We start from the raw sequence: 288,358 nt of genomic DNA, 5'->3' as shown, positions 1-288,358 counted from the left end.
GAGATTATTATAGATGACTTCAGATGAAACTCTTGGCTCTAGAGTTATGGTTATATGATCTCATAAACCCAAATGAGACAGGAAAATGAATATAGAATACCTCCCAGCCTCATTTTAGCCATTAAGTAGAGCAAGTTTACTAGCAGGTAGAATAAGTTGTTTCCTATACAATTTCAGCAGTTACCTGTTTTCTAAATCCAAATACACACAGAGACATTCATTAGGCATAAACCAAAAGAAGAAGGGATCATCATTCATACCTTAATGTGAATTGTTTTATTTGACTGGCTTTTCCTTTAACACTCGGCTGAAATTTGTCACTTTTAGGAGTTTTAGGTTAGAAAGAGCTGGAGAAGCTATGGAGACCTTGTTCCAAGCCTTGACCTTAAGAAGCTCCAAATTCAAATTGACCTTAAGAAGGTCCAAATTCAAGTTTTGCTTCTTACATATACTAGCTATATAACCACAGAGAAGTCACTTAACATTCAATACGCCAGGAAAATTATCTCAGACTAAAAATTACAGAGAAGTGTCTGATCTATGTCAGCTTCCATACAGGGAATTTCCTATATAATGATAAAACCATAGTTCAGCTCCTCCGCTCCCACATTGTATGTGGGAAAGGCCAGATGTGAAGAATGCTCTAGAGCTCAAGAGCCAGTTATTTATAAATTCAAAAAAGAAATTGGACGTGATACAGAAGTTTCTGAACCTGTTATGGTCCTGATTGTTTTGAGTCCTAGCTTAGTACTTTGAATCTTTCACTCAACCTCCAAGCAAGAGCAAACTCAAAATTATGTCTACATTTTAAGCTCTGATCTTGAACGTATTGTTAAAAAGGTATTTATTAAATGATTACTATGCTAAACCCTAGGGATACAAATAGAAAAGTAACAACTCTTCCTGTCAAAGAATTCATATTCTGAAGAGGGAAATAACCCTAGCTTTTGGATGCAAATCAGATAGAAAAGCCCAATGGTCCTTAAGGCACAGTGGAAAGCAGTTGATAATGTATCTTTTTTATATTATTTCTGTTAATAAAATCATAAGGTGTCAAACTATTTGATAGTCTCTAAGACTTCAGCAATGAGAACTTTCTTGTCTAGGTCTTTAGTAACTATCATGGAGATAGGGGCTACAGCATCTGAAGAGGCAGTTGTCAGGTCAAATCTCCAAAAAACTTGCTTCCCTGGACATTGGCTCCAGGAAGGTAGAGGTATGGCACTATTGTTCCTGGGGCTTTTGAATCACCCAACACTACTGCTTACGTGTCTGAATTCCTAATACTTCCTTGATATACCTCTCAACTATCCAAGTTAAATGTGTTCTTTCTAGAGTTTAATTTCTGAGAGAATAATAATAATAAAATATGAATTATAAGCATTTGTAAAGTGCATATAATGGTATCTACAAGCAGAGAATAGATGGCTAACCACTCAAAAAAATTTAATTTTGTCACATCTGAACCAAGAGTAGCTCTTTATACTCAGGTATGGAGGGCTTGGGGTGAGAGAATGGAGGAATGGAGGAAAATTTTCATATTGCCAACTAGGTATGGAACTGATCCAGTAGATGGAGCCCATCCATTTTTAAATTATCTTAAAATTGGAGGCCAATGCTCAGATAATTAGGAAGCCTCCAGATTTGATAGATTTCTCTTTTTTTTCCCTTTCCTCTCTTTATTCCTCTTCTCCTCCCCGTCTGTCTGTCTGTCTGTCTCTATCTCTCTCTCTGTCTCTCTCTCTGTCTCTCTCTCTCTCTCTCTCTCACACACACACACACACACACACACACACACACACACACACACACACACACTTTTAAGGCAATCAGTAACTCTCTAAAATCCTATTGGGGTCCTCAAACTGTGGCCCATGGGCCAGATGCAGCAGCTGAGGACGTTTATCCCTCTCACCCAGGGCTATGAAGTTTCTATATTTAAAGGTCCACAAAACAAAGTTTTTGTTTTTACTATAGTCCGGCCCTCCAACAGTCTGAGGGACAGTGAACTGGCCCCCTATTTAAAAAGTTTGAGGACCCCTGCTAGATATTAGTTTCAATATTCAAAAGAAATACTAACAAGAAATCAGATTTTTGGTTTTGGGTTTTTTTTTCACAATTTTATCTTTTTATCCCTTATCCTAACAAATGGTACTATTCCTGTTCTTCATGTTTCTCTCAATGTGTTTCAGCTCTGGACAGTTCTCAGACACCCAGCAGTTCAAGCATGAAGAATAGAGAATAGCTGTATCTAAGTTTGGTAATATAGTAATAGGAAAATTTTCCTCCATTCCTCCCTTCCCTCAGTAGTCCCGGAACTACTGTGGGACATAGATTTGGAGTGATAATGTCAATGGAATACTCAACAATAGGAGGCTTGAAAATGGTGTACCAACTTCCAAGAGTTTTCCTTCAGCCCAAATTATTCCTAACCTACAATGAATATTGGAAAATATGCCCAGTGCGTTGCAAGCTTAAAATTTCTTTTATTAGAAAATCTTCCTGCCTTTTCATAAATGAGAGAGAGGGACAGAGAGGCAAAGAGACAGAGACGGACAGAGACAAAGAAACAGAGAGAGACTGAGAGGGACAAAGATAGAGTAGGGGATCAGGGAAGATAAGTTGAGATCTATCAAGAATTGGGTAAAAGACCAGATGCATTTGCAGAGACACTAGGAGTTCTGGTCAACAGACCATGGGATCAACCACCTGGATGGTAGGGAAATGACCTATGACTTAGTCTGTCAGCATCATCAAGGGCCTCTGTGTGGGTTCTGCATGTTCAACTATACCTGGTATGCTCTTTACAAGGCCTCCTACAGAATTCTACATTTGTCAACCTTCTGTTTCCATGAGAAATTGGCAGCTTGTGGCACTTCCTGTAGTTCTTTCTGTCTTGGCCATTTCTAATTCTGCAGGTAATCATCTATCAATGGCACAATGGTTGGGATTATGAGTACATATAAAAAGTTGGGATAAAAACATAGTTTTCACATAATGTCCAATGAAGAGGAAAACATGGCTTTATCTTGGCTAAATTTGTCCATGGGCAGCCTCCTTCATGACAGAATGTGCTGCAGCAGAGATAGCATGACAATGAATGGTTAGTTCTTGGCAACTGGCCATCATCAGATTACTAAACATCATCAGATTATTAAAGATATACAAAAGAGAAATTAATTTTAGCCTGAAACTTAGTGAACAAGGTTTAACAAAAATGAGACACAAATTCAGGGCCCCATTCTAACCTGATCTGTGAAAGGAGGTTGTATAATTAGGAGAGCTCCCTGAGGAACAGTTATAGTGTGTTGGGTGCAGTGGATTGTTACCACAATCAAGGAGGCAGAGCTGTTGAGCTGTGAGAGCAGGACGGCAGCAGCTGCTGCCAATGGCTTTAATGAGGGCATCAGCCTTTCTCTTCCTTCATGCTAGCTAGAGGCTATGAGCCCAGAGCTTTGTTTTTGCTCTCCAAATTGGACCTTATTTGTTGTTCAGTCATTTCAATTGTGTCAAATTCTTTGTGACCCCAATTGGAATTTTTGTGTCAAAGTTACTGGAGTGGTTTAGAGTTTCCTTCTTTGGCTCATTTTATAGATGAGGAAACTGAGGCATACAGGATTTAGCGCCTTAATCAGGATCACACAACTAGTAAATATCTGAAGCTAGATTTGAACTAAGGAAGATGAGTCTTTTTGACTCCTGCCCTGGTACTCTATCCATTGTGCCACCAAATTACCCTCAAATTGTTCCTTATGCTGAGCTAAAAAAATTCTTATTTTGGAAACATGTTCCAGGCAAGTCAAAGTCATCAACAGCACCTTGATCACTATTGTCCTTCAGATCCTGCAGGAGACAGTCCATGACCCTGAGCTAAAGAGCTTGGGAAAAGTCTGGCCCTACAAATTACTAAACATGCTTCCAGAGCAGCTTCTACTATCCTTGAAGGGAGAGATCATGTGGAGAAGCAGAATCACTGCTGACAAAAACTGCTGGTTAACTGCCACCAAGGAATAGATAGGCATGGGAGCGCCCTCCAAACTAGCAGTCCTTCCAGCCCATCCCTCACGGTCATGAAGTGGTTACTTCTGTGCAGAAGGGGTCAGCCACCCCCAACCAAACCACTACCACCCACAGGTCAACTAAAGCAGCTTATCTGGAACAACAGCAAGACACTCTGAGGCAGAGACAAAAAGCAGTATTTTCCAGGCAAATCAAACTATGATCAATAGCACCTTGCCCCCAACTCCTTTCAGACAATGATGAAGAGAAGGATCCCGAGCCCAAGAACTTCGGGAATATCGACACTTTTAGCTCATATCTTCAGCCATCATTCTGAGAAGGAACCCCTGTGGCAATTCAGTCTGGCAACCGATCTTACTAGAGCTACAAGTTCCTGCCACCAAAGTGTTTGCTATCAAATGATTCAACATCAGAAACAGATAATTTTACCAGTGGAAATGACACGAAAAGGCATTGCTGCTGTACCAAAAAACTGGATCCACTGAAATAATTTTACCAGTGGAAATGACACGAAAAGGCATTGCTGCTGTACCAAAAAACTGGATCCAAAGACCTAAAGATAGAGTTATTTCATCTGACTTGAAGGTGAAACCTTTCACATGCATTATCTCCCCAATTAGGAAGCAAGATCCCTGAGATTAGATCTGACTTACTTTTCTTCTTACATGTCTAGTGCTTAGTATGATGCTTGCAGATAGTAAGAGTTTAGTTAAGTGCTTTATTCATTCATTCATTGGAAAGAACCATGTGAGAGCTCAGGATGTAATTTTGAAGAATTTTGGTTACCTGGGTTTTTTCCCAGGGTTTTTCTCCATTGGTTTTTATTTGAGTTCCTAATCCTCTCTATTATGTGTGATAGTAGAAAAGGTCTCTTGTATTGGGCTATATTTGACCTCCTAGGGGAAAAAAAGGTTTAACCAAGATCTAGGTCATAATGATTTTAGTCACAAGGTTAGCAGCATCCTTGACAACATTCTCTATTCTCTCAAGTAGATCTATTTCATAGGGTATAGCATCCTAACAATAATGTCACCACCAAGGACTCTTTTGTATATAGCCAAGTCTCTTCCTGTTAAGAGTGTGATGACCCAGACTGATTAGTAGCAAAAAATATAGGAAGGATTGTTAGAGTTTTTTTTAATACAGTATGACCAGGGACTGTTACAATTCTACCAGCAACCCTGTCTGGAGCACTACAGCTATCTCCCAAGTTTACAAGTGTTTTCTACAATCTAAAGAAATACTAGCCTTCCTACCACAGTATGAACTGGTATTTAATTGTTACTCAGTCATCTTTTCAGTTGTACCCAATTCTTCACAATCTCTTTTGGAGTTTTTTTTTTTGGCAAAGATACTGGAGTGGTTTTTCATTTCCTTCTCCAGCTCATTTTATAGACTAGAAAACTGAGGCAAACAGGATTAAGTGACTAGCCCAGGGTCTTACAGCTAATAAGTGTCTAAGACTCAGTTCGAATTCAGGAAATGAAGTCTTCCTGATTCCAGACTTAGCATTCTATCTACTGCACCACCTAATTGCCCTTAGTATTTAATGCCAGGTGCAAAACTTATGGGTCCACTTACAGTCTGCATGGATGCATCAAACTTGGTTGATATTTTCAGTGCAAGGATTTACTTGCTATCTCATTTGCTATTTAGTAGAAGTGTTTTCAAGAGCTTCCAAGGCTGAAATATTCAGCCCTCTACAACCAACCTCATTATGACCCTCTCTTAACTTGAACTGATCTACACAAATAATAATGAAACTGTACATCACTAAAACTATTCTCAGTTTCATAGGAAATGAGAGAACTTGTATTTTCCTTGAAAGAATGATACTATTACTATTGATGAAGTCCTGGGTAACTAGTTGGGGTTGGCAAAAATCTTTAAGTATTGATAAAATTATAAACCAAGCAGGGAAGAACACTGATTGGAATTAGCTCAATCTTATAGTCACACCCTTGTGGATGTGTTGGGAAACCCCACCTTACTGTATTCAATCAGAAAGCCAAGTTATAATGTCAAGCCCTGGAGGTTAAATTTCCCTATAAATCTGACCATAGTTATGACATTTTTGCAGCATCTTTATTAGGGTCACAGTTTAACCCTGGTTCCATGTTGCTCAAGAACTGCAATTGCTGCAGTAGCCTTCTAAATCCAGCACCATGGAACAAAGCCTCAGTCTCACCTCCCTCTTTCAACCTTTTTCCACCCATAATCATGGTAGACATGATCTCTGCCTGGGAGCTCTAGGTATCAGAATGAATAAAAGGAAAGCATCCGATAGAAGGGATTACAAATCAGGGAAAGAAAAATAATGTTGGAAAGATTTCTACACTGAAAAAAAAAAGAATTTTTACTCTGGTGATATGACAGGGCAAAATAGAACTATTAAAAGCCATGTAGTCATTCCTATAAAAGTACAGATCTGGAAAAAACTTGAGATCATCTCACCCAAAATTTTCATTTTACAAAAGAAGAAATTGAAATCTAAGGAATTTATTTCTAGAAGATCCTGGGAATCTCAATAACTTTCCAAGCATGAAGCCAGTTAATACAATGAAAGTAGAAAATAGAAAAAACAACAAAACATATTTTTAATGGTATCAAGTGCTGGAGGGTGTGTGTTTCCCCATTTTTCAAAATGATGTAGCCAGTTCCTGGGGTTCCAACATAACAATCCAGCCTATGGACCACATAAGGCTTTTTACCTTGTAAGGCTCATTACCCATCTTGCTGCCTGTGTCTTTTGGTCTTTTCATTGTTCATTTCTCTCTAACCCTGCAGGACTATCATGCTCTAGGAAAATCCATGTCTCCTGCATTGAAGAAGAAGAAAGAAACTGTGAGGGCAGCACAGGCATACTCCAGCTCCCGATGCTATGTGCCTGTAGCATCTGAGAGAGGCAAGAATCAAATAGGAAACACTCCGGGGAAGGGTTACTCCCTTGTAAAAGGAAACTGCCTGGCTGTGGGGACAGCTGGACCTACCTTTGGCAGTATCTAGAAGCTTAGTAAAATGCTTAGTGAGTTTTGCCAGCTGAGCTGTTGCCTCAGGCTTCACTACACAGCTGAAATTATTCATGGATGCAGAATTCATGGATGTCACCCCCTCCCCAAGTCCCACCCACGAGCCAGGAGTCATCAAGGAAGTTTTCCTTAGTCACCAAACTTGTGGGGCACAGCCTACCAGCTCTTCAAGATGACAGGGAATTCTGTTCTTAAATTTGGAGAGTTCATGGAAGGATTTGAAGATGCACTTCATGAGCAATTTATCAATCAATCAATGAATTTCAGAGGTAGGGAAGCTCATTGCTACAGGAATTGCAGAAATGGCAGGCACAGGATTGCTTTTTATACATCCTCAAAGACAGAAGTAACATCATAGTATCAGTATCTATAGGACATACGTTTTTCCTGATATTGAGCAAAATCTACCTCCCAATAATTACAAGCAAAATAAATCTAGTCCTTCTTTCATTAACAATGATAAGGTTATATTTGTTTAATAGCAGGACAAAGAGAAGGATCCAGTCTGCAATAACAATAAACTCAATTGAGAAGGTGGTCTTTACACTACTAGAATTGCTTCTTTAAGAACAAAAAAAAATCTTAACAAATCTCAGGCAGTTTCCATGTCAGCAAGCTGGAGGACTGCATGTCAACCTGATTTACTTCAAAACTGAGGAACCATTTTTCTAGGGAGCCATTTCCTCTGTCAGTGCTGTACATGGAGGTCACTTACAAGAAAGACTAAAAGATGCAAGTGAGAAAACAAATCACATTCTTCTTCATTCTGCTTTCCTTTCATTCTTTCTTTTCAGCTTGGTCTATATTCATATAACCTCAACTCTTTACCCCAGGGGCAAGCAGTCTAACTGTCTGAATAATTCTATCCCTAAGTTTTCCTTGCTTAAAAAAATTAAAGATTCATTCCTTTGACTCTATGATACTTGGAATTATTTAAGTCTATTGAAAACCTTGCATAGGTAACCTTCCATTCAGAAGGAAGAGTTGGTAGATGGGAGCTACTAATAACTAAAATTCATCTAAGAAGAGATTCTTAAGCTTTTGTGTGTGTGTGTGTGTCATAGATCCTTTTTTCCAAGCTGTTGAACTTTAAAGATCCATTCTCAGAATAACATTTTAAATAATTGAAGGAAATGTTAATTTTCAGTTAGAATTAGTGAAAATAAAGATATCACTTTCTATCCAAGTTTCTGATGACTTTTTGTCGTAGAAAGGAACTGGAAATTGAGTGGATTGCTGGCAATTGGGAAATGGCTGAATGAGCTATGGTATATGAATATAATGGGATATTATTGTTCTATAAGAAATGATAAGCAGGCTGATTTCAGAAAAGCTTGGAAAGATTTACATGAACTGAGCAAAGTGAGTAGAACCAAGAGAACATTGTACAGAGCAACAAGATTATGTGATGAACTTAGTTCTTTTCAACAATGAGGTGATTCAAGTTATAGACTTGTGCTGGAAAGCATCATCTACATCCAGAAAGAGAACAATGGAGACTGAATGTGGATCAAAGCAGAATATTTTCGCCTTTTCCCAATGTTTTTGTTTGTTTGCTTTTTTCCCTTTCTCATGATTTTTTCTTTCTTGGTCCGATTTTTCTTTCACAGCATGACAAATATGGAAATATGTTTAAAAGAATTGCACATAATCCATATAGGACTGCTTATTATCTTGGGAGGGAGAGAAAAAAAATTGGAACACAAAATTTTGCAAAGGTAAATGTATTTGGAAAATTCATATATTTGAAAAAATAAAATACCATTAAATATTATTAAAATACTAGAGATAACATTATTTAAAATAAAGTTTCTTCTATGCCCAAAGGGCTATCAAACTGTGCATACCCTTTGACGCAGAAGTGTCTCTTTTGGATCTGTATCCCAAAGAGAAAAGGACATATGTGCAAAAATGTTTGTAGGAGCTCTTTTGTAATGGAAAATAACTGGAAACTGAGTGGATGCCCATAAGTTCGAGAATGATTAAGTTATGGCATATGAATGCTATGGAATACTATTGTTCTGTAAGAAACAATCAGCAGTATAATTTCAGAAAGGCCTGGAGAGACTTACATGAACTGATGCTAAGTGAAGTGAGTAGAAGCAAAAAAACATTATACGCAGAAACAACAAGATTTTATCGGATGATCAATTCTGATGATGTGGTTCTTTTCAATTTGAGATAATTCAGATCAATTCCAATAGACTTGGGGTAGAGAGAGCCATCTGCATCGGGAGAGTGGACTAACAGGACTGGATGTGGATTACAGCATAACATTTTCACCTTTTTGTTATTGTTGTTGTTTGCTTGCTTGTTTGTTCTCTCTCATTTTTTCCCTTTTTGATATGATTTTTCTTGTACAGTATGATAAATGTGGGAATATGTTTAGAAGTGCACACTTTTAACTATATTGGATTACTTGCTGTCTAAGGAAGGTGGGAGGAGGGAAGGAAGGAAAAAATATGGAACACAAGGTTTTGCAAGGGTGAATGTTAAAAACTATCTTTGCATGTATTTTGAAAAAAAAAAGGCTATTATAAAAATAAATAAAATTTTCAATTAAAATCACCAGACTATAGAAAAAGCAAGTAGCCTTCATGACTTGTACTCCAATTTGATGGAGAATCCAGTATGCAATCTTATGTTTTAAGTTCAATACAAGATAAAAATACCATTCTCAATAAAAAACAAAGTTTCTGGTTGCTCTGAATTCTAGCCATAGACTGCTAAAATAAGAACCTTTGATCTAGGAGAACAAAGGAGTAAACATATCTTGGATTAAAATTATGCAGATATACTCAGTTCATAAATGTAATAATCAACCAAGCAACCAATAAACATTTATTAAGTGCTTTCTAAGTGTCAGGCACTGTGCTAAGCAGACAAAAAGGCAAAAGACAGTCCCTATCCTCAAGGAGCTTACATTCTAATAAGAGAGACAACAAACAAATGTGTACAAGTTATATGTAGGATAAATAGGAAATAATTAGCAGAGGGAAGGTACTAGAATTAAAAGGGATTAGGAAAAGTTTTATAGAAATTGGGATTTTAGTTGAGATTTGAATGAAACCAGGGAAGCCGGTAGGTGGAATTGAGGAAGGAAATCCTTCTAAGTGTGGGGATGGCCAAAGAAACTAGCCAGAGGCAAAACATGGAGTATCTCCTTATGGAATAGCAAAGAAACAGTACCACTGGATCGAAGAGAACATGGTAGGGAGTAATGGAAAGGTAAGAAGAGATAAGATAATGAAGAGTTTTTAATATCAAATAGAGGGTTTTGTATTTTATCCTGGAAATTACAGGGAACCAATGAAGTTTATTGGGAGTGGATGGCGACATAGTCAGTTAGGAAAATGAATATAATGGCTTCATGAAGGACAGATTGGAATGGGGAGAAACTTGAGGCAGGGAAACCCACCAGCAGATTACTGCAATTGTATGGACCAGAGATTATGACAGCAATGTCAGAGAAGAGCAGGGATGTGAAATAAACAGCATTGACAACAGATAGGGTATGAGAGATGAGAGAGAGGAGTCAGGATGACACAAGGTTTTAAACCTGAGGGACTGGGAGGATATCCTCCAGAGTAATGGGAATGGACAGAGGAGGATAGGGGAGGGAGAATTTAATGGAAAAGATAATGAGTTCTATAATAGATTATGTGATCTTTGATTGAGCTCAACCCCTGTCCTTGCATTTGCTACTATCAAGTTTTTACTGACCATAACTTCCATCCCTTGGATTCTACTGTTTCTCTGTTGCTATATCAATGACAGATAAGATGCTCTATTCTTATTTGTGGACCATGGAAATAGAGGCAGTCCCCTATGGCACTAGAGTAACCCATGCTTTACGACCAGTATCAGCTTGTGAGGGAGATTTTGTAGTGGTCCTGTCAAAGCTTGATTTGAGGAGCAAATCATGCTAAGAAAGGGTGAAAGACAAGGAGCATATCTATAGATGGGTCAGGGTTCCATCCAAGCAAAAATATACAAAAGGAGAACACAGCTTATTACAGAAAAGAGGGAAAGGAGTTTTATAAAGTGGGACACATGATCCAAACAGTACAGCAATGTTGGCAATAATGGGACAGCAATATCTGTCCTTTGTGTTGGTTAAATAACATTTCTGGAGTAGGCTTATAAGAAACCATTTCTGTGAAGAAAAAGGAAGCATCTAAGGAAACCAATAAATGTATTGCTACCTGGATAATATATATGATTTTTAAACATACTGTAAATGATGGAAATTTCAGCAGTTGGCTCAGATGCATCAGAGCAGATGTTTAATAAATGCTTGTTAAATTAATTCATGAATATGATTAGTTTTTATGTATTAAGTTTTTTTATTTGTTAGCTCTGAAGTTTGAAATTTTAAAATTGGACATTGATATGGATACATGGAAAATAGAAATAGTGTGGGATAATAGATGAGGCACAGAACTTAGAGTCAGCAAGACCTGGATTCAATTCCTACCTTATACTTACTGGCTTTCACTTACTATGCTGGACAGTTCACTTATCCTGTTGGTGGCTCCTTTTCCTCATATGTGCAATAAGAAAATCATATTCAATGGTCTCTAAGGTAGATGCCCACTCTAAATGTATATTAACTTGTTAACAATTTGGATTTATTTTGTTTGTGATATAGAAAATCAAAACAGGAATACAAAAGTGGAACACAATTATAAAGCTCAGGATGAACTGAATTTATTAGGTAATGATAAGGAAAAAAGGCACTCTGAATTGGGAAAAGTATAATCACAGAAGGGATAATACTATCATTCAGATTAATATCAAAGCTGTTAATAGAAAAAAAACCCAAACTGCTCAAATCTTATTTTCCTTCTTTTTTCTTTGCATGGAGACTGACCTTCTGAGAGAAAAGAATAGAACAAAAATGAGTAGCTGTGTTGAGATCCAAGGCAAGTGAAGAGATAGTAAGAATACCTAGCTGTCCTCCAGACATTTAAGTCATCCATTCCCAGCTGAGCTGCCTTGCTGGCTAGTGAAAAAGCTGGTGAATGTGATCAATAGCTGCTGTCAGTGGTCTTTGAAAAATCAGGGAGAAAGGGAAGAGGTTCCACAAGACTGGTGATGGGAAAATCACCAAATTTACAATTTAAAGAAGAAAGAAAAAAGAGAGTAGAGTCTGAGATATTTAGGAAAGCAAATATGACTTGTATTTATGGCAAAATTCTAGAATAAGTTAATGTAACAATTAGTACGTTTTTAGAATAAATGATTAACTAAGAGCCAATATAGCTTCAATAGGAATAGATCATATTGCTTGCTTTTAAAAAAGTTTGTAATAAATTCTTTATATTACTTTCAAAACTGTCCAGCTTATCTGTATTCTTTTTAACTTCCTTCTATTCTTTTCTGAGCATTTTTTATAAGTATTACAATGGCCCTCTCTTTGAGGCCATTGCTTTTGCTAACTACTCTCCCTTCAATTAACCAAAAGAAGGTGGGGGTGGGACCTTAAAACAGATAATCAAGAAAAACAAAATGAATCCACACAGTAGCCATCTCCAAAAATGTATGTCTCTCTGTCATAATTAATATGCTTTACTATATGTCTTTTGGATATATTATTGGTCATTAGAGATATCATTGCCGATAACTGTAACAAAGCTTTCAATTTTTTGGAGAGTCTTCAAAGGCTAAAATTAATTATGAAGGTATTTTATAAATCTTAAAGCACTTTACACAGTAAATATGAGCTATGGTCAGGTAGACTATGCTTAAGTTTTCATTAGCATGTGGCAATCTGTGCTTCTGGACCTCTACAAAAGTAGTCCTTTGAACAATTAACATAGAGCCCTCAGAGAGATCCAGTTGCTAACAGGAACCACTTTTGTGAAACTCTTTAGTACAGAGAAATGCTGCTTTAATAATTCCACCTTGATCCTTCTCCCTAGCAAGGGGAGAATTAGTCAATCTATTTTTCCTGATTCAGAGTATCTATATCTCTAAATATTTCTTTGGTCTTTGAAGCCAAAGGTGAAGTATGCTAGAGATTATTCTGTTTCAGAATTAAGGTAAATTATTTCCATGGCACTAAAGCTAGTGTGACTACTTTAATACAATTATTTTATTGTTGTTCAGTAATCTAATTGGGTCTGACTGAGGTTTTGTGATTTTGTGGGCCATACTGTTTATGGGGAGGCTTTTTTGGAAAAAAAAAATACTGGAGTTATTTGCCATTTCCTTTTTCAGAGGGTTAAAGCAAATCATTTGGAGGTAGGCATCCAGAAGTGACAAAATTGGTGACCATGTCTAAAAAAAATTTCATGAGAACAATCTAAGTGGCTCTAATCCTAATTTTCCGCCCCTCTGATTTATCAGTTAATTGCTATCAAGAACTCTTGATAAGGGGACTCTAGCAATGTATTTTAGCAACTGTCAGCAACCATTTTTTTTTTAGTCCTAAGTGTTGCCTGGGGGCACGGAAAGGTTGAATGTCATCCATAGACAGTATATAATAGAGCCAGATCTGCCTGACTCTAAAACCACCTTTTTAATTCACTTGTGTCATACTGTCTCACTATATTTTTCTATGAAACCAAACTACCATGTTTCTAGAGCAGAAATGAAAGGTATGTAATAGAAATTTATTCTTTCTCTTCATTTCTCAGGGAAAAAGTACTCAGATTCAGAGGTCAGTTTTCCACAGTGATTACTAAAGTGATTGCTAAAAATAAAAATCCCATTGTCTAGAAACAGAAGGGATAGGAAAAGATAAGCTGGAACATCACAGAGATCAATAGTACAACTCTTTCCAAAGATTGAGTGAAATTTCACCTGTCAGACATATGTACGGAAAACAGTCATATACATATAACCTAAAAATACTATGTACACACTTTAATTTTTTCCCAATATTTCCCAGATTTGATCACACCTTTGAACTCCCCAAATAAGAACTTTTACCTGCTGAGAGAAGGGTAAAAAGAAAGAATGAGTTACAACAGACCATCAGAACTGAAAGAGGCAAATTCTAAGGGAGCTATTGGAAGATGGTTATTTCCTATAGTTAAACTCAGATTCATGGCTATTTTATCTATTCCAGCTTTTACTAATTGTTCCAAGAACTAAGCAGAATGCAAAGGTGAAGTGCCTATACATTACTTCTCCAAGACTAATATATTCAATGGGTCAGATTCTGGCTTTGTTAACAAATTCAACTGGTTATGTTCTTTAAAATTTAGGTCAGATAATCACCCAAGAGGCAAATAAACCTTCTGAACCACATGTATTTTTGGAGCAACAGCTGAATCTAGAATTGAACAAGAGTTGGAGAGAACCTTAGGTTACCTTTTTTGATAATGCATGATGCTCTTAATGATCCCCCCACTCTCTCTGAAACAAAGGCTCGTTGTTTTCAACAAGAGTATTCTTCTTGTGGTGATCTATGATAGAGAATTATGGAATTCCAAAAATGGCAAAGATGCAAAATTGAAAGTCTCCAAGGCTCAGTGGAGAAGTAGTCATCATGAGTGGGTCACACAGATAGCCAGTCAAGAATTGGTCAAGACAAGTGGTCTGAAGTAAATCATGTATATGATACCTTTCTCCCAAAAAGACATATTATATGATGAGACTGAAGGACAAACCAATATATGACCCATATGCTACATTTGTATTGAAAGAGACTCGGGGACCTGGAAAAAGGACTTTAGTCTTTCTTCCAGGTATGTTGAGTCAGTTTCTTATGGAGGATGGACAAAAGTCATAGAAGATAAGAGGGAATCAATAAGTTGCTATCTACACCATCCAAGCGGGAACCCACCTTAAGAGCACATTGACCTCTCAAAGTGTTAAGAAAATTGATCTATTATCCCAATGATTTGGGGATCTAGCAATAAATTTGATCGGTTGCTATTTGAATCACTTATACTATTAATGTTTTTTTTAATGCATCCACTATCCATACTCTAAGTATTTGGTGCATGCAGATTGGAGTTAGGGTCAGAAATAAAATTGAAAACAAACCACTTAGCTTCTCTTATCCCTACTTTCCTTATCTGTTTGATGTCCTCTGAGGTCTCTTACATCCTTAAAATAATTATGTTCTTATATGTACACTATGAAATGCTAGGCAAAGTCTCCACTGGATTTTAAAAGTTCTACTGAGGTGCTTTGTTTTTTCCACAGTAGGCAAACACATCCTAAAAAGAAATACCTACTGAAAGCATGTCTCAGGAACTAAGCTGTTAGTTCTCTATTGGTGGTCAAATGGATCAGAGACAAATGGAGTAGAATAGAATACCACTTAATTCTGAAAAGTGCTATTAGTCCTCTTCTATTAAAGACCAGGATCTAGGTATTTTGATGTCCAGTAGACAATGTAATATAAAGGCAGGTGAGTTTTCTGAGCATATTTGGGAAAGATTGGTAACTGATGTTCTTGGAACATTGCTGTGGATAACACTAGCTTCAGAGAACAATCCAGAGGTACAATTCTCATTATCTCTAATGGGTGTCAAGTGGTTAAAATTCCAGACACCGCTTAAGAAATATTCCCATAACAGTCTCTTGCAGTATATGCAAGGACAATTGTATTGGCTGAAAAGGGTGCCAATTTAAATCTATCTGGCATGCCCCACTTCCATGTCCTCCTTTTCTCTCAGAAAAAAAGGAAGACTCACTGATTTAGAAGGCAAGGTTTTTGGTAATCACATTCATCAAAAATAAAGAGAAAACCATCAAGTTCTCAGAAAAGTTGCAGAACAGAAAGAAAACTGCTTCCATTCTTACTGCTACTCTATCCAGACCTGAATTGGGTTCATTACCTGATATATCTAGTAGGAACAAAAAGGTAACCTGGATTGGGAGTAGTGTATTTTAAAAGAACAATAGACAAGTAGTTCCTGAGAGAAGAATCTCTCTATGTGCTACCTTTTAAGAATAAACCCTCAGCAAGAGTGGAAGAGAGGGCCACTCTTCCCTGACTTGGTCTTTTGGGAGCTATGATTACTGCTCATGTCAGATTCTGCAAATCAGGCAGCTCATAGTTAAATTAGCAGCAGGAGAATTGAGAAACAAATTTGATTCAATAAGTATTTAATTACTTATTAGGGATTCAAAAACAACAGGAAAAGCTATTCTCTGTCTTCAAGGAGAATATCTTCTAATGGGGGTAGGTGGGAAGAGATAAGTAAAATATAGATAATTTGAAGAAGGAATCAAGAAAGATTTTTTTTGTCAGAGATGGCATCTCAGAAGCACCATGAAAAGAAATAAATTTCTAATAATCCAAGAAAAGAGTATAGTCCAAGCATGATGGACAGTTTGTTCAAAGGCAGAGAAGCTGGAGGTGGATGGTCAGGTTTAAACACCATTAAATTAGCTGGATTATAGAATAAAGGAAGCAAGGGCAATATGAAATAAGTCTAGAAAAGCCAGCTGGAGCCAAACCATGAAGGACTTTTAAATGAGTAATTTGAGGCCCTCATCCTAGATGACCTGGACCCAGCTGCCAATCTCTTCCCTCTCCAATCTATGCTCTATTCATCTATAGCATTGATATACCTAAGGCACAGGACTAGTAATGTCAGGTATAATTATCTCTATGCAGAATTATGTCCATATGCACACAGACACATACATATGTATATGTATATGTATATGTATATGTATATATGAAGGAAGAGTGAAAGAGGAATGTGTGTATATATATGTGTATATATATACATATATATAATAGAGAGAGAGAAGGAGAGAGAGAGAAAAAGAGAGAGAGAAAAGGAGAGAGAGAGAGAGAGAGAAAGAAAGAAAAAAGGAGAGAGAGACAGACAGATAGAGAGTCAGAGACAAACAGAGAGTCAGAGACAGAGAGACAGAAACAATTGTATAAATACACACAAATACATATTATACCCACTGATATGTATACATATACACATATTATTATACATACACATTGTCTTTCCAATAAATTGTAAACTCCCTAAAGGTGGGAATAGTATTATTTTTGCTTTTGTATTTCCAGTTTATAGCATCCAGAAGATGCTGAATAATAAATGTTGATGAATTGAACCTGGGGAAGCATGGTTTTAAACTGGGAAACTATCATGTCACAAACTCTATACCTCCATCAGACACTGTGGGGATAATGCAAAGGAAAAGATAGAATAGATGGCTTTTTTTTTTCAGAGGTTCTGGGCTACTGATGGCTGGGCTTCTACAGGAAGGAAACTCAGAGCTCTAGAGAAGAGGGTTCAGGTATGGTCTCCAGGCTGGTGACACAGCTATCACCCATGCTTGGTTTGCCCTCTTCCTGAGATCTCAGGCAGCTTAGCTCTATGTTTGAAGCTTTATCTGAGACCCACATAACACCTAACAATAAACACCACACTATTCCAGGGAAAATATCCAATTACCAGACTCTCTAATGATGCAATCCTCTCCCACAAATAGGTTTTACTTGCTTCTCTTCCTCTCCCTTTTTCTGTTCGAGCCATAATAGAAAAGTCACATGAGAGACCTGAATTCCCTCCTTTTATTTTTTGCCTACAGACACCCTTAGAATAGGGGAGAGGTTGATGCTTTCATTAAAGCTATCATCAGCAGCTGTGGCCTCTGTTCTCCACACTCAAATGTCCTGCCTCTGTTACGATGATAATCAATCAATCAATCAATCAACAAGCATTTATGGAGTAGGTACTTTATTAGATACTGAGGATGCAAAATTAAAAAATAAAATAAAATAGTACCTGCCCTGAAGGAGCTTATGTTCTATCTCTAACCATCTGAAGTACCATTAATAGAAGTGCCAGAAGAAAAATCTGCATGATATTCAGCATCTCATCTGAAATACTTTATTCAATAATTAAGGGGAAAAAAAGAAATGACAAACAGGAATATTTTCAGAGTAATTATCACAGAGGCAAAGGTTAGAAATATCATTTGTTAATTGTAAATATCAAGCACCTACTATATACAAAACATTATTCTAGTCTCTTGTGAGGGGAGTGTCAATTAAAAAAAAAGTAATATGGTGGTAAATAGGAATCATGGAATACAGATATAAAGGAATCAGTCACAGTAGAAATCAGAAGGGAATAAAATATAGGATTAGAGTGTAGATCCAGAATATGGAAACAGAACCAGGACCAAAGCAAGCTTTTATATATAGGAAAGTAAGTAGAGTCAGTACCAGGCTTGGAGACAGGAAGAAGACCTGAATTCAAATCCTGCCTTAGATACTTCCTAGTAGTGTGGCTCCAGGCAATTCACTTAACCTCTCTAAAGATCAGTTTTCTCTTGTGTAAAATTTGGGGGGATAATAATAGCACCAACCTCTTATGATTACTGTGAGCATCAGCTGAGAAAACATATGCAAAATGCAGTACTATATAAATGCTAGAATCACAGTAGGTTTTAAGATGAAAGGTGGTGGGTTTGGTGGATTAATTTGTAAATTCACCATTTTTATGAACTGTTTTAAGGTTAGACTATTTCTGCTCCCAATTCTGCAAATCCTCTTCACCTGAGGTTCCCAAATAGAAAAATATAGAATTCCTGCTTGGGATGAATAAAACAATGAAGAAAGGCAACACAGAGAAGACAGGTTTTTAAATTTTGTTTCTGCTTTCTTTCCTAAGAAGAATTTTCTCCAGACAGAACAAAAACGAAAAGTTAACTGGGTATTGGAACTTAATGCCCTCAATGAAGTCAACTCTTCCAGTCTAGATTAAAGGTTATTGGAGGAACTTCAAATGTGATTTCTGAGCCATGATTGTTGTTGCGAAATCTTGGCAGATGGGAGAGATGCAACAGAACTATTAAAATGCCAATTTTCAAAAGAGTGATAAATTATACTCTTTAAACTACAGACCAGTGATCTAGAAATAGATTCCTGAAAAATTCTAGAAGTCATTATTATGACGACTTCTTATGAGCACTTAGGAAAGGGAGCAAGTTTATGGCAAAGAGAAGTGCTTCTAATCTGCATGTAGGTTAGACAAGATGACCTCCGAGGTCCCTCACAACCCAGATTCAGTGATTTTGTGTTAGACAGAAGATTCCTGGATTGTTTTGTTAAACAAAACAAGTAGTTTATGTATATAAAGTAATAGCAACGTTCTGGGATGACCAGCTGTGAATGACTTTGCTATTCTCAGCAGTACAGCCATCTATGACTTCTCTGAAGGACTTATGATAAAAAATCCAATCCATACCCAGAGAAGGAACTGGTCAGGTTTGCATATAGAACGAAACATTCTCTATTTTTCTCTCTCTCTCATTCTCTCTTCATTTTAAATTTAATTTTTCTTGAAGGTTTTTATTGTCATGAGGGTGGAAGATCTGTTTTCTTTCACAAATTGACTTTTATGGAAATGTTTTGCATAATTTTACATGTGGTTTCTTAATTGTGGGTGGGGATAAGGAAGAGAACCTAGAAATCAAAAATCTTAAAAACAAATATTAAAAAATTATTTTGAATGTAACTGAAGGAAAATCTTAAATAAATTTTTAAAAAACAGCTTATAAATTGCACAATGGATACAGTGCAAGACTTAGACTCAGGAAGAACTGAGTTCAAATTCTCCCTCAATACCTGTCTGATCTAAGTTATTGAGCCTTTGTACCTTGGTTTCCTTATCTATAAAAGAGGAATAAGAATAGTGTCTACTTGTGAGGATCAAATAAGTTTATATATGTAAAGTGGCTCTGCAAATTTTAAAGTGCTATGTTAGCTTTAAAAAAAAGGAACCATAGATTTGTAGCTGAAAGGAATGTAAAAGTCACCTAGTTCTAATTAAAGAGATGCAAAGTGCTTAGAACAGTGTCTGACATATGGTAAATGCAAGTTATTGAGCTTTTGTACCTCAGTTTCCTCGTTTGTAAAAGAGGATTAAGAACAGTATCTGCTTGTTGTGAGGATCAAATAAGTTAAAGTGGCTCTGTAAACTTTAAAGAAACCATAGATTTATAACTGGAAGGTATGTAAGTCACTTAATTATTAAAAAGAGAGGTAAAGTGCTTAGAACAGTTTCTTTTTTTTTCTTTCTTTTTTTTTGTGTATGTGTCATTTTTTAAAATAACTTTTTATTGATAGAACCCATGCCAGGGTGATTTTTACAGCATTATCCCTTGCATTCACTTCCTGTTTTCTTGTTGCACAGGGAGAATTGAATTCAGAAGGTATAAACAACCCGGGAAGAAAAACAAAAATGCAAGCAGTTTATATTCATTTCCCAGTGTTCTTCCTTTGGGTGTAGCTGCTTCTGTCCATCTTTGATCAATTGAAACTGATAGAACAGTTTCTGACAAGTGGTAAGTGCAAGTTATTAAGCCTTTGTACCTCAGTTTCCTCATTATAAAAAAAAGATAAGAAGAGTGTCTATTTGGTTTGAGGATCAAATAAATTAGCATATGTAAAGTGGCTCTGCAAACTCTAGATTTATAGCTGGAAGGATGGAAAAGTCACCTAGTTCTTATTAAAGGAGATGCACAGTGCTTAGAACAGTGTCAGACACTTGGTAAGTGCTTAATAATTGCTTATTCACTTCCCATTCCTCCGCAGACTGTACCCCCTCTGAGAAGACTGAATCCTAGATTGTGGAAGGGATGACTGCAAATCCAGCTCTCTGCCCACCCATGTCTATCTCTCCATAATGACGTTCTAATATTGCCGTTCCTATACCATAACTTCAGAAAGATCCAGGTTAAAATCCAGATGAACAAGGTTCTGGAGTTCCAGCTCTGCTCTAGGAAGGTGGGAATGAACAATGAAAGAAGGAGCCTTATTTGGGGGCTATGTGTGAGAGCCCTGAACGTTTTCCCCTACATGTCTATTCGGAATAAAGTATTCTTTCTGAATCAGGGGTTTGCTTTGCTAATTAAAGCAATGGAATTCACCTTGGTTTTTAATTAGCTGAATTTGGAGTTCTTCTTTCATCAACGTGAGTGCAATTAGCTCAGTCTGTCGATTCATAAAGCATCCACCACACTGCTTCCCAGCCCCCACAACCACTACCAAAAAAATCATAATAGTAATAAAAAAGCAGACATTCATTTGAAAATGGACGTTGGTATTCATAGTTCTTCAGTGAGCCATGACAAACAGCGGCAGTCTATGGCCCGAGGAGGGAAGAGAGCCGGCTGCGGCGGAGAGAACGTGGCAGCTGCAGTGCTCCACAGCTGGCCTCTCCTGAGACCCGGGCCCACGTCCCTGCAAAAGCACTCCAGGTGCTGCCACATGCTCCCCCGGCTGCTCCCAGCCTGCTGTGGGAGGGAAAAAAAGGCTGTTCCGCTCCGGAGCCCCCAGAGGAAGTTCAACTCTCAGCAACGGGACTCAAAGGAAATGTTTGACCTAGCGGGGTATTGTGCATTTGCTTTTTGCTCCTTGTGCCAGCATAGAGAGCTACTGGCCAGAATGGGAGAGAGCAGAGGGATGGAAGGGGCAAGAGACCACCGGGCAGATAAAGGAGAGGGGGCCACATTTGCGACTTACTGGTCAGGACAAAGCCCTCTCTTAGTGTCAGTTGATTCATCTGGTAAATCTCAAGAGCACGGTACAATGGAAAGAGTGCGGGTTCTAGAGTGCATTAAATAGGCCCTCTGATACTTAGAATCTGTGTGACCTTGGACAAACCATTTAACTTAAGACCCAGTTTCTTTATAAAATGAAGGTGGTACATTAGTTGATTCCTTAAAATCTGTTCTATTCTATGTCTATGATCTTACTGTGAAGCATTGTTCCCATTTAAATCCAGGGCTGTTGTGAAAATCAAATAATTTAAATCCAAAATGAAGTGAGATGCAGTTCCAATCCCAATGCTCAAGGAGCAAAGAGAGGAGAAGGCATGTACAGGAATAAATAAAAAGCATCATGTGATGACAAATAAAGGAATGGTACTAGCCAGCTCTCTAGAAGCCATGTCTCAGGAAGGAAAGGGTTAGAAGAATATTAGCCATGCTTTGTATAGTTATTTAGAACTGATAGCATCATATATAAAGAATTGGAAGGAAGTTTTTAAGTCATTGAACTGAACCCACTTATTTTACAAATGAAAGATCTCTGTAGAGATCTTGGATCTTTATGGAAGTTAAGTGATTTGCCCATGGTCATATAGGTCATCAAAAATGGAGTCAGAATTTGAATCCTGGTCTTATGATTAAAGATTCAAAGACACTGTTTTAAGTTACTATCATCATCATCATCAATATGACATGGTCTGAACAGACCAATTCAGGATTAATGATTGAAGATTTGAAGATCTTTCCATTGTTTTAAGTTTTGTTATTATCATCAATTTGACATGTCTGAAATGGCAGTGTTACAGACCAGCTCAGGATTCATGATTGAAAATTCAAAGATCTTTCCATTGTTTTAGGTCATCATCATCATCATTATTATTATTATAGATTTGACATAGATTTGCCATCTGAAATGGCAGTGGTATAGACCAGCTCAGGATTCATGGTTGAAGATTCAAAAATCTTTCCACTGTTTTAAGTCATTATTATTATTATTGTCAATGTGACGTGTCTGGAATTATACTGGTACAGATCAGGTCAGGATTCATTGAAGAGTCAAAGGTCTTTCCATTATTTTAAGTCATTATCATCATCATCATCATCATTAAGGTGACATGTCTGAAATGGCAGTGCTGCAGACCAGTTCAGGAATCATGATCGAAGAGTCAGAGATCTTTGTATTTTTGCACATTGTCTCTGTATCATGTTCCAAAAAGTACACACCTTTCAAAATCCCACTTTACTCTGGCACAGTTCAGTGTTCCTCTCTTTGTTGTTGCTGGGGATTGAAGAGTGCCTTGTTCAGAGTGGGAAAGCTGGGCGCTAGAATTAAGACCCTGGTGTGCCCTTGATGGATGGAGCTCCCCCAGCCAGTATTATACACTCACATTTTCTAGCCCATTGCCTAGTTCTAACTGCTGGGAAACCAAATGATAGCCGTGAGCAGGAACATCATTATCTAACACACTCTGGCCTTTACAGCCCTCCTCCTCATTGGGCCAGGCTCTTTCCCTGGTGGATATCACAAGCCAGTGACTGCTCTCTCACAAAAGCCAGGGTGATAATGAACTGTAACATTACCGGAGGCATCGAGGAAGAGAGGGAAGCTGCTCAGAAGGTAGATGAGAGCTGCCAGACAGCAAATACCTTAGCAATTAGACATGATGAGAGAAAGGATGCTGGGCAAGAGATTGAGCTTAACACTTTGTTGACTCCAACTGTTTACAACATTCTCAAAGTCATAATCTCCCATTTATGACAGAGGAAGTGTTGGCATTAGAAATGATTACCATGTTGCCGACAAAGCATGACTGCTAGAGGAGAACAGCAGGTGCCCGCTGTGCTTCAGGAGAGTTGTTTCCCAGGTGCCAGCCATGCGAAGGCATGGAGCGCCTGCTGTGGAGTCTCTGGGTGACAAACTCTGATAAAAGAAATGGAAGGGAGAACTGTTAAGATGCTTTAGTTGAAAGCAAGGAATCCAGCCCCAGATAGTCAACAAAGAGAATTCTAATAACTGATATTTGCATAGTAATCCAAGGTTTACAAAGCATTTAACATATGTCATCTCATTTGCCTCCCATAACACCCCTGGGAGGCAAACATTGCAGTGATTATTATCCCTGTCGATGAGATGGCAGCCTGGCAGATCAGGTAAAGGCTTGAGCTTGTGATCAGAAAACTCCAAGTTCAACTACTGATTCTTTTGCTTACTGTCATGACCCTGGACAGCTCCTTTCTTTTCTCAATACCTCAGGCTATGATCTAAGACAGGTTCTTAACCTTTTTTTAATGTCATTTTAGAATCAATAAAAGAAACAAATTATATCAAAATACAAATATGTACATATGTATGTATTTAACTATGCAAAATGAGTTTATGGATCCCAGGTTAACAACCCCCCATCTAAGACCATAAGTTTGCATGTCACATATGCTGTCAAATTTCATTGATATGTTGATTATATTCATGGAACTATTTCTTTCTCCCTCTCTCTTTCCTCCCTGCCCTCTTCCCTTCCTCTTTTTCCTTCTTCCTTCTCTCTCTTTCCCTTCCTCTCTCCCTCCCTCTCTGTCGGTCTCTCTGTCTCTGTCTCTGTCTGTCTGTCTGTCTGTCTCTCTCTTTATTTCTCTCTCTATCTTTTTCTCTCTCTCTCACATGGAATAGTCTTTTGAGAAAAAAGAGCTATATTTCATTTTTTGCAATTTTAATTTTCAAAATATATGCATAGTTTTCATCATTCACTCTTGCAAAACTTTGTGTTCCCAATTTCCCCCCTCCTTCTCCCCTTCCCCTGAATAGCAAGTAATCCAATATAGGTTAAACATGTACAATTATTCTATACATATTTCCACAATTATCATGCTGCACAAGAAAAATCATATTTAAAAAGAAAAAAATGAGAAAGAGGAAAAAAGTAAGCAAACAACAATAAAAAGGTAAAAATGCTATGTTGTGATCCACATTCAGTTCCCATAGTCCTTTCTCTGGGTACAGATGGCTCTCTCCATCACAAGACCATTGGAACTGGCCTGAATCATCTCACTTGAGAAGGGCCACATCTGTCAGAACTGATCATCACATAATCTTGTTGGTGCTGTACACAATGTTCTCTTGGTTCTACTCACTTCACTTCCCAACTGATGGGCATCCACTCATTTTCCAGGTCTATATTTCTTTGTGAAAAAGAGGGCTATATTTAGAAATGAAGATGATGATATAAAAATGATGATATGAAAACATCAACAACTTTTTTCAAAAACTCTAAGCTGCAAGTCGGCTTGGACGGAAAGATTCTACTTGAAGCTCTTCCTACAGATGAAATCATAACTTGAGAGTAACATCAAACAATAATTATTTACAGATGGAGAAACTGAGGGCCAGAAAAATTAAATGCTTTTCCTGTGGTCAAAATATTAGTCTAGCTCTTTACCCTGTAAACCATGTAAATTACATTTATGATGATCTATCTATATGTAAAAAACAACCAGGAGCCTCAACATGGGACTTTACAGGCATAAGGCAAAATTTTATTCAAAGCTTAAGAAAAATAATGAAATTTAATTTAAAAAAACCTTTTTTTTTTAGAAAAAATAGTGAAATTGTTTTGACTTGCTTTTGCAAACTTTAATTTTCATCTTTTTTTGGATTTTTATTCCTTTTTAAGGCCTAAACTCAGTTGTTTTCTTCTGTGTGCATCTAATTTAGCAATCTGCAGATGTCAACTCATTGTAAATTAGCCTGCTTTTTAAAAAGGATATATTCAAGGCACACAGGGTACTGAGGAGCTCATTCTGTGAACAGAAGTGACAAAAACACATGACAAAAATCGCTATTAAAAGCAATAACAAAGTCATAAAATATATATTGTTTTTAAACTGGCAAAGCACTTTACACTCCTCCTTCTCCTAAGCCTTTATGGAATTTTTGATGCTACTGATCACCCTTTCTTACTTGATATTCTATTCTCTCTAGATTTTTTGGGACATTACTCTCCTAATTCTCCTTTTATCTGTCTGACCCCTCATTCTCTGTCTCCTCTTGTAGATTCTCATCCAAATAATTCACTCTAATGTTATGTGACCCACAGGATTCTGTCCTGAACCCTCTTTTCCCTTTATACTATTTCACTTGGAAATCTCACCAGTTCCCATGGATTGAATTACCCTCTCTATGCCCATGATTCCCAAAGCTATCTATTCTGCCCTAACCTATCTTCTGACCTCTAATCTCTCATCCCAATTGCCTTCCAGTTATCTTGAACTGGATGCCCTATAGACATCTTAAAATCAACAGATCAAAAGCCAAACTCATTACCTTTCCCCCAAAAACCCACCACTCTCCTACTTTCTCTATTACGGTCAAGGGTAACATCATCCTCCCACTCCTTTAGGTTTGCAATCTAGGAATCATCCTATTTATCTTTTCCATTCTCACTCTCTCCCCATATCCAATCAGTTACTAAGGATTGTTGATTTCACTTTTGCAACATTTCTCGAATATATCCCTTTTCCTCCCCTGACAGTTCCATCATTCTAATGCAGACCCTCATCACCTCACTATTGGACTATTGCCATAGTGACTGGCAGTTCTACCTGCCTCAGATCTGTCCCTTCTCCAATCCATCCTCCATTCAGCCACTAACATGATTTCTCCAAAATTAAATCTGACTAAGTCTACTCAAAAATTCTCAGTGGCTTCCTCTTGCCTCCAGGATATAAGATAAGAGCCACTATTTGGCATTCAAAGCCCTTCACAACCTAATCTCTGCCTTTCTTCTCTATCTTCTTCATCATATACTCTTTAATCTAATGACATTGGTTTCCTTGATGCTCCATTAACAAGATACTCTATCTCTTAACACTGGGCATCTTCTCTGACTGTCCACCCATGCCGAGAACACTCTATTTATATCTACCTCCTAGCTTCCCTGGTATCCTTTAAATTCCAACTAAAATCTTCTACAAGAAGCCTTTCTCAACTTCTTTGAATTTTACTATCTTCCTTCTCTTAATTGTCTCCTATTTATTTTCTATATAGCTTGCTTGTATATATCTGCTTGTGGTCTGCCTTTATTAAATTATGAGTTCCTTGAGAGCAGGTCTCTTTTTATCTCCAGTGTTTAGCAGAGTAACAGGTATACAATAGATACTTAATAAATATTTATTATTGACTACCTACATTAATTCATTTGATCTTCAGTCAACAATCCTGTGAGGAAGATGCTATTACTATCCTCATTTTATAGATGAAAAAGCTGAAGCTGAGAAAAAATTAAGTGCTTTGCTTAGACTTACTCAGCTCATATCTGATCAATCATTTGAACAGGGGGATCATAGGATTCAGAACTGAAAGAAACCTTGGAAGTCCAATCCTTCTTATTTTACAGATGAAGAAATTAAGCGAAATTAAGTTATTTTCCCATGATCCCCGTTGCTGTTATTAAGTACATGAGAAGGATTTGAACTCAGCTCGTTCTGATTCCAAAGTCCATCACTATCTACTATGTCAGGCTAGTGCCTCCCCTTTCCCTTTTCAATTAACATAATACATATATCTTATAGAATCTCCAAAGTGAGAGGAGTCTCTTCGTATCATACAGTTCAATGTCCTCACTTTACAGATAGGGAAATTGAGCAACAAAAATATTAAATGACATCAAAGGTCACACAGCTAATGACAAATGCCTTTTTAGTAAACTGCTCAGTTTTCACAGTGCTTCATGGTTAACAAAGCATTCTCCCTGTGATAAACCTAATAATACTGAAACTATTATGACTCTTCTTTTGGACATGAAGAAAATGAGTATCATTAAAATTAGGCACATTGTCCAGACTTTCTGCTTGCAAGTCTGATTTAAGTTGGGAAAAACCTGAAATTATTCAATGAAAAAATCAAAAATGGTCTCAGATCAGATTTAAAATCAGTTAGAATGCTGCTCCTGGGGAGGCTGAAGCTGATGGATTGCTTGAGTTTGGGAGTTCTGACTAAATGTGCTAAATGTGATCTGGTGTCCACTAAGCCTGGTGCCAATAAGGGGAGCCCTTAGGAGAGGGGAGCCCCTAAGAGAGGGGAGCCAAAAGGCTATCTAAGTAGAGGCAAACTGACCCAAGTCAAAGCTTCCATGCAGCTCAGCAGTGGGATTCAGTAACAAATGACCACAGTATTTCCAACCTGGATAAAGCAAGAAGACTCTCCTCCCCCCATCCTTATCCCGCCAAAGCAGTCAGAATATTGCCTAATCTTAGACCTTGCCTAGCTTCCTGTAAATGATGTCTTTCAGTGAGGATGTTTATTTGAGGATCTATACTCATTGAGTGTCCTGCTAAAATCCCCAGAGATGGTGTCTAGGAGATCCAATGAAGTATGTTGACAAAGGATTATCTGATAATGACATGAAAAGGATACACTATTAATATACTCATTATTCTCCCATCCATTTGGTGAAGGGGAGGTGGGTCAGAGCAGAAGGGTTAATTTATTCATGAGGGAGAGTATCCAGACCCAGCATGATCATGATGGTTTGCAAGGAATTCCTGATTTTTTTCTCCTTTAAATCCAATTTTCCAGTTGGTTTGGCTGGGGCAATAAGGTGTCAAGTGCCATGACAGAGGTCAGTGCTAGAAGGTGTTTGACTTTCTTTACATAATTCATCAGAACATTTCAGGGGTGAAAAATCCATCTTCATTGACATTTGTCCTGGGAAGTGCTCACAAATCAAAGAGAAGTCAGTCTAAAGCTACTTTTTTTTGCTATGTGAGGAAGCCCCCCAAAACTGTTTCAATTGGATATGTTTATTTACATTTAGGTGGAAAGTCCCTGGAGAAAGCTCAGGAACACAACCAAGGAGTGGTACCCAAGTGGGAAATGGAATGAGTATGTTGGGCTCCTTTAATCTCTGTTTAATTTACCATTGCTGTCATTACAATTATTTTCTTAATCATTTTGGCCACAATGCTGGAACCTGGAACAGTGCTCATGGCAGCCAAGCAGAGAAGATGTTCACTTCCATCATTTACTTAGCAAATATCTTCATTCACTTTTTGGGAGGATATGAGCAATTTGAGGATGTCCTCCCTCCTAACCTAACTATAAAAACCCATGTTTCCTTTATAATTTTGTTCAAGTTCTACCTTCTACAGGAAGGAAGTCTTTCCTGATCTTAGTACTTGCTAGTATCTTCTCTTGCAAGATTATCTTATGTTGTTTTTGCAGATATTTATTTATTAACATATTATATTGTCTTCCCCAACATAAATAATGCAAGCTCTTTGAGCTTTCCTTTTTCATTTTTATCTCTATATTCCTTTTCTCTATATTCTCTATATTCCTTTTTCATTTTTATCTCTATATTCCCCTTTCCTAGCACAAAGACTGGCATACAACAGGGGCTTAATAGCACAATGTCTGGCACATAGTAGGTGCTTTGTAGACATTTATTGTATGAATGATGTTGTCGATCAATTGACTTGAGTGATACGCATTATTCAGTGCTATCTCTGAATCCTAAAAATATGAAAAATTTCCTGCAGCTTGCAAGTTGATGAAAGAGGCTTTCATTTTTTTCTTTCATTTTTTTCAATTAACATTCATTTCTTATCTTTTCCTTCCACTTCTTCCCTCATTATCATAAAAAAGGAAAAATTAAACACTTGTAACAATATATGTAGTCAAGCATAATAAGTTCCTGTATGGATCATGTCTAAATATAATAATAAAAATAATATTTAATGGCACCTACTTTATGATAAGCACTTTACTCTTATTATTTCATTTGAGCCTCACAAGAACCCTGGGGGACAGGTGCTATTAGCTCCTTAAAGATGAGAAAACTGAGGCAAATAGCAGTTAAGACTTGCCCAGGGTCACATAGCTAGCATCTGAGGCTGAATTTGAATTCAGATCTTCCTGACTTCAGTCCAGCATTTTATCTACTATGACACATAACTCCCTCACACACAAATAAATCCAGATGCGTGCATCTCTGTCAGGAGAAAGGTAGCATGGGTCCTTATCAGTCTTTGAAATTGTGGCTGGTTATTCCACTGATCATAATTCTTAACTCTTCCAAAGTTGTCTTTATGACACGGCTGCTTGTATAAATTGATGCCATTTGTGTTCACTTGACTGCATCAATTTATACAGATTTTGCTGAAACCATTCTTGTCATAATTTCCTCCAAGAGCTCTGTCACACTCACATGCTAGCATTTATCTATCTCCCAATGGCTGTGTCTAGCTTCCAGTTCTTTGATACTACTAAAAAAAATGCTATAAAGGGGTTTGTACATGTGGGATCTTTTATTTTGATCTCTTTAGGTTGAAATTATCAACTTTCTTTTTTTTTCCTCAAGAAGCTTATGATTTTATTGATTAATTGATGGAGAGTTTAGTTATTTATTCCTGGCTTATCTGCTTTTTTTTTTAATTTAAATTTTATTTTATTTAATAATAACTTTGTATTGACAGAATCCATGCCAGGGTAATTTTTTACAACATTATCCCTTGCACTCGCTTATGTTTCGTTTTTTCCCCTCCCTCTCTCCACCCCCCCCAAGATGGCAAGCAGTCCTATATATGTTAAATATGTTGCAGTATATCCTAGATACAATACATATTTGCAGAACCGAACAGTTCTCCTGTTTCACAGGGAGAATTGGATTCAGAAGGTAAAAATAACTCGGGAAGAAAATCAAAAATGCAAATAGTTCACATTCGTTTCCCAGTGTTCCTTCTTTGGGTGTAGCTGTTTCTGTCCATCATTTATCCATTGAAACTCAGTTAGGTCTCTTTGTCATAGAAATCTACTTCCATCAAAATACATCCTCATACAATATCGTTGTCGAAGTGTATAATGATCTCCTGGTTCTGCTCATTTCACTTAGCATCAGTTCATGTAAGTCTCGCCAGTCCTCTCTGTATTCATCCTGCTGGTCATTCCTTACAGAGCAATAATATTCCATAACATTCATATACCACAATTTACCCAGCCATTCTCCAATTGATGGGCATTCATTCATTTTCCAGTTTCTAGCCACTACAAACAGGGCTGCCACAAACATTTTGGCACATACAGGTCCCTTTCCCTTCTTTAGTATCTCTTTGGGGTATAAGCCCAATAGAAACACTGCTGGATCAAAGGGTATGCACAATTTGATAATTTTTTGGGCATAATTCCAGATTGCTCTCCAGAATGGTTGGATTCGTTCACAACTCCACCAACAATGCATTAGTGTCCCAGCTTTCCCGCATCCCCTCCAACATTCATCATTATTTTTTCCTGTCATCTTAGCCAATCTGACAGGTGTGTAGTTGTCTTAATTTGCATTTCTCTGATCAATAGTGGAAATCATCAACTTTCAACCCACAGATTTGACCCATTCTTTGCAGTTAAGAGATTAATTATCATCATCATCATCATCATCATCATTATTGCATTTATATATTGCCTAACATGTACTAAGTATTATTTAATCCTCACAACTTTGAAAGGTAGATGTTATTATCACTCCTATTGTATTTATAGTTGAATAAACTGAAGTAGACAGAGATGATATTATACAGTTTGTAAGTGTCTGAGGCTAGATTCAAATTCAGATTTTCCTGACTCCAGCCTAAGCTCTTCATATACTGTGCCAACTAGCTGCTTGTACTGGTTTACATTTATTTCATGAATTTATATTCCAATGCCTAGAAAAGTACCTGGTGCATAATGGGTGCTCATATATATTTATGATTTATAATACAACAAAGGGGCTTCCTGATCAAATGGATCAAAAACTAACCACAGTAAATAAGGAAAAGAACTCAAAGTCTGAGGACTTCAATTCAACTATTGGCTTTGCCTTGTGCTACCTTTGTGATCTTTGGAGGGCAGTAAAGGGAGACAAGCATATATTAAGCTCCTTCTATGTACCAGTCACTCTTATTAGGCGCTTTATACATAGTATCTCATTTGAATTTTATAACAACCCTGTGAGATAGCTGTTATTATCTTCTTTTTTCATAGATATGAAGAAACAAGGTAAGCAGAGGTTATGTGACTTGCTCAGGCTCACACAGCTAGTAAATGTTTGAATTTAAATTGAAAATCAGGTCTTCTGGGCTCCAGGCCCTGTGTTCTATCCGCTGGTGACTTAGCTTCCTCTAATTCAAGTCATTCATTTCTCTGAGACATTGCTATTACTGTTGGGTTTTTGTTTAGGAAAGAAATAGAATAACTTTGAAGTTTCCTTCAAACTCTTTAGTTATGAACCTTTGGAGAAAGTGGTTTTTAACATTGTTTTGTCTGGTGTTTTTTTAAGTGTCCAGAAGGAAGTTTTGCCGCTTCTGTGCTGAGAATTCTCCCTATGGTACCAATTAGTTTCAAAGGAAATGTGGATCATTTTCTTAAAAATCAGAAGAGCCCTCTCCACTCCTTCCCCTAAATGGATAGCACTCGAAGATGTGAATTTGATGATGGGATTAAAACTGAAGTACATGGGAGATAATGAATAATATTAATAGATAAATAGTTTTTTTCTAATAGGCATTAGAAAAAAGGGGAAATAAATGGATCCAGTAAATTAAAGCAAACAAATGGCATCTTCTGAAATTTTACATTAGTTTGGAGTTCTAAAATCAAGTGTAGGGAGACAATGGAAAATTTCTGAAGTTTCCATCCCTCTGCTTCCATTGATTATGACAGTATTTTCTTCTCTAAGCAGTTATCTATTAATATCATCCCTCTGCCTTCAAATACTTCATTTTTAAAACCATCATCAAATTCTCATGCTCATTATTAAAATCGTCATTGCATCTCATCCTCAGAAGACATCTATTGTAGCAGGGACATGATTCATTTTTCCTTCAAACACTAAACCTCATCATCTATCCCAGGTTAAATCTGGAGGTGACCTGAGTCAGACTGTGATAACACCCATTTTACATTATTAACATTGCCACATAGCTCTTGGTAGAAATTTAAATTCTCTCTTTTACTGACTGACCTCTCAATGGCTCCATGGGGAGATTTCAGACATGACTGGCATTGTAGATAAAGCTAATATCTAGGTTTCCCTAAAGAGAAGCTTTGTGATGATTATCTCAGCATAATAATAATAAAAACCTTGCAGCATGGTTATATATCCATCATCTCTTTATCATAGAATAGGAAAAAAAAAGAGCACTTATGAGCAAGTTAAAAGACACGGGTTTTAGGCTCAATTCTACCACTGACTACCTGTGTTATTTTGAGCAAGTTACTTTCCCTCTATAGGCTTACTCTGCAAATTGTTAGGGTCAAAGAATAATAGAACTACAAGGGGTTGCAGAAATCATTTAGTCTAATTCCATTACTTTATTTTTAATTAAATCTCTCTTTTAAAAAAATTAGCGAGTAGTTATTTTCTCTCTCTTTCCTCCAATCCCTTACCCCTATCCGATTTGAAAAACAAATCATTTTATAACAAATATATATAGTAAAGCCAAATAAATTCCAACATAGCCTATATCAAACAATGTGTATCTCATTCTGCCTGTATAGTCTATAGCTTTTCTTTCAGGAAGAGAGTAGCATATGTCCAACATTTTCATTTTACAAAGAAACTAAAGCCCAAATTGCTTAAATGGTTCCTAAGGTTACACCCAAAGTTAAATGATAAACTTCAATTCCAAATCTAAGATCGTTTTTAATATCTGTAAAATCTCTCCGAGCTTTCATATTCTATGATGGTATTCATAGAGTGCTCAGATCATAGCAGTATTCAAAAGTATTATGACAGGTTTGCTCGTATTGTTTATATTTTTCAAAATCAATTACTTTTGAGTTCTCCTATATCAAGCTGTTTTGTGCCCAACTTGTATTTAGCTTCATGTTTTGAACAAGTTCTTTTCATTCAATCACACCTTTAGAGGGCAGATGATCATCTTCTACTTTCTGAATTTGTTACAGTTATTTCCTATGTCCTGACATTTATGTACCTAAAAGTACCTGCAGTATATTTCTACTGTTGTTATGTGTTATCGGTGGGGGTTTTTTAAACAACATAAAAAATAAAAAAAGGTTGGATGTTAACAAAAAAACCCTGTATAGAAACAGCTGGATGAAAAGATTTGACAAAAAAGATTTTGTGGTATATGACAGAGTTAACACTTTGTTGATTGTAGATAATTGAGGGAGTTGTAAAACAATTCCTTCCTCAGATCTATATTTTCTAACAACACAATAATAAGCCGCAGAATATATTCTCTCTCTCTCTCTGCCTTCCCCTTCTCGCCTTTTTCCCTTGCCTCCCTTTCCCCCTTTCTCCTCCTCTCTCTCTTTTTCTTCCCCTTCTCGCTCTCTCCCCCTTCCCCCTCTCTCTCTCCACCTCTCCCTTTCTTTTTCTCCCGCTCTTTCTGCCTCTCTCCTTCTTTCCCTCTGTAGCCCCATCTCTCTTTTTCCCTTTCTCTCTCTTTCTTTCTCTCTTTCTCTCTTTCTTCCCTCTCTTCCTCCCCTCCCTCTCTTTCTCTCCCTTCCTTTCTTTGTCCATCTTCTTCCCACACACAGAGATATAATATACATACACATATGCACATATGTATGTGTACACATATATTTATATTTCATTTATAGAGCCAGCTGCCAAATTTCAATTATCTAAAATACCTCAATATTATGAAAATGAACAGTAATGAAGACTTTATTAATTGATGTTGAATGAAATGAGCAGAAGCAGGAGAACAATTTATATAATAACAAAAAATGCTTTGAAGACAATTTGGAAGTACGTAAGAACTATGATCAATATGATGACTCTTCTGTGATGCCAAAGGCTCCTTAATGAAGCTCCTTCCTTCCAGGGTTAATTGTGAGGATAAAGTAAGAAAACTTTTCTAAATCTCCTTCAAACCTAAAAGTGTAAAATAAATTACTTAAGTTAAGCAGTTACTATTTAAGTGTCTATACTGTACAATCTAGTATTCAGTTATTTTTTCTCTAATTTCTGGGTATATTATAAGATGTGAATTCCCAATTAGACGCTAAACTCTGTGGGAACAGAAACACTAACTTAAATGTAGGGCTGAATAGACGAATCCTCAATAGATTGATAGTTGCTTGATTCAAAAGTGATTTCCCTCAGATTTACCAAATTGTAGAGTTGGAAGTCTCAGTGGCTATCTAGTCCAACTCATACATTGAAAAGAACCCCCATTATAACATACCTGGCAAATGACCAGTCTAGCCTTTGCTTGAAGCCTTGAAGCTCTCGGTGATAGTTATCATAAGTCCCCTGAATTTTCATTTCTTCAGGCAAAACACTTTTAATTCCTGTAATTGATCTTTAAATGGCATGGACTAGAAGTCCTTCATTATTCGGATTCTTCTCTTCTGGAAGTTTTTCAGCTTATCCATATCTTTTCAAAATTGTGCTACCCTAAACCAAACACAAAATTGCATCTTTAACTAAGACAGATCTTCCTAGTCCTGGAAGCTATTGTATTGGCTTCTGTTGAGTAATATTAAGTTTATAATCCATGAACTACTACCATTATCTCATAGTTAAAAAGGCAATTTTTAACTATGCTCTTCCTATCTGCTTGGTTGATAATAGCATTGACACAGGGGATAGAGTTCCAGACCTGGAGTCAGGAGGACTTATCTTCCTAAATTTAAATCTAGTCTCAGACACTTATTGGCTATGTGACCCTGGACAAATTACTTCACCCTGTTTGTCTCAGTTTCCTCATCTATAAAATGGGCTGGAGAAGGAAATGACAAACTACCCAAGCATCTTTGCCAAGAAAACCTCACATGGGATCTTGAAAAATCAGACATGACTCAACAACAACAGTAACATCATTTCAGTGTTTAAAGATAGAGTTGGAGACTTTAAAAAAAAAACTTTTCTTTTAAACTGTCTGTAATTGAGACTGGGGAAGCAAGTGAAAGGGTACTTCTTATTTCTTCTTGTGACTCCAGAGGACCGTTCTGGATTGGGAACATGGACAAATTGTTTAAAAGGCATCCATGTTGGCTTGTCAAGGATGGCAAAATTTTCATATAGGAGGATTTTTGGAATAGGATTTGTACATGTCAGAATACCTCTGATGCTACTCCCCAAATAAAAAAGACTTTTCTGAGAGCAGAGTGGTGATATATAATGGAAATGCTCTGGAGAGACTTGGAACATGCAAAGATGTTCTGTAACTAGTTCCAGTCTGATAACCATGTGATGGACATCAGCTCCTTGGAGTGACTGCGGTTTGAAATCAGAATTGGAGATGGTAGGAAGGACTTAGATTTTGTCTGATCTCTTTGACTTATTTACCGACAGCAGCCAGTGAGGGACAAAGCTGTCAGGAGAAAGGTCTTGGAGCCCTCCTCTCAATCAGCTCCAAGAAATGAGCTTTGGTCTTTGCCATGAGCATTCATGGTTCCTTTCTAGGTGAAGAAATTAATCTGGAAGTTCTAATCCTGTGAATCCCTGGGCACTCCAGCGTCCCAGAATCCTACTATCCAGGTTGTGCAGCCATGTCAGCACTGATGCTCCACAGAGCAAGAAAGGACTTCTGGGAGTAGTCTTCAGAGCCCAGAGGGAGATAACTGAGACAATGACTCAGCAAGCAGCAACGCCGAATTTGGATGTGAACCTGGAGGGACCAGTGGTCCACAGAAACTGAGCTAAGTTTGAGTCTATTCCTCCTGGAGACTGTGATGGGATCAGGAAACAGTCTGTTCCCATCCTGCATAGCTGGGAGGAAATGTTTGTACTTTTGCTATTGATACATCTTTGATTTATTATTATTATTTTGTTTTTGTAAAAGCTAAGTGATATTAAGTAGTTAAATGGGAATAGGGCACTAGTCAGGTACTACCTAGCAGTGAGGGAAATTTAAGTGGGATCATTAGAGAAGAGATACCCCAAATTACCTAGGGTGCTTCTAAAGTCATAAGGGCAGATGTACCCTGGGTGAGTAAGTACTTAGGAATTGAAGGAATTTGACACTGATCTCTTTTCAACATATGTTAAATTTTAATTTATATTGTCTTGACTAAGCAAGAACTCTCATCTATCTGTTAAAATCTCCAGTCCCAACTTGTCCACTTTCTGGGATCTTCTTGACATTTTCCTCTTAGACCCCTTTCTAACAATCTCTTGTTTCATCATCCTCCTGCTTATGACACAATTTATAGGTGGAACGTAAGTAGAAATCTTAAAAAGCTTATAACTTGATACTATATAGTTTATTCTTATGATTTTCATTTTTGTTCAGACTTATGATTTCACCTGTGCATGGATCTCCTGATGTGGAATAAATAATCTTACCATCAATACAGCTATCTTAGAGGGTCTGGGAGTAATGAAAAGTTTAGTGATTTGGCTAAGGTCCCACAGTCTATATATGTCAGAAGACTAAAACCTCATTCCTATATCCATTGAGCTAAGCTATCCCTCACATACTACATATATATATGCATATATATATATATATATTCAAATCAGTATATATAATCATATATATATTTAAATTCATATATATCCATATATATATTTGAATCAGTATACACACACACACACACACACACACACATATATATATTTGGACACACATACGCATATATACATTTTATATATATATATATATGGAATTAGTAAAGTGCTGGAGCCAAACACTAGAAAATACCTAATAATGAACATTAAACTTTAAAATGTATTGTGTATCTATTCTCTGCCTTACCTCAAGCCACTTGTTAAACATTTGCCAGGACATCACTGCCTCAAATTTAAAATAATAAGAGATGGGGAGGATTTTGGAGACCATGTGCTTTAACTCTCCTTTAGCAAATGAATAAACCAAGCTCTAACCTAAAGTTAGGGAACAATATAGATTATAACTTGCCAGTAACACAGTTATCATGGAAATTTAAATTAAAGGACCTAAGTGAGAATTTCTCCTCTCCAATTTATTATCCATATGCCTAGAGCATATGTTTCCTCATCTGTAAAATGAAGGTTGGACTACCTAACCTCTCGGGTTCATGCCCTTTCTTACTTTATAAGCCTGCGACTAAATGACCTCCAAAATCTAAAACTCTTATCCTATGATAATATCGTCCATTTATCAATTCCACCATTTGCACAGAATAAGTTTTATTAAAGCTACTCTTAAAAAAAAAAAGTCATACTAGATTCTAACTGTTCCATGGCTTCCACACAATCCCTTTTTACTAAACCAGAACATAATTAGCAAACATGGAAACCTGCCAAATCACTGAAGGGATTAATTCCCTCAAGCTTATACTACCCTCCCTGACACCCCCACCCAACCACCATCAAACACCATGGAATTACGAAGGTCAGAACTTTTATTCGGTCTCATGCAGAGTATAACTCTTGCAAGCCCATGTGGGGTGCTGACTCAGAAGAAAAACTGCCTTCTTCCCAAATTATTAATATGGCAAAGGTAAATCTTACATAACCACCTCCACTGGACACTGAAATGGCTTTTTGGTAATGGACTTTTATTAAAATGAGTTCACTGCTAGAATTCACCTTCCCAGGCGCAGAATATGCATATGCAACTGAATTTATCCCAAAGACATTGTAGTGAAAGAACACAATAAAGGACATGCTTCAGAGTCAGGAAATCAAAGTTCTCCCATCTCAGCCTTCATCCCCTTTCCCTTCCTAACTCAGACGATAGGATTATATGGCTTTTCAGGGGATGACAGACTTGAGATTCATTCTTTTGGAAGCTGATTAGGATGTTTGAGATGGGGAAGAGTGAGGAAAATTGTGGAACGTGAAATTACAAAGATCTCAGCCACAGTCGGCTGTTTATGTCTTTCTACTGGCCTTTGGATGATTCTCAACTGGAATTCTCCAGATCAAGGAGAAAGGAGAAATGAGAAGGGAGTGTTACCGAAGTCAAGGGAAAGAGTGCCAGAAGATCAGCCAAAAAGGGACAAATGACCTGCTTGAGTCTTTCGGTGTATGTGGCTGCCATTTGTCCCTTGAGACTTTAACAAGGTCTTTTTAAAGGCATAACTCAGTAGCTGTAGGGCTAGCATTGGTTGTCTCGAAGGTTGGAAAGCTATTTCTGAAAACAAGCTATTTCCAGCTTCCCTAAGCTTCCTTCAAGAATCAGATATTTAGCTAAAATTTTTACTGATCCCCTTTAATGCTAATTTCTTCTAACTGTTCATTATCTCTAATTCAGTCTTTGTATATCTTGTCTGTACATAATTGTTTGAATGCTGTCTCTACCATTAGATTGAGAACTCCTTGAGAAAAGAGATAATTTTATTTTCTGCCTTTCTTGAATTTCTAGTGCTTAGCACATGGGGAAAAAAGGAAGAAACATTTATTAAGTACTTACTATGTTCCAGACACCATCCTAAACACTTTTACGAAGATTTCTAACCTTACAACAATCTTAGTAGATGCTATTATTCTTCCCATTTTACAAATGGGGAAACTGAGACAGTGGAGGTTAAGTGACCTACCAGGGCCAGGGCCACACAGCTGGTAAGTATCTGAGATTGGACTTGAAATCAAGTCTTCCTGACTAAAAGCCCAGTGTTCTATCCATGGCTGCTCGAACACAGTAGGTACTTAAATGTTTATTGACCATTTGTGAGGAGCTTGACCTGGGTTTTACAGTAGTGATAAGCAGTCTATGAAAAAGACTCTGATGGAATATGTCTGAATAATTGAAGGATGGCTCAGGGAGAATTTGTGTTGAGTGACTGAGAATTTGATAAGTCTAAAATAGCAGGTATGAGGGAAAGAGAGAGTAAGAGTGAATTGAAAGGTGAATATTTGGAATTTGTGGGAATCTGAGGCTTGGTATCCCTACATAGTATATGTAGCAGGATTGAAGGGTAGGCATCAATTATTGTCATATTTAGGGTCATACCACTAAATTTGGCTTTTTTTCCCCTAGTTCTTCAAGTTTTTGGAGAAGAAGATACTTGGATGAGGAAGGGATTCATGAGATCTTAAAGCCTAAAATATGAGTGATGATAGCATTTATAAGGGATAGGACTATAACAAAAAAAGGTACCAAGAGGAAGGAATGGTTCACAGTGTCAAGTATTCCAAGGTCAAGAATGATTAAGACTAGATAAAAACCACTGAATTTGGCAATGAGGAGGATGCCATCAGTGACCCTGGAGAGAACTGTTTCATAGCAATGGAAATCAGATTCCAAAGAATTAAGGAGTAGATAGTGAAGAAACAGCAGCAGGAAATATAGACCAATACCAATAAAAGTTTGGTAAGGACTATTTCAGAGTGTGATTTCTTTTGTACAGCAAAATAACGATTTGGCATGTATACTTAATTTTGTATTTAATTTATATTTAACATGTATTGGCCATCCTGCCATCTAGGGGAGAGGGTGGGGGGAAGGAGGGGAAAAATTGGAATGAAAGGTTAGGTAGTTGTCAATGCTGTAAAATTACCCATGCATATAATTTGTAAATAAGAAGCTATTGAAAAAAAAGTTTGATAAGGAAGAATTAAAGATGAAATAGTATTTTAAGAAGTAGCAGGGACAAGGGGAGACCATTCAATATTTTAGCATAGTAAAAACTTAAGGATGTTTGTAGACTGATAGGAAGGAATCAGTAGAGAAGGTGAAAATGAATATGCACAGGAGAATATTCATGAAATAAGGTCATAGAGGAAATGGGAGGTGAGAAGTCAAGGATATATGTTGAAAGGTGAGCTTTAGCAAAAAGACTACCTTTTCTTATCAGATAAGAAGGCAAGAAGAAAAATGAGGGGGAATAGCAAGAGGTCAAGAGGAGTGGAAAAATATCAAATTATCTTGTTTTTTCTCTTGAGAGCAGGAGTTAAAGCCCTCTGAGATGGGATAGAATGAGGCTAGAGTTAGATGTGATTGAGAAGAGGAGAGGAAGTTTAGGGTGGCCATGGTGATGAACTTCAGAGAAAATTAATAAGAATAAGATAAAAGAATTGCAGCAGAAAAGGTATACTTGATATTCTAATATGAAACACTTATATCATGTAATACCTATGTATTAGGCATGCACTAGCATGTTTCCCTAGTAAGGGATGTTGCTTGGGAAAGGTGCTACAGGAAGCTAATGCCATCAAATGGTACTTGAAGTTTCCACTACACGAACTATTGCTATCTAAGTATGGTCAGATGAATCTGCTGTTATCCAGCTCATTTAAAGTCCCGAATACTCCAAGACTTTCACCTTCAAGTCTAGGAGTAATAATTAATTACCTAATTACCTAAAATTACCTAAATTAATTGATTTGATTGATTGACTGAAATTGATTATATTTTATTAAATGACACTAACTACTGTTTCCATTTGGATTTCTCTAGCCTTGATGTTCCATGCATTCAGTGGACTGGGGGTCATGCGAGGTTTTATACATGATTGATGTTGAGCAGTGCAGAAACAGCAAAAAATCAAGGGATTTGAGGATGGAGGAAAGAACGGAGTTGAAGGATCTCAGACTCAAAACCGAGAAGGTGAAGACAACACACATTTGGTAGCTTGGGAACACAGGGAGGAACCAAAGGAACAAATTTCACAAATATCAGCTACAGGAAGAGTTATGGTGGGGTAGGATACTCTGGTCAGGGAGGGTTGTGACAGGGCAGAAAGTATAAGGGTATTGGCAGTGGAGTAGTTTTGAGAGATAAGAAGATCAAAATATACATCATTAGAACTTTACAATCTTTAATAGAAAGTATTATCAAAGAAATCAAATGAAAATTCATCAAGAACTGAAAATGAAACAAGAAAACATCAGTCCAAGGTTTCCCCAAATGAGGACTAGGGATCAGTTATTCCATGGCTCTGTGTGAGGATATTCACCTTCCTTTCCACATCAAGATTTACATTCTAGTCATTACATATTCTAGAAGCAGATTTGGAGGTATAGAATAAGGTAAGCATTAACTAAAACTTAAAATATAATGACTATAGTAGTGGGTAGAGAACTGACTTGGGAATTCAAATCCGGCCTTAGATACTTACTAGCTCTGTGTGACCCTAGGTATGTCTCAACTTCTGTTTGCCTCAGTTTCCTGAACTATAAAATAAGGGTAATAATAGCATCTATCTCCTAGGATTTTGAGGAGAGAATTTATAAAATTGCTTAGCACATGCTTAATAAATGCTGATTTCCTTCTTTTCTTTGTTATGACTGTTGGGAAAAAAAAAAAACTGACATTAGAGTTCTTAGTAACATAAAGGCATGAGTACAATATTCTTTCCTTGGAATAAATATATGTCTACATTATATGTATGCATATATACATGTTTTACAAACATGTACTCACACATATGTATATTCACATATAATCTTTTGAATTCACATATATTTGTATAGATACAAAATGTGCATGTACACACATGTACATATACATGATATTCTTTCTTTGGAATATATGTGTGTGTGTGTGTATATATATATATATATATACATCACATACATATGCTATTTTCTTCAATTACTATAGAAAAATTTAAAAAGTTCTAGCAGTATAATGCAGATCTCACCATAATATTTCCCTCCCCACTCAAAATGTTCAATGTTCTTCATGGAGATAAAATTTCCTACAAAATCAGAGACCCACCCACCTGTACAGGCTTATTTCTTACTATTTCACTCATCTTCTTTGTATTTAAACTAGATTTTCTTCTTTAATTTCAGCAATTCCCACATTATACATTTAAAAAAAAACATGAAAATAATCGTATTCTTGGAATTCTTAATTCTACCTTTCAAATTTCTTTCCTTCCTTCTTGGTTCAACTGAGGTACCACATTAGCTCTGTAGCTTCCCATGAGTTTCCTATTTGCAAGCCTTCTAAATTTTCCTTGTACATTGTGAAAATGAATAATTTTAAAAGGACTTAAGAACTTTGATTAATGCAATGACCAATCATGGTTCCATCAACCAGTGATGAAGAATCCCATTTACTTCCTGCCAGAAAAGTAATAGACTAGATGTATAGAATGAGATACACATTGGACAGAGCCAATATGGGAATTTTTTAAATTATAGTTTTTATTGACAAAACATATGCATGGATAATTTTTCAACATTGACCTTGCAAAATCTTCTGTTCCAAATTTTCCCTTCTTTCCCCCCATCCCCTTCCCTGGATGGCAGGTGGTCCAATACATGTTAAATATATTAAAATATATGTTAAATGCAATATATGTATACATATTTTTACAGTTATCTTGCTGCACAAGAAAAATCAGATCTAGAAAGAAAAAAATCGAGAAGGAAAACAAAAAATGCAAGCAAACAATGACAGAAAGAGTGAAAATGCTATGTTGTGGTCCATACTCAGTTGGGAATTTGTTTAACTTGACTCTTGTGTATTTGTTACAATGACTTTAGGTTTTCTTTTCTTTTTCTTTTTTCAATGGAGGGAAGGAGAAAAAGAGAAAAGAAATTTTTTTTTGTTTAATTTGAATGCTAAATGAAAAAAATAATTAAAATATTTTCCCCATATATTATTAAAGCTCTTTTTTTGTGTTGAAGAGAGCTCTTCAATCAATATTGCTTTCTAGTTAAGTCTGAGACGATTTGTCTAGGAGCTTCCCTTTTCTTTTCCATAGGTTGGTCCTCACACTTATTGAAAATATTCATTCAGAATTCAATAAAAACTAGCATATCTTTATCAAAAAATAAAACCAACTATAAAAGTATAAATATCTCATTAGAAAGATTTAAAGAGAATGAAAAACTTCTGAATGTAAGCTATGTCAGTTTTCCAGGGTACAGCGAGGAAAAGAAGAATGTGGATGGGGGATAAATTCACACATTGTAGTAAATCCTGCCCAGGAAGCCACTCCTTAAATAAGTCAGTGAACCAGACAAGGTTCCAACTGCTCATGATTATATTCAGATCAGGGTAGCAGCCTTCTTCCTCTGTAATCAGATGGCCAGTGGTTGGTTCCCTGCCCACCCTCTTCTTTCCTTTCCCCTCAAACAAAGCTCCCTAGCTTTCCACAAACCCTGTGACTTCCACATCTAATGATGTTTTAGTTTCTTCCCTCCAACAGGAATACTACAGTTGCCTTCTCCTAATCAACAAGGTTATGCTACACTTGCTACAATGCACGTTGTACCTCCTTCTACTGATTTAAGTTCCTTGAGGGCAGGTACTATTTCATTTTTGCCTTTGTATTACTAATACCTGCCACAGTGTGTTCATAAATATTTAATAAATGGCTCTCTGAGGTTAGGGAATGAGGATATATATTCATGATACACTTTTAAATTTAATTTATATTATTAACATTTTGCCCATTATTTCCTTAAGTCTAGACCATCAACAAAATAATAAATCAAGCTCTAATTTGTAACATGCTTATTTCTGAAGTGAAAATGCTTACAATGAAAAATTAATTTGCTAAGCTGATATATGCTCACTCTAACACATCCTTTGTGCAGAAATTCTGAAATGCAGGACCATTCCAGGACAGCCAGAATCCTCTGGGTTACAATTTATAACCACTAAGATTTTAGAAAGCAGTTCAGTGCCTGGGGGTATCCCTGGGGATAGTAAGTACCATGAGAACTGAAAATTCTGCATTTTCCTGAGTCCACTGCCTTGGAACATCCAAAGGATTTGTGCATAAATTTATTTTAATACTTAAAGGATCCATGATTTTATCATGTAGATACTTTCTTTGTAGCTGCTGGTGGCAACTCTTCTAAGATGCCCTTTGCAGAGGTGCTATAGAAAGAAAACCATTACCTTGTGCCACCTTTGCCACTTCTTTGAATTTAGCAGCCTTCTCTCCCTATAATGGTCAGACTATTTACACCCATCACCAGGGCCGTACTAAAAGCCTCTTCAGCTTAGTAGAATCTGATAGTTTGTCTTCTCTTGCCAAGAATACAAGGTCATCTTGTATTCCATCTTGTAGTGCCACAATGAAGCTGGGCATTAGTGTTTTAATGGGGGAATATTGTATCAGAGATAGAATTTGAAAATGTTCTCCTTCCTCCCTGTATTATTACTTTTTATCTGAGACCCTGAGTCTTTACTACAAAACATGAGACGTCATAAAATACAATCTTCCTCCTATCCCTTCAATACAAAAAGTGAAAGTTTCTGACATTTGAATATTCATATTTATAAAAAGCAATATTTTCCCCCACTCTTATTAATTCCAACTCAGGTAGATGTCTACTTTGCTCATTTATTCTGAATCTTCAGTGTTGCTTTTGTCATGTAAATAAATCATTTTGCAAAGCTCTTATAAAAATTTTGGTTATTATTTTGATTGGACCTAGAACCAGCTAAGTGTTAAAGATACCGGCAGAAAAATAGATATTGCAATAGATAATTTTCAGATGAAGAAATGAAAGTCATTTCTAGTTATATCAAAAGGTGCTCTAAATCACTATTAATTAGAGAAATGCAAATTAAGACAACTCTGAGATACCACTACATACCTCTCAGATTGGCTAAGATGACGGGAAGAGATAAATGTTAGAGGGGATGTGGGAAAATTGGGACACTAATGTATTGTTGATAGAGTTGTGAACTGAGCACCTATTCTGGAGAGTAATTTGGAACAATGCCCAAAGGGCTATAAACTGTGCATACCTTTTAATCCAGCAGTGTCTCTACTGGGATGTATCCCAAAGAGATCATAAAAAGGGAAAAGGACCCACATGTGCAAAATTTTTGCAGCAGTCTTTTTTGTAAAGACAAGGAACTGGAAACTGAGTGGATGCCCATCTATTGGGGAAAGGCCGAATAAGTTATAACATGTGAGTGTAATGGAACATATATGGAATATAATGTAATAATACAAGAATATTTCTTATAGAACAAAAAACAATCAGCAGGAGATTTCAGAAAGGCTGCAGAAATTTACATGAACTCATGCTAAGTGAGGTGAGTAGAACCAAGAGAACATTGTACACAGCAATAAGATTATGTGATGACCAATTGTGATAGATTTGGCTCTTTTTAACAATGAGGTAATTCAGGCCAGTCCCAATAGATTTATAATAGAGAGAGCCATCTACACCCAGAGAGAGGACTGTGGGGACTGAATATGGATCACAATATAGTGTTTTCACCTTTTTTTGTTTTTTGTTGTTGTTTGCTAGCTTTTTTCCCTCTCATTTTTTTTCTTTTCGATCTAATTTTTCTTGTGCAGAATGATAAATATGGAAAGATGTTTAGAAGAATTGCACATATTTAACCTATATTGGATTACATATTGACTAAGGAAGGGAAATGGAGAGAAGGGAGGGTCATATTTTGCAAGGGTGAATGTTAAAAACTATCTTTGCATGTATTTTGAAAATAAAAAGCTATTATTTAAAATTTTTTTTTTAAAAAGCAGGTATTACACTCATTTCCTCTCATTATTCTCCCCTCATGCACCTTCCTTTGGACACCACGCTGAGCACTGGTCTCCTGGCTGGAATAGCAGTTGTGATGAACTCTGCTTCCTGGGACAGTTCATTACCTTTACCTTGCTTTAATGGGCTCTTGTAAGACGCTAGCTTACCGGGAGTGGAGTTTTCTGAGGTGAAGTGGGCACAGTGATCCCGCTGACTGGGCACATTTGGGATCGTCATCAAATATCTATCACATAAAATGGCAGGAGACAGTGCGCTGAGTTCTGAATTCCCTCGGTAGTCTCTTTGTCTATTTCGGGAGAAGAGAGTCCTTTTTTTCCTTCTCTGGATCATAGGAATTGCCTCATTAAACTAAGCACCACAGAAGAGACTAAAGAGCAAGGGTAAAAGAAAGTACATGGGGAAGAAATCCTATTAGGGTCCCCAGCAGGAGGTTCATTGAAGACACACACACTAATGAGAGACCTGGAGCTCCATTCATGTTAATGTGGAGTTTCAGCACCAGTGTCAACCTGGGGAAGAGGCAAGGGAAGTGAAGCAAGGTGGAATTAAGTTTTGCCGCTTGTCTCCACAAAGATCATAAAATACCTTTTAAAAACACTCCTTAGACTGTTCTAAAGCTTACTTTAAAATAAAAAGTAACCTTAGGGGAAAAAAGAAACTGAAATAGAAATAATTTGTGTTTCCTTAAGTATTTGTAATTATTGGCTAATTTTTCTTTCAAGTCAAGACTGCTGCAAAGATGGCTGCTGATTCAATGGCATTATCAATAGCATGCCAGAGTTGGGAAGAATATCAGATATCATCTAGTTACACAATATGAGAATCCTCAGTAGTTACCTTTTGTTATTGAGTCACTTATTGGCATTTTCTCGGCAGAGATACTGGAGTGGTTGGCCATTTCCTTCTCCAATTCATTTTACAGATGAGGAAACTGAAGCAGAGTGAAATGACTTGGCCAGGGTCACCCACTTAGTGAGGTCAGACTTGAACTCTAAAGATCTGTCTTCCTGGTTCCAAGCCCAATTATTCTATCCACTGTGCCCCCTCAATAGTGAGCTAGTTCAGCCCACAGGATTAGTATGCAGATTCTTTGTCCTTGATTTTGTGCTTTTCTTTTTTAATAATAGCTTTTTATTTTCAAATCCATGCAAAGTTTTCAGCATTCACTTTTGTAAAACCTTATTTTCTATATTTTTCTCCTTTCCTCCTCCCATAAAAAGCAAGCAATTCAATATTGGTTAAATATGTGCAATACTTTTAAACTTATTTCTGTATTCATCATGCATGCATCTTGTGCTTCTTTAAACTGAGCAGTAGAATTCTGGGGTTGCAGATTGCTCTACTTCAAAAATTTCCTTAAATCTGTCAAATCAATCCTCCCCACTTGTGCAAGTCCTTCCAAGTCACCTATATGATTTTCTTTTTCCTCTTTAGCTCAAGATCCTTTCTCATCTCAAATTTCATTTCCTGCCTTCTCCTCATTGCAACCAGCATTGCAACAGATCCTCACTATTTGCAGATTCTGCATTTACACATTTGTATATTGGCTAAAATTTATCTGTAACTCTTTATACTTTAATAATCACTTATGGACATGTGCAGAACAATAAAAATTTCAATTGCTTGATGTGAACGGTTCCATCAAAGATCAAACAAGTTATACTCTGAATTTCTGTTCCAGCTCTCATATTGTAAATAAGTGTCCTTTTCATGGTCTAATTAGTGCCACATTTCTAGCATTTTGTACTTTTTGTTGGTGATTATGATGTTTAGAATGATCTCCAAGCATAGTGCTAAAATATTACCTGGTGCTCTTGAGTACAAGAAGGTTGTAGTGTGCCTTATGAGAAAAGTGTTATTTTAGCTTTGTTTAGGCAGAAATTAATAGTAGGCTGTGAGTTCATTGTTAGTGAATCAACAATATGGTCTACCCCAAAAAAGAGAGTTTTAGGAAATGCACTGATTTGAATGTAAGGTCACTCCTGAAAGTGCAAACATAAATGCTGAGATCAGATTCTCACAGGAATCTGTGAAAAACCTGTATTTCCTCTAAGAGCAATAGTTCAATTTATGCTAATTCAGTGTACACAATGACTTTGTAGAAAATAAACTATCACGAATGATTTCAATTAATTGTAGCAATTCAAGTCTTTCATTTTACATATAAGGAAACTGAGACCCAACTTCAGATACTTAGTAGGGTGCAGAGCTAGGATAAGGGCGCAAGTATAGGGTCCCTAGCTTTCTATAAATTGAAAAGGTCTTAAACTTTAAGTTAAAGTCATTGGAATACATATTTGGTGACCAGAAATGTGATTTGTTCATATGTATAACTGGAATATATATTGATAATGACTATAGTCTCTGTGATTCATAAGTAACACATTAATTTCCAAGCAATCATTTAAATGCAAGCTAATGTTTCTTTGCCCAGTCTTATTCCAACATCTTATTGTAGCTTGGAGGTGGCCCAATTGATGTCAGTGGAATACAAACCCTGGCAAGTTCTATCAAGCTGGGATGGCTTTGAGCATCAGGCCTTGTTGCCAACTATGTCTGTCATTATCCCATCTTGCTAAGAATGGAGAACCTCATTCTCCGATGGGTTAAGTCATTCATCAATTAATTTGCTAAGTTTTACACCATTCATTTATCCATATAGTAGTCAACAAGTAACATTAGGCCATTCTTTCACCTATTCTGTTAGGATTTTTTGGAAAATTCATTGTCTATCATGTTTCATGGGACTGTACCAGGAAATGGATATTCATACAAAAATGAAGTCTCCTTTTCCTCAACAAGCTCACATTCTACTGGGAGAAGGGGTATAATGGAGGTGTTGAAATGGAATATAACATATACACATATAAATTCAAAATTAGTTTCATAATTTCAGGGAGGAATAAATAGAAGAGGCCTACCATAATGAGTAATACCTGAGCTGAGTCTAGAAAAATTGGCTTGTAATTAATGAATTGTTTTTGACCACATGAACGCATGGTTTTTTGACTCATGAAATCATCTACTAAGATGTTGTAGGGCCATGAAAATGTCCAGGCAGAGAAGGAATGGGATTGAAGTAAGCTCTTAGATCAGGAAGATGACAAAACAAAATAAACATTCCTTGATAAAATAGAAATAATTGCCATAAAATCAGTAGATAATCACAGTTAAGTATTAGTAGTCTAGTACATTCTGATTAGAGTTAGGAAACTACTTTCTAAATATGGTTAATGATTCAGAGGGCCTTATGTCCAATAGTAAAGTTTCTCCAGAGTAACTAAGTTATACTTTCAAGTCTGAGAGATCGTCATCCTGAAGAGTGACTGAAGCATTAAGAAGATAGTATGAAAACTTCTCTTTCACAAGTTTATGCAAAACTTCCTTGAAAATTTAGGTCATTCCTGTATGTGCCAGAATGTTTGTGGCAGCCCTGTTTGTAGTGGCTAGAAACTGGAAATTGAATGGATGCCCATCCATTGGAGAATGGCTGGGTAAATTGTGGTATATGAATGTTATGGAATATTATTGTTCTGTAAGAAATGACCAGCAGGATGAATACAGAGAGGCTTGGAGAGACCTACATGAACTGATGCTGAGTGAAATGAGCAGAACCAGGAGATCATTATATACTTCAACAACGGTATTGTATGAGGATGTATTCTGATGGAAGTGGATTTCAGTGACAAAGAGACCTAACTCAGTTTCAATTGATAAATGATGGACAGAAGCAGCTACACCCAAAGAAAGAACACTGGGAAACGAATGTGAACTTTTGCATTTTTGTTTTTCTTTCTGAGTTGTTTTTACCTTCTGAATCCAATTCTCTCTGTGCAACAAGAGAACTGTTCGGTTCTGCAAACATATATTGTATTTAGGATATACTGCAACATATTTAATATATATAAGACTGCTTGCTATCTAGGGGAGGAGGTGGAGGGAGGGAGGGGAAAAAATTGAAACAGAAGCGAGTGCAAGGGATAATGTTGTAAAAAAATTACCCTGGCATGAGTTCTGTCAATAAAAAGTTATTATAAAATAAAAAAATAAGTAAAAATAAATTAAAAAAAAAAGAAAATTTAGGTCATTTTCCCCTCCCTTCTACCCCCTATGATTTTTTTAAAAATAAATTATTGAATTCATCATTTCTGTTGGAAAATTTTAACCAGCTTGATAGGTGAGGTGATAGACAAAGATATAAAAATGACTCTAAGAACAGATGTTCTTTGCTTCTAAACCAATACAGCTTCTTTATTACTGGGCTCCTCGCCAGGGATTTTATGACTCCCTCCAAGGCCCTACTTCATCAGTACAACAGAAGTTGCCAAAACCAGGCAAAGTAAGGTTTTGTTGAGAACTACGGTTTTATAAAACTTTTTATTTACCCTACTGATGTGACTTCAACTGAACTGTAATCTCACTAATGTGAGCACCACCTCCTAAATACATTGTTTGCAATCCAATCTACTAATTTCTTGTCCATGTATTACCATAATTATGTCATTTGAAGGAGTATCTGAAGAGTTGGAAGGAATATCTAAAATCGAGTCTAATTCTCTCATTTTACCTTGAAGGAAACTGTTAAAAATAAAATTGAATGGCTTTCTCAAGGCCACAGAAATAGTGACAAGATTAGAACTCGATGAGTTAGTCGATAGATTAACTAATAGACTAAGATTAAGCCACATCCAGCACTATGCTAAACATTTGGGATACAAATAAGATTAAAAGGCAGTACTTCCCTGCGAATAACTCACACACACAAAAAAAGCTTTTACAAAATTAAGTTTTTATTAACATTTTGTTTCTTACCTCACCATAGTATCCCATGTATCCGTCCTTTTCTTCAAGAGCCCCAATTTTTTTTTCAAAAGTGGGAAAAAGTCAGCGTAACATTAATATATTGAAAAGGTCCAAAACATGTGCAATATGTAAGATTTCTCGACCTCTTACCTCTGCAAAAGGGTAGGTTGGGGATGTCTTTTCAATCTCTACTTCATCTTTATAATTTTTTATATTTATTTTTCATTTTTGATGTCATTCTTTCTATTTGTATTATTATATTTACCATGTATGTTGTTTTCTTACTTCATCTGCAACAATTCATAAGATCTTTCTAGGCTTCTTTGTATTCAACATACACAAGACACTTAGTAACTTATAGCATAGTAGTATTTATTTCATTCATGTGCCACAAGTTATTTAGCCATTCCCAAATTGATGAGCATCTATTTTCTTAGCTATCACAGAAAATATTGCTATAAATATTTTGGAATATATGGGGATTTTTTTTCTGATCAATGGAGGCATAAACCCAGTAATAGTTCAGAGGATATGGGTATTTTATTCACTTTATTTGTATAATTCCAAATTGTTGTCCAAAATGGTTGTACCATTTCTCAGCTCTACCACAACATATTAGTATGCTCATCTTTCTACAACCTCTCCATCGTTATTTCTATTTTTTTGGTTATTTTTGCAAATTTACAGTGTGATACAGAAAAATATCAGGCTTGCTTTGATCTGCACTGCTTTTAATAATGAACAATTTTTTTTTCTTGAGATTGTGAGTATTTTGCAGTATCTCCTTTGGTAATTTGATTGAAATAACAAAAAGTATAAGTTAATTTGGTAGTATTGTCATTTTTATCAGATTGGCATGTTTAACTATGAACACTGAATATTCCTCCAGCTATTTATATTGTTGTTCTTTATTTCTTTAAGGGAATCTTTGAATTTATACAAGTCTTTTTGTATGTTTGGAGAAGTTGATTCCTGGATATTTTTAAATTTTTGGAATAGAATTTCCCTTTTTATTATTGTTTCTTGTGTTTTATTATCATATAAAAATGCTAGCGGTTTTTTGGGGCGGTGGTGGTGGAGGGAATTAGGATTAAGTGACTTGCCCAAAGTCACACAACTAGTAAGGGTTTGAGATCAGATTTAAACTCAGGTCCTTCTGACTCCAGGGTCAATGCTCTACCCAATGAGCCACCTAGGTGCCCAAAAGCTATTATGTTTGAAGTTTTATAGAATACAACTTTGCTGAAATTATCTCAACGAGCATCTTTACTGATTTCCTGGGATTTTCCAAGTAAATCATCACATCATCAGCAAATAAAGTTTTGTCTTCTCATGACTTTTATTTCTTTTTCTTGTCTTGTTGCTATTTCTAGTATTTCTCAAACTATGACATTATTAACAGTGGGGTTACTTGCCTTACTCCTGTATTTACTGGAAATGAGTTCTAATGTACCTATCTCCATTGCAAATGATTTCTTTTGACTTTAGATAGACGCTTTTTATAATATTCAAAATGGGTCCCCCTGTTCCTATATTGTGTAGGGTTTTTGTTTTTATTGTAGCATAAAAGATGTTAAACACTGTCAAATGCTTTAGAAGATCATGTGCTTTTGGATGCTTTGGTTTATAATAGGATTGCTGATTGTTTTCATAACGTGAACTATCCTTCCATTCCTGGAATAAATCCTGTTTGATAAAATGATTGACTTCCTGGATAAATCACTGTGGTCTGTTTGATAGGATTTTCTTTATGATTTTGAGTCAATGTTTATTACTTATATTGTCCTACAGTTTTATTTCCCATAGTTAAGGTTTTAGAACTATATTTGTCTCATAAAATTATTCTGGTAGGTGCTTTTTCAATTTTTGAGAATAGTTGGTGAAGTATGAATATTGACCTTTGACAGATTTATAGAATTCTCTTGAGAATCCATCAGATCAAGGAATTTTTTTTCCCTTTGGGAGTTCTTTTACATCTAAATTTATCTCTTCTTCTGGGATTTGTGTTATTTAATATCTGTTCTTTTGATAATATGGGTATTTTATATTTTTGAAGTTATTTCTTTGGTGTTCTCAATTACATTAGCATATAACTGCATAATAGGTTTTGGTTATTTTTATTTTTCAGTTTAAAAATCAAAATCCTTCCAACAGTGTCAGGAAAAAAAAATAAAAAGCTATTCAGTTTGCTGGCCTTTTGGGTAGTCAGAACTGGCCCAGATGCATGCTGTGCTCTTCACTCAGGCCTACAGTCCTCCCCTCCCAATGTCTCATGCTAGTGACCTCGGTCCCTCTGTTCTCTGGCCTGGCTCCAGTAGTTCAGAGCCTGTTTTTCTCTAGCACTAGTTTTTGTGTTGCAGCCTCTGGCAGATTTTTGCTCCTGAAATGCTGTTATCAAGTTGGCTCTCAAGGCCTAAGCCAAACTTCTACAGCCTGCTAGTGCAGCTGTGCTGCTGGCAGAAGAGCTGGTGATGGAGCAGTTACTCGGTATTTTGTTTGTTTTTACCTTTTTTGGATTCTGAGTGTCCTAGGCCATGGAAACAAGTTTATCTTTGAAAAGTCATTTCTGCTTTGGAAAATTGTGAGCACTGGGGGTGGGAGGGAAACAGAAATCTAATTTGCCATCTCATAGCTTGTGTAGGAATTCACAATGGGGGAGATAGTATGAAAATCAGGTACAAATAAGTTGTATAGAGAGAAATAAATGGATCGTGGAGGGAGGGCACTAGAATTGAGAGGCTCCAGGAAAGCTTGGCAGGATTTAGTTGGAATTTGAAGCCAGGGAAATCAAAAAATGGAGATGAGGAGAGAGAACATTCCTGGGATGAGACAGTCAGGGAAAAGCCTAGTCAGGAGAGGTATTGTTTTATTCAAGGAAAAGCCAATAAAGTTCATTGTCCATGGATTGGAGCGAATGGAGAAAATGTATGGTACAAGACGATTGGAAAAGTGTAGGAGACATGGTAGGTTAGAAAGGGCTTTGGCCATCAAACGAAAGATTTTATATTATTTGATCCTGGAGGTGATAGAGAGTCACTGGAATTTACTGAGCATGGGTTTATTTGCCTGTATTATATTTTACCCACCACAGGGCTACTCAGAGAAAAGTCCAAAAAAGGGAGGGAGACATTATAAAGGAATAAAAAAAAGTCAGGAAGTTAGGTAGTACAATGAATAGGGTACTAAATTTTTAAGAATCTAAATTTTAAGTGTCTACCTCAGACACTTGATCACTGCATATTGCAAAAGGCATTTAAGCTCTTAGCCTCTGTTTCATCATCTGTGAAATGAAGGGTAGGTTTTTAAGGTTCCCTTCAGCTCTAAATCCATGATATAGCATAGTATTCAGCCCCAAAGAACATTAAAATAAATGAAAATGTGACTGGAGAACTACCTTATTAAAGTCACCTGATATTTTGCTGGAAAGCTTGTAGACCAACTCATAAAGAGGCAATAATCTAGTGGACCAAAATAAGTTCTTTTACTTTCTGTCAGTGCAAAACTGTACAGATGAACATAAAAGTTCCATAATAAATTTTTTCCTCCTTTAATGGATCCTTCCTATATGCCTACAAACTTGTAAAAATATACCAGAATTTCCTATTGTAATACAATATTCTCTTGAATCTTTTCTTACAGAGCTATTGTCTAATAATTCCCTTGCAATTCATTACATGAAATTTTTATTGTATTATGATTTGAAAAGAAGGTATTCAATATTTCTGCCTTTGGTTTTTAGGCTTTAATACATGTTCATTTTTTTTTAAGTGCCATGTACTTCTGAGATACTCCTTTTTATCCCCAATTTTCTCCAGAAGTCTATCATCTTTTCTAGAATCTATTCCCCATCTTCATTTTGTGATTAGATTTTATCTAGTTTTGAGAGGAAGAAGTTGAGGTACCTCAATGGTATAGTTTTGTCTATTTCTACCTGTAACTCACATTTCCGCTAAACATTTAAATGCTGTACCATTTGGTGCATCTATATGTATATTGATATTACTTCACCAGCAAGAGGTAGTTTTTTTCCCCCTATCTTTTAGATTTTTTGCTTTTGCTTTGTCAGAGATCAGGATTGCAAATTCCCCTCTCTCCCCTTTCTTTAACTTCAGCTGAAACAGGAAAAATTTTGCACCAGCCTTTTACCTTTACTCTGTGAATATTCCTGTGCTCCAAATATGTTTCTTGTAAATAACATTGTTGGATTCTGGTTTTATATCCACTCTGTTATCCATTTAAAATTTATGGGCGAATTCATCCCATATAAGCTCAGTTATGATTTGTTTCTCCCACCTTATCCACCCTCCTTCCCTTCACCCCATTCCTTTTATACTTTTTCTCTCTCCGTGCACCCTATTCCTCTGTACAAGACATGCTACAGCTAACTAAGTTTATGAAAATAATACTTTCTAAAATCACTAACAGTTTGTTTAGATATCCTGGGATCACAAAAAGTATCTTTGCCCTGTAAACTGTTCTTTGAACCCAGGTAACCAAATTGCTGTTTTGAGTTTTTAACAGACCTTGTGGCTAAGCTACTGCCTGAAAAAGATTGCTTTTCTTAGTCCTAGTATTCCTAACATGGCTTAAGAGTGAAAATTTTGGTATAAAAGCTTTGCTTTCCTGGGTCCCAATTACCAATTAGTTATCCGTGCTATTTGGCCTACCCCCTTTGAATTAAAAAAAAAAAAAAATCCTCTCTTTTCCCTGATTTGCTGTTTGCAGCACCTCACCACTAGTGTGTTGCTTCTGACCACCACCTCCCTCAATCTGTCTTCCTTCCTATCAGTTCTTCCTTTTCCCTTCCCACTTCCCTATAGATTAAGATAATTTTTTATACCCAACTGATTATTATTCCCTCTTGGAACCAAATCAGATAAGTTCAAACAAGAAAACCTGGAGGCAGCCTTAGTATTAGTTGAAAGTAAATAATCACCCAAAATGTAGCCAGTAAAAATGCAAACGTTTATTTCTCCTTCCAAGTCTTCTCTCTTTCCTTGGGCCTGGATAGCTAGATTCTTAGGGGCCTCTCTCTCTCCTTGGTTCTAAGAGCTCTAGCAGCTTTGTCCTTTGCTTCTGCCTCTGCCTCCAGCCAGCACCAAGGTAAAAGTTGTAATGAATCTTTCTTGCCTCTGAGAGAGGGCTTCTGGCTCTCCCAGAGTGCTCTGTGTCTGGCTCAGAGTGCTCCTCTCCAATCTAATTCAGCTGAACTCTCTAACTGGTCCTCTGCTTTCTTATATATCAGAGAGTGGGATTGTGGGTTTTCTCTCATAGTGCTCTCTGGCCCTAAGAGCTTCAAGGGAGGTGTGAACACAAGCATGGTATCAATTAGTTCTACTTAGTACCTTGTTTCAGGTCTGGCCCAAAACATCTCCTTGTAAGATTAGATCAAGGATACTGAACCATGCTAAATTAGATAATTATTGTCTCTGTCAACTCTAAAGACTTAACAGTTTGTAAAGATTCCAATTCTATGATACAGTTCTCAAGAGTTGCAAATATCATCTTCCTATGTGGGGGTGTAAACAGAAACTTATTGAATAATTTTTGAATAACTTTTTATTTTTTCCCTTTCCTGTTCACCTTTTTATAGTTCTTGTGAGCCTTGTATTTGAAGTTCGAATTTTCTGTTCAGCTCTGGTCTTTTTACTGAGAAAGTTTAGAAGTCCCCTATTTCATTAAATATCCATTTTTTTCCCCTGAAAGATTATGCTGTTTTAGTAGGTGATTTTTGGTTGTAATCCAAGCTCCTTTCCTGTTTTAGAATATCATATTCCAAATCTTTTGATCTGCTAAATCCTGTGGGCTCTTTAATATTTGAATTATTTCTTTCTGATTGCTTGAAGTATTTTCTCTTTGACCTGATAAATATTGAATTGAAAAAAACATTCCTTGGAGTTTTTATTTTGGAATTTCAGGAAGTGTTCAATGGATTCTTTCAAGGACTATTTTCCAATTTTCCATGACAGTTTCTTGAAAGATGTTATCCAGGTTTGTTTGTTTGTTTTTTTAATCATGACTTTTAGGTAGTTCAAGAATTCTTAAATTATCTTTTCTGGATATCTTTTCCAAATCAGTTATTTTTCCAATGAGGCATTTTATATTTTCTTCTATTTTTCATTCTTTTGATTTTCTTTGACTGATTTTTGATGTCTCATAGAACCATGAGATTGCACTTGCCTAAATCTAATTTGAGATCATTTCTTCCGGTAAGTTTTTGTACTTTCCATTTGTCCAATTCTACTTAAATTTTTTTTATTATAGCTTTTTATTTACAAGATATATGCAAGGGTAATTTTACAGCATTGACAACTGCCAAACCTTTTGTTCCAATTTTTCCCCTCCTTCCCCCCATCCCCTCTCCTAGATGGTAGGTTGATCAATACATGTTAGATATGTTAAAGTATAAATTAAATTCAATATTAGCATACATTTCCAACAGTTATTTTGCTGTACAAAAAGAATCGGACTTTGAAAGAATGTATCATTAGCCTGTGAAGGAAATAAAAAATGCAGGCAGACAAAGGTAGAGGGATTGGGAATTCTATGTAATGGTTCAGAGTCATCTCCCAGAGTTCTTTCGCTGGGTGTAGCTGATTCAGTTCATTACTGCTCTATAGGAACTGATTTGGTTCATCTCGTTGTGGAAGATGGCTACGTCCATCAGAACTGATCATCATATAGTATTGTTGTTCAAGTATATAACGATCTCCTGGTCCTGCTCATTTCACTCAGCATAGTTCATGTGAGTCTCTCCAGGCCTTTCTGAAATCATCCTGCTGGTCATTTCTTATAGAACAATATTCCATAACATTCATATACCACAATTTATTCAGCCATTCTCCAATTGATGGGCATCCACTCAGTTTCCTGTTTCTGACTCCTACAAACAGGGCTGCCACAAACATTTTGGCACATACAGGTCCCTTTCCCTTCTTTAATATCTCTTTGGGATATAAGCCCAGTAGAAACACTGCTGGATCAAAGGGTATGCACAGTTTGATAACTTTTTGAGCATAGTTCCAAGTTGCTCTCCAGAATGGCTGGATGTGTTCACAACTCCACCAACAATGTATCAGTGTCCCTGTTTTCCCACATCCCCTCCAACATTCCGCATAATCTTTCCCTGTCATTCTAGCCAATCTGACAGGTGTGTAGTGGTTTCTCAGAGTTGTCTTAATTTGCATTTCTCTGATTAATAATGATTTGCAGCATATTTTCATACGGCTAGAAATAGTTTTAATTTCTTCATCTGAGAATTGTCTGTTCATATTCTTTGACCATTTATCAATTGGAGAATGGTTTGATTTCTTATAGAGTCAATTCTCTATATATTTTGGAAATGAGGCCTTTATTAGAACCTTTGACTGTAAAAATGTTTTCCCAATTTATCGTTTCCCTTCTAATCATCTGCATTTGTTTTGTTTGTACAAAAACTTTTCAATTTGATATAATCAAAAATTTTCTATTTTGTGGTCAATAGTGATCTCTAGTTCTTCTTTGGTCATAAATTTCTCCCTCTTCCACAGGTCTGAGAGGTAAACTATTCTATGCTCTTCCAATTTATTTATAATCTCATTCTTTATGCCTAGGTCATGAACCCATTTTGAGCTTATCTTGGTGCACGGTATTAAGTGTGGGTCAGTGCCTAGTTTCTGCCATACTAATTTCCAATTTTTCCAGCAATTTTTGTCAAATAATGCTTTCTTATCCCCAAAATTGGATCTCTGGGTTTGTCAAACACTAAATTATTAAAGTTATTGGCTGTTTTGTCCTTTGAACCTAACCTAGTTCATTGATCAACTAGTCTATTTCTTAGCCAATACCAGATGGTTTTATAATATATAATATAATATAATAGCCAATACCAGATGCTGCTTTATAATATAATTTTAGATCTGGTACAGCTAGGCCACTTTCATTTGATTTTTTTTTCATTAATTCCCTTGAAATTCTTGACCTTTTGTTTTTCCATATGAACTCTGTTGTTATTTTTTCTAAGTCATCAAAATAGTTTTTTGGGCGTCTGATTGGTATAGCACTAAATAAATAGATTAGTTTAGGTAGTATTGTCATCTTTATTATATTTGCTCGCCCAATCCAAGAGCATTTAATATTTTTCCAGTTGGTTAGATAAGACTTAATTTGTGTGGAACATTTTGTAGTTTTGCTCATGAAGTTTCTGATTTTCCCTTGATATCCCAGATATTCCCTTATCCCAGATAGATTCTTAAATATTTTATACAATCAGTAGTTACTTTAAATGGAATTTCTCTTTGTAACTCTAACTGTTGGGTTTTGTTAGTGATATATAAGAATGCTGATGACTTATGTGGGTTTATTTTGTATCCTGTTCTGTCATTTTCTAAAGTTGAACTCTGCTCCTAGGGCAAAGGAAGCACTATCCAAAGCTTCTCATGCTGGGGGTCAGGGGCCTCATCATTAGGGGTTTTCTGTATTGGGGCTCAGGTGCTTGCAGCTTGCTCAGCACACTGGGTGATCAGGCCCAATCTTGCCTGTTGTGTCAGGGTTCTGAAGGTCAAAATTTGCCTTCTACATTGGAACTGGAAGTCTCCAAAATAGCCTGCTATGCCATTAGCCTGCTGAGTCAGGATAATATCTATTTTCTTTTTGGAGAGAACAAGGAGTCTATTTTTTTTTCTCTATTTTTTTCCATAAGCTGATAATGGTAATGCACCATTTTTCAGTTTTTACAAAATTTACAAATTTCATATAAAACCCACAAAGCAGGTAAAAGATTAAGTAGTCTGGACCACTTTTGCTGAGCCTTTAGACTGCATCTCAGCTTAAAAGAAAAGAGATGAAGCAGGATCATTAAAGTATCTTTTAAAGTTTGTTTCCTTCCTCTTTTGTGTACATTCTGATCTTGTAAGAAAATAAAAGTTCCCAACATCACCCTTAGTATTAGAGATGATAATAATCTCTAATGCTCAGCACACTGCTTTGCATATAGACTAGGTCTTTTTTTTCTCCTCGCATTTTATTTCATTTTCAATTAATATCTATTTTTTCTCCCTCACCCCAATTAAGAAAAAATAAAACCCATGTAACAAATATACATAGTCGAGGAAAAAAATTATTGAAAAACTCTACAGGACTGGGACAAAGAACATTTAGAGAATGGGTTGAATCAAGATTAAAGGATGTTAATTCATGAAATATTTTAAATTTCAGTGCTAATTATAAAATTATCTTACAATTAGAAGAGCTATCAGAGACCATCTAGTTCAATCCTTTCATTCCTTAGATAAGAAAACCAGGGGGCTTGTCTGATAATATAGGGAGTGAAAAGCATTGGAGTGGGTATTTAAGAGACCATATCCTATATGTGAATTAAACCCATACACACACACACACACACACACACAATTTTTCTCCATTTCTATCTAAAGATTTGTCTTCTATTTAATTATATTTTGAGAATTTAGTTGTGTCATTATAATTACACTGTATAGTACATAGAAGGCTGGCCTTAGAGTTATAAAGATCTGGGTTTACTTTCTGCCCTTGACAAATACGAGCTGTGACAAGAATCACTAAAAATTTCATTGTCTTTTAGGACCTAAGATTATACAATAACAGACAGGTTTCTGATTTGTATTACTGGAAGGAATTCTCTTCTCTGATAAATATAGGTCCGGAGCAAAAAAAAAAAAGATCACAACTGTCATAAATTTTAGAAAATGAAATTTTAAAAAACTGTGCTTTTGCCCTTATAAACTAGACACAGAAATACTCAAGAAAAAAACCCTATATTTTAAACTATAAATTTCCATCTATAATAGAATGAAAAGGACACTTATTTGTCAAAGTATGTTTGTGTTTATTTATCAGAGAATTTTAAGGAAAAACATTTTATTCCAAGACCTGGTATTTAAGACTAATATGTGGCTAAATAGAATTCTAGTGCAGATGTCAAACTTATAGTCCACAACACTCTTGAGTGTAACCAGAACCAGATTAAAATGTAATTCCTTTTTAACATATTAATGAAAAAAATTAATATATAAAGATGTGTGGTTTTCTAAGTCAATGTGTGAACTATAAGGATCATTTTGTACATTTTAGTGGCTTCTGTTTTTATTTGAGTTTGATATCATAGGTGCAGAGGACAGAGTTGGTAACTAGCCATTCAAGTATCCGCAGCAAATTCAATTAAGGGGAGAGTCTTAGGAGCAAATTGCAGGGGGCATTACCAACACTCCTAAAGTATAGTTGACAAAACCAAGGTCTCAAGCTCTAAATAAAGATGGCTAGGAATGAGGAAAAAGTAGATGACTTTAGGCATAGTGGGCGAGACAAGGCCAGCTTTGGGGCAGGGCATGACAGCAGTAAGACCGTTAGGGCTGGCAGTCTAGGGTCCCTGAAAGGAAGCTGGCACAGTTGGGTTGCTGCTGTTGGGAGCTTTTATCCTGAGAGGAAAGTCTGGAGGAGTGGCAGGGAGGAAAATACAGTGCTGAATGTTGGTGCCTCTCTAGGTTCTAAGTCATTTTTACCTATAACCCTGCACTATTGTTAAGGAGATACATGATATATTTCTTTTCTGGGATGGTCAAAAATGACCAACATGAAAATAACTGTTGCCTATAATGGCTTCTATCTAAATAGAAGGAAATCTGATTGGTCTATCAAATCAGCAAGCCATGCAAATAGAGCCAAGTTTTATAAAGGGAAATCCTTCTTTAAATAGTTCCATTTACTGTCACACATGGCTTAATAATATTGCCTATTCTGAAATTTAGCCACATTTTGAGATTGTGTTTAGGGTTAATGACAAATTCATATTCCTTGATTATATCCTTTTAAAAGGCAAAGTCCTTTTAATATTCTTTGGGAAGGATACAATATTTCTTAGGTATTTGAATTTATAAAGAAACAGATGTCAAAGTTTTGGTCTAATTTGGCCCTACCATGCTGGAAAAGAATCCTGATGGTGGTTGTTGAATTCATTGGCCTGCATTATATGTTCTTGTGGGACCCCGTTTGATTCTATCAGCCCATTCTGTTCAATCCAGTGAGGCAAATGAAAAGACATTCTTAACGATTTTAGTCATCATCATCATCATCATCATCATCATTATTTCAGGCCTCACTTTCCAATTCTTATATTAAAATTTATTGCTATGACCTACAAACTGAATGAGTTAGTCATTTTGATATCAAGAGATAGGTTAAGTTTAGCACCAATACACCTGAAGGAATGTGGTGATGAGTATCTGGTGATGATTTTCTGAACCTTACTATTTGACCTTAAAATCAGTAATATTTGGTAGTAAAGATGGCTGAGAGGAGACTTTGATTCTCAATTACTCTTGAAATAAAAACTATGAGGATGAATTTTTTTTAAATCTAACTCCAATGGAGATAATGCAATTTCTCTTTATTTTACAAATATATTGATTTCCATTTATATTATTGGGATAGCACATAGTAGATAGTTGGAGCTGGGGTTTCCAAATTTCACCTAAGAGAAAAGAATTTTCTTTGGTAGAAACGTAATAATTATATAATTCTTGCATACTGAGAAAGATCTATCTTCTGATCTGCATGACATGGCACATGACTCTAAAATTTGTTTTTGTTAAGGAACAAAAGGTTTTGTTTGTGGAACCCATTTTAAAATACTGAGTATAGCATTTGATATATAATTTATTGAATGCTTGCCACTTTTTTTTTTCGACCTGAGGCAGTAATTGTAAATAGCACAATTTTAGACAGTGAAATATTGTTCAATATTACCATTAACTGTTGTATGCTTAACCAAACTTCATCTTACCAGTACATAATTTAATTGGAAAAAGTTGGGGCAGTGGATAGATCCCCTGAGCCATCTAGTTGCCCCAAACCTGGTGTCAGAAGGACCTGAATTCTTATTTGGCTTCAGCCACTTAACATTTCCTAGTTGTGTGACTCTGGGCAAGTCACTTAACCCCAATTGCCTCACAAAAGAAAAAAAGAAGAGGAAAAAGTCAATAGATTAGCAAATGATAATATATGTATGAACTTTTAGGTCTTTGAAAATAGTTTGGACCTCTAAATACAGCTTTTGACTTTACATATACTAGATAATATTTGAAAGGATATCCAAATAGAGCACTCACAATATGAAAACACTGATGATAACCCTAAGGGCCATCTATAACAGGATGACCTAAGTTGGACAAGTAAAATATTTCACCTAAATTGTTTCTGATTGTATTTTATATGACGTCTTTCTCTCAGGTACATTAATTCCAAATTTAAGTCAGTTTTGATTTCATTTTTCACAGCAGAGGAAATATACTGGCTGTTATTCGATTTAGAGTACATAATTATGTAAATCCCATTTTAGAAATTAATCAGTTGGCGCTTATGGGAAACCCCTCTTCCCTTTCTCTTCTTCAAGAGACTGAAGGAACAAGTGCCCTGAAGCTCATGTTTCTTTACCCAATGTGTCTTCACTTAATTTTCTAAACACAGAATAGCTTTCATTGAAGGTTATAGGTCTGAGTTAAGTTATTCAATGTAAGAGTAACGATGAGAGAACGTGGGTCCTTCCTGTTCTTTTGAATGGTTATCTTTCCTTTTAGGGCCTCACCTAAAAAAAAAAGAAGAAAAAGAAGAAGAAGGAAGTTTGGATATTAAAGAAATTTTACAGAACTGTATTAATGTACTTCTCATAATATACTTTAAATGTGATTAAACTTAGTAAATTAATGACATTTAGTCATTCAAAGAAAGTAATCATTCACTAGAGATGCTAAACATTAGCATTTTGATAGCAAAGCAATGTACAGTGATCATACAGGGTCAGGGTATCCAGTTCCAGCTTCACGAAAGAAACCTGACATCAGTTCTTAACATTCAAAAAGGAAGACATGCTATATATGTATATAAAAGAGAACTGTACAAGGTGTTTATACTGTCTAGTAGTAAAGTTTTGCTAGGGGCACTAATAATAGATGAAGTAAAGAACAGTCTTTGAAAATATAACTCTCTATTTCTACAGAATTCAAAAGAAAGCTTTAGAACTATAAAATAAGGAAAATATATCCTTTAATACAAGCACATTGCTTTAAACAAAATAACCATAGGATGGCAATATAATTCATAGCTAGAAAGATGAACTGGATTTGTTATAATAAGATTACTGATTTTAAAATACACATACAATATAGGCACATCTCTAATTACACTAGAAGTAGAAAACAATCTAATAAAATTCAAGCCATTTTGAAAAAATAAGTAATTATATTGCATATTTATTTCAGAATTTTTCGATGAAATGGCAAGAAGAATTTTTAATATAGAAGCAAAAATAACAAATTGGTATTTTTTGATTAAAAGCAAGAGTATGAGATTAAACCAAATTCTTTCTCAAATATATTCTCAGACTTAATAATCTGTGTTAACACAACATAACTCCTAGTAAAATGCTTAAAAAATAATTATGAAAAAGGTAGTGTAATATTGGAGTTATAATGTTAAAAACAAATTTCCTTAAATTTGAAAACCTAGTTACTAAAATTTTCAATACAGTAATCTTAAACAGTAATGATTAATCTTCAGAATTAGGTAATATGTCAAATCATAAAAAAAGCAGATGGAAAAAAGTAGTTATCATTTACTATGTTGCAAGCATTGTCCCAATAATATTTGTAATGTGCTTAGACAGTATCTGGCACATTGTAGATACTAAATAAAGGTTTATAACCAATCTAGTTTTAATTACTGTCATGCAATCAACATTGACATCAGCTACTGTAAATTGCTATTACTTAAGTGATTTATTGGATTTCCTCTCTCATCCTAGGTAACATTTCTCATTATGACAAAGTAAATGCTATTCAAAAATTTTTAAAATGTAAGTTTTCATAAACATTTTATTCCTACAGACTGATTGTTGAAACTGGAATGGTTCTTTGCCTTTCATATAACATTTGGTCATACTCCCTATTTATCTCTAAAAAAGCTATCACAGTCTTTTGCACTCTTCCCAGTTATTGAGAATTATCTAAAATTCTGTGGCAACACCATGTTATTTTGAAGGTGGTTCATTTTGTCTTATCTCAAACCAAATCAACTATAATATTCTCAGATCTAAATAACCTGAACAAGTTTCCCAAATTCAACAATTTTACAATGTGTCCAGAGAAAAAATTTAATTTGGGAGTCTACTTTACATCTCAGTGGGTCTTTTGGGGGGTTTTCTTTTATAATTAGCAACATGATCTCTTTTCATCTCAATTTCCTCCTCTATGAAATGAAGCAGGGGTTGGACTAAGTGATCTTCCAGATCATGTCTAACTTTAGATCATGTATATGATCTAAAACGAAATACTAATTAATTTTAAGAATGAAATAACAGTAAGAAAAACTGTATCTTAAAAGTAAACCAATGGTTGATTTAAGCAGCAAAGAAAAGGTAATGTATTAATAAGTCACATAATAAATATGTAATCTTCAGTTGGCAAACACCCTTCAATTCTAAAGACTGACAAAGGTGCAAAGGCAATGGCTGTAACACCAAAGCAGATCATAATAATTAATCAGTGTCATGTAGATATAAAATGACTGATGTCTTTAAGCAGTTCTGCTGTTTTGTGGGCTACAGAGGATGCTCTCTCTGGAACTGAGTTGCATTACTTTGCTCTTATCACAGGCAGACTGCCTCAAGCAAAACAGAAACCAGTTTTGCAGTTCAATTAGGAAAAACAAAATCTATATATTTATTATAGCATATTAATTTATCCCTTCGATAGCAAAGAATCATCCCTAGAAAAGATATAAACGTTATCCTCAAAAAAGATTAAGGGACATGGTTTTGCATTATGTAAAAGTTTAACTTATTTTGACATGGGAAAGGAGAAATTAATTTGTTTTCAGCTAGATTATAACAATAGTATTATGTATCATATATTACTATAAATTGCTTTATGTGAACACTGTCATACAAAGTTTGACTATAAATCATGGAACCATTTAAAAAACATGTTATATCTTTTACTTTGAAATATATATGATCCTCTTCGAAGCTGTCACTGTGGGAGATGAAATATTTTTCAAACTCTTTGTCAAGGACTGTTTCCAGGATTAGTTTATGAGTTATCAAAAAAAATTAACATGATCATATTTTTAGACATACCTGATTTTAGACCTAAAAGGGTATTTATTTAATCTGATATCTTACTTTTAATCAAACTTTGTTCTGTACTCATTTTGGCTATGTTTCAAAATTAAAATAGGACTAAACTTTGCCAGCCCTGTGTGTACTTTCAATTCAATAGGCATGTGTTGAGAACCTGTTCCATATTTAACAGTGATAGATACAAAGATTAGATAAGAGCAGCTCAGTTTTTGGCCTCATGGATCTTACTGACTAGTTGAGAAGTGCACTACATTCACAAATAGTTTTGAAGGTCACTCCCAAAGAGATTTTCTAATTATAATGAGGCTTTCTACATAAAAATGAGAAGCAAATGGAAACACTGTTGAAATAAATGTAGAGCCATCTAAAAGTTCTGTGATCTTTTGGTTACAAGTAAATAAAATCTTGGCTATCTTGACCAGGTAACACTAAAATTTCTGTGGATCTGGTAATTGATACTCATATAGATGACCCTGAATCATCAAAATGAGGTATACTGGGAACAATTTAACCTTTTAATTTCAAGATTAGAAAGAATCTCAGAGGTCTTCTTGACAAGAGGTGTCAAATGCCAGCCCCTCCTGAGTGCTGTAGGAACCAAATTAAAACTTAACTGGGAAATAGTAAACACAATAAATAAAAATATAACATAATGTTAATTTGTGGTTTTCTAAGTCAATGGTACCACAGACAAAGTCCAACCTATATAAATGAACATATAATAACCTATCAGGTATTTATGGTCAGGTATGGTCAGCCCCTCCTGAGTGCTGCAGGAACCAGATTAAAACTTAATTGGGATTGGTCAACCTGCCATCTGGAGGAAGAGGTGAGGGGAAGTAGGGGAAAAGTTGGAACAAAAGGTTTTGCAATTGTCAATGCTGAAAAATTACCCATGCATATATCTTGTAAATAAAAAGCTATAATAATAATAAAAAAATTAATTGGGAAATAATAAACAAAATAAATAAAAATACAACATAATGTTAATTTGTGGTTTTCTAAGTCAATAGCACCACTGAGAAAGTCCAACCTATATAAATGAACATATAATAACCCATCAAGTATTTATGGTCAGTTATATATTCGCTAGATCAGTATCAAAATGCCCCAAATGAAACTCATTACTTTCCCCCAAAACTGCCCATCTTCAAAACATAACTATTTCTATTAAGGGAACCCCATCCCTCCCTACTTATTTTAGTTTATAATGTCAGAGTCATACTTGTTTTTCCTTACCTTCCCTAAAACAATTTAGCTATACTTTCCTCATCCACTGTTTCTTTTTCTCCATTTATGAGGTGTTCCCCTAGTCAAGGCCCTCATCATGGTTTAGCTAGATGACTGTAGCTGTCTTAATTGTTTTTGCCTGTTTCTGGTCGAATCTCTATCATCTCTAACCTGCACCACTGGTGTCAAACTCAACTAGAAATGGGGCCACTAAATAATACCTAAGAACCCCATGAGCCATGTGTTGACTTTAAAAACCACATATTTGTTTACTTTTTAAAAATTAGTACATCAATACATTAAAATCAAATGGGTACTACACATTGTAATTTGGTTCAGGCAGCACTTGAGAGTATTGAGAGCTATGTGTCTGACACTTCTGGTCTACATGATTGCCAAACATATTCAAAAAACACATCAGTCTCTGATTCAGAAATCTGCAATGACAGATAAAGGATAAAACACGATTTTAGAAAAGTAATATTTCCTTTTTTTACCTAATCATATGTAAAAACAATTTTTAAAAAAAATTCTGAGTTTGAAATTTTTCTTCTTTGCTCTCCGAGATTTGAGACAGAGAGCAATTTTATATAGGTTATACAGATGCAATCATGCAAGACACATTTCCATAGTAGTCATGCTGAAAATACAAATATCTTAACCTGAGACATAAAGTTCTCTAAATCTTTCCAAACTTCTTTTACATCTTCCTCCTACACATATCAACTGGTCCAGACAAAATGGATGATTAAATATTTCTCACTCCTATGCCTTCATATAGGATGTCTGCTACACCAGGAGTTGATTCTCTTGAGTTTCTTAAATTCTTAGCCTCCTTTAAGGTTCAGATTAAGTGCCATTTTTTCCCTTTCTTGATATCCCTACTTGTTAAATGTCTCTCTCTATGAAATATTTTTATTTATTTATTTATTTTTTGACCTTCTAAGGTCTAAAGTCTTTGGCAAAAGGGACTACCCACAATATTTTGCAAAGAGCAGGGGCTTAAGTTGGCTGAAATGAAATATCAATATATGAACTGATTAATATTAAGAAAAAAGGAAATGAATCACATTAATAATGATATTTTTTAATACAAATGGCTCACAGGTCTTCTTCAGAAAGGGAAAAAGAGGAGATTGTAGGTTTGATTTCCTTATTATCTCCAAAGCAAAAATAGCTTGTTTTAAGATACAATTGGTTATTTCATTTTGCAGTGTGCACGACTGCAATTTATACACCAATAACTTGCAGAAGATAAAAATTTAAGAAATTCTTAGCAGAGTACACAAAGATCTTCCAAACAAGTCAACATTTATATGATATTCCATTATTTTAATTAAAAGATAGGCACAGGAGAGAAAAAGGCAGAAATTATGTGAGAAGATAAAGATTTATAAAATAATTCAAAAGGTTCAAGTCTGGGATCATAGATGCTTTTTTTCTCCCCACAAGAAGGGAAGCAGAAGGCATTATATGTGTGGACTACCAAACGCTATCATGAAAAATGAAAATAGAGTAGCTAAATAGACTGACTAGTTACAGATGTGGGAGTCATTTCAGAATCTGGTATGTGGTTGCAGTCAGATCAGATCATTGACTAGTTAGTACAAAAGTTAAAATCAATACCTAATTAGATGAAAAGATAAAGATGAAGGAAGACAGCACATGTAATTACTGAACTTCTAATCCAATTTGTTAAAACAAGCACTAAAGTAGAAAAAATGAGAAATAAGTGAAAGTAATAACACTATCATCACTTCTTAACAGAAGGTTAACTCATGAAAATGTCACCACAAGGAAGCTGAAAAAACCCAGAAAGCACTTCAGCCAGCAACACCCTATGATAACTAACCACGTTCCTGATTAGTTTATCTTGGCTGTGTTCCCCATCATTTTTAACCCCTCTTCAGGCCTTCTACAGCATCATTCCCTTCTCCTCAGCCAAGTTCTGCTTTGTAGTTCACTCTGAAAAATGGAAGCTATTCGACCCTCACTTTCCCTTCTCACAAAGCATGCATCTAATTTATCTTTCTCCACTATATGCCCCTTCCACACTTGAAGAGGCAGCGCTTCTTGGCCAACCCCTCTATATTAACCCATGTGTAAAAAAAAGTTATGGCAATTGTGTGTCTGTGTATGTGTTTGTGCAGTGGCAAAGAACTGGAAACTAAAGGACTGCCCAACAACTGGAAAACCGTTAAGAGCTTCTGGGGGGAGCCAGGAAGCAGCTTGAGCTCTTCCAGTTTTCCTTAAAAACCAAGCCTCTGAACAGAATCTAAAACAAAAGAGACTCTGAAGAGACCAAATGAAACCATTTTCCAGTTCAAGATAGTTCAGTGTCCAGGACCAGAGGGCCTACAAAGAGCAAGGGAGCTTGGATTACAACCAAGAATCAACTACCCAGCAAGGCCAGCATGACCTTTCAAGGGAGGAAATGGACCTTCAATTAAAGTAGATAATTTTCATTCATTTCTGTTGAAAAGACTAGAACTAAAGAGAAAATTTAATCTTCAAATAGAAGGTTCAAGAGAAGCATAAAAGGGTAAACAAGAAAGGGGGAAAAAAGTATTATTTAAAGGTTAAACTGTTTACATCCTTACATGGGAAAATGATTTTTTTAACTCTTGAAAAAATGTATCTTTTATTAAGGTAATGAGAAGGGGTGGATATAGAGACAGAGAATATTGGGTATAAGTTGACTTTGATGTGATGATATTTTTATTATTTTTTTTTTATATTTTATTTTATTTTATAATAACTTTATATTGACAGAATCCATGCCAGGGTAATTTTTTTTTTTTTTACAACATTATCCCTTGCACTCGCTTCTGTTCCGATTTTTCCCCTCCCTCCCTCCACCCTCTCCCCTAGATGGCAAGCAGTCCTATATATGTTAGATATGTTGCAGTATATCCTAGATACAATATATGTTTGCAGAACCGAACAGTTCTCTTGTTGCACAGGGAGAATTGGATTCAGAAGGTAAAAATAACCCAGGAAGAAAAACAAAAATGCAAATAGTTCACATTCATTTCCCAGTGTTCTTTCTTTGGATGTAGCTGCTTTTGTCCATCATTCATCAATTGAAACTGAGTTAGGTCTCTTTGTCAAAGAAATCCACTTTCATCAGAATACATGTGATGATATTTTTAAAAAGACATTAAAGGGTGGAAAAAAGATTATACTGGGACAAGAAGAAAGGGGAAGTTAAATAGGGTAAGAGGCACAAAAAAAAAAAAAAACAACCTACTAAAGTAGAGGGAAAAAAGGAATGGATGAGCATTATTTGAAACTTAATCTCATCAGATTTGGTTCAAAGAGGGAATAACCTACACATCATTTGGATTAGAAATTTATCTTGCCCTATAGGGAAATAGAAGGAGAAAGGGGAAAGACATAGTAAAAGAAAGGAGTAAAAGAAGGGAAGAGAGGTGACAGAAGGGAGGGCAGGCTGGGGGAAGGTGGTCAGAAACAAAACATTACTAAGAAGGGATAGGGTGGGAAGAGGGGGAAAAAAGTATATAGAGGGGAGAAAATAAGATGGAGGGAAATAGATAGCTGGTAATCATAACCATGAATGTGACTGGAATGAATTCTCCCAGAAAATGGAAGCTGACAGACTGGATAAAAAACCAGAATCCTAGAATATGTTGTTTACAAGAAATACATTCAAAACAGAAAGACACATATAGAAAAAAGGTAAAAGGCTGGAGCAGAATATATTATGCTTCGCCTGAAGCAAAGAAAGCAGGTATGGCAATTCTAATCTCACACAAAGCAAAAACAAAATAAATCTAATTAGAAGATCCAATGGAAGGAAGGAAGCTAACCCTTGCTAAAAGGTCCCGAAGACAATAAAGTAAACATTACCACTAAATATATTTGAATCAAGTGGTACAGCATCCAAATTCTTAGAGAAGTTAGCAAAACTATTCTAATGAGGAACCTCAATCTCCTCCTTTAACCACAAAATAAACAAGAAATAAGTTAAGGGAATGAATAGAATCTTAGAAAACAGATATGATAAACCTGAGAAGAAAATTGAATGTGAATAGAAAGGAATATACCTTCTTTTCAGCAGTATATGACACCTATACAAGAATTGACCAGATAATAGGGCATTAAAAACCTTATAATCAAATGAAGAAAGAAAAAATTAGTAAATGTATCCTTTTCATGTCTGATGCAATAAAAATTACAGGCAATGAAGATTCAGGAAAAGACAAACTCAAAAGTAATTAGAAATTAATCTAATCCTAGAGAATGAGTTGGTCAAATAACAAATCATAGAAATAATAATTTAATCTAAGAAAATAATAAATGAGAAAACATACCAAAATTTATAGGATGCAATTAAAGCAGTTCTTAGGGCAAATTTTATATCTCTAAATCTTTACATGAATAAAATAAAGAGGTGATCAATGAATTGAGCCTGCAACTAAAAAAAAACCTAGACATTAAAGGAATAATTAGGAGCTATTTTACACAACTCTATGCCAATAAATCTGACAATCTAATTGAAACAGACAAATATTTACAAAAATATAAGTTGCCCAGATTAACAGAAGAGAAAATAAATTATTTAAATAGCCTCATTTTAGAAAAAGAAATAAAACAAGCCATCAAAGAAGTTCCTAAGAAAAAATTCCCAGGGCCAGATGGATTTACAAGTGAATTCTACCAAACATTTAAAAAATAGCCAATTCCAATACTATGTAAACCATTTAGAAAAATAAGCAAAGAAGAAGTCCTAGAAAATTGCCTTCATGACAAAAATGCAGTGCTGATACCTAAACCAGGAAGAGCCAAAACAGAGAATGAAAATTATAGATCAATCTTCCTCATGAATATTGATGCAAAAATTTTAAATAAAAAATCAGCAAAGAGATTACATCAATCTATCACTTGGGTAATATACTACGACCAAGTGAGATTCATACTGGGAATGTAGGGCTAGTTTAATATCAGGAAAACTATTGGCATAATTTACCATATCAATAACAAAACAACAGTAATCATACGATAAATACAACACTCATTCCTATTAAATACACTACAGAATATAAAAATAAATAGAATTTTCTTTAAAATGATAAGCAGCATCTATCTAACACCATGAGCAAACATTATTTGTAAAGGGGAGAAGAAGCTAGAGGCATTTTTGGTAAGATCAATGAAACAAGGATGACTGTTATCACTACTTATTTAGTACTAGAAATGTTAGTGTACTAGTGTGTACTAGAAATGTTAGTTTTAACAATAAGAAAAGAAAAAAATATTGAAGGCATTAGAGTAGGCAATGGGAGATAAAACTAGTACTCTTTGCAGATGATATAACGGTGTATTTAAGGGAATCAATTAAAAAGTTGCTTGAAATAATTTAACAACTTTAGCAAAGTTGCGGGATATAAAATAAATCCACACAAATTATCACTATTTCTATATATCACCAAGAAAGTCTAGTAGCAAGAGATAAATTCCATTTAAAATAACTATAGATAATATAAAATGTTTGGGAATCTACCTGTCAAGATAAACTCAGGACACACACATGTATGTATGAATACAATTACAAAACACTTTTCACATGAATAAAGTCAGATCTAAAAAGCAGGAAAGATGACAATTCTACCTAAATTAGTCTACTTATACAGTGCCATATCAATCAAACTGCCAAAAAATTATTTTATGGAGTTAGAAAAAATAATGACCAAATTCATCAGAAAAAATAAAAAGTCAAGAATATTAGGAGGACTAATTGAAAAAACGCAAAGGATGGTGACTTAGAAGTACCAGACTTAAAACTTCATTATAAAGCGTCAAAACCATGAAGTGGTAGATCAGTGGAATAGGGTAGGTAAACAAGACACAACAGTTAATGACCATAATAATCTACATTTTGATAAACCCAAAGACTAGCTTTTGGGATAAGAACTTACTATCTAACAAAAATTGCTGGGAACATAGAAAATAGTATGGCAGAAAGTAGGCATAGACTAACACCTCACAGACTATACCAAGATAAGGCTGAAATGGGTATATTAGATATAAAGGGTGATACTATAAGCAAATTAGGAGAGAAAGGGATAGTTTACCTGTCAAATCTTTGGAGAAGAGAGGGATTTATGACCAAAGAAGAAAGAGAACACATTATGAAATGCAAAATGGACAATTAAGATTACAGTAAAATAAAAAGTGTTTGCACAAACAAAACTAATGCAGCAAAGACTAGAAGAGAAGTAGAAAGTTGGAAAATAATTTTTACAGCCAGTGTTTTTCATAAAGGTCTCATTTCTAAAATGTACAGAGAACTGAGTCAAATTTTTAAGAATACAAGTCATTCCCCAATTAATAAATGGTCAAAGCCTATGAACAGACAATTTTCAGATGAAGAAATTATAGCTATCAATAGTCATAGGAAAAAAAAAACACAAAATCATTATTAGAGAAATGCAAATTAGAACAACTCTGAGATACCACTTCATACATCTCAGATTGGCTAAAATAACAGGAAAAGATAATGATGAATGTTGGAGAGGATGTGGGAAAACTGGGGCACTAATGCATTGCTGGTGGACTTGTGAAATGATGATAGACCCATTCTGGAGAGTAATTTGGAATTATGCCCAAAGGGCTATAAAACTGTGCATACCCTTTGATGCAGCAGTGAAACTACTGGGTCTGTATCTCAAAATGATCATTAAAACGGGAAAAGACCCATACCTGCAAAAATGTCTGTAGCAGTTCTTTATGTGGGAAAAGAATTGAAAAATTATTAAATACCCATTAATTGGACAACAAATGGTTGAATAAGTTATGTCTCAGCAGTTCAGTAATCCAAAGCAATTCAAAAAACTTGGGATGGAAAATTTCTTTTTTTCCCTTGCTGTTTTTCCCTTTTCTAATTTTTCCCTTCAACATGACTAATATAGAAATATGTTAAATTTTTAAATTTAAATTAAATTAAAAATAAAATTTTTAAAAATATAAAAAGAAGAAAAACAATGAAACAAACCACCTTCCCCCCCAAAAGAAAAGTTAAAAAAAATACTACTAGCTGAATGATATGACTACTATCATCTTCTATGAATTAATACAGATTGAAGTGAGAAAAATAAGAGAAGATTTTATAGGATAACATCTATTTTTGAAAAATGAAATAATTTTGAAAAACTTGTTGTTTAATGAACATAATGACAATTCTAGAGAACTAATGATGAACATGAAAATTCTAGTTAGTTCTTTATGAAGAGATAATAAAACTAACATGAAGAATGAGACACTCATTTCTGGACACGGCCAACATGGGATTTTGTTTTGTATGACAATGTGGATTTCAGGTAATTATTTTTTCTTTACTCTTTCAAGTTTGGGAGAGGGAGGGAAATGATTGATATATCTTTAAAATTAGAATTATGGGCTAAGTACAAGTAAATAAATAAAAATATAAGCTATTTTGAATGAATTAAAATATAATTTATAGCATGGGCTTTTATTTCATTTTGACTACTCCAAACATTTTGCTAACTATTATAATGCTTTCACAGCTATGGTTAAGATAAATGAAACAGCTGAATAGCTGATGATTTACTCTATGAATCATGGTATGTTAAAAAAAAATCATCATAATCTATTACTAAGCTTCATACAATCCTCTATGAAATTTAAAAGTACAGCATTTATGCTTTTTAATGTTGGTTCTTTATTTTAGTTTTACAGTTTCTTTCTTTTCCCCTTTAAAAAGAACAATGGATAAAATTATATTTTATTGTGTTTTCTATATACACATATACACAATTACATGCTATATTACATAGGTATATGTGGACATATGTGTATGTAGGATGAATATATATGTATATATACATATGTATATGTGGGGATATATATATATATGTGTGTGTGTGTAAAATTTGAACTTCTCTAGTTAAAACATCTTTAGGTAGTACATAAAAAAAAATTCACCTAGTTAAAATAAAACTTCTTACCAATGACCAACTAGAATTAAGGGATGTATTTTGATTTAGAGATTACAAGTTTACAATATTGGTGGTTCCAAAACAAAAATGGGTCAAATTCCTCTGCCACAGTGCTTAGAGGTTGATGTCTTAGATTTGAGGAAATGAATGAAATGATCTTACTCTGACAATGCAACTGAAAAGACCAAACATTTCTATTGAGAGGTCATGTTAATTCAAGATCACATATAAAAGCAGTCACAAATGCTGATAGACTTAGATGAAAAAGTCCCACAAACTCAATGTGACTTGTCTGCTATTATATCAAGATTCCTCACTCAACTCATAAGATAGATAAGATTCTTGAAAAAGTTTATTAAGTAGAAAAAAATTAACTTTAAATATTTATAATAACTATGGCAATAAATGGAACTGTGAATTGACAAAATATATTAGTTTTTTTATTACAAAGTTCAAGGTCCCAATATTTAAAACATAATACCTCTGCCTACTAGGGTCAATCTTGAGTAGCAATTATGGTACTGAACAATTTCTGTCTCAATCTATATTTAACAGGAAGGGAAATAAATACACACTAAAGTGCATATATGTTTAACTGATTTTATGTATTTGGATCTAGTCACATTCAATCAAGATTTGAGTGGGTTATAGAACAGAAAATAGAAGGGTACTAGAGCCCAATATAGAAGATTTTTTGGAAGAAAAAAGCTGAGAAGCAGCATTCATTTTTTAATGCTGTATGTGAAAATGGGATAGGCTGCAAAACAGTAATTACCTACTTTGTGCTCATTCAGGTTCTTTGTTTCTCTGCTCTCTCCTATTGTCTGCCTTTTGGCAATTTCCCTGTTCATTAGCACAGTAACCAGAGGCTGCTCAGGAACAATAAAGGGGATTATGATTATTTATCCTATCCCCATACAACATTACTACCACAGAGAGATGTTACTAATTTTATTTTTAAATTTTCCTCAAAATGAGGTAACATCTCCCTCAGGCTGTGATGCTTCTCACTATGCACTAGCTCTACCATTTATATAAACAGCAAGTATGGAAATATAGTACAAAAAATATAGGTGAAGTTAGGACAGGTATCAACTTCTTAAAGTTCCATTTTACTATGTTCAAAAAGTGTACAAATAACAAGATATCCCTCAGAAAGAGGGATGATCAAAAGATCATCTGAGCTAAGAACAATTAGAATGTAGTAGAAAGAGTAGGAAGAAATCTTAGAAAAATATTAATTTCAAATTAATAGCTTAAATGCAATTCAACAAAGATTTATTAACTTCCTATTTAATAAGTTACTATTAAATGTTTAATCAAGACAAAAATCTATATTATTAAACACTCTGCTTAAAAAGAAAATACTAGGACAACAACATAGTTATCCTGGAGACAATCCTGGATGTTACAAAGAAATGTACATTTTCAAGATTCTAACCCTCAACTCAATTACCAGAAAGAAAAAAGAACCGTGGAATTTATGGGAATTTAGCTATATTCGCACCATTTCAGTTTTGCTGTGCTCAACCTTTTTGGAAACAAAAAAAAAAACACTATCAAGGTTTTATGTCCACTTCCAGGCAATCACAAAGTGAGAAAATAAATACTGTGTGCTGTTTTATTGCCAATAGAGTTTGTTTGCCCACATTTTAAAAAAGTCAATTTCTGTAAAGATAGTAAAACCAAAATCAAAAGGGTTTTTTAAAGGCTATTTTTAGAGGTTTTGGTTGTCAAGCATGTAAGATGGTTGGTAAACTAATCATAATCCATGAATCTGGTATTTGTTAAATTTCAATACAAAAAAAGTTTTGTAGAAAATAATAAACAGTAGCTGGATACATACTCACACGAATATATATATATATATATATATATATATATATATATATATATATATATATATATATATATATACACATAGAGAGAGAGAGAGAGAGAGAGAGAAGGGGGGGGAAGGGAATGGCTTAAATAAAGCATTTTCTTTCTGTTTCCATTAAACATTATCTTCTTTCAAAGGCTAAGAACATAAAAATTCTAACCATAGAAACCTTGACATCTTTGAAAATTAAATTCTCCAGAATTAACAGAATCATTATCAACTGCTTTAGTTTCATTGGCTATCTTTAATTTAGTAATACAGTTCAATTATACACTATAGCCCTTTGTACTTGAAGTTAGAATTTTGAAGCTTTCTATGTCTAATAATGAATCCTAGCCATAGGGGTGAATGAGTCCTTGATAGGTCATTTTATAATTAAATGGAATAAAGGGAAAAAAATGTCACTTTACTTACTACTGAACAATGCTCATTAAGTGCTTTCTGTATGCTAAGCATTAAGAAATTCAAAGTAATTGTCACATTCACAGACAGCCTTAAGATTATAAACCAACAAACTATGATTTCTGTCCCTTATAGACATATGCAAAATGTACCTTCCTGAGTATTTGTGACACATCAACTCCATTCAATTTCAAAAATTCTATTTCAACAGATCCTTTTCCTTAAGTTTCCTTTTACTGGTTTATTTTGCCCTACCCCAAATCAAATTTTCTTTTTATCAAATTTCATTTCTGGTATATTATAGCAATTCATTTTACCTGATCAGAAGTAAAAAAATAACAACACTTCCACCATCACACAAAATATATCAAATATAAAGAAGAAATACTTATTACTAGAGCACAGCTAACTTCAGACTAGAGGCAAACTTTGACAATTCAACCAGCTCATGTCCTGCAGAGCCAAATTACTCTACTACAACATAATGAAGATTTCTCCCCATATGGTAACATACCAAGACACATGAAGTCCTTTGAATCCCCTTCGTATTAGCTGCCATCACTATCTGAAGCTGTGAAATTAAGGCAGCAACAATTCTCTGTAAACTATTAAATAGTCAAATTACAACAATAAAAACAGCTATTTGTGTACCATGATCTAAGACCTTGATGTTCTAAAAGAACAATGTTTAATTTTATTTCATCCCCAAAATACCTAGTTCAGAAAAACTGTAACCTATTCAACCACTCATGAATCATTTTTTAAGAGCAGAAAATTTTTTTTTGTTAAGTTTCTCTTTGATTTAAAAAATTTACCAAGATAAACTACATAGGGAAGGAAATGATTCCAATTAATATCCTAGAAAGTACCCTATGTTTATACATTTGCAATGTACATTCCTAATTAGGAGAAAAAACCAAGTTTCTAAGAAATCTAACTAAGGAGCTCTGGCTTGTATAGACATACCAAGTAAGAGCTGTCTAATTGTTTGGAAAAGAATGGAGTCAGACAGCAAGTGTTAAAGTCTAAGTTACACTTAGCAGTGTTTTGATCTTTTCTATTTTCTGTGACTAAAAACATTGAAAACCATACCTATAGTTTGCACTCATGAAAGGGTGCCTGAGGAGTCTTAAAAAACCTGTGATAAAACAAGTTATAATGTCTACCACTTTATGCCTAGGCAGGACTACTGGAGCCAGCTCATATATGGCTAACCAGTTGTAAAATTTTCAACTCAAAAATTGACATGTATTATAAATCAAGGCTTTATGTGTTTTTCTTTATTTAAATTTTCTAGGCCTAAGAAATTATGGAGAAAATATTACTTATGCAAATTAAACTTTAAAAGTGTGTCTTGCAGCACCTTCTATCTTCCCCCTTCATTAGCATTTACTAATACATCATTGATCAGGACTGTGTCTAAAGACTTTTCCCTGACAGTGTACTTATTCTTTATCAAGTTCTACAGTTTCAGCATATTTAAAAAAGCAAATTTAAAGTAGTAGGTAGAATTATACTAGTACTAGGAAATGGGGACAGATAGATAGCACAGTAGACAGGAAGGCTTATCTTCCTGAGTTATCTTTCCTGAGTTATCCTTCCTGACATTTACTGGCTGTGTGACTCTGAGCAAGTCACTGAATCCCATTTACCTTAGTTTCCAAATCTGTAAAATGAACTGGAGAAAAAAATGGCAAACCACTTTGATATCTCTGCCAAGAAAATCCCAAATGGGGTCACAAAAGAGCTGGACATAATTGAAAAAGGACTTAAATGACAATTAGGAAATGCTGGGGCAGGGGGCAGACTTTTGGAGATGGTAACAATGAAAAGCAGACAACTTAGGAAGCACAGCTTCTAGAGAATTTGATATAAGAAAAATAACCATACAAATCTCAGACATTTGAGGAAGAATAGCTGTACTTTGGAAAAGTATAATTCAATTCAATTAAAACAAAATTAATGATATCCTACACACTTTATGAGGACCTTAAATTCACTACCATGTTTAAGGAGACAAAAAGTATCCAACAAAGATGCTTAACAGTATTGACACTTAAAAGAACCAAGTTTCATTTTTGAGAAATTCAAATATGTGGAATAAGAGTTCCTTTGTCTGGCATATAGTAAGCATTTAATAATAAATACTTGCTGAGTGATAGAAAAGTAGCCAGCAAGAACATTTAAGTCTGTACAAATCAGTTTGCCCATCTTGATCAAGAAGAAACTTGGTCCTCTTGGTCAGTCCTAGAACAAGCATGTCCTTCTCTAAAATTTTCTGGTATAGGGATAATGTCAGATTGGTGCAAGGGGCCACAGTTGCCCTTCCTTTCTACTCATCTATTTATCTTCTGTGTTCTCTAGCTAACTAAAGTATGGGTCTTCTCAAAGCTAATTCAGTTCTTTGCCCTATATCAATATATTTTTGAAAAAATCCTCTCCATCTGTGAGTTCATTTTATTCACATTATTTTACTTATTGCGCCTCCATGTTAATGACTCCCTATTATGTCCAATCTTGGACCTGATATCCTACTACCTACTGAACAGTAAAAAAAAAAAAGGAGACGCTCATATGAAGCTTTACAAATTAGAAAGTTATTTCCTCATAACAATGTAGGAAGATAGATAGTTAACAATCATTCTCAATGAACAGATGAAGAAACAGTGTCTCGAGTTAAAGTAACTTATCCATGTTAATTTTTTTTTTCAATTTCTAAAAGAGAAGATTGTATGGGAGAGATGGCAAAAGAAGGTTTTGAACTGAATAATTAGGAACTATGCATTTGAAGAATGTTATAATTGCATAAGAGATTTATTTTAGAAGAGATTTATAGATATTATAAGAGATTTAATTTAGGGTGGAAAAATTTGGGAGAACTTGAAAAGTTGAAGGAAGACTTAGGGATAGAATAAAAAGAAAAGATGGATTGAGAGAAAATAAGAAAGTGAAGATTCAAAAGGAAAATAACTTCAATTGATGAAGCAGAAGAAGAGTTAAGGCATCAAGGAAAAAACAAAATTTGAGTAGGCAAGACACTATTTGATCTTGGACAAGTCATTTAAGCTCTGCTTATCTTCAGTTTCTTCATTTGTAAAATGGGTAAAATAATAGCATTTGCCACAAATAAAAAAATACCATGTTTATAAAGTACTTAGTTCTTCACACACAGCAGGCACTTAATAAATAGTTATTAATTTAAGTGCTTTGCAAATTTTAAAGCACTAAGTTATTATTAGGAACTAATTTAAATTAAATGAGAAAGTTGGAGATTAGAAAAGGGAATGGAAGTTGAGTGTGGATTGTACATATGTTAATAGATATTAAAAAGTGAGGAAAGTGAAAGCACTAGAATTTTAGGAGAGGGGAAGTGGAGGAAGGGAATAAGCATTTATGTAGTGATTATTGTGTGCTAGGCACTGTACTTTATAAATATCTCACTTGATCCTCATAAGAACTTTGAGAGGAAGGTGCTATTATTTCAGTTTTGCAGTTGAAGAAACTGAAGAAGATAAGAGATTAAGGGACTTTCCCAAGGTCACAACATAAGCAAATAACTGAAGCAACATTTTAACTGAAGTCTTCTTGAACTCCAGGCCTAGCACTCTCTCTTCATTAAAGGAGAAGTTTGGGAACCAGAGGTATGACAGAGAATATTGGAAAATTTCAATTTCCTGAAAATCTGCTGTAGTTTTCTCAGTGCTGAAAGGAAAACAGCCAAAACTTTATTGACTTGTTAAATAAAAAGATGTAAGAACTGATGAGGAAATTCCATTCTGGATCTGATTCTCACCAAGAGGGAAGAATGACTATTAAGGAAGGAATGGAAAAATACCTTGGCATTTCAGACAGAAGAGGAAAGAGAGCATAGACTAAATCGTCCCTGAGTTTTGGGAAAGCCCTCTCCCTCGTCAACTTAAAATGCTCCAGTGACTCCTTGCTACTTCCCGTTGCTACCCCATGCATAGAGGGTAAGTGGTATAACTGAAAGTTGACCTCAGGACTAATGACAAAGTTCAGCACTCTTTTCCACTGTGTCTTCTCTTCAGGAAGAAAAAGGGCCTGATATTTATAAAGAAGATATAATTTGCATTTAATGTAGATTATTTTAAAGAGTTTTTACAAATAATAAGCATGTATTGTATCAAACCCATTTGTGTGGGGGTCAAAAAGAAATGGCAATTTTAACTCTACTATTAGATTAAAGAAGAACGCTATTTTTTTCCCTTTATATATGCCCACTTTTTAATCACTTCTCTTCAAACACTTTAAAAAAATCAAGTTTTTTCAACTAAAATCTGTAATAGTGACATCACAGCACCACAGTACCTAGAATATGGTAGGTACTGAATAAGTATTTGTGGGATGGAACACTAATCATAATCCAAATTAAAATGTTTCCCACTCTACTTTTCTTCTTACCTGCTTTAACTGAAAATGGCTTCTCAAGTAGAAAAATTGTTTGCTTCCAGTGAGTTTGGGTGCTGTGGGGACCCGTAGAAAATAAGACCTGTAGAGACAGAGTTCAAAAGTAACTGATTGAATATAATCTTCCAAAATCATGCTATATCAATACCAAACACATAGCCATTGTTAGTAACTGCAATATTTATCTTTTTTTTTTTTAATTTTTATTTAATAATTACTTTATATTGACAGAATCCATGCCAGGGTAATTTTTTTACAACATTATCCCTTACACTCGTTTCTGTTCCGATTTTTCCCCTCCCTCCCTCCACCTCCTCCCCTAGATGGCAAGCAATCCTATAAATGTTGGATATGTTGCAGTATATCCTAGATACAATATATGTGTGCAGAACCAAACAGTTCTCTTGTTGCACAGGGAGAATTGGATTCAGAAGGTATAAATAACCCGGGAAGAAAAACAAAAATGCAGATAGTTCACATTCGTTTCCCAGTGTTTTTTCTTTGGGTGTAACTGCTTCTGTCCGTCATTTATCAATTGAAACTCAGTTAGGTCTTTTTGTCAAAGAAATCCACTTCCATCAAAATATGTCCTCATACAATATCGTTGTTGAAGTGTATAATGATCTCCTGGTTCTGCTCATTTCACTTAGCATCAGTTCATGTAAGTCTCACCAGTCCTCTCTGTATTCATCCTGCTGGTCATTTCTTACAGAACAATAATATTCCATAACATTCATATACCACAATTTACCCAGCCATTCTCCAATTGATGGGTATCCATTCATTTTCCAGTTTCTAGCCACTACAAATAGGGCTGCTACAAACATTTTGGCACATACAGGTCCCTTTCCCTTCTTTAGTATCTCTTTGGGATATAAGCCCAATAGAAACACTGCTGGATCAAAGGGTATGCACAATTTGATAACTTTTTGGGCATAATTCCAGATTGCTCTCCAGAATGGTTGGATTCGTTCACAACTCCACCAACAATGCATCAGTGTCCCAGTTTTCCCGCATCCCCTCCAACATTCATCATTATTTTTTCCTGTCATCTTAGCCAATCTGACAGGTGTGTAGTGGTATCTCAGAGTTGTCTTAATTTGCATTACTCTAATCAATAATGATTTGGAACACTCTTTCATATGAGTGGTAATAGTTTCAATTTCATCCTCTGAAAATTGTCTGTTCATATCCTTTGACCATTTATCAATTGGAGAATGGCTTGATTTCTTATAAATTTGAGTCAGTTCTTGATATATTTTGGAAATGAGGCCTTTATCAGAACCTTTAACTGTGAAGATGTTTTCCCAGTTTGTTGCTTCCCTTCTAATCTTGTTTGCATTAGTTTTGTTTGTACAAAGGCTTTTTGATTTGATGTAATCAAAATTTTCTATTTTGTGATCAGTAATGGTCTCTAGTTCATCTTTGGTCACAAATTTCTTTCTCCTCCACAAGTCTGAGAGATAAACTATCCTATGTTCCTCTAATTTATTTATAACCTCGTTCTTTATGCCTAGGTCATGGACCCATTTTGATCTTATCTTGGTATATGGTGTTAAGTGTGGGTCCATGCCTAATTTCTGCCATACTAATTTCCAATTATCCCAGCAGTCCTTAAAATAGTCAGGAGCATATATTTAAAACCATCAGTAAGCATCATATGCAATGGGGAAAAACTGGAACCTTTCCCAGTAAGATCTGGAGTGAAGCAAGGTTGCCCACTATCACCATTATTAATATCATATTAGAAACACTAGCCTCGGCAATAAGAGTCGAGAAAGATATTAAAGGAATTAGAGCAGGCAATGAGGAAACCAAACTATCACTCTTTTCAGATGATATGATGGTATACCTGGAGAACCCCAGAGATTCTACTAAAAAGCTATTAGAAATAATTCATAATTTTGGCTACAAAATAAATCCCCATAAATCCTCAGCATTTTTATAAATTACCAACAAAACCCAACAGCAAGAGATACAAAGAGAAATTCCATTCAGAATAACTGTTGATACCATAAAATATTTGGGAATCTATCTACCAAAGGAAAGTCATGAATTATATGAGCAAAATTATAAAAAAGTCTCCACACAAATAAAGTCAGACTTAAATAATTGGAAAAATATTAAGTGCTCTTGGATCGGCCGTGCGAACATAATAAAGATAACAATACTCCCTAAACTAATCTATTTATTTAGTGCTATACCAATCAGACTTCCAAAAAAATATTTTAATGATCTAGAAAAAATAACAACAAAATTCATATGGAACAATAAAAAGTCGAGAATCTCAAGGGAATTAATGAAAAAAAAAATCAAATGAAGGTGGCCTAGCTGTACCTGATCTAAAATTATATTATAAAGCAGCAGTCACCAAAACCATTTGGTATTGGCTAAGAAATAGATTAGTGGATCAGTGGAAAAGGTTAGGTTCACAAGACAGAATAGTCAACTATAGCAATCTAGTGTTTGACAAACCCAAAGACCCTAACTTCTGGGATAAGAATTCATTATTTGATAAAAACTGCAATATTTATCAATAATGAGACAAACTCTAGCCAAAACAGGATATTTAATAAAAAGAATTCATTACATAACCTGTCATACATACTTTTTTGTGGCAGTTCTTCTCAAAAAAGATATCAAAGTAGCCAGCAACTGCCTATTAAAAAAAAGAAAGAAAAACATCAATAATGACAAAATCATCATATAAAAGTATTAGTGATTATTTATTCTTTTTTTGGTAGAGAATCTCTTCCCAAATCACTAAACAAAGAGATCTATTTTTCAATCATATTCCCTTTTTGCAATGTACTAAGTACTTGGTGTTCTTTCTACAGCAAAGAAGCTACCCCTCTTCATTGTATTTCCTTCTTATCATAGCATATTTTCCCATGTTAGTTCACAAAAGTCCTTTTAATTTCCCAATACTATTGGTCAATTTTACTATTCAATATTTTGCATGTTTGGATCTTTCTTTGATATCAGTGGAAGACAAGCCTAGTATTGCTCTGTCACAGTTCAGTAACTTGACTGGCAAAGATGGAAGAGAAAGCAGAATAAGTTTTTTTTTTTTTTTTTAATAATAACTTTTTATTGACAGAACCCATGCCAGGGTAATTTTTTATCCCTTGCACTCACTTCTGTTCCGATTTTTCCCCTCTTTCCCTCCATCCCCTCCCCTAGATGGCAAGCAGTCCTCTCTCTCTCTCTCTCTCTCTCTCTCTCTCTCTCTCTCTCTCTCTCTCTCTATATATATATATATATATATATATATATATATATATATATATATGTTAAATATGTTGCAGTATATCCTAGATACAATATTTGTGTGCAGAACCAAACAGATCTCTTGTTGCACAGGGAGAACTGGATTCAGAAGGTATAAATAACCCGGGAAGAAAAACAAAAATGCAAACAGTTTGCATTCATTTCCCAGTGTTCTTTCTTTGGGTGTAGCTGCTTCTGTCCATCATTGATCAATTGAAACTGAGTTAGGTCTCTTTGTCAAAGAAATCCATTTCCATCAGAATACATCTTCATATAATATTGTTGTTGAAGTGTAGAATGATCTCCTGGTTCTGCTCATTTCACTCAGCATCAGTTCATGTAAGTCTCTCCAAGCCTTTCTGTATTCATCCGAAAGCAATCTAAGTTAAGGTCTCTCCCACAACCACTCCAACAAAGATCTAAGACAAGTGACAGCATCTAAAAATTAGTCTATATACAGGGGTTCTCAAACTATGGCCTGCAAGCCAGCTGCAGCAGCTGAGGACGATTATCCCCCTCACCCAGGGCTATGAAGTTTCTTTATTTAAAGGCCCACAAAACAAAGTTTTTGTTTTTACTATAGACCGGCCCTCCAACAGTCTGAGAAACAGTGAAATGGCCCCCTATTAAAAAGTTTGAGGACTCCTGATATAAGATATAGGTGAGAAAGTAAAAGATTATAATATAAAAGGAGGAAGGGAATGTGTGATGAAATAGGTAATACTTCAACTTTATTTTTATCTCAACTGATTAAAGAAGATTAGAATATAAATAGAAATACCATATATATACATATATGGTATTTCTATTACATATTACTGACAATGCAACAAATTATATTCAGTAAAGGACTATTGAAGAAAGGATTAAAAATAATTAGAGTATAACTATAGCAATAGGACAAAGTAAAAAATGGTAGGATGTAGGCAAAGCAAACTTTAGGGGAAATTTTCTTTCTCTAAAAACTTTCGTTATCAAAAATGGAGAAAACCTAAAAGAAAATTAATAAATTAAAAAAAAATTAAACACCAACTTGGAATTTAAAAAAATAAGATATTATTATTTGCTAAGCAGAATGCTAAGCAGAAACTTTCCATTAAATTAATAAAGATAAAAATGGGGGCTCTTTTGGGGGGAAAATTAGCCAGTAACTAAAAAGAAAACTAAATTATTAACATTAAAGATGAAAAATGGTAAATAAATGACAAGTGAAGGATTAGAAACTACACTGTTGAACTACAGGCCAATAAAACTGATTTTAATTAAACAGATCAAAATTTACAAAAATACAAAATGTTTAGATTGCAACAAGAGACATTTAACCAAGCAATTTTAAAAAGGGTCAACAAGCAAAAAAAGGATAAATTTACAAGCCAATTTCATCAAACCTTCAAAGGTTTAAACACCAACACCAATTTATTTTTATTTTTATTTTTTTAATAGCTTTTTATTTACAAGTTATATGCATGGGTAATTTTACAGCATTGACAATTGCCAAATCTTTTGTTCTAATTTTTCCCCTCTTTCCCCCCACCCCCCTCCCCAGATGGCAGGTTAACCAATACATGTTAAATATGTTAAAGTATAAATTAAATACAGACTAAGTATACATGTCCAAACCATTATTTTGTTACAAAAAGAATCGGACTCTGAAATAGTGTACAATTATCCTGCAACACTAAAATTTTTAAACAAAATAATTACAACAGTAATTGTGCCCCAAAGAACAAATGCTATGGCTAATTACAGGAAGAATTAGTATTGCTTCAATGTTAGGAATCCTAGCAACATAACAGAGACCATACTAACAACAACAAAAATAATGATCATACGTGTAGCAGTTGGAACTCTGAAAGGGTGTACATGAATCTAAGACAGCAGAGTGCTTATAGTTAAGTACCTACTCAGTGTGAGATGGTGGTTCTCTAAGTATATACTTGATGTAATGTAATGATATGCTCCATCTAGTTGGCGTATACTTAGGGTAATGTGGTGATGTGACAAGCCCAGTGTGGTGTTGTAATGTAGTCATGCTGGGGTATTTAAGGGAGTTCCAGAGAGAAAGGACTCTCTTGGCCGAGAGGCCAGACTTCATCTTTGACTAACCACGTGTCTGCTCTCCTGCCTCTTTCACTTTACTCCCCCGCTAAGCCCAAGGCCTTGGGCTGATCCCGAGGCCCACGAGAGCTAGCCCGGACATTACAATATCAACAGATGCAGAACACATTTTTGGAAAATAAAGTACCCATTTCTATTAAATATAGAATCAACAATGAAACAAGTGGACCTTTTTCTTCATACGATAAGTATTATTGATCTAAAATTCAGAGTCACCATTATATATGAGAGAGGTAAAACAGAGGCCTTTACAATTAAGAAAGAGGTAAACAAAGGACAGCCATTATAATCCATACTATTTGACAGATTATTAAAAATGCTAATTATAGTGAGATGAAAATAAAATTGAATTAGATATACATCATAAATAAATTTAAATAAAGAAAAGACTTCCTTTGAAATTTATGGATGGGGAAGAGTTTATGATCAAACAAAGGAAAGAAGGATCCTAGAAGATAAAATGACAGTTTTTAATTTTATAAAACTAAAAAGTTTTTGCACAAGTAAAACCAATACAGTTAAAATGAGAAGGAAATAGTTACCTGGGAAATAAAGTGTTTGGAGCAAGCTTTCTTTAATAAGTCTTTTTTCTCAGACATTTAAGAAACTGATCAAATCTGCAGATTAAGAGAATATCCTCTAGCTGACAAATGGACAAAGCATATAAACAGGCAATTCTTAAAGAAATCCAAACTATCAATAGCCTTATGAAAAAATGTTCCAAGTAATAGCTGAAATAATGCAAAGTAAAGCATCTCTGATATTCTACTTCACATCCATAAGATTTGACAAAAAAAGGGAAAATGACAAATGCTTGAAGAGCTGCAGGAAAACAAACATTTTAATGCACTGTTGTGGCTTTGAAATAATTTTTATTCTAGAAAGAAATTTAAGCCATATCTAAAAAGTTACTTAACAATGCATACCCTTTGATCCAGCTATAAGGTGTGCCTCAAAGAGATAAAAGAGAAAAAGGCCCCATCTGTACAAAAATATCAGTTCTCTATGGAGTGGGGAGAAAAGAGGAGCATCAAATGGGAAATAACTTATCAAATTATGCCATGTGCCAGGAGAATTTTGGGAAGATAGCAGAGTAGGTCAGAAAATTCCAAGTGCTCCAGATTACCCCAAATAAATAAACTGTATTTCAGGACAAATGTGGACTTGGGGCAGAACGACACTCCTCCTGGGACAACCCAAGAAGGCCAGAAAAAAGCTCTGAAGAAACAGCAAGAGGGGAGCCCTGGGGGCAGCGGGGTTTGGAGGTAGCCTCAACATTAGCCACAGGAGCTTTTGCCTCCCAGATAGCGTGTTTGGTGATGCGAGTCTGGGAAGACAGAGGAAACCTCAGTTCACAAGAAGGCCAGACCCAGTCATGCTGCTGAGATGCTGCTTGGGGTGAGAAGGAACCAGTATTTGCAGGAGGGTGGACTTCTTGGTTCGAGGCCACAGTGAAGAACTGAAGGAAGATCTGAAGCTAAAAATAGATGTTGTTCCCCCTCATCCAAGAATTAGAGATACTTATACTAGTAAGTTCTCTTAAAAATGAGCAGACAATGGAAAAAGAACCCAACCAGAAAAAACTTACTATGGGAATAGGGAAGACCAAGATTCATCTCGAGAGGAAAATACTGAAATTAAAAAAAAAAAAAAAAAAAAAAAAGCTCCTTCCCTCTCCTAAAGAGTGACATTCAGTGGTTATATGCCTTGAAAGAATTTATAGAACCACTCAAAAAAATTTTTTTTTAATCATGAGGGAGAATGAAGGGGAGCAACAAAAACAAGAAGATTATGAAAAGAAAGTCAACCAAAGAAAAGGAAATCCAAAGTCTTAAAGAAAATTATTCTGAAGATTAGAATTGCGCAAGGGGAAGCCAGTGAACTTATGAGATCAAGAAATAACAAAACAAAATATAAAGAATGAAAAAATTGAAGAAAAGATGAAACATCTTATAAGAAAAACAAAAGATCTGGAAAACAGATTAAGAAGAGAAAATATAAGAATAATTGAATTGAAAGCTATGACTAAAAAATAAATCTTATCACAATAACACAAGAAATAATTAAAGAAAAATTTTCTGAAGTGATAGAATAAGAGGGAAAAGTAGAATAAAAAAAAATCCACTTAACACTCACTACTTCAAAGAGATCCTAAAGGAAAATACATATCTGTATCACTGCTAAATTTTAAAAATTCCAGATCAAAGAGAAAATTTGATAAGCAGCAACAACAAAAACACAATTCAATTAGAGCTACAATTAGAATTGTACAAGACTTATCAGCAGCTACAATAAAAGAACACAGGTCCTGGGATATTATATATCAACAATCAAAAAAACTAGGGTTGTAGCCAAAAATATTATACCAGCAAAATTAAGTATAATATCAAACAAAGAAAAAAAAAGACATTAAATGAACATTCAGATTTTCAGGATTTTGTCTCAATTTGAACTCAATTGAAAGTTTAACACGTAAAGACTAATTTTAAAGACTCAATAAGGACAAGCTGTTTATGTTTTATACATGGAAATATAAACCGTAACTAAGATTGACATTAGCAATTGGGTAGTCCAAAAGAAAGACTGAAGCAAAGGTGAGTATGATGTGACTATAAAAAGCAAAATTGCCTAGGAAAAAGTAAAAATAGTAATTATGCTATACAAATGAGGTGCAATAGTAAGAACCAACATAGAATTAAATGGGGGAGGAAGGTTGGTAGTTCTGAAAAACTACTTGCATCAGAAATGAGTTAAAGAGGGAACACCCCCCCCACACACAGAGAGAACAAAACATACATATGTATATATAAAGGAGAGAGAGAGTAGGATAAAGTGAGATACAAAACAGTATGAAGATTAATGGGAATGGAATAATGCATATACATTAATGGAAAAGGGATAAAGAGAGGAAAAGGGTAGCATAGGATAAGATGGAGTATAATAGAGTAATTAGATTAATGGAAATGGGATGAGATGTGTAGATTAATGAAAATGGGATAAAGAGCGAAGGATTAAAAGAGGAATGGGGAGCAGTGGGATTAAGTACTATCAAGGCAAGTTAAAGTAGAAAAGTTAGTAAGTATAGGAAACAAAAGCTAAAATACAGTAACAGTGATCAGGAGTAGAATTTATTAGAAAAAAAAGTAGAGGTAGTAACTCAAAGTCAAACTTAAAAGATTCAATCAAGAGAGAAATCTACATTATATTAACCATATTAATACTGTTTTTGATGTGTGCGTATACACATAGACACATGCATAAATATATCCCTGCTTAACTGTAACCTACTTGGAGGGACATAGAGTAGAGAGAAAAGGGAAGAAAAGAATAAAGTCAAAAGTGCACAGCAGAGAACTAAAGAAAATCTTTAAGGAAGCAAAAAAAAGATGGATTGTCATGAATACAATAATGTCTTCTACTATCATATGTGCTCTCTTGAAATGAAAATTTATTATAACATATTTTGAATACTCCTTGATATTCTTCTGGATACACAAATTTTATTTTCTATTTTTCTTTTTCTTATTTCCATTTAAGTTTTAAATAAATGCACTAAGAATTATAGCATGTGAATGTAATACTATTGTGCTGTAAGAAATCATGAGAAGTACAGTGTTTCAGAGAAACCTAAGAAGACTTGTGTGAACTGATGCAGACCGAAGTGAGAAGATCCAAGAACAAAAATATCATAGACAAATTGAAACAAATTTGAAAGACATGACTGCAGAGATCTAATGATAAACTATTCTATACTCATCTTCTGATGAAGAGATTATGGATTCAAAATGCAGGATGAGAGCTGCACATAGATAATATAGGAATTCATTTTGCTTGACAATGCATTTTTGTTACAAGAATCCATCCTTCCTTGCTTCCTAATTTTTCCCCAATAGGAGGTAGTAATATGTAGGTGAGCCAATAAATGCTTTAGTGAACTCTTAGAATAATTCTAAATTGCGTTCTAAAATGTTTAGACCAATTCACAGGTCCACCAACATCAACTTAGTGTACCAGTTTCCCAAAGTCTTCCTAACTACTGTCATTTTCATTTTCTGACACCTTGGTCAATCTAAAAGATGAAATTTCAGAGCTAATTTGCAATTTTCTAATTATTACTGGCTTGCAGCATTTTTTCATGTGACTATTGATAGCTTAGATTCCTTTCTTTGATAACCATTTATATTCTCTGATTATTTATCCACTGTGAACTAGCTCTTGTTATCTATTTCAATTTCTTGAATATCTTTTTTAAAAACAAAACTATTATCAGAGAAACTTGCTGCATGGATTGTTTGGGCAACAATAGATTCCCAGGCTAAGTCCCACTTTGTCATTATTTAGGCCCTGAATGATTCAAAGATAATCCTAATAGCAGTTGTTGATGCTTAGGTCACAATTTCTGAGGGATTCCTCTCCCAGATTTTATATTTATTTCTATATGCACTGTAATGTTCCCTGGTGTCATAGTAAAGCTTGGTAGCACTAAGAGTTTAAGGGACTTGCCCAAGTCATCCAGCAGGTATATAACCAAGACAGGACTTGCTTGAATCCTGTTCTTCCTGACTCCTGGCTGCCTCTTGATTCATTCTACCATGTTACCTCTCAATATAAGATAAATAAGTTTTTATTAACATTATTTAAGTTCAGTCCTCCAGGATGTGATTACAATAACAGGATATCTTTTAAAAAGCAAAAAAAAGGTAACCTAGCCAAGACATAGACAATTAAAATATGAGTCCTGTTGATAATCTTCTCACATGTCATTCATTGATACAAAAATGGAGAATGTCATTATGAGAAGTCATATAATCTCTTTTCTTATCTAAAAGCCATTTTTCCAAATCAAGATTTTCCTGACAACATGGAAACCTATTCTATAAAACTGAAGCCACATATAGATATTCTGGAGTTTTAATTTTAATGTCTTTCTGATTTACTATTTAGTTAACTTATATTAAAAAAACTTTTACTTATTCTGTTGTCACTATTTCCCAATGACTCCTTCCCCCCTCACTATTCACCAAACGAATCAAGTAACAAAATAAAAGACAAATAAATCAATTCATTCTTCAAGTCTGAAAATGCCTTCCTTTTTCTGTACAGATTACATTTTTAGTGAAAAGATGAAGGCAAGCTTTTCAGTCAATTTGGAGTTACAGTTTAGTAAGTTCTGAAGCCTTTCAATGTATAACTGCCATTTCATATTTCTTGTTAAAAGGTAGGAAAACAAATCCGAGTTATCTCGTACATATGTGAGCCAGTGCCTAGGAAGAAAATGGCAAATAGTATAAAAGGAAAGAGGAGAGAACTATTGCTTTCTCCTCCTGACAGACCCAGCACAACTTATTATTATTATTATTATTTTTTTTTTTTTTTACCAAAGCCTCACTTATTTCTTTATATTCTCATGGAGGCAGCACAGGGTAGCATGGTGGAAAGAGCACTGGGCCAGGAAATAAAGGATCTGAAGTCACTTAATACTTGGGTGACTATATAAATGAAATCATTAAGGGTTCAGTTTCCTCCGATGTCAAATAAGGAGATAGAAATAGATGGCTTAAATGGTTCCTTTTAGATCTACATTTAAGATCCAAAGTTTAGAATCAAAATATTATAAGTATTACAGAAGGATTTAAAAATGTAACTTTTAAAATGAAGTAGAATAAACATAGATAAAATTAATTAAAACTTTGAAATAGCTGAAATAGTAAATAGAAAAAAACTAAAGAGTTCATGTGACAGTACTAGTACAAAAAGAGTCATTTACAAAATTCATTATTTTTAGTTTATATACTTATTCTAATTTCTATGGTTATAAGAAAAGAAACTTAATTATTCTGTCATCATTTTGGTTAATGGGAAAAATGCATATTTTAAAAAAAGCATTAAGTAAAGCTTATAAAACATGTTAGGGTATACCAATTACTGAGAATCATTATAAAGCTAATTTGTGTTCTATGCTCCTTTTGTTGAGACTATAACATTTATTGAATTTTATACATTAATAAAGAATCCAAACAAAACTCAATACCTGGCCTTTGGGATTATTAAATCTTAACACTCCAGCAGAAAAGTCAACATCTTTTGTGATCTTTTGTTAGATAGAAATTGAAAGCAATAACATTATGTAGTTGCCGTTGCTAGACTGCCAGAGAAGACTAAGTAGATGACTAAAAACATTTGAAACATTTTTTTCCCCCAAATGCAGATTTACTATTTTTTCTATATCTTTTTATAACATTCAGTGTATTTCAAAAGTGTAAAGCTTACTTAAATTATTGTTTTTACTAAACTCACAATGTAGAACTAATTACTTTCAATTCTGAAAAAATGTGGTCATGTATTAAAATTGTCATTGGAGACTAAAAATATTCAACAGAGTAACTAATATGAGAAATAAAATTGGTATTTTTAATTATAATAATAAAAATTTTGAGCTGGAAGGGACCTTAGAAAACATCTTCATTTAATAGATGAAGAAGCTGAAGCATAAAGTGGTAAAGTTACTTGTTCAAGATTACACGAAGAATTATTGCTGAGTTGAAACTAGGGCCCTTGTCTTCTAACTCATTAAGTTTTTTCACAAACTGCCATCCTTAACTCTTTGAGAAGTATTTTTACTGATGGGCAAATTTTTTCCTTATAGCTTCTGGACATATAAAACAGTAAGTCAAGAAAACTGCTACAGACCAAGTGTAGACAGTGAAGGCAGTATGATAAAATCGAAACAGTAACAATTTTGGAATCACAAAATCTGTTCAAATATCACTTGTTCCACTACCTCTGGGATCTTAAGCAAGTCATTTAAAAGCTTTGGTCCTCAGTTTCCACATCTATAAAATGAGGCAATTAGACTAAATGATCTCTAAGGGCTATTCTAGATCTAAAGTTGATTTTATGGGGCTAGTAGAGCAAAGGAAAAATAGACTGAAGAAAAGCCTCATTTTCAGTTCTAGCTCTGTATGACCTATACGAACACTACTGGGTGAACTTGAATAGTTTCTCTCACTTTCCTTTAGTAATAATGCTTAGTCACACTAAAAGCACCCTTGGAAAGGGACATGACTTTGACGGATTTCTGTGCTGACTTGTCTAAGTCTTATTTCCTTCTATACTTCTAATGAAATCTAACTCTTCAATATATTTTTTTTAATAAATTCAACATGCTAGAAGAACTTTCTTATTTAGTCAATCAATCAAGAAGGAACTATTAATTGCCTACTAATGTCAGACATTGTTTTGATACTGAGGACACGACAACAAAAATGAAACAGGCTTTGCTCTCAAGGAACTTAGATTCAGTTGGGACTGAACATGCACATGGAACGAAAGTAAAGCAATTGTGGAGGGGTGGGGGGCAAAGATATTAAACATTGACAAAATCATGCACAGTCAAATGTGAGGAGAAACCCTGGAACCTGGAGCAGATGCTGAAAAGGAGAGGTGAGAAATGGAGCGCTCCATTTAAATGCAAGATGAAATCACTCTTCAATCTTCTTTATTTGCTTCTCCAAAAACACCAGTGCATTACCCAAATATTTAAATACAACATCTTGATGTCTTCTGATTTCTTTTACAACAACAATGTTCATATTTACAGGGCTCACTCAATCAATCAAAGATGACCTCCACAGGCAGTCTGGTGCTAACTCTGCCTGCCTTTTCCTCTCACTGTCCCCAGCATCATTACCTCCTGTCCTTCTTTAGCTGCAGATGGTGGTGAACGCACTGAAGGTGCCGACATGAATCTTTGGGGCATCCTAGCAAAAAGCGATCGAGGTGTGCTCCCTTCTTGACTATCTCAAGTTTGGTCTCTTCTATTAGTTGTTCCCAATATAAAATCATTCATTTTTTGTCATCAGTAATTTTAAAGGCACGTAGGCAGTAACAATAAACAAAAGTATTTAAAGCCTTTAGCATATGGTGTCCACAATGAAAATAAAATAAACAAGTATTTGTTAAATGCGAACAGCAAGCAAAATGTCTACTTAGTAGCAATTACAGAAGCAGATGGAAAAGTTTTCCATTTAGTTTTAAGTGAATAGGCAAATAGCCCAAAAAAAGAATAGGAGGAAATTATACATTTGGGACAAGCATTGGTCAGGATTCCAGTCACCATTACAACATAAACAATTCATTGTTTTGCAAAGGCAACGGGTTAGAGAAGTATTAGTAAACATCATACCAATTCAATTAAATTGAAAATAATTAACCATTTACTGTGTGTAGAGTACCAGACTGGGCAGGATTCAAAGATCTGCTCTCACAGGTCTTATAGCTTCATATGGCATACACTCAAATAACTATGATACATTTATAAGATGTATAAAAGAAAGATAAAAAGTACTATGTAAGATTTTCTATTTTAAAGAAGAGGGGACATCTGCCCAATTGGAATGATCAGGAGAAACTTCCTAGAAAAAAGTAATACTATATTTGTGTGGGGATTTTCTTCTTTTTAAAATATAATAGTTCTCTCTGGAAGAAAGCAGGTTTCTCAGGGGAGGTTTCTGGAGGCAGCCTTAGTATCAGTTTAGATCAATAATTACCCCAAATGCAGCCAGGTGATAAAAGTTCAGATCTTTTATTGTCTCCAATATAGCCCGGTTAACTTAGAGGTCTATCTCTGTTTGGTTCTAAGAGCTCTTGCAGCTTTGTTCTTTGCTTCTGCCTCTGCTTTCTTTAGCCTCCAATCAGCACAGAGATGGAATGAATCTCTTATCTCTTTGCTCCTTCTCAACTGAACTGATGCTCCCTTCTCAATCTTCAGCTGAACTCTCTTCTGCCACCAGCCAGCCAAGTGGAAAATGGAATGAATCTCTCTCTAATTGGGCCTCTTTATATATGATTTTCCAAAGGTTGACTCCTCCTTCTAGAGGCACACCCAAGGGAGATGTGAATTCACAAAGTTACAAAGTTTAGTTTGTGAATCTCCCATACTTGTGAACTCCATTGAGTAAAGGTGAGAACACAAGCTTTGTATCAATTAGTTCTACTTAGTACCTTGTTTCAGGTTCTGGCCCAAAACATCAACTCTAATGAGTTAGCAGTTTGTAAAGATTCCAACATATTTGGATTGGATTTTTAAAGTTTAAGAAGAAATTCAACAGATGAAGGAAGGGAAATAAATGGGACATATATAGGAAATAGGAGGCAGTTCAATTTAGAGTTTTTTATTTATTTAGAATACAAAATGAAATGAAAGACAGAATAATATGAAATTGTGAATGAATGTAAATGCTAGGTTGAAGAACTAGGACCCTTTTCATTAGGGAAAAGAGAGGAACTGAAAGGTTTCAAGGAGAGAAATAACAAGTAAAAAAGATTAGTCTTGAAGCAACAAAATAAATGAATTGTAAAGTAGAGATAGTGGGGGAGTGGAAAAATATGTAACCTGCAATAGTTAAAGCACCTGGTAATGGTAGCTAATATTGGAGTATTAGTGAGGTAAGAAAAGATGGGATAAATGTGAAAGATACTGTAGAAATAGAATTCAAGAGAAATGTAAAATAAAATAAACATGATGGAAATAAGTTAAAAGTCAATGAATTAAAATAATGTACATTATCATAAATATCTGAAATTATAAAACAAACTGAAAATGAATACTTAGAAATCTTGGGATTGTTTTTTCCAAGACACCGAAAACAAAGTTAAAAACTAGGCTTCAGATAGGAAGTTACTTTAAGTGAAAATTGTTGGCTTGTAGGAGAAGGAGAAAAAAAAGTATTTTGCTGTACAATCAGGCAAAACCTATATAAATGTTTTCTCTTCTAGAATCACAGAATTCTATATCCAGAAGGAACATCAGAAACTTATTTTAGTCAAATGGCCTCAGATAGATGAGGAAATTAAAGCTCAAGAGATGAACTGATTTGCCAGTGGTCAAATAAGTAGGTCCTATCTTACTTCTTTTCCCTCACAAATATCAGAGAAAGGAAAACTGGGGGCTGGAAATTGGACCTTCAGAGGGAAAAAGCAGCTAGTGTCTTGCAAGAAATGATAATGTGGATGCATAGGTGTGAGAGGAGTAATCATCAATAAAGAAAGGAAAAGATATGAATTGTGGGGCTAAGTAAATACCGGTGGCTGAGTCCAGGATTCAGTTCAATTAAATTTAACAAACAATTTGTTAAGTACCATCTAAATTCTAAGTAGTGTGGTGGGAGGTATCAGGGAAAGAGATACCCTCAACATAGATGAGAAAGTCATACAAAGTAAGCCCAAAGTAAATGGGGGAGGCACTAACAATTGGGGGTGGTATCAGGAAAGTCACAGGCACAGAATGTCTTTGAACTAATCTAGATGGGCAGTATAGTAGATAGAATGCTAGACTCCGTTAGGAAGGCATGAGTTCAAATTCCGTCTCAGACATTAGTTATAAACCCTGAACAAGTTATTTCACCAGTCTGCCACAATTTCCTTATCTGTAAAATAGGAATAATAATAATAATAGTACTTGTCTCCACTTGTAAAGCGCTTTGAAAACCTTGAAGTGCTATATAATGCTAGCTACTGCTACTACTACAACTATTCCTACTTAACTGAACTTTGAATGGGCATAAATCGGGATTCTAAGGTGTGAAGAGAATGACTTCCAAGCATAGGGATACTGGGGAGTCTGGACAAAAACAGAGGAACAATAGGGAGACATCCTGGAAAGGCAGAATGGAGTTGGCTTTAAATGCAAACAGAAGCATTTCAATTTTGTTCCAGATACAACTAGGAGCCACTGAAGCTTTTTGAGTAGGGCTCCCAGACTGAGACCTTGAAGGGACTTTACAGGTCACTGAGTCCAACATGACACAGATGAAGAAGCTAAGGTACAGAAAGGTTAGGTGCTTGTCCAGCATCACAAACTATGAAGTTCAAGGCCTGACTCAGCTCTTTCCTCCCACCCTTTCCTTACTCTACCACCTCGAGGGCCATAGGAGAGATGAGATCTGAACTTTGGTAGTTGTGGGGAGGGCAGACTGCAGAGGAGAGAGACCTGGGGGGAGGCTCCTGAAAGAGTTCAGGGGAAAGATGATAATGAGCTAGGATGGTGGCCCCTGAATGAGAAAACTAGGACTCCTACAAGAGATGTCAGGGAAGAAGAAATAATGCGTTTGGCAAAATTTCCCTAATGGATGTGGAGAGGAAGAATGAAGGATGGAGGACAAGTCCAAGGTGGTATCATAGAATCTGGTCAGAAAGAAAGAGAATGGCAATTCTGGGTGATCCCAACTGGAGTAGCCAAAGGGGCTGTCTGTAAGATGTTTTGGGAGTTGTCTTTGCAGAAGTAACATCAGAAAAAGTGTGTAATATCTGGAGGAGGAGGAGGAGGAGGGACAGAGAATATTCAGGAAAGAATCTTGAGTCCAACCCCGCAAAAAGTCAGGAGACATGGGTGATAATCCATCAAAGGAATGACCAGATAAGATAGGCAGGAGAGAGCAGAGCCATGGAAACCCAGGGAGAGAAGAATAATCATAAGGAAGGGATGATCAACAATATCAGATACTATAGGAAGATGAAGAAAAGGGACTGAGAAAAAGCCAGTGGACTTTTAAAAATTATGAGAACATTTGTTAACTTGGGAGAGACCAATTTCAGTAGAGAGATGGGGTTGCAAAACACTGGGGAATCAGTGAGATTTAAGGAACTAGAAATAATCAAAGCCTAAGAATTGGCTATGAGAATAAAAAAGCATATCAAATGTTGGCTGGAAGGTATAGAAAAGTCAAGTGAAGACTTTTGTTTTTTAAAGGCTTTGGAAGTAGTCTTGAAGAAATAGAAAAAAAAATAATAGCTAGCATTTATATAGCATTTCCTATGTGTCAAGGATTGTGCTAAGTGCTTTATAATATTATCTCATTTGATGCTCACAAAAATCCTGGAAGGTAGGTGCTAGTATTATCCCTATTTAAAAGATGAGAAAACTAAGACAACAAGGGTTAAGTGATTTGCCCAGAGACACATAGCTAATAGGTATTTGAGTTCATATTTGAACTAAGTTTTTCTAGATTCCAGATACTCTATCCACTAAGCTACCCAGCTATACTCATTTATAGTAAAATCCCTAAAATATATAATCCAGAAGCACCTCTATTTGACATGATAAAAAGTATACATCTAAAACCAAAAACTAGTATTGGATAAACATTAAGAGATAGCTTTCCCAATAAAAATAGTATTAAAGCAAGAATACCCCCTTCTCATAATGATTTAATACAGTTCTAGATAATGTTAATGACAACTATAAAAAGGCAAAGAAAACAACCGAGCAAAAAAAGAGACAAATTATTTCTATTTGGTTCATGACAGAATGCCTTAGAAAACTTCAGAGAAGCAGCAAAGAAACTACAAAGTAATGATATAAAATAAATTTACAAATATCAACAGCATTTTTATATACAGCAATAATAAAATCCAGGAATAAAAGAAAATGCCATTAAAATAAATTTTACAAAATACATAAAATACCTGAGATTTAGTGTGCCAAGATATAGTCAAAATTCATATAGATAATTACAAATCACTCTTTAAAGAAATAAAAAATTATAAATAATTAAAGGCAATAATCAATCCTAATGGATGGATCATGCTAATAAAAAAAATGACAATACTATAACATAAATTTAGGGATATATAAACAAGTCATCAAGGGAATTTTTTTTAGAACTAGACAAAATATTTACTTGAAGGGGAAAAGATCTATAATTTCAAAATACATAAGGAGGAAGAATAAATAAGTGGGAATCATGTTGGAGATGATATAACTAGCATGAAGAATATGGGTAAGTTGCAAAATGAGGAAATCCCAGAAGTAGTATGAAAACCTGGGCCCCAGCAAGATAAGATGACAGTCTACTTATCAGTGCTAAAAGTTCCAGGGGTACCTCCAAGTTTCCCATAGGATTGAGATTAGCAGAAGATATTGAAAGTCAGGAAGGAAATGATGAGTCCAAGCATATTATCACAATCAATTTAGACACCCATTACATACTTCAAAGTATACACAGTTGCAAAGATGGACGATTTAATATATTTTATTTCTTAAGGACAATTATTTTTGTTAAGCTAAAATGCTCTTACCTAAGGATCCAACTGATAGAATGGCAAGAGAAAATGAAAAAACAATAAAAGTATAATCCCTGAAGATTCAAGCATAAAAGATTAAAAAATTCAAGGTACAATGATACGAGAATGATTACAATGCAAGGAATCTTAAATTCATTTGGAAAGATTTAAATTTTTTCTCAAGACAATTAGGCAGGAAAATCTGAAAAAGACTAAAATAACAAATCCTAGTTGCAGAAAATGTTGGAATTGAATAAATGTAAAATGTAGAAAAATTGTCAAGGAGAATAACTTACACAGACATAAATCAGATCAGATGAGTATAATTTATACCATTAAGATGTTGAAAAGATTCATGGATGATAGGTTTTCAATAGGAAAGTTTTCATATAGGAAAAAAACACACATCAGAATCCTTCTTGAGGAACACAAATCACTTTAAAATAAGATACTTCACTGCTTTCAGTTGTAAAATTGGATTTTTTTTTAGAAACTTCAAAGCATAAGAGGATAAAATTACCAAACAGAAAAGATACAAGGGCAAAGAATGACAAAATAATACCATGCCTTTGAATAATTGCAGTTTATGTGATTTCTAAATAGTGAAAGCAAAACTAGAATATAAAATAAAAATTGAAAATAATCTTTTTCTTTGTTCATGTCATCCAGAGAAAAAAAGATTAACTGAAATAAGATTCTTTATATCAACTTAGCAATTAAATATCCTAAAAATAAAAATCTTAGATGAGTCATTCTCTGGCTCTTAGTTTCCTAATCGGCAAAATGAAGAATTCTAATTAGATAATTCTTGAAATCCCTTCCAGTCTTAAATCTGTAATCTATGATGCAAAATTTGTGTTTCCTGGTCACCTGCCAGATAAAAACCAAAGAGGGGTGCCATAATATGAAAGGCAAAGAGAAGTCAACTTAATATTAAAAATTACTGGCAGAAAAATCTACAAATTAGCTGGACAGCATAACTGAGAAGTGATTATAGCACCATCATTTAACATATAAACAGTATTCATTATTTTAAGGTAGTTAGAAAGTATAATGAATAAAGTAATGGACTTGGACTTGGGAATATCCAACTTCCTATCCTGTCCCTGACACACACTGGCTTTTGACACTTGGCAAGTGACTTAACTGCTTGGTGCCTCGGTTTCCTCACCTGTAAAAAGAATAGACTGCACTGGTCCCAAAGATCCTTTCCTCCAGATTTATCATTCTATGAAAAAGGAGATACTGAACTTTTAAATTCAAACAATAATCTATGAGGAAACACTGCCTTTCCCCAGGGTAAGTGACTTATGGCGATCTAAGAGCTTTAAAAAATATAAACAATTTAAATCTGACTAGCTCCTAATTTAAATATTGAATACGTAAAAACAAATCAAACATATACCTCATGATATAGGATTAAAAGAGCTCTTTTCCCTCCTTCAAACCATAAACATATCACTTATTTTCCTCCATTACAATTTCACCATCTCATTATTATTCTTTTGACAGGTCATCCATAAGTCCCACGAGGACTAATCTCAATGAACTTTACTCTCACATTCTCTTTAAGAGTCATTCAAAAATTAGACTAAAGAATGAATACTAGGAAATTGAAAATGATGATTAGTAGACTATAGTAATAAATTACTGAAGCTGTAACCTGACACATGTGGTCCTGAAAAATATGAGATTAGGTTAGAAAAGCCCTCACAACAGAATAATTTTGCCCTTTTTTCCTCTGTAAATATACTGTCAGGGACAAACAGAACTGCTGGAGAAAAAATTAAATGCATTAAAATCTAGTATCTGCAGCAGCTGGGTTAATCTGAAGAGGCAAAGTCATAATGAAAATGAATGAACTTTCAGTGTAAGAGAAGTACAGCATGCCATAGCTGTCAGCAAAATTTCAGTCATGTAGCTATTTTCAGTAAAAGAGAGAAAGTCTAACTGCAATCATGAGAACTGATCTAAAAACTGAACGTGAATGTTCAGGAAGAGAACGGAGTTGACAGTAAAACAAATCACCCAGGGGCAATGCTTCTTCACTGCCTACTAGGTACCACACGAAATTGTGAACATAATCTATACTAAAGAGCTTACAAGTCAGCAGTATGGTTGCAAATGTGTAGATATGAGAGGGAGCTCTCTATACAAGGATTTAGTCACAGGACCTGACCAAAAAAATATACCTTTAAGGATAATAAGCAAACAGTTTCAAAATGAGGCATTCAAATTTGTAACAAGCATTTCAAAAATACAACTAAGTAAACTATCAAAATTTTGGGTGGAAATAAAGCTTGGATTCCATAATCTTTAATTATAAAATAAACATTGTTCATCTAAAAATTTGCCTATTTACAAGGTAAAATGAATTATTAAACATTCATCAAAAAATACAATTATCTTATTTATTCCTATCACATATTCTGTTACAAAAAAGATAAGAATATATAGTTCATTTGTATAATTTTGTTTTTAAAATAATGATCTGAATTAAAAAATGAATTGCTTCAATAAGTACATTGGTATAACAGGAATATAATAGGAATCACTACAAACATATTTAGCTGTTTGCAGCTAACAAAATAAGATCAGACTAGTCCTTATGAGAACCAGTGAAGACAACCATACTAATTCTGTGAGAAAGAAGGAAATTAAAAATTATCATCATCACTATCACCTGCAGGGAGCAATTTATCATTTCTGTTCCTCACTGGTATCATGTTCCAACAGCATGCAGCTACAGCAGATACAATTAGGCAGCTGGCCACAGAAGTAGGAGGATAATGTGCTTTTGATGGAGTTTATCCAAGCATGGAGATAGAGTGCTTGTAATCCATGCAGCAAAGTCACTATAGTGTAACAAAAAGACAACTGCTATTTTGTGATGGAATATTTCTTTAAAAAACCTTAATGTAAGATCAAAGTATGATTTATAAACTGATGTTAAAAGAAGCAAAAAATACTTACCCACTAATTGCATAAAATAATTGTATTATTACATTAAAAACCATCTAATCTAACATTTTTGGAAAAAACTTCATAAATAATTATGTGCTGAATATTGTTATTGGTAATTGATATTGAAATTAAAAAGTAATAATCAAATAATAAAGCATTATTTTCTCCCAATATTAGTTAAATCCCATAGTTCTGGATTCTGTTCTTTTATTAATTTTCTATTTTATCCCAAGATAAAATTTATATCTTTATCTTCTTTTGTACTTCCTCCTAGGAGCAATAAACAATAGGTGCCAAACACTTTCCAAGGGATACTGTCATTACTGATTAGGGCTCAGCAATAGGCCAAGCAGCAAAAAGTAAGAAGCACCACAGACTTTCCATTAAAGAGATAATAGCAGTAAAATTTTTTGGAAAGAGATTTAATGCTTTAATTCTGATTAGATATAATTATATGAGTATCAGAGTATAATTAGAAAGTTTTTCTAATTTAACCCATCTTTTCATTTTACATTTTCAAAATATATTTTTAGAAATAAAGAGATGCCATTCTGACCTAAATGATATTTGGGTACAATTTTATTTTAAATTAACTCCTCTATCTCACTTCCTACTGATTACAGGAGGCAATGATCTATCTATAGACATATTGGCCTTGGAAGCATCATCCAGAAGACTTATCACATGATCCTTTTGGAGTGAAGAGGGAGGGAAATAATATTCTGACTCTTACAGATTGGCAAGTGACAATTATTTTCAATTTTTTTCTTTAAGAGTTTAGAAACATGCAATAAAGCTCAAACACCAAATAAGTGTATAAATGCTAATTTGGATAATCTGAAATACATTTTGTCTACCCTCTTTATGTCTTTCCATCTTTTCTACCCTCCTCAGTACTACATGCTTCTTTACAAATGTCCCTGGACACACTAGGCCAGAAATCAGTATGCTCATTGCTCTTCAAATACAGACTAGCCTTAGACTTATGAGTCTGAATTCAATTGTCAACTATCTCAGACATTTAACCAATAGCATGACCCTGGGCAAGCAAATAAATCTCTCCCAGCTTCCACATCTTTAAAACAGGAGTAAAAATGGAATCCCTCATAGGGCTACTGTAAGAAACAAATTGAAGTGTTCTGACTAGCTTTCTGGAGGGCCTGCAGACCAGTCTTAGTCTCAGCAGAATAATCACCACAAGAATAGTCAGGGATAAAGTCCAAGTCTTTATTGTCTTTTTCAGTCTCCCAGTCTGAACCAGTCTCTTCCAAAGTGCAGGAGGCAGGAGAGCCACCAGAAGCTGATCAAAGATGGAATCTCTGTGGCTGACTTTGTCCTCAGTTTAAACACCTTATTACAATAACATCAACAGTAGAACTATTACATCACCATGCTAAGTACTAAGTTTATGTCAACTAGATAACCATTGTCTCATCAATTCCACTGAGTTAACATCTTGTTGTAGGATTAAATCAATCATGCTGAGCCTCCAGAGTTCTAGCCCATTACAACAAATATGATATCACTCTTTGTAAATCTTAAAGCATAACACATGTCATAGGAATAAAGCAAACAAACCTAAAGAGTTTATTCTGTACCAGGCACTGTGTTAAGTACTTTAAAATTATTATCACACTTGACTCTCATAATAACTTTGAGAAGTAGGTGCTATTATTACCCCCATTTTTCCATTCTGAAACAGATAAGAGGAAAAATGGAATGTCCAGGGTCACACAATGTGTGAATGTCACTAAGTGTCTGGGCTATCATTTCTCAGTCAAATTTATAAGAATGCAAGTCACTTCCCAAATGACAAATGATCAAAGGATATGAACAAAAGCAGTTTTCAGATGAAAAAAAAAATCAAAGATACCTATTAGCAATATGAACAAGTGCTCTAAATCACTACTGACTTGAGAAAGACAAGATGAAATAATTCTGATGTACCATCTTATACCTATCAGATGGACTAATATGACTGAAAAGGAAAATGCAAACGTTGGACAGGGGAGTGGGAAAAATTAAGACACTAAATACATGTTGGTGGAACTTTGAACTGATTCAACTACTCTTAAGAACAATCTGGACCTATATTAAAAGTTGTAAGGTTGCACATGTGTAAAAATATATATATATATTTACATATCTATCTATCTGTATCCTTTGATTCAGTAACAGCACTACTAGATCTGTATCTCCAAGTAATTTTTTTTTTAAAAGGAAAAGAAGCTATATATATAAAAATATTTAGAGCACCTTTTTTTGTGGTAGCAAAAAACTGACAATTGAGGGAATATACATCATTTAGAGAACATAGGTGACTGTTACATTATAACAAAACAAGCAGGATGCTTTCAGAAAAATTTAGAAACTTACATGAATTAATGCAAAGTGAAGTGAGTAGAAGCAAGAGAATACTGTGCACAGTAACAGTAATATTGTGAGAGGATAAATTTATGAAAGATTTAATAAATCTCAGCAATATAATGATTTTAGAAAATTATGAAGGACTCAAAAATACTATCTATCTCCAGAGAAAGAATAGAGCATGAATAAAGATTAAATCATATTTATTTTTGTTAACTTTATTTTTCTTGGGGGCTTTTATATCTGTATTTTCTTTCACAACATGACTAATATGAAATGTTTGCCATGATTGCACATATATTTCCTTTATCAAATTGCTTGTCTTCTAAAATCATGAGTCACAGGGACAGTTAGGTGGGAGAGATTCCAGAAGTCAATTTTTTTTTAAATGGATATTAAAAATTATTTTATATATACTTAAAAAAAATTCTTTTTTAATTGTCTAAGGCCAGATTTGTTCTCAAGTCTTCGTGATTTGTTCTCAAGTCTTCGTGACTTCAGGCCTAGGATTCTACTTACAGCAGTCACTACTATTATATTATTATTGTTATCATTATCTCCTCTTTAACATTATGAATGAATAAATGAATTTTGTAAATGTTTATTAAGCACCATCTCAAAGCTGGAAATAGAGAAGAAAAAGTGAATAGTCCCTGTCCTCAAAGAGTTTATGTTCTAATGATTCAGACCACACACACACACACACACACACACACACACACACACACACACACACACATTTTACATGTAAAATAGATGCAAGATAACTTTAGAAGGAAGGTACTAACAGGCTGAGTACCCATAAAAGGCTTACTACAGAAGCTAACTTGAATGTTGAAGAAAGCAGAAATTCTGGGAGGTAGAGAGAAGGGAGTAGATGCTAAGCAGGGCAGCAGATGGATTGTCCCAGGCCAAGAACAATTTGTAGGCCCACAGCGTGGGTAAGAATGGAGTGATGGATTGGAAGACTGTACAGACCGAAAGAATCCAAGCTATAAAGGCTAAACAAGGACTTCATACTTGATACTGGAGTTAACAGCAAGTCTACAGTTAACTGAGCAGGGAGAAGAGCACGGTTACGTGAAGAGAATAACATGCTCTTCAGGAAAATCCCTTTGCCAAGTTTGTGAAGATTTCAAGATGTGGGGAAAGCAACAACAAGATATGACAAACAATTGGTTATGTGAGAAAAAAGTGAGACTGTGTACCTGTGAGGTTGTAGAAAGTGAGCAAACTTGAGGGTGTCCTACACAGAAATCAGCAAATCTGGAAGGGGATGAACCTGGAAGGGAAATATACTGCCACATATTCCACAATAATCTCGCGTTTTTATCTTACATTCGTTGTGGGCACTGCAAGAGGAAATGATTAAATATCAAAGAAACTTCATCTTCTGAAACACAATCACACCAAGTATTAGCTCTCTCATTTGATGGTCCTAAGAAGAATCTGTGAACTTTCCCTTTGGCTTCAATTTTCCTATATCTTCTGGTTTCATTAATCACAAAAAAGCAACATCCTTCAGCTCTCCATGGCATATCAATCTCTGGACAAAGATTTCACAGTACTTAGAGTTAAAGTAAATATTTGAAAACTGTGATTTTTAGCATCTTTTGCCCCCTTTCTGCTCAGTCACTTCCATACCTTCAGGTTAGCACGAGAAAGGTCATTGTCTTTTTTGATTTTTCTTTGTGAGTTTAGCATACATTGGCCAAGTCTACTGTCTACAAGTCTACAAAGTCATGGATTCTCTCTGCACTTAAAGGACTTTTTAAATTGGCCTTAAAGGACAATCACAAACCATGATTATGATGTGCTCAGAAGGCCAGCAGGCCTTGCCCTTTAGAAACTAGGTTTTTCTGAATTCAATTCTCCCTGTGCAACAAGAAAACTCTTCGGTTCTGCACACATATATTGTATCCAGGATATACTGTAACCTATTCAACATGTAAAGGATTGCTTGCCATCTGGGGGAGGGGGTGGAGGGAGGGAGGGGAAAAATTGGAACAGAAGTGAGTGCAAGGGTAAATGCTGTAAAAAATTACCCTGGCATGAGTTCTATCGATAAAAAGTTATTTAAAAAAAAAAAAGAAAGAAACTAGGTTTACCACCATGCCATGATGAGATAAGAAGAATAAGACTTATTGAAAGGTAGATTCCTCGATAACTTTCAAAACTAAATTCTAATGCTCAGTCCTCCAGAAAATCCCTTACTCTTTCAGAGTAAGCTTCTTGACCTTCTTCCACAGAATTTGCAGAACCTTGCTATTTACCTCTGTTATGGCAGCTGCATCAGGTAGACTAAAAGATTTGCCAGGAGGTACCATGAAGCTAAATGACTAGCCTAGAATCAGAGAGTCAATAAAAGGGAGCAGCTAGGGGACGCCATAGTGCAGAGTGCTGGCCTGGAGTCAGTAAGACTCATCTTCCTGAGTTCAAATGTGACACTTCCTAGTTGTGTAACTGTGGGCAAGTCACTACACCCTACTTGCCTCAATCTGTAAAATGAGCTGGAGAAGGAAGTGGCAAATCACTCCAGGACCCCAAATGGGATCATAAAGAGTCAGATATGATTGAACAAGATAAGTCCAGATCCTTCTGATTACACAGCCATCCAACCATCTAGTGATGTCATCATGATAATTCTTAATGTAAGTAGAAGCTTCAAATTCAAAAGCTAGTCAGGAAAGTCTGAATAATAAATCAAGGATCAATAATTCTAAAATTGATTAAGGAAAGTTAGACAAGTTTAGGGGCAGAGATGCTAAACATTAGGCTGATATCAGAGGACTTGGATATTAGAAACAGTACAAGATGGATCAGATTTGATCCAAAATGTTATGTTGTTCTTACTAGACAGAAGGAACTCTTAATTTGCTACTATTAACTGCTACTTCCTCTCCTCTCCACCAAATTCTGCTTTCCCCACCTCCAAAAGAGAAGAGGAAGGAGGAGGGCAAAGAGAGAGAGTGAGAAAGAAAAAGAGAGAAAGACAGAATTAATTTCCCTTCATATATCAAGATAACGGCACTAATTATTTGTTATGCATTGTATAATTAGAAATGCTGGTGGAAAAAAGACAGCAAATCCCACTAAAGAAGTCTATTAAAACATTTAAATTAAATTAAAAAAATACTTACCAGATGCCCTACTAAAATCTATGATGCAAGTTTAGGACAAATTTTACTTTTTTTCTAAGTAGCACAGATGTGCTTTCCTAACTAGTTTCTTTAGTTTATTAGCTTTGAAAGGTCAAAATTAGGTCAACTTGCATCAAAATTACTTAGAACTGATTTAATACTCATCAATGAGTTTGGAGAAGGCAGTTTTATACTGTCAGAAGAATCTCAAAAGCTTTAAAGAGGGTTTAAATACTATTACTGCAAAGAAATGTACTAAACTTGCCATTTTCTTAAACCAATGAAAAAAACTAAAGCTTGATTAAAAAACAAAATGAAAACCAAGACCAAGACTGAACAGATCACTAAAATTTCAAATGGAATAGTTAGATTTTATCTTAAAAGAAAAATATAATGTAATCTTCATAATTACCTCGCTAGAAAAGAACAAGAAAACATTTTAAAAGTTAACTCTTTAATCACTACAGCTTAAAAATATAAGTAAAATGCTTATATATTTGTTCTGATTCCATCAAGAACAATAAAAATCAACATATTAACTTTTGTTTTTTAATCCATTGACTGATTTCCACTGGGACTAAGGTTTATTGGTCTGCACATTTTCTCTGTGCACTGCATATGTTTCATTGCTAACATTTTTAGAAAAAGAAAAGTTGATTTGTTCACTAAAGCATTATGAACTATATGCATAGCACTGTGGTCATATGAAAATTTCAAGATTTAGGTCAAAATTTTTATCTACAACTCCATAATCAGACCTCCTTCTCTACTATTCCATTGAACTCTCTCTCTCCTCACATGAACTAAGTAAAATGAGTAGAACTAGGAGATTACTGAATACAGCAAACACAAAATCATATGATGAGCAATTCTGATGGGCATGGCTCTTTTCAATAATGAGGTGATTCAGGCCAGTTCCAATGGTCTTATATGATGGAGAAAGGCTATTGTACCCATAGAGAGGACTGTGGAAAGTGAGTGTGGATCACAACACATTATTTTCACTTTTTTTGTTGTTTGCTTACATTTTGTTTTTTCTCATTTTTTTCTTTTTGATCTTTTTTTTTTTATGTAGCATGATAATTGTGGAAATATGTATAGAAAAATTGCATGTGCTTAACATACATTGGATTACTTGCTGTCTAGGGGAGGGGGTAAGGAGTGGGGAGAAAAAAAAATTGGAACACAAGGTTATCTGCAAAGGTCATTGTTGAAAATTATCTATGCATATGTCATGAAAATAAAAAGCTTTACTAAAAAATATATATTTTTAAAAAGAAACCTCTCTCTCAAAAATCCATAAAATCTTCTACTTGCAAAGCCAATAGCCTTTTCTCACTTCTCATTTTCCTTGACTTTTCAGCAGCATTTGACACTGTTAACTCTTCATTTCTGATACCTTAACCTTTTTTTGCATTCCATGAAATGGAAATGGAATCTCTACCTACTGAATCATAGCCAAGCTCCTCAGCCTAATATTCTGGGCTCTTCTACAATCAGTCTCTATTCTACTTCTCAAGCTCTATTTCGCATTCCATCTCTTCACATGTTTTGTAATCAAGGAAAAATTGTTTGTTTATTATTTCCTAAACACATTTCAACATGCCTTTGCTTAAACTATGGCCTACTGTGAGAATGCTTTTACTTTTTTGTCATTTGAAATCCTGTTCACTTTTTGAGGCTTAGCTCCCCCTTGAAACTTCTTAATTTACCTTCAGCCAAAAGCAATCTTTTCCATCTCCAAATTTTCAGAGTATTTTTTCTGTATCTCACTCATATATTTATCATACATATTTTTATCATATGTATTTTTGTATGACTTATTCCTTTCCTATCCTAATTAGATTACAATGTTCTGGAAGGCTGGAGTTGTGTTTTATTCATCTTTTGATACCTCCTAAACTTCTATCCCATAGTGTTACTTCTAAAATGCTCATTATGAAGTTTCTTGAATGAGTTTCTTTTCACCTTATTTGTATTCATTAAATTAATATCACTGAATGAATGAACCCTTTATTTCTAATTGTTTTTAACTCACTTCACTAACATAATCATTAACTTCAAATTCTCCCTTGGGAAATGCAGATATTCTGGCTCCTTTTAGAATCTTTTCTGTTCACCTTTGAAGCTGCCACTAAGACATTAAATACTGTTATTCTCATCTCTGTCCATATATAGTCAATAATTGGTAGATAGTTCTCTACATGGAGACAAGAGATTTCTCTTAAAAGGGATGATTCTCAAATGTCAAGATAACTACTTTCTTTTAGGTTTCACATAGGCTGGGCACCTAAAACAATATCATTACTGTACAAGAGGTTTGTATAAAAAGAACAAAGCGTATTTTAATTTTAAGTCCAAGAATTATCTTATTTTAGTAATATTTAGCTTAAAAAATGCTTAGAAAAACATTTCTGATCACTTGGCATTTTGGAGTGAGTAGAGATCTGGGTTCAATCCATGCACTACAATACAAGCACTATGATCACAGAATAAGGATTATATATACCAACATAGCATTAAAAAAAAATTTAAACTAAGTAACTCATTTATTCAACAGGCACTTTTATGAGTACTGGGTATATGTACATTTCACTGTAGTAGGAATGGATGGGGGAAAGAAGTTTTAGAGGAGTTGGTTGTTAGGGGAAGAAAAGTATCTGGCTGGCCATCAGTGAGTTTATAAAAGTAGCTAGAAAGTCAATATATGTGCTAAATATCATTCTGCCCATTATCCTATAGGGACCACAATCTATTCCCTTTCTCATTTTAATCCCCTGGTGAATGAATCAGTTCAATTGTACACTATCTTCCGAAAAGTATCTGGCTGGCCATCAGTGAGTTTATAAAAGTAGCTAGAAAGTCAATATATGTACTAAATATCATTCTGCCCATTATCCTATAGGGACTACAATTTATTCCCTTTCTCATTTTGATCCCCTGGTAAATGAATCAGTTCAACTGTACACTATCTTCCTCAATCTTCCACTGTCTTTAATGGATTAAATACCATAGAGCTATGCTAATTGGGTCCACTAAAAATTGTTATATAATCTCAGCTGGACTCTTGCTGCAAGAAGGCAGTCCCTTTAAGCTTCCCACATAGACTCATTAGCCTTTTCTACCACCCAGCTTTTCTGAACCTTTCTCTTTTTCCTCAAATGACCCTTAACTGCCTTGTCCCCCCACCCTTGCTTAAGAACCTTTTTCATGTTTAATAGGAAAACCATGAGGCACTTCCAGGTGCATTCTGCTCTTCTCCCCATCTCATCTCCCATCCCTAACATGCCTTTCCTTCAGTGTCTCCTTTGCTCTTTTGTACATAAAGAAGTGGTCTTTCTACTTACCAAAATAAATCTCTCCCTGAAGATGTGATTCCATCCCATCTCATCCTCTTCAGAATAATGCCCATTTGATCATCTTCATTTCCCCCTTAATTTTTGTCTAATGGCAGTGGTTCTTCACTGCCTACAAAAAACCCTACTATTAGACCCATTCTTAAAAAACCCTCCTTTGATACCCACACCTAACTCCATATACCAAGATAAGGTCGAAATAGGTTCATGATCTAGATATAAAAAAATGATACTATAAACAAATTAGAACATAGGATAATTTACCTCTTAGATTTGTGGAGGTGGAAGGAATTTGTGACCAAAGAAGAACTATATATCATTATTGATCGTAAAATAGATAATTTTGACTATGTTAAGTTAAAAAGGTTTTGTACAAACAAAACTAATGCAGACAAGATTATCATGTCTAAGATATATAGAGAATTGACTCAAACTTATAATAATTCAAAGCTATTCTCCAATCGATAATCAAAGGATATGAACAGACAATTTTCAGATGAAGAAATTGAACTTATTTGTAGGCACATGAAAAGGTGCTTCAAATCCCTATTGATCAGAGAAATGTAAATTAAGACAACTCTGAGATACCACTACACACCTGTCAGATTGGCTAAGATGATAGGAAACGATAATAATGAATATTGGAGGGAATGTGGGAAAAGTGGGACACTGATATATTGTTGGTGGAATTGTGAATGGATCCAACCATTCTGGAGAGCAATTTGAACTACGCTCAAAAAGCTATCAAACTGTGTATACTCTTTGATCTAGCAGTATTTCTACTGGGCTGATGTCCCAAAGAGATCTTAAGGGAGGGAAAGGGACCCACATGTGCAAAAATGTTTGTAGCAGCCTTCTTTGTATTGACAAGAAACTGGAAACTGAGTGGGTGCCCATCAACTGGAGAATGGCTGAATAAATTATGGAATACCATTCTATAAGAAACGACCAGCAGGATTTTTTCAGAGAGTCCTGGAGAGATTACATGAACTGATGCTGAGTGAATGGAACCAGGAGATCACTATACATGGCAACAACAAGACTATACGATGATCAATTCTGATGGACGTGGCTCTCTTCAACAATGAAATGATTCAAACCAATTCCAGTTGTTCAGTGATGAAGAGCCATCTACACCCAGAGAGAGACCTGTGGGAACTGAGTGTGGTTCATAACATAGCATGCTCACTCTCTCTGTTGTTATTTGCTTACATTTTGCTTTCTTTCTCAGTTTTTCTTTTTCTTCCTTCTTGTTCTGATTTTTCTTGTGCAACAAGATAACTATAAATATAATGGATCTAAGACATATTTCAACATATTTAACATGTATTGGACTACCTCCAGCCCTATAGGGGAGGAGGTGGGGGTAAAGAGGAGAAAAATCTGGAACAAAAGGTTATGCAAGGGTCAATGTTGGAAAAATTACCCATGCATATACTTTGAAAATAAAACAACAACAACAACAACAACAAAATAAATAAAAATACAATAAAACATTTATTAAAAACTCTCTTTTGATCTGTACGTTTCTGAAAACTCTTATCTTCTATCTCTTCTTTTTTTTGGTGTGGGACTAAAATCCTAAAGAAAGCTATCTCAAATCAAGGCATGATCTCAAGTCTCCCCCAAGTCCAGTCAATTTTCTACTTAGGTGCCAAACTGATTTTCTAAAGCTTTGTCACTGACTCCCCACCCCACCCCAAAATCTCTGTGGTTCTCTTGTCCTTCCCAAGATTTCACAGAAAATTCTCTAGCTAGATTTTAAAATTTTCACAACCCAGCCCCTTCCTCTTTCTAGTGTTCTTATACTTTACTCCCCTCCAACTATTCTATGCCATAGACTTTCTTCTTGTTGCTCACCTAAGAAATTCCAGCTATGCCCCCTGCCTGGAATAATTTTCATGCCTACCACTGTTTCCTGCTTCCTTCAAGTCTCAGCTAAAATTTTACTTTCTGCAATCAGCTTTTCCTGATCCCCTTTAACTCTAGTGCCTTTTTTTTTTTGTAAGAGCACCTCCAATTTATCCAGACAAAGGTTGTTTTGTATATAGTTTTGTCCCTCATTAGAATGTGATCTCCTTAAAGGAAGGGATACTTTTTGTCTTTCTTTGTAGCTCTGAAGCTTAGCACAGTGCCTGGAATATAGTAAACATTTTTTAAAAAATGCTTATTATTAAAGCAGACACAGAATTATACAATTGTATAAGTAGTATTAACACTTAAGAACTCACAAATAATTTATTTTATTTTATACTTATATATTATTTTATACTTATATAGGTTTAAAGTATTTGCTTTTGAATATATCAAAAATTCTCAATAAAGGTAGATTTGATTGTTCATTATTTGGAGGTTAGGTATAAAACGAATGAATCGTCAAATACTAATGAAAAATCTACATTCCATCATAAAAGGAAAAGTATTTTTTTTTCAAACTGTTAATACATGTATATGGTAAACTAAATTCATTTATTTAGAAACTCTGTTAAGGCAGCATCCTCTAATTAAAACAATAATATATCGTAAAGATACTTTTTACCTTCCCCTGCAAATAAACTGCAAATTAATTTCTTTAATACAAAACATTAACCACAACTGTATTATCTTACTTTTTCTTTAATTCTAGGCAAAAAAATTTTTTCTCCCATTAAAAGATTCTTAATCTTGAGAAAGCTAACTAAACTTATATCAGTCTAACACATACACACTACCAGAATTAAAACACAAAATGCTCTTAGCATTTTGGTGCTTAAAAAAAAAAAAAAAAAAACTAATTTACTCTTTAATTTTTTTAATTAGGCCACAAATTTAGAATCTCATTTGGCAAGAAATAGCTATGCATACATTAAAAAGGAGCTTAAATGCTCAGAGAATTTGAGCATTTTATACTTTGTAGCTATTCACAAAATTTTCAAGCACAATGAAAGACAGTAAAATGCAAATTTAAATTTCCTTTTGAGGTATACAGAGAAATTATAGCCTTATATGCATTGTGAATTATTTTTTTTTACCATAAAGAGTACTTTCTCTAGTCTCAGATGCTAGGTTCTAGAGATGATTACAAGAAGAAATCTGAGAGTATTTATTTCTAACATGCTTTGGGCACAGGCCTAAGATAATCTTAAAACGCTCCCTTTTTCGATGCTCTTCCAATTTTTCTGATTATATTAACTAGAAAGCCTCAATTAGGTATTCATTTGTCTTTAACATCTCTTTAATGCCTTGTAGCTTCAGATTCTTTCCAACAAAATACAGCTGCTAATCTCTCTTTTAACAAGGAAGGTATGTTTCAGGTTTTGGTAGAAGCAGCAACCAGATACAGTTTGAAAAACTATGTCTGTGGATATGTGTCAGGCCTGCAGTGATAAATGTGGGGAAAGGAGATAGGTTGCTGAAACAATAATGTGTGGTCAAAGCTTTCATAGAACATTCAAAATTTTGACTCTTTAAACCCATTTACTCTGTAGACATTTCTGAAGATCCTTTTAATAACATAAAGGTTGTTGCAAATCAATGAACAAACTGAGATTGTATAATTAAAAGACATCTTTTATCAATTTATCTTTTTTCTATATACTTTTCCTCTTTAGCCTACTTAGAGCAACACTTAATATGATAATGACCAAAAAATACACACACACACACACACACACACACACACACACACACATATTTAAATGTGAAATCAAATTTGGATCAAAAACTCAAGTAGTATATCAAACAAATAAGACACTATAACATTATTTCTGCTTTTTCTTTGCAAGGAAAAAACAATTCACACTTTTCCTGGTACTTTTTATTTTGCACATGATCAAAATGTAGAAAATAAACTGCCTACTGAAAATTCATTCTCCTTCAACATCAGAACTTCCTCTTAAGGTCAGCTAATTGAAAGAAACTATTTCATTTGTGCCCTTCTATTCTGGTAATTATTAGAAGAGAAAATAAAACATATGAGTGATTTTATACAGGTCAATATAAAAGACATTTTACTTCAGAATGCTTAGAAGCTAACTGTATTATTATAGTAGAGAACAAGTTTAACAGTTTTACATGCATATTAAAACATATACAAGCACAGATACAAAATTCCAGCAAAATTAAAAAAAAGTAGTATGTAAAATTTGACATTAAAGATGAAAATTTTTTGTATTTAAGATCTTTAATATGGAAATCTGTGAATTTGTATATATTGTGCTTTATGCAAAGAGCACAGATATAAATAAGTACTATTTTATATTAATGACAAATCAGCACTCATTTTTACTAGTGGAAATAGTTACTTTTCACAAATCTTCAATCAATACTGTTTTTTCAACCTCTCTGAAGCAGTCTAAGAGTTTTAGAATTTAGCCTGAAACTTCTGATATCTAAAATGTTTCAGTCATAAATATCAAATAGTATGAGTTCCTGGGGACTAAAGAGAGAAATCTGGTTCAGATTTCAAGACTTTTCTTTTGATTAATCAAGCACATAAAAGCGATAGTGACATGAATGTTGGGATAGTTTTCAAAATTATAGACTTTATTTTTATTCTATATATATTCTATAGAATTATAGACAAAATTATTTAGTTTTGACTAAAAGATGTCATGCGACCAATCAATTAACTTGTTTAAAAAATATATTTGAGATAATAAGAAAGCAAAGAAGTTCTCATCCACCTGAATAAAATAAGTCCTTGTCCACCTGAATAAAATACTTAAATGCCCTAAGCTAAATATACATTAATGGCAAATCAAAATAAAATATTCAACAAGAATAGCAACTCAAATTCTCAAAAATATCACTTTGAATCCACATTAATTTTATACTTTGTACTTTATAGAGTTATTTTAAATTTAGTAAAGATACTCACTTTAAAAATATAACTTAAAACTCAAAAATATTCTGCCCACAGAATCTTTTTGTTAATATTACAAATATTAACCAGTAAGAATATCAAGCTAAATGGAGGTTAAACTTATATGTCACATTTATTTGGAAACAGGGTACATAGCAATATTCCAAGTCACTTAACAAAGGTGAAGATTGTTCTATTAAGAAATAAAAAACTACAAAAAGGAATCAGAGAATAAATCAAATCACTTAAAGAATAAAATCATTCTTAAGACTAAGTTTGAGAAGACAGAGAATAAGAAATCCTAATGTATATTCTTTGAAACCACCTAAATAAAGGATTGGAAGCTGATAGCATTATGTGAAAACACAACATTTTGGCTTTCAGGATGAAAATAGATACCCCAAAGGAATAATAATAATGAAATGGGGGGAAAAGAGACTGGAACATACAAAGGGAAAACCACTACATAAACATGGTCATTTTTTACACTGCACTAAACTAACTTTTCTGAGGTTTACCAATTTATTAGAACAGATCTGTTTCACAGCCTGGTAGAGGCAAATGTGGACTGTCGAAGGCAATTGTTTTGTTCATTTATCACAACCTTATAATTAATGTACTATCCCACCCCACAATCAACTACAATGCTAGTGAAAACAATGAGGGTAGAATTAGATGGCTTACCGTACACATGGATAGTTTTGTGATTTTCAGGGTGAAATTTGAAGAAAACTCGAGATCAGGGACACATGCAGTATGACAATCTATACGCTACGCAGAAAAAAAGAGAAAAAAAAGATTTGTTAAAAAAAAATACTATCGTGCTACATGAAAGGATTTCTTTCTTGTATTATGAAAAAAAAGATTATTATAAATTATAAATGCCAATTGGAAATGTCTGCTGTTATAGTTGACTTTTAAATGGTCTAATAGGAAAAGCAGTTTATTTTTGAAATTCATTTCTGATATTGCATATGAAGTAGTTTGCTATTATGCGAACGTATAACAAAGCAAACTAAACACAGCATTGTAAAATCTAATTCTAGAAAAACTAGCAAACTGCCTGGTTTTTCCCTTCCTGCCCCATTACATGATTCTTCCCACTTCCCATTTCAAAGCAGTCCAAATGCTGTTTTGGGTGCTTGTCTTCTAAACATGTCTGTTTAATATTTTCTCATAAAAGAGAAGGGGGGGTTGGAGGGAAGGTTGATTCCAATTCAGAAAGAATTTCAAAGTAACTTGAGCCTTGATTAATATTTGGCAAGGTAACTTTAAAAGATAACACCTTCACCAAATTATATCATGCACATACTGATATTAATCCTATAGCTTAAATTTAAGAACAATCATATGTTGCCTCAGGTTGGTTGGCACTAAGCAATCTTTAGTTATACATTTTTTGGTTGACATAAGTTGGTATCACTACTAACTTCAGTTGAATGTACCCAAATTTAGTAAATACTATATATATATACATATATATATATATCCCAAATTTAGTAAATACTCACTCTCTCTCTCTCTTTCTCTCTCTCTCTCTCTCTCTCTTCTCTCTCTCTCTCTCTCTCTCTCTCTCTCTCTCTCTCTCTCTCTATATATATATATATATTATATATGTGTGTGTGTGTGTGTGTGTGTTTGTATCTCACAAATGTTCCTAGCTGACATTTCCTATCTTTCATATTTAAAAATCCCCACTAAAAGTGGCTAGGGACAATAGAGATATTAAGTTTTAAAAGTTCCTACAATTGCAAAAGGTTTTTTCTTGGTGTGGGTTCAGGGACAGCAAGACAGCATATGGGACAGGAGAAAACTGGCTTATCCACATGTAGAGAGGCTCATTGCTAGTCTGATCACAGATAATGGACTTTTCTGTCCAGGAAACTCTCCAAGGATAAGTTTCTAAGTTTGAGAAAATCTACAGCTGTTGCTAAGGAGGGAAGAGTCCATACTAACAGAAACATAGAATACTTAATTCCTTTAAGTATTTAAAGAATTATAGATATTTAAAAGGCTTTTGAGGTTTTGACTCGAATTTAACATCAATATATTAAAATATAATCTGCAAAAATGATATACATATGCTTAAAATTTTAAAAAAAGCTTTTAGTAATTAAGGCCTTTCTTAAATTTATTTTGGGGAAGAAGGGAAATTTGTTAATAGTTTAGAAATACAGCCAAATAAAACAATTTAAGGAATTACTAAAGAAATAAGTGAATGAGTGTAACATTAAATTCAGAAAGTTTGTGTTCTAACCAACTATCTTCAATTCTTTTGGTTTTAAAATTCTCTTCTATTATTTATTTCTTGCAATTCTTGGCAGTAAGCAAAGGGATCATCAGAAAGAGAAATTAAGTTTCCCCTTTCCCTTTTCAGACTCAGGTGAATTGACTACTATGATGCTCCTCCCCAGAGAGAAAGATAAATTTTTAAATACATAAGAATAAATCTACAAAGTAGGGTATCAAACTACTCCATGATTACCAGACTACCTACATTTTTGTTCTCTGAGTTTTTATTAAAAAGCTTAATTTCTGTTATAAAATGCTGAGTAAATAACATTTATCACCATCTTTGTACATGTCAATATATTAAGTGCTTTAGGATTGGGATGTGGTCACAAGAAACAGAGTAAATAATTTTAGCTCTAATTTCCTTAAATTGTCACTGGATTAACATATAGGAAGTAGAAACGTTTAAGGTGTGGTCAAGAAAAGTGAGGTAAGTTTTCAATCTGCAGTTAAGTTGTACATACATTTACAGAATTTGACTCATTAATGGCATCATGACAAGGGAGACAATTAGAAAGACATTACTGCAAAATGAAAAAACTGTTAATAGAGCTTAAATTTTGTGAATAAATTCCTTGCTAACAGTTGAACAAGGAAAAGTTCAATAAGGCGAACAGCAGTGAGTAAGGGAAACTTTTGCCTTATCTGATTCTAGATAAGAGAGCCAGAAAGTAGAGAATGATAAACAAAGCAATATATACAGAGTCTGACCTGAAGGACTATGAAATTGAGTGTGAATACTTTGAATTTTATTGACTTTTAAGTGTCAAAAAGGCATGAAACAGTTTGAGTAATATTTTGAGTAGAGAATTTTGAGTAGAGAGAGTTTGGTAGTTTGGTGACCCATGAAAAGAGGATTAAATACAAATATTGAATCATTTCACAGATGAAAACAAACAAAAAAATTGGAGTTATTATGGTAAATTTTAAAAATAGCATATACATTTAGCACAGTACCTTAATGCCACAGGGTTCTGAAATAATTGTCTTTGGGTCCAAAACTTCCACAACAGGTTCTGGAATAACTGCTTTTTTCATGCATGACATGTTGAACCCATACACATCATCCCAGAAAGCAATCCTATCTGCATGTTTGTTTGGATCTCCTACTGCCACTAGGCTGATCGTGCAAATATCAGGGTAGACTGTAAGAAAAGAATATATTCCTTCTTAGTAATTTAGCATCACTTCCATTTAAAAAGGGACAGTGTTGTTTTTCTAAAATTAAACTAATATGTAGGCAAATCAGTAAGTTCTGAACTTCATGAATCTTAAAAATGATCAGAAATGTCACAGATGAAAGGACTAGAGATGATACAGTTCAATGTTATCATTTTTCAGATGAAGAAACTTAAGTTCAGGGGAGTGAAGTAACTTGCCTACGGTTACAATTAAGTTAAATGGTTTCAAATTGTCATAGTTTTTGAAAGGCTCAGGAAAAAAGCCTCCACTAAGGTCCATGTTAGCCCCTTTAGAAGACAGCCACTCATAATGTCAGTGGTTATTCCAGTACTTCTGAATGTGGAGATTATAATATCAGTTATAATGGGATTAAATTACTGGAATTGTTAAAGTCAGATGGAAGTTTTGTAAATGCCATTTATTAAATATTCAAGTTTACTTATATATTCCTTAAACACCAAGAAACAATTTAGGGAAATTAATTTTTAAAAGGAATGAAAATGAGTAATTTTACCTTAACAATGCACTTGCCTTCAACTATTTGCTGCTAAAGGTCTAATTATCAAATACTCCATTCCAATGTTCAAAATATTGGAAGATAAAAGTTTTTAGGGCAATCTTTTTGTATTTTTTATGCATAAGGAAGTCTAAATTAAGTTTCCTCTTTTATCCCAACTAGATTAACAAATTTTGAGTTTTCTTAAGAATCTGAAAGAGAAGCTGGTTAAAACATTGCAAAGTAAAAAAAAAAAATTGAAATACAAATAATTTTGTATAGATTAAGAGGTCAAGAACAAAGAAAGATAATCATGGGCATTAAAAACAAAATTCTCTTGGTGGACAAGATGTCAGATTTTTGAGGCACATAAGGCACATTCCACTCCACCAAAATTATCACCAACTCAAAGATAATATAAGGTCTTGATTGCCTCAAGCACTAACTTGAAGTCAAGTCTTTCTAACTTCAAAGCCTCCCTCTATTTATTGCATATTTCATAAAACTTTGGAAAAGTAATTTATACTAAAGAACCAATTAACCAGGACACTATGAAAGTAAAGATATTTTCCTACAAAAGAAAAATACAAAAGCTTCCTATTTCTTTACAGAGTCTAAGAAAATAGACGTGCAATAGCTCTTCATTAAGAAACCAATAAGAAGAGTTAAATGGTCAGCAAAGCAATATTTTCCATTGGGCTGGCCACATTGTTTGAATGCCAAATATGTGCTTGCCAAAAAGACTATTTTACAGAGAACTCTCACAGGCCAAGTCAGAAAAGGTGATGAGAACACTCTGAAGGTCTCTAAGAACTTTAGAATTGATTGTTTGACATGGGAAACACTGACACAAGACTGTTCAGCACAGCATGCCTTCATTGGAAGTGATGTGTTCCATGAACAAAAGCAAAACTGAACTAGCTCAGAAGAAACACAAGACACTCCAAATGTTCGGAACTATTTGTGCCCAACCTGTGGCAGAGTATTCGAGGCTCATGTTGGACTGATCAGCTACAGTCGGACACACAGTAACTCAATTCTAACTTAGTGATGTCATTTTGGTCCTTTTTGAGAAGGATGACAACAACAACAATTATCTGTCAATTACAAAGTATTTTATTTTTCTACACTTAACAATTACGTGGAAAGAATGTCTGGTGTTAATTGATATTGATAATTATTTTCTGAACTTACTTCATTTGCTTCATCAGAAAAGTTTATCAACTGTACACTATCAGCAACTTTAGTGCCCTGAACTTTGGTTTCTTCTTGTGAATCACAAGTACTCTACATCTATACTCCTTGTGGATTACTATGAAAATTATTATTTTCTCATTTAAAATAAAGCTAATTTTTTGTTTTTAATAGTTAATTTTATAGAGTTAATTTAACATATAAACATGAATATCATGTAAACAAATAAATCATAAAGTGACTTTAACCTTTTCTGAGATTTTACATTTTTCTGCCTTGAAATGAAAGTTTTAAAATACTTAAATTAAGTCTTAAGTACTGATTTTCTCTATTTCCAACTCTCTCACAGCTGGTTTAAAAAAAAAAAAAAGGCCACTTGCCACTCCTTTTCCCTTCTGATTTTGACACATTTGTCATTTGATTTTGGTCTGATAGAAGCTATAATTGAATAATTATTCCTTCTCACAGGTGAAATTAACAAAGTGCTGATTGGACAAAGCACGCTGTTAGCAGCCCGTTTACAAATTCATGGCTTTGACATCTGTGTCCTTCTCGACTCACTGCCCAGAATTCATTTGTCACCAGAACATTTCACATGGTGAACTGATGAAGATGGGAAATCCTTTATTCCTCAGAGATGGCTCACAAACTTTGTAATATTAGTGGAAATTATTAGAGGAAAAGATTATAATATTTCAAGCTTGTATTCAAGTGAATATCAGCATCACATGGTTATAGATAAACAATTAGAGGGCACAAGGAATAAGAAAAAGAAGGGAAGATATTTGTAGTTATAGAAATCAAGCTAAATTGTTTTTCATTAATTAGGGTCTTAAAAACATGGGGAAATGAAAGTCCATCACTGATGCCCATTAAAAAGGAAAATGGAGATAATAACCAAATACATATATATAGTCTATATCTAGGTAGAGGTATCATGGATTTAGTTGCAGATCACTGAAATAAAGCAACTTGTAAATATCACTTTAATGTCATTTGGTCAAATGTCTGATATGCAAACTGGAAGGTTAATGATATCCTGAGTTATTGTAACTTTGTTCCCTATAACTTTGTTTTGCCTAATGCCAAGTTTTCAAAGAATGAATTTATGAAAATCATGAGGGAAAGGGAGTGATTTTGAACTATAACTAATATTTTGACTTATTAATATTATTCCTCACCCACAAAACAAAACTCTAAAATTAAACCTGTCTTTACTTTTCTCTTTATTTCCTAAGTCAGGATGTAATTAAATAACTAAATTTTTTCAAATAGAAATGGATTAATTTAGCAAAGATGATGACTTACTATTTTAAAGGAAGGACTTTTTGCTAATTAGAGATGTAAATATCTATATAAAATAGCCAATTGTTAACAGTAAAATTAAATTAGATTTTTCAAAACTTCTCCACTTTTTTTTGAAGCATCACAGCCATATCAATAGCAAATAAGACTTGGAAAAGCAAAGTTCATCTTGCAAGGAGACAGGGAATAATTTCAGAGATGGCAAGAAGTCCTTTTCCCCCTCAAAATGTCTCTAAAAATTGTGTAATGATGCCCCCCAAGTTTAAAAATAGTTTAAAAAATTCAAAACAAACTTTTATGTATATTAAGATTTATGGTTAAACAGAAAATGAATGACAAAATTTGATTTGAAAAATTCCTCAGATTCCATTTGGTCTAACTCACATCTGATCAAGAAAACCTTTCAACATTCCCAATAAGTGGTCATTCAGATTTTATTTGAAGAATTCAAGAAAGGCACAGGCCTTTATCTTTGACTGTCCAGTTCATTATTGGATAACTTACTTAACTTCAAATCTAACAACTTTGATCCTTGTTTCCTAATTCTGACAAACAGAGTCAAGGAACAAAGCTATGCTCTCATTTCACAAGACAATCCTTTATTTTCTTGAATGCTGTTATAGTTATTAAAAAACCACCAAGATTGCAAATTGCAACGATGGAGATGATGTGTTATTCTACATTGCATAGGGTGAAAAATGTATACATCTTGATCTAAACTTTCTGCTGACCTCTAATTTCACATCTCTTCTTTTCAACCATCTCAAATTGGAAATCCTGCAGACATCTTAAATGCAACTTAAATGAAGTGACTTCTTTACTATCTCTTACTTCACCCTCCACCCCATCCATATCCAAATTATCAACAATCCTGCCAACATCACCTTTGCAACATCTCTGGAATATGCTCCCTTTTTTCCTCTTAACAATGTACACTTTTATCATCCTATACTTGGATAACTGTCATCATTGTCTATATACCCAGTCCAATCCTCCATTGAGTCCCTAAAGTGATTTTCTTAACTCATACTTCTGATCATATCACCCTCTATTCAGTAAACTCCAGTGGCTCCCTATTGCTTCTAGAATGAAATACAAAATGCTCTGTTTGGTATTCATTCACAACCTAGTCCCCTCCTAACTATCCAATATCATTTATACACTATACTCCTTGTCTTCAATCCAGTGATTCTGGCCTTCTGGCTACTCCTGGACAATCTTATCTCACAACTCTGGGTATTTTCTCTGGCTGTTCCTCATCCCAGAATGCTCTCATTCCTCTGTACTACCTACTTAACTCCCTGGCTTTTTTTTTAAGTACCAACTAAAATCCCATTTTTATTGGAAATCTTCCCCATTCCTTCTTAATTCTACTGCTTTCCCTCTGTTAATTATTTTCTATTTATCCGGCAGACAGCTTGCTTTGCATAGATTTGTTTGCATGTTGTCTTCTCCATTAGATTTTAAGCTACTTGAAGGAAAGGACTCTCTTGAGCTGTAGAGGGCTGAAACTCTTGAGTCGATGCACTGAGGTCAGAACAGCCAAGAACTTGAGGCTACCTACCCACTGGACAATACTCTATGGGCATATGCTTGGAAAATGGCCCTTTCTACTATCCTGTGCTGGCTCAATGACTAGTGTATACAGAGGATTGTAGGAGGGACTAAGGGGTGGAGTAAGATCAGCGAGAGACTTTGGAGGTAGATGAGGAAGAAGGCGGTTGCGGAGATTCTCTTCCATCCCCTTCACTTCTACCCCTAAAGACCAAGAATAAAGACTAAGGACTTTTGCTTATACTGACTTCAGGTGATTCTAAGGTATCCTGAGTGTTAGCGCGGTGGTCACATTGAGCCTCTTTTTATATCCCCAGAATTTAGTATACACAGGGCCTGGCACATAACAGGTACTTAATAAATGCCGTTGTCCCTAACCCCCAAATTTTTCAGTCTCCTTCTTTCCTGAATACCCTCAGTGGTCATTGACAGACACCAACCTCTCAATTGGTCTTGCATAGGCTCCTCCTCTGGGCATTACCCCTAACTGTCCCTTATTTCTAGAATGCTTTCTCCTCCTCTTCATTTCCCAGATTCCTTCATTTCTGAGTTAAAGTCTCACTTTGTGAGAAAAGCAAAAAGCTTTTCCTGTTCCTCTTTAATCTCCCTGAGATTACTATCTCCAACTAAGCCTGAAAAAATACTGTTTGTACATGGTTGTTTGCATGTTGCATCCCCATTGGCACTTAGTACTGACAGAGTTAAAAAAAAAAATACAACAATTTTTGCAATCATTTCACAGGTGCTTTAAAAAGACAAGAAATGGAGGTGGGGAGAAATCCATAGCACATGTCTTAGAATAAATGAATCTGTCAGAGTCTTCCTGAGAGAAGATTGCCATGAATGGCAGAGAAGGGAAAAAACAAAGTTCAAATGATCACGTGAAAGGTGAGGACAGAGAAGAAACCATCAACGCTGGCCTGGGTGGCTCACAGAAGACAAAGTAATCCGACTTCATAATTTTGCCTATGGCTATAGCTGTAGCATGAATAGGAAATGAAATTTCAATACTGAGCTGCATTATTACATTATGTTGAACAATCAGTTCTCTATCCCCTAAACTTTTGTTTATAACATTCTGAAAGAAAGTACTCTAATAAATAGAGTTATGCTTGGATGGATGTGAATGTTCCTCCTAATAATGCATCTAATCCTCCCTAAGCTGTGAGATTCTGGAGCATGTATTCTTTAGTTTGACCCCCAGGGCCCACTTGATACACTAGGGGTGGGTGGGCAAAAGGGTCCTCACTTTCTCCATAACACTAGAGAACAGAAAGATATTGCTTATATTTTGCTCTCACCAGATGACCAGTTCATTTTTTTAAAGCCCCATTTTCCTCTCACTTAATATGCAAGATTTTTTTTCCAGCTCTTTTTTATAGATAGCTTTCCCATTACTATCACGTGCTAGCATGGTGTCTCATTTGGATGTCCCAGCATGCTCTGGATGTGGACCAAGGTTTACAGATTTTATTGTTGTGGAAAGGGAATTATTGCTACATACTGAGCCTGTTTTCCATCTAGTTAAACAAAGAAGTTAGTCATCAGTAGACTGGTCCTTTGGTTATGAATTCTTTGGCAATGGATATGAAACAACGAAAAGTACAAAAAAAAAAAAAAAGCCCTCAGTGGTTTTGATGTTAACTTAATGAAGCTATATCATAAGACCATATGCAGAATATTTTCACACTCAACTGATTGTATAAAGCCCTAAAAGTCTGTAGGATCTCCTGGAAGAAATTAGTTATCACTCAAAAGATTTTGGATGTTTATCTACACAGAGAGACCAGATGAATGAATATTTCCCAGATTTCACCATTTATCTGAGCTACTCTACCAACAGCAGATGTATCTAGAACAGATGACACAAATAGAAAATGAATTAGTCCTTAAATTGAAAAAGACAGTCAAGTCAAGAAGCATTTATTGAGTGCTTATTATATGCTAGGCACTATGCTAATTCCTGGGGATATAAATAGGAGATAACTACACATAAAAGAAAGTTGAGAAACTGGGGGTGGTAGGAAGGGAGAAGCAAAAAAGTGTCCATGGTGGGGAATGGTAGAGAATGTACAAAGATACAGAAGTGGGACCCAGAAAAATTGAAAACTTGGCTGGCCTGGGCTTTAGCTTTAAAATGGAGATTCTACAAGGAATCCGACAATTAAAAGTATCTAGAGAGTAAGAATACAAATTAGTTGTGAGAAGCAAGGAGCAAAGCAAAATTCCAAGTGGAGGAGGTTTCTGCGGCATGCTAGAGAAAGTTCAGAAAATCAGAAGGACAACCTGGAGAGGAATGAAAAGCAAAGTGGCCTGGATTCTGTGCAGGAAATTATAAAGCTCTCTTACAGATCTCAAACTAACTTCTTACAAGTACTGTTATGTGGCAGTAAGAAATGGAACGACACTGGTTCTGAAAAACTAAAGATAATAAGGACACAGAGAATAATATGAAGAGGTAAAAGGCTAGAATGTGCAGCCTGCAAAATATAACCAACAAAAAATACTAAAGAAGAGTAAAACACACGATAAAAAAAACTGTAAGACAGGAAGACAAGATCTATTAAGAATGAGAATATCAAATATAACATAAATACAAATCCAGAGAACTCCCTTGTGTCCTAACTGCTAGGAGAAAAACAAAGGCCTCCAGAATATTAGATAGATTGAAGAACTGTGAGAACATGGACAAGAAGACAGGGATACATAAAGTTGCAACTGGCACTGTTGGAGCTAACTCCAGAATGACTGAGATCTCAAATTCATTTCAGTATTTAAGAGTTTTTCTTTGCATTTATTCTCTTTATATTTATTCTGCATATATTCTCTTATTTGTTGTACCCCCATTAGAATGTAAGCTCCTTCCACGGAGGGCTTGTTTTGTTCATTGTATTTATATCCCTAGTGCCTAGCTCAGTGCTTGGGTACAAAGTATCTAATAAAAACTTGCTGACTGGAAGGAAGGAAAATGAGAAAATGGTAACCTGGTTAAAAATTCATCTTGAAGGATATCCAAATTCTTTTTTGAAGGAACTATGATTGTAAAACCAGTAATATCTTTAGACAATTTTTAAAAATCAATTTCTAAAGAATTTTTAAATGAAGGATAAACTGCAACGATTAAAAAAAAAAAAAAGTTTGGTCTGTTCATTAAACCTTTACAAGTTACAAAGTGGATGTTGACAAAACTTAAAATCAACATATTTTCTAAGTAGGTGACCCACTTGAGCCACTTAGAATTATGTTTTGTGTTTTCTAAATCTCTCCTGCTGTCTGATTTATGGACTGATACAGTTAGAAGCCTCAGAAATAGCCACTCTCTCTAGTGCCACAGTTAGTGATCTTTTTCTTTTAACCATCTCCTTTAAAAATAAAGTTAAATGGGCAGCTGGGTGGCGGAGTGGATAGAGCACCAGCCCTGAAGTCAGGAGGACCTGAGTTCAAATGTGGCCTCAGGCACTTAACACTGCCTAGCTGTGTGACCCTGGGCAAGTCATTTAACCCCAATTGCCTCAGAGGAGACAGGGGAGGGGGGTGGAGGGAAGATAAACGATTTTCCACAATAGCCATGAATAACAACATAAAAGAATTTTTTTCCCCTTCATCATTGAAGTTTCCCCCAAAAAAATTCACATCTATTTAGAAGCAAGATGGAGTTGTAGTTAGAAAAATGGCCTCAGATCTGAGTTGAAACCATCTGATGGTTCTTGGCTATGGGATCTTAGGCAAGTCACTTAATTTCATAATATTTCAAATAATTTTCTAAGACTACAAATTACTGAGAAAGTTTTTTTTTCCCAGCCTTTGTAGAGAAAAATCCTCTGGTGCTCCCTAAACCAATGAAATTATTTTAGGTTTAACAACACTGTCTTTTCAACTGAGAAGCTCAATAAGCCAGTCAATCTAACAAATAGGAAATAAGATAGTTATATGAACTTTTCTTTCTTTTTAAAAAACTATTTCTATCTTTTGTTTTTCTATCACCTTCATGCAATCATCCAGAGTAGTGAGTTTAATTTCCTCAGTTTAAGAAAGACATTATTTCCAAAGCAATCCCAAAGCAATTTTGATGGGAAAAAAAAAAAAAAAAACACTTTCTGAATTCAGAAAAAGTACGGAGATTGAAATGTAAATCAACATGTGTTATATTCACTTCTTTTTTCTGTTTTTTTTTCTCTTCCATGGTTTTCTCTCTTGCTCTGATTTTTTTTCTCCCAACATGATTAATAAAAGCAATGTGTATTTAAAAAACAAATTAATTAAAAAAATTTTTTTTAAAGAAAGATATTACTAAACCAGGGAACATCTAAAGGAGGGAAGTAGGGAAAGGCCTCATCATCTAGTCCTTATTATCTGGGGACTTGCCGAGGGAACCGTGGAAGAATATTCAAGAAAATAAGGTTTAAAAAAGTAGTTGCATCTAAGTATGTGAAGGTCTTCCATATATTTGGTCTTAGAGGCCAGAACTAGGAACAAAGAATGGAAGTTTCAAAGGACCAATTTCAACTTAATCTAGGAAAACTTCATTATCATTAGAGATGTCCAAGAGAAGAACAAATAGGATACCTTGGGAAGTGATAGGTTCCTTCCCTTTGAGGTTTTCAGGAAGAAGTAGAATAATATAATGGGGATACCTTCACAAATAAGTTTGTTCAGACAACTGCCAGATTTAAATTTCTGTGACTGTGTTTTTCAAATATATCCCCTTCTTCAATCCTCTCCAGAGTTCTTACACATCTCTTATAGCAAAAAAAAAAAAAAAAAAAAAAAAAAACACAATGCACTTTAGCAAAGCTAACACAGCAAATGAGTTCACTAGTATATGGAATATTACACACCCAGTGTCTCCCAATTCTGCTAAGGAAGAAAGATGGAAGGGAAGGGGTAATTAGAAAAGATCTGTAAAGTTTCTGTTTATTTTGATAATCTTAAGAATGGAAAAAGAGAAGGAAAGGGATTTACTGTTTTGGGGCTAGATAAGGAAAGGGGGATTAGGGAAAATTATCTCACATGATTGGGATGCACAAGTAGACAGCTATACAAACAAAGAGGAGACGGTAGGGAGAGGAGCTAATATTTGAGCTAATATATCCATCGACAATGGTCAGAAGAAGGAAGAACATATATACAGAGTTGAATATGAAATCCATTTCACTTAACAGGAAAATAAGAGAGAAATGAATGGAGAGGAAGGAAAATTAAAGGGAAAGCATATTAAGGAAAGGATCAGTCCTAAATAAAACAAACAAAATATATTATATTAGTATGATAGAAAACTACTGCCCTGATCTCTTATCAATATAATGACTATTATTCCAGAGGACTATGATGAAACATGCTACTCATCTCCTGATACAGAAGGATTCAGAATGAAGATGAGACCAAAATAAGCAATGTGAAATTTGTTTTGATTGATTATACATCAATATGAATCATAAACAATTTTTTTTTCTTATTTTCTCAATTGAGGGAAAAGGTGGAGGTAGGAAGGGGATAAGGCAGATACTGGTTGATTAAAACAAAATATTTTCTTTAAAAACTTCATCTTACACAAATAAAGTCAGACTTAAATAATTGAAAAAATATTAAGTGCTCTTGGATCGGCCGAGCGAACATAATAAAGATGACAATACTCCCTAAACTAATCTATTTATTTAGTGCTATACCAATCAGACTTCCAAGAAAATATTTTAATGAGCTAGAAAAAATAACAACAAAATTCATATGGAACAATACAAAGTCGAGAATCTCAAGGGAATTAATGAAAAAAAAAAAATCAAATGAAGGTGGCCTAGCTGTACCTGATCTAAAATTATATTATAAAGCAGCAGTCACCAAAACCATTTGGTATTGGCTAAGAAATAGATTAGTGGATCAGTGGAAAAGGTTAGGTTCACAAGACAGAATAGTCAACTATAGCAATCTAGTGTTTGACAAACCCAAAGACCCTAACTTCTGGGATAAGAATTCATTATTTGATAAAAACTGCTGGGATAATTGGAAATTAGTATGGCAGAAATTAGGCATGGACCCACACTTAACACCATATACCAAGATAAGATCAAAATGGGTCCATGACCTAGGCATAAAGAACGAGATTATAAATAAATTAGAGGAACACAGGATAGTTTATCTCTCAGACTTGTGGAGGAGAAAGAAATTTGTGACCAAAGATGAACTAGAGACCATTACTGATCACAAAATAGAAAATTTTGATTACTTCAAATTAAAAAGCCTTTGTACAAACAAAACTAATGCAAACAAGATTAGAAGGGAAGCAACAAACTGGGAAAACATCTTCACAGTTAAAGGTTCTGATAAAGGCCTCATTTCCAAAATATATAGAGAACTGACTCAAATTTATAAGAAATCAAGCCATTCTCCAATTGATAAATGGTCAAAGGATATGAACAGACAATTTTCAGAGGATGAAATTGAAACTATTACCACTCATATGAAAGAGTGTTCCAAATCATTATTGATTAGAGTAATGCAAATTAAGACAACTCTGAGATACCACTACACACCTGTCAGATTGGCTAAGATGACAGGAAAAAAATAATGATGAATGTTGGAGGGGATGCGGGAAAACTGGGACACTGATGCATTGTTGGTGGAGCTGTGAACGAATCCAACCATTCTGGAGAGCAATCTGGAATTATGCCCAAAAAGTTATCAAATTGTGCATACCCTTTGATCCAGCAGTGTTTCTATTGGGCTTATATCCCAAAGAGATACTAAAGAAGGGAAAGGGACCTGTATGTGCCAAAATGTTTGTAGCAGCCCTATTTGTAGTGGCTAGAAACTGGAAAATGAATGGATGCCCATCAATTGGAGAATGGCTGGGTAAATTGTGGTATATGAATGTTATGGAATATTATTGTTCTGTAAGAAATGACCAGCAGGATGAATACAGAGAGGACTGGCGAGACTTACATGAACTGATGCTAACTGAAATGAGCAGAACCAGGAGATCATTATACACTTCGACAACGATATTGTATGAGGACATATTTTGATGGAAGTGGATTTCTTTGACAAAAAGACCTAACTGAGTTTCAATTGATAAATGACGGACAGAAGCAGTTACACCCAACGAAAAAACACTGGGAAACGAATGTTAACTATCTGCATTTTTGTTTTTCTTCCCGGGTTATTTATACCTTCTGAATCCAATTCTCCCTGTGCAACAAGAGAACTGTTCGGTTCTGCAAACATATATTGTATCTAGGATATACTGCAACATATCCAACATATATAGGACTGCTTGCCATCTAGGGGAGGAGGTGGAGGGAGGGAGGGGAAAAATCAGAACAGAAATGAGTGCAAGGGATAATGTTGTAAAAAAATTACCCTGGCATGGATTCTGTCAATATAAAGTAATTATTAAATAAAAATTTAAAAAAAATTTAAAAAAAATTAAAACTTCATCTTAAATATAAGAATTTAGACATCCAAATGAATGTTATTATCTCTTGTCAAAGGATTTACTTCAAAAGGCTGCATTTATTCTAATGTTATATTACCATGGCTAAAAACCTTTCGAGGATTCCTTTCAGAACTGCCTTTATTTCATACAATATAATTTTTTGAATCTCCTCAGTAGCAGGAACAATTTGCCCTTTAAAGATAGAAATGATTTTGGGAAACAGCTAAAAGTCATTCAGTACCAAGTGTGATGAATCAAGCAAAGTAATAGTTTTTTGACCTTAATCAAAGGGTAGCCATGAAACAAATTTAACCAAATAGGCTTGGGGGAATTTATTTTACTGGACTATGCATAATTGTTAGATGAGTCTTGATTTCTTTAATAGTGAAGGGGAAAAAAATTTAAATTTTTTAATTAAAAAAAAAAAAAAGAAAGACTCTGGACCCTTGTTCAATGCCATGAGCAACAACAATTGTAGAGAACTGTTGTTGAAGCATGTGTGTGTATGTATGTATATATATATATATATATATATATATATATATATATATATATATATATATATATATATATATATTCCTTCTGACAAAGAATTGGTAGGATCAAGATAAGACGACAAATATTTTCAATCACAACGAATGTAGCAATATGTTTTCATTAATTGCATATGTTAATAATGTTTGTTTGTTTGTTTTTTAAATGGAGGAAGGAGGGAGATATGGTATAGGATTACCAAAAAAAAAAAAAATCATATGAAGGATTTTTTTAAAAGCACACAAGAAAATAGACAAAATGTCAGAAAAAATCATAGACAAGCAGGAGAGCCTCGAAAGTTACAAGTTACATGTTGAATATCCATCAGAAACTCTAAAATATAGGTGCCATGTACAAGCCTTTTTTTCTGTACTATTATGAATAGAAAACCACATTTTATTTAGTTCATAATTTTTGAAAAATAAAGGTGAAAAAATAGAACGAACAGAAATAGAGCTATTATGTAGCAATGCTCCATTCCTCTAATAATGGGAAATAGTTTGGATATTGCTTCATCAACTTAACCTGACCATATCATATATAGCCTAAGGATTCTAATGAACTTCTTGAGAATTCAATACAGATATTAAGTAGCTGCCAGTTGCTGAATTTTTAAGATCGATGAATACCATGCAAAGATTTTGATATGGTTTCCTGCATTTCTCTACATACATGGATCATGACCAGTATACTGCAATACAATAAAAACAAAAACAAAACCCCCACAATATTCCTTTAAAAACACATAGCTGACAATATTGCCAAAAGTCATTCATGTTTTGATCATACTGGTTGAAATGGAACAGAGACAAAATACTGTCCCAAATCTACTGCTCCTCCTCCATATTGATTTTTTAAAATGCTACTACCATCTAATGAAGCATTGTTCTAGCATTATTCTCTACATCCCTTGGTTTTTTAAAAGCATTGATTTAATAATAGTAATGCCACTATATGCAGTTATTAGAGGTACATATATCTTAATGTTACACTGAATCCCCTTCAATTACATCTAATTAATATTTTTAATGCATTACTTCACTTTGAAATACAAACATTTATTTCCATGTTGTTAGCACCTTAGATAGATATATGGGATAGTAAGAGAGAAAGGCAAAAAAAAAAAAAAAAAAGATTTACAGTAGGTTCACTTTATATTCTTAGCATTATCCTGAAAAAAGCATTTGACATAAAAGGAGGCCTTCTTAAAAACAGAAAGATTATTTTAAAAATCTAGTAATGTGAACTATTATGGTTTTAGAGAAGATTTAGAGAACAATAATTATGAAATACTTTAAAATGTTTCCTTGTTTTAAGTTGTTTAAATCACAAGTCACTGTGGAGCTAACTTTATATTTTCAATGGTCATAAAAATTTTGCCATTAAGATGAATAATATCCGCCTGACTGTAAAAATATGATACTGGAAAAGAACTAAATAGTAAACTTTTTTTTTTTTAATTGCTTCTGTTTGATTTAGTCAAACAGATATTAAGTGAGTAGTATCTAAAAGCTTCCAAAGTCTGTTTTAAAATATTTTATACAAAGTGTTTTTGAAGATACCAATAACTTTGAGACCTAACTATATTATAGGTTGCTATACTAGCAATGCAATAAGCAAATGACTTAAAAGATTTTCCTAATGGAGGCTTATGTCTGATGTCAATTTTCTTAGTAATATTTGATTTCTTTGAAGTACAATGGTTATTCTGACAAAAAACAAATTATTTAAATGAGAATTCTATACAAACCTGATCCTCCCTTTGCCAAGTATTTGTCCTTTGCATAAAGGACAGAATCCAACATAGACTCAAAGAGGAGAAAATAGCCCTGCATAATAAAAGAAAATATGGATTTTAGAAAAAAGGCAAATACTCTGTGATCAAGTTAGTTTGGATTATAACATTCTATATTACAACATGCAATTACGTATTAATTAATCTGCTTGTATCCAGTTTCTATACAGCTTAAATATGTCAGCATGACAGTTATCAAGTTAGGTGAAGTTATGATCATATGCAAGTTTTTTCATCACACCTTTCAGAATACTTCTATCCATTTTCCAATGAAAAGGTTCTTTCTTTATTTTTATTTTATTTTTATTTTTGCTGAGGAAAGTGGGATTAAGTGACTTGCCCAGAATCAAAGCGCTATGAAGTATTAAGTGTCTGAGGCCAGATTTGAACTCAGTTCTTGACTTTAGAGTTAGTGTTCTATCTACTGAACCATCTAGCTATCTTTAATTAAAAGGTTCTTAATTAAATTTCAATAGGATAGCCTCATAATTTCAACTAATTCTTCTCTGATACTTTATAATCCCTTAGTAACCCCCTATCTGAAAACCTTTTCCTTCTTTCTCAATTCCTTCCACAATTCTAGCAAATGAATTAGCATTTTATCTCACTAAAAAGATTGACTACAATAACTTCCACAAAATTTTTCATTATCACCACCCACTCTCTCCAATATTCCTTTTGTTTAGCTTGAGGTATTCCTTGGAAAGGCAACCACCTATACTCCTGATTCTATCACCAAGCACTCTGCTCAAATATCATTCCCTTTCTCATATGTAGTTTCCATCACCAGCAATGTTTCAATAGATCCCTCTGCACTAAATCCTTCCCATCTGTTTACAAATATGCTTAGGTCTCACCAAACAAACCACCACCACAACAACAACAACAAAAAAAGTCTTCTTTCAATCTTTCTACTGCAGATTCCTAATGTGAAGACAATTGTTTTTAAATATTCTGATAATTGTATTTTGATACAACTGCTTTCCTTTAATTTCAAATCATTTTATTTTATTCACTAAAAACTATTATTCTGAGAAAGACTCCATAGGTTTCACCAGATTATCAAAGAGGTCCACAAGAGGAAAAAAAAAAAGTTAATAACTACTTTTTGTAAGTAAGGCTTTTTGATTTTCAAAACATATACATAGATAATTTTCAATGTTAACTCTTGCAAAATGTTGTGTTTCAATTTTTTTCTCCCTCCCTCCCTCCCTTGCCCCCGTCTCCTGCTCTAGATGGCAGTAATCCAATATGTTAAAAACATGCAATTCTTCTATACATATTTCCACATTTATCATGCTGCACAAGAAAAATCATATAAAAAGGAAAAAATGAGAAAGAAAACAAAACACAAGCAAACAACAACAAAAAGAGTGAAAATTCTATGTTATGATCCACATTCAGTCCCCGTCGTCCTCTTTCTGGGTGCAGATAGCTCTCTCCATCACAAGACCATTGGAACTGGCCTGAATCACTTCACTGTTAAAGAATCATGTCCATCAGAATTAATCGTCGTATAATATTGCTCCTGCCATGTACAATGATCTCCTGGTTCTGCTCACTTCACTCAGCATCAGTTCATGGAAGTCTCTCCAGGCCTCTCTGAAATCATCCTGTTGATCATTTCTTATAGAACAATAATATTCCATTATTAAGGACTATTCCTGGGTGAAAGGCTAGATCAATTCTCTGAGAGCCTCCACAGCTGTGGATTGTGACACTTGAGGGAGTTGTGGGGTAACCTTTACTGACACAGATGTTGCTTGTGGACTGGGAATGAAATAAATTGGAGGCAGAGGGAAGAGGAGAGAGATCAGACAACGCAACAGCCTCTCAGTCTCCTTGTATCATCATCAATCTGCTCACAAGAAGAGATAACAATTTCCAGGTACTGGTGTCTGGATTCTGGAAACCATAAGAGCAGCAGATAACTTATGGCGCCCAACATGGGGCAAGAACCAGCAGCACTCGAGAGCGTTTCGTGAATAGGATCCTCCCAGAGTTCCTTCAGTAACCCGCAGGGAAGGAAAGGGAGAAGAGACCCAGTAAGAGTTGGGGTAATTAACTGGGCCAGTACATCAAAGCGATGAGCCAGGAGACTGATGAGAGACTTAAATGTTTGTTCTGATTGTAGTCCTCTTCTCCACTTGAAATTTTGAAAGTGTTGATTCAACACTTACTATAGTGCTGTTTGCACTTCCTAGCATGCGGAAACTTACTGACCATGCTATGGAGGAAAAATAATGGTGTTTAAAACAAAAAACCGAGGAATTGTTAAGGACCATGTCTAAGTGAAAGGGCAAATCAATTTTCCAAGGACTTTCGCAGTTGTGGATTATGACACTTGAAGGAGTTACGCAATAGCTTTTACTGACACAGGTATTGCTTGTGGACTGGGAATGAAATAAACTGGAGTCAGAGGGAAGAGCAGAGAAGTCAGACAATGCAATAGCCTCTCATTGAGGAGAGCAGAGAACATCAACTGCCTCTCAGTCTCCTTGTATCAACATCCATCTACTCACAAGAAGAGATAACAATTCCAGGTACTAGTGTCTGGATTCTGAAAACCACAAGAGCAGCAGATAACATTCCATAACATTCATATACTGTAATTTATTTAGCCATTCCCCAACTGATGGGCATCTATTCAGTTTCCAGTTCCTTGTCACTACCAAAAGGGCTGCCACAAACAGTTCTGCACACATAATTCCTTTTCCCTTTTTTTATGATCTCTTTGGGATATAGGACCATCAGAGACACTGCTGAATCAAAGGGTATGCACAGTTTGATAACTCTTTGGGCACAGAGAACTATTTTTCTATCCACTCTGATTTCACTGCTATTTTCTTGAAAAAGTTTACAATGTGGATTTCCTTTATCATTCATTCTCTCCCCAATCCCTTGAAATCCAACTCTTCTCTCATCCCTCCCTTCCAGAAGAAATTTCATTGTCAAAAGCTGATAATGACCTAATTACACCTGGTTTAATATTTTCTTAATTCTCCAAAGGATTTGACCACCATCATCCTTCTAGATACTTTCTCCTAGGATATAGTCTCCTGGTTCTCCCTCCTAATGTTTTACCTACTCCTTTCTTATTTCCTTCACTGGCTCTTTATCTCTTAAAATGTGCATTATTCAAAGTCTGTCCATATAAATTTCATTTACCTCTAATAATCATGTCAATGCAATTAACTCCCAAATTTCTATTTTTAACCTTGACCTCTCATGATATTCTTTATTCCCAGCTATCTCCAGAAAGGCCTTCTCAGTATCACTAACAACTTAATACTCAATTTTTCTAACTATGTGAGTTTTAAAATATATATATTTTATCTCATGGGAAGTGGGTTAAGGAGAGAATATCATGTACATTTAGAAAGATATAAAAGTCTTCTAAATTTAAAAAGAAATAAAAGGGAGAGGGAATAGAATAAGGGATGAATTTGTAGAAGAATTTATAAAGAATTAAAGAGTAGTAGAAATAAAGGGAAAACACTTAGAAAGATAGGTAGATTAATGTTACTGGAGCCACCTGCTAGTGGCTTCTGGGGATGCTAGGTGTTATGGGAGCCACCTACTAGTGACTGCTGGGGATCTAATTCTGACCAGCAGAATAGATCCCTTCATGTGAGAAGATGATAATAATACAAGGAAATTGAGAGACAGCTGCATTCTCTGACCTCTCTCCTCTTCCTTCTTCCTTCCAATTTATTTCATTCCCAATTCACAAGCGACATCTGTGTCAGCAAAGGCTGATTTGCAATTTCTTCAGGAGTGTTATGATTCCCAGCTGTGGGGGCTTTTGGAGAACCAATCTGCCCCTTCACACTTAGGCGTGGTCCTTAACAAATTAAGGTGGAAAGTATTGGGGGAAGAACTCTTAAAGTGGGTAGATTAAGGAATAGGAGGGCAAGGTAATAAGGAGAAATAAAATTTAGAAGAGTGAGGAAGGATAAAATAAATAGAAAGAGAAGGATAATGAGGAAAAACAGGAAGGAGGGAAATACACAACAAGTAATAATAGTTTAGAATGCAAATGGGATGAATTAACCCATAAAATGGAGAGGGCTAATTAAAAATCTGAATTTAAAAATAGGTTGCATTCAGGAACCACAATAAAAATTAGATGTACCCAAAGATAAAATAAAGGACTGGAGTGGAATTCATTATGTAAAAAAGCAAGGGTAGTAATCATGACCTCAGGAAAAGTTAAAGTTAAAATAGATTTAATTAAAGGAGAAAAAGAGGGAAACTCCCAATTTTTTAAAACCATCTTAAGTTTTATTAGAAATGTTGTCTCCTATATCTGGTACCAATTACCCATTTTCAACCAAGTCCATTCTTAGAGTATACAATCATACCACTAAACACTAACTTTGTGTATGTTCCCTCACCAACACATCTCCCTCAACCTCCAGTTGCTAACTTTCTTGCATGTGAGGAGACAAATATCTGTCTGTATAATGCCACAGTGTGTGTTTAAGGCTTTGGCTGTGTCACATAAAAAAGCCTTTGACTGTATCATCTCCTGAGGGCCAATTTCCTAGATACCCTGAACCCAGAACATAAGTAGTTTATCTTTGTTTAATCCGTTACTATAGCTAATCCTTTTTATCTTTCTCTTCACTCCCGTGTTTGAACTTCAAAGCTTCTTCACAGTTCTGGCCTTTTCATCAGCAATGTTTCCTACATTTCATTGAAGATCTATTTTTTCCACTACAGCATAATACTCACTTTTACTGGGTTAAGTTATTCTTGGCTAAAAGCCCAGATTGTTCACCTTGTGGAATAACATATTCCAAGCTCTCTACTGCTTCAATTGACATTTACTAAATCTTTTGTGTTCCTGACTGTGGCTCATCCATTCTTGAATTCTTTTTCTGGTTTCCTTCTACGTGTTCATGTTTTTGTTTTTGACCCAGAAGCTCTGTCTTTCAATTGTAAAACTCCCATAGTTTGCATTTTGGCATTTCTTTCTATTTGTACCTCTTTCTTCTAAAGTTTACAATGTGGATTTCCTTTATCATTCATTCTCTCCCCAATCCCTTGAAATCCAACTCTTCTCTCATCCCTCCCTTCCAGAAGAAATTTCATTGTCAAAAGCTGATAATGACCTAATTACACCTGGTTTAATATTTTCTTAATTCTCCAAAGGATTTGACCACCATCATCCTTCTAGATACTTTCTCCTAGGATATAGTCTCCTGGTTCTCCCTCCTAATGTTTTACCTACTCCTTTCTTATTTCCTTCACTGGCTCTTTATCCTCTTAAAATGTGCATTGTTCAAAGTCTGTCCATATAAATTTCACTTACCTCTAATAATCATGTCAATGCAATTAACTCCCAAATTTCTATTTTTAACCTTGACCTCTCATGATATTCTTTATTCCCAGCTATCTCCAGAAAGGCCTTCTCAGTATCACTAACAACTTAATACTCAATTTTTCTAACTATGTGAGTTTTAAAATATATATATTTTATCTCATGGGAAGTGAGTTAAGGAGAGAATATCATGTACATTTAGAAAGATATAAAAGTCTTCTAAATTTAAAAAGAAATAAAAGGGAGAGGGAATAGAATAAGGGATGAATTTGTAGAAGAATTTATAAAGAATTAAAGAGTAGTAGAAATAAAGGGAAAACACTTAGAAAGATAGGTAGATTAATGTTACTGGAGCCACCTGCTAGTGGCTTCTGGGGATGCTAGGTGATATGGGAGCCACCTACTAGTGGCTGCTGGGGATCTAATTCTGACCAGCAGAATAGATCCCTTCATGTGAGAAGATGATAATAATACAAGGAAATTGAGAGACAGCTGCATTCTCTGACCTCTCTCCTCTTCCTTCTTCCTTCCAATTTATTTCATTCCCAATTCACAAGCGACATCTGTGTCAGCAAAGGCTGATTTGCAATTTCTTCAGGAGTGTTATGATTCCCAGCTGTGGGGGCTTTTGGAGAACCAATCTGCCCCTTCACACTTAGGCATAGTCCTTAACAAATTAAGGTGGAAAGTATTGGGGGAAAAACTCTTAAAGTGGGTAGATTAAGGAATAGGAGGGCAAGGTAATAAGGAGAAATAAAATTTAGAAGAGTGAGGAAGGATAAAATAAATAGAAAGAGAAGGATAATGAGGAAAAACAGGAAGAAGGGAAATACACAACAAGTAATAATAGTTTAGAATGCAAATGGGATGAATTAACCCATAAAATGGAGAGGGCTAATTAAAAATCTGAATTTAAAAATAGGTTGCATTCAGGAACCACAATAAAAATTAGATGTACCCAAAGATAAAATAAAGGACTGGAGTGGAATTCATTATGTAAAAAAGCAAGGGTAGTAATCATGACCTCAGGAAAAGTTAAAGTTAAAATAGATTTAATTAAAGGAGAAAAAGAGGGAAACTCCCAATTTTTTAAAACCATCTTAAGTTTTATTAGAAATGTTGTCTCCTATATCTGGTACCAATTACCCATTTTCAACCAAGTCCATTCTTAGAGTATACAATCATACCACTAAACACTAACTTTGTGTATGTTCCCTCACCAACACATCTCCCTCAACCTCCAGTTGCTAACTTTCTTGCATGTAAGGAGACAAATATCTGTCTGTATAATGCCACAGTGTGTGTTTAAGGCTTTGGCTGTGTCACATAAAAAAGCTTTTAACTGTATCATCTCCTGAGGGCCAATTTCCTAGATACCCTGAACCCAGAACATAAGTAGTTTATCTTTGTTTAATCCGTTACTATAGCTAATCCTTTTTATCTTTCTCTTCACTCCCGTGTTTGAACTTCAAAGCTTCTTCACAGCTTGGGCCTTTTCATCAGCAATGTTTCCTACATTTCATTGAAGATCTATTTTTTCCACTACAGCATAATATTCACTTTTACTGGGTTAAGTTATTCTTGGCTAAAAGCCCAGATTGTTCACCTTGTGGAATAACATATTCCAAGCTCTCTACTGCTTCAATTGACATTTACTAAATCTTTTGTGTTCCTGACTGTGGCTCATCCATTCTTGAATTCTTTTTCTGGTTTCCTTCTACGTGTTCATGTTTTTGTTTTTGACCCAGAAGCTCTGTCTTTCGATTGTAAAACTCCCATAGTTTGCATTTTGGCATTTCTTTCTATTTGTACCTCTTTCTTCTATAGTTTTCCATCTGTTTTCCAATTTTTTTCCCCTCAAGAACTCTCATTTCATTTATAAAAAACTTCCACAACTTTTGCTTCATCTTTTCCAGGAATTTCTAGATGAGTTTGTGCTCAAGTAATATTTTTCCTATAGGTACTGGTTTTAGATATTTTGAAGCCATTCTCTTATGTGTTTGTGTCTTTAATATCCCAATCGCCACAATAATATTATTGTGGAGTGTCTTTATTTGTTAATTCTTCAAGCTTTCTTTCTGACATCAGATTTGCCATTAGGGCTGGTTCCTAAGGTACTTCTAGAAGGAGAGGCTAAGCTGTTGCTTTTGCTGCTTTCTTAAAGAACCGAGTATTGTAACATTTAAAGATCAATTAACTCCAATGCTAAATAAACTATTTGAAGAAGTAGGGATTGAAGGAGTCCTACCAAACTCCTTTTATGACACAGATATGGTACTGATACCTAAACCAGGTAGGCTGAAAACAGAGAAAGAAAATTATAGACCAATCTCCCTAATGAATATTGATGCTAAAATCTTAAATAAAATATTAGCAAAAAGATTACAGAAAATCATCCCCAGGATAATACACTATGACCAAGTAGGATTTATACCAGGAATGCAGGGCTGGTTCAATATTAGGAAAACTATTAACATAATTGACTATATCAACAACCAACCAAACAAAAACCATATGATCATCTCAATAGATGCAGAAAAAGCATTTGATAAAATCTAACAGCCATTCCTAATAAAAACACTTGAGAGCATAGGAATAAAAGGACTTTTCCTTAAAATAGTTAGGAGCATATATTTTAAACCTCCAGTAAGCATCATATGCAATGGGGAAAAACTGGAACCTTTCCCAGTAAGATCTGGAGTGAAGCAAGGTTGCCCACTATCACCATTATTATTCAATATTGTATTAGAAACACTAGCCTCTGCAATAAGAGTCGAGAAAGAGATTAAAGGAATTAGAGTAGGCAATGAGGAAACCAAACTATCACTCTTTGCAGATGATATGATGGTATATCTAGAAAACCCCAGAGATTCTACTAAAAAGCTATTAGAAATAATTCATAATTTTAGCAAAGTAGCAGGATACAAAATAAATCCCCATAAATCCTCAGCATTCTTATACACCACCAACAAAATCCAAGAGCAAGAGATACAAAGAGAAATTCCATTCAAAATAACTGTTGATAGCATAAAATATTTGGGAATCTACCTACTAAAGGAAAGTCAGGAATTATATGAGCAAAATTACAAAAAAGTTTTCACACAAATAAAGTCAGACTTAAATAATTGGAAAAATATTAAGTGCTCTTGGATAGGCCGAGCGAACATAATAAAGATGACAATACTCCCTAAACTAATCTATTTATTTAGTGCTATACCAATCAGACTTCCAAGAAAATATTTTAATGATTTAGAAAAAATAACAACAAAATTCATATGGAACAATAAAAAGTCGAGAATCTCAAGGGAATTAATGAAAAAAAAATCAAATGAAGGTGGTCTAGCTGTACCTGATCTAAAATTATATTATAAAGCAGCAGTCACCAAAACCATTTGGTATTGGCTTAGAAATAGATTAGCTGATCAGTGGAAAAGGTTAGGTTCACAAGACAGAATAGTCAACTATAGCAATCTAGTGTTTGACAAACCCAAAGATTCTAAATTTTGGGATAAGATTTCACTATTTGATAAAAACTGCTGGGATAACTGGAAATTAGTATGGCAGAAATTAGGCAAGGACCCACACTTAACACCACATACCAAGATAAGATCAAAATGGGTCCATGACCTAGGCATAAAGAACGAGATTATAAATAAATTAGAGGAACATAGGATAGTTTATCTCTCAGACTTGTGGAGGAGAAAGAAATTTGTGACCAAAGATGAACTAGAGACCATTACCGATCACAAAATAGAAAATTTTGATTATATCAAATTAAAAAGCCTTTGTACAAACAGAACTAATGCAAACAAGATTAGTAGGGAAGCAACAAACTGGGAAAACATCTTTACAATTAAAGGTTCTGATAAAGGCCTCATTTCCAAAATATATAGAGAACTGACTCAAATTTATAAAAAATCAAGCCATTCTCCAATTGATAAATGGTCAAAGGATATGAACAGACAATTTTCAGATGAAGAAATTGAAACTATTACCACTCACATGAAAGAGTGTTCCAAATCACTATTGATCAGAGAAATGCAAATTAAGACAACTCTGAGATATCACTACACACCTGTCAGATTGGCTAAGATGACAGGAAAAAATAATGATGAATGTTGGAGGGGATGCGGGAAAACGGGGACACTGATGCATTGTTGGTGGAGTTGTGAACGAATTCAGCCATTCTGGAGAGCGATCTGGAATTATGCCCAAAAAGTTATCAAACTGTGCATACCCTTTGATCCAGCAGTGTTTCTATTGGGCTTATATCCCAAAGAGATACTAAAAAAGGGAAATGGACCTGTATGTGCCAAAATGTTTGTAGCAGCCCTGTTTGTAGTGGCTAGAAACTGGAAAATGAATGGATGCCCATCAATTGGAAAATGGATGGGTAAATTGTGGTATATGAATGTTATGGAATATTATTGCTCTGTAAGGAATGACCAGCAGGATGAATACAGAGAGGCTTGAAGAGACCTACATGGACTGATGCTAAGTGAGATGAGCAGAACCAGGAGATCATTATACACTTCGACAACGATATTGTATGAGGATGTATTCTGATGGAAGTGGATTTCTCTGACAAAGAGACTTAACTGAGTTTCATTGGATAAATGATGGACAGAAACAGCTACACCCAAAGAAGGAATACTGGGAAATGAATGTGAACTATTTGATTTTTGATTTTCTTCCCGAGTTATTTTTACCTTCTGAATCCAATTCTCCCTGTGCAGCGGGAGAACTGTTCGGTTCTGCAAATATGTATTGTATCTAGGATATACTGCAACATATTTAACATATATAGGACTGCTTGCCATCTTGGGGGGGGGGAGGAGGGAGGGAAGGGAAAAAGCGAAACATAAGTGATTGCAAGGGATAATGCTGTGTAAAAATTATCCTGGCATGGATTCTGTCAATACAAAGTTATTATTAAATAAAATTAAATTTAAAAAAAAAAAAGAACTGAGTATTGTGTTATTTCAGTATTTCAGGCACAGGCTGAGGACCTGCAATCTTTCAATGCCTCAAGAGATCTGATCTAGGGCAGAGTCTAATTGTGGCCCCCCAATCACCATCTACTTCCATCAGACTTCTGCAAATTTCTGATCTGGATATGGATCTGAATTGGAAATAAGCTGCTGCAGGACCCTCTTAGTCAGACAGAAAATCCTAGTGGTTCAGAGGAGCAGAATTGTAGACCTGAACTGCTGTGGGCTCCAGTATGAAAGGGAACTTCCTCTTGGGCTAGTAAATGGCTGCTATCTGAGCACTCCATGTGCCATGCTCATACTCCAGCACTGCTCGGAGCATCTTCAGACTTCTCTATCTGTCTCCCTATGCCAACCTGGGCTGGACAAAAGACTCATGGTGACTTTTTATGGATTTTTTTCCATCAGGAGTGAGTTTGGTACATTTTAGAGACCTGTCTGGAAGAGTGGTAGACAGGAACTCAGCTGCATTTCTTCCTTTTGTTCTGACACCTTAGCTCCACCTGATATGACTTATACACTAAAATTTCCTTTTTAAAAAAGAAAAAATCATTTCATTCAATGACATCACTAGTCATCTAGTCTCTCAATTTTCTAAGCTTTGGTATTATTTTCAACCATTTCCTCTCAACCAGCCTTCAATTGCCAATGATTTTTTCCCCTGCAATTTCTATCATCCATCACCTCTCCCTCTCATCTACTCTCACTATGAGCATACTAGTGCAGTCCTTCATTCACTCCCTTTATTATGACAGTAGTTTCTTAGTCTTCCCTTGGTTTTCTCTCCCTATCCTTCACACTGCTACCAAATCCATCTTCTTTATTAATAGTGAAGGTCTGCTCCACCCCATTCAAGAGCCTCCACAACCTAGTACCCTTTCCAAGATTCTCCTTTCACATTTTTACTTTGGCCAAGCAGCACTCTTGTTCTTAAATACATCTAGTTCTTTTAATCTCAGTCCCTTTACTCAATCTGTTAATTATGCTCAGGATGGGACCCCTCCTTCCTCTTCAGTACTTCTGAATTTTCTGCCTTTTTTGTCCAGGCCCTATCTCCACACCCACCCAAAGCCTCCTCAGATTTACCCAAACCTTTATTTTCATTCTACAGATGAGGAACTTAAGGCTAAGCAAGGGGTAAGTGACTTGCCCAAGGTCACTGAAACTGAATTTGTACTCAGATCCTTCTGGTTCCAGACCTGGTATTCCAACAAAGTTGTGTGGTTAGATGCCTTATCCTGGCTATATTCTCAGTTCCATGAAAGAAAGAGGCCTGAGGTTATGTCATCAGATCATAAAATACTTCACTACACATCACCCTAGATCAGTGTTCTCTCTAAACACTAATTGAGAAAATAAATGTTAAATAACTTCTATTGTACAACTAAGAATGTTTCCAAGATTGGTAACCCCTATTTTAGACTGATAAGATCTAAGATCACAAAGAATGACAAATGATAGTCCATGTAAGGAACAATGAATGCATCATCACCACAGGACTCAAATACATTTCAAAAAGCAGACCAAAGTCTTAGAAATCTTGTAGTTAAATGAATTTTATCTGTTAAATAGCTATTAAATCATTAAACTGCTAAGAATCTTATCCAAATTTAACTATTTTAGAGTAAGGCACATCTCAGCCCTCTCTTTGTGCAATCAGAAAAACTTACTCTGGGTGCCAGAGGAATTACAATAGCTGCAGTTGAAAGGAAACCATGAAAAGTATTTGTTTTGTATTTGAAACTACTATCTTACAGGACAAAAATAGTGTTTTTTTTAAAAAACATGGAAACAAATATTTAATTTCCCTAAGTAAGATAAAGAATAGACTAAAAAGATGTAGGATTCATAAAAGCCAAATAAAAAAAATAAAAGACAAATGCAATCAAAATTCACCAAAAGATTCAACTTTCTTACTGTAGGTATAAACAAAGTTTATTGCCATCAACAATTATATTATAATTCTATCAGAAAATAATGCTTAGATATTAATAATTGTGTAACTTTAAAAGGAATGGACTCCAATAAAAACCTTTCCTTTATTTGTAAACACTAAAAATGTTTGACCATTTTTCCTCCCTTACTTTTATTCACCTTTGTTACTGCTTATTGCTTCTCTTAATGGGACATTCCTTCCTACTTTTCCTCCCTCCCTTCCTTCTCCCTCACCCCTCCATTCTGTCTCTCCACACACTTGGTCTACATTTGTGAGTTTTATCTGCATATGAAATTAACTGTATGATATTCTCAACAACAATCCAGAGCAGAAACTCAAGACTAACAAAGTCTCAGAAAATTGTCTCATGGCACTGAGAAGTGAAGTGATTTGAATATAGCTATGCACCTAGTATATGTAAGAGGTTCAATAAATATTCCAGACTCTAAAGGCAGACCTCTATACATTAAAAATTTTCTCACATTATTTTCCAAAGTCAGGACCAAAAATAAAACAAAACACAACAAAAACTCTTTTACTAATATTTCCAAAAAGCTTAAACCACTTCATATCTTTCATAAATAAGAAAGCATCTTAAATAATTTTCTTTATTCTTTATTATATACATATATATATATGTATATAATAAAGAAATAAAAAATATATGAACAGGCCAAAAGGCTCTTGCAGGCCATGCTAAAGGGCACTGTCCTTTCTCTCAACTTTCCACTTTGCTACACTTGATTTTGTCACACTACTATGTTCTCCCTACCATGATATAACATCCTTTAAGTTTCTGGGAAATGTCCTTGGTTCTGAATCAAGTCATTTATTACTGGTATCAAAAATCCTCAAAAGAGGAACTTTCTTTGAAATGAATCAATATTTTGCCCAATACGCTTCTAAATTAAACAGTTTTCCAACCAAGAAAATTTCTGGGAACATTTTCTATCCTATTGTTCCACAGCTGATAAGATTAACAACTTTAATGCATATTCTTATTTTCTACTTATATCTGGGGTTTTATGTAATTTATATTTTTATTATCATCAATCTTTATCTTTGTGTATACTCTGTGAGCAAAAAGAAACTTCCTTATAAAAATGGAACAAAAATGAAATTAGATCCTCCTGAAAACTGAATATGTAAAAAACCATTTGCAACTAAAACTACAAGTGTCTATAAATTAACATTTTCCTAAAGAAAATCTAAGTAAGGTTTGGATCTACAATGATATGAAAGGTAAATTTTTTCATAAAAGAGTGGGAAAGACATCACTTAGCCAGCAACTTGCTTTGAACTTAATTGTATAGAGAATTTATCCTGTGTAAAAAGCTATTTGTTAAAATTAGCACATATACTATAATATATAGAGAACCAGTCTAAATGATTTTATTGGAAGATAAATTAATAAACCAAATAAAATATATATGAACAGGCCAAAAGGCTCTTGCAGGCCATACTAAAGGGCACTGTCCTTTCTCTCAACTTTCCACTTTGCTACACTTGATTTTGTCACACTACTATGTTCTTCCTACCATGATATAACATCCTTTAAGTTTCTGGGAAATGTCCTTGGTTCTGAATCAAGTCATTTATTACTGGTATCAGAAAGCTTTGCTCTGTGTGCCGTGCTCATCTGTAGTGTAATTTAGAATGTAATTTCACAGGCTGCTGCTTCACCTGTAGGGGTGCCATCTGGAAAGAGAATTATACCTGACACTTCCCCCCATAATGCTCCAGGGGCATGCTTCCTTCCAAATAAGCAACCTTTACATTTTTAGAAAATCTTGGATTTACATCTTCAGAATTAATTACTGGGAAGAAAACACACTGCACTAAATCTGGCAGTAGATTACACATGTCCAGCAGTCTTGTTATTGGCTGAAATGAGAGAAAAGGGAAAAAAAAGGCAAGAGAATGAAAGTAGAAAAGGAAGGATGGATGCCCATCTTGCCCAAGTAGTCTTTTCTGAGATTTATGGATAATATGGAAAACTTTCATGCCTATGGAACGAATAGCTTCTTTTCACATCATAATTTATTCTATTTTTTATACTCAAATAAGTAATTTACTGAGATTATTTCCAATAGACAAACACTGATCTGACCCCCAAAATATTCATTTATAAGATGAATATATCAGAATCTAACTGGTACTTTGATCAATATTCCATGATCAGAAAATAAATGTTACTTACAATAACTGATTGGAGAAAAAAAGTCTACAAACCCAATACTGATTTGTGAGAAGCAGAAACATAAGTATATTGAGAAGCTGCCTTAAGAATCAAGAGTACATGACTTTAAGTCTTGCCTCATACACAAAGCAGGTCTGTGGCCCCAGCCAAATCACGTTACTTGGTGTCAAACCCACAGGTGATTAACATAAAAATTACATACCTTAAAATTACAAAGCTGGGATTTCATGTTAGTACTCTGCCTATATGAATATTTCACATTTTTATTCAAAATTTAGTTTCTATTCACTTCTCTAATTTACTAGGTTATATTTTATCTTATAATTTCTCTGTATATTCACTCAGAAATTCTTCAAGCCAAAGAATTAAAAAATTCAAGAACTGGATCTAAGATAACAGACAATATTTAACCATTCAATGGATTTCCTTTTGAAATATTTTTAGCAACCAATATTTGATTTTTAAAAATGGGCAAGAAAACATTAATTATGAATGATAACTTTATTTCCTAATGCAAAAGCAAGAGAAAATATAATAGTGGAGGGGAGAGAATTTTTTTTTTAATTTTAAAAAATATTCTTTCTAGAGCCACACACATAGTTCCAGTATTGCTTTAATTCTTAAATTCTAAAGTCTCCAGGACAAGGATCTAGTTCAGAAAAACTATGTATTTACCAATTATAAATAACATTAATCATATTTGAAGCTCAATTATAGAGTTTATAGGGATAATATATCACACATTTAAAAAGTAATGAAAAATGTAATGAAAAGTAATAGAAAAAATGTGAAGGATTAATGATCTTATCAAAATGACCATTTACCCCAACTGGTACAGATAACAACCCATTTATGCATTCTTATATTGTAGGATATTTATAAATATATACTAATATGGATCTCTGATCTCAGGATTTTAAATGTTTCTTGCAATAATATAGAATGCAACATATCCTGCCAATCTTGTGCAACTTTTTATCCATTTCTGACAGTAAGTTCATCATTAAGGGCCTACTCAATATGGTGGTTTCCTTTCCTTCTGGTCATTTTTCGCTATGTCACATAACCAGTTCACTTTTATTTTTCTAACACACCTGATGATAATCTAGCCATTCTTTATATGTCATATGTCTATATCTTGTGTCATGTTCACACTTGCCATGTGCTTCTTCATTGTCCCCTACTTTATATTTATTTTGAATTTTCCTTGGGCTCTTGTTTTCCATATTTGCAGCTGTATAACATTAGTAAAATATTGCTATTCTAGAATATATGACTTTATTTCCATGGGGAATTTATGGCCATTAAAAATATGCTGCAATTTTCTGAAGATAAATAGTTTTAAATAAGCACCCATCTCTAATTTATGCTTTGCCTGGTATTTATGATTAGAGAGTTACTGAATGTTTTCTCTGTTATATTATTTGAGGACTATTTTCTAGACATTCCTACAAATTCCATAAAGGAGTTCTCCAGTAAGACTGAAGTGAGAAAGTGTGTTTTTTGCCTCTGATCTTTTTTTTTTTTTAATTTATAAATTTTTTTTTTATTTTTCAAAATACAAGCAAAGATAGTTTCCAACATTCACCCTTGAAAACCTTTTCTCTCTTCCTCTATACCTTTCCCCATCCCTAGATAGCAAGTAATCCTAAATATGTTAAACATGCAATTCTTCGAAACATTTTCACACTTATCATGCTGCATAAGAAAAATCAGCTCAAAAGGGGAAAAATGAGAAAGAGAAAACAAAAGACAAGCAAATGGACAACAGCAGCAATAACAAAAAAAAAAGATGAAAACACTGTTGTGATCCACACTCAATCTCCACAATCCTCTCTCAGTATGCAGATGGCTCTATTAATCTCTTGGAATTGACTTGTTATCACCTCACTGTTGAAAAGAGCCAAGTTCATCATTACATAATCTTATTGTTGCCATGTATAATGATCTCCTGATTCTGCTTATTTCACTCAGCTTTCTGAAATCATTCTGTTGATCATTTCTTATAATATTCATATATCATAACTTATTCAGCCATTCTCTAACTGATCCACTCAGTTTCCAGTTCCTTGTTACTACAAAAAGTTTTGCATATGTGGGTTCTTTTCTCTTTTTTATGATCTCTTTGGGATGCAGACCCATTAGAGACAAAGAGTATGCAGAGTTTGAAAGTCGTTTGGGCATATTCCAATTTATTCTCCAGAACATTTGAATCAGTTCACAATTCCACCAGCAATGAATTAGTGTCCCAGTATTCCTAATCCCTTTTAACATTTATCATTATTTTTTTTCCTGTTATCTTAGTCAATCCTGGGAGGTGTAAAGTGATATCTCAGAGTTGTCTTAATTTTCAATTCTCTAATCAATAATGACTTTGAGCATTTTTTCATATGACTAGAAATGGCTTTACTTTCTTCATCTAAAAAGTGTTCATATCCTTTGACTAATTATCAATTCGTGAATGGCTTGTATTCTTATACATTTGATTCAATTCTCTCTATATTTTATCAGATAATGTTGGATGTAAAAATTTCCTTCTCAGTTTTCTGCTTCCCTTCTCATCTTGGCTGCACTGGTTTTGTTTGTACACAAACTTTTTAACCTAATATAATCAAAATTACCAACTTTGCAATTCATAATGTTCTCTAATTCTTCTTTGACAATCAAGTCCTCCTTTGTCCACAGATTTGAGAAGTAGACTATCTCTTGTTCTCTTAATTTGTTTATAGTATAACCCCTTTATACTTAAGATCATGAATCCATTTTGACCTTATTTTGGGATAGGGTGTTAAATGCTGGTCAATGCCTAGTTTCTGCCACATTCTTTTCCAGTTTTTCCAGTAATGTGTTTCAAATAGTGAAAGCTTATCCTAAAATCTGGGGTCTCTGGGTTTATCAAATACCAGATTACTATAGTCATTGACCATTGTCTTGTGAATCTAACCTATTCCACTGATTTATTAGTCTTATTCTTAGACAGTACCAAATTTTTTTTTTTTGATGACCACTGATTTATAATATAGTTTTAGGCCTGGTACAACTAGGCCACCTTCCTTTGAATTTTTTTTTCATTAATTCCTTTGAAATTCTTGCCTTTTGGTCTTTCAGATGAATTTTGTTATTATTTTTTCTAGTTCTATAAAGTAATTTCTTTACAAATTGATCGGTATGACACTGAATAAGCAGATTAATTTAGGTAGAATTATCATTTTTATTATATTTGCTCAGCCTACCCATGAGGACCTGATATACTTCCAATTGTTTAGATCTAATTTGATTTATGTGAAAGTGTTAATTGTATTCACACAGTTCGTGGCTTTGTCTTGGCATATAGACTCTCAAATATTTTATATTGTCTACAGTTATTTTAAATGGGATTTCTTTCTCTCTCTTGTTGCTGAACTTTATTGATAACATATAGAAATGCCAGATTTATGTGGATTTATTTTATATCCTGCCTTTTTGCTAAATTTAATTGTTTCTAATAGTTTTTTAGTTGATTCTCTAGGTATACCATCATATCATCTGCAAAGAGTGATAATTTTGTTCCTCATTGCCTATTCTAATTTCTTCAATGTCTTTTTCTTCTCTTGTTGCTCAAGTTAACATTTCTAATAAAATACTGAATAGTAATGATGAAGTAGGCAACCTTGTTCCACCCCTGATCTTACTGGGAATGCATCTAGGTTCTCCCCATTACAAATAATACTTGCTGATAGTTTTAGGTAGATGCTACCTATCGTTTTAAGGAAAATTCCATTTATTCCTAGGCTCTCCTAGTGTTTTTAATATGAATTGGTGCTATATTTATTAAATATTTTTCTGCACCTATTGACATAATCACATGTGTTGTTAATCTGGTTATTGATATAGTCAATTTTTTTCTGATATAAATAATAATAGTTTTTCTGATATAAATTTTGAAATTCTGATATTCTACTTGGTATAGTGTGTTATCCTGGTGATAAAATTGCTGCAATTTTTGTTAATATTTTATTTAAGATTTTTGTATGCCTCTAATCTTTTTAATAACTAATACCAGAGCAACATCTAGATTTCTTGACTTTCATAGTTCCTTTCCTCACCTATATTTGTTTATGGCATCCTTTTTGTTTGTACTGCATCACTTGCATACATAAGCTGGAAACTACTTGTAATCATGTATATTTCCAATGCCTTTTCAGCCACTTAAAAGTCTGTTTCTTCTGAAATTATGGATTCCATAATTTACATACAGCTGCAGGGAATTACAAATACAATACTGGTTTTGGAAAAAAAAAAAAAAAAAAAAAAAAACGAGCTTCTGTGGCAGGGAGAAGCCTAGAAAAGACTGAACATACTGTGTAATTTCCCAAACTTCTACATCCCCCAAACTCATCTTAGAGGACAGCTGGGCAGTTTAAATACTGTTAGCAAAAAAGAGCTCACTGTACAAAGTTAACTAAGTCTATTTTCCCAAGTTCTAATTGTTAGAATTTTTTTTCTTATGTTAAGTCCTTTGTGTCTTTTACTTATTAGATCTAATTCTCTCTTGTGGAACAACTCAAAATAAACTTAACATTTCTTTTTCATTAAAGGATTTCAAACATATTAAGACAGTCATAATCTTCTATGACTTGTTCTTAGCAAATATAGGCCTTAGTCTAGTAATCATTTTCCAATCACTTTTCCACTTACCCACAAAAATACATTTTGAAAATTCAATATAGTATGTTGTCAAAGATTAGGGAGAGTAAAGAGATGATTGGTTTTTAGTTTACAGACATTGCTTTTTAATTTTTTTTCTTTTTAATTTACACTTGAAGTCATTATGTACATTGTTTTCCTGGTTCCTCTTCTTTTACTTTGTTAGTTCACATGTCTTTACATACTTTATTGTTTCTATTTTTTTTTTAAACACAATTTGTTTTACTATTCACAGATTAACAGAAATCTACCTTGTATTTCTTTGCTAGTACAACTCTTAATATAAGATCTTGGAAGTAGATATTTTTTAATTCCTTATATTTTATTCCCCGGGACTTGTCACAGCATCTGACACGTCATTTTTTGAAAACCAGAATGGCATCGGCCCATCTTGAGGACTATCACACGTCTCCCATTCTCTGTCATGTACAAATTACCAGGAAAACTCACTAAGCAATCATAATGGCAAGCTTCTCTCTTTAACCTGTGACATAATCCTCCCAGGCTGAGGGATTTGGACTTCACAGATGAGCAAAGAGATTCTTCATTGCAGTATGCTTCTGCATTCTGTCAAAAACACTCTTCCCCAGTAAAAAAACATTTCCAAAAATAGTGTGAATTTTAAAAATATAGATGGAACTTGTTTCAAGAAAAGCGAGGAGTAAAAATAGCATTCATAAAATAGATATAAATTAGGAGCTCGTTATTTCACAAGAAGGATGTTTTCAAAAAACCTGGGAAGGCTTATATGAACTGATACAAAGTGAACACCTCGAGAACATTGTACATAATAACAGCACTGTAAGGATCATCAGCTATAAAAGAGTTAGCTACTCTAAGCAATACAATGATCTAATACAATTCCAAAGGACCCATGATGAAAAATGTTATCCATCTCTAGAGGAAAAATTGATAAATCAAGTGCAGAATGAAGCATATTTAAAATATATACATATTTATTTTTATCATTTTATTTTATTGGTGTTTTCTTTAGCAACATGGCTAATATGGAAATGTTTTATATGCCATCACATATACAATTGATATCAAATTACTTGCCTTCTCAGGGAGAGGAGAAGGCCAGAAGGATAGAATTTAAAACTCAAACTTTCTAAAAATGACAAACAATAGAGAAATATTTAACAATTTTTATGGGGCTCATCATTAACATGAAGAGAAGATTCAGAAAGCAAAGTAAGTGCAGATGGAAGGAACTGTTATCTAGTACAACTCTTAACCTTAAAAACAATACCTAATTCAATATTCAGTCTTTTCTTCAAGATCTCCAAAAACAGAAAGGCAGCTCATTTTGCTTTTGACCCTAATTACTCCTTTAGAGAAAGCTCATTCATTTTTTTCTGGAAAATCTTTTTTTCAAATGAACAAACAGTAATAATGATCCATCTCTCTCTCTATTCTCCCATACTACCCCATTCCCTCCTACAGTGAATATATTGAGTAATAAATAAATAAATAAAGCTCTCATATAGATGTATAATCTGGCAAAACAAATTCTCACATTAGATATATCACAAAAAAAGTCTTTGTTCATTCTTAAATTCAAGTGCTACATGACATGTTTCATCTTCACGCTTTGATCTTATAACTATAAGATTGAAATGATCAATACTCTAAAGGATTTCAAACATATTAAGACAGTCATAATCTTCTATGACTTGTTCTTAGCAAATATAGGCCTTAGTCTAGTAATCATTTTCCAATCACTTTTCCACTTACCCACAAAAATACATTTTGAAAATTCAATATAGTATGTTGTCAAAGATTAGGGAGAGGAAAGAGATGATTGGTTTTTAGTTTACAGACATTGCTTTTTAATTTTTTTTTCTTTTTAATTTACACTTGAAGTCATTATGTACATTGTTTTCCTGGTTCCTCTTCTTTTACTTTGTTAGTTCACATGTCTTTACATACTTTATTGTTTCTATTTTTTTTTAAAACACAATTTGTTTTACTATTCACAGATTAACAGAAATCTACCTTGTATTTCTTTGCTAGTACAACTCTGAATATAAGATCTTGGAAGTAGATATTTTTTAATTCCTTATATTTTATTCCCCGGGACTTGTCACAGCATCTGACACGTCATTTTTTGAAAACCAGAATGACATCGGCCCATCTTGAGGACTATCACACGTCTCCCATTCTCTGTCATGTACAAATTACCAGGAAAACTCACTAAGCAATCATAATGGCAAGCTTCTCTCTTTAACTGTGACATAATCCTCCCAGGCTGAGGGATTTGGACTTCACAGATGAGCAAAGAGATTCTTCATTGCAGTATGCTTCTGCATTCTGTCAAAAACACTCTTCCCCAGTAAAAAAACATTTCCAAAAATAGTGTGAATTTTAAAAATATAGATGGAACTTGTTTCAAGAAAAGCGAGGAGTAAAAATAGCATTCATAAAATAGATATAAATTAGGAGCTCGTTATTTCACAAGAAGGATGTTTTCAAAAAACCTGGGAAGGCTTATATGAACTGATACAAAGTGAACACCTCGAGAACATTGTACATAATAACAGCACTGTAAGGATCATCAGCTATAAAAGAGTTAGCTACTCTAAGCAATACAATGATCTAATACAATTCCAAAGGACCCATGATGAAAAATGTTATCCATCTCTAGAGGAAAAATTGATAAATCAAGTGCAGAATGAGCATATTTAAAATATATATACATATTTATTTTTATCATTTTATTTTATTGGTGTTTTCTTTAGCAACATGGCTAATATGGAAATGTTTTATATGCCATCACATATACAATTGATATCAAATTACTTGCCTTCTCAGGGAGAGGAGAAGGCCAGAAGGATAGAATTTAAAACTCAAACTTTCTAAAAATGACAAACAATAGGGAAATATTTAACAATTTTTAAGGGGCTCATCATTAACATGAAGAGAAGATTCAGAAAGCAAAGTAAGTGCAGATGGAAGGAACTGTTATCTAGTACAACTCTTAACCTTAAAAACAATACCTAATTCAATATTCAGTCTTTTCTTCAAGATCTCCAAAAACAGAAAGGCAGCTCATTTTGCTTTTGACCCTAATTACTCCTTTAGAGAAAGCTCATTCATTTTTTTCTGGAAAATCTTTTTTTCAAATGAACAAACAGTAATAATGATCCATCTCTCTCTCTATTCTCCCATACTACCCCATTCCCTCCTACAGTGAATATATTGAGTAATAAATAAATAAATAAAGCTCTCATATAGATGTATAATCTGGCAAAACAAATTCTCACATTAGATATATCACAAAAAAAGTCTTTGTTCATTCTTAAATTCAAGTGCTACATGACATGTTTCATCTTCACGCTTTGATCTTATAACTATAAGATTGAAATGATCAATACTCTAAAGAATTTCAAAGTTTTTTTACTCTTAAGATTTTCACTGTATAAATTGTTGTCCTAGTTTTGCTCACTTTGCTGTATACCAATTTATAGTTGTCTTTCCAGTTTCCTCCAAAATTGTTCGCCCATCCATTTAAAAAAATTCAACCATCATTTCTATACCATGCTCCATCTCAATCTAAAATTGAGGATCCTATTCCTGTGACCCTGAGTTTGACTGACGATCATCACCTTATCCTACACCTCGTCTCAGACTGACTATGGTACTTTCAGTCACCTATCTCTAAACTAGAAGCACTCCAGTCATCTATTTCTGATTATAATGAGGTACCAACTCTTAAGATTGTGGAGGCTCTAATTAGTAAGCTTCATTTTATCTTGCCCAGTGTCATGCCCACCATTAGGAAATCGCTTCTATCCTTACTCAATCAACTCTTATTTCTAAGAACATTCACAGTCCTGTGAAGGATATAACAATTGAACTGCCCCGTGACATTAATCACTCTACACTCTTTATTTTTCTCTCAAAAATTTTTTCTCCCTGGCCACACTAGTCCCCTAATATATTATTTTCCTGTACCATACCATAAGCACCTTGAAGATAGGATCTGTTTTATTTATTTATAATTGCATTCCCAGTGCTTAGCTCAATGCCTAGAACTGAGAGCACCTTGTAAATTTTTTTCTTTATTCATTTAAATGAGTCAAATCTATATTTTTAACCCAACTTTTTTTTAAAGCTACAGCTCCTCAGTTTGCTTATTTGTTAAAATGAAAATAACAACATCTACCAGGAAAGGACCAAAAAATAAAACACTTTCTAAACCTTGAAACATTTTATAAATGAGCTATTATAATAATTTCTAACTGGACTCTCCTCCACCTACCCTTAAAAGTTTACCGGCAGAGATTCCAAACATGCTAGCCATGTGAGGACCCTCTGTCCACTGGACCCTCTGTCCAGTGCCCTCCTTATCTCTATCTTCACCTATCTCCTTACTTCCAAACCCAATAATAAACCTCTTTTATCAATCTAACAAAAAAAAAAAAAGTTTACCACAAAGGGTCAATTACCACTTCTCATTTTTGCTATGTAAACAGCCTATCTTCTTTTATCACATAAAACCTTGATGACACTTTTTACTTTTGTTCTTTGGAATTCTGTTGTTCAGTTATTATAAATCAACAGTTAACAAGCATTTATTAATCACCTACTATGTGCCAGGCCCTTTACTAAGCAGTAGGAATACAAAAAAAGCAAAACAAGTCTCTAACCTTGAGTTCACAAACTAACAAAGGAAACACTAAACAAACATGCAAAAACAAGCCATCTATAGGATAATAGGAAATAATAAAGAGAAGGCACTAAAATTAGGAGGGATTGGGGATTTACACCAAGAATGCAGGGATGGTTTACTATACGGATAACTACTACATATATATATATATATATATATATATTAGTAAGAATAATAAGAGAAGATAAATTGAAGAAAATAAGAATGGGCAATGAGATAATAAAAACCTCTTTGCAGATGATATGATGATATAGCTGGAAAATCCTAGCAATTCAACTAAAAATTTAGTTGAAACAATTAATGACTTTTAGCAGAGCAGCAGAATATAAACTAACATAAATTTCTGGCATTTCTACATATCACAAACAAAATCCTGCAAGATGAGATAGTTAGGAGCTACCTCATTAAAGTTATTATAGACAGTATGAAATAGCTGAGCATATACCTGCCAAAACAAAATGTAGGAACTACATGAACATAATTGCAAAACACTTTTTATATAAAGTCAAATTTAAACAATTGGAGATATATTCATTTTTCATGGGTGGACAGATTCAAAAAAAATAAAAACAACAATCCTTATTCAATGCCATCCCAATTAAATTATCAAAAAAAAAAATATCAAGCTAGAAAAAATATGAAAAAATTCATTTGGAAGAACAAAAAGCCAAGAATATCAAAGGAAATAATGGGGCTTAGGGGAAATGTTAAAGGAAGGAGGTTAAGCAGTACCAAGATATTAAACTATATATATATATTATATAGCAATAATTATCAAGACCATTTGTTACAGGTTAAGAACTAGAAAGATAGATCAGAGGAACAGAGTAGACATACTATGTGAGTAGTAAATGATTATAGCAACCTTATATATATAGCAATCTGTTTGATTAATGAAAGATCGATTTAAGCTTTGGGGATAATTTTTCACTATTTGGTAAAAATTTAAAACAGTTTGGCAAAAATTGGGCAAAGACCATTATCTTCTACCATTTACAAAGATAATGTCAAAATAGATATATAACCTAGATGTCAAAGGAGAAATCATATGAAAATTACAAGGACAAGGAACATAATATGTTCATAGGAGATGAAATTTGATTTATAAAGAAATTAAGAGCAAAGTGAAATGTAAAATGGATAATTCTGATTAAATTAAAAAAATGTTTTCTACAAATAAAACCAAAGCTATCAAGATTAGAAGAAAAGCAGAAAACTGGGGATACAACTTTAGTTTTTCAGAAAAAACCTCATATTTCAAATATGTTCAGAACTTAGGCATATTTATAAGAATATGAATCAATCCCCAATTGATAAATAGTCAAAGGACAGGAACAAGCAATTTTTTGATAATCAAAACTATATATAATCAATTTGAAAAAATGCTCTAAATCATTATTGATTAAGGAAATACAAACGACAAAAAGAAAATTAAAAATTTTTGCTATCTTGGAGGTTTTGTTGTTGCCTTGTTTTCTGAAAAAAGAGAAAGACTGGGAAAGAATTTTAAATCTTATACCCTTGACTGACTCTAATCATGCTAGGAACTGACAGAATTACAATTTATTCTTTCCTCTCTCTAAGCCAAGTATCTAAATTATTACTAAGTCTAGATCTATTCTTTCACATTCTCATTGCTAATAACTGCCCAGAAGATCCAATCATTCCATTCCTAAACTTTGCAATAACCTTCTATTTCTCCTATGCTTTCCTTCAGTATAGAGGTTCTTAACCTTATTCTGGGTAAAGCCCACAAATTATTTCTCAGAATAATGTTTCTAAATATATAAAATAAAATATAGAAATCAATTACAAAGAAAAAACAATTCTTAAAAAGTTCATGGATACCAGTTAAAATACCTCTGCTCTAGTATCTCTTCAATTCCATTTTGCAAAATGCCATTTTTCTAAACTCTATCATATCTTAGTTCAAAAATTACTATAATGTGAGCTTCATGAGGTCAAGGACTGTGTCTTATAAATTCTTTTTTGTCTCTATCTCTCTTAATGCCTAGCAATCCTTTGTTCCTAATAGATACTTAGTATTTTTTTTTTTCTTTTTTTGGCTGAGGCAATTGGGGTTAAGTGATTTGCCCAGGGTTAGCTGAGCCCAGGCCCAGCTAAGAAGTATTAAGTGTCTGAGGTCAAATTTGAACTCAGGTCCTCCTGACTTCAGGGATGGTAGTCTATCCACCACGCTATCTAGCTGCCTCCTTAGTATTTTTTTTTTTAAAACAGAATTATATCACTTTACCACTAATGATTAAAAAAGTCTTAACCTACTACTTAAACCACTGACCTAGTTAGTTTCAATTTACATTTTTCAGAAAAATGCTGTACTTTCTTGTCTCTATTACTCCTACCATTTCCCTTGCTTGAAATACCTATTGTAGCCCTCAATAATTATTTTATCCAATAAAAGTTCAGTTCAAATTCTACCTTTTAAATAAGATTCTTCCTATATTAGCCCCATCTAAAATTGTTCTCAACTTTCTTTTTCTACCCATTATTAGCTATTTCATTTGTGTACTGGCTGAAATCATAGTTATATGTGTGCTTTTGTTTCAATATATTTTAAGCTCTTGGTGGTAAAGGATGGCATCTTAAATTTATTTGTGTCACAGTGCCTGATTGGAATAATTTAGTGGAAGGGTATAATAAAAGAAAAAGATTGGAAAAAAGGGAGAGAAAGGGAAAAGAACTATAACTAAACAAGGAATTTTTGGATAAAGATGGAAGTTCTTTATTCTTTAGTTTTAGTATACAATACAAAATTTAGGGAAAAAAATGCAAAACAGAGTTATGACATGCTCATGCTATGAAGAAAATTGTTTCAATTAAGGAGTTAAGGAAATTTCCGATATAATCTTTCTTATCTCTCATCTTGGAATGCATGACTAAAGCTGGATGTCACGTTACTTGACTGAGAGACTCTTATTATGTGAGAATTAATTCAAAAACACATAAAGGAAACAATTTGTTATATACATTTTAAGCTCAAATACCTTTAAAAAAAAGAAAATGACTGTATTTGTATTCATACCCTACTGTGAACTTAAATAAATAGATGGGGAAAAGTTAAAAGGAAAGGTTAATAGCTGAAATGTGATATGAGGTATTAAAAATACAAATAAGATACATCCAGACACATTCATAGGACTCTGACTTTAGGGAGTGATTATGTTATCACTTCAAAAGAGAACTAAAAATCTTTACAGTAAAAAATTTAGAATTTGTAAAATACAAAATTTACTTTGATAATCTACCTACATATACATTCAAGAATTAATAACAGTTACCTTTTTTCTCTTGAAGATTCTATATACAAACACCAATCTTCCATATATATTTACAATTTACTCCCGGCAATAGGTAGAGAGAGATAAGTTGTAGGTAATTACAGGAAATTACTCTATTATATATTTCTGTTCACTCAACAAATGAAAATGATCTCCAGATATGTAAGGATGGAATAATACTATTAATAAGGAAGTAAAATTCAAGAAAGGTATAAGAAAAGTTGTCCTCCCTCAATGAATTTAAGTTTCTATCACAAGGCACTGAAAGCTTATTTAGATACGATTGCTGAACTGGTTAGATATGATTGCTGAACTGGCGTTTGATTCTCTGAGCAATCTCAAAACCAAAGAAAAGACACAGGATTGGAGATGAGAAACCATTGCCCAAATTTTCAGAAAAGATGGACATTATAAATTGTAATTCATGGGGTTGGCAGTTTAATTCCTGGCAAAATTCTAGAAATAACTTTAAAAGGGGTGGTTTATGAGTCTTTTAAAATTAGAAAATGCAGCCAGGTAGCACAGTGGATAGAGCACTAGGTCTGGAGTAAGACTTGAATTCAGACATTATTAGCTGGGAGACCCTAGACAAGACAGACACTCAATTTCTGCATGACACAGTTTCCTTCTATTTTATTGCCTGTTAAAGTCCCAGATGACACAAAATTGAGAAGCTATCTAATACACTGGACCACAAAATTGGTATCTATAAAAACCCTAAAAGGTTAGAATGGTAGAACAAAGTTAACATGATTTATTATTTTTTAGATCCGAGCTAAAAAAATCAACTAAACAAGTACTGAATAGGGGAGAAATGGCTCAATATAGGGAAAGGATATGGGAATTACAGTCACTTACTACAAAGTCATTGAACCAACAATGTATTATGGCAACAAAAAAGGTCATGAATATGGTGTCCACAGCAAGAGGTGACAGCCTCCTGATGTGCTAGACCCAAATCAGAAATGCCATATTTTCTTCTAGTTTTATGTACTACACACTTTAAAAAGGACATTGACAACAGGAGCATGCTCAGAGAAACCAAAACTAAGGGAATGAGTTTAAAGAAATGAGCAAAGAAAAGAGAAGAAATATTAAAAGTATAATAATGATTTCAAATTTCTGAAGTATTCTTAAACGATGTTATTCAATTTGGCTCCAGAGGGCAAAACTGATGTCAAGAGTTCCCAAATCTGTAACAAAGTCATGTCCACAAAAACAGAAAAGGATTTAGAAAGCATTATCAGGAACTACTATCCTATTGTTGGGGATAAGAAATCCTAAGAAGGGTTTACCCTAGAAGGTAATAACTTTCTTCATGAGGAGTCAGAAGGTGAGGTTTTCACGAGCAAAGAAATTAGGAGACTACAAAAGAAATTAAACAGCAATCCTATGATTAAAAACTGGTCTTTCTCCTCAACTTATCCTTCACACACTTGCTTAAAAAACATTTCTATAGGAAATATCTGACCACATTATTCTCTTATTCAAAAGGTTCAACTATTTTCTTTTAGAACAAACTCAAACTCCAACTCCACAACGAGGTTTCACCAGCTGGCTCTACCTCCCTTTCAGTCTTACTCTCCATTATTTCCTTTTGTATGATCTACACTAAAGTCAAACTATATAATCAGATTCTGAGAACAACTCAGAGAAGGCTTTTCTTCTACATACTCCCTATTTTTTAGTTTATGTGACACTGTTCTCTCCTGGTTCTCCTCTCCTCTGTCTAAAACACTGTTTCCCAGTTTCCTTCACTAACTCTTCAGCCATGTCACAGTCTCTTCCTTTCTCTTCTTCTCTAACTGCCTCACTTGGTTGTCCCACAAGGCTCTGTCCTGGGATGACGTCCCTTTTTGATCCATATTCTCTTCTCTCACCCCCCTAAGCCCTCCCTCCTTCTGAACATTCCCATTACTGTTCATTGTACCATCAACCTTCCAGTCTCCCAGATTTACTAAGAGGGAAAGATGAACTATAAGCAGCTTGTGAAATGGTTTGGAAAAGTTGCTATGTTGAGTGGAACAGTGAATTAAAGTTTAAATTGCCTTGCTGCAGTGAGGACTTACTCGAGATGACCCAGACAGCACAGTTTTGTGAATTTAGTATTATGTGAATAGAAACAAAAGCAGAAGACTGGCAGAGTATGATTGGTAACAGGATGAGGAAAGGCAGTCAAATGTTAAGAACAGTCTAGACCTGAAATGGTTTACTAATGGAGTCAAGATGGGAAAAGGAATAAGCTCTGTTAGGAAAGGGGGAATGGATGTCCATGCAGAGAGTTCAGACTTGGGAAGTCATAGCAAGGGGGGAAAAAACAAAACAAGATTAGGGGTCCCAAAGCAGAGGAAGAAAGAAGATACTTGTAGCTAAGAAGATAAGCAAAGCTTCATGACAAAGTTGGCAGCTGAGCTGATTTTAAAGGAACCTAAGGATTTTAAGAGACAGCAATAAGGAAGGAATACATTCCAGGCATGAAAGACAGCTAGTACATGTACTATGTACTATGGGTATGTAATAGAAGGAATATTCTATTTGATGAATAGTGAAAATATCAGTGTGAACTACAAACTACAGAATATAATAAATTTCAGATTATTTTTATATGCATATAAAAACCCCTTTTTCATCTTCCACAATTAGTTTTAAATGATTATATATTCCAAAACAACAAATTTCTAAAATGTCAAAACCAAATATACTATAGTGAATTCTGATTTTAATTTCCACATAAGGCTACTGATTATTAGGATAAAAACATTTTTCAAGGAAACTTTTAGTTTACATTCTAAAAAAAATACAAAAAATTACGTGATTTTTTTCACCAATATGTTTCTAAAATCACGATATAAAGCAGAATAAAGAAAATATTCTCAAACTCCCCAATTGTCAGCAAAAAAAAGCTAGTCTGCAGTTTTCTTTGTTGCCACTAGATGACAGTCTCATACCACTAAGATTCACTTGAGGCAGACTTGAGTTGTTCACAGATAAGTCATAAATTGTTGGACATGAAGGCTGCTACAGTAAAAATCAAAACACAGTACCATATTTGCAGCATTGAATGAGGCAGACAAATGTGGATCATCCATAATTCTAAGCTTATGATATATAAACTTAATAGTGACCACTTTGGACTGATAGATAAATTTTTGTACAAAGAGTCAATTCTTTAAAGAATTTTTGCTTTACCAAAAGAAGAAGCAATACTAAAATTTGTTGTTGGATTGATAAATATCTAATTTATCCAAATGTTAAAGCAGAGTAAAGTAGAAAATGGTGGAAAATGATTTTTAAATATTAAAAGATCAGCATTTATAACAGGAAGAAACAAGAATTTACTTATCCTAAACCCACCCTAAGGAATTTATACAAATGTAAATATACTCATCACCAGAAAATCTCACAAATTTCAGTTTCCAATACTATTCTTTTTATGTTCTCTTTCATTACCAAACAGCCAGAAAGTGTATTTTATATTAATGGTTTCTATCTTACTACTCATTGATTACTCAGAACCTAGAATTCTGGTTTCCTTCTTCACTATTCTACCAAAACTGATTTCTCAAGCGATATGAATTACCTATTCACTAAGCAATAAACTTCACCCTTTCCCCTCACCAAATTCTCAATCTTGATTTTTCTTCATTCTATAGTTTTGATCACTCCCTTATCTTTACCAATTAAATTCAATGGGAAAAAAGAGATCTTAAAAGGTTACAGGGGGATTAGAAAAACACACACACACACACAGAGTAGTCTCTGAACTCAGATTATATTCTATTTGGAGCAACAGAGTGTAAGGCCTAGAATCAGATTCATCTGTATGATGCTGTATGAGCCTGGGCAAGTAATATAACTCGTTTGCTTCAGTTTCCTCAGCTAGAGGAAATGAACTAGAGAAAGAAACAGCAAACTACTCTAGTATTTTTGCCAAGAAAATGCAAAATAGGTTAACAAAAAGTTGGACACGACTGAAACACTGAACAACAATAAATATAAAATTGAAGGAGAGCACTACTACAGGAATCAACGACTGATTTTGCCTCTTCGACCTACCTAACCCACCCTATTTCAGATCAGATCTTCAGTACCTCCTACATTGGCTATTTTAATGATCTTCTAATGGTCTCCTCAACTTATCCTTCACACACTTGCTTAAAAAACATTTCTATAGGAAATATCTGACCACATTATTCTCTTGTTCAAAAGGTTCAACTATTTTCTTTTAGAACAAACTCAAACTCCAACTCCACAACGAGGTTTCACCAGCTGGCTCTACCTCCCTTTCAGTCTTACTCTCCATTATTTCCTTTTGTATGATCTACACTAAAGTCAAACTATATAATCAGATTCTGAGAACAACTCAGAGAAGGCTTGCCTGTTCCTCCCTCCAGATAAAATGATTCTCTCCCTCAAATATTCCTAGAGCACTGTCTGGATTGATTCCCCCTTTTTTCCCATGGTGAATAATCAGAACCACCTTTTTTGAATTACTGAAATATTCTTGAGGCTTTTTGGAGTGTTCAGTGTAAGATATGCAAACAGTATTAGAAAATTTAACCTCAAATTTCTCATCTATAGAATAGAGACAATAACCAATTCAACAAATCTCACAGGATTATTATGAGGATTATTTGTGTAGTATAAAAGGCATGTAAATGAAAATTGTCCTACCTTTTGTACAAGCAAAGGATTGAAAACAAAATAGATTTAATAGAGAAATAGCTTAAGAAACTGTGGCAAGTGAATATAATGGAATATTATTGTGCTGGAAGCAATGACGAATGTGAAGAATACAGAGAAGCACAGAAAGATTTACTCAAAATGATGTAGAATGAAACAGAGACAAGAAAACAATATATATAAAATGTAAATGCAAAGAATCTCATCAAAAAAAATTTAAAAAGTAAATGATGCAAAATTATAAAACACAAGCATGGTTCTGAAAAAAAAAAAAAAGAGAGATATGAGACTTTCTCACTAACCCTTTGCAGAACTGGGAGGTCCAAAAATGTTGAACACTGTACATATTTTCAGATTTTCTTGATGTTCTGACCAGTTATGCTGACTTTTTTCCTTTTCCTTTTCTTTTTCATTTTTTGCCCCTAAAAACACTATTTGATATGTGAGTTACCTTTCGAGAAGAGAGAGGGGGAGGATATTAAATGAAACTGGGATTTGAAAAAAGTATACCTTTAAGTAAAAATACTTTTAAAAAATGAGAACTGCTATTATAAACAGAAATATGAAAGGTGTTGATGAGGCCAGATATTCTTAAAAGATTGAAGTCCAAATAATAAACTACTAAATGAGAAGCAAACAAACATGATTTGCTCATAAAATTTAATTCTTACTGAAATAAAATACTATCAAAAACAATAAGTAAAATTCATAAACAGCTGTAGTCAGAGCTGTAGACAAAGCATTTATCTGCAGCAAGCTATGGAGTAATTAGTGGACCATGGCAGTATAAAATGGATATGTATCATGGCAAGATATTATGTCTATCACTGCTACAATGAATTACATATCCATTAAACATCTGTGTCCAATACTAAAGTATGCTTTCCCCCCCTAATTTAAATACTATTTAACAAAACAAAGGAAGAATAAAAATCATAGTGTGTCTAAGAATTGTGCATACTAAATTACCCCATTTCCCTACAATTTTCATACTTTCAAAGAAAAAGGATACATACATACATACATATATATATATATTTTAAGTGTTGCTTTGTATAAAGTTCTAGATATGAAAAATGCATTTACTAATTGAACCCTATTCAAATCAATCAATGAGGGAAATTTAAAAACACTAGATGCTTTTTAGAAAGTAAACCTGGTTCCAGTTCAAAATAGATTTGCACCAGTTTGTACCATCTGTTGCTCAGGGAATCAGCTCAGCTAAAGTGTCCTACTGTGGTGCCAAGGGTTTAAATACTCTGCTATGAATGATATTTCCCCATCTGCCCAGATGACTCAATATGACATTTGGACAGGAAAATTCTCAAATTACCCTTAATATTATTTTATGTGAAGAGGAACTGCAGAGCTAAAACATCTTAGTTAAACAATGATAGTGGCCTAACGCACAATCTGCTAGAAATCCATTTCAGTTTTTGGATATATAACTGCCCAATCATATGTGGATGAAGCACATGACTTACCTGAACTCAACTGAGAAAAACAAGATCATTCATTATGAGATTCCTCTTTTTCCACAAGTCCTTGACATTTTCCTTCCACTAGTTTCTCCTTTACTCCAGTCCTAATGAATATATGCTTCCTCTCATGAAAGCCAACTATTCTACACATATACTGGAACCTATTCTTTCCTGACTTCTCCAGCATATTGTCCCCAAGATCATCCTTCCCTCTCCAATTTTTAATTCCTTGCAAAGTATTGCATTTCTTTATTATTGCTTGCTACAAATTCTCCAAAATTTTACCCATCCTTTAAAAATCCTCAATAAATTCTACCATTCTCTTAAATAATCACCTATTTCTCTTGCACTTCCTTGCCAAAATTAAAAAACAAAAAACAAATAACAAAAACAAAAGCAAAACTCAGCATGTGTGTTGCAACCATTTCCTCTCCTTTTGCTCTAGTCTAAATCCTTTGCAACCTATATCTGACCTCATTCACAGAGAACTGTTTTCTACAAAGTTAACAAAAACCACTCAATTGCTAAATTTAATGGATTTTTAAAATCCTCATCCTCTCTTTACAATTAAAATTCAAATTATTTTACACTATGTTTCACAATATAGTTTCCTCCCTGTTGCTTAAGGAAAGCTTATCCTTACAATTTAGCAAAAACCCATGTATCAAAAAATAAGACATTATATTCAATTTTCTATAGGCACAATTCTTCACTTTTACAAGAGATGACTTTTCAGTAGCATTTATTTAAAACTATCAGTAAGCATCATATGTAATAAGGATAAACTTGGAACCATTCCCAATAAGATCAGGGGTGAAACAAGGTTACCCACTATCACCATTAATATTCAGTATTGTATTAGAAAGGCTAACTTTGGCAATAAGAAAAGAAAAAGGGATTAAAGGAATTAGAGCAGATAATGAGGAAACCAAATTATCTCTCTTTGCAGATGATATGATGGTATACTTGGAGAACCCTAGAGAATCAACTAAATAACTATTAAAAATAATTCACAACTTTAGCAAAGTTGCAGGATACAAAATAAATCCACATAAATCATCAATATTTTTATATATCACTAACAAAATCCAACAGCAATAGATACAAAGAAAAATTCCATTTAAAATAACTGTCAATAATATAAAATCTTTGGGACTCTATCTGCCAAAGTCAGGAACTATATGAACATAACTACAAAACACTTTCCACACAAATTATGCCAGATCTAAACAAATGGAAAAATATATCAATTGCTCTTGTACAGGTCAAGCAAATATAATGATGAAAATACTACCTAAACTAATCTTTTTTATTTAGTGCTATACCTATCAAAGTCCCAAGAAACTATTTTATTACTAACCTAGAAAAAATGTTAACAAAATTCATCTGGAAGAACAAAAGGTCAAGAATTTCAAGGGATTTAATGAAAAAATGCAAATGAAAGTGGCTGAGCTGTACCAGGTCTAAAACTATATTATAAAGCATCAGTCATCAAAACCATTTGGTACTAGTTAAGAAACAGAGAAGTTGGTCAGTAGAATAGGTTAGGTTCACAGAACAAAATAGTCAATGATTATAGGAATCTAGTATTTGACAAACCCAAAGACCCCAGCATTTGGGACAAGAATTCACTATTTGACAAAAACTGCTGGGAAAATTGGAAATTGGTATGGCAGAAACTAGGTATAGACCCACATCTAAAACTGTATACCAAGATAAGGTCAAAATGGGTTCATGGTCTAGACATAAAGAATAATATAAACAAGTTAGAAGAACATAGAATAATTTACCTCTCAGATCTATGGAGGAGAAAGGAATTTGTGACCAAAGTAGAACTGGAGATCATTACTGATCACAAAATGGATAATTTTGTTTTATATTAAGTTAAAAAGATTCTGTACAAACAAAACTAATGCAAACAAGATTAGAAAGGAAGAAAGTGGAAAAACACTTTTACATTCAAAGATTCTGATAAAGGCTTCATTTCTAAAATACATAGAAAATTGACTCAAATTTAAAAGAATTCAAGCCATTATCCAATTGATAAATGGTCAAAGGATATGAACAGATAATTTTCAGATAAAGAAATTGAAACTATTTCTAAATCATATGAAAAAATGCTCTAAAACATTATTGATTAAAGAAATCCAATTAAGATAACTCTGAGATACCACTCCACACCTGTCAGATTAGCTAAGATGACAGGAAAAGATAATGACAAATGTAGGAGGGGATGTTGGAAAACTGGGACACTGATATGTTGTTGGTGGAACTGTGAATGGATCCAACCATTCTGGAGAGCAATTTGGAACTATGCTCAAAAAGTTAGCAAAATGTTCACACCCTGGGCTTCTATCCCAAAGATTCTTGAAGCAAGGGAAAAGAACCCACATGTACAAAAATGTTTGTGGCAGCCCTCTTTGTAGTGGCAAGAAATTGGAAATTAAATATATGTCCATCATTTGGAGAATGGCTGAATAAATTGTGGAATATGAATGTTATGGAATATTACTGTTCTGTAAGAAATGACCACAAGGATGATTTCAGAAAGGCCTGGAGAGACTAACATGAACTGATGCAGAAATGAAATGAGCAGAACCAGGAGATCATTATACAGGGCAACAATAAGACTATATAATGATCAATTCTGATGGACATGGCTCTCTTCAATAATGAGATGATTCAAACCAGTTCCAATTAATTGGTCAATGATGAAGAGAGCCATCTACACCCGAGAAAGGATAGTGGGAACTGAATGTGGTTCACAACATAGCATTCTCACTCCTTTTGTTGTGGTTTGCTTGCATTTTATTTTGCTTCACCTTTTCTTCTTCTTTTTTTTTACTGGTTTGATTTGATTTTTCTTGTGCAGCATGATGATTGTATAAATATGTATGCATATATTGGATTTAATGTATATTTCTACTATGTTTAACATATATTAGATTACTTGCTATTTAGGGGAAGGCATGGGGGAACAGGGGAAAATTGGAACACAAGGTTTTGGAAGGGCTAATGTTGAAGAATTGTCCACACATATGTTTTAAAAGCTTTAATTAAAGAGAAGAGAGAGAAAGAGAGAGAGAAATAGAGAGGGGGGGGGGGGGAGAGAAAGAGTAGGGAGACATTTTAGTTATGAGAAACAGTGAAAGTGCAGGGAATAGGAAATGTCATGTATGAAGACTGACAGCAAGGTCAGTGTAGCTGGACCATAAAGAGAAAAAGAAAGAGAGAGAGGGTAGGGAGAGAGAAGGAGAGAGAGGGACTAGGAAGGAGAAGGGGAGAGGGGGAAAAGAAGAAAAGGGGAGAGGGAGAAAGGGGGAGAAGAAAGAGAGAGGGAAAGGAGGAGAGGACAAGAAAGAAGACTTTTCGTATCTCTTCTCTGGGGCCAAGATTGATCTTCTTCCTTCTTGACATCACTGTAGCATTTGCCACTGTTCATCACTTTTCCTTCTATATACTCCTCCCTACTGGGTTTTTGTGCTATTGCTGTATCTTGATCTCCTACTAGTTGTCTAATTGTTCCTTTTAAGATCTTCTGCTAGATCATCATCTATGCCATACATCACTATGTGTGAACAGTGATACTCTTTCCCAGGACTTCTTCCACTGTATTTTCAACTTTCTTGCTGGCCTCCTCAGCTCCAAGGCCTTAATTACCATTTATGTCTAATTCCTAGGTGCTTCAGGCCCACAGTACCAACAGCCTATTGTACATCTGACTGAATGGCCCTTAGTTACTCCAAATTCAACACAAATATTAAAAATACTCAAAATCAGGTTTCTACAAGACATAGCAAGTTTCAAGGCAATGTAAGATAACAAGCACTAGTGAATGATCAGCTTTCAGAAGGAACTAGCCTAACCACAGTCCCCAATAAAGGGGATTAGCCTAGAAACTGGTTTAAACTGGCCAAGGGGCTCATTGCATACTACCTGACACACTCTGAGAGCAGAGAAAGCTACCATTTTTGGACATGGGATGAATGACTGGGGAGGAAGAACATGTCTAGGAGCAATATGTAGAAGGTAGACGAAGAAGGCTGTAAACAAGAAGGGCTTGGGAAGAACTCTGAAGTGAGGAGTGGGCCCAACTTTAGAGGACAAAAGCTTCTTCTCCTGTCTGTATCAGTGTGAACCCATAAGGAGTTTTTATACCTACTTCTCCAGAATCATATTCAAAGTTTAAACTGCTTCACTCATCCTGAGATTGTTCATTTACTGCACATTTTGGGGGTTTTAAATTTTATTTATAACAGTACCAAAAACAGAACTCATTACCTTCTGTTCCCTGCTCACTCTCTGAACTTCCTTATTTCTTCCAACAGTACCAATATTCTTCTGGTCACAACACTGCTAACTCTTTGTCTTACTCTCCCTTATCCCATATGGCCACTCAGTTGCCAAATCCTTCAGTTTCTATCTCAATGTCATCTCTTCCGCACATCCCTTTCTCACCGCCCACACAGCCATTACTTTCTTTGAAGGACGACTGCAAAAGCCTCAGCTCTCTCCCCATGCCAACCTATTCACTACACAAAAGTCAATATGATTTTCCTAAAGTACAAGTTTGACCATGTCTCTCCACCCCATCCCATTCTACTCAATAACTTCAGTAACTCCCTATTGCTTTTAGAATGTAATATAAGCTCCTGTTTGGCAGTGAAGTTCTTCATGTTCTAGCTTCATCATAACTTTTCAAACTTATCTGATACTACTCCCTCTCATTTACTTGACAGTTTAGTCAAATGGCCTTGCTATTCCTGACATATGGCACCCCCTCCTATCATTCTTCTGGTCAGCCTGTGTGGATGTCTCCCTTATGTACTCTGGGAATTCATGGTGTTCTTTAAGAGGGAACCACTTTCTCATGTACCACGTACTCATGCACCACTTTCTCCCCAGCAATCCCCAACAAGGTTAACTTAATATCCATATTATGGGCCTATTTTTGTCCTCTCATTACAACATAATAGTAGCTATTATTCTATTTTTATTTTTGTATTCCTAGTGCCTAACACAGTGCCCGATACAAAGTAGGCATCGAAATATTTAATTATCATCTGATTAAGTCAAATTGCTAAATCACTTCTTAGAAATAAAAAAGGAGAGAGGAAAGAAAAAAGGAGAAGAGAGAGCTATGAAAGTCACCATATTTAAATATTACTTTCCAATTATCATGGTTTATTGGGGAATCTTCAGGAAATCTGGTCTTCCTTTTAGTCATTAAGCCCCTAATCATCAAAATTTCTTGAGCATCTACTGCTGTAGTATATATTATAATGAAATATATACATGAAATTACTTCTTCAATATCTGGCTCAGACAACTCAGTATTTCCTATCTTAAAGAAGCCCCCTTTGGAGGATGAAGAACATCTCTCTGGAGTCCAAAGAAGAAAGCCTTCCCTTATAATCTGATAAATAAAGTCTCTTCCCTTTTTCATTATTTAAAAAAAGAATAATAAAATGAATATATTAATAAATGTGAAATATAAGCTATAAGTATTATTTTCTAAGAAAGATATACTATAATAGGCTCAGGATGTTGTCTGACCAAATGCTTTTCTCAAGTTTTCTAGTGGTTATATGCTGTGATTTTTATGACTATTCTAGTAAAAAAAAAAAAAAAAAAAAATTTGGAAAATTTATATATATATGAATTAACCAAAAAAAAAATAATCAGGCAGTGGACAGAACACATATAAAGCAGACAGCTATACTCAGAAAAGATGTCCTTTTAATTAATACTATATTGTGAAATTCAAGAAGAGAAATATATCTAACACATAAAATTCATACAAAGTTCTAAAAAGCGCTAGGTGATGAAACAATATTAAAACATATCTACCCGGCTTAGGTTATATTTCTCTATAATCCACTAAAACTGACAGTATTTGTAATTTTGACTTTTTCAGTGAAAGGCAAGTCAACAGTCAAATGATATGCATTTATTAAATACCCATAATGCAAACACTGTGCTAGGGGTTAGGGATTCAAGGACAAAAATGAAACATTTCTTGTCCTCTAAAAACTTGTATTCTATTGGGAAAGAGAATATACACATATGTAAAATATATATATTTTTAAAATATGCTAATTTTTGAGAAAGAGGATACTTATAACTGGGGATATCCAGAAAAGCTAGTGACACTTTAAGAAATTTTAAGGGAAACAGGAATTAAGAACTGGAGTATGAGAAACAGTGAAAGTGCATGGAATAGGAAATGTCATGTATGAAGAATGACAGCAAGGTCAGTGTAACTGGACCATAAAGTGCTATTGGATCAAAGAGGAAGCTAGGTGGCAAGATGGATAGATTAAGAATTAAGAATCAGGAAGACCTGAATTCAAACTCTGCCTCAAACACTTAACTGGGTTGTGTGACCAAGGTACTTCTGTCTGTTTCAGTTTCCTCAACTTTAAAATAGAGATAATAATAGCTGTGGTGAGGATCAATGGGGTAATATTTGTAAAAGTATACTGTCTGGCACACAGAAAGTACTTAATAAATACTTGCCCTGCCCTCATTTCCCTGCATCAATGTTTAAAGAATGGTAACATGGCTTAGAAAAGTTCCATGTATCTGTAGCACAGTGTCTGGCATTTAATAAATGCTAGCTGGTTTATTTTGTGGGGGAAGAGAGCAACATTTTTACGTTTAAAAGTTTTATTTCCACCAGTATTCTTTTGTGCCACACAAAATTTGGAAAAAACTAAAGCATATAAGGAATAATGAATAAAATTATTGTAAACTAGATATATGACAGGAGTCAGGGTAACCTGGCTTAGGATTAGTTACAGAGAGCTAAGAGAGTTGAATATAATTATGAAATTAATATTTTGCATTTGATGATAGCTGGCATTAATTTAGTTCACAGATATTTTTTAAATTCAAAACTGACTAGAAAAATGGTTCAGATCATTTGACCCTGGAGTTTGGCAACAGAGCTGTAATATCTCTAAGGAAAGAAATATGGTACCATTAAGATTTGATTAAAGTGGGTAGCCTAGTAAAGAAAGGAAAATATTTTCTTAGAAACAAGAAAATAATTATTAGGCTCACTGACTCACTGATCCTAGCTTCAGGCTGAGGATTTATTTCTATGTTAAAAGCTACAATCTTTAGACGCTCCTGGCTAAATTCAGATATTATTAATGCTTTTAATTAGAGAACAGGCAAACTTGAAAAAGAAAAAAAACACCTAATGTCAAAAATTGTGTTCAAAAATCCAAAACAAATGTAATGAAATATTGTAGCCAAATGGAGTTACTACTTTCTACCTCATCTTATTCCCTGTCAGATATATATCAATTTTTATCAACTCCATGAATAATACATTTTCATCAACTCTATGAATAATAGAAATGTTTTCCTCCTACATTCTTATGATTTTAATATAAACTTCAAAATATGTATTGTCATCATCATAATAACTTATAGAGCAAAGGTCACTGATGTAATGATGTAGCAGGCTGGACCCAGGGGCATAATATGAACATGAAACAATATGAAACAAACATAGGCAATGACACTATCCATATGAAGGCAACATTGATTGTCATAGTGACTCTCCCATTGAAATCTATGAATCTGAAAGAATATAAGATCAATGCTTTGTAATTCTGTAATATAATAGTAAGATAAGGAATAGGAGGAAAAAATTAAAATATGGCATTCTAATTAGAAATACAACTGAACTATATCTTAAAGCTCTATTTTAAACATATTTTTAAACATAATTATGAGTTTCATTATGCAATTTTTGAGTACTGTATTTATTATATAAAACCAAAACCTATTATTTTGCAAGTAAAATACATGACATTTACTAGGAAATATTAGAAACAGGAGGCAAAATCTCAATTTCCTATCTATAAAATGAAGGGTAGACTCTACTGCCACTAATAAGAAATCTACCTCTAAATCTATGATCATACAATGCTATGATTGACAGAATGAGTACACAAGAAACCTCCAGATTCTAACACCAAGGCATGTGTTGATTAAACTTTATTGACATCATTGACATTGATGTAATGTCAAACAACATTTTTTTAAAAAAGATAACTTACCATCCACTCTGATATGATAACATCTACTTTTTCAACAGGTAGATCAACCTCTTCAATTCTTCCTTTGACCAGAGTAATACTACCTTCAAGTCTATTTAACCTATAAATAATAATTTATTATTAATAGCTGAAATGTATTAAACACATTTTGTAAAATTTCAAAAGACATAATAACTTTAACTTGTTTTGTTGAACTAATACTTGACATAATATGAGATCAATATATATAACAAAAAAATTCAGCAAGGAATAGAATTATATCATATCAGGATATATTTTGTAGTGAAGTAACAGCTAATTATTTTTGAGCCTAAATATACAATAATGTAAAACTGTTTTTAAAAAACTTAACATTTCTTTAACTAGATTGTTATGTAATAATAATAGCTTAAATATAGTCCTTCAAGATTTAGAGAGCACTTTACATATGTATAAAGAGGGAGGTGTTATGACATAGTAGTAAAAGAACTAAACTGGACTTTTTTCATAAGACCTAAGTTCAAATCCTGGCTCCAACATTATTAACTGTAATCATGGACAAATAACTTACTTCACTGAGTCCAAGGCTGCAACTGTAAAATGAGAATATCAGATATATAGATCTAAAGCTGGAAGGAAACCTAGAGCCAACTAAGCCAAATTATTTATTTAACAGAAACTGATGCTAAGAGCTGAACAAGGGCACATAGATTATAAGAAAGAGAAAAGGGACAGGAAGCCAGGTTCTCTGACTCCAAATCCATGGTCTTTCTTTTTCCCCCAGCGCTACTTCACAAAGCTATGACAAAATCAGTATGTAAAACTTTAAAGCATTATGCAAATTTGAATTATATTTACTATCATAGTTGCTCATTTGAGTCTCACAATAAATTTCTGTAGAAAATGGATTAAACGTCCACTGTCTTCCTTTTACTCTAAATCTATGTCATCCTACAGAAACCATTTAAGTTTTATACAACTCTATTAGAATACTTTTTTTTACATTCTAGATTGTTATCTCTATAGCCTGAACCAGTCCTTCTGCAGCTTTTACTATTTGCTCTTAACTCTGCCTTTTCAGGCTTGTTGTTTTTGTCCAGTTGTTCATCATGTCAAACTCCTTGTGACCCCATCTATGGGGCCCTTCTATGCTACACTATTTCCAGAAGTCCAAGTTCATTTTTATTCCTTCTGCTGTCTCCTTTTCCTTTTGCCTTCACTCTTCCATTACATCTTATGCAAGGAGTCCCATCTTCTCATTATACAAAGCATTTAAATTTTAACATCAGTATTTGACCTTCCAGTGAACAATGTGAGTTAATTTCTCTTAAGTACTGACTCATTTGATCTCCTTACAGTCCAAATAAACACTGCTAACTGGAAAAACCATTTGTTGGACATTTGTTGGAAAGGTGCTATAGTTTTTTTAGGGTGCTGTGCACATTTGCCATGGTTTTCCTTCCAAGGAGCAAGTGTCTTTCAATTTTGTGGTGGTAGTTGCTATCTGAAATGATCTTTGAACTCAAGAAAATAAAACCTCACACTGTTTTCATTTCTTCTCCCGCTATTTGCCAGGAAGTAATAGGGTCATTTGGCAAGGACTCGGGTTTTTTTATGTTAAGCTTCAAGCCAGCTTTTACACTTTTGAGGCTAAAAAAAAAAAAATCTAATTTTTTTTCAACATGAAACTTTTTCAGCTATTTGAATAAATCTCTTCTCCAGACCAAATTTTTTTCCCCAACCAGTTATGGTTTGGACTCTAATCTTCTATTTGGTAAATCTATTCTGATGTACTCCAACTTGTCAATGTTATTCCTAAAATCTAGCCACCAAGAATGAAACATGAGATTTAGATGTGTGAAGAATCACTACTCCAGAATTCTCACTACTACAGAATTCAACTTTCAGTAATCCTGCCCTTTCACATGAATTCTACTGCTATAGTTCTAAAAGTTTTATATATAAATTGGGTTTGAGGTGAGAAGCAGGACATGCAAGCAGAGATGTCTAGTAGGCTGATGAAAATAACTGAATTTATGATATATATATATATATATATATATATATATATTAGGTTTGAGGTGAGAAGCAGGACATGCAAGCAGAGATGTCTAGTAGGCTGATGAAAATAATTGAATTTATAAGTCTCAGCATGTAACAGGGCTAAAGACTAAACATAACGAAAAGAATATTGGCTTGGAAGACAAAAGATCTGGATCCTAATTCTGGATACACCAGTCATGAAACTATGGAAATTAAATCTTTGAATCTCTATTTGCTTATGCAAAATACTAGGACTATATGCATTCTGACTCCAAGTCCAATGTTCTTTCTAAACAAGAGGCAGGATAGTAGGCATTGATAGTAATTTAAAAATATGTAGTCAGGATGGGGTAGGGATTTAAAGACTTTAACTTGATTAATACATATATGATAATAACCAGAATTTATATACTATACAATCAAAAATCAACTTGATTAATACATACATGATAATAACCAGAATTTATATAATATATAATCAAAAATGAAAAAAGTGAATTCACAACCAAAGAAGGAGAAAAGAAATTATTAGGAACTATTTCATCCAATTATATGCCAGTAACACCAACAGTCTAAATGAAATGAATTAATCTTCACAAAAATATAAAAGAAAAAAAAAATAAAGAACTCAATTTGATCTCAGAAAAAGAAATTGAACAAACCATAAATGAACTCCAAAAAGGAGAGGGGGAAGAATCATAAAATAAAATTTTAAATGAATTATATCAAATATTTAAAGAAAAATTACTTAACAATATTACTTGAATTGTTTGGAAAAAACAGGAAAAGGAGGAGCCCTATCAAAGTTCTTCTGTGACACAAATATGGTCTTAATATTTGGGAGAGTAAACACAGAAAGAGATCTATAGAGCAATATCCCTAATGAAATTAAATAATAAAATTAAATAAAATACTAGCAAGCCAACGATATCAGTGAAATAAGAAAAAGACCTACCAGTACAAAAATTTTTAGAGCAGTTTTTTTTTTTTGTAATGGTAAAGAATTGGTAACTGAAGGGGTATCCATCATTTGGGGAATGGCTGAACAAGTTATGGTATGTGAATGTGATAGAATACTACTGTGACGAAGAGAATAGTTTCAAAGGAAAGTTTCAAAAGAAACTTGTGAAAAAGAAACAATTATAAATAATCTAAACAATATGCATCTAATCAACTGATTGGATGTGATAGAGGTACAGAATTAAAGAAGGAAGAGTCAAGGATGATTTCAAGATTATAAATCTTGATTTTAAAGTATAAAACAATATCTGTAATAGAATTTTTTTTTTTTAATTTGGAGGAAGAAAAGGTTTATAAGAATGATGACAACTTCTGTCTTAGACTTTGAGAGACTTACAAGATATCCAGAAGTACAGCAGGAAATGTATAGCATTGTGCTTCAGGAGAACAAATAGAGCAGAATACACAGATCTGGGAATCATTCACATTTAGACTGTACATAAATTCATTAGAGGGGATAAAATAACTATAGGTGAAAGAGAAGAAGACTCAGTACTGAGTTGCAAGGATAAATTATGATAAAAAGTGCCAGAGATAGATATGAAACAGCACAATGAGAGACAGGAAAAAACAAGGGGAAAGTAGTGCTAACAGAAATCAAGACAGGAGAGATGAGAACTAAGGAGAATCATGGGAATTAGTATATAAATATCACTGTTTTGTGGGATCACAAACCAGATTAGAAGATGCTGAAAAGTAACAAGATAGCAAGGAAGTGAAAGTGGATGGAGATAACTCCAGAAATTTGACCGTAGAAACTCCAGAAATTTGACAGTAGAAAGAAGGAAAAATACTACCATAGCTTGCAGGGATCATACACAAGGGGTCAATGAAGGAAAGGAAGGAAAGAAAATGAATTCAGAGGAGGGGAATGAATCAGGAAAATGAAGAGAAATGTAAGCTGCAATGAGGACAAAGAATAGGTCTAATGAGGGAGACATGGAAGGATTTCAATTTCAGAAAGGATTTCAAAATTTAGTATCATAGAATCTTATGATATTATAGTATAACCATCCCTGAATAAGATGAAATAAAATTTAAAAGTACAATTGTTTCTACTGGCTCAACACTAGAGATATTTGTACAATTATTTTTCCCAAGTCAAGTCAATAAAATTTTACTATTTGTGATGTTCCAGCCACTGTATTAAACAATGAGGATACAAAGAAAAGACAAAAAAAACAAACAAACAAACAAGCAAAAAAAACAGTCTGTTTTCAATGAGTTCCTATTAATCTTCCAGGCAACATAACATAACATAATCTATAATTTTAATAGCTTTAGTAATCTCATTTTACCTTTAACAAAAGTTCATTTCCAACAAAAACAATGCATGCATAAATATGCACACACAAAAAATGTTTATTTGATTAAACCAATGCAGTTCTCTGAATTTTATAAAAAGACAAAGCTATATGATGACCATATAATCTGAGTTCTAGTGATTTATCTTTTGTTAAATAACAACTTTTATTGGACATACCATTATCATGACAGCAAATGTTAAGAAAGGGGAGTGAAATTTATTACATAACAAAATCCTTATTTTTTTCCCTCTTCCCTTCCCATTATCTATCATCTTTATAATCACTCAGTGAATGATTTCTAGGCAAGAAAATAATTTTATTAAAGTATCTGACATATAATGAAGAAAACATGAAAAATAATGGCTAAGATAAAAGGCTATTATAAAAAATCATTTCCCACGGCAAATATTTTGACATTTTCTAAAAGTTAGAACTGTCAAAATCTTTCTTATTATTAAAATCTTCATGAACAACTGTTAAGAAGGAGGAAATTTTGTTAACTGTTTTTCATAGGCTGGAACCAGGGCATTCATAACAGAATAAATAGGACTAACTTAGATACCTTGAAGGGAAAGGTGGGGGGGTGGAGAAAGAGAGAGAGAGAGAGAGAGAGAGAGAGAGAGAGAGAGAGAGAGAGAGAGAGAAAGTGTGTGTGTGTGTAAGAAAACTTAACCCTGACATACTTAGGCTTAACTTGCAGCTGAGGCTTTTTGTTTTTCAAAATAAAATGAAACATTAAGGGCGCTCATATAATGAAACTACTTTCTATTTCTTGGGGGGGGGGGGGGAAGGAAACCTTGTCATTTTATTTTAAATTGGATTTCAAGGTTCTATTTTCACATTAGATTTTTTTTTGTTGTTGTTGAAAACTCAGCTTTATCAGAGACAATTTTACATCTTACCCAATGTGTGTGATAGTTATCATTTGGGAAAAATAACAAATGAAATTGACCCTAAAGCAACTCCTACTGGTAACCAGTCATTTCCTGTCTGTTACAAAACAGTCAATTTCTTTTTTGGAGTGTAGTAACGCTTGGTGATCAGTATGTACACGATCTTAAATCTTAGAAGTTTACAACCTTTGGATACTTTTAGCATACATCTCTAACCACATTTTCTAGTAGTTTTCACTGTACTACCATTAAGTCTATCTCAGCAATGAAGTGTATGATTTTCAAGGGTTTATGATGATTTAATTAAAAACACTCAAGTCACTCACAGAAATTTTCTACTTCTCCATTCTCTGTACCAGATATTGGCACATAAATTTATCATAAACTTTTTCAAGGTTAGAAAACCAAGTGTTTCATAAAATAATGTTTCTTACATGAAAATAACCTCATCTCAGATCTAAGGGAACCTGGGGATTGAGTAATTTTTTTAGATCTGACCTTTTTTATTATGTCTTTCAAAGTAATTTACAAAAAACATGTCAATCTGGATGTGGCTCAGTTCTTCTAGTAGTATATACAATTGTTAATAATTAGATAAGATTTCACATCAAGACAACAGCTGATATTTGAAGAGTGATGCTCCACTCTTTCCTTACCACTCATATCTTTTTGTCAATAATAGTCACTGTAGAAGAAGGAGTCACTTAGTGCTCAAGGCTGTTTTGTATGTTTAGAGGCAAGTAGGTAGCACAGTGCAGGGAATAGTGGGCCTGAGCCTCAGATACCTACTAGCTATATGATAAATCATTTTAATCTGTTTCCTCAGTTAAGTCTTCAACAATAAGCATCTTTTCCTAAAGTTATTGTGAGTATTAAATGAGATGATATTTTTAAAGCACTCAGCATAGTGCTTCGCACATAGTAGGTACTTGGAAAATGCCTTTTTTCTTTCCCTTTATGGTTAACTAATGGTCAAATTTTCCCGTGTTCAGTCTCTACATATTTAGATTGGCTTTAGACAATGTCTGTTACAGGACCAATATTGGAAATTTTTCTAGAAGCTACCAAAACATGCAATATCCTAGTATATTCTTCAGGAAACCAAGGTTCCTTTCATGTTATGACAAAATGACAGAGTAAGACTTTAATTAAGATAACTTGAAAGACAAGAGATTTTTTGGTGGAGAATGGAATATGAGATCATTAAAAAATTAAATATTGCTTTTTAAAGAGATAAGCTGTCAGACTAACAGTCAACTTACAATATATGATTTCACAGAGCAAAGAAAGACAAAAAAACTTTTTACAAAATAAATTTTTAATTCCTGTCTTTATGTCTTTAATTCAATTCAGAGAAACATAGATTTTCAGAGTTGAAAGAGACCTAAATGGCCACATCCAATCCATAATTGTAAATGAGTCCCTTCTTCCATACACCTGATGAATTAGCCTTCCACTTTTGCTTAAGACCTCTAGTGAGATGAGACTCAAAAGGAAGCCCATGCAATTTTAAGATGGCTCTCTGCTTAAGAAGTTTTAGCTCATATTAAACATTAAATTTGCCACTTTGCAACCTCTACCTATACATTGTTCTGAGTTCTACCATTTAGAACCAGATAGAACAGTTTAATTTTCCTAGGTGACAGCTTTTCAAATATTTAAATAGTTATTATATTACCCTGTCTTCTTTCTCCCTGCAAAATTTTCCCAAGTTCTTCATCTAATCCTCTAGGGTCCCACACTAATCTGACTGCCCTTCTTCAGATATGGAGGAAAAAAATTGTGTTTGAGTCTCAGAGATCTGATAGGATTCTATAAATTGCCCATGAATAATTGTGTTCTGTTGATATTAACATAATTTATAACAAAGAACTAAAGGTTGAAAATTACAAAAATTATTATACACCTTAAAAATGGGGCATAAGACTTCAACTACCTTATTATATCCATTGCCTGATAAAGTATTTCGGATTGATCAACTCCAATGACCTTTTTTGCACCAGCTTTAGCTGCAAACATAGAGAGAATTCCAGTTCCACAACCAACATCCAGAACTATCTGTAATAACAATAGTATATATTAGTATCTCTTTGTTCTAATATATATTTCAATACTTTAAAAATTACATGATTAAATGATCAATGATTAAATTATTAAAATGTGATTAAAAGATATGATTTTAAATGATTAAAACAAAAAATTGACCAAGAAAAATGGGGATCCATTTTCAATTTATTCTAAGTAAAAATACTGGTATTGGTTTAGATAAATTCTTTACAAACTAATAATATTAAGAAAAAGAATACTCAAACAAAGCTAAACTCTTTATTAAATAATGATATCTACTTGACCCTGGAAAAGAAATGAGGTTTATACAGAGAAACAGACAATTATGGTTATGTTAGATTGCATATTTTCCCTGTTGTCAAATGTAGTTATTATAAGGTTGGTTTTCCTCAACTTTTTTTGTTTTTTTACAAGGATAACATTATATACAGAATAGCAGGGGAGCATATGTCCAGAAATGACTATGATGTAAAACCAAGTCATCAATGAATTTTTGAAATGAAAATCTTGATCAGGTACTATGAATAGACAATGAAATGTGCATACTATTTGGTGTAAGGCAGAGCAACAAAAAAAATATATATATACCATGAGTATCCACTATGTACACAGCAGAAAATTTTGGTACTTTTTAAATGAAGCAAACTGAATAATCAAATAAGTGGAATTGAAATGATTCAAAATTTTAGAAGAATTTCAAGCATGTTTTTTCCATTACATGATGAAAAAAAAAAATCACTTGCAATTATATTTTGCAGTTAGAAAGAATGATTTGAATGGGAAGATCCTTAACGATGAATATTAATCATGAATGCACAATAAAAATATTTTGTCACTTTATGCTAAGTAAGGGTAAAAAGCCATACTATCTTCAAAGGAAATTTTTGAACTAATACATTTTTCAAATTTTTATCTTATAAAAAGTAAAAGCATGGTAGACTCTAAAATACTTAATTATGATGTTTTTAATCTAAAGAACACAATTTGAAGACAAAGGTGCTGCTCTTCACTCTCTGCTTCTCTGGTTCAGTGCAAAAGAGCTCTGAAAATTCTAGAGCTGAATATCCAGGTTCAAGCCTGATTCCTAAATGCTTCCTGCCAATAGGTCCTCGAGGAAGTAATCTTGTCTTTCTGTCATTTTGTAAAATGTTGGTGGCTGAGGTCCTTTCTGGCGCCAGAATATGATTCTATGATCCTTATCTGATTCCTCATTATACAGTAAAGTCATTTTCTCTACTCTGATTTCATTTTACCTACATAATTCCAACTTGCTCTCCTGGTCTGCCATTTTAAAGATTCACTAGCCAACACTAGAGACTACTTCAAACTGATCTTCTGCCTTTCCTGACGTTAATTCCCAGCCATAGGGTGATATCTGCCATCTACTCTCTTACTCTTGTCCCTGATCTTGTACAATTCAACAGTTTTTAGGCTGCTAAGAACTGCTAAACAGGTCAGAAAGTAGAGCTGATCTCACTCAATATAATCTTTGAGGTAGGATATCAGTCTGCTTTTCATGCTACTAGTCAATCCTTTTTCTCTATTCTCACACATCTCACTCCTCATTACTTGTAGCAAATGCTACATATATTTTTTCTTTATTTCAAAGTACATAATTAATTGCATCCCAATCCTCACTCTTATAGAAGATAACAACCATTTCTTATTTCACTGACATAGGAGGCCACATGTCAGTAACTACCTCAAATTGCTCATTATTACCATTTATTCTTTAGTCCCTCCCTACGCCTTGCTAAAAGCCAATCTCATTTCTTATGGCATAGTCTAACACCTGGCTCCAGAAAGGCCTTCTTTTTCTCATATACATTCAATTTCTCACTCTCCACTGGCTATATTCTGTCTATAAACATACTATGTGTCAGACACTGTGCTAATAGCTAGGAATACCCCATCCCCTTAAAACACACACACACACACACACACACACAAATAATGTCTGCTCTCAAGATGTTCCCAATCAAATGGTGAAGACAATATATAAATAACTACATAAAAACAACATCTAGAAGGATAAAATGAAGATCTCAAAGGAAAGAAAATAGCATTAAGGGGTATTGGATAAAAGATCTGAAAATGAATTTTTAACAACAACTAGAAGTGTTGAACATCATAAAAGAATTACAGCAAGAAAATGGCAATTTCAGAACATCATAAATATACCAGGTTGGACAGCGCTCCAGGACAGAGTAGCAGTAAATGGAACCTGACTTTTCTAAAGAAAGAGAATTATAGAATGAAATTTCAATTGGAATGCAAGAAAATATAATGCACAATCACCACTGAAGATAATACAAAAATGATTAAAATACTGCTACAGTAACAAAATACAACACATGATATGTTTGTAAAGAGTAAAGGAAAAGCCAGTAAGATGCAAGATGTGCTATTTTTCAGTGATGTGCTATTTAAGGCAGAGGTGTCGAACATTCTACCCAGCCCACATCATGGCCACAATACTTCCAAGTGCAATCCAAACCAGATAAAAATGTAATTAAAAAATATATTTTTTAAAAAGTGAAAATATAATAGAACAAGGATAATGTTAATATATAGTTTTCAAAGTCAACATGTGGTCAAAAGGGTTCCTTATGTAGAGTTCAGAATCTCTCACTTATATTTGAGCTCCATACTACTGATTTAAGAGATTTAGTTCTAAATTCCAACTTTTGGTTCTTAAAAATGAACTCCAGAGATAATTTACTTAGAGAGGTAATGAAATATATGAACTAGATAAAAAAGGAGATACCATTAGAAGAATATAAGGGCAGCTAGATGGTGATTAATTTGAGCACCAGCCCTGAAGTCAGAAGGACCTGAGTTCAAATATGACCTTAGACACTTAACACTTCCTAGCTTTGTGTCCCTGGGCAAGTCACTTAACCCCATTTACCTCAGGGGAAAAAAAAAAAAGAACATGGAATACATTACCTATCTGACTTATGGATAGGAGAAGAATTTATGAATAAATATGAAAGAGAAAGCATTGTGACATATAAAAATGGATAATTTTGATTACATTAAATTAAAAAGCTTTTGTACAAACTAAGACTGGAAGGAGAGCAGAAAAATACGAAAAAATAAATTTGGAGACAATTTGTCCAAAAAAGGTCTTATTTCAAATATATATAGAACTTTGTCAAATATATAAGAATATATATCATTCCCCAATTGATAAATGAATAGGCAATTTTTCTTTTTTTTTTTTTTAATTTTTATTTAATAATTACTTTATATTGACACTCATTTCTGTTCCGATTTTTTTTTCCCTCCCTCCCTCCACCCCCTCCCCTAGATGGCAAGCAGTCCTATATATGTTGGATATGTTGCAGTATATCCTAGATACAATATATGTTTGCAGAGCCTAACAGTTCTCTTGTTGCATAGGGAGAATTGGATTCAGAAGGTATAAATAACCCGGGAAGAAAAACAAAAATGCAGATAGTTCACATTCGTTTCCCAGTGTTCTTTCTTTGGGTGTAGCTGCTTTTGTCCGTCATTTATCAATTGAAACTCAGGTCTCTTTGTCAAAGAAATCCACTTCCATCAAAATATGTCCTCATACAATATCGTTGTCGAAGTGTATAATGATCTCCTGGTTCTGCTCATTTCACTTAGCATCAGTTCATGTAAGTCTCGCCAGTCCTCTCTGTATTCATCCTGCTGGTCATTTCTTACAGAACAATAATATTCCATAACATTCATATACCACAATTTACCCAGCCATTCTCCAATTGATGGGCATCCATTCATTTTCCAGTTTTTAGCCACTACAAACAGGGCTGCTACAAACATTTTGGCACATACAGGTCCCTTTCCCTTCTTTAGTATTTCTTTGGGATATAAGGAATAGGCAATTTTTCAATGAAGACTAAAAGAAAAAACAAAAAACAAATAGTCAAAAATGCTCTAAAACATTACTGGTAGAGGAATGCAAATTCTCACATCTATTAGATTGGCTAAAATAACAGAAGAGAAAAATGACAAATACCGGAGAGGATATAGAAAAGTTGGGACAAAAATGTTTGTGGCAGCCCTGTTTATAGTGGCTAGAAACTGGAAAATGAATGGATGCCCATCAATTGGAGAATGGTCGGGTAAACTGTGGTATACGAATATTATGGAATATTATTGTTCTGTAAGAAATGACCAGCAGGATGAATACAGAGAGGCTTGAAGAGACTTACATGAATTGATGCTAAGTGAAATGAGCAGAACCAGGAGATCATAATAAACCTCAACAATGATACTGTATGACTATGTATTCTGATGGAAGTGGATTTCTTCAACAAAGAGATCTAACTCAGTTTCAATTGATCAAGGATAGACAGAAGCAGCTACACCCAAAGAAAGAACACTGGGAAATGAATGTAAACTGCTTGCATTTTTATTTTTCTTCCCAGGTTATTTTTTACCTTCTGAATCCAATTCTTTCTGTGCAACAAGAGAACTGTTCAGTTCTGCACTCATATATTGTATCTAAGCTAAACGGTGACATATTCAACATGTATAGGACTGCTTGCCATCTGGGGGAGAGGGTGAAGGGAGGGAAGGGAAAAGTCAGAACAGAAGTGAATGCAAGGGATAATGTTGTAAAAGAAATTACCCAGGCATGGGTTCTGTCAATAAAAAGTTATAATTAAAAAAAAAAAAAAAAAAAAAGTTGGGACATTAATACACTACTGGTGAAACCCTGAACTAATCCACCCATTTTGGAGAAAAAAATTTGAAATTATGCCCCAATTGTTATAAAATTGTGTATATTCTTTGACCCCACAATACCACTATTGGATCTGTTTCCCAAAGTGATCAGGGTAAAAGAAAAATCACCTATATATTTGAAATATTTATAAGCAGTTCTCTTCGTGATGACAAAGAATTGGAAATTGAGAGAACGTCCATCAATTGGGGAATGGCTAAACAATTTGTGGTAATGAAATTCCATTATAATAGAATGCTACTGTGCTATGAGAAATGATGAGTTGGTTGATTTCAGAAAAACATGTAAAGGCTTGCATGAAATAATGAAAAGTGAAGTAAGCAAAACCAAGAGACATATTCAACAACAATATCATTTGAAAAATAATTGTGAATAGTTATTTTGAGCACTATAAATACTCAAATTAATTACAAAGGACCATGAATGAAGATGCTATCCACCTCCAGGGAAATAATTAATAAGTTATAAATATAGTATGATTTTACATATACTTATAAATCTGTGTCAAATGGTGTGGGGAGGGAGGGTAGGAAACAGTTTCAATTTAAATTTTTAAAAAGAGATAATGATAAACTCCATAGAAAAAATTCACTGCTAATAAATCTTAGCTCTCAAAAATTCTATTACATCACATACTAAGCAACTGTATTAACACATTGCTGTATAAAGCAACAAAGCAGGCAATAAAGTTGTCTACTACTGAAACACATGACATTCATTGCTTTAACTTAATTCACTATATTACCTTTCTTACTCTCTTAGAGAGCATAATCAGAATTTAAGAGGGAATGCTAAACTCCACAGAAAGAATTTTAATTTTAGTGCTAGTGAACTTATCTCAAATAGATGGACAGTTATCTAAAATTTACTACAAGACAACAATTCCTTAAAAATCCATCAAACATTATACTTATGTAGCCTTTTTCCAGATGACTTACTAGTGTTTAGTTGTAATTGTCTAGCTAGAAAACAAAGGAATAATTTTACTATCCACAATGCAAAATATCTACTCTAGATCTTAAAATATTCTCTAATAATACAACTCTAAAATATAAATTAAAATTCACTTATTCTAAATAAAAAATTATTTATTTAAAACATATTTTTAATAAGACAGCTTATATAATGAACTTGATAAAGAATAGTACATTGAATAATGATGGTACGATCACTTTTCTATTATCAAAATTCTGTACTCCAGAGCAGGAAATACAATAAAATTTTAAATATAATAAAAGCAGGTAACATTTTGTGGCTTGAGCTACTCACCTTGTCTTTAAAAATATGTGGATTTTGGTATATAAAATCTCGATAGCTTTCTGTTCGTACTTTATCCTAAATAAGGAAGAAAAAAATAATATGTTAAAAAATTTTTGTTGTTGGCTGAAGTGAAGCCTAAAAGAAATTCATGAAGAATTTCAATACAAAAATATGCCTGTACAGAAAGCTAAGTAAAATAATTTCTAAAAATAACATATAATAGAACTATACATGGCATTTTTATTCTGAGGAAAAGTCATTAATATTCAAACAATATCTAAGTGCTTAAAATACTTTTGTCTTAAAATGCATACTCACCTTCATTTTCTTCAAAACTCTAATTAATAATTCCTCAAATAGAGACTGGCTTCTATAGTAAAAAGGTACAAATAATTTAAGATTTTTCGAAGGGAGGTAAAAGGGAAAAACATAAATCAAGAAGCTGAGATAAAAAGTAAAAAATGATGCTATAGTGCTTTCCTACACAAACCATTGATCAAATCCTATCTGATTTAAATCTTCTCTGCTAAGAAATAATGTTGAAGAACCCACCAGCACACAAATTAAAGACTAGAACGGTATAATCCACATTGTAAAATTGCATACTATGAAATTCACATGATGCCAGCAGTCTTTCAACTCTAATACGTGAATGTTAGTACATTCCTGGCAGTTTTAACTTCATGTAGTACTAGCATGTACACTCCCCTTTAAAAACTGTCCAAGTGAAAACCCACAACAAATTGGACAGTTTTTACTTGTATAACCAAGGAAGAATAATGTGTGTATGTGTGTGTGTGTGTGTGTGTGTGTGTGTGTGTGTGTGTGTGTGTGTGTGTGTGTATATATATATACATATATACACATAAAAAAAAACATAAAAGAAAGGGGTGGATTTGGGGGGGATTTATTTCACATATTTATCCGAGAGGAAGAATGGAATAGGGTATGCATCTTAGAAATTCCTGGAAGGAAAGACCATTTTCTACCAATTCAAATTAGCACTAAAAACAAGGTGGCTTATCCAGAATTACATAGCTGGCATGTGTCAGATTACACAGTGGCATGATCAACCTGGGAGCTGATCCTTCTCCCTGCAATGCTACATTGCTTCTCACTGCAGAGGAATGAAGACAAAACTTTTCCTATATTGCTGTGTCAATGTATGATGTCACTCAGGTTTAAAGAGTAAACATTTTAAATGAATGGATGCCCATCAATTGGAGAATGGCTGGGTAAATTGTGGTATATGAATGTTATGGAATATTATTGCTCTGTAAGGAATGACCAGCAGGATGAATACAGAGAGGCTTGGAGAGACTTACATGGACTGATGCTAAGTGAGATGAGCAGAACCAGGAGATCATTATACACTTCGACAACGATATTGTATGAGGATGTATTCTGATGGAAGTGGATTTCTCTGACAAAGAGACTTAACTGAGTTTCATTGGATAAATGATGGACAGAAACAGCTACACCCAAAGAAGGAATACTGGGAAATGAATGTGAACTATTTGCATTTCTGATTTTCTTCCCGAGTTATTTTTACCTTCTGAATCCAATTCTCCCTGTGCAGCGGGAGAACTGTTCTGTTCTGCAAATATGTATTGTATCTAGGATATACTGCAACATATTTAACATATATGGGACTGCTTGCCATCTGGGGGGGGGGGGGGGGAGGGAGGAGGGAGAGAGGGGAAAAAACGAAACATAAGTGATTGCAAGGGATAATGTTGTGTAAAAATTATCCTGGCATGGATTCTGTCAATACAAAGTTATTATTAAATAAAATTAAATTTAAAAAAAAAAAAGTAAACATTTTTAAATTGCTACTGAATTGTGGTAGTAGGTAGAGGTAATGTTAACTTAAAGATAAATCTGTTTAATTATTGGACATCAAGAATAACAATCCATAATTAATGATTTCAAGTTTGGATTTGAATGTTAAAGCTTTCCTGGTGATGACACCAATTAAATCCATTTCCAAAAGTTATTTCTATAAGAATATATAATAGTTTTGCCAAACTACTATTAACATATTTTCTCACAAAACTAAACAAAAACCAAACCAAAAACTAAACAAACAAAAAAAAACCAAGCAAACAAAAAGCTGATATCTAGATATTAATTATGCAATACAAAAACTGTCAGTTTTTTAAAAACATATAATTTAAAATATTTTAGCTTTCTTTTGCTGCCCTTACTATCCAACCAGTGAATGTGCTGAAACAAGCAAGCTCAAAAAAAGATCAACATCAGTTAGGGAACCAGTCACCAATCACACTGCCTCAGCACTGCTTCAACTTAATCAATAGAACCCCAACTATTACGCTAGCTATACATGTGGCTGCTCAACTGAACTAGTCATCTATTTTGGTTTCCTTGATTTGTCAGTTTTCTGTCACATGAATTCACTCTTCTGTATCAAGAAGCTAAAGACACAAATACATACATATATGCATGCCTCACATATATGTACATTTATAAAATATATTTATAAAACCAAGTGATTTTTGTTTTATTTTTAAAGAGAAACCATTCAAAAGTTTTCACATCCCATTTCTGAAACTTGTAACAAAAAATAACAGGAACATTAAATACAAAATACCAAAGAGGCAAACACTTCACACAACCACTCAGCAATTATGAAATACTATAAAATGGTAAAAATTATGGCTCTAGTAAAAAGGTGTAAGAAATAACACACAGTATTAAGATGACATGAGACTTTTTCCTAAAATAATTTAAATGAGGTAAAAGCAAACTTAAATGGCAAAAACAGTTCCTAATTTAAATTTTAGTTATACAACTATATGCATTTCCAGTGATTGTGTTTTTAGAAATAGGAATTTCATCTTTTACTTTTCTGAGGAAAAAAAAGGTTGTCATTACCTCTGCTTTCCTTTCTCCTATACATCAAACAACCTCTTTTTTAAATTCATTTTCATTTTCTTTGCCCTAAAAGCTGAAAAAAAAATTCTAATTCCTGCCCTTATGCCCTTGATTCCATCCCCTCCAATTTCCCTCTTCCTAACCTTCCATTTTTTGTTATTTACTGCTTCCTTTTCTGATGCCCCAAAACCAGGGTGGCTCTCATTCTTAAAAACAATGAAACTTTTTCTCCTGATTTACCATCCTGTCAATCTACTGCCCTATCTTCATCTAGCTTCCAGAAAAAAGCTCTATCTTCATTGCCTCCATATCCTTAGCAACCATTCATTTTTCAATCTCTTAATATACGTGGTTTCTAAATGCCAGTCAACTAAAATTCTTCTTTCCAAAGTTACAATTATTTCTTGATTGCTAAATCTAAAGATCTTATTCTCAGATGATCCTTTATCTCTCGAATCACCCCGACTCCTTAGATATTCTTTCCTCCTTCATTTTTTTCTACTCTTTTCTGTTTCTCCTCCTATTTGCCTGAGTAGTTTTGACAGTTACCTCTGCTAGACCATCATCCATCTACTGCTCCTAATCATAAATGTTCTGCAGATTTTGTCCTAAGCAGTCTTTGTTCTTTTAAATATACTATCCAGTTGATTTCTCCAGATGCCACTAATTAAATAATTACCTCTGTGCACATTAACTCCTAAAACTCTGTAAATTGCAAAACAATTCAATTGGTAGGAGTTTTCTCATTAGAAATTTTCTATACCAATGAAATAACATGTCTGAATCAAAAAAAGGAAATTCTCTCTGATGAATTTCAGACCATGGAATGTTGTCTGTAAGGCATCTTCCCCTATCTTAGCATCTCAAAATTAACACCATTAAAAAGGAAAAAAAGAATATGATTTATCAACTCTTCTTCAAAACCAAGCACTCCTCCAAGCTTTCCCACCTATTGAAAGTCAGATTCAAATTCTACAACCTTGTAATGATATGGTCATGCTCAGTTTTTCATTCTCCCACAACTCCCAACACAGACAATTAGTTACTAAGTCTTGACTGTTATCTCTACAACATTTTTTTCACCTTCCACGTTTTTTCACTGACCCCACAGTCAACAGTCCAATTCCAGTTCTCAAAACTTCTTATTTGGTCTATAATAGCTTCCTGATTTTATCATTCTTCCAACCTCTCTCTCTTCAATCTGTTTAACATTAAAACTGACCCCCAAATCTGTACTTCCTAAAATACAGCTCTAATCATATCATTTCTATGCGAGAAAACCTTCAGTTCTCTCACTAGCGCTTCTATACTAAAACAATTTTAAACATTTTAAAGCTCTGCAGCATTTGGTACCTTCCTATGTTCACAGACTCCTTACTTTTATTTCGATACTACATTTCAGCCAAACTGTTCTCATGGAGTGGCCAGAATAGGCTTTCCACTGCTGCTTTTGTGTCCACTCCCAGGCTTTCCCAACAACAGAAAAGCATCTCCTCCTCCTGTTTCACCTATAAGAATCCTGAGCTTTCCAGGTTCAGCTCAGCTACCAACCAAAGGAAGCTATTATTGACCCTCCTTGTGACCATGGCCATGTACTCACTCCTCTGTTTTCAGGTCATGACTCCCACCAGAATTTAAGGACAGTCAAGGGTTTTATTAAGAGAAGGGGTCTATAGGCTAAATTAGGCTATCACAGGGGTCCACATCTGAAAAAAAATGTTGGTGGTAGCAGTGGTGGTTGTTGAGTCATTTCAGATATCTTGGGCAATTCTTCATGACCCTGTCTGGAATTTTCTTGGCAAACACATTTTAGTGGTTTACCATTTCCTCCTCTGGCTCATTTGACAGATGAGGAAACTGAAGCAGAGTTAAGTGACTTTTCCAGGGCCACACAGCTAGTAAGAGTCTGAGGCCACATGTGAACTGACAGAGTACTTCCAACTCCAGTTCCAACACTCTATCCACTGCTCCTCCAACCTATTCCCCCAAAAAGGCAAGACACCCCTATATCATGACAAGGAGAGAGCGCAAAAAAAAAAATCTATACTGAAAAAAATCATGGACCTCTGAAGTAGTAATTAATCACTAAAAGACAGGGTCCAGATGTTTCAATAGCTGATTTATGGATGGAGACAAAACACAAGGTCGCTTATATGATTTAGCTAAAGATGCATAAAGTGATCAGGCATGGAGAGGCAGTGATCTGGATCAGTGGAGGACATGCTCATATTTATAAAATCACAGATCTATTGGAGTATCTAAGCATTCTCTACATTCATTTATTATTCATTAGGCATTTATTAAATACCTTCTAGGCATACCTCCTAAGTTCTGGAAATACAAAGTCAAAAATGAAATAGTCTCTGTCCTCGAGGAGTTTATATTCTGTTAAGAGAAATAATACAAAAATTGATGCATATACACAGAAAGTAAATATAAAGTGATTTTGGTGGCAAGTGTTCCAGTCACTAGGGAGAAAAGGACAAGGTTTGCTTCTACAAACCAGAACAAGGTTAATGTTGAAAGGGCTTCTTGAGCCATGATCTCTGGACTATGAAAGGCATAAAAAAAAAATCATACCAGAGGACTGGTGAATGTTGTGCCAATGTTCTAAACAGGGAAAATGAGAAGTGGTATTCAAGCCATGAACTGTGAACTTGACTCTAAATGACAAAATTATATGATGCATTATTTAAAAGATGTTTTTTGTTGTTGTTGTTGTTGTTGTTTTAGAATACTTAGAAAAGACAGGTGCAATTACTCATGGCTAGCATATCTATATCAATAAGAGGTCATGCCAGACGAGTCTCACTTACTTTTTGACAGAGATATAAAACTGGTAGATGGCTATATAGCATAACTAGATCTCCAAAAAGCAGTTCTAACAGATTCTTTCATGCTATCCATGTGGACAAGATGAAGAAATGTGGATTAGAAGAGACATGTCAAATAGGCAACCATGTCACCAGATTGAAATGTAATTAGAAATATTTAACAAAATAAAAAATATAATGGAACATAAATGTTAATAATGTGGTTTTCTAAGTCAATAAGTAATGTTCAGGGATCCTGATATATAACTTTTGTGGTCCTTGCTTTTATGTGAGTTTGATAACACTGGGTTATATAATACTACAGATGAAGTTAGAGTTGGTAACTGATAAAATCTTAAGAAGAATTATTAAATGTGTCAATAATAATTTAGAAGATCTATAATAATGGCAATTTGTCATTATATTGCTTAGTAATTTTTTAATGATTTTGATGAAAATGTACTTTCTATAAATAATAGATAACAAATAAAAAATAAAAATATAATGTGATAATATTTAATAATTTAATAATAATAATAAAACTTTCTAAAAATAATAAATATGTAGATACCACAAGCTAGGAGGGTTTACATGTAGAATTATAGTCATGTTCTAAAAAAAACCTCTCAATAAATTAGAATAATGAAGTACAGCTAAGATCAAAATGAACAGGACAAATCTAAAAATTTATAAATGGATTAAAAATATCTCAAATGTATAATATGTGGGGGGAAGCTGGACTAAGCTTAATGGGAATCAAGTCTGCCACAGAAGATGAAAAGTTATTTTGATCAGAGCAAACAAAGAGAGAATTGGAACACTGAAGGAAAAAAATAATAGTTCCAATGTACTCTGATCTCATCAGACTACAACGGATTATTAAATGATACATTAAAGAAGTATATTAGAAACGTAGCATATCCAGATATGTATAAGAAGTATGGCAAAGGTGCTGCAGATAATATTATGTGAGGACAGGTTAAAGAAATTAGAGATGTCTGATTTAAGGGGGAAGTAGAAGGAGAGAAAGGGAAAAGAAAAAGACTGGTACAGAAGAGTCTAAGACAAATGCCAGGAAACTACAGAAGTATTAGACCCCAAAAGGCAAAACTGGAAACACTGAGTTTAGGTCACAAAGGCACAGAAAGAAAATCTTCCTAACAAGAGATGACTTAAACTGCTTTGGGAGGTAGCATGCTTTTTGTCCCTGGAGTGGAAGTCTTCAAGCAGAAGCTGGATGATCCCTTACATACAGATTTCAATCCTACATTACCTTTAGGACTCTTCCAACAATATGACTCCTTAACTGCATGTTCTCTAAGGTCAAGAACTCAGTATAGCTGGATCTATGCATTCTGGGAACTTAATGCAGCGTCGTATACATAGTAAAAACTTGATAAATATTTAACTGAAGTCCAAAGAAAAGTTCAATGTCTTAGAAACACATTCTCACTACATCTCAGTTTCTTCAGCATAATCATCACCCAGATCCTGTCTCCTATGCACAGCTGTGTCTCCTGGTTCTGTTATGGCTTCTTTTCCTCTCATCTCCTCTGATCTCATCAGTCTCCAATGATTAAGCTATCATCTTTATTGCTAACGATTCTCAAATCTACATAGCTGGTTTTCATATTTCCAAATGACTGTTAAATATTATTTCCAACAGGATATCTCACAGACACCTCAAACTCAATATGCTCACAACAGAACTCATCTTTCCCCTCAAACAATCTGATATTTTCAACTTTGCAATTTATGTCAAGAGCACTATCATTTCTCCAGTCATCCAAGTTTGCAACCCAGGAGTCATTCCACACTTTTCACATTTCTTCAACTCCCATATGCAACTGGCTGCCAACTCTTGTCAATTAGACTTCCACAACAACTACTCTATCAGTTGGTCCCCTTTCTTTAACTCACAGTCACTACCCTACTCCAGATACATATGATCATCCATAGCCTGAACTACAGAACTAATCTCCTTATGCCTGTCCTGTATTCAGCTTCTTCCTTCTTAATCCATCCTTCACATAGCTGCCAAAGTGATATTGTGGATCACAGGTCTAACCAGGTCACTGCTCTGTTCAAGACGCTTCAGTGACTCCCCATTACCTCTAGAATAAAATATAACCTACTTTGGCATGCAAGTAGGCAGTGTTTATTTTATTTGTGTGTCCAAGGTGTGGTACAGTACCTAGACAACAGTAAGCACTTAATAAATGTTTGCTGAATGAAGTCCTTTACAAACCAGTTCCAGCAGATCATTTCCAAGTGATGAAATAATATCCCTGGAAACCTGTACTCCAGCCAAATGAACCTACTTGGTGAATCTCTGCATTTCCACCTCTGTGTCCTGACACTGCTAGGCCTAACTTAAACTTCCCTCTTCAACTGATCTCTTAGAAATCCTCACTTTCTTTAAAGTTCAGTTCAATGGCAATTTCCTTCAATGTACTTTCCTGATTCCTGACTATGTGCTTCCTTTTACTGGTCATATAGTTTGATTTAAAACATGTTATATGTATTTAGTTGTATCTCCGCCAGGAGAATGTAAATTCCTTAAGGATAGGTACTGTCTCACATTAGGTATTTGTACCCCCACTTCCAAACATAATGAATAGAGCTTTAATAAATTCTTGTTGACTAAAAATAAATATAATGGAACTATAGAGAATAGGGTGGAAAGAAACCTGTTAATCATTGTGAAACCATTTTATCCTTAACACATCCCATTTTAATATAACAGTAAAAATGCTTGCCTAAAGACTCCTAATACAAATAATCACATTTTTCATGAATTATCAGTTCCAAAGTTGTGATAATAAGCAATTCATAAAAATGATATAGCACTCACTAAAATGATTTATTGATTCTAAGAACCCAAAATTCTGAAACCTGAATCTTCTGATTTGGGGAAGCCAAATAAAATAATCCTTTAAGACAGACTTGGAGTAGAAGTATTATAACAAAAAATAATAATAATAATAATTAAGACAACATCTAAATTTCACCCAGGAAAAGATCTAAAAATCTTAACATTTTTTACATTAAAACTCCTTTGTATTACATTTGCTGAGAATTTTCAGTTAAAAGCAAGGTTTTTGCATTTTAAAAAAGCAACAGTATCACATTTTGACAAAACAGACATGCAAGAAGAGATATGTCCAGAAACTTAGACATTAAAATTAAGAACACTAAATAATGTAGTGCAAAAGTGAAGTCGATCTAGACTTCAAATACCTGACTAGCAAATTTATAGACAGGATGACAGAATGTTGTAAATTTCTAAAATTTTGCATAAATGTCGAAAAATAAAAATTTTTGTGCAAAAGAATTATTTTAATCTATTAAAATAAACTAGTGTAACTATTTAGAATTGTTTTTCTTTTTTAAACCTAAGGTAAACCACACAAATTAACTGTCTGAAAGAAGACTAATATTAACATCTTTTCTCCTTAAAATTTACTTTTCAAAGAAAAAATTAATTTCAAAATAATTGAAAGGACATCATTGCTGTTGAAATCACAAACTGCTTTTATTTTTTGGCATTTTTATCCCAAAACAAGCTGTCAAGTATCTTAGGGGTTAAAAATGCAGCTATGCTAAAGCATATTTATAGAGATGAGCCTGCATCATTCCATTCTTTCACCAACACAGATTTGACGCAGTTTTGTTCCCTTCTAACCTTTAGCATCTCTTCGTGTATCCCATAATGCCCATATGAGCTGAAATAAACACCATCCTCATCCTCATTAAGGTCTGCAATGGTAGTGGTGGATGACGAGTTGGTTCTGACATCTGCGTTCATCACGAAATCCTGTGCAAACTGTCTGTAATCAATTTGAAACATACCCTTGAGACAGGTTTACTGGACCATGGACAAGGGAAAAGGGTGGGGGGTGGGTGGAAGTGGGTGGAGTAAGGAGTACACCAAGCCTTGACTAGAGCAAAAATCAATCTTAAGCATCTGAAACCCCCCTCTACCCCTTCTTGTCTCAGAAGTAGGAAAGAACACACTAAGCTGTCTTTTTGAGAATCAGCATACACAGTTCTCCAAATAACAAAGTAAAAAAGCACAACTGCAGTCTGCAGGTTCTTTACTGACTTTTCAACTTAATGACTCACTCTTCTACTTCTTTCCTACATCTAAATAATTAAATAAGGCTTATTTCTCTTATGCAAAGATATTAAATAGCACCATTCTAAAATTCAATCAAATCAAGTTATTTTCCTGGACAATATTTTTTAAAGAGGAGCTAAGGCTAAAAAGGAGAAGGCTGGACACAAGATGAGACCAAATAAAGAACTATTTTTCTTTGTAGATATACTAAACAAGACTACAAACCAACTACAAAAATGCAGTTTTTCACAGAATTTCACATAGACAAAGGTACTATGTGTAAAATATGAGATTAAAAAGTATCTAGTATCTACTAGGCTAGAAAACACTGAATAAAAATCCACTTGAGGAAAGAAAAGGGCAAGGAATTTACCTAGATTTGACTAATTATTTATCTTAGCAAAACTTAATTTTTATTTTTTTCAAAGTGCATAATTTTATTAAGTGGTGGGAATTAGAATTGAAAGTATACTTTCAATAAATAATATCCAACATGCTGAATAATTGGCCTTTAAATTAGCTCAAAAGCCCTGAACTGGAGTTTAACCCAATACTACTGTAATACTCATGTATCATATTTTGGATTTTGCTTTTCTGTTCAAATTTCTGTTTCTCAGAAATTAGCTTCTTTGCTCTGGGCTTTTCCATCAGAGATAAAGTAGGTATATGCAGCATCCCTCAATTCCTGCCTCTCCTTTTTTATAAATGCTCTGTGTAAAGTCAGTTAGAAATTATTTCATTTTGAAACACGAATAAAAAGTCACACTCATATTCACAATATCTTCAATCTTGCTAGAATTAGCCTCAATATTAAAAACTATATGGGTCCTCTCATTTAGACCCCAGAAGGTAGAGAAACTTCTCTCTTGACCTTTATGTAATTCTGTAATTAACAATTATAAATTGATGGACCTGCCAGATCCTACCTAAAGTCTATTCAAGCTACTGATTCAATCCAACAAGCCCTCAGTGCATAGGGCAGGTAATGAGAGCTAAGAATAGTTGATCTCTAAAGTGCCTTGTAGGTCTAAAATTTTATGCTTCCATTATAAATAATTAAGAACAACTTTTCATTATTAATTAAATTACTTCATTCTCTGTAGGTCTTCCCGGGCTCTAGCTAATGCTGCTTCGGCAGCCTGTGCTCTGGCTTCCATGTGCTTCAACCGTTCAAGAACAGACGTGTTGTCACTGAGCCCATTAGGATACGAGAATGGGACTGTCACTGGTTCGTAAAGGTCTTCTACATCTAAAGAAATACATGAACAGTTTTAGATTATCTCATCTAAAGTGGTTATTAACTAACAAACATGTATATAAAGTATCTACTATGACCCCAACATTAATCTTATTAAAGAGATTAACACAGATATTTAATTGGTAAATTAGCTAAATAGTGTATATATCAACAGTTAAACTCTGTCTTAAACATTTAAACATTTAAAAAAAAATTTTTTAATTACTCTGTCCTTCCTACTACCTCCTCCATTTCAATTGGGAAAATTAAACAAAAAAAAAAAATCTCTATATACATATCTTTATACGCTGACAAAACAAGTTCCCGCATTAGTCTAAAAATATAGGTCTCTACATTTTAAATTCATCATCTGTTAGGAGAAAAATAGTGTTTCACCTTTATTATTCTGCATTCATGTTTTATTATTGTGTTGATGAGAATTCTAAAGTCTTTCAAAGTTGTTTATAATATTATCACTGTATAAAATTGTTCTAATTCTATTCATTAAACTCTATACAAATAGCAAACTGGCATTTTCATACTTTACTTGTTCACTACTGCAGCTACAAACTACAGCTACACAGGCAGCTTTATTATATTTTGCCATTAAGTCTAGAAACAGTGAGTTTTCAATGAAATTAATACAGTAATAACAACACTGCAGTAGGAAGCCAAAAGACAGGTTTCAATTTCGGTTCTGATATCTGCTAAGACAAATCTTATACCATTTTCATCTCTTAAAGAGTCCCAGTTCTTTTATCTGAAGCTTAAGGAGGATTAGATCACACAATCAGAAAATCTGTTCCAGCTCTAAAAATATAGAATTGACAGTTCTTTAAATCTCAAGGAAAAACTCCATAAAATTTGATTCTTTCTTTACTCATGCAAAACCTTTTCACTAATATTATAAAAAAAATTCTCCAAATAGAACTTAATAAAGCTAGAAAATTCCACTCAATTTACATCATTAATTTCTCAACTAATGTTAAAAAAACTTCTTCAAGCAAATAAAAGAATAGGCATACCACATTTTCCTCTTTCTTTCTTTTGATTTAAAATTCAGTCTATACTAGTGTGACGCTTCCAGATAACTTTTATAATTGGAATCAATATAGGAACATCAGTCACTGAATATTCTTCAATTTTAAGCTATGTTCTATGGCTGCTCCACTTTCCAAACTGGACCCCAAAAGACCATGCTTAGTATGTGCTAAGTCACTTAGCTCAGTGCTCCTGAGGCAATGCATCCTAGTCTTCCCTCTAATTATTTTTTACTCTTCCTTCAAAGGAAGTACAACTTTCTCACTCTTTCCTCTAAGAATTGTAATCAAATCACCTCTATCAACTATCATTATTTTAAGAAAGGGCATGTTAATAGTTAATATTAATCTTATTAACTTGTGAGACTATAATTAAGTTTTCTTGTCTTTACTTCCTTTTATATATTATCTGTCTCTCATTAAAATATATGCTCCTTGAAGGCATGAACTTGTTTTATGTCTGTATTACTTAAGTAAAATACTTGACACATAAGTGCTTAAAAAGGTATTTTTCATACATTTGTTCAATTAGTTACATTGTTCATTTTACATACTCCTTTCAAATTTTTTGAAGCTTCAAGGTTTGACATGAGAATAATTTTTGTTGTTGTTACAAAAATTATTCTCACGTCAAGCTACAATTTAAAATAAATAATAAATACTGGCAATATCAGTGCCAGAAAAATACCTGATAAGAAAATTAGAGTTTTAAAATCTGATAGAGAATATTTAACTATAAACTTAATAGTCACCTAAAGACTCAGGATTATAGAATTTCTTTGCCCCGTGAATCTATCAGTTTGGTGAAATTGACAGTGAAAACCTCCTATCAGAATTCAGAGAGACAATGGAAGAAAATAAGAACTTCAGCTCTGTTTCATCACATACCAGTTTCTGACTAGGCAGGTAGATAATGAAAGGTCAATCTATCCCAATGCTTAAGTGGTAGGGCTAAAAAAGACCATCTTACAATCTTAAAAAGCAAAACAAAACAAACAAACAAAAAAACAGGTTCTATTCATCTCATCAATGACCAAGATATAGCTAGTAGAATAAGAAGAATGAAAGCCTCAACCCCAAAGTATACCCTAACAATATTTATCTTTGAAGAGGAATAAAAAGGATAATAGTATCCTATATATTAAAGAATGCTTATATTTTTAGTATCTATCATACAGCATATATCATGCTACCATTGCCACAAATTTAGCATGTTTATGTTAGCATAGCCACTGCACTCAAAAAAAAAAAAAATCACATCAAAAATTCACTAATATCAAAGATATTCAACAATCTGAAAAGACTAACATCACATTTTTTATCCTGCTGTGGTGTGTGAAATGGTCTTCTACTCATGATAAAACTCTTACTCATCTGTGAGGCCTTCTTCCTCACCATTCCAGCCTTCCATGATCATTCTCTCCACTTCTCTTAATATTTAAACATCTATTTTGAAAATATAATTAGGAAGATAGGCCAGTTTAGCTGCAGAGAGGAATGGCCAACTATTGCCAGGATTCTTAACAAGAACACCAGTTTCTGACACACACCATGACAGCATGAAAGCCTGAACATTTCAGTGGATGGTTCCATTCTGGTAGTTAAGCTGTGTGTTATGGAAGGAAGAGGAATGAGAAAACAAGAGTAAAGACACTGTAGCAGGCCAGTTCAGTTCTAAGACTGATTTCCCCATGCCCTGGACTATGTAGACTACTTATGCTCTTATTAAATACATTTTCTGCCCAAGTTCTTAAGCAAAGGATCAAGCAACGATGGCTCTGGTGATGTACAAGTTTAGCAACAGTTGCTATCTTTTATCTCATTCCCTAGTTTTTTAAGGTGTGCCTCGTCCAAAACCATTAAGGTCTAAGCCGTCAATGGGTTTGGTCACTTGTGACTCACAGTACACATTACTTTATATGTATCTTTACTTCCCAGTGACCCAGTTAAGTCATTTGAGGGCAGAGGCCACATCCTCCAACCCTCTAGCTCTGACTACATACCAAACATGATGATACGTGCTAACAATACAAAAAGAAAAAGAAGGCAGCCCTTGACTTCGTGGGGCTCACACCAAAATTGGAGAAGATAACACTTGTGGGAAAACACATCTGCAGGGGGCTGCAAGGACCAAGAATATTAAGATATATCTGTGCCACAAAGGAGAGGACCTCTATCCTTGGGAAGGGTGAAGCAGAGCTAGGAGTTGGAGCACAGAAGGGATCTGGATCTTTTTGGCATGGGAGGGGATATTAGAGTCAGTGTCCAATTAGGAGGGGGAAAGCACTAATTGTTAACACGCATGTAAATACGTGTGTGTGTACATATATGTAAATATGTGTGTATGCATGTGTTTTACCCAGAGAGATATATTCACACATATTTCTCTTTAATCCTCAATCTCCTTTTCTGCAGCTTCTTCCCATTGCTCCAAGTTCTAACCTTTGTGATTAAATAGAACAAGAAAGTCTAATTCCTCTTTCACCAGACAGCCATTCAAATATCTAAAGACAATTAACCTGTCTTCCTTAAGTCGACTCTTCTCCAAGATAAGAGGTCCAATTCCTTTCACCATTGCTTGTGTGATCTGGTCTCAAGGCCCCTCTCTCTGGCTGCCCTTCAGGGTGGCTCTCCAGCTATGCTACTCAATGTCCAGCCCAAAATTCAAGACCTACCTCAGAGCACAAAAATGCTAATGGGTTCTGACTGGGACAAAGTACAGTGGAACACTTGACCTCTCAGGCTCTCTAGATTATCGCTTCCAGTATGAGAAGATAATAACTTTTTTTTAGTTAACTGACATTGTTTACACACATTCTGAGAGCAAATATAATCCATTAAGGATTAGTCCCAGATATTTTTCCCCAGAAAAGGTTTTCTAGAGCCACAGTTGTCCAAGTGTAGAATTCTATACTTTTTAATTCAAGCACTTCATGTTTATCTCTATTAATTTCATCCAAATTTATGTGAACCCTCATTGTAGCTCATCTAAGTCTTTTGGGGTCCTGACTATGCTGTCTAATATATCAGCTAACTATTCCTCCCAGATTTGAGTTATCTGCCAATCTGATAAGCATGCTATGTCTTCATCTAAATGACTCATAAAAACATTAAAGAGAACTGGGCTAAGCAGAGATTTCTGAGACATGACTATAAAAGATATCCGCTCACTGATAACCAATTATGAATTCAAATCTTGTCAAGTCGATAGTGCTCATGATGTTTTCAAGATTTTAGCTCAAAAGCTGGGAGAAAGTCTAAAGGTTTGATTAAGTGACTTAACCATGGTCACACATGTTAAAGATTAATGAGATAAAGGTGAAACTAAGTAAGGTATAAGATCCAAAGTTACTTAGTTAGCAGATGGTAAGAAATTGAGTCTTCTGACAATGACATTTTTACTTTCTCTACTCTATGACACTGGTACCCTAATAACACAAATGAATCCATTCAAAGCCCAAATTGGCAATCCACTACCTTGACCACTCAGGCACCACATTCAATGATATATTTTCTCAGTATGTTTTGTTCACATTTCTTACACACAATGTGGCACTTGCTGCTATAGCAAATAGAAAAAAGTTAGTATGAATGATGCCATATAAATTTATGTTACTGTAACACCATAATCTTACCAAACTGAAGTAAAAGGTCATCTTCTAACACTGGTTTCAAATATTCTTCTTTCTCCCAAGGGACTGGGTTGGATAAGGAATTCAAATACTCTGAAGTTGGATTCTAAGAGAGAAAAAACAATCACATATTACTTTAAAATGCCTTTAGTCATGAGATTTTACTTTAGAAAGCAAAATATCAAGAAAAAGAAACCCATATTATCTTTTAGAATAGTAGTGTATTTATAATTACTACCTGCCATTTCTAAAAGCAGAATACTTTTTTGTACAGCAGTTGATACTTTTCTGTATCTAATGAACAACCAAGGTTTAATATTCTTTCCTGGAGAAGTGGGACTGAAGGAGAAAAAACTGGTATCATTTACATGTAATAAAGAAACAGTAAACCAAATCCCTAAATCACTAAGGAAATTAATTTCTGGTTTAACTCTACATCAGGATCTCATACATTGTATAACAGCATTAATGACAGGCACAAAACTTAATACTAATTATCTGAATGAATGCATTTTTATTTAAAATTCATCAAACTAACAGGTCCCTAAAAATCATTGTAACCCTGGTCTCACATCAGTTTCCCTTGCTCAAACAAATTAAATAAAACAGATTTAGTTTTATATTTTTTTTCTAAATGATACCAATTTTTTTCAAAGTAATGTTGCTGCTATTAAGATACTTTTCAAATATTTCATACATACATTGATCCTTTGTATATAAGTACTTCTCCAAAGGTTATGATTTCCCAAATATAAGGAATATAAAATTTAAAAATTTATAAAATAAAAAATTTACTCTTAGAAGACATTAGAGGAGACACTAATTTTCCAACCTCTGTAGCACTGCTAAATGATTTTTTACTTTTAAACCAAATTAACTGGAATACATAAGTTTTGTTCTTTTGTTTGCTCTTTATCCGTCTTACACTTCTGTTGAGAAGTTTATAAATACTGTAAATTGGGTCATGTACTTACCTTAAGTCTAATGAAATTTATTAGCTTAATGTATCCATAAAATTCAAGTCCTGCAGAAAAAACAAATTAATGATATAAAAAATATAGCTCTTACCATAATGCATTATTTAAGTGAACTGTTTCTGTAGAAGTTTGAATCATTAATCAATATTTCTATATGCCCATATTTATCATGCATTTATTTTAAATTTAAAAAATAAGAAAAAGTAATTTTAATACTTAGTAAAATTCTCAAGTTTCAGAATCTAAAAAAAAAAAAATCTGAGTAGCACAAATCTAAATAGCATCAATAATACAATATTAGAAAAAAAAATTTTAGAAACTTATTCACTTGAGAAAACTGGCAAAGAGGATACATGTTTGGACTTGGAATCAAGACAACTGGGTTCGAATCCTATCTCCGATGCTTATCAGGATGGCTCACTCTGGACAAGTTACTTAATCTCTCTGGTCCTCAATTAATTAAGATTTATCTATTGAAATCCAAGACATCTGAATTAGGCTTGATGAAGGATGTTTAAATTCTAGGAAAATCATAGATTCTTGACGTTCTAACATTCTGCTTTATTTCTTAAGACACACATGATCTACAAAAAATTCACTGTTAGAAGACATTAGAGATGACAAATTTTCCAACCTTTGTAGCATTGCTAAATGAATTTTTACTTTTAAACCAAATTAACTGGAATACATACGTCATCTAAGGATAAAACACAAACTTCTTAAACTGGAGTTTAAGCCCTTACATAATCTACCATTGAAAATTTTCTTTTGGATAGTTGAGGGGAGACAAGGAGAACATGATCAGATCTGTGCTTTACTATTATTTTTAGTTTGACATTTGGGTAGAAAGAGATAGAAAGCAATGGAGATCAATACTGAAGGCATGAACTGGGTTGACACTATATGAATGGAAGAAGATGGGCAGATAAAAGTGACATAAAAGGTAAAAGCAACAAAACTTGGTAACTGATAGTATGAGGTGGGAGAAGTAAAAAGAATGTCAAAATATTTCAAGATTCTGAGTGTTAGTTACTGGATAGTGTTTCCTTAATGGAAATAGATTAATTTGGTACAGAGATGATTTTAGGGAAAATATAATAAATTCCATTTTTAAGATGTTGAGAAATCAAGGATATTATTTTCACAGAGGGTAACAATTGAATTTGTGGATGCTAATGAGATCATCAATAAAAAAGAACTCAAAGGAAGAGAAAAAGTTCAGGATCCAGAAGAAAATCGACATAAAAGGCAGGAGGATGGAGATCCAATAAATATAGCTATGGAAAGATGGCCTAGAGTCATGAAAACAGCTATGAAACCCAAAGGAGAAGAGAGTACTCAGGAAGTGGTCAAGTAAGCAGCAGGAAGGTACTATCAAATGAAAAGATAGAAAAGGCTACTAGAATTAATTAGCAATTAAGAAACTCAAGTAGAATTAGAAATCAGACGAGAAATGAGAAGAAAAATAGATGGCAAAAACAGAAAAAAAATCAGAAGAAACTAAGTCAAGGATGTTTTACAGTTATTGCTAGGCAGAGGATGAAGTAAGTGAGAAAAATAATTGTATTAAATAAAATAGGTACTTTTGATTACATGAAAATGAATCACTTGTTTATAAACAAAGTTCAAGAAATTAGGCTAAGAGGCAAAGCAGGCAATTAGGACAAAAAAAAAATCTCTGTATTAAATATTTCTGATAAGACTTTGATAAAGTTGTTTGGAGTTTGTCTTAAGAGATCCTGACTGTATTGTTTTTTTCTATTCTACCTGATATCCAGGGGTGGAACCAAAGTAGTAGAATAGGGAAAAAAAAAAAATCCTGTCAGGCTCAACATTCCAACTTTATAATAATGCCTCAAATCAAATTCTGAAGCACCAATTTAATAAGTCATTCTTCAAAGGACTTTTGCTGATACGAAGGTATTTTAAAAATACGTCTTATGTACACTGATTCTTAGGATAAGCACTTCTCCAATGACTATGATTTTCCTAATACAAGAAATATGAAATCTGAAAGGCTTCCCTTTTTTAGTTATTCTGCATGTGTATACGGGCCATACCCTTCCACTTCTAAGGAATTTATAAATTTATAAATGTTAATAATTCAGTCATTCACTTACTTTAAATCTTAGGAAATTTATTAATGCATCCATAAAATTTAAACCCTGTCAACAAAAGATGGAAGGTGAGACATTTTTCAAGCTCAAGAAAACTTAAGAGCTCTATGACACTGGGTATAGGGCTGGACCAGAAGAAAACACAAAAAGTAAACAAAAAAGGGAAGGTGGGGATGGTTGAAGTTCAGGAAGAGCCTCCCCAAAACAGATGCCCTGACAGTAAGCCATTAAAAGGCAAAGGGATGAGAATGGTAGAAGAGTTACAAGGGTTTGCTTTTTGTTGTGGAGGGGCTGAAAGAGAAATAAAAGCTTGTTAAATGAAAACTTTTTTTTTTTAAGTAGTGCATATATATGTACATACATAATGTGTGTATGTACACATCTAAAAATTTTTATTAAAACTTTTTATTTTCAAAATCTTTGCATAATTTTCAACATTCACCTTTGCAAAACCTTGTGTTGCAAATTTCTTCCCTTCCTTCCCTATACCTCCTCCCCTAGATGGCAAGTAATCCAATATATGTTAAATATTTCCAATTCTCTATACATATTTCCATAAATATCGTGCTATACAAGAAAAATCAGATCAAAAAGAGAAAAAACAAAATGCAAGCAAAGAGTGAAAATTCTATATTGTGATCCACCACTCAGTCTCTTCCGTCCTTTCTCTGAGTGCAGATGGATCTCTTCATCACAAGACCATTGGAATTGGCCTGAATCATCTCACTGTTGAAAAGATGCATTGTTCATAAGAACAAATCATTGTATAATCTTGTTCTTGCTGTGTATAATGTTCTCCTGGTTTTACTCACTTCACTTAGCATCAGTTCATGTCATTCTCTCCAGGCCTCTCTAAAATCATCCTGCTGATCGTTTCATATAGAACAATAATATTCTATAACATTCATATACCATAATTTATTCAGCCATTCTCCAACCGATGGGCATCCACTCAGTTTCCACTTCCTTGACATTACAAAAAGAACTGCCACAAACATTTTTGCACATGTGGGTTGTTTTCCCTTCTTTATGATCTCTCTGGGATACAAGCCCAGCTGTATCTGACAGCCCTTTAGGGATAGTTCCAACTTGCTCTCCAGAATGGTTGAATTGGTTCACAACTCCAACAAAATGTATTAGTGTTCCAGTTTTTCCACATCCCCTCCAACATTCATCATTATCTTTTCCTGTCATCTTAGCCAATCTGAGAAGTGATATACATTATTATTATTAATATTATTCTTTCTTCTTCTTTTTTTTTTTTTGCTGAGGCAATTGGGATTAAGTGACTTTTCTAGGATCATACAACTAGGAAGTGTTAAGTGTCTGAGGCCAGATTTGAACTCAGGTCTTCCTGACTTTAGGGCTGGTACACTCTATCCACTGCACCATCTAGCTGCTCCGGTACATATTATTTTTTAAAGAAAGCGATATGTAATAGAGATTTGAGTTATTGTATATAATTTTTTCATGTTATACTTTATAAATGAAAATATTAATTTTTTTGACATTTAAGTCCAGAAAAAAATAAAAATAACAAAAACAACAAAAACTTCATACACACACACACACACACACACACACACACACACACACACAATTATTTGTATCAGCACTTTTTATGGTAGAAAAGAAGTGGAAATGAAGTAAATGTCCTCTCTACTAGGCATGGTTAAATAAACTATATTATATGAATGCAATAGAAAAACCCATTGAATATAATGAATATATATAGAAGAAAGAATATGATAAATATCAAGAAGAATGGAAAGATTTAAATGAATTGGAATAAAGGTAAACAGAGCCAAGATATATATCTATAATGACTACAAAGATATAAATGGAAAGACTACCACAAAAAAAGGAATATGAATGCTGCAGAAGTATAAAAGAATAAACTTAGCTCCAAAGAAGAAATTTAAGACCCCTTTCCCAACTCTTTTACAGAGACAAAACATGGTAGACCATTCACAGGTGCAAAAAAACTGTAGTAATTGTCATTTTTTTCAATGTATTAAAAGAATCTGATTTCTTTTCTTCTTTCTCTTTTTTCTTTCTAGAAAACACACCTGGTTATAAAGAATGGTTCACTGAAAGGAAAAAGAGAAAGGATAAAGGAAAAAAACAAGGTGATACAAATATAAAAAATAACACTAAACATTTATTTAAAAGAAGAGATATACAATGACAACCTGAAGGAATGGCAGAGTCAAGTCAGAGTTTTTAAAGTATGTCAGATATGTGGGCTTGTTTGTAAGCAACAGGAATGATCCAGATACTAAGGAGAGCTGGAAGATATGAGAAGAAAAGAGAATAAATAAGCAAGTTCCCATGAAAGAAGTAAGAATCATGAGCAGAAGTGATAAGTGAGGGTGGCACTTTAGCATGCCCTAAGTACATGGACTACAAATATCCTTTTCAAAATTATTTAATTCAAATATAATCTTTTCCATCCCTTAATTTCCAGCAATTAGTTTCTTTCTCCATAGATTTTCTTCATATATGTCTACTGTGTATTCCTTAGTTCCTTAGTGATTACTTCAATGGAGAAAACAAAATAGTTCTCAAAGTTCAAATCAAGACCTGAAGAGCAATGCAATCCAGTCTGTCAACTAATTCTCAAGATTTTCATTCTAAAGACCAGCTCATATCTCAAAAACCCCAATCTCATTGCTGCCCTTGTTCTTTTATAGCCTAATTCACATATTATGAAATCTATGTTTATAATTTTCTTTCTTTTTAAACTGTAACACAAAAAAAATAAGCATTGAAACATCTGAAAAACCCATTTTCCTGGACTAAAACCGAATGACCTACAACTTTAAAAGGTGAAGTGACTTTCAATATGGATTTTAAATGATAAACTCTCATCAACCTATATTCTCAGTCAAAAATACTTTACTTTTATGAAACATTAGGTAGTCACTCTAAAAAAAGTTTCACTTTAAAGAAAATCTATAAAAAGGTGAAAAAAATGATATTTAATCTAAAATTTCAAAATAAAAATAAATCTTTAAAAAAAAACACATTTACCATGTTTATGAACCATGTTGTCAATATCAAACTGATGTTCAGACTTGCAGTGAGAAAATGTTTCTTCAGCAGAAGTGAATAACCTGAAATGCAAGCACAGACTTTAAGAGATACAGCCCAGGAAACAACAAGAATTCATATAACATTATTTCTCAAATCCTTACAAATATTATCTCATTTGATCCTCTTAAAAACTCTAAAAGGTAAATGCTATTATTATTCCCACTTTACAGATATGGAAACTGAGGCATAGGAGAAATGACTTGCTTAAAATCACAGATAGTGTAGGTCTGAGGCTGCAAATGAATTCAGGTCTGACTCAAGACCCAATACTCACATTTGATTGCTTCTAAATATTAAAGGAGTATCAATTTATACTTCAAAGAATCAATCATCTCTTCAAAATGGGTACATCATCCACTGATAAATGTTCATAGTCCTTAGGAAGACCCCCATATTGTATAATAATATCCCTCTCTTTCCATTAAGATCTCCTGTGCTAAATGCCATATTGTAGTTCTCTTAATATATATATGTATGTATGTATGTATATATGTGTGTGTGTATGTATGTGTATGTATATATATATTTGTCACCTGCAAGTCACCATTGCTAATAGTTTTCTACTTATATTTACAAGACTTCCATTGTTTTTGAAGTCAAATTGAATTATAATTCTGACTGTGGTATGCTCCTGTTTTATTTAAAACGTTATCCCTTCTTCTCATTTAGTTCTGGTTTTGACCTTTGTTCTGACCAGTTCATTTTCTCTCTTAGTACAATCAGCCAATTTTCTCACATCTATAACCAAGTGTTTTGTTGTTATTAAAAGAAAATTGTTTCTTTTGGGGGGCTCATTCTACCCACTGCCTTCTGACATTCTTCTTGAAGAAAGTTTTTTTTTTTTTTAAATAAGATGCAAAGATTCTTCTTTAAGCTTAAGAGAACTTGTATTTATTTATCTCAAACCATTCTCAGGCTGAAAAAAAAAATCAAAGGAAAATATCAAGTATCAAGTTTAAATATTCAATTAGTTTGCAGGCTCATTAATATAACAAACATTTATGAGGAGTATGTACTCTGCATCTGGAAGACAAAGAACAAAACAAAATAGCCCTAATCTCTAGAAATTTACTTTATGGGGAAGATATATGTTAAGTGGTAAAAAGAATTTCTCAATTTATTCAGCCTTTAGATGAATTTAAAAAAAAAACAAAACTTTTATTAAATGCGTACTAGTGCCAGCTACTGGAGACAAAGGTGAACAAGTCCCTGATCTCAAGAACTTAACCCTATAATTAGGAAAGCCAACATACTTGTTGGAGTTCAGATTCAAAATGGTTAGAAAGCCCTAAAACCCCAAGGATGAAGAGTTAATGGAAAGGCCCAAGAGTTTGTAGGACACTAAATAGAGTGTCTACCAAAAAAGGAGAGGTCTACTACCTATGGGCAGTGGGTTTAAGGAACCGTATAGAATAGGGCCACTAGCATCCCCTCCACTAAGGAAATCAGTGCCAATCACAGTATATTCATTGTGAGCAGGAAAAAAAACACGATGACAAAGCGTTCCATCAAAGGATGATTGTTACCACTGCCTTTGAGTGTCTCATCATACAAACCACTCTGTCAACTTTTAAATTTTGTTTCATTTTGGATAAACTTGACTTTTCCTTCCATCTAGCTGGAACTCTGTTCTGACAACTATAACAGAACTATTTCCTGGTTGTTGCACCAAAAAAATCAATTCATTACAATATATTATATTAATCTTAAGAACAACTCCATTCCTAAATACCTCTCTATCCTCTTTTGTCACACCACAATCAAAGAAGTCAGCCAGCATCAGAAGCAAAGAATTTTTTTTTTTTTTTGGCTTTTTTTCCCCCCTTGGATTATTGTTGCCAAAAATTCTATAACTTTCTAGTGATTAACATCTCCACAATTAGCCTGGTTCTCAGGCAACAAAATAATCTATTGCTGAAGTAACATTTGAAACCTTTCCAGTATGCTGGAACCTGCCAGGTTTTGCTTTTCATTTGTATAGGCTTCAAGAACACAGGGTCACCTCCAATGCAAGAAGCAACAAAGCAAGACTTTTGTAGAATAAGCATCTTAATTGACTTCCACTCAAAATTAGTCCTCAGAATCACAAGATTTAAGACCTGGAATTTTAGAGATCATCTAATCCAAAGATAGGCTAAGGTACAATTTTAGTTGTAACTTGCACTGCCCTACCTCCCCACCCCCATCCCTCAGCTAATTAGCAACATAGCCTGGACAAGAATCCAGATCTCCTGAATCATGGTCCAGGATTCTTGCTATTATATTATAACACCAGGTTTGAATTTCATTTGACAATCATACAAATATTTGTCCTTTTATTACCAAAGTTCATTTGTCTTCAAAATGATAGTTTTTATTTTATAAAGTTGTCTATTACACATAAAGTCTTTATTTTCTCTTTCTCTGGTAGCACTAATCAAGAATATTTTTTAACTTGGAATTCTTCCCCTTACTTCAAAGTGCAAATTGTACTTTTAAAGATTCTGAGCTGGCACACTAGTTTTAGAGATGAAAAAAAGTATAAGGCACAATTTATTAATCTGGCACATTCCCATAGGGCTTTAATGCTTCCAAAATGATCTTGTAGTGTTCCAAACCTACTTGGCATTCCAAACGTACATGGACATCGTGAGGTCCAAAGTTCTTTACTATGTGACTTGCAAAACTGAAGGACACAAGAGTAGGACTGCAGAAAGTAAATTATATTGAATAGCATTACTGAGAAGAACCGATTAAATGTCTCATATGCTTAGTACATGTGCATGAATTATAGTGTGAACAAAGTTTTTTCACCAATTAAGGATCTGTAGCACTCATCAAAGCTATCCCAAGGCAAGACATCTGTGAATCTGAGTATGATATAATGGAAAGCACATAGGATTGGGGGCAGAGGACACATGTTTGATACTGCTCTTAAACATATTATGTGACCTTGGGAAATCATTTAACTTTCATGAGGTGTGGGATGAGATAGTCTTGAAGGTCATTTTGCACTCTACCTTCTATTATCCTATTGCATAACAAGGCAACACTCTTATCCAGAGAATGGCAGCACAAGGAAGATAAAAAGCACCAGAGCCAAGGGTCCTCATTTTGAGCAGAAGCTCTGACATTTATTAGACATGTGAATTTGGACAAATCACATAACTGCAGGATCTTATGGTTGGAAGATATTCATCACTATAATACCATCATTCCAAAAAGATTATTTTATGGAGAACACACACAGGGTAAACACTCACAAGACAGTCAGAAAAAATGATTCAGACAGTTTTTTTTTTTTTTTTGGTCTCTCTTAAGAACTTTAGAATTGATTGTATAATCTGGGCACAGGACTGCCCAGCATGGCTTGCCCTCATTGGAGAAGGTACTATGCTCTATGAGCCCCAAAGAAATGTAAATTACACAAAGTTAGGGAAGCCATTCCAAATGTCCTGTGGCAGAACATTCAATGCTCGAATAGGTCTGATCAGTCACAGTGGACACACTAACTTGACTGTAACATCGTGATATCAGTTTGGTTCTGCAAGCATGAAGGGCGGCAACTCACCAACCACAGCAGGGGTTGTATGCTATCAAAAGAATCATTTTATTTTGCTTATATTCCCTGATAATATATGCACATAATACACATATATGTGAAACATGTAAATAAAAGATACATATGTGCACTTACATTTATGTATATGTATATCCATATCTTCACAGGGAGCATAGGAGTAGATGGAGCCTTGAGCCTAAAGTCAGAAGACCTGAATTCAAAACCTCAAGATATCTATCTGGTTCTGTGACATAAAGCAAATCACTTAAATTCCTCAAATTCACCTGTTTCCTCAAATATAATATAGGGATCTATCTTACAGGGTTGCTGTGAGAATCAGATGAGATATGTGTAAAGTTCTTAGCATAGTGCCTTATATGTAGTTGATATGATAGAAATTCTTATTCCCTTCCCGTTCCTTCTCCCCTTATCTCCTACCTTTAAGTCTTTCAGCTTAATATCAGGATTTTTTCTGAAAATTTCCAATTTCTAATATGACCTGCTTTCTTTTCTCATTTATATCATTTCAATCTCACTTTTTTTTTCCTTCCAGGAGGAATTTTCTCTTAGAATTTGTAACTGCCACAATTCCCAGCAAATAAGGCTCCTCATATCTGAAACAGGACTCTCCTCTACATTGACCCTAAAAGCAGTCAACCAGTATCCACCTGGAGGCCTCCAGAGATAAGGAGGCACTGTCTTCAGAGATTGCAGTTCTTACCTTGGACAGCTCTTTCACCACATATCAATCTAAACCTTCCCTCTACATAACATCCTTTAGTGACTCTTAATTCTATTCTCTAGGGTCAAAAAATAAGTCCAATCTCCTTTCCACACAATGACACTTCAAATGTTTGAAAATGTCTTCTCAAATCTTCTCTTCTCCAGGCTATATAGTTTTTTTCAAATGATTTTTCTAGAGTAGTTATATCTACCTAACAGTCCAAGTGTCAACCATCAATCCATTCTGTCAACATCATTCATAAATGAGACAACCCAAACTGAACAAAATACTACAAATGTGCCAACCATGGTGAAATGCATGTTATAGAACTATACATTTCCTAATAAATACTTGTACAAACAATTTCTGAACCCTAGTACAGGACATTATAATAAACTAATTAAATTTCATCAGATTTAATTCAAACCTTCCTTCTAGAAAAGCAAAACCTTTTAAGATCTCAATTTTATCACCCATCTTCAGATTTAATAAACATACTCTTAAAGTCTTTACCAAAAACTGGCTCAATCTCTTTAAATCTGTTTCTTCATCTGTGAAATGCAGACTGACTACTGGCCTATAATTACTTCAGAAAAGTTTGTAGTTTGGAAAGTATAACACTAGATACAAAGGTTTCCTCTTGCACAAATAACACAAATGAGAAAACTGAGGCACCATTAGAGGGAGCAACTTATTGGGGATAAATCTCTCAGACTTAAAATATCATTAATTGCTATCTCTCAAAATTTAATCTTCAGAATTCAAATATGACATTTTAAAATAGCATTTATGGCAGGTAGGAATCTTAAAGATTATCTATCCAACCTGTCCATTTAATGGTGTAGGAAATAGAGGCCCCAAAAGGCAATAAGAGAATGAGAACTACAAAAAATATCTGAGGTCATATGATTCATCCTCTCATTTAGTTGTCCTTTGTTTTCAAAGAAAACCAAAATGACATTACTATATAAGAATCAAGTACATAGTCCCACTGTGGCTGATTAGACCAACATCAGCTCAGAATGCGCTGCCAAAGGTAGGACATAAATAGTCCCTATGAACATTGGGACAGCTTCTAAAATTTTGCATTTCCTTTGGGCTAATTCAATTCTGTTTTGCTAATAGAGCACAGCACCTTCTCATTTACAGTTAAGGAACCAGCCCTAGAAAGATAAAGGTGACTGGCCCCAAATTGTTATATAGTAAGAGTAAAGTCACACACATAAAAACTGACAAAGCTAATACTGAAAACAAGGTCCTCTCTAGAAAAGTTCTTCCACTAAACCATGTTGCTTCCCTTGAGATAGGCTAATTAATTTAGCTTGAGGTCACACAATTCTGTTTCCTGAGACACTTCTCAGCAGACATTTATGCTAGCATTTAGATAGTCGTGATATTTGAGCTGGAAGAGTTCATCCTCTACTCTGCTATAAACATTATCCTCCTGGAGCACAGGTCTGACACACTTATCCCCCATGCAATAAATTGCAGGCTCCTTATTACTTCCAGGATCAAATATAATATTACTTTCTTTTAAAGCTTTTCATAATCTTGCCTCAAAAGGGCCTATTAAGGTAGGCTGTTTAGTGTCCCTACAAGTCTCCCCATTCAGGCCTCTCCTCTCCACAGATCAGACTTTAGAACCTCCCCTCACTCTCCAATCTCTAGTGGCTCCCTATTCCCTCCAGGATCAAGTACAAAATGCTCTGGGGTTCAAACCTCTTTGTCAGCTGGCTCCTGCAGACTTTTTCCTTCTTAAACCTTATCCCTAGAGGCGGTGCCCCTGGCTTCCCTCTGGTTTCTTCCAACTGACGTCACTCTTCCATTCCTGGGGTTTTCCTGCTCTTCTCTGCCTGCAGGCTTCCTTCCTGCCTGGCTTTCCAGTAGTTTCCTAACTTCAGTGCCTTCCCTTTCTCAGAATATCTCTAGACCTACCCGGCTTTTTATGGGTTGTCTCCACCTTTCTTTGGTGTCTAACACAGTGCCTGACACACAGTAGGATGCTTATTAAATGCTTGATGCTGTGACTTGCACTTGTGGGGTAGAGAGTAGGTATCAATAGATTAATCCACGTGTGGTCCAACCCACTCATTTTATAGAGGGTTAACTGAGACTTGCCCGGGCTTGGGATTTGAACCCAGGGTTTGCAGGGCTCTAAGCCCCGGACGGGCTCTCGTTTAACCCTCACAACAGCCCGGTGTCGTGGGCACATTTTACAGGTGAGGAAACTGAGGCTGGGCCAGCCAACGAACCTGTCACAGAACAGGCAGGGGGTCTGCTGCTTCTCGCGGCGGGGGTCCGCCTCCTCTTCCTCCTCCTCATCCTCCCAGGCCGCCTCGTCTCCGCTGTCCGACAATGCGGGCATCTCCTCCTCGCCCTCGGCTTCCTCCAGCCGGCGCCTGGCGCCTGACACAAGCACAAGACAAGGTCTGAGGACTCGGACCCACGCCCTACCGGCCGCGCCTGCCAAGCCTAGGCCGCTGCAGGCCCCCGTTGCTAAGGGGAAGGGGATACCCACCGGTGATGCCCGTTGCTAGGGAGCACATGGCGGCCGCCTGCACACAGGGAGGGGAACAATCTCTGAAAGTGGGGAAGACAGCGGGGAGAGGGGACACTGGCGTGTGGGGTCCGCGGAGGCGAGGGCGTGGGGGCAGCCGGCACGCTCTCACTGACGCACGCACGAACACACGCGGGAACGCACGCGGGATGGAGTGAGAGGCTCTGGGGCGAGAACGAAGGGCCGGAAGGAGGTGAGGAAAAAGGGGACGGCCTGCGCGTGCGCACACGTAGGCTCGCCTTCTTCCGGGTCCGCCAACCCGCAGTGGGCGGGAGAGGGAGTGTCACGTGGGCTTGACTCTCTTCTCCGCCCTCCCCCCACCCACACCATTTGTCCTTTGGAAAGTGGGTGGGACCAGAGCTGGTACTCGGGATGGTATCGTGACCGCATCCCCCTCTCTTGCGCTAAAGTAGCCAATTCAAATCCCGCTTCCAAAGCTTACTCTCTGTGACCTTGGGAAGGTGAAAGCCTCTCTGAGTGTAAATTTCCTCCTCTGCAAAAAGAGGGGTGTGGACTAACTAAATGGTCTCTAAGATCCTATCTGCAGCTTCCCTCCTCGGCCCCTCCCCAGCGCTGGAGGGAACGAAACAAAAGCTTCCCTGCTGTATTACTCCTCCTCCGCAGCCCCCCTCCCAGATGCTGCAGCGCTGCCACCAGGTTGAGAGCGTTCTGATGGAGGAGGGGGAGGAGGCTCTGCAATGGCCAGGGCATAAAGGATGCCCTCTTAAATTAAAAAAAAATAATAATAATTAAAAAGCAAAATTGCCCACGTGCGCCGCAGACTCCCGGGGTCTATGCAGATGCCGCATTCTCCGAGCTTCTATGATGGAGACAAAGCTAGAATGTCACTCCCCTCCCATCCATATCTAAAATCACAGAGATTAATCGCGCGATGAAAAACCATCCTTGAGTTTAAATCTGAATCTCTTATTTTCTTATATACTTTAGTTAAGCCACAATTAATGAGGGCCAGTTTTCTCAATTGTAAAGAGAGGGAATTGGATTAAATGATCTAGATTAGAAGGTCCCTTCCAGCTTTAAAAATCCAGATCACACTCTCTCCGTTTCTTAAAATACCTACAGCACCACTGTAAATCACTCAGTTGGGTGCTTCACACTATCCTTAGCTACCAGAGTATACCCCCCTTAGACTATACAGCCTTTGCTGTCCTACGGGGCATTGAATCGTTTTTAATAACCAATTTAAAAGTCCTATTAATTCTCATAATGTGAGCATGAGAAGCCTCTGTGGCTTCATAAATTCAGGCCCTCTGCCATGGCCTGAATTTAAGTCTCACCTTTGCCCCCATACTAGCTGAGTAACTTTAGACAAATTAATTGATTTTACCAGGTTCCCCTGGTAACTTTAGATTATAAATAGTAGAGCAGACACTGTTCTGCAATAATATAAGGAATTCCCTAGAGGGCTGAAATCACAGGTTTAGTATGGGGGGGGGGGGGAAGAGGAAGGGGGAAGGGAGATGGAAATAGAGAATTCTGCTTTATAAGTTTCCAGGAAGGTGACATTTGAATTCTCTGGATCCAAGTATAGGAACTGTTTCAACTGAAAGTGAATGTGACTTTCATTGGATGAATGTTACTTTTTTTTTTCTTTTTTGAAGTTAATGAGGACAACAGTCAAGGAGTTTACAACTGGCTACTCATTTATTCAATTCATAATCATCTACTGACCACACTGTCCCGGATACTGAAACTGAATCCCAATTCTCATATTGATGAGGTCTAGATTTAGGGTTGTCAGGGAAGCAAATGATGAGATTAGATTCAGGGAAGCAAATGATGAGATTAGATTCAGGGAACCAAATGATGAGATTAGGGTTCCTGGTGGTCAGGGAATTAAATGATGAGGTCTAGTGGCCAGTTTGGGGTTCAGGGAACTAAATGAAGAGGTTTGGCTCCTCTAAACCTCCTTATGGATTTGGTGCATGGGTAGGGAGTTTTGGGAATACCCCCTTCTGGGGGTGCAGAGATCCTTCATAAAGGAATTTACAAACCCAGAAATCTTGATTGGTAAAAAGAGGTTTATTATAGGCATTGGGCAGTCAGCCTTTGCTATGCATGAATAGAAAGGCTGAGTTCCCTAGTGGCAAAGTCTGGACAGAGACATATAAAGTAAGGTTCCTGACAAGAGTCCTAGCAGAGAGGTAAAGTTTCTAGTAGAGAAATCCCGACAGAGAGGCATAATGTCTCATTAGGAAAATAGGTGAGGGAGATAAAGAGAGCGTGAGGCTGGAAGTTGCCAAGGATGGCATGTTAGCTCCTCTGCAAGGAGTTGTTCCAAATTGGCTCTTTTTATCTACAAATTGGGTTTCAGCTTGAGCTGGAATTTGAAAAGAATTGAATGAGTCTCTTTAATTCAATGGCGGTGGTGACCCTCTTTCAGGATCTTTTTACAGAGGCCAGGATTCAAGGATTTTAGAGAGTTTCGGGGCTCTCCTCATCATTATCACCCCCAAGCTCCAATTCAATTAGGTTGCTTGTTAAACTCTTAGAAAGCAGAAATATTTTACATTTCTTCATATCCTTCTATGCTTTCCATTCACTGGCACATAAAAATAGTTATTTAAATATTAGTTGAATTCACTCAACCAATATTTATTATAGTATACAAAACAATGTACTACGCAATGGAAATTAATACCAAATTTAGATGACATCCTGTCCTAGCTCTTTAATACTGAAATGGAAGCTCAGTATCAGGGGAAATTGGGCTGCTCCAAAAGTCAATGTGATCTTAAGCTGTACAAACAATAGTTATATAAAGTTCCTACCTCTAACTTACTGGCTGCCTGATTCTGGGTTCTTTTATCTCACAGTACTCCCTAAGTCTGTATGTTGAAAAATGGTTACTGCAACTGGTAGGAGGATTTTCCTTACCCAGAATTAAATATGCCAACCAAATCACAGGATTTTTTATATAGTTGTCTTGGTGATACTTCTTGACTGGGATAGTGGAGCTGTTTGCCATTTCCTTCTCCAGCTCATTTTTCAGATCAGGAAAGTGAGGCAAACATGGTTAAATGTCACACGGGTCACACAACTAGCAAGTATCTGAGGTCACATTTGAACTTTTCTTCCTGTCTCTGTGCCTTAAATCTAACCAATTATGCCATCTAGTTGTCCTGAAATCCCAGATACAGACAAAATAAAAATCTATTTGTACTATGTTACTTAGGATCTCTTCTATAATAGGTATCACATTTTAGGAAGCATACTAATAAATTAGACTATATATATATGTGTATATATATATATATATATATACATATATATATATGCATATATATATATAGTCAAGATTGTGTAAGATATTGAAATGATGTTATAAAATTAAGAGACTGGAGATGGTTAGCCTGGGATACAAAACAAATTGGGGATAGAAGAGAAGAAAAATGACAGCTCACTTCAGATGTTTGAAAAGTTGTCTCATGGAGATTGAACATTCAGGTCCTAAAGGGGAGAACTGAAAGAGCTAAGAATTAGAGCATCTTGATCCTTCTCCCAGCTCCACTTCCAATTTTATTTACCCTGTTCCAGCTCCCTTCTCATCCTGGATGATCCTTCTGAGCCTATAAACCTTTTCTCCCACTGGTAAGTTCCTTCTGGAACCTCCATTTTCAGATAATGGTCCAAGCAACAATTCATCCTTCTTCTCCTACCTCTGCTTCATCACTATGTGGTTGAGGAGTACCTTCTTCTCTGCCTATTTCTGCTTTCTTTTATGTTATCTTCTTTCAGTGAAAGACCATAAGACTAACATCTTTGCAAAGCTTTGTCTCATTTAAATTTAAATTTAAATCCAATTCATGATGTCATTGGCCCTTGGTCAAAGAAGGAAAAACAGTAATAAAATATTCTTTTATTAGAATGTTAACTACCTGAAGGTCCATATTCCAATTTGCAGTACTAAGCATTGTGCCTGATATGTAATAAGTATCAACAAATTCTTGTTGATAGTTTGGAATAGACTGCCATTAACAGTATTCAAACAGAAGCTGGATGTTAGGGAAGAGAATCATAGTTGGTGAAAGGATTAAACATGATCTTCTAAGGCTCCTTCTCTTCTAAATTCAGAGAATTGCAGTCTCCCTAAAAATCTCCAAGTCAATTCTGAAATGCTCTTAAGCCCAACCATGTGAAGTATAAAAGACCAACTTTGTCAATAATTTGTCAATAACTAAGCACTTGAAGGTGTTTTATGTGTAAATTCCAGTGGATAGTTAGCAAGCATTTATTAATCACCTACAATGTTCCAGGTACTGTGCAGAACCTTCTTGAGAGCAGGAAGCGCTCAGATAAGTAACTTTTGGGTATTCTTCTAGCACTGGTTCCTAGAGCCAAAGAATTCCCTAGTTCAGGGGTGCTTAACATGGAGTGCATGAACTTGTTTTGCAGCCATTTTGATTATTACATTCCAACTTATTTGGTTTCCTTTGTATTCCTCTGTATTTTATTTAATGAATATTAAAATATTGTTCTGAGAAAGGATGCATACCCATTCTTCCAATGTGGGCCAGGACACACAAAAGTTAACAAGAATTATATGCTACTTAATTCAAGAACCACAATATTATTAGAGAAATTCCCTTTTTATTATACATTATAAAGCATAAGTAAAGGCACAGGACACATTTAAGTCACCATGTACATACAGTATGGAAGAATCTATATAATCTGTACTGTAACATGCTTCTGTTCTTTGAGAAAAAAAGCCCCAAAACTTTTTTTTTTTAAAACAATGCTGTAAGTACTTTGCATAGGATGAGCAGGACCTACAGTATATTAGGAAAATGGACCAGAACTCACAAGTAATAGAACTATTTGAGATTCTAATGGATTGAAGAGAAAACCACAAAAGTTTAACCACTGATTCTCAACTGCAGGCTTCCAAAGGACCCCAGAGTCATCAAAAGGGTTGAATGAATTAATATGCAAAGCTATAGATAAGTAAATCTACCTTTCATAGATAAAATATTTCACACACATATAAATTGCTATTTTAAAAGAAAACTATATAGATGTTGTTAATAAAAATATAAAATCGTTTGGAAGTATCACTGAATTCATAGCAATTTTAATTAGATATTTTCTCAATAGCAGATGCCACAAGGATAATATGTGGGTGGTTACATCCATGAAATATGACATTTAAAAAAGATGGTTAACAGAATGCCTCCAAAAATTGTTGGGGGACAACTAGGTAGTACAATTAGATACAGCACCAGCCCTGGAGTCAGGTGGACCTTAGTCAGATACTTGGCAGTTACTGGCTATGTGACTCTGGTCAAGTCACTTATCCCTGATTGCCTTAAAAAAGAAAATTGAGAACTACTGAAATAAAGTAATTTTTTTAGGTAAACAATACAGTTAATAAGTAACTAGTGTTTTCAGATTGGCAAAGAACTTCATACATAAATATTTTTAATATATATTATAGCATTTGATCTTCATATCAATCTTATAAGTTTTTATAACAATAATTTATAATAATCATTATAGATAAAGAATTCAGGGCTGAGAGTATTTAAGTGATTTTTCCCAGAATGACCTAGCTGTTTTCTGATCTCCAAATCCAGTATTCTATCAACTATTCCACCAAAAGCCTTCAAATTACTATGTTATTATATGTCATGTTATATATGTAAACTATATTGTTTTATATTCATAATGACAATGTCAACCTGGTTATTACATGAGAATCAAAGGCATTTAAGAAGAAAAGGCAAAATTTTTCCCCATTGCGGTCATGGCTTGTCAACATCTTCAGATTTCCCAAGGTTATGGATAGCCTGGTTATCCAGCAACTCCATCTTCTTGTCACTTGGCATTACTAGGTTATTAAGCATTGCTCTGACAACAGTTGTAATAGGTACGGAATGATCTTTGGACCAAGAGGTTGGTAGTGAGCTAAAGAATTTTCTGGCCAACCACTCAGCTGGGCGGGACTCTTTTCTGTTACATAATAGGACTCTAAAATATACAAGAAAAATAAATGAGAGAATTTGGATAAAAGATTTCATCTTAGGCTTAAGGGAAAAAAAAATTAAGGAAATAGTTAATAATACCCAACAAGTATTTCCTACCTACCCTAAAAGCACTTTACTCCCATTTCTCATGAGAGCAAAGGGCAGGACTCCAGCAAGACAAACTAATACTATTATGCACAGTTAGAAAGAAAGAAAGGAGTAGTTTTCCTTAACTCTGTTCTCTTTAAATAATGGTTTTTAACCTGAGGAGTGTGAACTTTTTTTTTTTTTTAACATCATGATAACTGCATAAATTGAATTAATTTCCATTAAAATAATCCCATGTATTTTACTTTATGCATTTAAAAACATTATTCAAAGGAATCCATAGATTTTAACAGACTTCCAAAAGGGACACACACACACACACACACACACACACACACACACACACACTCCCTGCTGTAAAGGGTTAAAGGAATGGATTGTCTTGGCCATTTTGGGTCAGAGTCTGTTTTCTATTTCTTGACCAGACAGTTAAGAATAAAAATCAGGGGAATGCCTGGAGGGACAAGCATTGAAAAACACAATCTTTTAAGTGAGGTAAAATGTCTAATCCCAGAGTTCTGACACCATCAAAATGACCCTTTCCTCCATGGCTTTATCCATGACTTGAAGAATTCTTTAGCTCTCCATTACTTAGGACAAGAAATTTATTAAATTTTACTAAAATATAAAATTAATTGCTGCTTTTGACTTAAAATTAAAGTATCCAAGGTAGTATCAATTTCTTTCAGAGCCTAATTTAATCCTGAAGGCAAGTATATAGAGCACTGTAATACTTACGCAGGCCTAAAAATTGTGTACCGATCAAAGTTGAATTCTTCAACTTTGGCTTCTACTTCACCCTAAAAAAAATAAATCATCAATGTTTAATAAAAACCAACTCAGACTTACCTGCTGTTCTCTGACAAGCTCAAGACAGAATGACTTCATCCTCTGCAGAGTACCCAGTCCCCCAAAGCCTGAATTATCACCTATGATTCATTTCCTTCCATATTCCAAGGATTCATGATTACAGCAGTGTGGGCACATCATCCACCAACACAGATTACAACCTCTCCGTGCCTTAGTAAATGACTTGAGAAATTCATGACCTGCTGCTGCTGAGTCTCTCCTCACTTAATCAAGTTCTTGGATGAGAAGTACAGCCTACACAACAAGTATGACTCAAAACCAGTAGTTTTTAAGTTTAGACTCAAAACAAAGTCAACCTGGTAAATCACAGAGAGAGGTCCTATCAGAACTTTAGCCCCACTGGTATCATGTACAAGAACCCAAGCCTTTCTTCATGTTATGGCAGATAAGACTCTGATAAGAATCATAAATATATAAAATGAGAGAATTTTAAATCTGGAAAAGACCATGTCATCCAAATCTTTAATGACAAAATGGAAACTCATCTTAAATTGAATTTATTTTCTATATTTATTTTGTTTTCACTAATAGTATTTTTTTTTCAATTATAAGTAAAGATAGTTTTCAACAGTCTTTTTTTATAAGATTTTGAATTCCAAAATTTTCTCTCTCCTTCCCTTTCCCCAAAATAGCAAGCAATCTGACATAGGTTATACATGTACAATCATTAAAATGGAAGCTCAAAGAGATTAATAGACCTACTAAAAGTTCAATTCTAGAGAATTAGACAAGATTTCCTTTGAGGGCTCCTTCCAATTCTGAGATTTTCTTATAAACTTCTGATCCATCAATAAACATTTCTTAAGTGCCTACTATGTGCCGGCATTACGTTAAGCGCTGCAGATATAGAAAGAGGCAAAAGACAGGCTCCCTGCCCTCAAGGAGCTTATAATATAATGGGGGCAGACAACATATAAACAAATATACACACACCTAAAAAAATATGCGTGTATTTGTGTATGTGTGTGTATCCAGGATACATAGGAAATAATTAACTAAGAGAGCACTGGAATTAAAAGGAGTTGGGAAAGGCTTCATGTAGAAAGTAGCATTTTAACTGGTAAAGGAAGGCAGGGAGGTGAATTGTTATAGGTTAACGTCACATTGAGGTAGTGTGATGTAGTGGATGGAGAGTTGAGTTCAAAATCAGGAAGCCCTGTGTGCAAGTTCTGTCCCCTATAATCTCTGGACCATGTATGATGCTAAATAAGAGTGCCATTAGGCAGGGTATAAGACTATAAGTTACAGAGAAAGTTCTTATCTGCATTAGAAGGAAAAGTTCTTGGAGAGGAGCTTCCTGCAATCAGGAAATCACTGAGAAAGTACAAAAACAATAATATTTCACAATAATACAATTAAATATGTCTCTCTAGTCTCAAACTAATATTCCATATCAGTGGCTCTCAAAGGGCCCATTTCAACAGGTCAGTTCTTCCCACTGTACCATCCCTCAGTACAGTATGGGGAAGACAGAGGCAGTTTATTTGAAAATGAGAGGTCTTATTTGATCACAAGCTTACCATTTGCTAATGGTGTGATGAAATTACTAGAAAGTAATGTAATATTAAGACAAGAATAGAGAAGAATTCTCAATGATTAATCAAAATAAACACTAGAGGTCAGTATGGAGAGACATTTTCTAATGTAAGGTAACCCTCAAATTATTTTCAAAGCTAAAAGCACTTTTTTCCCATAGTAAAATGCTTTTCATAAGTATAATAACTCAAGGTCATCATAATTCACATTAACCTGATGAACTCACCAACCATCATTTAGAACAGCCAGATCTCTTAACTGTTTATAAAAATTGAAAAGTCTACAAACCTTAACTTGTAAATACAAAAAGCTGCTTGATTTATCAGCTCCTTTTGATGAAAGTAAGTTGAAATGTTTGCAACCTCCAGCTTTTGCCAGCTCTGCAGACTTTAACACATAATCCCGGTCAACACGAACAAATCCATCCTGAGGAAGGAATAAAAGATGTGAGGATGATTTCCAAGTGGCTGTGAGCTAGGATCGTGTCCCTTGGTTCATCTTAAAGATTAGTCTTTGTTTCTGGCTTGCACCCAAGCTATGTCCAAAGGCAGTGCTGAAATTCAAAGGAAGAAAGAATCCAAGAACAGACAGCAAGACAGAGAGCCAACTTGAGTAGAAAGGAGAAAAAAGAACAGCTGCAAGGGAAAAACCAAAGAAAAATGATACACAAAAACCCAAGAGGCCCAGGAAAAATAACTAAAGGTTAGGAAACTTTCCACATCTTCAGTTTTTATCATTTTTTTTCTACCACCTACATCTATGTTGTATTTTGTTAATCTCTCTCAGCTCACACTGTGTGTTAATGGTAAATTCTTTATAATCTTCTTACAATTTATATTCCTATTCCCAAACTGTGGTCCAAGGACATGATCCTTTTTTTTTTTTTTTGCTGTTCTCCACAAATAGCATCCATTTCCTGACTCAAAGCAACATCAAATGGTGGTCATCCCTGTCTGAAATTCTCTTTTTACTCTCTCTGCTCCTTGCTTCCTTCAGCTCTCTACAAGATCCCTTTCCTAGTCCTTAATGCCATTGGCTTCCCTTGGAGACCATCTCTACTTTACCCTAAATATATCTTATTTGTAAATGGCTACATCTAATTTTTTTTAAAGACTTTGAACTCCACCTGTGTGTGTGTGTGTGTGTGTGTGTGTGTGTGTGTACTTTTCTTTGTATCTCTAGCATTTAGAACAGTGCCTGACACATAGTAGCACTTAATAAATTTGATTGATTTGATGAACCAAAACTACATATTTTAATAATCCCACTGTGTGCTAGAGACATACAGAATACTTTGTTCAATTATAAGCACCAGATTCTAAAGAAGGACATTAACAAAAAGAGCTTGCCCAGGGACAGGAAACTAGAATATGAGAATTCTACAAACCACAACATATGGGAAACAATTGAAAGAAATATAACCCAGAGAGAAGATTCAGCTATCTGGAAGCCTCTGATGTGACCCAGGGCAAAGTAACCAGAATGGTATGTTCTTGATACATATTGAAGACTACCATTGTAACAACTTTCAGGAAAAAAAAAATCTGACATAGACTGAGACAGCTGACTAGTTAAACTCAAATGGGGAATGAAGATCAAAGAATCAAAGATTTAAGGCTAGAAGGAATCTTGGGATTACTTCATCAAAGTCTTCAAGTTTCAAGTGGCAATAAATGAAACTTCACCAACCAATCTAATACAACCTCGTTCCCAAACAAAGGACAATTAAAAAAAAATTAGGCAGAAAAGTAACTGGATGGCCTTTGGTTCTTTAGAATGAGTCTTATCACAAAAGCCTGGTATCCTATAAATAAGAGACAGCTAAAATTAAAGCATGAATGTCAATTTTCATGTACCCTCAAGTTATTCAAACTCGTGTGTTACGATGGTTTTGAATCCTTCAGTGGGGAGATATCAATTCTATTTTTTTAAATGATGAACAAGTTACTAATACATTATTTGAAATTCAACCTTTTTGCTTTAAAGCAGATAATACTTTTAACCAAAAATTAAGTTTAAGTGTCCGTGCCCTTTATAATGGCAGGCCTGAGTTCAAACCTCAGGCTTTCCCATTTATTGCCTATGAAATGAAAGATCATTTACACAATCTGATTCTCCTTTTCCTCGTCTGTAAAACGAATAAATTGGATTAGATTAATTCAATAACAATTTATTCAATGTTTATCATAGACCTGTTCCAAAGCAGAAGGAAGCAGGAAGACTCAATAGGTTTTCCTACCTATTAAGTCCATTCTCTGACATATACTGGCTACAAGATTCTGGGCAAACCACTCGCTGACTGAGACAACTCTCTAAATTGCAAAGAAGGTGCTGACTTGTCTTGAAAGAAAGAACTTTCTGATCTGAGAGTTCCTTACATTAGCAGTTTTCAAAACTTTTTGTTCTCAGGACCACGTTACACTTTTGAAAATTACTGAAAATCTGAAAAAAACTTTTTTATATCGACGATACCTATTTATACTTATTATATTACAAATGAAAATGAATACATTTAAATATATTACTTTATGTACCATAATAAACTCATTATGCAGTAACATAATTTGCATGGTGAAAAGTAACTATTTTTTTTTAATTAGAAATAAAAGTAGCATTATTTTACAGATTTCTGCAAATTTTCTAAGTATCTAAGCTAACAGAAGGTGGCTGGACTCTCATGTAATCTGTATTCAATCTGTAGTGGTGTGCTGTTTCGGTTGAAGTACATGAAGAAAACTCAGCTTCATACGAATACATTATTAGAAAAGGGAGAGGAAAATTTTGGGCAAATAACATCTCGTATTATTATAAAAATAATTTTGAGCTTGTGGATCTCCTAAAAGGATCTTAGGAAACTCTATGGATCAGTGGACCACACTTTTGAAAATCATTGCCTTATACCAATGAAATCATAAATCTAGTCCAAAAATTGAACTGTTTGGGGCACTAGGGGCAAGGACAAAGAATGATACAAGTAACCTCCTCTACAATCCTTTTTAGCTTCTTTAGATATTATAATTTAGTTATAAAGACATAATTTAAATTATATTTTTATAATTATATAGTTATAGAGATATAAAGATATAAATATCTTTAGATATTATAATTTAGTTTAGGGCTGCTTAAACTTAAAACTCATGACTACTTTTCAGCCAAAAAATTTTTCATGGCCCTGGATATATAGGTATACAAATCAAACTGATAATAAATCGTAACTTCATGATCCCATCACAACCAGCTCAATTTTCTAAATCTGGAGATAAGGAAACTGACTCCCAGATTTAGAGATAGAATTTACCTAAGATAACAGAACTTCCCCCAAAATATAAAACTAGTCAGTGAGAGCCAGGACTGGTAGAACTCAGTTCAATCCATGCATACTTTCTATTTATAGTAATCCTTTACTTTCAGGAAAGTTAACCTATTTGTACATTCTTAAACACTCCCTAGCCTACCTTTGACAGGCACAAATTCATTTTGGAATCAGTGTTGCACAAACCTGCCTGAGGTACAGGCAGCTCATATCAATCAAGAAAGCAGCTAGCTTCCCTAGGCAGGAATCTAAGTTATAAGTGCAGGTGATTGAAAGGATTGCTTTAATTTAAAAGTTTTTCCCATTGGTTTTTACTTGGTAAAACGAAGATTCATTTTGTTTCTGCTTTTCTTCTTTATCCATTCTCCCTCCCACTAGCAGAATTCTGATTTTCAGAAGCAGACATTTTATACACCAAAGTGCCAAAGTTGGTGGGTGAAATATTAATTCTTACTTTTTTTTTAAGGGGCACTATTTGGAAGGATTATTGTCGGTGTCTGTGGTAAGACTCCCTGTCTTTTATCCACTTCTCAAAAAGAGAAGGGCTCAGCCAATCAAAAGCCCCTAAACCGACGCTGTCTCTGTTAATCCAAGGCCAGTAAAGGGACACTTTGATTAAACGGGGACCCTAATTTATTTAGCTTTAGTTCTGGATCAGCCTCTTGTTAATAGAGTGCTGTCGTCTCCGATTGTTGGAGGAAAATTAAAGTGACATAAATACCATGGGACTCTTTCAATCTGGTTAGTCTGCTACCTCACATCAATGCTACCCCAGCCATCAGACGCTGGCGTCCTTCCTTTCACTGGTCTCGCTAACAACTGACAACCGTTCCTAGGAGGACGAGCACCCACGCTGCCACTGGAGCCCCACACTTAACCCATCATCCCCACTCAATGGGGCCTATTTGACAAGGTGCCCATACCTTTCTCCATTGCTGGTCCCAGGGACAAAGCTAAATATTGTTTTATTAGCAATCAATGGCCTGATAATCCACAACAATTCTACAAATCCACTGAGCTCCCAAGCAGATTAGAAACATGGCTGGGTTTCCACCCCCATGCCCACTCAATTTTTGAATTTCATCTCCCTCACTCTGATGCATGGCCTTTTAGCTGGAGAACAAATCTCAAAGCCAAATCTGGCTAGAGTTCTTTAATGTGGCCAGCTCCCAAAGACTTAGAACTCACACTTAAATGTGAGGCCAGAGACGCCTCACAGGTGCCTTTGTGTGCAAGCTTCAGCCAAACTCCCACAACCCTTTGGAAGGGCAAAGATTCCATTTGTTCAAAGAAAGGGAGCTCACTTGAAAGGACCTTACTAAAAACATCTACCCCCTTCCCACACCCAACACACACACATGCAAAAGCCACAAGCCCTCAATGCTCCAAGATGCTTCTGTAAAAAAATTAAGGACTCAAATTCCTTCTTTGTTTGTTTTAAATAAAGAACACAAACTATTCAATTTGGGAAAGAGCAGTTTCTAGGCTGTAATAAGTGAAGCAAGGACACATTTAGCAAAGGATTAACGTAACCCAAAATCCAGCCACAATCGCTCTTTCCTTCTTTGCATGAAAACCCACTTAAAAGAAAAATCCTAATAAAGGCATTCTTTCTATGGCACCATTTGGATTTTAGAGTTGGAAGACATGCTGGTGATCATATAATCTGACGCCCTTTCCTTGAGGTCACAAGACAAACAGAAGAGCCAATATTCAAATCTATATCTCACTCTTTCATGGAGGGCTTGTATTCCTCATTACCTTCCTCAACAATTTTTCTTTTTTTGTTCAGTCATTTCAGTCATGTCTGACTCTTCATTGGCTTCATTTGGGGTTTTCTTGGCAAAAATACCAGAGCAATTTGACACGTCCTTCTCTAGCTCATTTTACACATGAAGAAACTGAGGCAGACAAGGTTATGTAACTTGCCCATATAGCTTGTCAGTGTTGGAAACAGTAAATTAACTAGTAAGCTAGTAAATTTACTACTAATTTAGTTAGTACACATTATTACTAGTGAGACTAAGATTAAACTCAAGAAGATGACATTTCCTGACCAGGCACTCTATTTACCCGTACCACCTAGCTGCCACAACAATTTTTCTCCTTCATCTGTAATGAGAGTTTTTTTGAAAGCATCATTTCCATCAATAAAAAAGAAGGAAGGAAACAATCATTTATTAAGTGTTTACTTTGTTCCAGGCACTGTGATAAACTCTACTGGGTCCCTAGAATTTTTCTCCACCAACTTTCCCAGTTCAACACACATTTATTAACCACCTACTGTATGTAAAGTTACTATACAATTATAAATGCCAAGAATATAAAGACACAAATAAGATGGCACTACCCTACTCATTTAGTGTGCTATTGAAACTGATATTCTATTTAATCCTGGTACAACTTATACATAAAATAATATAAAAGTAATGGCAGGGGAAGAAACTGCTAGCATCTAGAAAGTTCAGGAAAGATTTCACAGAAGAAATGTCACCTGAGTAGAATTTTTAAGGAAACTAGGATTCTTAAAGGTGGAATTGAGAAGGGAGTTTGTGCAAAGAAACAATAATCAACCAATCAACTTGCATCTAGTTATTATGCACAAGGCACAATCTAATGGAAATTAACATGAGGCATAAAAGAGATATAATGAGACCCTTACCTCTTTTCTATGATCAAATACAAACTCTTCTATTTAGGATTTAATGCTCATTTGAATCTGGTTCTAATCTACCTTGCCAGCCTCATGATATATTACTACCCTTCACAAATTGTTCAGTCTAGTCGAATTGGCCTATTTGCTGTTCCTCCCACGTAGCTGTTCCTCTGCCATCTCTGCACCTTACATAAGCTGTCTACCATGTCTAGAAGAAACTCCCTCCTTACCTCTAAGTTTCAGAATCCCAGTTTTTTCTAAAACTCCTTACAAATGCCCACTGAAAAAAAAACAGTATAAACCTTAGTTGGTTATAAGCTTTATGTCCTCATAAAGGCAAGGCACTTGTGCCTTATTCAAATACTGCATATGCCCCTGAACACAACAAATACTTAATATTTATTAAATTTTAAATGAATATTAATATTCAATATTTAGTATTAATACTAAAAATATTTTACCAACAGTACTTTTGGGTTAAAAAGCATGACACACATTCTTTCAAATACATCTGGAACGGTCATTTCAGACCCTCTTCTTCAAACACCTCATTTGACAGATATGGAAACCCCTCCAGAAAATCAAAGCAATTTTTCAAAGTCACAATGATAATCACATCAACTTGAAGTGGTAAGAGAGGAAGGAAATATTTCCATTTTATAGATAAGGAAACAGAGAGTTTAATAAGTAAAGGTTTTGATCAAGGTCACATTACTAGTTACTTGCAAAGTTAAGCTGCAAATATAAATCAAACCCAAACTATTTTCCTCTAAAGAGCAGAACTAATGTGAATCTAGGACAGCAAGGAAGGTCTGGAGTACCATATTATTTACTAGCTCTGTGATCCTGAGCAAGTCATTTTACCCTGTTTGCCTCAGTTCCCTCAACTGTAAATGAATTGTTCAAGGAAACAGCAAACGACTCCACTATCATTTGCAAAGAATCCCAAATAATATCATGAAGAATCAGACATGACTAAAAAACAAATGAACAAAATGTGATTTTCTCCTACCCTTATACTTACTAAAATTTTCTCCTTTCCGTGTCATGTTTTTTGAACTAGAACAGCCAGAACAAATAATGTCTGGGTAAGCAAAAGCAAATCTCATTTCAATATACAAAAGACAGAAACAACAACAAAATAAATCATGCTACAAGATGAAGAAAAAAAAACCTTCTCCCCACCGATGAACCATATACTTCTACAAAATCTGAATAGAGCAAAGTCTAGTGGACAATGCTTTAGAGTTAGCTGTAGAAGATTTTAAGCTTTAGGCTTAAAATTAGTCTTGGATTTTAGTGAACCACCACCAAAATCAGCCTGGCCTCATTGAAACAGTGGAAAGTTCCACGTAAAAGTAGAAAACTTAGATGAATGAATGAATCAATCAAATATTTCCTTCAAGGATATGCTATTCCGTACAGTTAAGAGCTTGAAGCATAAAAACATTTTCTTGATCATTGCCTGCTCTACTCATCCTCAGGGGATTATGGACATGAGAATCTATTTATTTGGGCCAGAGAAGTTATGTGACTGGCTCAGCATCACACAGGCAGTAAGAGAAATAGATTCATGCTCTCTACTAACATCTCTCTCTAAGGGCTAATCATCTCTCCCTTCTTTCCAAGACAGAGTCTAAAAATCTAACTTAGCAAATGATGTCTACTTTGAAAAGTAAAAAATATTTAACAGCATCTGAGCCATAATAGTCAATTACCTGGGATCACCCATTACAGGTGAGGAAGACTATATGAGTTTATTCTACATGGGTCTTCTTTGTCTATATTTGACAATAAGCTTTAAGGGAAGGGATTACTTTTTTTTTTACTCATTACACATGCTCTTTATCCTCAGCAAAGAAATTTTGTCAAAGGAATAAACAATAGTTCAGATAGAAATCAGAGCCAGAAAATTAACTCTTGCAGATGAGACAGGGACCTCAATGTAAATTTGTACTGCAGCATACTAAATGATCTTCTCGTGTCAATAAACAAACAGGTCTCTCATACTGCAGCTAATATATAAGGGAGTATCTTTCTGAACAAAAGCTGAGTTGAGCTATTAGTAATGAGAAGATAGAAAACTGGAAATCATGCTAAACAACTCTGAGTCACCATCTGAGGCTGAATCATTAATGAAGGTTCAATTATCACTAGGGGCTAAGTCGTGTCTAGATGTTCTGCTGCTTTATTGCTGATGTGTAAAGTCTGGCATGAAGGGGAAGGAAGAAAAATAAAGAAAGGGGAAAGGAAGGAAAGGGAATAACAGAGAGTGGGAAAGGAGGAAGAAAGAACACATTTCTAAATCAAATTTTCTGAGGGAAGGAGGCAGGTGTAGAATTCAGTGACAAAAACAATGGCTAGTTCCAATTAATCAGACCTAATGATATATAATTGTTAAGGAAAGAATATCATTGTCAGATTCAAGGTCATCAGCTGTTGGCTCTTTAAGAACCTTATAGGGAATATGGTGGCAAGGTCCCCTCAGCATCCCATCAGCTTTACAGAGGACTGTGGCAAGTATATAATTTCCCTAAATAGCTAAAAGGATGTGCTGATACATTTACCAGCTCCATTGACCATTGAGCTCATGTGGCTTTTGGATACTGTGATTGGCCAGTTCACCTTATTCATATCCCCATTACTCTCTCACTCAAATTTGTGCCTCTATATATCCAATCTATTGGGTATATTACCAAATCTATTGCCAAAGTCCTGTCATTTCTCCATCATTCCTATATATCCCTCTCTCCTCACTCACATACTTGCCTAACCTAGGGAAAGTGCTGATCACTTCATTCTTGGACTACAGCAATAGCCTACTGGCAAGTCTTGCCTCATGCCAGTTCATCTTCTACTCAGTTGCTATTGTAATCTTCCTAATGTTCCTAATGTACACATCTGACCCTGTCATTCACCTACTCGATAGACTCCAGCAGCTTCCTACAAACTACAGCTCTGATCCCCTGCTAGCTTCATATTATACTGCCTTAGAAAACCACAAATTAACAGGATTTGTTTTGTATTGCATTTTTATTTATTTTATCAAACATTTTCCAATTATATTTTAATTCAGTTAAGCCTACACTCAGAATTTTGTTTGTGGGCTGAAAGATTTGACACCTCTGACCTACAAGATCAAATCTAAAATCTCTTGTCTTTCTTTCAAAGGCCTTTGTCACCTGGTCCCTTCCTACCTTTCCAGTCATATGACACTTTCCCTATCTACAAACTAGAAATATTGGCCTTTCTTGAAGCTCTCATATGTGATCATTCATTTCCCAACTCCATTTCTTTTCATTGATTCCTCCCACACCTGGAATATATTCCCTCACTACTTCCACCTCTTGGTTTTCAGGTTTTCTTGAAGATGCTCTTATCTCACCTTCTGATAGAAGCTTTCCCATGTCCCACACAACTAGTGCCCTCCTCCTGAGCTTACCTCAAATTTCCCTTGTATAAATCTTTGCATATAGATAAATATATTTGTATTTGTACCATATATTTGTATATACTAGTTTTTTAATGTGAACCCCTTAAAGAGACCATATTTTTATCTTTCTTTGTACCAGAACTTGGTACAGTATCCCATAGATAGTAAGGGCTTAATTAAATGTTCCTTTCCTGAAAAACTAAATTTCTCAATATCTAATATAGGACTGTAGATGGTGGGTTTTCCCATTCTCTCTGGCAGTTTCTTCTGTTATAGTTGCAAGCAGAAGGTTCAGCACAAGGCCAAAGACAGACTGCCAATTTTATGGCTGTCCCCAGGTAACCCTGTGTCTTCAAAGTTCTGACTTCAGCACAATTTATAAATAGAGACTCATGGAAATACCTAGCACTTTATTAAATACTTTTCTAAGTCTGGTACTTAGTTATTACAACAAATATAATGAAATATTATTTCACCATGTGAAATAACATAAAGAATTCAGAAAAATAGGAGACTTGTATAAACTGATAACATGAAAAGTAATATATATAATGAGACAATGTTCAAGAAAACAATCCTAAAATGTTCCAAACTCAAGTTACCTGAAATTACCAGTGCAAGGGGAGAAACAAGATCCCTTTTCTTAACTGACAAGTTGGAAGGTGATGGGTGTGAAATACTGCATATATTATGACATAGTTATATTGTCAATTGGTTTTTGTTCAGCTTCTTAATTGATATGAATGAATGAATGAATGAATGAGTGAGTGAATTAACGAAGAAGAGGGAGAAAAGAAAGAAAGAAAAGAGAAAAGGAATGACGAAAGGAAGAAGAAAGAATGTTATAGATGGGAAAAAACAAGGATAACTGAAGTACTCAGAACTTTCCAGAGTATAACATAAAATGGAGCAGCATATCACTTTGAGTGATGATTCTCTCTTAGGAGAGCATATAAAGTCTTTCTCAGTGTGGCCAGTAGTACCTGAGTAGGTGGAATGGAAGATGAAAGGATGAGAAGAAAAGAAATCTTGGAGATTCTCCTTTAACATGAAGGTCAAGAGGATTATTTCCTTTCTTACCGCACCAGCTTTACTTCTGGTAGTTCCCAGGCAACAAAATCCAACATCATGGCCTTGGAAAGCCGAGGAATATTCATCAAGTTTTTCAAAATCCACCACTTCTTGATTCTAAGTAATAAGCACACAAATAAGAATTACTATATAGTGTTTAAAAAAAAAACCTTAAAGAACGAAACATAAGACACTATAAGAGTCAATCAATTAACATTTACATTTACAAACTCATTTTCACCTATAGCTAAAGGATTTTCTCTCTGCAGAGCTCTCACAGCCCTTAGGTACACAAAAAAGAAATATAAAATTATTTATCAATTAACAATAGCACCAAATTAAAATTTCTATGCCACTTCCCAATGATTTCTGTATTAAGTCACAGAAGGGGTGCTGCTCTGGAAGAGAGAGCTCTCTATAATCATGAAAAGGCAAATGCTTCATTTATATCTTTCTCTATCCCTAACCACTTATTTAGCTCAGTGGTTAGCATGCAAAGGCACTTAATAAATGCTTGCTGACTTGAATCTATTCTCTTCAATTAGATAGGTGAAAATTCTACTAAAGTACTAATGAAAACTATTAGAATAATTCCCTAGCTTTAATGTATATCACCACATCAACGTCTGGGGACACAGACTAGAAGTGAAGAGGTTGTTGTCCGAACAGCATCGAACAAATAATCTCAAATGGACAAGACAATTAACCCACAAAGGTGTCTCTATATTTATGTCTCTCCCAAGCTCCTTGAGGGCAGGAACTATTTTTGAACCTCTGTTCTTGAACAAGTCTCACACATAATAGATACTTAATAAATGCTTGCTTTTTATTAATTTGTATCGCCACTCTGACACAAAAAGGATGAGTACTTTACTGAGGTTCCTTTCATAAACACCTCAATGCTTCTATCAATTACCAGGCCCCAACCTGTTTGACTTCCATGTGCAATCCCCTAAATCTTGTGTTTATGGTGCTTTACACATGATGAATACACAGACACACACATACACCCCTGGCTTATCCAATCAAGTGATTTGCATAAAGAAAGTCCAGCTGAAAAAGAAATAATCATAAAGGTCAACTTTTGCCAAAGCAACACAAAGGCTTTAGTATTGAAATACATTCTATAGGGTTATTTCTAAGAGTTTTGCAATTGTGCTAACCCATAACACTCTATATATTACCACATCTTTATAAGCTTCCTCTTCAAACTCTATTTTCCTGCGTCCAATGAGGGTGACTTTAGAAAACAGGTTCTCTTTCAGAATTTCTCGAAGGAGCACTTGGCCAGTTTCTCCTGAGGCCCCCAGAATGAACACAGATTTATTCTGCATCCTGAAGTCTTCCCGCAACTTTGGCAAGGTTCCTGTGTCTGCCATGCTGAGTGCAAGAGAAATATCAAATGTTAAAGGCTTGTTAATAGTTTGTTTTTTCAGAGAATGGGTCAGATCACTAACCTAAGGATAAGAAATGGGAAAAAGCAAAGGCTTTGGATCAGGAGCTAGAGGATCCAGGTTAAAATCTGAGCTCTACACATTAAGCAATTACCTGTATAACACTGGGCAAGTCCCATAGGCTCCTCTGCTTTGGTTACTTCATCTGCAAGATGATGCAACTGGCCTAGACTTTCTAGTAATCCTAAATCCTGTGGTCCTAAGAGAGTGGAACGCAAAGCAGGGACTTGAACATAGGGTTGAAAGGCTAAGTAAGCTAGTGAAAAGCCCATATCTTATTTTCAAACCTTATCTGTTATTGTTGTTCATGACCGCATGTATATACTTTTCGTGGGGTTCTCTCAGCAAAGATACTTTAGTGTTTAGCCAATTTCTTTCTCCAGTTCCATTTTCCAGATGAGCAAACTGAGGTAAACAGGGTTAAGTGATTTGCTAATAAGTGTCTGAGGCTAGATTTGAACTCAAGTCCTCCTGAGTACAGATCCAGTTACCACTTCACTACTTGACTGTCCTAGCTGATCTCATTCTGGACACTGAATTTTACTCAAAGTATCGTTTTTTGTTAGGGTGGGAAGAAGCGATTTACAGTTAGAATCTGGAATGGGAAAGGCGTTTTTCTAATTTTCTGATCCATAAAGGAGAGGTAGGGGTGGACTGGAGCTGGGAGAAGGAAGGGTGGAGAAACTGATGAGTCAGGTAGATTGCCAAACTCACCAGAGCACCAGGGAAGGGGCCTGCAGAGGGCTGCTTCCTTCTATGTACTTAATCTCCAAAAATACAAACCACTTCATTGGGAGTCTGAACGTCCCACCTCAATGGGACCCCAGGGCCAGGGCCTCGGGAGGAGCAGAGCTGGGACCACTCCCAGTCTCATTAAATACTAAGAACAACAACCGGGAGGAGAGGGCGGGGCCGCTGGGCTCCTACGTTCCCTAAGGGCTGGCGTGACCACCGCTGCAGGGAAAGGGAGGGGAGGCCCGCTGCGCGTTGCGTGGGGGCGACGGTGAGGGGCCGACCTCTACCTGCTCACTAACTGGGCAGGGGGGGCAGTACCTGGAGCCGGGCGGCTCCTCCTCCGGACCTTCCAGGTGCAGGTGAGGCAGGAGCAGCGCAACTGACAGCAGCAGCAGCAGCACGGCCGTGCCCGCCCCCAGCCCCGAGCCCTGCCACATCCCCCTCCCCGCCCAGGCTCGCCCGCCCCCCAGTCTGCCTCCCAACCTGATACCCGGGCTCCGCAGGCCTCCGAATCTTCCGGCTGGATGACTCAGGTCACCGCCTCCCCAGGCCTGCGTCAGACGGGGGTGGGCGGGGTTCTGCCGCATCCGGAGCGGGGATGCTCCCCTGGCAGTGACGCCGCGTCAGTTACTAAGCAGGCAAAGTGAGCGTGCAGGTGCGGGCCAGGTAGCGGGCTCCCGGGGCGGAGCGCTCACACCCACACTCATCTACAGGAAAAAGATAGTCGCATACACACATTCACATCCAGATCTCCAGGAAAAAAAGATACCCATACAAACCCAGATCTCCAGGAAAAAGATACTTGCAGACTCACTCACACACCCAGATCTCCAGGAAAAAGATACTCATACACAGAGGCACACACACACCAGATCCGTAAGAATTTAAAAAGCCTTATTTGGTATGATGTCTCAAAACTAACATAATGGGGGGGAAATAAACAAATTATATAAAGCAGTATGTAACCAAGTGCTAAATTCTGTAGAAAAATGGTAAATGTCCTAGGAGTTCAGAGAAAGTAACATTCTGGGTATGCTATTAGCTACAAAAAGGGACTTGATTAATTGTTTTGGTTATTGTCTACACTTAAGAAAGTGAAGGAGAAAATAAGGCGGATTAAACTTAAAAATGTATTCTGCCTACTGTTTTTTAAGAGCTGGTTGTTAAATATTTTATCAGCATACTCTTGCTGACCAGAATAATGTTTCCAAGAAAAGCATTACTGAAGAAGTTAGATGTTGAACTGGGTTTAAAAGGAAGAGCTTTGCATGACCTGAAGGGCATGAAGTCCAATCTGGTCCTCAGGTTCCTTTTCTGCAGAATAGGAATAATTTACCTTATGTTGTTATTGTTTAGTCATTTCCGTTGTGTCTGACTTTTTATGACCCCATTTATAGATGAGGAAATAGAGGCCAATAGCTAGACACTGGTCTGAGACCAGATTTGAGCACAGGAAAATGAATCTTCCTCATTTTAAACCCAACTGCCCTTCATAGGGTTATTGAAGGGATCACACAACTGCAAACCTTATAGCATTCTCTATACATTAACTATTATTATTTTCATTATTTTTAATTGTTCATAAACTTTCCCTTACATAAAGTCAAATGATGTTGTCATTTCTGTTCATTAGCTATAGGTCTTTTTCCTGAGACTAAGCAATGGATGACATCCATAACAACCAGGTTGAAGGTAGGACTTTCCCAATGCCTAATTCTTCCTAGTGAACAGGACCAAGTTATCTTATAGTTAAATGTCCCCTATAGACACTTTCTTTACAAATTTTTGCTCTCTTTGGTATTCTTCCTCAGTGCTTATCTTTTATACATTTACTTTTGAAGTTTGAGTTCTTTAGAAGAGTTCCTAATGAAGCTATACAGCCTCTTCAGATGTCATCTTCTTACTGTCATTTACAGTTGTTTAATTTTGCTTTTATTTTAGACCATAAGTTTCTAATCTTTTTATGTGTATTATGGACTTTAATGGTAGTCTAAGGGGGTAGTCTATGAACCCCATCTCAAAAAATGTTATTAGTGAAGAAATTAATTATACAGGTTTGCAGAGGAAACCAATTATAACTGAAATAGAGTAATCAAATTTTTTTTTTAAAAAACTTCATGGACCTAAAGTTAGGAACTCCCAACTTAAGGGGCAGCTAGGTGGTGCAGTGGATAGAGCACCAGCCCTGAAGTCAGGAGGACTTGAGTTCAAATTTGATCTCAGACACTTAACACTTCCTAGCTGAGTGACCCTGGGCAAGTCACTTAATCCCAATTACCTCAGCAAAAAGTTAAAAAAAAAATCCAACTTAGAAGGATATTGTGATGTGCTTATTGTGTACTTATTATAACCTACTCTGATTTTCCTCTTGCATAATTCCTATTCATGGGCTTCCATAAATAATCCAAAAATTAAGGGCTTCTCAGGACCTTCTGTTCCTTTTTCCTATCATACCATCAATAAAGATGTGAAAGGTATGGTACAGGCCTGAGGCTTGTTTTGTATTTTTGTTTCATGTGTTGCCATAGATACTGACTTTATCACCAAGCAGCTAATTTCATGGTGTAGAAGCCTTTCCATCATGGAAGAAGTTGCCAGAGTTTATACTCTGTCATTACAGTTTTTGGGAAATTAGCATTAATCCAATTAATTTTATTTTTAAGGAGAGGCAGCCAAGTTCCCTTATGTAATCTCTCACTCTATAAAACGATACCTGCTACTGCCTTTATCCTTATTTAGTATTTTTGTTTTATATTCTGCCCTTTCCAGGTTGGTTTACTTATTCTTGCAAAATTTATTCAACAAAGACTAGAATAAGTTATATTATGTCATCCATCCATTCCTTCAGCAGAGAAATACTATATACTAGCATTTGTTTAATGCCCAATGCTAGAGCTTAGACAACTACAAAGACAAATAAGTCATGGCCCTTTACCCTTGTTCAATAAAAAACCAACAATTCATTACTTTGTACAAAACAGGGGATAAAATCTAATAGGCAGATATTGACAAGAAACTTTAAAAATGGCTTTTTATATTGTACACCTGAAATCAACCAATCAGCAAATATTTATCTACAATTACTATTATCTTTCCAGCAATGTGCTAGGCTTTGAGGGGAATATAAAAGAAATATAATTAATGGACCCAGTCTGTAAAGAATACTAATCTTTAGGCCTCGAGATCCTCAAGATTTGGCTTGTGATATTTTCTGTTTATCGTCCCAAATTTTCCTAATGTGAGTGTTGTTTGGTCTCTTGCTTTGGTATATTTACTTTTAGGCAGACAGCCAGTGTGTTTACTTAGAAAAGTACTTTTCCAAAGGCCCAGTGTTTTGTGATTGCTTAAGTCCAGTTCCACTGTGGCAAGATGTCAATGTTTGGTAGGAACCAACTCTGATGAGAAAGGTCTTTAAGAAACAATTCCATCTGTACAGATGGAGTTTGTTCTGAGCCTTTATCAATCTCAAAGGCATATTTGAGATCACAACACTAACAATGAACCTTACCTTCTTCTACCCATAGGTTTAGTCATGATGATATGGTCTCATGTGTGTATGTCACAGGTTTTCAGAGGAAACCAATTATACTGAAATAGAGTTATCAGAATATTTTAAGGGAAGGAAACATATGAGGAAATTGAAATCAACTTGAATATGAAACAATTCTATTTTTTACTCAGGCTGTCCTCTCTGTTTCTTTTCTCTCCTCTTTCTTTCTCTCCTCTTTCTTTCTCTCCTCTCTCCTCTCTCCTCTCTCCTCTCTCCTCTCTCCTTTCTCTTTCTCTCCTCTCTCCTCTCTCCTCTCTCCTTCTCTCCTCTCTCCTTCTCTCCTCTCTCCTTCTCTCCTCTCTCCTCTCTCCTCTCTCCTCTCTCCTCTTTCCTCTCTCCTCTCTCCTCTATCCTCTCTCCTCTCTCCGTCTCTCTCTCTCTCTCTGTCTCTTTCTCTCTCCCCCTTCCTCTTCTTTCCCTCCCTCTCCTTCCCTCCTTTTCTCTCCCTCTTTCTCCCTCCCTCCATCCCCTCCCCTTCTCTCTCATTGTTTTTAGAAAGCTACATAGGAAGCATCCTATGGAAACATCAAAGCTGCCTTTGCATTTTTCACCCACAAAATCTGTGTGAATTTTTCACTCTCTTGCAGCTATGAAGCAGCAGAGGGCGCTCAAGCAGGGGAAAGTTTCTAATTTTGAGCACAGATGATGGCACTTATTTCACATATCTGGGAAATATGATACTTTAATTATATTTTATTTTTTCTCTCTTTTTTGAATTAAAGCTTTTTATTTACAAAATATATGCATGGGAAACTTTTCAACACTGACCTTTGCAAAAATTTTGTATACCAAATTTTCTTCTCCTTCCCCCTACCCTCTCTTCTAGATGGCAGGTAATCCAATACATGTTAAATACATTAAAATTTAGCTATATTTTACAGTTTTTAGAAGCATAAATCATAGAATCTCAGAGCTTGATGATATCTCAGTCCAGTCTACACCTGAAGTATAAATCCCTGTATAACATCCCAAATAAGTCTCTGTTTGAACATCTCAACAACATAGAACTCACCACCTGATAAGACAGAACATTTTACTTTTTGATTACTTTATCAGTTTAGTGATTTAAAAACTTCCTCTAACTTCTACCCATGATCCGTATTCTGCCCTCTGGGGTCAATCAAAAAAAGATTTCCATCCTTCAAATATTTGAAGGCAAATATGTCTTCCTTAAATCCTTTTTGTCAATGAAATTCACCCAGTTCAGTGAATGATCTTTACATGGCATGGTCTTGAAAATCTCCCTACCTTCTTTGTCCCTCCCTAGATATCATTAAAACCTGCTAGTAATTGGGAGCAGGAGGATCATGGGAATTGGACTGGGAGAATCCCTTCCTAGACCAAAAGACCAGTCCTGGGTTGGGGCATTAGGTTTGTGTAGATCAGTGGTATCAAATTCAAATAAAACTTGTTCCTTCCTAATTTTTTTATTTTTTAAAACATTTCTCAATTATATTTAAATTTGGTTCCAGACTCACTCCAGAGTTTTGCAACATGAAAGTTTGAAACCTCTGACTATGACCACTTAGGGAAGAATTCAGGTGTAAGACAATATAAGGAGGTCAGAAAAGGATCGAGAGGCAAAATACAAAAAGCATCTACAAGATGAAAGTCTAATTCAACTTGTCTCCCTAAATCTTGTTTCTTTATGAGGGTTGTATGTGTCAGTATCATTATGAGGCCAAATTGAAGTAGTCACACAGATTAAGACCAAGTCTTTCCCAAACTGTAATACTCAGAATTGAACACAGTATTCCAAAATTTCAAATTTCTGACCATAGCAAAGTACCATGAGAATGACATCTTTACAATTCTGGTCATGATATTCTAATGAAAATAAGTTACAACTATATTAACTTTGCTCATATTAAGCTTGCAGTCCACTAAGAACTCCCACCTCTTTATTCCTCATCTCTCAGATTCTAGAATACTAGATTTAAAAGGGACCTCAGAAATTATCAAGTTCAACCTATACCTTTGGAAGAATTTCTTTTAAAACATCTCTATCCACTGAACCTGACAACTCAATAACAGTTTAAAAAAAAAAAAGCAAAAAAAAAAATGCTGTGTAATGTGATGGATTGATGGAGACAAGAAGACCAATTAGGAGGTTTTAAGTGAAACATATGTAAAGTGTGGAATTCTACTTCTCCCCTAATCCTCAATTAGCAATATGTTCTATGTCATGAGACCTTTATCAGGTGAAAAAGGTTCTTTGATTAGATTATAGAATTTAAATTTTAAAAAAGATCATCTAAACATTGAAGTGTGAGTTTCCTTTCAGAGGGGAAAAAAACTAACTACGCTGGGGAACTTTAATTAGCAGAAGTTCAGTAACCCCGGTCCATGATAGCCCGAAGATGGAAGATTTCAGTTATGGAATTGAGGGTTCCTATTTGATCTATTCTTCTAAGGGCTTGTGCTCTTGGAAGGAAGAGATTCATTCTCTTTCTCCCCATTGCTTCTTTTGACAATGTCATCGGAAATAATAACCAAGAAGAGATTAATGCATCCAAATGAAAGTAGAAAAGGATACATTTAGGACCACACAAACACAGATTTTCAGGAAGGCAGTCATCCCAAGGAGGAATCAGCTTCAATGAACAGGACCTCTTGCCTAGGAGAAAAGTATTATCTATGAACTCTACAAATACATTGAATTTGTAGTCCCAACAGAGAGCTAAGTCTAAGGAAAACTTCATGAAGGGAGAAGAGAATATTTCATATGTGTTCTCTATAATTGTTCTTACTAACTTTAAATTTATACTTAAAGTTTGAGTCTACTTTCTCCAGGGACTTATATGTGCCAGAGGAGATTATACCCATGATTTAGAGAGGGAATTCTTTATAACAAATATTTATCTTTACCACCTTAGAAAATGTTTTTTTTTATTAGATATAATTGAGGCTAGTAATCAATAATAATAATTAGGTCCCCACTGTTAACTTACCGGACCAGTTGGAGTGGTAGTTAGTCAAACAGCCTCAGAGAAGGTGCTCCACCTGGTAAAAGCAGCAGGAACAAAATGCAAATTCTTCTTTCTGAGGAAAGAAAGGCAGGACTGAAAAGACTTAACTACTTAAATGTGGGAAAGGAGGTCACAGGATCATAGATTTATAGGTGGAAGAAACTTTAGGGATCAGGAAGTCAAATTATCTCATTTTACAAATGATAAAACTGAGACCCAGGGAATTTCAGGGCTTTGTTCAAGGTCACAATAAGTATCTGAAGTTATATTCCAACCCAGGTCCTTTGGATCAAGTACTATATTCTGTCCACCACATCTCAGCTTCTTAAACTATGGATCCCAACCCCAAAAGAAGTCTCAGTAAAGGTCTAGATAATGATATAAATGTTTGATTTTATACCTATTTTATATACTTATATACCTGAGATCATGTAAAAAGTTCCTGGACAAAAAGGGATTGTGAATGGAAAAAGTTTAAGAATCTCTGCACTATATCATGCTAACTTATAAAGTTTTGAGGCTGGGTAGCTGGGGAAATGACAGTGTTATCAAAAGAAGTAGGAGAGTCAGGACAGTGGTTAGGCTTTGGAAAATAAGTTCAGTTTTAGGGATGTTAACTTTGAGGCATAAAGGTTTCATCTGAGTAGGTTGTCCAATTGTTGTCAAGTCATTTTCAGTTATATCCAACTCTTTGTGACCCCATTTGGGGTTTTCTTGGCAAAAATACTAGAATGGTTTACCATTTCTTTCTCTAGCTCACTTTACAAATGAGGAAACTGAAGCAAAAAAAGTTGTTACTTTTCTAGGCTCACACAGCTAGTAAGTATCTCTGAGCCTGATTTGAATACAGGAAGATGAGTTTTCCTGACTCTAGGTTTGGTGCTCCATCCATTTTGTCACCTCACAATGGGCAATAGGCATTTGAAAATTCCTGAATGCTCTGGAGAAATGCCAAGGCTTCAAATCAAACTATCAAGCTATTTCAGTAGTCTTCCTAAGAATAACAGAAAGCCAAATTTGTTGTTTTTTTCTCAATGCTATTTTATTTTTCCAAATAACTGGAAAGATAGTTTTCAACATTCAGAAACTTTAAGACTTTAAACATTAAGACTTTGTGTTCCAAGTTTTTCTCCCTCCCTTTCTTACCTTCCCCCTTCCCAAGACAGCAAGCAATCTGATATTGGTTAAATATGTGCATTTGGAAGACCAAATTTGAATGGATTAATTATTCATAATAAGGTATACTAGAATAGGTTGAGAGTCAGCCTTATGAATTCAAATCCTGCCTTTGCTAAATACTGACTTTCTGACTGATGAGTAAATCACTTACTTGTCAGTGTTCCCTCAGTCAGCACTAAGACTGTAACTTGTCACACAATTGTCAATAAGCAGTAGTGGAGATATTTTCCTCACCAAGAGTTCCTAAATCAATGAAGTTATATAGCTGAACCCTATCTCTACTCCCATCCCTCCCATACAAATAATGTCAATTCCACACAAAATTATAATTAGGGAGTTAGGAGTAATTATAGAAAACAGTTACTAAGAATAATTAACTTCTCAGAAGGTCAGATCCCTTTGAAAGAGAAATATTGCAAGTGTTCTCTTTCAAATCTGCAATTATTAAAGATTTTCTGCAGTTTCTCTCTTCCTACAATCTACTCTGATAAGATCAAATCATAGATATGAGAACCAGAGGGCTCCTAGTTTCCATTCACACTCACACATGAAAAAACTCAGGAATGATACAGGAGCATCATTTGAACCAAAAAACAAAACAAAAAAGTCCTTTGTAAAAATGCTCCTGAAACTTCCATGTATACTCTATTTTTTAAAAGGAAGATAGAAATGAATCACTTTATATTTTTGAGACATAGAGGAGTTAGACTAGATGTTATCTAAAGTTTCTCAAAATCCTTAAACCTACAAATTATGAATTTAAGGAGAGGAAAGCATTTTTTTTTTTAAGGATTATATTTCACTATGAATTTTGAGCTCAAAACCACAAGGGGGCAGTATAGAACTTAAATCTTAAATTGAGAGGTACTGCTTGGTGACTTTCACTAAAAGGTAGTATTGATGTTTAACCAATCCGAGAGCATTATTTTAAAACAAAATGAATTTTAAGTCAGATTTAAACATTAAAATAAGATTACATTTTGTTAAAATGCTTTCTGTAAAAAAACACAAAATGACCTTACATAGAATCAATATTAGAACTTGTAAGACATTAGTTTGTCTAGTTGACAGACATTATTAAACAAAATTTACACAATAAGGATAACAATTTCTACTTTCATAGCAGCTGAGACAATATATTTGGATCATCACATTAGGAAAATTTTATTTAAATGATTAAATAATGACTAAATAAGTTCTTTCTAGCTCATTTTCTTGTTAATAATTTCAAATTTCAGCACCAAGGTCAACTCTTAATTCTTGAAGAACTGATTATGAACTAGGCATTTGGCAATCATCCCTTCATAATATCAGTTTCATAATATAACATCCCTTCATAATATCAATTTTTAAGAAAAGTCATTGATAAAATAGTTAATGATTATATAAAATAAGTTATAACAGGGGATTGCTAGTTATTCCTAGATTCATCAGAAACTAAGTCTGTTCTTGCATTTCTTGGGATATCCTGAATTTCACAATATTTGTGATACTAAAATATGTAGATAGTTGATAATATAGATAGGTATCCTATCTCAACAAAGCATAACTGAGGTACCACCTCCTATAAGCTTTGTTGTTCCATCCTTTTATTCTTAAAGAGGAACAATGACATCATGGGGGTAATGCCTTGACTTGCTCATGAATTGGATTTAAGTGAGGCACAGCCTCATTGTTGTCAGCCTCATTCTCTCCCCCAGTATCATGAAAGTCCAAGGGGAAGACATAGTCAAGACTGGCAATAGCCCAGGATGACCTTGACCTTTTAAAATTAAGATAAAACGCCTTTCCTGATCATATTAGTTTTTAAGCACACTCCACCAAAAATTACTGTGTATTTATTTTGTGTATATTTTATGTGACAATAATAGCTAGCACTTAGAGCACTTTACATATATCTCATTTGAACTTCATAACAACCTTCTTAGAAGTTATTATCATACCCATTTTATAGATAGGGAAACTGAGTTTAAGTAAAGTTGAGTAAATTGCCAGGGTCACAGTAAATGTCTGAAACATAATTCCAACACAGGTATTCCTAACTGGAACCTGTATGTATGTATGTATATATATATATATATATATATATATATATATATATATATATATATATATATATACACATATATATGAATATTTTCATCGATGACTTTAAGGGACACTGATGATATCAAATATGTCAATGACATGGAGCTGGATAGAGGAGCTAAGATATTGGATAAAAGAATAAAGACCAAAAGAAGTTTCCATAGTCTGGAATAGTTGACTGAAGCTAAATTCAACTAAATTTCAACTTTTTATTTAGTAGGAATTTAGTAAGAATTTTAGTAAGAATAAAAATAAAATTGGGCAGCTAGGTAGCAAAATGTATAGAGTATCAAACCTGGAGTCAGAAAGACTCATCTTCCTAAGTTCAAATCAAATCTCAGGCACTTATAAGCTATGTGATCCTGGGCAAGTTGCTTATTTTGTCTATTTGCTTCAGTTTCTTCACATACAAAATAATCTGGAGAAGGAAAAGGCAAACCACTCTAGTATCTTTGCCAAGAAAACCCTAAATGAGGTCATAAAGAATTGGACACAACCAAAAACGAATGAACAACAACTTTTGTTTTTAAAAAAAGAACCAACTATTTAAGTTCTAAATAAGAGAAACATAGTTATTAGAAATCTGTTTAGAAAGAACACTGACATATCAGAGCATGTCAACAGAAGAGTGATTCCAGGATGGGATTAAAAACTATATCATGTGGGGAATTGTAATATGTAATAAAAAGAAAGAAGATTTAGTTAGAAGATTAGAGATGGTCTAGCACTCTTCAAATATCTGAAGAATTGTCTCAATGAAGGGTGATTCTTGTGCTAGATCCATAGACCCAGAAAAAGAATGATTACTCCTCTGAGTTATAAGGAATGTATATTAAAATTATATCAAACAATTAGATAATTTATAGGAAAAGTTGATTAAATGTTGCCTTCAGGAATTGTTATTTAAATAATTCAATTCAATACCTATTTAAATACTGTAAAATATAGTTATTAAGCATATACAGATGGTGTATATTAGATACTAGGGAATACAGAAACAAAACTTAAACAATTCCTACCCTCAAGGAGCAAAAGGTGAAAAGAGGTATATATAAGATACACACAGAAAAGAGTACATTTTACAGTTGAGGAAGCTGAGGCAAACAGAGGTTAACTACTTGCCCAGACTCACACAGCTAGTAGTCAAATTTGAACTAGTAGTTCCTTCTAGTGGAATTCAGTTCTCCATGTCTATATTGGTGGAATAATAGGTTAACTGTAGGAACCTTGATGGTAATCTTATCCAACCTTTTTATTTTACAGATAAGAAAATTGAGACCCACAGAAAGAAAATGAATTACTAAAAATAATTTTGAGTTTTTTTTTTTTAATTGAGCAATTCTATAGTGTGGAGTAGCAGTGAGATAGAGTTCACCCCAGAATCTGGAAGGAACTTTATTCTTAATACACCTGACCCAGGAAAAGGCATTTTATTTCTCAGTTCCGCAGAGGACTAAATTGCAGAGAAGGTGTCAATCTCATTGCAGCAGTAATTTCCTTAATCAACTCCCTACACTGATAAAATCAGAAGTCCAGTCCAAAAAAAAAATGTACATAGCATTGGGCTGGACACTAGAGATACAAAATGAACCATGTACACAGTTCCTACCCTCAGGGAGTTTCCAAACCATAGCCAAGTATGCTCCACAATATATAAATAATAGTAATAAAAGGCAAAATATTATTAAACCTATAGGTATGACATAACATGGTAGGATCAGAGCTTCAAGGAAGAGTGAATGATTCTTATCATTTCCCTATTCCACTGATAGCCCCTTTATTTTTCTAGCCACCCAAGGTTTTAATCTCAAAGCATCTCTTGATTTTTTTTTAATGTCTTCCTCTCCAATCACCTGTCAAGGCCCTGTCATTTGTGCCTCTAAAAGATTTTTCAAATTGGTCTTCTCTATTAACTTCAACTGCCACCATCTTAGTTCTGGCCCTTATTCACTACTTTAATAAACTCTTAGCCGCCCTCCAAGTCTCTAGTTCTCAAGCTTCTTCAATCCATTGCCAAAGCCATCTCCATTATTTCCAGATAAAGTTCTAAACCCAATAGTTATTATATTTCTTTTCTAAGGATGGGGCTTTTGTATCAATCCACTGCTCGAAGATAAAAACAAGTCTTTAATCAATTTGGGAAAAGTGAAATATTTGAGTCAGTTGAAAATAGATGATATACAGAAAATGTTTTGTTATTGGCTGAAAGAATTAGACTCTATCCTTGAGACATTGGATTCTGATATATCAACCTTACTTTGCTTGGAACTTTCCAACTATTTTTCTACCTGCTATATCTATAGAGATAGCAACAGCTGTAACTCCATCTATATTTTAATGGGACACCTCAATAGGCTATCCACCAATTGGGAAGTAAACATTCTTTATATGCTTGGGTTTTCCTGAGTATATTGCTGGGCAATTAAATTTTATTTTTAAAGATATGGATCTCATTCTCCATATTGATACTATCACTGATCCATATGCCTTCTTTCTTATCTCAATAAAATTTTTATGAGAATCATTTATATGTATATCGAGGACATTCTTGATTGAAAAAAAAAGTCTGATTTGTACAAATTTTCACAAACAATATTCTACAGATACAGAATAGTTATATAACTAGCCGAAAGATACACAAGATTTCACTGATTTTTTTTTAGGAAAAAAATTCAAATGGTAAAGCAAAATACAGCCTTAATGGTTCTCCCTTAACAAGGTAAATTTCACGCTTATGCTAAGAATTTTGGGGAGATGAGACAAGAAAAGAAATAATTTGGTGTCATTATGCTTTGATACCCACATCAAGCAAAGCATAAAATAGAGAGGGCTCTATTGGCTAAAGGTATTTACCACTACCATGAAGGCTATCCATTGAAAAATCTAGTGGAAGAGGGATTCCCTGTAGGTAATATACTCATGGAATACTTTCTATAAGTTCTTGTTTGACATGAATTGAAGCAGGCTTAGTTGACTGCAGCTCAGAAATCCTGAGTTTAAGAGATCTGCCAATCTCAGCCTCCCGGGAAGCTAGGATTACAAGCATGTACTGCCAAGGTCGGCTATTCATTGTGTCTTATGAAACAAAAATATTCCATTGAATTTATGTACCACATGATGAAAAACCCATATGTCAACACCAGTATTCTCCTGGTGATGCTGTATGTTGAGAATTATGCAGCACAATAGACTCTGAAGAACAAAAGTTGAGAGTCACCCAAAGCATGATGGAGAGATGCATGATAAATGTGAAGAGTATGCAACATAATCTCAACAAAGAACTTTTCAAGAAAAGCAAGATGCAGGATGTGTAGTTCAGGTCCACTAATAGTGAAAATCAGGCTATTGAACACTAGTGTCCCAAATTAGATTGATTCAAAATCAACAAAAAATTTGGTCCAAAACTTCATATGGATGAACATCAGTAAGATTTACTAATACTTCTGACTACAATAAGCAGCTGATTGGACACTTTCTTCATTAGCATATATATTTTAGTGCACATGGATGATAAGCTGAGCCTAGCATTTTAAGACAAAGACTAACGTGAGGAATTGTCACTTTGTGAATTTTGGGAATTACAAGGTACTTCCAAGAATCCCAAGTACTCCTTGATGAAAAACAACATTAAAAAAAACATATTAATCTTTAAATTTTTTTTATTGATCAATTGCTTTTTAGAATCACTTTCATTTTCAAATATATTCTTTTTCTTGCCCTGCCCAGCAAGACATCTCTTGTGACAAAGAAAAAAAAGCAGGGAAGCAAAAATAAGCAACAAATGAACAATCTGAAAGAATGTTCAGTGTTTCATATCCATAGTCCCAGCCCTCACTTCTGTAAAAAAGGGAGATAGGGGCATCTTCTCACCTTTTTTTTCTGGAATCATGTTTGGTCATTATAATTACATATTATTCAGTTTAAGACTTGTTGGTAGTGGTGTCTTTCCATTTACATTACTGTAGGGATTGAAAAGCCAGATATTCAAGGTCTACTGCAAAGAGCACAACTCTGATGGACTGGCCACGTTGTTTGAATGGCAAATGTTAAGATTGCCTAAAGTTGTTTTTTTTTAAGAGAACTCACATAAAGTAAATTTGCACCAGGAGGTCAGAAGAAGTGATACAAGGATCCTCTCAAATTTCTGAAGAACTTTGAATTTGATTGTGAAAGTTGAGGACATTGGTACAAGATTGTCCAGCATGGTCTGCTCATGAAGGCACTGTGCTCTGTGAAAAAAACAGAATTGCAGTAACTCAAAAGAATCAAGAACTATGCAAATTTAGATTCTCCACTCCAAATATTCATATGAACTATTTGTATCTGACTTATAGTAGAACTTTCTGAGCTCATATTAGTCTAATCAGCCAAAGTTTGTACTTTGACTTCAGCATGATGATGTGATCTAGGTCCTACTCAAGAAAAAAGGACAATCATCAAAATAGACATCATTTATACTGTTTTCATGTTCTTGCTTTCTTTGTGCTTTATCAACTCATATGCCTTCCTATTTTTCTCTGAATTCTTTTTATGTGCTGTTTCTTTCTTTTTCTCTTTTTCTTTTTTAAAGACAGGCTCTCTCTATTTCATCCAGGCTGGATGTAGAGATCCTTTCTAGTTATACATAATCTTGATAATCAATAATCTTCCTGTTATCTAATTCCAGGATGAGTCATCATCCATCTGCAATACTGTAAAACTACAACTAACTCAACAATTTGTCTATCTGCTCAGTGTTACCATTTAATAAGAATTCTTTATCTACTAGGTTTTTGCTACATATAATACCAGAACAACGAGTTGCTATGGAACTCATTGGAAAGGACTTCATGGACATTCTTGATCAAGAACATTTGGAGAACCTCATCATTTTATGTGGGATCTCAGGAAGACAGCCCTCCACAGACTGGTTATCACACCCTTAAACAAACATATACCACTTCTTTCTCTCTTTCTCTATTTCTGTCTCTCCTTTTCCTCTCCCTGTTTTAATCGTTCCTGAAACCTACAACTGAAATGGGAGCATAACTCAAATGCCTTGATCTTTTAGAACTCTTCCAGCTGGAAAATGTAGTAACATACTTTCTTATAGGTTCTCAACTATTGGAGACTGAATTTAAACCCTTTGTTTTATAAAGAGATTGAGTCCCAATAAAATAAAATAGCTTGTTTAAGAAGACACAATGAGCTATTTTGGTAGAGTTGGGATTCAAGTTCAAATCTTCCAGTTCCCAACCCAATGCATGTCTTACTCCCTAGCATCATAGGATTTACAGCTCAATGAGTCCACAGTCCTCAGTTTAGAGATGAAGGAAAAACAAGGTTCAGTTTCTTTCCTTAGAATACTATAATTGCAATAGCCATTTGCCAAAGAACTACAGAGTAAGAGTTGGAGGGGACCTCAGAGGTCATATAGTGCAATTCTATAATTTTATAGATGATATTTTGGTGGCCCATGGAGGGATTAAGTGACCTGCTCAAGGACATGTTAGTAGTAAGCTACGGCTATAGAATTCAAACTCAGATTTTCTTTCTTAAAAGTCAGTTCTCTTTCCACCAAGTCACACTGGCTCTCTTCATGTTTTGCCAAAATTTCACCCTCACTATAAAATACTCAAAAGATAAGGAAAAAAATCCAAGTGGACTTAGGACTAAATTGACCAAATAACATTAATAGTGAAAATGTATTTTTTCCCTATTTTGTTAAAACAGCCTCATTCAGACATTTTTTCCTTAATCTGGAGTACTGCAACAAGTGTGTCTTGCACATATTATGCATTATTTTATTTATTTCCCTATGTCAGTCTTAATGACCATTCATGAGAATGAACCTCCATTCTAGACAATAACTAATTTAAAAATGAGAAAGACAGAGACAGAGAGACACATTCATTTAAAATTCAAAGGACACATTCATTTAAAATTTAGAGCATGAAGGAAAAGAGATAGCAAATCTCAAAAAGGAACAACAAAATCTGACACCAAATGAGATATGATACATGCCTGTTGAAAGAATTAATAGAATAATGATCCAAACAAGTGCTATCCAAAGAAAGAAAAGGAAAGAACAATAATTTTTTTTAAAAGCTAAAGGAAGACTATTGAATACAGATTTAATTCAGAAAATCTGAACTTATCTGGCTACCTGAGGCTCAACAGCTAAAATGCACATACAATTTACACCTTTGGCATTTGACATAACATTGCCACAGTCACAAAACATTTGACAGCAGAGCTTTGTATTTTGAAAGCCTAGCTCAGTACCTTGCACGTGGTGGGCACTTAATAAAGACTTGTTGAATGGAACTGACTAATGGCACCATCAGCAAGATTCCAAAGTTTTCATCAGCAGTGAGAAACTATTAAAAGTTGGCCAAATTGGGAAAATTAGCTTAGGGAAATATATATATCGTGCTTGATGAAAAAGAAGTTTCTTATCTTGTGCAAATTGAGATATTATTTGTTTCTCTAAAAAACTGGGGTAGGGGAGGGAGAGTGTTAGCTCTTTTTCTAAGCAAAAATATCAATTGTATAATTTTATGATAAAGACACAGCAGATAATGGTAAGGATTGAAATATTTTCCTCTACCAAGAGTTCTTAACCTGGGGTCCAAAATCTTGTCTTTTTTATGTTTTTATAATTGTCAATAAAATTGACTTCTTTTATAATTCAATGTGTTTTATTTCCTATATTTAAAAACATTATTTTGAAAAGGGGCCCATAGGCTTCATCAATAAAGAATAAGAACTCTGCAACCAGAGCATTCTCTCAACTACTGAAAAAGACAGAAAAACACAAAGACAAAGAAAGGCTGTTTAAATATAATTCTAAAGCCCAGAGTCAATTCATTAACCATTAAGCTAATTAGGTGGTACAAAAGATAAAGTTTGGGGCCTGGAGTCAGGAATATTCATCTACCTGAATTCCAATTTCGAGTCAGACACATACTGAATGTGTGCTCCTAGGCAAGTCACTGAAACCTGTCTGCCTCGGTTTCTCACCTGTAAAATGAGCTGAAGAAGGAAATTCCAAACCTTTCCAGTATCTCTGCCAAGAAAACTCAAATGATGTCACAAAAAGTCAGGCCCAACTGAACAATAAATTAGTTATTCAGGATCATGTGGCCCATAAGTCAATGGCTAATGACTCTTTATACTGTAGTTTGATCCACCTATTTGGGGCATTCACCCAAAGCAGAGTTTAGGGTTGACAGTAATTCCTTCCTTTATTAGCATCTGCCTCAGTTAGAAATGTTCTCCAGCTCTTAGGACTAAGGAAAAAAAAAATCATTCCACCCAATTCTAGGAGGGAGCGTACAAAACCATTCCCCGTCTCTAATTGTTATGGGCATGTCCCGGAAAGTTCCCTTCCCCTCAAATGTTCGAATCATCAGCAGCTGCACATGACATTATTTTCAAATGGAGTCGCATGACATTTATTTCCCTTGGGTTTCCCCCTTAAGCTGTGGAGCGACAAGCACCAAATGATGCCCGTCTTCCACCGCCAGGGAGCCTGGAGAGAATTTTTACATGGAGCAGCTGAACCAAACTTCACAAAGCACCAGGGAAGAATTGGTAAAAGGTTGGGATAGACTGACTGTTTCCAAATTGGAATACTAATGATGATCTTTAATGAAGCCTGACAGTACAATCTGTTTCTTATTGTCCCCTAAGTGCCGGCTACTGAGCTCACTCACCAGCTTTAGGTGGCAGGGATAGACTGGGATAAATGGGCCCCGCTGGTGAGCAGGGCCGTGAACAGCTGATCTTTCAGCCAGGATTAAATTAATTAAAGTGATGCTCACATCCAAAGACTCAATCTTTTTATTTGTCATTATCATGCTCTTTATTAATCAAGAATAGTGGCTAATTGCTACCTGAGCCTTTGTGGGTCACTAAGCTGTCATCCCAGAAGACAATCAAACACAGAGAGAAGGTCCAGGAGCAGTTTGGGGTTGGGGTGGGGAGGAGAACATGTTAGTTCTACACCCGAGTTTAGGCTGTTGATTTGGGGTCTCAATACAAGTCTATGTGGTCTCCACTAAAGAGAGGAAGAAAAAAGGAAACTGTATTGGAAAATATTCTTGTTGTATTCCATTTACACTATATAGATAGATAGATATTTACTTTTTTTTATTTCCAGTGTTTATGTTTAGCACAGTGCTTGGCATGTGATCAGTGCTTAATAAATATTGGTTAATTGATTGTCTTTGTCCTAGACTATGGATCTAATCAACTAATATTTAATAAAACCTTATCATTTTGAGGCATTTACTTTTTTGTATTCCCAGTGCCTAGGACATGATCAGTGCTTAATAAATATTGGTTGATTGATTGTCTTTGTCCTAGACCAGTGGTTCTCAAAGTTTTGTTTTCAGTATCTTTATCCTATTAAAAATTATTGAGGAGCTCTCCAAAGAGTTTTTGTTTATCTGGATTATATTTATAGACATTTACCATATTGGAAATAAAAACTATTTTTGAATTTGTAGACCCTCTAAAAGGGTTTCAGAGATCCCCAGGATTCTCTAGACCATACTTTGAGAACCATTGTACCTAGACTATGGATCTAATCAACTAATATTCAATAAATTCTTATCATTCATAAGATCCTGCAATGGGTACCATGTAAGGTACATGTATGTATATATATGTAAGGTACATGTGTATATATATCATATGTATATATGTATATATTTCCATCATGTGTATATGTGTGTATCTATTTCCATCATGTGTATATGCATGTATACATATATACATAGACATATATACATACATACATATACACATGATGGAAATGACCAAAGATATGGAATAAGTACAAATGCTTGGGAAATGAATGTGATGTCTTTGCTAGTTATACTAGGCAAAGCATAGTAACATTAAAGCATAGAGCTCTATTCATTAGAGTTCAGTGCTTAGCACAGAGCCTGACATGCAGGAGATGATTAATAAGTGCTTGTTGTGGGGGTGGAGAAACAGCTAGATGGTGCAGTGGATAGAGCACTGGCCCTGAAGTCAGGAGGATCTGAGTTCAAATCCAGCCTCAATCACTTAATACTTCCTAGCTGTGTGACTTTAGGCAAGTCACCCAACCCCAGTTGCCTCAGGAAACAAACGAATAAATAAGTAAATTAATGAATAAGCAAATAAATAATAAGTGCTTGTTGGTTCAATTTAGCCCCTCTCATTGGCTTCAGAATGGAGCCTCTGAAGGCTTGATTTGAGAAGATGAAAAGGTTTGAACAATGATAGATGTTTCCACTTTATTTTCTGCAAAAACAAAAACAGTTTGCACTTTTCAACTGCTATTTTGAAGGCTTCCTAGGTTTAGGATTTCTATTATTGATGACAACTATAGGTTAATAAGGGTAAATTATGGAGGAGTAGAGAATCTTATTTTTCCCCATCAAAAATAGAAAGTAGAAAAGGAAGAAAATACCAATGCAAAAAAGCATTATAATAGTTGTTATTGTGATCATTTTCTTTTTTTAATATTTAATTTTAAATTTAAAAATGTTTTGAGTTCCAAATTCTCTTCCTTCCTCTAGCCCTTCTTCCATCTACTGAGAAGGCAAGCAATATGATACCCATTATACATGTGAAGGCATTTCCAAATTAGTGATGTTGCAAATAAAAGAAGAAAAGTAAAAAAAAAAAAAGTAATAAAATCATGCTTCAAGCTGAATTCAGAGATCATCAGGTTCCTCTCTGGAGATGGATAGCATGGGATCTTTAAAACTCTCTTATATCTCCAAAGTTCATTTTCAAAGGACCTAAAACCCCTCAACATTCTCCTCCTTAAAAACAACAACAACAACAACAACAACAATTGGTATTAGAAATAAAAAAGAAAATTTGGTACATTTTTCAATATTTATAAGGCTCAATGATCAGAAGATATAGGTTCAAAATTTAGCTTTTCCTCTGTGACCTCCCTTGGTCTGAGTTTTCTTCTTATCTGTAAGATGAGAGGGTTTATTAGATGATTTCTTTCCAGATATAGATCTGTGATCCTAAAATCTTTCAAGGATATTATATCCTTGAATGTCTTTGATGTCTTAATAGCCCCTAAGGTAGAAAGCAGCCAGGAAATTCAGGAAAATTAGCAAAACCACCTGCTTAAGCCCATCAGTGTCAACAGAGGTCTACTTAACTAATTAGCTCACACATCAAGGAATTCCAGAATTCAAGCCCAAATCCTTTTATTCCAAATACATGATATTTTCCATTTTATCATATTGCCTTTCTATAGTTGGGAAGGCAAGAGTCAGAGTGGGAAAGCTGGAGTTTTGTGTTACTTTCTATGGAGCCCCATTATGCTCTCTCTTCTTGTTCCTTTCTCATCTGCCATCTCAATAAAAGTCTTATCTTTCAATAAAGAGGAAGGAAAAAAAAGAAACTACATTGGAAAGTTTTCTTGTTGTGTTCCATTTACAGTTTATGTACAAATCTCATATGTACATAGTTGTTTGCATGTTTTCTCCTCTATTACAATGTGAGCTCTTTGAGGACTCCATTCCAGTTCTTTGTTCCCCTTTAATCTCTTTGCCGACAGGATAAAAGGAGAGGAGGCAGTTTTGAGCTGACAAATAGAAGATTCATTGGGCTAATCTCTCCATATTTTCTGGTCTAGAGAGAGACAGAAAAGCAGAGGTGAAAGTCCGGGTTGACAAGGGCATAGTCTTGATGTTCTTCATGGCTAATAATCAATAGTGTTGGGATTCCGCTGGAATCTCCATTTGTAGATCAAAACACAGAGTTCCTATAAATAACTGACTCACATGGGCTCAATCACATTTCACTATCCAGAATTGAGGGTATCATTTTCTTTTCATATCCCACAGTAACTCTAGAGCCTAGCTTCTTAAACTAATTTGTGACCCCACATGGGGACTCGTAATTGAATGTGGGGGGGTCATAAAATTATGGTTTATTATCAGTAAATGTTTGATTTATGAGCATAAAAATTTCTCAGGCAAAAAGGGGTCATGAGAGGAAAAAGTTTAAGAAACCTTGCTCTAAAGTGACTCAATTTTTACAATTTGCAGCTTATTCATTTTATCCAGTGATAGGGAATGAATGACTAGAGAAACTGAAAAATATGGAAGCAAAATACACTATCTGAAGATAAAGTGAAATCCCAAGAAAAATGGAAAAGTGGTTTCAAAATGGCCTTAATACAAAAAAAAATGAAACAAAATGTGCAAGTCCCTTTGTTTGTTTCAAGCTCCAAATATCTTGGAAAAATCATTTTGCAATAGCATCAGGCAATTTCCCCATTGCTTTCCAAATCATATGAATGATGCAAATGTAAAGAATGACTGGGAAAAAATTTGGCTAGACAGCCCATATGATGCTTCAGAAGAAAGATATTGTACATCTCTTCAATTTGGTTGATATGATTGTAAATAATATTAAAATAATTTCAAAAGCAGGTGTTTTGTGGGTTGTGGTAGAATTAATGCTTCAACATTTTTAAAACTTTCCATCCATATTATCTCCTTTTTAATAAAGCATTTTTCCAAACCTATATATATTTTTCACATTCACTCTAACAAAATCTTGTGTTTCAGATTTTTTTCCTTCCTTCCTCCCTTCCCTCCATCCCCATCTCTAGACATCAAATTGTTAAACATGTGCAATTCTTCTATACATATTTCTACAATTATCATGCTGCACAAGAAAAATCAGATAAAAAATGAGAAAGAAAACAAAATGCAAGCAAACAATAACAGAAAGAGTGTCTCAGTTCCCACACTCCTCTCTCTGGGTAAAGATGTCTCTCTCCATCACAAGACCATTGGAACTGCCCTGAATCACCTCACTGTTTAAAAGAGCCAAGTCCATCAGAATCGATCATCATATAATCTTGTTGTTGCTATGTACAATGTTCTGATTCTACTCACTTCACTCAGCATCAGTTCATGTAAGTCTCTCCAGGTCTTTCTAAAATCATCCTGCTGATCATTTCTTATAATATAATAATATTCCACAACATTCATATACCATAACATATTCAGCTATTCTCCAACTGATGGGCACTCAATTTCTTGCCACTACAAAAAAGGGCCGCTACAACATTTTCGCACATGTGGTTCCTTTTTTCTTTTTAGGATTTCTTTAGGATACAGGCCCAGTAGAGACACTATTGGATCAAAGAATATGCACAGTTTGATAGTCCTTTGAGCATGGTTCCAAATTGATCTCCAGAATTAGGATCAGTTCATAGTTCTATCAACAATGTACCAGTGTCCCAGTTTTCCCATATCCCCTCCAACATTGGTCATTATCTTTTCCTGTCATTGTAACCAATTTGAGAGGTATGTAGTGGTATCTCAGAGTTGACTTAATTTGCATTTCTCTGATCAATAATGATTGAACACTTTTTCATACGACTAGAAATGGTTTAAATTTCTTCATCCAAAAATTGTCTATTCATATCCTTTGGCCATTCCTCAATTGGAGAATGGCTTGTATTCTTATAAATTTGAATCAATTCTCTACACATTTTAGAATTGAGGCCTTTATCAGAAGCCTTCATCCAAGTTATCTCAAAAGATTTTCAAAGTTTTGAAATTAGAAACAATTTTTAAGTACTAGATATTCTCAGATGATTTTAAGTGTCTCAAAATTCTGTGGTGCCATACTCTTTTTTTGTGCAATGTGAAGCTTGAAACTATTTTCATGTTAAACATATTTTAAGTAAACATTTTCAAAACCATTTTCAAAATTTCCTCTAAATTGAATAACATGCTATTGCATAATTGGATACTATCAACTTGTCTACACTGAATCTCCCCAGAAAAAGTAGTTGAAAATTTCAAAGTACCAATTACATGTGAGTCATCATTATTGTTAGGTACCATTGCAGTCAGCAGAGAGAAAAATGCATCTGGACAATTTAAAAATTATGTCTTTTGCCAAAATAAACCAATATGATTCATGATCTAAGGGTTTGGGTTTTGTTTTATTTTAAGGAAAATTTCACTTGTACCTTAACAAATCACATATCACATTAAAAAAAAATCATATCTGTTGATTAGAACTAATGCTAGCACAAGATTAATGAGCTATGATACAAGGGGCATTGCTACTTTTTTCAGGGTTTGCCCTTTTTCCCAAATTATTTTGTATTTCATTTTTTGTATTTATTCTCTTTATATTTCACATTTACTTATATGAGGTAGCTAGATGGTGGAGTGGATAGAGTGTTGGGCAAAGAGTCAGGAAGAGATGGGTTCAAATGCAGCCTCAGACACTAGCTGTGTGATCCTGAGCAAGTCATTTAGTTTTCTTTACTTCAGTTTCCTCATCTGTAAAATGAATCGGAGGAAGAAATGTTGAACCACTCCAGTATCTTTGCCAAGAAAAACCCAAATGAGGTCACAAAGAGTCAGTTATGATTGAAATTTTAAAATAACAACATTTACATGTATATGTATTCATATGTATACATATACATGCAAACAATATATACACAAGTATACAAGATAGATATATATATACAAGTAAATGTTGTTCAGCTGTTTCACATATATGTGTGTATATATATATACACACATATATGTGTGTGTGTATGTGTATGTGTGTGTGTGTATACATACACACACATACACACACACACATCGTTTTCTCCATTAGGACCTTCTTTGAGGTGAGCACCTCCTTTGTAGGGATTATTTCTTTTATGGTCTTTGCATGGCCAGCATCTAAAGCAGTGGTCATAGTCTCTTACTTGTTGGTTGATTGAAAAACTGATTGACAATTACTCACAAGTTCATGTTACAAGAAGAATGTGTTTGGAAAACTAGGAAAAATAGCCTAATTTCTACAGGCTTTTGAGAAATATTTCTCCTCCTTTCTTTCTTCTACATTTATTCCTTTCCCCCCATTTCTATCTTTTCAGAATATCTATGAATCTATATATACTATATATAGTTTCTCTATATGGATGACAGATGGAAAGATATAGTTCCTGCAAAAAAATGTCCTTATGTTTACCTTTCCAAAATATCTTGATTTTATATACCCTTGAGTTGGCTTCTGGGCTGGAGGGAAACAAAAGAAATTCACTGACTAACATGTGTGATTTCTATTGGAAAAGAAAATATGCTGGCTTACCTCCTAGGAATACTGTGAGGATTAAATGAGAATGTATGCAAAAGTGTTTATAACTGGCAAAGCTGTTTATACATATGTATTTATTATTATTGATGACATTAATTTTTCCAAACAAAAACCAATCTGAACAAACTAACAGCAAAGACTCTACAAAGCACAAAGTCTAAGGAATGAAACAGAGAATCCTTAGAACTAAGGATACATAGATTTTTCATGAGTCAGAGACTGTCTCTCGAAAGGATTTTTTTTTTTTAATGAAAGCTTCCCATGTCAAGACCTATATCCAGCTGGTGGCTGTTAAACAGGATCCGTTGCTGTTAATCTGGTTCTTAGAAACCAAAATATTCATAGAAAACTGCATTTTTCATCGTATTCAATGATTTTACCTCTACACAAAGGCTGAATTCCCGAACCCCCAGAGAAGCCTTTCTGCTGTGCTGAGGATTAAAAGCTTCTTTTTCTCTCAGGGCAATGGAAATCCCAATCTAAATATGTTGCTTGTTTAGGCACAGAAAAGTAACTTAGTGGAATGATATCATGATGTTCTTTCACCTTCACTGACCTGGTTTCTAGACTTGGTTCTCACACTAATTGACTGCATTATCTCAGACTAGTCACTTTTCTAGATCTTATGTCCCCATCTATAAATTTAAAACTGCCTTTTTTTCCTACAGTGCTACCTGTGCTTTCCCTGATGTAAATTGGCAACCGTTTTGCAATTTATACACTAAGAGGTTGTCTTGGGGCACTCAGAGATAAATGAGTTGGTTCACATAGCCAGTATGTATCAATGGCAAGAATTGAACTGAGGTCTCCCTGACTCTTATAATGACGTTGCTTCTCATTTAAATGACACTTTAAAATTTGCATAGCACTTTATATATATTATTTCATTTAAATTTCAAGGTACTATAAGTATTATTATCTCTACTTTATAAAGGAAGACACAGAGGCACAAAAAGATAAAATGACTTCTCCATGGTCAGGTAAGTGGATGTACCCACACGTTATTACTCCAAGTCCAATCTTCTATCCACTAAACCATCCAGTGAGAAGGTTGGATTATATGCTCTTTAAGGTACCATCCAGCTATGATATTTTGATAAAGGAACAACTTCCTCATGCAAGGTAAAGACCTTGCCCATCTGTTTCAGTGGATAAGGCTTGTACTCTAGAAGGAAACATTGAACCTCACCATGCAATTACATAAGAGTACTTTTCTGACTGGCAATTGAAGCTACAAACTCCAAATCTCCATTTATGGAGGACTCATCTCAGATACCTCTTCATTTCTTCTCTGGTTGTGAAGAACCACTTTGGGACTTTTCCATCATTCTTCCAAGAAGCTCATTATCAGGATAAACTCATCATCCTATAAGACCTCATCTACCTTGATACCCTAACTCATTGCTATCATCTGCTTCTCTGATTGGAAGTTGGGGCCATAAAACCTCCATTTGAGGAGAGAGCTCAGCTCCCACATCTCTTCATTTCTCACTTTGCTGCATGCATTTCTCTCCGGGACTTTTTTCATCAACTTCTCCATCATACCCTTATACCAGACACTTTCTTTTTCAATTTTCCCTCCTCTCTCCCTTTTCAGTATACAGTTTTTCCCCATTAGATTGTAAGCTCTTTAAGGACATTGATTATCTTTTTTCATACATGTATCCCTAGCATTTAGCATCATGCACAGTGCAAAGTAGGAGCTTAATAAATGTTTATTGCTTGAGTGATTGGCTAGATTTCCATCCACTGGGGAATGGCTAAGCAAACTGTAGTGCACTTACATATTGGAATGCAACTGCCCTATAAGAATCCATACATTTAAAGAATTCAGAGAAGCATGGGAAAATTGCTATAAATTCATGAAGTTCAGGAAGCAAAAACAACACATACAACTATTTTAATGGTAAATTGAATCAAAACCAAAGAAATGGAAATTGGATGCATGTAATACATAACAGTTAACTTTATGAAGTGATTTAAGATTTCAAAGCATTTTGCAGATATAGATTTCATTTGTTATGTTATCTCCCAAGTTGGAAGCATATATAAAAAAAATACTTTCTCCCTTCTTTGCAGAGACTATGGGTATGGAACACTCCACAGATAATCAGAATGTTGATGTGCGAATTGGTTTTTCAGAACTGCTTTTTCTCCTCATTTTGACTCTGTTACCAGGAATGACATCCTGGCGAGAAGAGAGAGAAAGAAGGATTTTTTCTGGAAGTGATATAAAACAATCTTTAAAGATTTAAAGGAAAAATATTTTTAAAGAGCATTCATTCCTGTTGATGGTCACTGTCCCAACTGAAACTTAGAAGTTGTTGCTTATCATTCTTTCATGAGACTATTATGGGAATTGGGCTGAATTGATCCTGAAACCTCTTGAGATGGATTGTTCCTGCTTTACTAAAGAACACCCATCTATACCTAGTTCCATGACTTAATTAAATAAGCATATAAAAATCTTGTTTGCACTTTTGTAAAGTTGCCTTCTAATTTGATATGAGTATTTGTGGGAGGATATAAAAGGGAAAGGACTATAAGCTATCTTCCTGTACAATGTACATAATTTTTCCATGCCTGTGTTAACTAGTCCAGAACATTTCCCTTCTTAATAGAATGCATCTGAATAAAAGACTAAGATCAAATTATTGTATATGCTATTGGTATGATTTTGTTTCTCTCCATTAAATAATGATGAAAAAGTTTGCTAAGATTTAAAAATATGGGCTTTAAAGACACTAAATAATTAGCAGAAACTATGGAAAACAAATTAGAGCAATGGACAATGGGATGTAAAAAAGCCACCTTCCCAAATCCCCAGGTTAAACAGACTTGAATGTCATATATTGTGGGTCTTGTATGGGGAGAGTTTTAAGAGGATCACTCCCACATGGCAGGGTAAAGGGTGAAAGGTTAATAGCCAAATTCCCAGGACAAGGTGTTGTTCAAAATTAGGGACTTAGAACATTTGCTAAAGGACTTAGTCATTAGAGTTGTTTAGAATCTGGATTTTTTTCCACAGTAGAAGAATTTAGGAAATAAAAAGACTGTGGTGGTTAAGAATTTTAGAAATTAAGTCAACAATTCTATTCCCAGTATAAAGAAAAAAAACTCATTAAGATAAAAGTTTATTTTCCAGAAAAAATAAAAGACCCTTTTTGTGGAAAACTATAATGTGGAGAGGCCTACGTTTATAATTTGGTATCATTCTTTTATATGAACTAAAGACAAAGATGGGGAAAGGAAAATACAGTTTAAAAGTCTTCTAGAACTAATCTAGAGAAATATTGTCAATTTGTCTATCATTATTTCAGTGACTTGTCTTTATTCTGGCAGGAAATCTAATTCTCTAGTATATCTTCATTGCAGGGAAAGTCTACTAAAAAAAAAAAAAAAAGATCTGTAATCTGGTCATTTCCCTACTATTGGTAAACCCATAAAAATTGATGCAAAGTACCTAAGCCCCAACTCTACCTAAATTACCCCAAAGTTATACTTTTGCAACTATTCAGTTGTGAACCTAGAAACTATATTCTTAAAATGTGGAAAAAGTAAGCTGTGATATTTGGCTGACACGCCCAGTAGAAAGTCACTCTCAACTTTTTCATCAGCAATACCATCTAGTCTAAGGGTTCACTTTTTACTCTGCATTTAGCTTTTTCTAATTCTAAAGATGTGCATGAAGTCAAAATGTAAAATTCAAAGACATACCCTGTGCTCTCAATAGGCTTCATCAATTAAACCGAACTATCCTTTCTTACTGCCTGCATCCATGGAAAAATAATGAAAATATTAGAGTACTGGAAATACTCTTGGAAAAAAATCGAGTAAGACATCAGCCAAAGAAAGAAAATAATTCAACAGATTTCAAATCGGTCTTATGTGATGCCCTAAAAATTTAGATTTTTAGAAAGAAACATAGGAGCTATTAAAAACATTATAATGATCTATATTACTAGTCCTTTAAATAGCAAGATTTTTTTTAAAAATATGATTTGATTTGCAAAAAGTTAATATATAGCTTTGCTATCTAGTGTTTATATCACTTTTATTTTTTAATGGATCTCTTTCCTTTGCCCCACTCTTTTGACAAAGAATAAAAAAAGAAAAGAAATTAGTTCTGTAAGTCTACCAAATCCTGAAGCATATGCAGCTTTCTACATTGGCAAAGATGAGATAGAGGTGTATTGTCTAATCCTTCTTTGGGGCAAAATATTATGCTTTTAGTTAACTGTATGGAGTTAAAGCAATATGAACAAAAATCTTAATCCCCAAATGTTATCTGCCATGTACCTCAGTTGACCCACTTTCTGTAAGCAAGACCACACACTTACAAGATAACTGGCTAAAACTAGTTGGAAAATAGAGGCAGTGAGGAAAGCGTGGCAGCTTATAGTCACTATAATTAAACAATCTAAATTATCCTCAGAGTGGATAGAATCTACTCATGAGGAAGTACTAGGCTAAAGAAGATAAAATTATATTCTGTACCAGTAGGTTGTCTTCTCAATAGTTTACATTTTCTCCTAATTAACCTGAGAATGTTTATTTCCAAGTTTTTGGGTTTCAGTAGCAACAGCAAACATTTAGATAGCACTTTATGATTGCAAAGGTGTTTGTATATCTTGTCTAACTTGATATGTTGCTGAGGATTTGAGCACCATTATTGTTATCCCTGTTTTATGAACAAGGAAACGTGCATTGTCTAAGAAGATACCTACAATTTCAAAAACTACATTTATTTAACATCTGCCGTATGATGAGCCCTGGTGATACAATATATAACATAATCTTTTATACAAAGATGAAATGAACCAGGGTTTCTATCCTTGTGGATCTGATTAGGGAAATGTCACATGTTCAGTTGATATAAAATAAGTCATAGAAATGTATATGAAAGCTACAAGTATTCTATCATGTCCAAGGAGAGTGGTATCATATATTTCACAGAATCTTGGAACTGGAAGGGACCTCAGAGGCTATCTAATCCAAACGATATTTAAGCAGGCTATAGGAGAGGGAAATGGAAGGGAAGATGAGGGGATCTGTTAAAACATAATCAAATTGTGCAAGTGGAACTATATATGAACATGGAAGGAATGGGGAAAATTAGGCATTATTTGAACTTCATTTTTATCTAAACTAGTTAAAAGAGGGCAGAACACACAAAGAATTTCATATGGGAATACATTCAGACTGAAAAGAAATACAGATATGAATAGGATAAGGGGTAAAGAGAATTTAAGAGGTAGGGCAGATTCAGGGAAAGAATAGTGAAGGGAAGGTTAAAAGAAAAAAAAATTAAAAGGATAGCAACTTATTAAAAAAAAGAGGAGTATAGATAAGAAAAAGTATGAGAATAGGATGGATGGAAATAAACAATTAACTATTATAACTGCATGTGAATGGAATAAACTCACCTATAAAATGGAAGAGTATAATAGTCTCTATTGGGGAGCAAAATCAAGCACTAAGAAGAATGCCTAGTAGATAGTAGCTTCTTGATAAATGATGGTTGACTAATTGTTGTTTAGAAGAATATGTTTGAAGAATAAAGACGCATATGGAGTTAAAATTCTTAAAATGGGAGAAAAATCTATCATGTCTAAGCTGAACAAAAAAAAGAGTCAGAAATTATGATCTGAAATAAGGCAACAACAGAAACAGACTTACTTAAAAGATATATACTAGAAAACTATATTTTGCTAAAAGTTTAAATGGACAATGAATTTACTTCAATACCTAAAATATATGTCATATCTGACTGAATGTCATAGCTTCTAAATACTTAAAAGAAATACTAAATTAATTGTAAAGAGAAATAGGATAATTATAGTAATGAGAGGCTTAAATTTAGCCCAGATAAATCTAACTAAAAAATAAATAAGAAGGAAGTAAAAGACCTGAATAGAATTTAGAAAAATTAGGTTTTATAGACCTATAAAAAGAGAATACATATTCCTAACTATATTTGGCATCCAAAAATTGATCATGTCTTAGGACTTAAAAATATATCAAACACATGTAGAAAAGCAAAAATACTATGCACATCTTTTATTGACAATATAACAAAAGTATAATAAATATGGGATAGCTTTTAGGAATATTTAAAATAACTGGGAACTAAAGAACTTAAGAACAAAGAATAAAACCAAATGACCAGCATCAAAAATGAAAACATGAATTCAAAACAAATGAAGAAATAAAGGATAATCATAACTCTTTTGTGCTACTATATTCCAATAAAACTTATAATTTAGATAAAATAAATGAATATTTATAAAAAAAATAAAAATTCAAATTAAAGAGCAGAACAAGAAGTAGAGAATTTAAGCAACCTAAACTCTGAGGAATAAACTGAATAAGCTATAAATGAACTTCAAAGGGGTTGTGGGGAGGGAGGAACACATACACTAATAGATTCACAAGTATTCTATAGCAAACATTTGAAGAAAATTTATTTGTAGTTTTATCTACATTGTTTGAAAAAAACTTGTTAGGAAGCAATCTTACGAAATTCCTTCAGTAACAGCCTTGAGTCAAAAGCAGAAAAAGACCAATACAAAAAAATTTAAATAAAATATTAGCAAAGGGGATAAAAGAACATATTACAAAAATAATGCATCATAGCTAAGGTGGATTTATGCCAGAAATTCAGAATTGATTTATATTAGGAAAAATACAACTTAATGATAACTATAACAAAATCAACAAAAATCATACTGATATCAATAAAAGCAGAAAAAAAAGCTTTTGACAAAATGTAACACATTTCTATTAAGAACACTAGAAAACATAGGAATAAATATATTTTCCCTTTAAATTATTAATAGCATATATAGCTAAAACCAAAAGCTACCAATTTATTTAACAAAGATAAACAAAAATAGTTTCCATTAAAATCAGGAATGAAACAAGTGTTCATTGTCTCTACTTCTACTGAACATAGTAATAGCAATGTTGGCTATATAATAAGATAAGAAAAAAAGAGGGAATAAGCATCAGTAAAAAAAAGAAAGAAAATTATCACTTTTAGCAAATAATAAGATGGAGTAAAGAACCCTAAAAATCATCTGAATATCAACTAAAACAATAACTTTACCAAATTTTCAAGATACAAAATAAATTCACAGAAATCAACATTGGCACTTCTGTATACTAAATAAAATTCAGCAAGAAAAGATAAATTCCCTTTAAAATAATTTCAAAATATTTGGAAGAATGTCTATCAACAGCACACACAAAACTATATAAATGCAAAACCAAGTAATTATTTACAAAAATAGACCTAAATAAATTATTAATTATTATTAGTTACTTATAGGCGGGACAAGCCAATTATTAATTACTTATAGGTAGGACAAGCCAATATAATAAAGATGCCAGTATTACTTAAGATAATTGCCATTTTCAATATCATATCAACCAAACTTTCAAAGGTTACTTCATAAAACTAGGGGGGAAATTATAATGAAATTCTTTTGGAGACAAAAAGTGGTCAAGAATTTCAAGGGAGACAGTGAAAAAAGGGGGCACAATGTAGACCTGGAAATGCCCATTCTCAAATTATAATAAAAAAAGTAGCAACTTGACTCTGGCTAAAAAATAGATCATAATATACAAAACACATGTGTATCGATGTATGTACAAATGCATACACTCATCTGATTTGGAAATACATAACATAATAAAATAAATGGACCTACTGCCCTAGGATATAATAAACACAAAGATCCCAGAAATTAGCAGAAGGGCTTGCTATGTGACAAAAATTGGTAAAGGGGACAACAGTGTGAAAGAAATTAGATTTATATCAATACTTCATGTCTTAGATAAGCTCCAAGCTCACATGAGTCTAGATATAAAGGTCACAGTATAAACAAATTAGAGAAACTTGGAGGGGGAAATTGTCTACCAGATCCATGGCTCAAAGAAAAGTTCATGTTGAAACAAAGGATTACCAAAGATAAAGTAGATAGCTGATTACATGGCTATCTACTTTATGTTTGGTAATCCTTTGTTAAAAAGCTTTTGTACAAATCCACTGAAGCTATGATTAAAAGGGAAATAACTGGGAAAATTTTTTTGCAATAAGTTTCCCATTTTCAAGATGTAGAAGACACTTCAAATTTATAAGACTATGAGCCATTCCCCAATAGATAAATGGTCTAAAGATAAACAGGCAGTTTGCAAGGGAAGAAATCCAGATTCTTTATAGTTCTAGGGAAAAAAGCACCACATTATGCTATAAGAAATGAAGAAATAGCTGATTTCAAAGAGACATAAAAAAGATATATGAAATGATATAGAGGAAAATAAACCAAACCAAAAAAATGTTAGCTGTGATGTAAATATTAAAAAATGACAATTTTGAAAAATGTTACTAACTGATAAAGAATGAAATGGACAGAACCAGGAGAACAATTTGATAGCAATTATGCTATAAGACAAACAGCTTTGAAAGTTGTAAGAACTATGACCAATCCTTTGACCATCAATAAAAGGGGTTTTGTATTTAGGATGCTGAGTGAGACATATGTGTATGCATGTATATGTGTGTATATAATCTCTATATAATGTATATGTGTATATGTATGTATATGATATGTATGTGTGTGTGTGTGTATTATAACCAATGAGGGAATTTGTTTTGCTTGATTAGGCAATTATATTTGCACAGACTTCAAAGTATCTTTCTCCAGAGTTTTCTATACAATCATTTCTTTAGAAGCCTTGAAACCTGGTATTCACTTATGTATGGAAGTGGATAGATTCTGTGAACAAACAGGGTAGCAGGCTTCTTATGGAATGCTCAGGGTTAGCTATCATATTAAATTGAACTTTAAGATTATGCCTAGAGGAATTAAAAAAGACATCTCATTCGTCTGAAAGAGGAGCTTGTCATTATTTAGAAGGTTTTTGGGCTGTACGTAAAACTGGGTCCTTTTCAGACCTTCTATTAGGCAGATGGCTAGATTGAAGGCTTTTGAAAAGCAAGCACAATTTGGAGTGAATACATATAGCAAAGCAGCAATATTAGGCTAATTGAATGATAGAGAAATTTTCACATTTGGCAAAAATTCATAGAAGGCAGCATATAAGAATAATAATATATGTGTATAGACATACACGCACATATATGTGTATGTGTGTGTGTGTGTATTAAGGTTTAATAAGTACTTATTGTACTTACTATGTAAGGTACTTATACATATGTTACCTCATTTGGTCCTCACAATAATCCTGTGAAGTTGATACTACTCTTATCTCCATGCTACAGATGAAGAAACTGTGTCTGAGAGAGATTAAGTGATTTGGCCCCGAGTCACACAACTATTATTGTTTGTGATAGAATTCCAACTTGGGGTTTTTTATCACCAAATCCAACTTTCTATCAGTTACTTGTTAATTACCTGTTGGTACAGTGGACCTAAAAGAAATGAAAGGACCTAAATTCCAAATTCTCGTTGTGCTAATTTACACAAACTTCAAAGTGTTTTTCTTCAGTTTTTTTTTTCTGCAAATGTGAAAATGTGTTATTAATCAGTATATAAAGTTGAAAAAAATGCTGAACCAAATGCCTCCTCTCCACTGATTTTATACAGTTTTTAAATAATAAAATTTTGGTTACTATTTGTTGCTTTCATTACCATTCTCCATCTCCATCTTCCATCCCTTCCCAGAAGGCAATCCCTTATAGTAAAGCATTTTACCCCCTTTTTGATCTGATTTTTCTTGTGCATAAAGATCATTGCATAAATACATATACATTTATTAGATTTAACATGTTTAACATATTTTGGATTACTTGCCATCTAGGGGAAGGGGTGAGGGGAAGGAGGGAACAATTTCTAAGGTTCAGGATTGAAAAATTATCCATGCACATGTTTTGAAAATAAAAGGCTTTAATAAAAAATAATAAAGCATTTTCAAAAAGAAAAAAAAGTTTTGGAAAATTAACACATGCAAAATAAATCTGACATATAAAATATTCCATATCTTTAGTTCCATGGTATTTTTATATTTTTTCTTTGCTTTTTTTTTTTTTCAAATGCTTTCTTTTTCACCTCTTCTCCTCCAAGCTTTGGATTTACTGACTTCATATTTTTCCACCCAAAGTTCACAACAGACCCACCACAGGCCTCAACAAGCTCCCACTGAGCCACAAATATAAGGACAAAGGTCTGGGCTAAAAGTACAAGCACAGCATGAATGGGCCTAAATTAGCCGGTGCCTAATAACCAGTTTACCAACACCTGTATTCCTACTGTATCACTGTGGGGTGGACTGCTGTCAGACAAGCCGTAATCCCATAAGCTTTTCATTTGCATACCCCTCATTAGCTGATTAAAACTTGAAGAAGGCAGGGTTCTGCAGCTGGAGGGACCATTCCAACACATAGCCTGCCTGGGTGGCTCGGTAATGAAGTAATGTTGGTGAATGTGAGGTTTATATGTATGGAAGGGATTAGGTGCATTAGAATTTGTGTGAACCAATGTTGCCATATTCTCTCCACTGGATCACAGTAATTGGATGGGAGGAGCAATGGCAGATCCATTAGTTTTGTCTGTTTGCTCAGGAGCTGGGTGCTAGAGATTCAATTTTACTTCCTTTGGCTCTCTCCCTTTTGTGAAGTAGGTCCGCATTGTCTGAGCCAGCCAGCCCTCAGCACCTCTGTACATTAGTCCCACTAAGGAGATTCAGCTACAAAGAAGGAAACCTTGGCGACTCGGGGGGACGGTGAGAAGAAAATGCAGCCCCCAGCTCAAGTGCTACTTGAAGGCCACACAATCCTGCCTAGTCCAATCCTGGGAGAGAAAGCGGGAGATAATTGAAATTTATAAACACTTCTGGAGCCTTTTTTTTTATTATTATTTTATTAGTTCTCCACATTTGGGATTAACAATCCTCAGCATCAAACAGCAGCCCGCGGGCTCCTTACAAGCAAAATGAATAGTTAGACATTCCAGTGACTTAACGAAGCAATTGTTGTATTTGCTGGGTTTGCATAATTTTAACAGAAGAAAAATAACATTAAAAAAATCCATTTCCTGTGCTGTTTGCGCAGCTGGAGCCCGCCCGCGCTCAGCCAGCCTGATGATGTAAGGCGTGCAACATTTGTCTCCCTCGGCCCCAACAATGTGGTACTTCGTTCGCCATGGACGGAAACTTCTGTGGCCTGCTCAGAAAACTTGTGAAGCCCAACACCCATCCCCACTGGGTCCACAGAAATGCAGGCAGACCGCACCATGTTTATTCATCAGCAGGGCTGAGGTTGCAAAGCACCCCGAGTGAGCATAGCCATGCTAATGGGTTGCACCAGGCCAGGCGTGGAAAGCGTGGAAAATCTGGTTTGACCAGGCAAGCCAAGCTCTAAATAAGAAGAGCAAGGATAAAAGTGTCTTCTTTTCCAAGAAACATTGAGTGTCAGATTCAGGGACACAGTGGAAGATATCCGACAGACTTTTTTTTTTTTTTTTTTTTTTTTTTTTGCTTTTTTTGCTGGCCGATGAATGAATAATTAAAAAAAAAAAAAAAGCATTTATTAAGCATTTACTATGTGCCAAGCACTGTGCTATATGCTAATAGAAAAAAGTGACAGCCTCTGCTCTTGAGGAGTTAACATCGTCGGGGAATGAGGGGAGACAATACATATAAGAGGGTTCAGATACAGGACAAATGGCTAGGTCCAGTTGTTTTTCGGGTCCAGCAGCAAAGCAGATGGCAATGTATCCTCTCTATTGTATTTCTATTAATAAAATTATTTTCTTTTTTTAAATTGCATAAGAGAGTTCAGTGGCAAAATCTGCCTTATCTGGGGAGTTAAAAGCTGAAAAATTAATAACTACCGATTGGTAGAAAAAGTAGGGATTAAATAGCACCTGTAAAGGGAGTTTACCAGGTCCACTGTCTGCATGGTTGCTCCCCTGAAGAAGTGTGAGAGAGCAGGTAAAAACAATGTCATGTTCTAGAAAATGCAATTATCCTTGGGGATCTTGGGGATGTGTCCAAGGCGCTGTCACAGGGGTCAATATGTTATCAACATGGCGGCTATGATTAGACCAGCATGTTACTTCTTATACCTTTCCCAGGATACATTTCTGCTTCAGCTAGGCTACTCATCTACCTACTGGTGAAGCTTTTGGGCAATGCTCATCCCTAAAATCATTTATATGTAGAAAAAGTGATGATTAAAAACCAGCCCAATCACAAACCTGAAAATAAAGTTTGGCATCTTGAGTCTCAATTAGCTTGCATGACTTCAGACTGCAAGTTTTCACATTGGAACCCTAAGTTTTAGTTGACTGTTTCCCTCTCCTACTATACTGAGACCCTAAGAAACTCTTAAATGGGAAAGATAAATAGTAAATCTCTAGAGGCATAAAAGATGGTGTATAAGTGCAGTAAATGTTGACTATCTCAATGAATTATCATTCATTTGGTTCTGTTTTAATTAAATATCTTTTTCATTTTGAATTCATGCAGCATTTGGTATGGTCTGACATAATGTTGGTGGGGGCTATGCTAGTAATTTTGAAACAATGATAGCTTTAACAGTATTTTAGTATAGCTAAAAAGGGCAATTTATGAAAAAGGACAATATACATCTCTTGAGTGCTGAGGGTATCTGGCTTTTTTCTTTCCCAGCACCTAGAATACTATAGATGCTTAATTTGTGTTTTTTGAATTGAACTCAATTAAAATTGTACTGAGAAAATCTCCCCCAAATCATTCCCATTTCCTTTCTTCTCTTCCTCTTTTACAATTACCTGTCTATAAGGTTTTGAATGCTCACACTTAGGGTGGTGATTCCCCCATTTGAAAAGTGAAATAGGGGTAGGAAGATTGTAATATTTCCTTTAAAATTCCTACCTTCCAAATAGAAGCACTCCGTGACTTAATGTCTTGAAAACCAAGTTAAACTTTCTGCATCTTTAAGTCTTCTATTCATTACCTCCCCATCCCACGGAAATAAATCTTACCCTTGAAGGTCCAAACTTGTAGGACTATCCTAAATCATCTTAAAATTCTTATTTTACTCATTCAAAGAGAATAGTACTAGAAAGCTTCACATCAAGCTCTGTTATTAATTATCTGTGTGATCTTGGGCAAATCTTTCCCCATTCTATTTCAGTTTCCTCATCTGTAAATTGAGGGGAGTTCTGTATCACAGTCACAGAACCTAGATTTTAATTCAATTTAATTCAAGATTAACTACCAATGTGAACAGAGACAAGTCATTTAACCTCAATTAATCCATCTATAGAATAAATGAGATGAATTAAAGGATCAGTGTGTGTGTGTGTGTGTGTGAGTCTGTATGTGTGCATGCCTGAGTATGTGAGCACATGTGTGTGTTCCCTATCAGACAGATGACAAGTTCCTTCAGAGCAAGGACCCCATCTATATTCCTCGACATACGCCTCAATATCTCCCTAGAAGACATCCTTGTCCAAGATAAAAAAGCAGCCAATATTTTTTGATCAAAAGATTAATGAAAGTTACCAACTGTTCACAAAAGAAATAAAGAAAATATCCCAGGAAAAACTAAAAAACCAATCTTGATTAAGTCGAAGACAGAAATGACAAATGAATCATAATACAGCACTCCTCCAGGTCATTCCATGACTCGTCATTCTGTTTCCAGTTGTTTGTTGGCAATGTTTTACAATGTTACATGCCTGTTAAGCTGATGTACCAACTTTAATGTACCATGGCTTTCTCAGGGCTAGAGTGATAACCCATTTCATAAAAACAAACACAGCTACAGTAGGCTTCATGAATGATCAATCCACAGATACATATCATTAATCAAAGAACGCACAATATTGGTTTGGTGGGAAAAGTCTGGTCTTACACAATCAGCCTTTAGGACACTGCTAGATGATCTCTGACCCTTGTTCAACACTCAGACTCTTGCTTCTGTGACAACTGTGCAATAGGATTGAGAGATCAGGATGATGTTTCTAGTATATAGCTTAACCCTTTCATCCCCTGGAGAGGTCCTTGAAATTAGAGCAACATTTCAGCCTGGGACCTCTTTAGCTGCTAACGGACGCCAACATCTTTACACAACAGATACACAGATATGTTCTTGAAAACCTCTGTGTAAGTCAAGTTTTGTGAATTTTTTTCCATCAATACATACTGGCCATTCTGCAATACTATATTTTTGATTAATATCTGCTTGGTTCCTAATGCTTCAGTTTTAAGTATAATTGTATTTGTCTCCCCATTCCTGAGCCCTGTTCTCCATCCATCTCTCTGTCAAATGGTTAATAGAAGTCATTCTATATAGGATGCTCAAAAGTGAGGGAGTAGATGAATTCTTTTACAAAGCAAAATAAAATTCTGGTCTAATTTAAATAATATCATCTATCCCAAATTATCTGATTTGCAAGTTCAGATTTTGCAGATCAGGTTTAACTGAATCATAGTTCAAACAGAAAAAAAAAAATTCTGACTGATAAGGAAGTGGAATAAATAAATCAAAAATAGAAGACTGAGAAGAAAGTGGGGATGAGGAGAGGAAGGACAAATTTAGGCTCACCGAATCATCCTTAACCATCTTTGCACCTGGGACCAGTGGCACAAAATGTGTCCTCAAATCAATGTTTAAAGACAAATTCAACTAAGAGGCAGGAAAGCAGACAGGAGCAGGCTGAGAAGACAGGGCAGCCTCTAGAGGGAGAGAGGGCTGCCAGTTCACCATCTGGTGGCTTCCTCGATTAGCTAATTATTCTTGGTAACTAGGTGCTAAGCCCAGTTGTTTCTCTGCTGCTGATGACCAAAAGTTCATTCATCCCACTCTAGTTATAGCTCCAGAGATACATCATTTTAATGATGAACAGAAAATACTTCTCCAGAAACAAATATCCTTGGGTTTCACTCCAGATTTTTTTCTTTTAAAATTCAACACTTCTCTTTTCCTCCCAACTTTTATCCTACCTACCCAGGTCTCTCCTACCTTTCCCATCACCTTCTAGTCCTTCTTAAACTTGTTCTACTTGCCATCCCTTTTTGTCCCTGAAATTTTTATGTGACGCTGGAGAAATAAGTATGTAAAATAAGTATGCAAATCAAACATTTACTGACAATAAGCCATAAAGACATTTATTTTAAAACAATTCTTTGGTGTATATATATATAATATATATATATATATATATATATATATATAACTTTACCATTTATTAAAGATGGAAGCAAATTTGCATACTAATGAGATGGATGTGCTTATTTATTTTTGCAAAAAGAATTAAATCTTGGCAGAATATTTGATACTACAGGATGAAACCTTTTACTGTTGCCAGATTTTTTGCAACCCCCACATTCAGTTTAAAATCCACTGTTTAAAAAGCTTTGCTATAGATGGGACTCTCCTGATCATAAATCTTTTGTTCACATTTCAGAAGTACTGTGCCTGGCACACTGAAGGTGTTTAATAAATATTTGTTGTCTAGCTGAAAAGTAGTATTTCTGTAAGTCCTGTAGAGTTTACAAAGTACTTTCTTCTCCCAAATGTTCTGGGACAGGGAAGAATAATGACTCTTATTTTCCAGATGTGATACTGAAGATTCATAGGAGTTCAGAGGATTCTAAAGCTCAAAAAAAATTTCATTGTATACATGAAGGAATAAATCCAAATTTGCACAAGTGAGTGGATGACAAAATTGGGATTTGAACTCAGCATCCCAACTCCAAATTTAGCCTGCCTTCCAAGGGACCATAATGCCTCCATCAAAGAGCCTTGTTTGAAGTGCTTCAGCTATAAAGCAGAAGAAAATGGGACACCATCCAAATCTTCTTCCTATAAACCTAATGCTCCTTCACTCTTTTCACTTGAAGATGCCTTTTAGCGTAATTTTTTTTCCATATCAAGGTATCTTAGGAATGGGAAGTAAGGCAATGCGATGGATACAACATTGGACCTGGAATCAGAATGATTTACCTTCCTGATTTCAAATCTGGCCTTTGATACTTCCTAGCTGTGTGATCTTGGGCAAGTCACTTAACTATGTTTGCCTCAGTTTCCTCAGCTGTAAAATGAGCTGTATAAATAAATGGCAAATCATTTCACTATATCTGTCAAGAAAATCTCAAATGGGATCGTGTAGAGTTGGCTAAGACTGAAATGACTAAAAATAATATCAATCTTAGGAATATGTGACTGTTTTTAATAATAGCAATATAACAAAGAAAATAAAAATAAAACACAGCTTTTACCTATTCCTATAGGCCTTTACAATGCACAATTCCCCCTAAAAATGGCAAATCTCTAAAATAGCCCCACACAAAGCCTCAAACATTCAACCAAGGTAGTAGAAAAGGAGAAAAATCTTTTCATCAGGTAAAGGATATTCCCCCTACCAATGCAGGTCAACATTTGTTCTGCCATTTATAATCTTTCTTTTTCTTTTTTTTTTCTCTTTGATTTAACAGTTGTTGTTCAGTTGTTCCAGTCTTGTCTACCTTTTCATTTCTCCATTTTATTTTCTTGGCAGAGATACTGGAGTGGTTTGCTATTTCCTTTTCCAACTCATTTTACAGATGTGAAGTTGAGGCAAACAGGATTAAGTGACTTGCCCAGTATCAGCTAGTAAGAGTCTGAGGCCAGATTTGAACTCGGATATTTCTGACTTCATGCCTGGCTGCTCACTTAGCTTGTGCTGACCTGGGCTGGTGGAGAAGAAAAATCTTCTCGACATCCCTGTGAGCATGAAAAACACAAGGTCTGCTCAGTTGGTATTTCCATATTCACTACTGTTAAATCTTATTCATTGTTTTTTCTCAGACATCATACTTTCTATTGAGAGACAGTGTAGCTTAGTGGAAAGTTAGCTTCAAAGATACCCATCACTAATCAGTAAACATTTTCAAAATGCCTCCTGTTCACCGGGCACTATGCTAAATGCATATGTTCAAGTCTTTGCCAAGAAAATCTCAAACAGGGTCACAGAGAGTCGAATCCAACTGCAACGACTGAACAACAACAAAACCCAAGTCAGCTTTTGAACACACATCTCTTTGTGTCCACAGTACTTGAGATTTTCCCTTCAGGTACTCAAACAGGATTCATGTCAAACCCAGCTGTAACTGTGAATGGGCAGTTTACATACCCCTGTGATCCGTGCCCCATTCCATTTCAAGAAGTGCCCGCTACCTCTAAAACAGAATGACAATAATAATCATGGCTGACTCTAGCCACTTTTTGTGCGCTGGGGAAGGAATCCATTGCTAACAATGCATTTGTTTGAGAATTTTAAATATGAGGAAAGTTGAAGTTAAGCTACACACACATTAGCATTATCAAATGCCCATTTGCCCCCTGGTTTTGTCTGCTCTGTCACCACCATTTACTGCCAAACAGGTTCCTTATCTTTATTGATCACTTAATTTATCTTTTCTTAACTCCCCTTGCACCGTCTGGTGCCGTGTGTCCGTCTGTTAATGCTATCATGACTGGTTTGCTCTTGAAATAATAGGGGGAGCAGGTGGTGTGACTAAGTAGACCCTGAACAGAATAGAGGGACCATTCCTGGGTCCTGTCTCAACCTGCCAGTGAGTCTACACCCTCCCAACTGTTCCACATTAAAGCAGTCAACTGTGACTTTACAGTCCAAGTTTTACGCAACTGTTTTACAAACCGAGAAGAATTTCTTTTGTTGCCAACCCTTTGTTAAGCAACAGAATGGGGGTAGAAAAAGCCAGTTCGGAGATTTGATGCTTTTTTTTCATGAATATGCAGATATATACACACCCCTTTGCAAGCAGAGGGGGAAAAAAAGCGAGAGGGATTTTTCTTCATATCACTGGTCCAGGTTTAGTGAGAGAAGCAAATGCCCATTCAAATATGTTTAGGCTTAAAACCATGCCCAGTGATCACAGTCATCCCACTGGCAAAGACATAAAGCCCTGGTAGGTAGTAATATATACACACACACACACACACACACATATATACACACACACACACACATACACAACACACACACTGAGGGGAGGGGCCCAAAGGAGAGAGTAGATATTGGGGACAGAGAAAGCAAGGATAAAAAGATTTGGAGACATGTCACGTGACCTTTAGATTTGGTACCTCAATGATACTTTGCTGTATCCATGCTCTCAGGGATAAGGAATTCTTGCCACTGGCACAAAGAGTAGTTCTTTCATGCTTTATCTTCCTACTGGGATTCTTGTTCATGCCTTTCAATGAATCTCCACAGAGGGTCCACCCAACCTGGGGAAGTTTCCTACTGATTTTTTTTTTTTTTTTTGCTATTTCATGGCTACCCAGATAACACTTGGGCTGTTCATCAATTATTACTCTCGACTATTTTATGAGCAGCCTACCTCCTTTTCTAATCATATTTATTCTTAATAATGTCATTTATGCTATTTCACATGTGCAAATATTTTTGGTAATAATACTTCAGTATAATTATCTATGACTTTTCTGATTGCTCTTTGTGTCCCTTATGATTATGAGTTTTATGTGACCTTGCACATGCATGAGGGACCCTTTTTGGGAGTAGGGGAAAGATATTAGGGCTATGCTTTGCTCTGAATAAACTGCTTTCTTGAAATCAACAAATAATAAATATAGCAGGATCTTGTATTTCTATGCCTTCAAGTCAAGTGGGTGACTCTGAAGATGTGGTTGGCGATAGATAATTATCGACCAAAGCCTGCCTATTTCTTCTTGTTTTCATCAACAATATCCCAAATGCATAAATAGTATATTCTCAGAAGAAATTGGAAGAGATTATAAATGCGGATAATAATTTGAAGGTTACTGATTTAAGTGGGAGAAATAATATTCTCCATGATGTTAAAATATTCTTTAAAAATCTTTCCTTTTAAAAGTTATTTTGAAAATGGAGTCTTGACTATTGAGAAAGTCTCAACAATTTGTAATACATTCATGTAATAGAATGCTATAACTGACAAATATGAAGAATACAGAGAAGTATGGGGTAACATATGAAATAACACAAAATAAAATAACAAGACAATATACCCAATGACCATAACAACAACAACAAAAAAAGAAAACAATGCTAGCTATAGTAACAATAATAGCTAGCACTAATATAATTTAAAATTTTCAACTTACTTTTCAAATACTTCATTTTATTTTCATACCAATCCTGAGAGGGAGGTGGTATTATTATTCCCATATTACAGATGCAGAAATTGAGGCAGAAACATGTTAAATGACTTGCCCAGAGTCATATGGGTAATTAAATAGGGTAAGATTTGAACTTCAATTCAATTCCATCACTCATCTAACTACTAAACCATCTAGTTTTCCCTATGTATAATGACTAATGCTAGCTAAAAAGAGAGGTGAACTAATACAACTCCATCCTTTTGCTGGAAAGATTGATAGCCATGAATGTGGTATATTGCATCTATGATCAAACTCAGCTGGTGTATAGGTTGGTTTTGTAGAACTGTTTTCATTATCATTTTTATTGGGGGGGTCAATTAGAGATATAAATGAAAGATAAAAGATATCAATAAAAATAAGTTTTGGTTTTTTTTATGGATCTCTGATGTGGGTTGGGAAAATTGAGATGACTATTCAAAATGTTGTTCATAAGTTTATATGAATCAATGTTATGTCCAGATTATTATAGGCAATGGTTTGGGCTGTCATAATGCTCCTGATCCCATATAGTCCATAAAAGACAAGAAGTCTCTGATATATAATTCTAGCCTTCAAATCAGGTTTTTTCTTACAATTTTAATGACATTATTTCCTTATATTTTTGGTAAGGTTCAAATGGAAATAGATCTTCAAAAAGTCACTATCCTACTGCCATTTATCTGTCTATATAAATGTGTTCTAAATACATTTTATACACAAAATTTATATATAAATGTTTATTTCTAATGGATTATTGAACATGTGGACAAAATAACTTTTAGTAACTGTATGAAATTATGAGTATATAAGCCTATCCTGTATAGATTCATGAAAACTATTTTCAGAACAATTCTGACAGCAGACAGAATGGGATGATAAACACATTATCTTGTTCCCATATGATTTTGATAAACTCTGCTAAGTCATAATATTTCGAAAGCTTTTTTGTTACATGGATCTAGGTGTCTATAACATTTGCTATGGCAATATCTATTAAAAAACATTTTTCTTAGGATTTCACAGGTCAATGATATATCTAGTCAACCATGGGCAAAAGTGTGGTCAGAGATAATAATAAAATTCACTACAGTTTCTTAATATAGTTCTCTAGATATTGAGGTATATTGAATATATTGAGATATAGTCAAAGTATATGGATTTATTATGTTAGCACATGAAAAACATAAAAACTTTTGATGTATAATTCTAAATACCAAGTAATATCTTGTTATATAATCTGTAGGTGCTTCATTTATGTAACCTGTCGCGATTGTCTCCACTGTTACCTTGCATAATTTCATCCTTCAGTAATTTCTACTAATTGTCACATAGGCCTTACTTCATGTAAGAAATCTTTTTTATTTGTTCTATAAACAAATCTGAAGGATAACCATTTATTTGACACATCTTTGTCAATATTCTGGCTGACTTTATGTGAATTTTGCCCATGGAGACCTTTGGGTTCTATTCTTAGATCAATTAAAACTACTTTTGATTTTTAAGGTAACAAATTCAATGGTATGTACCTGTGATCCTCTTTCACTAGTGCTGGAAGAAGTGATTTCTACTTCTTTCAAAAGTTTTCATTTAGGTGCTTCACAAGTTTAATCATGGGCTTTAAGAAAGTCTATCACTCTCCTTCCTGTTCTTTGGTAGAAAAAATGCTCAACTTTCTATTATGATCTTAACTGGTGATTTCCTGTCTTTTGTTTAAAATGTACAGGCTTTTACTAGATTGATGTTTAAATCTATTATGGTTCATTTTATAGCTCTAAATAGGTACATTAACGCTGTTGTTTAGATTTTAATTGCTTTAAACATTCTTCCCATTTAGTTTTTATTTCATAATGACAATGTATCGCTTAAGCATATTCAGATACTATTGGAGTAATTAATGTGTCTTGTTTGGAGGAGACCCAAAGAACTTGTAGGTATCACCTACATACATTAGTACAAAGATCTATAGATTCAAGCTTGACGTCCTGGGCTCTATCTTTCTGTATACTATGCTAAAATTTTTATATTTATGAAATCCAAATGATAATGTTATTGGAGAATTATTCCCTAGTATGAGAGAACTGTGAATATATCCTTTGATGGAATCATGTACTTTTGTGCCATGTGTGTATGTATGTTTACTCATACATACATATAAAAGGAGGGGGGAGAGAAATACACATACACACAACAGAGAGAGAGACAGACAGAGAGGAGAGAGAGAGGGAATGTGAGAGAGAGACAAAAAGACAGAGAGAGACAGAGATAGACAGAGAGACACACACAGAGAGAAACAGAGACACAGACAGAAAGACAGAGAGAGAGGAAGGAAGGAAGAAAGGGAAGGAAAGAGGGAAAGAAAGAAGAAAAGAGAGAAAAAATAAGGTGCTCACCTGATAGGAAAATTTGCTGTTCTATTTAAGACACATGAAAATGGATATAAGGCTAAGCAGAACAATTATATGCTTAAACTGTCTCCTTAAAAAAATGCTTTTTTCTTGATGCTACTGTGATAGGGATATATTTCAAATAAAGGCCAGTTTTTACATGAATATCAAAAACTGTAGTGTTCTCATTATTCTCAGGTTTATTTTCTATATCTTCAGTATATGAATAAGCCATGAGTGCAGAAATGAATTGGGGCAGTTTATCCGTAATTCCTGAATTAACAAATTATTCTTTATATACTTGGGTCTTTTTTTTGCTCCTCAGCCAGTAAATTACTTTTCTATAATTGTTCAAACAGTTTTTAGTGATATAAGTTGTGAACGCTTCATGTAAAGTACATAAACACATAACTGACCTGTTTTTTTAAGGATCACTAATATTTTCAACATTTTATGATTAATATATGATGCTTTCTGTTATGCAATCCAAGATCTAGTGTAGCTAAGAGGAAGTTAGTTCTTTGCTAGTAATTCATCCATAATTAGGAAGCATCTGAGCCAATAATTATGCATCTTCTCTGGCCTTATTACTTTCAGCTTTGCAGAGAAGCTATAGTTTGAATCACCAATCTCAACATAATTCTTTGATCATATGTTATATCAATGGTATGCAAGTTTTCTGTTTCTTGTTTGATCCAGCTTGTGTTTTATATATGTCGGACTTTTTGTAAACCTATAGATGGTCAGAAAATTTCCCCACCTTCCTCCTTCAAAGAGTTCCTCTTACCTCAAGATAATTTACTTCTCAAATCTCTGTAATAAAGTTTTAAAAAACTGATATTTAATTATTTATTTTGTTCTGGCCTCAGATACTTATTAACTATGTGAGCTTGGAGATATCACTTAATTTTTTCGCCACAATTTCCTCATCCGTAAAATGATCCAGAAAATGAAATAATAAACAACTCCAGTATCTTTGCCAAGAAAATCCCAGAAGGAATCATGAAGAGTCAGAAACAAATGAAAATTGATCAAACAACAATGAAAACGAATAGTTTAAGAATGAATTGATTAAATTCCATAGAGTACGAAGAATTATCATTTGAAAGGAAGCATGGTATAGAGTCAAGAGTATGATATATTTTTCAGTCAGAAGACTTGGATTCAAATCTTCCCTCTGTTGTTGTGATTTTGGGCAAATCATTTAAATTTTCTTGAACTTCAGTTTTCTCATTTGTAAAACAAAGATAACGATAATAAACGCATTCCCAGACATACAAGGCTATTGTGAAGATCATGGATATATAAAGTGTTATCTATATATAGATATATATTAGATATACAGATACAGATATTTATATTTATCTATCTATAAAGTGTTATCTAAACTTAGAGTTCTCTGTCACAGCATTTTGAGCTGAAAGAAATCTTAGATGTCACTTAGTCGAATTTTACAGATGGGGAAATTGAGGTCTCATGAGTTTAGATGACTAGTCCATAATAACGCAAGTATGGTCAGAGTCAGGGTTAAAAGCTTGCTTCTCTTAACTCCTAATCCAGCACTTTTCCCATTATGACAGAAATATAAGCTACTATAAAATGAGAATGTAGGCTCCTTAAGGTCAGGGATTGTCTTTCTTTCTGTTTGAATTTGTATTCCCTAGTGCTTAGCACTGTTCTTGGCACATAGTAAGCACTTAATAAACTTAATTACTGACTGAATAACTGATTACAGTTACTATTATTCTGCCCAGTTCTATCACACTAATCTCCTTACCACTGGAACTTCTCTGGTGAATTTTAGATTTCTCACACCTTAATTTACTGTTGCTATCTTTCTATTTTGCTATTTTTTGGGATCATAATCTCAAAATTGGAAGGAGATTTCAGAGCTGCAAGTGAGTAGGAACCCCCCTCTTTTCTCACCTAAGAGGCCCTGGGTATAAATTAGAGAAGTGACAAATGAACTGAGTTTGGTAGCCTCATGTGAGTCCCTGATGGACATTTGTCTGCTTCACAATAGCCTCCATACAACTGGGCACAATTTATCATGACTGACAGTTTCAGTTCCAAAGAGGCCCAGATCTCAAGAAGCACAGATGTTGCCATTTTGATAGAGCTACATTTTCCTGGACGGGGTGATATTATTCCCCCATCAATGTGAGCAAGTCCGAACAAACTAAAATGAGGAAAATAAACATACCCAAACCTATTCTATTTCTGAAAAATTTTACTTTCTGCCCCTTTTATTCTTTCTACCCAGTTGTTTCTGGAAAAACTGAGGAAAGTTAGCAGGGAATCAGTGTCAAATTCAAATAATATCAAGTTTCCACTGGAATTTTTATTCCAGATGGGAATCAGGAACTACGAGTCATAGACAATTGGCAATGGTTTGCTTAAATTAACTTCTCTCTGGTTACAATGGAATTTGCATAAAAACATTTTAAGAACAAGTCTTATGTAGATACTAGATTAGTGATTTCATTGGTATAGAAAATGTTTAAGTGAGGAAATACCTCTTCCAATATAGGTCAGCACCTTTGATGAAATTCACAATCTTAGAGTTAATCCAGAGAAAGTTAAGTGATTTGCCCATAGTCACAACATCAATGTTGGTCTAAATTGAGACTTGAACTCAAGCTTTGAGGTCAGCTTTCTATCCCTAAACCATGCTGCCTTTTCCCAATTATTTCTGGTAGGTATGCCCTACGTACTCCATCTCTATCGCTCAACTTTGGGGAAAGAATCTGGTACAACGGAGAGATGGATTCAGAATCAAAGGACCAGTATTCAAATAGTAGCTGTGATTTAAATACTACCTGTATGACCTTAAGATAAGTGATTTCATTTTGGGGGACTTAGTTTTCTGAGATAAAAGTGTGAAGGGTTTGAACTAGATGACTTCTAAGCTCTAAATCTGTGCTCCTTTGAATTTTTTCTTTCAACAAAGAAATACAGTCAAGCAAAATCAACTGACATAGTTACCATGTCTGGTGTAGTATGCACCATTCTACATCCATAGTCCCCCACCTCTCTAGGGAGATGGGGAAGATGTTTACAACACACTAAAGTGGTCAGATACGCCAGTAGGGCCCCCAGAAGGTAAACATCATTAAAACATTAAAAAAAATTTTTAAACAATTGAGATAAAATGTTGTGGCTATGGCAAAGTCCTGGAAAATACAGTATTGGTCATTGTTTTAAGTGTAATTGAATATGTTCATTTACAACTTGCAAATGATCACTTGACAACTTGAAATAATAGACCTTTTTGTTCAAGAGAGAAAGGCCTTGAAGACCAAAGGTTAAACAGGCCTTTTCATCATGATAAATCACTGATTAATGAGGCTTCAATTGTTGGGCATTAAGGCTGCCCACTTTAATGCTATTACCTCTGGTTGTTAAGCTGACACTGCTAACGATCTGTAGGCTTTGAACTCTTCCACAATATTGACTGGCTGCCCTGAGCAGATGTTCCTTGGATGTGACTGCAAGAAGGACTGTTCTGGAAAGGACCCCAGCAGCTAAATGTCATGGCTACTGTGGGGAAAGAACTTTAAATCACATTTAACCAAACAACCATGGTTGGGGGGATGACGATTATTTTAGACAGCAAATCACACAATTGTAGAATATCTTAACAAATGATTT

At 34.6% G+C, this 288,358-nt stretch overlaps 2 protein-coding genes across 5 annotated transcripts; both read right to left on the bottom strand.

Moving 5' to 3' along the window:
- Positions 1–60,527: 60,527 nt before the first annotated feature.
- Positions 60,528–218,298, bottom strand: PRMT3 (protein arginine methyltransferase 3). The gene is made up of 16 exons (XM_051966629.1): positions 218,047–218,298; positions 217,781–217,934; positions 211,201–211,283; positions 206,048–206,097; positions 205,077–205,179; positions 200,254–200,413; positions 198,730–198,874; positions 189,346–189,411; positions 183,208–183,329; positions 176,030–176,129; positions 134,633–134,711; positions 120,146–120,333; positions 117,581–117,667; positions 84,385–84,435; positions 81,771–81,858; positions 60,528–63,305 (listed from the first exon to the last, which is right to left on the bottom strand). Exons 1-16 carry the CDS (start codon positions 218,072–218,074, stop codon positions 63,196–63,198), a joined length of 1,614 nt encoding a protein of 537 aa, XP_051822589.1. The 5' UTR covers positions 218,075–218,298; the 3' UTR covers positions 60,528–63,195.
- Positions 218,299–222,676: 4,378 nt separating this feature from the next.
- HTATIP2 (HIV-1 Tat interactive protein 2) lies at positions 222,677–240,100 on the bottom strand. Of its 4 annotated transcripts, none has more exons than XM_051964725.1 (6): positions 239,732–240,100; positions 238,244–238,439; positions 237,069–237,176; positions 226,875–227,012; positions 224,919–224,980; positions 222,677–224,076 (listed from the first exon to the last, which is right to left on the bottom strand). In XM_051964725.1, exons 1-6 carry the CDS (start codon positions 239,833–239,835, stop codon positions 223,851–223,853), a joined length of 834 nt encoding a protein of 277 aa, XP_051820685.1. In that variant the 5' UTR covers positions 239,836–240,100; the 3' UTR covers positions 222,677–223,850. The 4 variants fall into 4 exon arrangements, with proteins under 4 accessions (XP_051820685.1, XP_051820687.1, XP_051820684.1 ...); XM_051964727.1 differs by having other exon boundaries at positions 239,739–239,821; XM_051964724.1 differs by lacking the exon at positions 239,732–240,100 and adding an exon at positions 239,567–239,670.
- Positions 240,101–288,358: the final 48,258 nt, after the last annotated feature.

The sequence above is a fragment of the Antechinus flavipes genome, chromosome 6 (genome assembly GCF_016432865.1).
Source record: "Antechinus flavipes isolate AdamAnt ecotype Samford, QLD, Australia chromosome 6, AdamAnt_v2, whole genome shotgun sequence".
Lineage (NCBI taxonomy): Eukaryota > Metazoa > Chordata > Mammalia > Dasyuromorphia > Dasyuridae > Antechinus > Antechinus flavipes.
The sequence above is the reverse complement of the archived record's forward strand: the minus strand, read 5'-3'. Positions and strand labels throughout refer to the sequence as shown.

Bases quoted from the DNA above. Each gene is read 5' to 3' on its own strand.
- PRMT3 (XM_051966629.1), bottom strand. From the start codon at position 218,074: ATGTGCTCCCTAGCAACGGGCATCACCG. The intron at 217,935-218,046 runs GTGGGTATCCCC...TGCTTGTGTCAG, and splicing joins CCTAGCAACGGGCATCACCG to GCGCCAGGCGCCGGCTGGAG. The intron at 183,330-189,345 runs GTGAGTAGCTCA...TTGTTATTACAG, and splicing joins CACATATTTTTAAAGACAAG to ATAGTTCTGGATGTTGGTTG.
- HTATIP2 (XM_051964725.1), bottom strand. From the start codon at position 239,835: ATGCGGCAGAACCCCGCCCACCCCCGTCTGACGCAGGCCTGGGGAGGC. The intron at 237,177-238,243 runs GTAATATATAGA...CTTATTACTTAG, and splicing joins AGGAAGCTTATAAAGATGTG to AATCAAGAAGTGGTGGATTT. The intron at 224,077-224,918 runs GTAAGTATTACA...TGTATATTTTAG, and splicing joins TACACAATTTTTAGGCCTGC to AGTCCTATTATGTAACAGAA.